Source organism: Trematomus bernacchii, unplaced genomic scaffold (genome assembly GCF_902827165.1).
Source record: "Trematomus bernacchii unplaced genomic scaffold, fTreBer1.1, whole genome shotgun sequence".
NCBI classification, from domain to species: domain Eukaryota; kingdom Metazoa; phylum Chordata; class Actinopteri; order Perciformes; family Nototheniidae; genus Trematomus; species Trematomus bernacchii.
Window position 1 is genome coordinate 15,366,715 of NW_022987739.1, and position 288,358 is coordinate 15,655,072.

Genomic DNA, 288,358 nt, shown 5'->3' on the forward strand with positions numbered 1-288,358 from the left:
CCGGAGATTCACCACAATGGGGGTGAAAGTGGGAGGCGTGGAAACACAAGAGTCCTCCCGGCGCCTGGATCTCCGGATCGGGCTTTCATGGCGCCTTCAACTGCTGCTGGGAAAACACACAGTAGTAAAAACAGCTGCCGTGGAATGGCCCTGAAAATAGTGCAAAGACCACAAGAAAAGTTAGCTTCTTTAATCTAACTAGAGAAACAAGGACATTAATATTTTTTTCATCAACCTGTTTGTAAAGTTAGCGACAAACTCGCTAAATCCGAGAAATGCCATATGTTCCTTTAATGCACCGCGACTTCTAACACCACCATGGATGTATAAAGCAAGCCTTTTCAACATCTTTGGAAATAATGTCTCTAAATAAAATGTTTCCACAAAGCAGTTCAAAGGTTGGGAAGCACATAATTCACACATTTTAAATGGTTTACTTGAGTCAGGTAAATGTTTTTTAAGTAGGCTAACACAAAATCACAAAACTGCTTACAAATAAAGAGTCGGCCTGAACACTCCTAGTATGAAAACCTCCAGATGAGATGTTAATGGGGAAACGGAATATCAGGTCAGAAAGATCTGCAACTCACATTTAAACAAACTGGGTATAACAATTATGGAATTTGCCGATAAAATGCATGTAGAAGATTTTCTCTGCAGTTTGCTTAAACCCTTATTTCCCACAAATAAATCCAGAGAACATGATCTAAATGCCATTAATCATATCGGTGACTGGCCATTACTTACCCATTTGTAAGGCCCTAGAATGCAATGATTTTAGCCTTTTTAATGTTAACTCCACATTTACTTGTATTCCCTTGTTTCAAGATACCTACTGGATTAATGATAAACCCACCAACTGCATGCTTTAGTCTTTCTCTTTTGATCTTTATATATACAGTCTATGCTTTTGATACAGGGTCAGTGTTGTAAATGCTTTTTGGAGTAGTTTACCTACCAGCAGAGACTCCACTCCTGTGAGAATCCAGTTCGGGCTTTTGTTTCACTTTGGTTGAGAGGCTTGTTCATTTGAGCAATTCACATTTTCATTTCTCACTGCAAATTAAAATCATCATCTTTTTCTCTCTATACTTCATTTGATTGATATGGCCTCTTGCTATCCATCTCACTGTTTCTTGCACATTTGGGGAGATTTTTCGGTTGTATTCATGCACAAAATATCTTTTACATGGCTGTTTGATCTGTAATAATGGGGTTTATCCTGTTTAACAAACTGAAGTTGTCAAAGAGATTTACTTTTTAAGCTTAGTAACTGATGTTGGCTCTGTCAGAAAATGCCCTGCATGCCCACCATGATGGTTCCACTATGAAGCCAAAATATCTTCAATGCCTTGTACCTGAGATGTCATCTGTAAAATGAAGGAGTATTTTTGATCTGTGATGTCTAACAACATCCTATTGTTACATTGGATGCAGTAAAGCTCCATACTTTAGTGGAAGTAGTTCTTTCTTTGCCAAAACTGTTTATTTGCTTTAATTGTCTTCTCAAGATTGAATTCATATGGATGTTATTTCTTATGAAATACAAGTGTGATTGATGCAGTGGACCTTTGCAAGCCAGGGATCTGCAGCAGGAAAAGAGTCCCTGACTCCAGACTTTACTCTGCTCCTGAATGAGTGAGTCGTCTGTCTGTGTCTTTGGCTGCAGACGCCATCAGATGTTTGCATGGCCGTCAGACTCTTTTAGACACTTACAAACACAAGGATGTTTGTCAAGTGGCCAAACGCAGTGTGTGTGTGCACCACATGCATTATCAGTTCCCCAGAGAATCCCTGTTTTGTAGGCGTTGTGTTGTTTCACCTTCATATTTCAGTGCAACAGATACAAGTGTAGTTTGTTTGCAACACACTCTTTTTTTCTGCACACAAATAGTGACTGTTTTTTAAGGGAACTCATTTCCTGAATTGGTTGCAATATTTGCACAGTAGAACATTGTATATATAGATCCTTGTGCAAACACTATAAATAGTTTATGAATTTACATAATGAGAAGCAGACTAAAATATCTCAAAGTAACTATGTCATCTAAATGCCGCAAAATGATATGGTCAATTTCTCCTCTCCTCTCCTCTCCTCTCCTCTCTGCCACAGACCTCATCAAAGCTCTGCTGTCAGTGTTTATGAGTTTGGAGCATTTAAAAAAACCTGCTGAACCTGTTTTTGTGTGTGTGTGTGTGTGTGTGTGTGTGTGTGTGTGTGTGTGTGTGTGTGTGTGCAATTTTGCATCCTGAATTTACATTAAGACGAGGGCCTATTGGTTTAAGGACTTCATAAAGTACTAAACTTAGAGAAGTTATTTAAAATGTTGTTATAATTGTAAATTCTGAAATGAAGAATAAGTTTAGGCTGAATTGGACTATTGCAGTAGCTTTCATTTTATGTCTACACCTCGCCAAGGTTACCAATAAGATGGACTTACTAAAAAAGGTATGATAAATTCATCTCCAAATCCATCCGTTACTACACAAATAATTGGCTTATAAATCAGTAAGATACATGGCACTAATTTGACTTGCTCTTGTTGTTTTTTCACTTAATCTCTAGGATCATTTTCAGTCTGCTGCTCAGCAAAAGCAATGCATCTGTCTGTGAAATAACTCCTCCTAACTGGCTGTCTGACTGGCATGTCTCTGTGGGGAGGGCTCTGCTGGTTTATTCAGGGCAAAATATTTCAGTACACAAGAAAACGGGTAGGGTGTTTTTATTAATGGAGGAAGAATTATTTGTCTTACAGGATTACCCCATTTGCATTATTTTTAATTACAGCCAAGACCCACAAAGCCACCTGGTTTGGGAAGATAAAGGAGAGAAATTAAGGCTGATTAGTCTAGGATTCAGGGTTTTGAATATATTAAATAGATACACAGATTTTGGGGAAAGATGCGGGGAGGTCCTGCTTAAAGCAAGACAGGAAGACTCCGGGGTTTCACATCTGGCTTCAAAGGCAGCTCTGACTGAGAGAGAATTGTATCACACGTGACCAGGAAATATTTGGCTAAGGATCTTATGTTACCGGTTACCTGGGGAAGTCGAGATTAGATTTTAAGCCAGATTCAGTAAGGTTACACAGTCTCTGATATAAGAGTACTGTTCTACTGTAGTAGGTAAGTAGGCAATGCAAAAACCAGGTTATATAAAGCCAAAGGCAATGCAAATGACTTAGCATGAAAGTTCCCAGTCACAATAATCAGTAAACACAGGGGTTGATAGTGACACATACAGTAAAGGCTTGTTAAGCGTTTACAGCTAAACTGTTGTTGGCAAATCAAGGCACTTATAACATAGTTGGTTGTGTACACAGGTAGAAATTACCACCAATACAGAAAAGGCACACACATATCCACTAGATTATGTACATCTTTTAGTAAAAAGTGAGATGATTGTTTTAGTTTTACTCCTACTCTTGTTTGACTTTTGTTGTATCTCCTCTTTATATCTTAATGCTATAATCCTGTTTCTTAATATGTGTAGACTACAGGCCCACAAATACTTACTAAGTATATTTGATAGAAAATAAACTTGTTTCCTTTAATTTTAAAACAAATTAACAAAAGATGCACACCTCATTCAAGAAAAAAATATTCCTATTTTTTTTAATATATAAGATAACATTGTAATGCTTGCTTCACATTTGTATTGGTTAGCTGAATGACTTGGTAGCATGACAGTTGATATTGGTTATGATGAATTACATGAATGTCCTCACCGCTGCTCTTTGCCACCTCTTCTCAGCTGGTCTTGGGTCAGCCTCAAACCATTCAAAGGAAATGTTTTGGTGACAGCTGCTCATAAGACTCCTCAGTTTAGACATCATCATGATGAAGAAAATAATCATCTAATCAGAAAGAAAAAGAGGAAGAACAGCACAAGCCAGAAGGTTACAATAAGGCCATTAATGTACTATCCACATGTATGCCTCGCACTTTCAAAGCTCTAAACAAGGATGATCACCGGGGCTCAAAATGGCAACTCAGTAATCATCTAAAGTAGAAACAGAAATAATTTTAGACGTAAACAGAGCTGACTTACTCACTGGCCGCATCAGAGCTTAAGCTTTAGAGTCTCTGGGCATCCATCCATCTCCAGACAGGAAACGCTCCAGGGACAAACTAGCTAGACCCAGTTCGTTTTAATGCATGTCAGACCCCTGTGATCATACAGCTATGAAAGAAGAGCGAGAAAGAAGAACAGAAAGAAACAGAGTAAAAAGGCAAAGAAGCTCACATTGCTCAGGTGTCACAGACGGGCATGAAAACACAGCTTTAGGCTAAATAATATCTGTTGACCTATATGAACATTGCAGCATTATTTGAAATGGCCCTTACAATAATAATATTAAAATAAAAAAATGTATGACCTTTACACAGGATTGAAGCATCAAAATGCGGCCCTGTGCAAATGGCTTAGTAGGCCCATTTACTTAGTTACATTACTTTCTCACACATGTATGAATATAAATTCTGAACAACCACTATGCATCCTTAGATATAAAGAAGTTGACTCTTGTTTTTAGTTGCTCTCAATGTACGCTCAACAGAACAAGTAAATAAGTTGATATGATGCTAAACGTAGGACTATAATGTACAGATGTCTACAAGAAAAACATATAGAGACTTGTATTTATAGATATGTATGCAATCTATACCAAAAACACCAATAACCAAAACACATGCACCGCCCGGGAATCGAACACGGGTCGCAAGAATGGGAATCTTGCATGATACCACTACACTAGCGGCGCAGATACGCTTAATGCTCTTTATAAAATGAAAGACCTAAAGGAATCTCATTAGTATATAAAATCACATTTAAACTCTCTCTCAAATACAAAGATAGGCTTCCATATGCCAAAAATCGTAAAACGTGATATGTTACGAATTGTATGCAATAATAGACTACGGCTGAAAACTATCGACGGCGTCTCCTCGCTCAAACGCGTTTTCGCTGCGCACACAGTACAAAGTCGGGACACGCAGCTCATATATTGTCCTGCTAATGCTACCCTTTTAGTAACAAATCCACGTTGAAATCGGCTAGCTTCTAGCAGCCGGTTTCGGAGCTGCTATTGACTTGTATTAAGGTGCATTCAAGCTCTATTCAGAACATGTCTATTGGTAGTGTTCAAGTTGCCATGAAATGTTCAAATGTATTATTGTAAACCTAAACAAGTGTACAGTTGTTTCATAAAGAATAAATATAAGAGAGGAAATGATAACCTACGTTAAAACATCATGGGATTTATTATTATTTTACAATGGTTTCAAGTTGGAATCAATACTGGAATGTCACTGTATTGGCATATACGCTCTACTACATTTCTGGTATCATCGTGACCCTACTCAAAACATAATGTACAACTCATTTGAGGTCTGCTTGATTAAAAAATATATTTCTTATTTGTGAATTCACTCTCAAAGCCTGAGACCTGAGGTTGATATAAATGTGTGCCACATTTCATTGGCAATCTAATAGATTTCAGTGTGGCCAAAAGTGGTGGGCTGTCAATGTCACAGATTGACATACTTTACTTTGCCATCCATAAAGCCACGCTGCAAGAAATGTGAAAATGATTGTATCAAAGCAGATCTAATAAATGAATGGAAATTCTGTCTCTTGGTACTTTAGCTCATATGTAATTAATGTTGAGCTTGTACTTAGAAAATCCATGTCACAGTCAATTAAAGAGCAGCAACACTGGCAAAACTGAGTCTGCACAAACAAGAAAAAGGAAAAAACAGACTGGGAGATGGATCTGATTACAACTGGTATTTAGACCCACTAGCTATAAAGAGATAGCATGTCGTAATTACAGGGAACAAGCTTCAAAACATGAATACAGAGAAAACATGAAGAAGCTGCCAGATAATACTTAGGGAATCATATGAAGCATTATCTGCTAGCCCTATTGGATTATAATTAGCTACATTAGCTGGAGAACAACAAAGGAAGAAGAAAGTGATATTGGATTTTTTTTTACAAGTAACAGGTAAGGTCGACTGCACACACACATACAGACACACACACAGACAGACAGACACACACACACAAACACACACTGACTCACACACTCTTCTCCTCTGCTGCCACCAATTTCTCTGAATACATTTGCTACATGTGTGTCTGAGCACGGGGCATACAGTTACCATGGCAACTTGAGTCTTTGAAGTTTTTTGCCCCCCTTTTTTACAGCTGGATATGAGAACCAGATCTGCTCTGTTCTCTGCTCAGTTTTTCTCCCCCTCCTCCTTCTCTCAGTCTTTCACTCCCTTTGCTACATCAAAAAATTATCTTTGAAGACTTAAGCCGATTCCAAGTCAAACCCAATGCTATTTCTGGCTCTATTCAAAACTGTGGCTGTGGCTCTGTGCAGTGCTGTGTTTGACATCTGTGTGTGTGTGTGTGTGTGTGTGTGTGTGTGTGTGTCGCCCAACACACATAAACAACATGGTGATTACAAAGCTGCCTGCTGGTCGGGACCGATAATAATAAATGTTGTTTCATGTATTTGAATATGTGTACATTTGTGTGTATGACTGTGTGTTTAATACAAGTACAAACACAAACCTAAACAAATATATATCAAAAGAGGAGGGGAGAGAGGAGATGAAAGGAGCAGAGAGGGGATAACAGGAAGAGGGAGATGGGAGGAAATGAAGAAGAGAGGAGAGGAGCTCGGGAAATATGCTGTGTTGTGTGTGACTGTCATCCTGTTTTCACACAGGTATATATAAAATATTAATCAGAACATTCACAGAAAGCTTACACTACACTTGTACACAGATCTCTGATTTTCAAATCCTGGGTATCAATGTATATACGTATATTGGCTTATTATTGGCTTATCATTAAGACTGGGAGCGGTGGAAATCAGCTAAAAACAAAACATGGCAAGCTGTTTCTATTTCAAGGGTTCAAAATAGAAAAAGCTAACTATCTTCTGACTGTAACCTCTCATATGTACTGAGGCCAGCGACATGAGACTTGTTGTTATCCTCTCATCTGACTCTTGGCAAGGAATTGAACAAGTATTTCCCAAAAATGTCAGACTAGTGCATGACATTACCGCTGCAGTTGCTTTAAATACTGCAAAGGCATCCATTCACACCGTTAACACCAGGAAATAGGGGACCAATCATAATCACATATCTGATCTCCACAATGATTATGCACAGTGGAGTTGAAAGAGACCTTGAGCCTAATGTGCACAACACACTTGCAGCCTTCAATCCACATCAGGACATTTTCACAAAGGCAGTTCTGTGGAGACTGCAGTATTTCATCAGTCACAGTGTAAGAGGCAAATAAAAGACGGAGCATTTCTCAGAGCACAGCACTGTTTGGATGACTTACTGCCTGCTATAAAAAGCAAACCTCCCTCAAGCCATTTCTTCCATTTATTTGTTCAAATGAATGACATGGTGACCCAGCACAATTCCACCCTACACAAGAATCCCCATGCAATATTTCTCTTTAATAATTATAAAAAAGGCTGATGTTGGAGTCCAGCTATAGTTTCATCAGCATTCCAGCCTCAAGTCATGCTTTTTCTTGTCTCCAGCTAACAGATACGTTTCAGGCTCAAAATCTCTGATGAAAGTGTTTCAAGATCAGAGGAACAACATGAGGCTGCATTTAGTTTTTGGGTGGATTTACCCTTTGATGGCACTGGTGCATTCCTCCACCATGACAAGATGTATTATAGTGTAACATCTCCTGCAGAGTTTGGGCTGCCCACTATACAATTAGTCTTTCTTTCATCACTGTCATAGTCCACATGCCACGCGTTGTCTCACTGGGTGGTCTGATCACACTTGCATCATTTATTGCAGAAGACGAGAATTTGAAAACAAAAACACAAGAAGAAGAAAAATGTTCTGATTCAACCCACCCAAACAAAAATAAATCCTATACACTGCATTTTTTAAAAATGTTCAATGCATATTACGTTTTTAAAGTTTTATTGTTATTGTAAATACATTAATAATTATAATGCGTAGATAAGAGCAGCAAACAAAGATCATTTAAATCTGTATTACTATGTTTTTATTCTCTTTGCGCAATCACTTTGACCAATTTATAAAATGTAGGAAAAATACTGACATTTTTATTAATTTTTAATAAATAATAGGTTATTTATAGAGATATAAATGTTATAGGGTAATGACAAAAAATAAACAGTATATGTATGATATAAACAAATGTTTTATAAAATATATATAAATATTAAAAATATATTCTTAAAGATATAGAAAAGGCCATGCTGTAAACGTGGGTTTTAAGATTACATTTAATATTGTGCAGTAACAAATCAAATGTTTTTTATTTACTTTCTATCGATTGTTTCAGCACATCTGTTGTCATGGATGCAGTCATTTTTAAGTAAGTACATCTGTTGTGATGGATGCAGTCATTTTTAAGTAAGTGTCTCAAATTTCAATTTCAAATGTAATATTTTTCAGCATTTTGGAACTTAAAAAACCATGTCATTCAAAACATGTCAAGAACATACTGTAATGTCACTTCACATAATGCCAGAGAGCAACTTGTAGCTTGCAGTGTTTTTTGGATTGAACTTTATACACAACAATCTGTGTTATGTCAATGTTAACATTTGTTTGAGCAACTATACAGTGGCTCATGTCAATCCTCCACAGTAATCTCATATTTTTTGAAATCGTAGTACTTTCTGAAGGAACCTGAGAACCATCCACATACTTTAAATTGGAAAGATTTCCACACATTTGCTGATGTGAGGTGACAAATGTAAGTTATGTGTTTTAAAATCACTTCTAATCTGCAGTTGATTTTTTAAAGTATTTTTGTTTTGATGCAGAATATTCTGTGTTTTGTAACATAAACTTTATGTATGATTAATTGACTCGCTCTTTAATTTCAAAGTGACCTAGAATCTCTAGGCTCCAGGGGCCAAACTGACCTCCCCCTGCGGCCTCAGGCCAGGAGGGGCCCCACCGTGGAGAGATCTTATGGCGCATTTCCACTACACGGTCGGCCTCGGCCACACTCGGTACGGCTCGGTACGGCTTGGCCGCGTTGGGCCTTAACAGGGCCGACTCACTTCATGCTGCGCTTCCATTACAGTTTAGGAACTGGGGTAGTTACTATAGTAACGCAGTGTAGGCGGAGCCGTGACGTCATCTTCAATGAGAAATCCAGAAACACAACACAGCCGTTAGCTGTGAGCACTCGGAGCTCACAGCTCCTTATATATGTTCAGAAACTCGACAAAAGTTAAACAAGTACACACCACAGACTGCCTGTGTCATGGTGAATACAGTCGCTGCTTTATTTATGTCTGTATAGGCCGTTGTTGTGAGTGTGGACGGTCGGGGCATATACTGCGTTAGGTTAGCCAATCTCCATCTAGAAAAACATGAATTTTAAAAGGTTTTTCGCCTGCCGTCTGTCTGCAGACTTGACAAAGCATTAATTCATGGTTTTTACTAACCGGTATCAGTATGTTGTTACTTCGGCATCATTTTGAAACGTGTATTACAATTAAATCACGGTCAAATATGTCCATCTTGTTGTAGTTCTAGCCCTCTTGCCAGCGCTCCTCTCTCTAGTTTAGCATACTCAGCCCGACTCAGCCCTGTTTGTTGGCCCCGATAGAACCACAATTTTCTAGGGCCAGAAAAGAGGGGAAAAAGTGGCGCCGCGCCGTGCCGCGCCGGAACGAGGCCTAGTGGAAGCACAACCAAAAAAGGGGACGGCACGACACGGCACGCTTAAAGCGAGCTACGCGCTGCAATGGAAATGCGCCATTAAAGGCTGAGTGGAACCAGACTTGGGGGTTTTGTTGAAAAGTAGTTGAAGTGGAGAAGGGGGGGGGGGGATGAATAAAGAGTGGCAGGGCTTGCCCTTAGAGCCCCACCAGTGACGCAAACAGATGGAAAGCATTAAAGCTTCATTCCACCACAAAGATGGATGGATTATTAGATAGAGAGTCTGTGTGGAGTGGAGGAGAGGGGAGGAGAAAAGTGAAGGAGAGCGATTGGGAGAGGAAAGGAGAAGGTGAGTGGGGGTAGAGGGGGGGAGGAATAATAGAAAAAGGGGGAAAGAGTGTATTCAATTTAAACGGTTACATATTGTACAATGCAAAGTAAAATCCGAGAGATAATTCAATTATTGGTTTTAAGAGGAAGCCAGGACAATACAGACTGTATACATGATATGGAGGAGCTGACCTTTTTACATTAATTGATTTAGTATGATTTAGTGATTACAAGTTAAGCAAATAGCAAATAGTTTTGCTCCTGTCTAGTAGAAGTCTGGCTGTTTTTGTCCTAGTTGCGCAGTGATTCTATTTTATCAGTGAATCCCAATGGAGGTGAAATTGTAGCTGTGATGTTTGTTCTTTGTGGAGTTGGGGCAGCTGCCTGTCAGTGTGCATGTAGGCCTGGCTGATGAGTGTCCCAGGCTAAACCAAGAGTGGCCTATCAGTACATCAGGTCTTCAGGACTACTTGGGTGGAATCCCTCTGCCTTGAAAATATGCCTGCATCCCAAAACAGATTGAAGTCATGAATAAAGTGGATCACTTTTAGACCGCAGGTTTTGCCGAGCCATTCACTGATAAGAGACTGTTGAATATGTTGATCCCACTGTTGGCAGTATGACTTTGGGCTGTGTTTATGTGCTCCAATCTGAAAAACGTACTCATCAACAAGTAGACAATCACAACTCAGAGTATAGCAAAAAGTGGACCATTTAAAACAACTTAAGAGTATTATACCGTGGTTGGTTGCAACCAAAACAGAGCGAAAAGTGAGTGAATACTGGACAAACATTCATCAGCGGACCAGAAACAAAACTCCACATGAATGTTCTTCCGCTGCCCGCAACTAGTGGCAACAAAATCAGTTATTGTAGGTTTTAATGGCCCAAAACATATCAATCAGCATAGCAATATCATCTTAAATGTAGGAAGCCTAAAGCAAGTCTCTATTTACACAAAATATAAATGTGCACATTGTTGAGAACATGCAGTAATGTGTGTTCTTTTACTTTTAGCATGTTGTGGAAAAATATATGTACACATCCTTCTTTGTCCACATGCACCATTTATAGGTATGGTACTCGCTGTGGGCTATTTATGTCCTTAATCCCAGAACTATACTATACATTTTGATAAGACCACCACATCATCATCAAAACTATTCATTTTATTCCCAACAGTTGAATAATAAAAAAAAACAATACTACTCTCACGCCCATTGTGGAAAGAAGTACTCATATCCTTTACTTTAGTAAAAGTGCCAATTAATGTAAAATAAACAAGTCCTGTAGTTCAAAATGAGATTACGGACAGATATACCAGCGCCATAGAGTAGCCTACATTAAAATGTAAGTGGTAAGGAATAATTCTTTACAATTATCATACCGATCACATAAATGTACTTAATTGAAAGAATAGGAGATGTATAAAATGGAAATACTCAATCAAAGTATGTTTACCTGGTGTACTTATTTTATTTCACTACTGATCATGCGTGCTGATGTAACAAGGGCTAGCAGGACGTTTAGCAGAAGGACTGGAAACAGTAAACTGGTACCAGTGCCTCTAAAGCGCTACACTATATCTTTTAATTTAATCTGTAATCTGTGTTTAAAACTGAAATGTGACACAACCAGACAAACTGCTTCACCCTGTTTTCAGTCTTTATGCTAAGCTAAGCTAACAACCTGCTGGGTCTAGCTTTATTCCTAACACACAAACATTGTTAGACAAACATTAAATCGTGTTGTGAAATGATTCCCTTAAACTTGGTCAGTAAAATAGCAGTGGAAAAATGCACATTCGCGTGGCTTAAGAGAATGTGCAATAATCATGAGGAGGCGAATACGTTTCTTCAACTGAACCGAAACGGTTTGCATTCACCAACATTTTGTTGTAATGAGATCACAATAACAATCTCATCTTTGCTTCCAACGCCAACACTCTTATGACAACATTTTTTTTTAATGTTAAGCTGATGTGACAAATGTTATCACAGAACACTGGCCATTATTAGGGAGGGGTCATGTGATCTCAGACCTGCGAGCTGAGGCATGAATGGAGAGAAGGAATGTGGATCCATCTTTCACTCTATTGTTCTCCTCTCGTCTTTCTGACTGCGGCCATTCGAGCATCAGTCTGATAATAAAGAGGACTGTTAATGTTTAAAACATCTGAATGCATTCGACCTGAACAATGAGTTTAAGCTGACACAGACACAGCTAGCACAAGGCCGTACTTTAGCACTTTAGCAGATGATGTCTGCAGTCTGCAGTTGTATGTTTTAGAAACACAAGCAGCAATGTCAGTGTCTCTCTCAGACAGAAATATCTCAACAAGTATTAGACGGATGGCCATTACATTTTGTTCAGACATTCATGGTTCTGAGAGGATGAATACCCTGACTTTTCCTTTAGCGTCATCATCAAACCAATACTTGGGCTTATTACAAAATACCAAAGCTTCAGTGGTAGGCTCTTTTTGTTTAATGCTAATTAAAGCAAATGATAGCATGCTAACACTCTTCATTAAGAAGGTGAATATGGCATACATTTAGCTGATACAAACCAGGATGTTGGCCAAACAGAGTTGGGGGCATGGCTCCAGACTCTTAGTCTGGTTAAAAAAACATTCAAATGTATGATCTCAAAAATTCCAAATTTGTGTCAGCCTTTGAGAATTGAAGATCTTGGTGAAAACTATTTCTATATTATAACTTGTATTCTTTAAAGCAGTGTTTGAGAACACAAACGTTTTCAAAGTAAGATTTAAAAAGTTGACCACCAAATGACAATTTATATTTTTTAGATAACATTCTACAAGCTAATTTATACAAAACAATAATTTACATTCACCAGGAAAATAAACTTTAACTTTGTTTTCTGAAGAAAACAATTAGCATGAACCATGAGGATGACTATAAACTCCTGATGACCTGTCTCAGCTGTGTCTAGCCCCCCGGGTGAAATTAAACAAGGCACTGTAGTTCACTTGACATCGTTCAAAGGCTTCTCTCGACTTCCTCTCTCCAAGGTCAGTGTGTGGCAGCACGGACAGCAGAGGTCAAGCGCCTGTCAGTCCTTCAACAAAAACAGCTCATGTTCCCCAACAATCAGGCGTTTGTTGGAGGTTTCCAGTGCTGCCATGGCAGAGCGAGAGGACGGTGAAACTGAATCCTTCTCCCTGTCTCTCCCTTCCTCAACATATATCTGTATCGCTTCCTCTCAGTCTTCATATGCCTTCAGCTTTCACAACCAGGAGTGCTACATCATCCAGTTTTCCACATAAGTACACTTTTAAGATATTTTAAAGGGGCTTTATATGTCCCTCTGCTGTATGCTGTACCTTTAAGTCACTAGTGCCTTTTGGTCTTTCAATGCACTTAAGCTGTATACTTCTCCTTCCTCCATTTATGCATCCATCCCTTTTTCTTAAAGCCAAATGCACACTCATTATCTTCTTCGGTCGCTGTTTTGCTTTCAAAGCCTATCACACCCTGAACTCAAGAAGCTTAAGCAGAGAGCGCCCTTAGGGCTCTGCTGTCATGGGAGTGGTCGTCCTCAGTTACACACTCTGGTCACAGGAAGTAATCCCCCTATTTTAGCATCAGGACAGGACACACCCGTCCCCATTACACCTATCATACAGTGTGAGAGTAGTCTGTTTACCTGAATTCAGAAGTGGTGAAAAATGACAATTAGGACCTTTACTCCACTTGTAAACACACTTTACAATTAAGATGGTGAGAGAGAATGAAAGGCTCACCTTCATATTATCTTGGATATATTACGCACATTACAAACAAAACATAAGTATGTCACGCCCCTCATGTGAATTTAAATAAACTTGTTTGATTTTATGTGCCCATAAATGTATTTTCTGAAGAAAATTGATATTAAGAAAATCACTAGAAGCTAAGTAGTATCTTTTTCCAGAAACTATTTTAATCTCCGATTAATCTTCTATGTAATTTAGGTATAGCACCGAAAAAATCCCTTTAACAATGCATATAATAAAAGGATGTTTAACATGGTGTGTTGGTGATTAAGAACACTTGTCTGCTTTTATATGTTCACACACATCTTAAACCAGAGGGCCGTGTGCACAAATAATGATCTCTATATATGTACGAAATAAAACTTTTTTTTTACATGCATATAGAGTGTATATAGAGTACAGTTCATACTCACAGCCACACTCACTTACTCACTAAGCTTTTTTGTGCAAAATGAAAGTTTGAGCAGGAATCTAGAGGAAAAAACACACACTCAAGTAAGCATACACTAGAGTCATTTTTTGCCAAATTCTAGCTGGATTTATATTATTTCCAGCTTTTTTTACGCTCAAACCTACACAAATCAAACAGATAAAGGGCACCACCACCTGGTCAACAATGGTCACTACAATTAAAGGCTGAACATCCACAGAAATGGTAATTTGGTGAGACCTAGTGGATTCATACTGCAATTACAACCCTGATCACCAAGCCAAAGCTCATTTGAAAAATCACAAAACCCAACAAATTAGTTATAAAGACCTATTGATTATTCAAACAAATGTACTCAAAGTTTAACCAAACAACATCATTTAATAAATGATTTTGCAATACAAAACATCTGTGCAAAAATGTTCAGACAAAATACAAAGTAAAGGCCTCATGGTCAAAAGGATAAGCATGTAAACCTTCTGAAACGGGTACATTGTCATTGAAATATAAATGTAATTGTATTTTTCTCTTATGGATATATAGTATTAAAAAAGGCACAATAACGATTTTGGCCAAATACAAAAATAACCAGACTTGATTTAGATTCACAGTCTTGTGTACAAGTGGTTTTTGCACTGCTATATTCATACACGTAAGTCCGTTACATGCTAGATGTCATGTGTACAAACTCAGATGCCCAAGGTAGTTTGATCTGCTTCAAAGGAACAAAAAGAAAAATAGACATAAGACAGCAATGAAATAATGGGAACATTAACTTAATATGAGTCAAACTAACTTGGACTAAATTTGACAGGATAATAAAACAAACACAATCTTCTCCCTTCATTTAGCTTTTAACAGACAAGCTGCTTTTTTTGACCATGGTTGAATAAATGATCTAGGGGGAAAACAAAAGCTCAGTCTAATCTAAATCTGATTCATAGTCATTTTAGTCTGCAGTGAATTAGGGCAGCTACTTTTCTTGTAAGGATATCTGGTATGATTAGAAGGGTTAAAGTTTATAAGGGTACATACAGTAAAAACTGAACAGATAAAGTGTTGTCTATCTACATTCCACAAATGACAATTTAAAAAAGTGCACTACAGGCAGCATGCTGTTTTCACATCGCTTCATGCTCTGCAGATACACAGTGAAATGCTATCAGCATACCCTTGTGCCCGACTAAAGTGTGTATGGTTAGTGAATACAGCGGATTCTAAGAGTGATAAGAAGTGCAACACGTACAGTCTGGGACACTTTTACAACTTTCAAAACCAATGATTGTCTACTAACCAGAAGGCACTGGGTAACTAAGATACCAAACTTTGCAAACTTCAGCTGTTTCTCTTATCTATATGTTGTTATTTGAATAACAAAAGCTTCATATTAAGCTGTGCTTCTACCATAATTAAACATTAATAGACAGCTTCGGCATTATATGTGTGATTACAGGACTGAAAATGATTCATCATTGACCAAAACGTTTTAGTATTTGGCCAATTGTGTCCAAAACCGTATAAAATGACCTGCTACTGGACATGTTGAAATAAAAATAAAATAACAGCTGTGATTTCACAGACTCCGAACAAAACATTAAGGTCATATTAATTGAGATATTTTACCATTAGAAGCTTCACTTGTCGGGATTGCTTACATGTCAGCACAATTGCTGCCAGACATTTAGAAATAACAATATTAGCATACTGACCATTTTCTCTTAAGGAACCAAATATAAGAAAAACTGTACATAAATCTCTCTGCACCCAGTGATACAGTCGGTCCCCAGCTCAGGAAAATGATTCTTATTTCAATCTAACATCCTACTGCAAAGGCACAGAGTGGGTGTTGAGCATATCAAACATACTGTTCATTGGAGTTCTTGTTCACGTAGATGAGGCAGATTTGTTTAATGGTAAAATTGTCTACGAGGAGCCTTATGTGCTTAACTGTTTCTGCTTCGAGTACATTCCGTCCTCCATGTCTTGAAAAATTATTTTTCAACCAAACAAGTGCAGGTAATACAGGAAAGAAAAAGTAAAAGACGTGAAGATAAGCCCTGTGAATACAATCTTTAAGAAAAATCTCAAATACTGGGAAAACTCTCCCATAAAAAATAAATGTGTAACTCAAATTACACTTATTATACATATTCTTTTGTCAGGGGGACATTTCAGTTTGACATCACTGACTGTAAATTGTTCCATGAGACCAATACATTTTTACTGTGGAGGATATGAGCATTCTGTTGTTTCATTTGTAGATCAGATTCTGAAGTTAGATGCCATGCCTGCTCTTCTGGGAGGGTGGATGATGGTACAAGAGGGAAAAGGAGGAGGGGGACATGATGAAGGAATGGAAGGAGAAACAAAAGACTGATGAGGAGGCCTGTGTCCATGTTGCAAAGTGTCATGTTGTTGCACAAATAACATTCAGGGGTCATTTCCAAAGGGATTTTGTGAGAAAATGCGAGATCTCAAAGCCTGCACCAATTTTTTAGCCAACGTATCACCTTTATCTTTTTAGTTTAAATTTCAGCGGCTTCAATGGGGAGCTGTCACATAGCCATTAGCTGTCTGACTTCAATACGCACACCAATACATATTCAAACAGGTCTTTGCTGGTCTTCTTAGTAAAAGCTGCTGACCTTCTTGTTTGTTCAATCTGCTGTTGCATTTTCTCTCTCGATTATCGCTTGCTAAATGCAGTTTATTTTACTATACAAGCAAATGTAAAGCACATTTTTGTATTAAAATAAGTCCAGAAACAAGCAAGTTGCACCCCTGCTGAAAGGCACCTTATGGTCACGGTAAAAATGTCAGTGTTTCCTTCACATCCTGCATTAAAACGATCCGTTAACTCAAATGTCGACATGTGATTCAAACCATTTCCTCTGCTGCAGGATCGACTTGCTTCCATTTTAATGTTAACGTTTGTTTTGAATATATATCTTTGTATTTCACTCATTCACTCAGGACTTTTGTACCATATTTACACAGAGGTTAAAATAATAACACAACATTCCCAAACCATGGTAGTAAGTACAAATGCTTTAAACAATAAGGCATTACAAAGTCAGACAGCTGTGTATATATTTGTGTAGCTGCGGTAGTGTTTCTTGCACTGTCAAATGTGCTTACAGGCCGGTTTCTGTTGGACCTCCAAGTGACAAGGGTAGAACTGGGTCCCATGCGTGAGAGGCTAAACTTCTCAAATGTGGGTCCCGAGCAGAAAGAGTGTGTACCTCTCTTTTTATCTACAGGTCTGCGACGATGACCGAGTCGTTGTACATCAGTGTGTCAGAATCAACGAGCAGCGCCATTTGTGATGGGTGGTCTAGTTGTCCCATTCCTTTCTGGCAAATTTGTCCGTACAGCTGAATCTGCCCTCCACCGTTACCTGGCATGATGCAGTGGGAGAGGAGCGGTGTGTTGGCATCATGGTTGGAGCCTGTGGTGGAGGGGACGCCGCTCACGTGCCCCGTGCTGGTGGAGCCGCTGGCACTGCTGGGTGAGCGGCTTTTAGGAGGGGGCAGGTGGTGCTGGATGACCCGGGTTGGTGGGACAGGTGGAGCGAAGTGGGCTGGAAAAGCGGCGTATCCTGGTGGGATGGGGTATCCATTGACAGGGATAAAGCGCTGGTGGGTTTGCGTCACAGCCATTGGCGCCCAGGCTTGCATCGGGGCCATCTGACCCTGCGAGGGGATAGCCTGGGCCTGGTAGAGGTACCCAGCAGCCGCGGCAGCAGCGTAGCGGGGGTTGCTGAGGTTGCTGACGGGGCTGGCACTGAGCGAGGTGGTCTGGGTGGTGGCGTTGCCTCCGCCCCCAGAGGGCGTGCTGGAGCTGGCATGGGAAGAATGCCCCTCCCAGGCCCGCAGGCGAGCATGGATTTCTTTGAAGCGCGTCCGACGTGCTGGTCCCTCCTGCCAGCATTCAGCCATCATGCCATAAAACCTGAGAGACAACAAAGTTAGTTAACAAACAATTAAAACTAATCATTTAAAGCAAGCTTAAGTTCATAAAGTTATTTAAAAAATAATAATCTTCGAATGCATACTTTGTTATGTTATTAATATAACTGTACAAAACTTGTAAATGCTAATGGTAAAGTTATTAAGTAGTTGTGAATCATTGTTTTACTTTGTATTCTGTCAGTGGTGACCCTCGTACAGCTAAATGTAAAGTTTTGGTTCCACCCACCATAAGTTTGTCAATTAAAAGTTAAATTATACATTTTTCAGGACTGATTTGCTTGAGTAAGTTGAATATGGTTGATTTTTGCGAATCAATGTTGTTTAAATTAAGAATTCAAAGAACCCATTCCTTTGGCCTAGAAACACAACAAAGGGCTATTAAAAGGAAACACACAATGAAAATGTGTTGCCCCAACATCCCCCATTGTTTGTCTAACTTCAGAACAAGGAGAAGATGCAGTATAGACTGTATTAACCTGAACATACCTTGGCGGACAGTCCTCGGGACAGGGCAGCAGCTGCCTCTTCCTCACCATCTCCATCACTTCCTGGTTGGAGAAGCCGTAATAGGGCTGCAGCCCATAGCTGAAGATCTCCCACAAAACCACTCCGAATGACCAGATGTCCGAGTCTGTGCTGAATTTGCCGTAGGTAATGGCCTCGGGGGGCATCCAGCGGATGGGGAGGAGAGTTTTGGGCTGCAAACAGAAGTAGTCCGAGGAGTAGATCCCTCGGGAGAGACCCAGGTCGGAGATCTTGATGTGGAGCTGCTCACCCACTAGAATGTTACGAGCTGCAAGGTCTTTGTGGGTGTAAAAGTGGCTGGCCAAGTACTCCATACCAGCAGCCACCTAGGTTTGAATAATAATAATAAGGAAAACAATGATTTGACAAGTGTGCGTATAAAAGAGCATAAGATAAGGATAGGCAAGAGACCTTTTATTGTCTATGTTGGCATAATACAACATTAGTTTGGTAACTTTTAAGGATCAGCAGCAAAAGAACAAGATACAAATAAACAGGATAAAAACAAGATCATCAAATATAGTTATAAAAAGGTAATGCAAAACAAGTAAGATGTGTATAATGGAGTGCTGACAAAATACTGTATGTCTCGCACATAGTAAGGTGGAAAGAGAGAACAGGATATCAAAGAGAGAAGACAAACTGAAGAGCTAAATCAATAAATCAGCAATCTGTCAATCTCTTACTTGTATATGAAATAGGATTGTAGCTGAAATAATTAAGAGCACTGTCAATACACACCTGTATGGACATATGCAGGAAGTCTCCATGATCCAGGCTGGACTTCACAGTGCCGTCCTCATCGCTGCTGCATCCAACATCAGAGTGTGGGGAACGCATGATGAGGAACTCGTGGAGGTCGCCTTGGGGCAAAAACTCAAACAGCATACAGACAGGCTGCTCCTGGATCACCACGCCCAGCAGGCACACCACGTTCGGGTGCTGCAGCTCCGTCAGCACTGCGACCTCCTGATGTGGAAACATAACAAGTATTAGTGAAGTATAAAACAAATGAAATAAAAGAATTGATATGCTCATGGGAGCATGAACACTTAAATTAACACTCAAGCTTTTTTTTTTTTTAAGGCCTTAAAGATGTCCTTAAGAGGTTGGATGGAGTCTATCAAACTCAAAAGACAGATTTTTTTATGTCGTACTTTAATGTTAACAGTTCAGGTTTTACTCACTTTCTGAGGATGGAAAGGGAGAATTATGTTTTAACAAGTCATCTGTGTAAATTCAATCCAAGAAGCTAAATCCATCCAGACATCCCAACAGTTTATTTTTGCAACTATTTCAAGCGTTAAAAGTCTTTTTTAGCAGCACAGTCTGGCCATCGCCCACCATGTTTACCTTCTGTGGAAATATAACAAGTCATGCTTCAAATCTTGTGGGATGAGAGATATCTCTACAGGAAAAGTAGTCCCACATATTTTTAAAACAGTAGATTATTTTTGTACCACATCAACACACAATTGCCAGTTAGAAGCAAGTCTTTTAAAATGACTAACTGTTGAGCCTAAGATGTCTTATACAAGTCACACATGGTTGATAATTGCATCCGCAATAATATGCATGTGTAAATGTTTGAGCTATTTTTAAAGCTCAAACATTTACACACATTTTAAAGCTTGGGGTGGGATCTACTCCGTACCTGCTGGAAGTCAGCCCACAGCTGGACATTGGAGACATCCTTCAGGGTTTTTATGGCCACGAGGTGGGCCTGGTCCATGCCCGGCAGATACAAGTGTCCCTTGTAGATCTTCCCTAGAGAGCACTCTCCGAGCTCCTCCATGAAACGCACAGCCGACAAGGGAAGCTCTTTGGCCTTACTCTGCAGAGAGAAGAACAGGGGTCGGAAACAAGTTAGAACAGTGGGAAAAGAGATGTGACAGTAGAAATATGATAAATATTTTCTTTGTACTCTTTCCCACCATTATCCTTTGAAAAGGAAATGATGAAATGATGACATGATATTTACATTTGTGCTCCTAACTCGATGCAGGCAACCTGCCTAATATAACATTAAATATGTCTTTGAGATGTAAAAAAATAAAGTATAGCCCAGAGAGTTCATATTTGTCATTTCAGACTCAATCCATTACGTCAGCTACTAATGACTCCCCTTGAGTCTTTGGAAAGCATTGTGGGAAGATTGTGAAATCTGGCAACACATTTCAGGTTAAAAATGTAATTTAACTGACAGTTCAGCAGCTTTAAGAAAGGCTAAGCAATTAAGTATCTTGCCAGTACAACTGTGAGTCAGCTGCAGAAAAATAAATCTGTAACTTTCTTTCAGAGCGGGACATTTTAGTCTTTTGTTCAGGTGTCCAGTTGATCTTAGAAATAGGGGGGATTTTTTTATGTTTGTGTGTGTGTGTATGTGTGTGAGGCAAAGTTGGCAGAGATTTTCAAAATCCAGGAACTCTACGATGAATAATGAAATTCCTCTGTGAGCAGGACAGACGCACAGGCCTGTATGAGCTCTGAGGGGGGGTGGCGTGTGTGAGTGTGTGGGTAAGAGTGAGAGGGGCCTGCTGATGTTATGAGAGACACAGATGTTTTTAGTTATGGGTTTGTTTCACCCCGTCTTTCCTCCCCACACCCAAACCCTCAGATCTTCCTCACACCACCGCAAGTTTGTGTGTGTGTGTGTGTTTACTGTGTGTCTAAATGGATTGTCACAGGGGAATGGCCCCTGGGTGACCCTGCTGCAAAGTTGGCTGGGTAGCAGCCTAACCCAAGACAAGGTTGTTGATAAAAGGGGGAAGTGAGACAGTCAACTTGGCAATAAATGACTTTATAATTAGAGATTTTCCCATTCCTTATAAAAAGGAAGAAATTACATTCAATCTATATACAATTGACTTTAAGGTTATGGCATTAGACACCTAGACATAAATAAATAGGCTTGAAAAAAGGGTGAGGACTGCACTAAAATATTTTCTTCTGCCTTTGAAATCCTTATATGGATGGTAATGCGATCTAATATGTGTGAACCATATTTCAGGCCCTAGTTGTCCATGAAGAACATTTGAAATGTACTGTATAATTCCATTACTGCATGGTTGTCATCCTGAAAAACGTTCTCTCATCTCTCGTAGCCTTGACTCTTTTAAGGCTGTGGAAGATTTGTTCCATTGCAAAAAAAACAAATAAACCACAGATATTAATGGCTTCTGACACATCTGTGATATCTTGCAGTTCTTTCTACAGCTGTTGATGGTAATATTATACGCATTACCTTGAGCATCAACTCTGTATTGCACAAACGGACATGCTGTCTAGATAACCACTCTCTCCTACCACCACATAATTATGTTGAAAAAGATAAATAAGTGATATGACTGAGTGTGCAACCTTGAAAGAAATATGATACAGTTCTTAATGTGAGCTACGTGTTGGCTGGCAGAGTGGGGATAGAGGATCTGCATTACAAAGAGGTTTTGTGACTGAGGGAGCGGATGAAAGAGGGGGTGACGGATGAAAGAGAGGTCCTAAGGTAAAGCGATGGAGGGAGAGACAGAAATAGAGCAACAAAGAGAGATGGATGAAGTGAGGAGTGGAAAAAGAGACAGCGGGAGAGAAATAAACAGAGAGGAAAAGAGCTGCAGCTGAACATTCCTGGACCTGCTGAGCTCTGATGATAAAGATCTGAAGCTTTGCCTGAGACAGGTCCATCTCACACACACACCTCACACACACACACCCACAACACACACACACACACCACACACACACACACACACACACACACACACACACACACACACACACACACACACACACACACACACACACACACACAACACCACACACACACACACACACACACACACACACACACACACACACACACACACACACACACACACACACACACACACACACACACACACACACACACACACACACACACACACACACACACACACACACACACACACACACGTCATGAGAGCAGACTAAGGAAGGAGTCAAAACACTGGCAAAGCCCCTGTGTGTGTCAACTGGGACACGTCCCAACATGCTGGGGTTACTGGCGAGAGGTGTGTGTGTGTGTGTGTGTGTGTGTGTGAGACAGAGTCAGCTAAAGAGAACTGAGTCTAACAATGCTGTGTGAGTAAATAAAAGTGTATTTTTAGCAGTACTTTACTTCTTTACCTGGTTAAATAAAGGATATATATATGTACTTGTGCTTTTCAATAAGTAGGGCATGCTTGAGTGAGATGAGGCCGGTAAGATTCAAGTTTAAACCTCTGATATATTCAGGAAAAGTGACAGAAAGGCAACAGAGAGATGGAGGACTTAGATGTCACTGGTATTATGTGCAGAGCAAAACATATAATATAAGCATTTGTTAATTGAAGTTTTTTTTCCCTAGTGTTATGAAAACATTGCAGGAGAGGTGAAAGCATATAAAGAAAATGGGGACGGAAAACTCTGCAGCACCAACAGTTTCATGCGTCGTGAAGGCTCTACCTTTGGTTTGTATGCCGTTGTGAGCATGGACATCTCTACGTTTTGTCCCCGGACAGGTTTGGGTTGGCGAGGGGCCGGAGGCGTGGGGGACTTCTGGTTGTTGCGGCACACACATATAAAGAAGAATAGCAAGGCGATGGCTAAGGGGATCGCCACACTGGGAACCAGGATGTACAAGATCTCCATGTTGCCGCCACTAGACTTGTCTTTATGGTCTATACGGATGAAAAGAAAGAGACAAAGAGTGAGGATTAATATCATATGTATGGCCTATTGTATGATTGGGCAATTTAATGTGATAAAAGGTCTCTGACATCACTTTTCATATTTAGAATCTCAATAGTACATATTTAAACATATTCTAGTCTCTTACCACAGACGGCTATGTCACACATCTCCAAGCGGACCCCTTCGTCCAGCGTGAAGCACCAGGGGGCCTCCAGTTTGTTGCCGGGGTTACGGCAGTACGAGTGTCCTCCGTTGAGCTCGGTGTAGCGGATGGCCAGGTAGGTGTGGCTGTGAGGATACTGGGAGTTCCACGGCTGACACTGACGCCCGGACCTGGTCTTACTGACGGTCCCTCTGTAGTTCGCCCCGCTGTTGTTGTAACACTTGTGATCTGAGGGAGAGAAAGGCGTGGTTTGATGATTTTTTTGCGGATGATATCGTGATGTATTGTGCAGGTCCCTCCATTAAGGAGGCTGGCGTTAAATTACAGGCTGTTTTTAACATTATTCAGACTCAGCTCTCTGAACTTAAGCTTCTTTTAAATGTTGATAAAACCAAGGTAATGCTTTTTTCAAAAGCTAAAAAGACACCAGAGCCTGTTTTAGATATTGTTACTATGCAAGGACAAGTACTAGAAGTGGTTGCCTGTTATAAATACCTAGGTATCTGGCTTGATGATTGTCTCTCTTTTAAACTTCATGTCAATAACCTGCTTAAAAAGCTGAGGGTTAGGCTAGGTTTCTTTTTCAGAAACATGTCCTGTTTCTCACTTGAGGCCAGGAAAAGGCTAGTCACTGTGACCTTTTTACCTGTGCTGGACTATGGTGATGTGTTGTATATGAATGCACCTGCCCATTGCCTGAACAAGTTAGATGCCGCCTATCACAGCGCACTGAGATTTGTCACAAATTGTAAAGCACTTACACATCACTGTACCCTGTATGCCAAGGCAGGTTTGCCATCACTTACTGTACGGAGGCTCAGTCATTGGTACACGTTTATTTATAAAGCTTTGTTGGGTAAACTCCCGTATTATATCTGCTCTCTGATAACACAGAGAGTTGCAAGCAGCTATTGTCTGAGATCGCATGATGTAGTATTGTTAGATGTGCCAAGAGCAAGGACTGTCTTAGGTAAGACAGCTTTTATGTGCGCAGCTCCACTTGCTTGGAACAATCTTCAGCAAAAACTGAAACTGAGCAATCTCATTCCTCTGCATGTTTTTAAAGCTAGGCTAAATGAAATGCTCGTTGATACTATGGGCACTTGTAAATGTCGATAACTATGTAAATGTATCCTGTAAATATAATGTATGATGTCCTTTATTGTTTTATGTTTCATGTGGAACCTATATGCTGCAGGTCTCCCTTGAAAAAGAGATCTATGATCTCAATGGGACCAATCTGGTTAAATAAAGGTTTGAAATGAAATGAAATGAAATTAATGGGTCTCACTGATTAAACTCTATTTGGGCTGGCTGCTCATGAGCCAAGCCTCAATCAACCCCTGCCCTTACATTTCTTTCCTTTGGTCATCAATATCTTCTTTCAAAGATACAAACACAAAATGTAATATGTAAAAATGTTAACCTGGAAACCAATAAAAAGCTGATCGCTAGTCATTTCCTGAACATGAACACAGTTGTGTGTTGGAGTGTATTGTTTTTTTTTTATGTTAGAATTGTTTTTGCCATCTGTACAATTTAAACAATTTTTTTTTAGGGAATCTTTTGTCTAAACCATTAGTTGCTGAATAGATTTGTCAAGACAACAGAAATTGATTGGCAAACATTTTATAAACAATTAAAAGTTTGAGTAATTTTTTTAATGAGCAAAAATGCTAGAAATGTGGAGATTCAAGATTATTAAATTAAATATATATTTTTTAAAATACAAATCTATTTTAAATAGTTACATAATATATTAAACATCTATCAGTGTTGGAATAATTGTAAATTGCAGTCCTTACTTACTTTTTAAAACATCTCCTATAAGCAGTTACAATAGAGTCCAGCCTCTACTTATATAATTAAAAGTTGAACATGTCTTACTCTTGTTTATGGGCTCGGCCATTGGGATGCCGATCCTCAGACAGTTTCCGGCCTCTGGGCTGTCGAAGGCCGCCAGGTCCTCACAGTTAGGGAGCTTCAGTCTCTTCAGGATGATGGGGTTAGAGCGGGCCATAATGTACTCTGTCTTACACAAGTCGTTCTCCAGGATCTCACACTCGTCTTTACAAAGGTCCCGAGGTTTGTCCGTTCCAGTACTGCGGTCGCACGTCGGGAAGGCAAAGTGGCAAAGAGACGGGATAGCAAACTCAGAGCAACGATCAGACAAATGGTTGGACGTCCCGATCATGGTGAAGGCCGCTGTAAAGAGGGGAGGAGGGTTGGTTACAGAATAGAACTAAAGCACTCGCATACTTCTTTTAAACACACGATTATAAGTCCATAACTCACAATTCAAAACATACATATCATTCATTTTACAAATACTTTCATTGATTCTTTCCTACATCAATCAAAAGACACAAAAAAGAGTCTCTTGAGCACCTAAACACATGAATGATCAAAGAGGAAGACTGACAATAAAAGCTGCAGCAGTAAATGTATGATTCATAATCATACTGTATGGTTATTGCAAACATCTGCTTCCCTGTGGTTGTGATTATCAGTAAAGAAGCACCGTGGGGTTGAAGGAGAAGACATGCGATTAAAAAGAATACAACTAAAGTCGGATGTTATCCACACTACAATACATGCTGCTAGAAAAAAAATGAAGATCATTATATATTATAGTATATTTAAGATGGTAAATAGCTACAGAATTTGGACGTTATGGGTTTGATTAACAATGTTACTCTACTCTTATTAGGACCCTGTGGTGTCATACATTTTAATTATCACTGGCCCTTGATGTTTCAGATTAGAGTCCCTGAGATGCAGCTGTACGGATGTAATTAATAACGCACAAATAAAACTGACCTCTGAGGACATGTGCACACGAACACACAAAACAAAAATACAGACAGGAATTTTTAGTTTGTGGAACATTTGGGCTCCAGACAGAGCCCGACCTGGCTGAACTTCCTTTGAACTCCAAAGTGACGTCCTGTTTTCTCCTACAGCATACAGGATTAATGCAGGTTACCTTCTAAACAGTCTTAAATCGCAGATGGTTTTCATTGATTTAGTGTCTGACAAGGTAAACATACTGTTTGTGAGCAGGATTTGACTACTAGTCAAGACACAACTGCTAAATGACGGTTGACCCAGTGAACCTGGCCCAATGAAAGCTGGCTGTCACTTTTTCCTGTCAGACACAAAATGCCTGAGAAGGAACAACTAGTTTGTCCTTTAAAAATGCTTTGCTAATCTTGCAGCATATATGTAAGAGATTGTCTTTAAATATACAATCTATAATGAATGTTTGAGTCTTATGTTAATGTGACCAAGTTGTGTTTGAAACCACTGTGATTATTTGAGTGAAACTTCAGAAAAAGCACATTTAGTCTGAAGTTGCACTAAGACAAAAAGTGTTGAGGAAGAAAATGTAAGGAAAATAGATGTTATTTGCTGTTAAGTTAGTTAAACCGACTTTACGAGGCGGCTGTTTCTCACCTGTGATCTGTGTCTCGATCTCTCCCTGCATCTGCAACGAGTCGACGAAGATACTGCGGTTACCTATAAAGCGGGCACAGGCTATCCCTCTGTACGGCTGGCAGAATCCCTCTTCATCAAAATCATCCCTGAGACATTCAGAAAAGAGAAATTAGACAATGTAAATATTGTTAAAGGAGACATGTCATGCTTTTCGGGTTATTACCCATCCCCTTGTGTGTTATGAAGGTTTTTATGCATGTAAACGGTGTGCAGAGTCAAAACCCTCAAAGTACACCCTGTAGCGAGTAAAACTCTAACACAGTTAGAGATACGTCATTGTCCATTTGATTCTTCCGGGTACGGGATGATGTAATCCCGTACCCGGAACGAAATGGACCAATCCGTGAAGCCGTTACGTTACGTCCGCGGAGCCGTTACGTTAAGCCCCTGCTGATTGGTCCAAATTGACCAATCCACGGACTTCCTCACACACACACACACTCAGTGCAGGCAGCTCTGCTGATTTCTCCTCCCTGGCTGCAGGCTGATAACAGACAGTTGGGATTGTGGCGAAATTCTCTCTGCAGACCCATTCTCACAGCGTTTATCAACCTTTTTCTTACTCAATATCAAGCCACACTTATTGTTTTTACTTCGGCTGTGAGTTTGTGTGTGCTCAGGATGAGTTTGGCTGTGTTTGGCTGTGTATCCTAAACAAGGAAACAACACCTCCACGGAGCTCAGCGCGATTCACAACGTTCCGACCAATCAGAGCACACTGTGCTCACAGGGAGGGTGGGGGCTGGAGCTATTGGAGCTACAACTAGCCGTTAAAGGCAGAGAGAGAAATTCAGTGAATACACGTAGTTTACAGAGATGCTGTATGAGAAACCAATGTGAGTTTGGAAAAATGCACAATATAAATCTATTCTAGTAGACCTCAACAATGGAATTATGATCAGTGGAAATGGCCATGACATGTCTCCTTTAAGAGATATCACAACAGTTAAAATACATACAGTTTGTGAAGCAAGTGGATTTGTGAAGCAGAAAGACTCACAGATTTCTAAATGTGCTGCAATACATAGACATCCCAAAAGAGGGCACTATATGTTTGAATAATGCATGAAAAACACTAGTTGCACTTCAGTGAAAGGAAAAGGCTGATTCTCATTGCTGGTCCTAAACCAAGAAGGAGATCTCCCTTTGCTAAAGACAATTCACATTCTTGTCAAAGGCAGGAATTTAAACCAACAAACACACACCCGATTCACAGCACAGATGTAACTCGCATTAGGAATGATTATTTGGCTTGTTGACTTTATTCTTGTTTATGGCAGAGGGATGTCATTGAGCCCTAATCTGAAACACATGCAGAGAGTGAAAGAAAGAGAGAGATGGTGTGGGAGTTGATGATCATGTTTTCACGACTTTTACTTTATCATTTTTTCCCGTCCATTTCTACATGTCAATCTTAGATCTTGCCTTTGATCTCTCACCTCTTTTATTCCATAAATACCCTGTTCCTTTTCACACACACGCACACACACACACGCACAGAAACCACATGCTGACTAGCAGGCGATTCGCTCAGTCTGAGATCACTGTGTCATGTGATTTAAATTGTGCCATATGGAGAATGTAAATCCAGGCATAACCACAATATACAAGGGAGTGCATGATGCCACTGCACACACTCACACACACACAAAAACCAGGCACAACAGAACCATATTGTAGCTATTGGCTGATTAAAAGTACATCCTCATGTTTAACACACTAGCCTACTGCTGCAGTAATGGCAAACAGAAGCACTCCATTTGTTACTGATCAGACCGTGACATTTTGGGAGAAACGTAATACATTTAAATATAAAGTGGATGTTAGCTGTCTTCAGAGTAATGCTACCAAAAATATTCACCATATACTTGGACTCTTTGGGTATTATCTTTCAATATTACTACAATGATTTACAACTTTGTTTAGCTACCTAAAATTAAGTGAACCATATTCGCCTCACTTCATTTAGACAATCATTTTCTAAATGATCCCATTTTGCGAAAACACATCTCTTCTTTTTACTTTGTGTTTAGCTGTAAAGTAGAGCATCATAGGCTTGATTCTGCATTATCATCCCACCATGTAAGACTTTGTTTGTTGACAAGAGTCAGGTAAGTTTACAAGGGATGTAACAGCGTGCAAATTACACTAATTACGCCACAAACTAAAAACAGCACTTAAAGAGTTTTATAGATGCAAAGCTTTAAAGATGCAACTGAAACAAGGTGACATACATGGATGCACACACACGCAAACATGAACACACATCCTTTTGTGCACACACTCATAAAACATAACCTTGGTAATGCCAAGAGTGTGTTCAGTTTGGTGCGAGTCTGGGGTCACTAGTTCCCTCTCTCTGAGGAGTGTTAAGTGACTGAAAGGCCAAGGTCAGCTCTCTCCCTCTGCCCCCCGTCTGTACAGATCTAAATGGGGTTTTACACACACACACACACACACACACACACACACACACACACACACACACACACACACACACACACACACACACACACACACACACACACACACACACACACACACACACACACACACACACACACACACACACACACACACACACACACACACACACACACACACACACACACACACACACACACACACCACACACACACACACACACACACACACACACACACACACACACACACACACACACACACACACACACACACACACACACACACACACACACACACACACACACACACACACACACACACACACACACACACACACACACACACACACACACACACCTTTGGTCTGCATACTGCCGATTCCAGGTTGATATGGTCACATTACATTTAAAACGTAACACAGGTTATAGCCGATTTCATCCATGAAATATGTAATTTCCTACTAAAATGTGGAAATCAGTAATAATGAGTTCATGTTGCGGTGTTCCTGCAGACAGCTTAGCACCCCTTCGTCAAGCCACGAACTCACAAATGGCTATATCTTCAGATATTTTCCTTTGGCAAAGAGTTCCATCTGTTTATGTGAAAATCACGTCTGGCATTAAAGCTGTAAGAGGAGAGCCTGGTAATAAAAAGCTGCCATTGTGGAAATGGGTTGAATCCTTGAGGAATTGATTGATTGGGATTTAACCGTTCTGAATGTTATCAGAATCAGAATACCTTTATTTGTCCCATAGACAGGAAATCTACATTGTTAGAGCGATTAAAAGGGCTAAAAGTAGATTAATACTAATCAAGAAGCATGCAGAAAAATAATAAAGATAAAAGTAGAAATAACATAGTTAACAATGTAAGTGTAGCATGTTTAAAGTTGTAGATAGCAGCCAGATAATAGCCTTAAAGGTGGAAGCATAAACATGTATTTACAGATTTATTGCAGAAGTTCGTCCTTCCTAACTAAAAGGAAAGACCTGTGGTATTTCTCTGTGAGACAGCACGTGTGCAGCAGCCTGTCGCTGAAGGAGCTGCACAGTGCAGACAGGGTGTCCTGGGGGGGGGGATGGGACACATTGTCCAGCAGGGAGGACAGGCTGCCATTCTCCTGTCTCTCACCTCTCCAACAGTGTCCAGAGGACTCCCCAGGACAGAGCTGTCCTTCTTTATCAGAACCAGAATAGGAAAATCCAGCTTAGAGCATGAGAGAAAAAACACTCAAGGATCCAAAGTGAGGCTGGAGTGTGTCCAGGCAGCAGAGAGGTTAGTTTGGTTGTGCGTCACAGAGGATGGTGGACACACACATCCTCACTAACATCAAGCCACACACAGACAAGTAAATGACAAGGGAGAGCAGACAATCCACCACAATGCAGCCGGATCCCCGCAGGCAAATTACAACTCTGGCCAGTCAGAACAGCCTCAACAGTACCAGCTCAGCCCAAATCCAAAATCCCTCTGCACTGCTTACTATATTTTAAATTCTTTCATTCAAGGCGATTTGGATTGAAAGCCGTGTCTAAGAGGCATATAAAAGTGTCTGTATCCTGTCCAGTGCAGCAGGAACTACTTATATCTAAAGAGAGGAATGGGTAAGAAAGACACATTTACAACACCGTAATCGCAGTGGGACATCTGAGGTATTTCCGAAAATCTTTCTTTTGTATTTTGAGCCCTTGTGTATCCATTTGTTTTTCTGTGTTTGTGTGTCAGTGTGTGTGTAAGCTATCCCAAGCAGGGAGAGCCAAGTGCGGTTGCTATTTGTGTAAACAGTGGATGGCTGTTCAGGCCTTTTATTTTACACACCAACGCCACGGGCCCTCTGTGTAATGTTTTATAATAGGTAATTACAAGGAGAGGCTTTTCTCTCCAAGACCCGATATATAACCCAGATCTAAACAGAAAGGCGAGCCTCACCACAGAACCTAAACAAGGTATTGAGGACATTGAGCCATTGTAAAATTAAAAATGTTCCAACCTCATTATTTATTCATGGAAGCGCTTGCTTAGAAGCCATGCTCTTTTTCCAGCACCACACTGATTCACATCCATATGGTTGCATACATTCACACCTGGGCGGTGCCAGAGTGGTGAAAGACCGACTGCAGCTCCCTTTCAATGCCTGCTGGATCGGAAAGATGTGAGCTAGCAAGCCAGCAGAAAAAGTAATTAAACATTGTTTAAAGTGGAATTATGAACTCAAGTCTTCTGGATTTGATTATTTAAATAAAGGAATAATTGGAAGTAAGATAACATGGATAAACTGCTCACATCCACGTACATAAATAAAACATATACATCTATGTTTCCTATGACTGTGGGTGTTACTTGATATTTATGGAAATATATCAGCAGGCACCAACCGAAAAGTATACATGTAACTATTTATAACTATATATATATATATATATATATATATATATATATATATATATATATATATAAAAAACAAAAAATCTTTAGCACATGCTATGTTTATTCCAGAATAAAATGACTGCATTGTTAGGTCTATACTTTGCTTCATGATTATGGAACAAGTCTTTAGGCCTTCTGCATGTAAACTTGGGTATTTCTCATCAAGGAGCTGTGGGCTGGGATGACAGATTTGTGTTGATTTTTGGAGTAGAGGGGATGTGAAACTCAACGCTATGTGTTGGAGGGGGTTTACAAAGGATGAGATGTTGAGGGTAAGGAGGCGAGGGGAGGATCCTGATGACATGTTAGATGTCAGGGTTTCAGTGCTGGAGCTGCTGAGGGTGCTGAGTGAAAAGGGGATGAGCTGCCAGCAGCGTGGGGCCACAGCTGGATCCTGACTGGGGATGCCCCCTCAGCTTGTGCTATATGCATTTTCTTTTTAAAACATACACACCCTTAAATTACTTAAATAAGTATATGCATGTGTGATTTTAAAAGGACTATACCGGTGTCTTTGCGAGTAGTAGCTATTAAACTGAAAATGGTTGGGTAAAATGTATTGCACAATTTTTTGCATGATACTTTTTATGTTGTATTTTTCTAAATGTTACAAGATATGATTTTGTATTATGGTTTTTAAGGAATCCTTATTAAGATCTTGTCAGAGGAAAAACCTGGAAATGTCTGCTTCATTTATCATAACTTCTAAAACAAACCAGCATGACTGAAATATATGGCTAAAATGTGCAAAACCACTGGTATACTTCTTTAGTAGTCTTATTAGATTCATTTTAAGGTTGTTATAAGGCATTTGTTTAATATTTTTAAATAGATATGTTTTTGAGCTCAGTGAGTCAAAGAGATGCTGCACTGAGAGTTTGTGAACATGTGAATGGTGTTAGGATTAGATGTTTGCGTGTATTTAAAAGGAAAGTGTCCAACTACAAATCAAAGACACCTGTGGGCCTGGAAAGGATTAGATGGACATGAGAGTATTGAGGGGGAGAAAACAATGGACGATCGTGCGGTCACTGCTCTCGATGGACTACTTTCCTGCCACAGATCATAGAAAGAAGATGAGAAAACAAAACCTAGCACTATTGTTGGCTGTTTACAACTACGAAAAGAACCACAGAATTATTACTCAGCAAAACATGAATGTTGCAAAAGTATTATAGTTTGATGGATGCAATAGTGGTGAAATATATACTGATGTGCGATTGTGGTTGCGAGGGAGTGCGGTCTTCTTTCAACCATAAGGTTGTTGGTTAGATCCCAGCCGATTCAGTCAACATGTCGATGTATCCTTGGGCAAGATACTTAACCCTGAGATGCTCCTGATGGCATGGCCAACGGTGTATGAATGTGTATACATGTGTATGAATGTTAGCTTCCTAGAGCAAGTGGCACTGCCCTGTATGAATGAGGTGTGAAAGGGTGAATGATCACATATAGTATGTAAAGCGCTTTGAGGGGTCTTAAAGACGGGATAAATTGCTATATAAGTGCAGTCCATTTACCATTTACCATGTTTTGGAACAGCCAACAATGAATGTTGGGAAGTGATTGACGTGTTGGACTCTTTATACTTGTGACAGTGTAACTTAGTTATCATAGGAGAGTTTTAGAATGCATGTGTGACTGCAGAGTTTAATGATCTCTTCACTGACATGGAGCCAAAAAGGCTACCAGCAGCAAAGGTTGACTGGGGTCTGTGGCTGCCAGTGGCCTGTGACCACACTGGGAATGAGCAGCGAGGGAGGGCCACTGGGCGCTTTATTAGGATACAAAGAAGAAAGAACGAGCTCTCCTGGGTCCTCGTGTTACTGCTGCTCACTGACGGCAACAACAGAGGCTTCTGTCAGAGAGGAGGACCAAGTGATTCAGAGCGTATCGAAAGAGGAAGTAAACTAGAAGAGACATAAGAGACGATGTTGAGAGGACACGATGGATGGAATTGGGTTGGTAGGTTTTTCTCTTAAATAACATAATTTTATTTCATTTCCAGTAAAGCCAAATCCTCCTAATTTCCTTTGCATGACATTTTTTTTGTACATATAAATGCACAAGACTTCACCGATATGTGTCTGTTACTTCAGCTACAGATAAGAAGACACGTTTAGGTAGTACGTTTAAGAAGCACGGCAAATTTTAATACCGAGAGACTAGATGTGACAACTATATCAAAGGTTATTACAGTGCATCATTTGTATTTTAGTGAGGAAGCTGGATTGACAAAGTGCTTCTGCTGGTGTGAACGTGGTTTTTAGTAGATGTTCAGAGCAAAAACCTGTATTTAAAAAAATGCATTTGTTGGGTTGTGATGCATAGGTACCAGTGAGATGATCAAATGTGATCCAGAAGGAAGTCCAGTTTAAGACATACATGTAGGAGTTTTAAAACGTTAAGTTTCCAAAAACAATCTACATTGTTTTTAACACTAAGAAAGAGGTTCAGATTTTTTGAAGGACGACCGGTGTTTTTTTGCAGGCGGACCTCCTCAGGATTGGCTTCTTTGAAATTAATGAAGTGCTGAACTTTTATATGCAAAGCCATAACCAGCCTAAACATGGCATACAGTCATGGTGGCTATCGCTGCTCATGCTAAATAAACATGTCTTGTATTTATTTTCAAGAATAAATAGTTTCTACATCACTTGCAGTGAGTCTGAGGAATTTTCCCATAAAGGAGGCAACAGGCGCTGGTTAATTCAAACAGTAACTCCCTATGCTTTTATGAAACTACCTATGGTTGAAATACTCTTGATCTGAGATAGAAAGTAAAAATGTTTTCATGTAAACATTTCTCTGAATGTTATTTAAAGGATGATCTTATCTATCGTCCACAGAATACTTCCCACATAAAGCTGCTGGTGTTGTAAGACCCAGTCTCTCAGGACTATGAATGCTACCAACGAGTTTTAATAACAGGGTTAACGCATACATGGTGACAAGCAGGGAAGGACCCTACATCAATCCCCTCACTCCTCACAATGCTTCTGTACTGGTGACATCACTTCCCCGGAGGACTGCAGGGTATCAGAGGTCCAAGTGGGGGGAGATGTTTGGAAGTCAGGGTGTCAATCAGCCTGTCAATTAGCAGGATAGCAGGGCAATATGTCTCCTAAAACATAAACCCAGTGGTGTTTAGACGGACACATACACACACAAACACGTGGAGCACAGAGGTTACAAAGTGAAACCCATTACTGGGGAGGTGAATTTGAGGAGGAGGAGGAGGGTGAGAAGGTTTTGTTTGAGTATTAGTAGAGATCCCCAAGAACAAATAACACAAACAGAGAGAAGGTAGGGAAACATAACATAAACAAGAAAAGGAAAGTTAAAATGCGCGATAGAGAAGGGCGAGAAAAGGTAAAACAGGGAGAAAACGAAAGAGATTGAGAGATTATTGAGGAAAAGAAGGAAGCTGGAAACAGTAAGGGGCTCTAGACATCAAGTCTGACTGTTGTTTAACAATGAAGTGTGTGTATGTACGACTTTAAAGGTTTTTATCCTAAAAACAACATGAAGACCCAACAACTCAAGTCAATCATTCTTTAACCAGGAAGGTCCAACTTGATATAACAAAGACGTATAATAGTGGTTTGTGATCTGTTTTTAAAAAGAAAAAGACAATTCTTCCCTGCAGCAGTTTCACAAACGTTATGCTTTGGTTCCATATTTTTGGCTGTAAAAATGTCCTGTCTTTAGTTTTTCTTATTAGCATTCCTCAAATTGACTCCAGGCTTCCCTGAATCATCCGTGTGGAAATAATAATAACAGGAAAAGCAAAGAAAGCACAAAAGAAAAGAACATGAAAAAGAGATAGCCGAGAGCAAAGCTACTTCTGTGATTTAGACAGCATGTAACCCCCCACACACACATATACTTTTTCCTGCATGATTTACGACAGCTTATTGCCATGATCACAGATCTCAATCCGAACACACAAAGGCAGACACTTAAAAAAGACAGGAGGACACATGTTTTGGCTGACTGGCTACTGACGGTGCTTGAGGAACAAGAATACACACGTTTGAACACAAGCGGCTTCCTGAGGAAAGTGGAATAATCCTTGATGTGAGCTATTAAGAGTCACTAAAGGCGTGTATTATGGGAAAGGAAAACACGGTCGCACGTTGGAGCCAATAAATAATCTCTCTTTACACACTACTGTCTGTAGGACACAGGAAACAAACATAAAAGGGCTTAAGTCTATTTGAAGGATATCCAACTTTATACATACTAACTAAGCCGTAAAGTTGCTTTGTATGTCTTTGTCCAATTCCCACAAATATCCTTTCTGACAAATGATTTACTTTCTTTGCATTCAAGAATTCATCCGTTGACAGCTGCCTCATTATACCAGAATACAATGCAATAATAAATTACTAATGACTACTTATGACTTATACACCAGTTAGTATTTCTTTTTGTCTGGAAAACCTCTGTGTCTGCTATATGCATCACTACAATTATTGCGTTCTCGGCCTACACATTAAACCCACACTGAACATTCAGAGAGTTAGGCATGTTGTCTGAAGTTCCTTGGGATTGTGGGGAAGAAAAGTAAAAAAAATTGCTTGGTGAAGCCTAAACCGTTGAGGAAAGATATTGTGGGCACAGCAGTAAGGTAAATCACAACACTTCATTAAAGAATGACTTAATAGTGGACCTCGCTAAATAGTCCTGCTTTTTTAAAACAGTCTCGAGACGAAATGGCTCCAGATCTCCTAATAAAAGATAATTTAAAGGCTCCTGCACTCTTAAAACAAAGGGGACTAACTAGCACATTATTCAGTTGGCACTAGGGCCTGACACACACTCTTAAGAGTTGTCGGTCATATTTACAACATGGTCCACAAGTATGTTGTTTATGTAATATCCGCTCTTCTGTTTGTTAAGAACTTCCTGCCTAGAGTCAGCCCTAAATTGATTGAGGCCAGAGAAAAGAAGTACAGAGGAGGGATGACTGCAAAATATAGAAGTATTACGTAATCATTATATCAGACTGGTGAAGTGGTTACATATGGATCTTTAACCTTTTAAAAAACTCCTTGCTACATTTTTTGAGGTTCTGTGTGCTTCAAACTTTTGAAACTTGAAACGCAATTTATGTTGAAGCTTGAAGTACTAGTCTCTACTCTAAATTCCCCAAATGATATTCAAGTATGACATTTACAACACAAACCACCTCCCTTTTCTCGCTTTCCTTCTCCATAATTTGATCCGTTGTCCACCAGGAGAGCCGAACTTAAGGGTTCAGGTTAAACCGACAACTAATATTTTTGTATATGAAAAATGATTTTCCCTTTTAAAAAAATATTGGTGAGCACAACATTGGAGTGAATACGGGCATCTAAAATGTGCTATTTTGTATGAGTTATTTTACTGTCAATGACTACTGGCAGCCTGAGATACTGAACATTTCTCTTTCAGGCTATTCTGGCTCAATTCCACAGAGGCTATAGATATGTCAAAAGGGTTAACAACAAGCAACAGAGCTTATAATCCTGTTGACACTGGAATATACAATATGACGAAGTTCCCTAAGAAGCCTCCACAGATTTGCACTAAAGTGAATTAGGAAAGGAAAAGTTGCCTATGTTTATCTCGCTGGTCAAATCTTCTCTAATCAAAAGAGATGAAAGTGCTTTTTCATCCTAACACCAACAGTGTTCTAGTCATACAATATGCAGGCAATTTGGTAGGCGCCAGGGCAAATGATTATAAAACTGATTAATAAACTAGCTTTAACTGACAGAGCTTCCTTTAAGAAAAACTCACAGTTACATGTAACTGCATTGATCATGTTGAGCTCTACAAATTGTTGAATATCCTCTGGCTCGTGGCTTTCCGAAACTAAAAACAAAAGCCTCTCTTTATACCTCGAAATACACTGTGCCTTCCTCTGTTTCTCTTACACACTCAACACCACTGCAAAGGGCAAATAAAGAACACTTTCTGTGCATACTTGTCTGCATGTATATGTGTTTTCTTTCTTAAAGGAGTGTGTGTGTTATGTGTGTTCATGGGAGGTTTGGGGCAAAGTTCAGGGAAACCCCACAACCTTCTTATAGGCCCCATAACCCTCAGGGAGAAACTGTGATTCACAAAAAAAAAACACACACAACTTTCTTACCAGATCTGACCTTGACCAGACCTGCCAGCAGGATCACCAAGAGACAGACATGGGGGATTCTGGGAACCAGGAAACAGGAAGTAGGGCCTGTCCAGGCTGAGTGTGAAAGCCTTGTTCATAATGAGTTGTGCATGAAACTCGCGTGTGCGGTAAGATGTGTAAAAACAGACTTACACCTAATAATGTAAATTGCTTTAATGGTTTAAGTTGGCTACACATCATGACAGTCCCAACGTGTGTGTGTTCACATGCCCGTATGTGTGTGGAGCCCCCTGACCTAGGCAGCATTTAGTAGAGAGGCATTCAGGCTTGTGGGAGGGGGCTGTGGTGGGAGCTCTGGTTTCAAACAGTACCCTCACCCTGGGACCAGGCCATGTCAAAGGGCCTGTCCCCAATGAGCCATATTAGGGCCCTGATCCCCAATCAATCAGCACTGCCCTAAAAAGAATCCACAACAAGACGGCAATTAAGACCCACCGAGGGCTTAACTAAACACATGTGAGAGATAGGGTTTGTAAAGAGTGACTGTGTGTGCAGTTCTTTGACTCTGTGTTTTATGTAGAACTGCCAGTGTGCATATGTGCCGTCTGAGACAGAAAAAGCCCCTGTCTACTGCTGGCTCGCAAAGGAATAGAGGACAGAGGTGAAGAAAAAATCTCAATAGGCCATTTGTGTCTTTACTTGTGTCTCAATTAATGTAAAACATTGATCTAATATCCCTTTTTACCTCTTGCCAATAAAAGTTCAATCCACTGTCCATGTTTGGAAGGACTACTAAGCAATTTGGGAATATTGCAACAGCTCTTGGTTGAGAAAGTGCAGAGCCTTTTGTTGGCAGGTCAGAACATTGTCTGAAAGAGCTCTAGAGTGAAATACATATTGTTTTTAAACGGATCCGAAAATTGAAATAAGTGAAGCAAAAAATCCTGCGTAGGTCTGATGTGGAGGTGCTGAAGTGGATCAGTATGTGGCAAAGGAGTGCATCCAAAAATTGAGTGGGCCTGTCATCCCCTCAGTCGGAATAGAGGCAATGCTTGGAGCAAATTATCATCAATCCTGGCCAGCTTCTAAGAATCACAGCCGTGTTGACACTGGCACTGAGGTGAGGAGAAGTGAAACCAAAATCCAAAGCTTCTCAATACAGCGCACAGTCTGAGTTAAGCGCCTATTGTGACCAAAAACAACACATACTGTAGGCTAAGGCCAGCAGGGTGGCAGAGGGAAATACTTCTAAAGTGGTGGAGCGGTGTTTAGCTTTTTAGCTAAACTTGTGTGCCTCATTTCAGATTGTACTACTGGTCAGGGGCGTATTATTGTAAATATGAAGCTACAGTTGGCACCCAGTTAGCTTGGCTTAAATTACAAATGACTGGAAAACTGTAAAATAAGTAAACGGGGCTCTGTCCAATAGTAACAACATCTACACACATCTTTACAGAAGCTTCATCTCAAATGTATGTAGGGTTATGCGCCAGACTACCTATTGGCCAGGCGCAGTCACTTCTCAAAGTCGTATTGTTGAGGTTCTCATCCAGCTTCGGACAAAAAACTGGATAGAGCATATTTCCTTTATAATAAAAAATTGAATTACATCTACAGTATAGAGAGGAATCCTGGAACAATTGGAGAAAGTCTAATAATTGAATTCTTGTGAATTGTCTAGGGGATGTGCAATTTTGTGTGGAAACTTCCAAAAGCATGTGGTTTAAAGGTGCAGTTATGTTAAAAGGGCTGTAGGGAGGGGTAAAATCAAAATACCTTGTATGTACAGGAAGACTGCAGAAAAAAAGTGAAGGCACCACGAAAAGACTGCATGGGAGCTGGACTGATTATGAATTAAAACAATAATACATGCACACAATATCAACAATAACTGATGTTATATGTTGACAGAGAAAAAGAGCAGACATGGAGTTGTGCCTGTGTCCTCATTAGGGATGGGTATCGTTAGGATTTTATCGATACCGATACCGATACTGCTTATCGATACCGGTATTTTTCGATACTCTTATCGATACTTTTCAATAATTTGGTGCTCAAAATTATAGACATGATTACAAGATGTGAAGATTAAACAACAGTCATTTTATTGTAATTTATTTGTATTTATTATTTAATGTAACTTTGTCAATGTCATACCAAGCAGGTATGAGTGTGTTTGACAGTGTGTCTCTGGAAGGGGGGCGGTAATTAGGGGCAGTTCATAAATCCATGTAAACATGACGCTGCGTGCGCACCTCTTAAACCGGAAGCTCCGGTCGGCTAACCATTATAATCCGTTTATTGCGGGTACCGGTACTGACTTAGTACCGGTTCTCGATACCCATCCCTAGTCCTCATTAAACTCGAATTTCCATCTAGAAGCTAATGCACTGTCAATCTCATTAATTATAAGACATTTACCTAGCGGCAATTTGCATCCATGCCATTGGTGTTGAGCTTGAGAGATAGATAAAGCTGAGAGCAACATTTCTGCCATAAAGTCTGTAAATAATTATTCTAGTTAAGAGCTTAATTGCAGCATAAGTAGATGCTTCGACATGTTGTGCTTTCCTTAATGAGGATGTTGGGTACTTTGCTGATGTTTGCCTGATAAAACCCCTTGACGGCATCCTTTTATCCTCCTACACTGAACACACCTACAGTAAAAAGCGCGGATGTGTAATTACCTGACGTCTTAATAAATCAGATGCTAATCACACAGACATGATAAGTACAAGCCTTTCACAACAGCTGCTGTAGAGCGGAGAGGAGAAGAGAGAAGATGTTTCAGGGTATCAATAAATCTATTTTGATTACTGTACACACATATTTTAGCGCCTAATACCTTCGAACAAGCATGAGCAAGCTTCAAGACTAAGCTGACATCTTCAAACCATTACACATTTTGGAAACTACTTGCTTAAACTAATTTGTCAATCAACCCATGCACTGCTGTAGGTGAGACACACGCTACAGTCCTGTCGATACACTGTTAAATGACTGCTTAGTTTTTAACTCTTTGATGCTTCTCATGTATAATTGGATTGCCGGTGGGCTGCTGGCAGCGGGGGCACCGTGAGGCCCGTCCTGCCAGCTCTGAGGTCAATTTAATCCAAGTGTGTTGACAGCTGGCCAATTACAGAGGGTTTATTGCCACACACAAGATCAGGAAAAGTCATACTGTATGTGTGTTTACACAGTATCACGGTTAAACAAACCTAATTAGAGTAATCACATCAAGTCTTGTAATTACACCTAACATTTAAGATCTTTACTGACAAATTAATAGAAAACGTACAAAAGTGAAAAGAAAGGTCTTAGTAGTTATGGATGTAGCTACTTAACCATAACAAACCAGCACTTTCATGCATGTGTGAGTGTTGAATGTACTGTCAACAGAGTCTTAAATCGATGTTTGGGAGTCAAATATTGTTCAAATAAGGTATTTTAATATTCAAGGTGGAATAATGAACAGCAGAGCACAGCTTATACCAAATACTGTCAATCACTATTTCTAACAGGTATATATGCAGGCAGCAGAAAAGTCAACCACCAAAAAAGAAGAATCCTAAATCAGTTTTTTGTTAAACCTTTCCTCCTTATTCTCCAATACAGAGAGGCTCGGTGGAGGGAAAAGAATGAAGAAGAAAAAAACAGCAGCTATTTTTGTATTTGCTTTTCTGCCAGTGCTGAGAGAAAAGTGGTGGGGAAAGTTTTGAGTAATTTAAACAGCCTTGACAGTGGTATTAATCTTTTCAAACGGGGAGAAAACCCCTCTATTGTAAACAGGGCCGTCCCTGGCCAACTTGGGGCGACATTGTGAGATGAGGCACGCACCCCCCCCCCCCCCAACCGGCAGGAGTGAAAACTTTTTTTTTGGAAACAAAGTACTTTGCAAATATAATTCCTGTTTATTATTATTATCAACAGTTACTTTTTTATACAGTGAGGTAAATGGTAAATGTGCATGTATGTCGTTCAGTATGCGTTTACAGGTGAATACGTCTGCATTTCCTGCCAAATACTAGCCTAAAAAAGATTAAAGTATAATTAATGCAAATAAACTACTTCTACTAATAATAATAATCATAATCAATTCAATAATATAAATAATATAAATACTATATTATTTAATTATAATAAAGTTGTAATATAGTCAAGACAAAACATGCTTATTACATGCTCAAAAACGGATATTTCTTAAATCTGTATTCAAATGTAGTTCCCTCTGTCAGCAATGTATCAACTACACACACATTTCTATCAGTATTTCTCTGTGTTGTGGTTGACATGATGATGACTGTTAGGAGTTAAGGGGAGAGGCTGAGCATCACCATGAAATGTGCAAATTGACATAAAAATGAATAAAAGGGGAAAAAATGCTCCATGTTTTTTACGCTGTAAACTTGAACTGTTATGTAAGCCAACTAGACTAGCTTCATATACTATATGCTATGCAGAGACTGCCTTCTTCATGTCGTGAATTGCAGCTGATGTTTTAATATGGCAATTGGCAAAAGTTTGACATTTGACTTATACAACATTCGCAAGTTGTACATTTGACTCATACAATAACCCACCTTCGAGTGATGCTCTAGTTTCTTCATGTTTTTTTTTTTCCCTCTTGCTTGCGCCGGAGAACTGCGCTGAGAACTGCGCACAAGCCGAGCTCATAAGCCGAGTCCCCTGCGCAATGTGAGGCCCCATGCAGCCTGCATGATAGGCCTGTAGAGAGGGACGGCCCTGATTGTAAACACAGACAGAGACTGTGTGTTGCATATAGACTGTTTTTCGAAGTATATAAAAAAGCTGTATCTTGGAAATCATACAAGAATTGTTGTGTTTCTGGCCACCAAATTAACACAAGTCCTATATTTACTCACTTTGAGCTCTGCCCACTCCTGAGGGTAGCTGCTAATTGCCTCTATATGTTTACCAGCTAGTTGCTAACTTTATCCATCTGGAGCTGGGCAGTGGTTTTTATTTATCAGAGCTTTTATTCTGGAAACAGCTGTTTGGTGCGGCCAAAAATGGCTTTATAAGAGCAGTAATACTGAACCAGAACAGTGAAGTTGTGAGCCTTAAAACCAAAGCAATGAGCGGACGGACGCTAAAGCTCCTTTGAGGTGAGGGGAAACACAGAGTCACCATGCAATGTATTTGTATCCATTATTATAATAAAAATATTGATTAGAGCTGCAGATGATGCACAATACAACTCAAAAAGTATTTTCACAACCCGCAAGCCATCTGTCATGCTTGACAAACCCCCCAACCTGTCCCCCGAGTGCTACAAGAAAGTTATCATGACTTATATTGATTAAATAAAACAAGTCTCAGCTCAAAAAACCTAAATATATTATTAATGTCTTTGTTTTGCAACTCTGTCAATGCTTTAGTGTAATTAATATCAATTATTAAAATAGCTCTAGCATACAAAAAGAAAAACAATAAACCTGAAAGAACTAATAAAAGTTATTTAAAGTTCAGCTCCTGCCTTCATAACGCATCTGATGAATTAATCCCATTGATTAATTATATTGAAAAATTGCATCATGGACAGTTTTGGCCTGAGGTTTGCATCGTGCGCGCAGGCCTCGGTCAGGACTTATTTCCTGTTTCTAATCTGAGCTAAACCTACTGCTGGATAACTCAGATAATCACACCTGAACGCCTCCAATCCCGCAGAACCAGGGATTCAAAGAACAACATGGAACCCAGGAGAGTTAATGGTACCATCCTCCTCCTACACTGCTAACACTGTTTTTCTTTCACTCCCTTCACTCTCCCGCCATCTCCATCTTTTTTTTCACAAATGAGGGAAGTGTGGCACGCACAGAGAGCGACGCATAAAGTTGGGGGTCTAATTTTGGCAGGCGAGACTTTTTCCCCTCACCCTGTGTTTATTCTGGCTCTATTAAAACATCTCCATGGAGGGGAGGAGAGGAAGGGAAGGGGGAATATGGAGGGAGGAGAATAAGCACAAAATAGAGGCGATACACTGATCTTTTTCTTATTTACCTAGAATTGTGGCATTCTGATGAACTTCGTATAAGAAAATAAACTGGTTTATAAATATGACACTTGGATTTGCGTCATAAAAAGGAGAACTTGAGACTTTGGTGAGAATTTAAAGGAACAGCTTATATAAAAGGAACAGCTAACGCCCCATAAAACCACAAAGTGCCATTTTTACAATTCTTTTTTTGTATGGATTCAACAAATGAGGTATAACGTGTTAAACTGCGATCTTAAGAGGTGTTTGTATAAATATTTAGCTACCTTTAGACTGAGCCAGGAAAGCATTTTTCTTTGTTTTTATCATGAGCTAAGCTAACCGGCTGCTGGTCTCAGCTACGTATATATATATTATTAGTAAATTATTTAAAAGGAAAAATCAACTGTGTCATTTTGACAGTCCAAGATCTGAAATATGCCAATGAAAACTTCTAACTTGGCTTAAGACTTGCTCTGAAATACTAACTTCAGACTTTAAGAACAGCTCTGGAACACACACACACACACACACACACACACACACACTGACATGTTACTTGTTAGATGCTTTTATCCAAAGCGACTTACATACTCAATACTGTGGGCAATCCCCACAGGAGCAATTTGGGGTGAAGTGTCTTGCCCAGGAACACAACGACATGCTAACTGCAGTGGGGTTTGAACCTGTGACCATCTGATCCCCATACCAAGGCTCTATCTACTGCGCCACACGCCTCCACACACACACACACACACACACACACACACACACGCACACACACCACAGAGTGTATACTTAAGCCCAGCGTAGAGGATGGAAATCAGACCGAAGCAAAGAAAACACAGGGGACATGAAGTTCATGTTATGTTCAGCTTCAACAAGGTGGGTGGCAAAAAATCCTCCCTCAAGTTTGTAAGTAATATTTGTGGCTAATTTGCCCCAAGAAAATGGAAGCCACTGAGCTCTCTGTTGAACACAGACAAAATGGGAGAGAGTGCAAGTTACAAAAGTATATTTCACTTGAACTGACAAGCTTTTGGACCAGATGTCTTTCCAAAAACTTCAGACCAGACGAGAAAGACCAGAAGTCGTGACGTTTGAACAGCTGCGGCATGAGGTAAGCGCTTGCAGGTCATCACATGTCATCATTATGTGACCTTGTCTTCTTGACGGCCTGCCACCTTACTTTACAGCTAATAAGTTTGCTGTGGCACTAATGATGAGCAGCAGCAATAATCAGCCCACCACCACCACCACCGCAGCTCGGCAGCTGTCAAAGGAGGCCCCTGTCCGTTTAAATGAAGTCTGTAATGACTGTAATGAGACTCACGGTTGCATGCTAGTCTTCAGCTCAACACTTCCCTTCACAAGGTTGCAGGGAAGAAAACACAAGGTGAACCTAATTTATTCCAACTTGCAAAGTGTAATGTAGCATATCGTGTGGGAAAGCTGTACCTCAATGAGTTGGAATCCTTGAGATGTTTAGATTATAGTAGTCCTAAAAATGTAATTCCCTCAGAAGGAAAATCAGACAAAGTATTTGCCTTGCATCATCATCATGTGGATTTTCATGGAACTAATTCCAATTAAAGAATATAACTGAAAAGTCTTTTTATAGCCTAGAAATTAATTTAACTAACATGCATCATGATCATTTGGCAAGAACAAAACCCTTAGTGGTTTCAAAAGAGTACTTTATAAAAGCATATACAGGCTTCAAAATATCCAGATGGATTTGCTTCTCTTTATCAGATTGCTGCAAAATCATTTTTCTGTTGTAAGAAATTTGATTAAAGAACCCTCATCAGGCCAGCCTCGCATTGTCATCCTCAAAAACTCTTGTAATTTAGCCAAAAACTCATTCTCCCATTTTCTTATCAATATTTGTTTCCATTTTAGTTTATTTCTGGTGTTGTCACAGTGTCCAAAAATCTAAAACATGTAAACATAGGAATGGAAGAAACAGATGTTTAAAACGGAGCATGAGTTTGTGCTCAAATGTGTGTGTAGTCGTCTCACTGTGAGAGTGGATTTAGTAAGTGTCTGATATCCACTATGTGCCAGCAGTTTTGATGGAACATGGCAGCAAGCCTTGCCATAATGTAATTTGGGAAAATCATCCAGCTCAACTCCTTTGATCCTGTGAGAATCAAACGAGCAGGGAAAGTTCGAAGTGTGTTCAACAGACTCAAAATATTTTTTTATTTGGGCAGGAGTTGCACTTTTGCCAAGAACATGATAATATTAAAGTGGAAAGCACTTATGGATAATTATTTAAAACATTTTGTATCGTTTGGTTTCATTTGCTACCCTCCTTAATTTGATGTGCATGTAAAGAGATTAGGACTCTGGTTGGTTTTACTGTACATTCAAACAGCTTGCAGCTAATTAGGCGACTATAAAAAGTTATATAGAAAAGAAACCACAAAGAGAGACAGATGTGCGTCATTTTTCTATACTGCTCATTTCAGGCCGCAATACTTTAGAGGGAGACTCTGACTTAAGTTTATCAACTTAGCTCAGTAGACAAAATACTTTCACTCTTAATTATAATAACTTCATTATTGCCCTGGAGGCAGATGAGTGTCACATGATTGCCCTAAAGAGAAATGAATTAAAAATGTTTACATTTTAAATTATATCATATTTACTGATTAGTCTTCTAAAAATCAAATAACACAGCCTAACCCAAGTGAGCTAGTTTATCGAATACCACAAGCAGTATAGAAACGAAGGAGGGGCAGAAGGCAAAAACACCCAAAGAAATAATACAAATAAATACATACTTGTCTTACATGTGTGTGTTGGCACTAGGTGTTTACTCTATGCTTATGGGATTCATTTACATTTAAAACAGCAAATGTATGCACAAATGACTATTTTTCAAGTCCCCCAAAAATGCCCAGTTTTTTTTCTCAAACAGAGTTGGTAAAGGTTACCTCCAAACTATTTGTTTTCATCTACTACACTGACCTGTGTCAGTGTGTTTCGGATGTCAACATCTGCTTTGTTCTGCTCCCGCCCAACAGTCCTCATGGTCCACATACCGACTGTGGCCCACGGCTAAGTGTGCGCAGTCCACATTCAAATGTGAACCATGTGAGCTGAGATGGTTAGGGGCGGAAACAGCAGCATACAACATCAGGCATTTGGGATTTAAAAGGCGCATATTAAATATTCATTTAGCCACACTGAGATCTACACCAATAAAATTGAAAATTACAGACCAAGCAGTGTTATAATGTCAGTGAGTCCTCAATAAAAAAGTCCTTCTGAGTACTTTTAGGCTGGCTCTATACATCAAAGGAGGCCATGCATTGCCATGAGAAGTACAAGATAGAAACACGATGCAGCATTTTCCTCGTTTCAGACAGTATGTCAGCAAACAGTGGGAATGTTGGTGTACGCTCCTTAATGAATTCACTGAACTGCAACTTTGTCTTTAGTTTATCTATAAAGTCATGACCTTCAAATTCTCTGTAATTAAATTTGTTTCCATTATGGACATTATCGGAAAACAGGCCCACACATGATTATCAGAACAGATAGCAAACCAAATTTAGTTTAGGTCTTCTTCTGCCTTTATGTGGTCCAGGACCACCTATAACAACATTTGCAAACTTCAAGCTCAGATTTTGACACCCATCAAGAATAAAACATAGTTGCAAGCCATGAATAAGTATGCAAATTGTCAAATGTATGCATTTGCAATGTGCATTTATAAGATTATAGTACTCTAAGAACAGCATGAATAGAGTGCCAGAGAGAAGATAGAGAACTAAAAGACGGATAGGAAAAAGATAAACTTACGTTGGCCTTCCTGGCAGGAGAGTAGGGAGTGGATCTGGAAAAGGAGACAAGGGGATTTTTTTACAAGAGGATAAACAATATTGCTCCCAGATTTTTCTCTGCACAAGCTGCCAGCTACAAGCAAGAATAAGTTGAGAGGAGTGTTACTCAAAGGAGCCAGATCTCTAAAAGGAAAAGATGAGTAGGAAAACATTTCTTGTTTGTCACAGTAAGGGTGTACAACCTGATTGTGAGATCTGCCTGCCAACAAGCTTGTAAATGCTTGGCAGAAACTGGTCTCTGCTCTTACCAAATTTAACAAAGAGCACGCCTGTCGTGGACACGGTCCCCTGTGTGTTGGTGGCCATGCACTGGAAGTAGCCCGTGTCAGTAGTGTCCAGGTTGCGAATGCGGAGGCGTGATCCGTACGGCGTGGATCGATACGAGATCCGTCGAGGCTCCTGCACCACCGGGGCATCGTTCTTCAGCCAGCGCACGACGGGCGGTGGGTTGCCGGACACACGGCAGAAAAGCTCGGCTGTGTGGCCCAGAGAGGTGGTGATGTTGTTCATGGGAGCTTCAAGGCGGATGAAGAAGGACCCTGGAAGACAGAGGAGAAAGGTATTGAAAGAGAAAAATAAGAAAAATAATATATAAGAGTCAAAAAAGGATAGGGAGATATTGTACAAGGCACTGTAGAAGGCCAAGACCTAACTAGAGAATGCAATTCTTGATGAAATTGCTAGTGGGAATGCTTTATGCTGATGCTGAACTGCTATGCTGAAATGTAATGTGTAAGAAGAAAGTGAAGAATTTAGATTGAAATGATACATGAACACTGGGGGTTTGAATGTGTGATAAGAGAAGAAAAGAAAGTAAAAAGGCATGGAAAAGCAGCAGAATATTTTAACTGCAAACTTTTGAACTAACTTGATGGCGAGTGATCTGTCGCCATAGCAACGGCATTTGATGACACACCATAATATGCTTAAATGTGTGGATGGCTGCATCTTTACCAAACCTGTGAAGGTTTGGGCCGAAGTTATGAGAAAACCGTGTTTCATGGCGAGCCTTGTGTTACCATGGCAACGGCATTTGAAGAAATCTCAAAACTGTCACGTATACATGTCGTCACGGCTGGACTGTTAGCACACGTGAAGTTTCAGCATTTTTTGACGATTTTCATAGGAGTTATAGCAATATCATGTTTTACGGCGAGGGATGCGTTGCCATGGCAACAGCTTTTGAGGAAAACTCACAAATGGCACATAGACATGTTGAAGGCTGGACCATTATTCATCATCTGAAGTCTGGTGCTGTTTTGACAATTTTCATATGAGTTACGACAACATCGTGTTTTATGGCAAGGGATGTGTTTCCATGGAAACGGCATATGATGACACCCCGTAATTGACAGAGCTGTTGAAGGCCGGACCATTAACCATTATCTGAAGTCTGGTGCTGTTTTAGACCATTTGCATAGGTATCACGACAACATCGTGTTTTATGGCGAGGGATGGCATATGGTGAGATCTCAGATTTGGTGTAGAGCTGTTGAGGCATGGACCGGTGATATTGGGTAAGATTGGGGGACGATTGGACCGTGTCCATTGGAGTTACAGCGACATCGTGTTTTATGGCGAGGGATGCATTGCCATGGCAACAGCTTTTGAGGAAAACTCACTATTTGCACATAGACATGTTGAGGGCAGGACCATTAACCATTATCTGAAGTCTGGTGGTGTTTTGTCCATTTGCATAGGAGTTACGACAACATCGTGTTTTTTGGCGAGGGATGCGTTTCCATGGGAACAGCCTATGTTGAGATCTCAGATTTGGCGTAGAGCTGTTGAGGCATGGACCAGTGATATACAAGCGAATTTTGGGGGACGATCGGACCGTGTCCATTGGAGTTACAGCGACATCGTGTTTTATGGCGAGGGATGCGTTTCCATGGAAACGGCATATGATGACACCCCATAATTGACATAGAGCTGTTGAGGGCCGGACCATTAACCATTGTCTGAAGTCTGGTGCTGTTTTAGACCATTTGCATAGGTATCACGACAACATCGTGTTTTATGGCGAGGGATGTGTTTCCATGGAAACGGCATATGGTGAGATCTCAGATTTGGCGTATAGAGCTGTTGAGGCATGGACCGGTGATATACAAGTGAAGATTGGGGGACGATTGGACCGTGTCCATTGGAGTTACAGCGACATCGTGTTTTATGGCGAGGGATGCGTTGCCATAGTAACACCACATTACGTAACATCAGATTTGATGTAGAGCTGTTCAGGGCTTTAGTGTTAACCATCATGTGATGTTTGGTGGCGTTCTGAGTCTGTCAGTTGGAGTTATGACATCATGTCATATCTCCAACACACAGGTGTTTATGTTTGAGCTAACGACGTTATGAAACACTTGTGCTTGAGCCCAGAGATCAAAGGTTTCCATGGTGATCAGTGAGAGGGGAGCCTTTCCATTGATCTGAATGAGAGATAAACCTCATTTTGTTGAAGAACCGTAACAGATATCGGTGAAATTTCAACGCGTGAAGCATCTCAAGGACCCTGAGCGTCTGAAGTGTGCTTTGTGTACGTTCGGGTCAATGTGGCCTTTTTGGCAGATTAACTTAAGGTTAACGCTGAATTTACAATGGGCCTTAATGGAGACATGTTGAAAGTTTTTGTCACTTCATGCCCTCAAGAGGCATTTTGTTTAATTTTTTTGCTTAATTTATTTTTAATTTTTCAAGCTAAGAGATGTTTTCCTACGTTTTCCATGAAAAATGATGTCCAAGGAGTGTAGGGTTTGGGAATTATGGCAGGTTTTAAAAAAAAATATGAAGGCGAATTTCAAGCTCTCCTCCACTCTAGCTGTGACATCACGCACTCTAAGCCTTAACGAGCTGCGCAATACACACTAATGTTAAAATCTGAAGAAGGCCTCTTTACCAAGGTCTGAACAATGTTTAATATTTCTAAAAGTATGAATCTGATTTAAAAGTTGTGTAATAAGAATAATGTCAGAAAGATGTGTAACATTTTAAAGTTGGAATGAGGTTTCTGAGTGAAAGTATGAAGGAACAGTTAGCAGTTGAAGTCGCATGAAGATTTTTCAAGTCTGAAGAGTTTCTCCATTGACTTCTTCATTTTGACTTCCATGTTAAAAATGTGATGAATTATGGGATATATCTCTGGAATTATGAAAGTTAAGAATGTGAAAAGTAATAGCCATCGATTCCCGATCGAGCTGAACGTTTTGATGTTTCTGCGATGTGGAATGTGGGAGCAGAAGAGGGACAAAATAACCCGGCGGCATAATAATAATAAAGAATTTGTCCGTAGAGTAGTAGTTGGAATGCTGTATCAGCATTCCCACTAAATTACATCAACCAAACAACACTTACTGCAATCAAATAGTCAGATATTTAAAATTACAACATACTGGCAAAACAACTCAGCACCTATTTAAAGCCTGATTTTGCATGTTATGATGCAGTTGGACACCTGATTTCACTTTTCATTATGGCTTATCCTGCAAAAGTGTTCTTCCCGACTTTTGAGAAGATAAGTACAAATAACCTTGAGGAGTGAACATGAGGCTGTCAGAACTCAGTGTTTTGAGTAAAGATGGTGTTGGACAAGACAAATCAAAACAGCCTTGTATGTTTATCTACAAAATCAGATTTTTCCTGAAGGTGGTCAGGAAAAAACAATCTTGGAGGGCCACCTAAGAGTTTAATGTGCTGGAAAAACATTGGTGTTAATGTCTTAAAAAAACTTCTGGAAAGTTCCCTCAACCCCAAAACCCATCTTAGGTATGCATAAATGCTCTTGGTTACACACTCAGCCAAAACAAACAAAGGAGGAAAACACATTCTGGGGAATCTCAAATACTAGTCTGAAAAATTCAATCTGTGTGAATGGAGAGGCTGAGAAGAGGCACACACTTGTATAGGCAAGGATACCCATGCATATCAATGTTTAATAACCCGTGAAAATTCATTAGTCAGGGCATTTATGTAATAGCCAACACCACTTGTTTTCCACAAATGAAAATATATAACATCCGGATTTATTTATTTTTTCAAGAAATCTGTTTTGTCTCGAAGTTGGAGGTCGAGATTAGTTGGAAGATTAACAATTTAGTCTACCAAAAACATTTCAGAAGCCAGGTCGCCAACAAGAGTTTTCACTACAAGGGTAACACAGTCTTTTGTGTATTTGCTCCATGTCTTGCTCTCGATTTTAAAGGCCACATGTCTTGGCCATTTCTACTGATCATAATTCCATTGTTGAGGTCTACTAGAATAGATTTACATTGTTCAATGTTCCAAAATCACATTGGTTTCTCATACAGCATCTCTGTATAGTATGTGTATTCACTCTCTGTCACGCCTTGTTGGAGCTCCTGCCCCCCCCCCCCCCTATGAGCCCACTGTGCTCTGATTGGTCAGCTCACCCACTCGGTTCTGATTAGTCAACCACCGTTGCATCAGTAACATCAGTGTTTATGTGTTTATCTGTTATGCGTTTGTTAGCAACCAGAAAATGACACCAGTAATGACAAACAGATGAGAATGCTGCGTAGGGTCTGGGTGCCGTGTTGGCGGGACGTTGCGGCGCTCGCTGCTCCGCCCTTTGAGGCTCGAGGAGCGGACAGTGTGAGCTGGATTACTGGTGTCGTTTCCTGGTTGCTGTGTGGGGTCTGAGTGAGTGTGTGTGTGTGCGGAGCTTCGCGGATTGGTCCATTTTGAACAATTGGTCCATTTGGATGTAGTGACGTCAATATGCCCCGGAAGAAAAAAATGGAAAAAGAAAAATATACAACGAGGCGTTCTGGGGCAGCATAGACACGTCTTTTCTGTGTCAGAGTTTTACTCGCTACAGGGTGTACTTTGAGGGTTTGTGACTTGGCAGACCGTTTACATGCAGAAAAAGCTACATAACACACAAGGGGACGGGTAATAACCAGAAAAGCATATGATGGGACCTTTAATATACCGGTTTATTTTTTGTTAATTATTAAGGTGTACATGATGTAAACCTATACAAACTGTAAATGGAGAAGCAGTCATAGTGTTGCACTCTTTTGAAGAAATAGAGTCTGCATAGTGTCTGATTGTCAGTTTAGGAGAACTACAAAAAAAAACTTGAAACAGCCCCCTAATATCAAGTGGAATAGAAATTGGGTGGAGAGCATTACAGACCGAGTTCACCATCTAACAATCTGGTACTCTTTGTCACCATAGCAACCCTTGTGGTTATTATTTACATCTGACGCCTGCGGCTATCAAATTGTCATGAGGTGTGAAAAACAAGTGCCTACAATGTGTATGTGAAAAAGAGAAGTGGGCAGATTTGTCTTGGCAAACTGTGTGTGTGTGTGTGTGTGTGTGTGTGTGTGTGTGTGTGTGTGTGTGTGTGTGTGTGTGTGTGTGTGTGTGTGTGTGTGTGTGTGTGTGTGTGTGTGTGTGTGTGTGTGTGTGTGTGTGTGTGTGTGTGTGTGTGTGTGTGTGTGTGTGTCTGTACAAGAGTGCACAACACACACACTCACGTTTTCTTCCCTAAAGCCCCAGGCTTAACAGAGCAATGTGGTACTAACAAGTGTGTGACAATATGAGGAAACTCCCACCATGGACTGTATTACCAGTACTCTCCTCTCTTCTCACCCACTTTTTATCTGTCCTCCTTTCTTACACAACGGTCTCCCTTATTTATACAGCCCTTTCTTTCCACAATACAGCACAGCAGTCAGAAAAGATTCTTCAGCATAGTGCTGATAATGTATCGTTGTTTTATCCAATTGAGCACATTGCGAAAGATGAGATATTTAATTATAGAGGTTTTTTTAGTATCAAAAGAAAACTGCACTTTAAAATGTGTTTTATTTAAAAAGAAAATCATATTTAAAGTCAAGTTATTTTACAAAAATTGTTTTACTTTACAGAAAGCAACAGAAAGGCAGAACTGAGTACCCTTTTAAAATGTATTTGTATTATTATAAATAATATCATATTTCAAGAATAAATATTATTGCATGTGGAGTCCCCCTCCAAAAATTAAATGTGAGGTTATTAGTTTTATTATTACTTTTTTTAATAACACTTTGACCTCATAGAGACATATCGATAAGTAACTCTGCAAAGTGCGAATATCTGACAGCCATACACACACACACCTAAAAAAGACGTAATACACTCACACAGGCTCCTGTGTACTCTGTTCGTTAACAAGCCTTTAAATCGATTATCATGGCAACATCTGATAATAAACTGCAGTGGATAGTGTAATAGGTTGTAACTAATTGATAGGTCAAACTCTGACATGATTATACATTAAGAAGCATGTTCTAACAGAAGGGGGGTGCAAAAACAGGAATAAAATGTTCAATATGTATGAGTTTCAATCTAATCTGTTGTCTAATCGCATTACCATTTGTAATCACTTTAAATGTCATGAGGCAAATGGACTGTTTGAGTACTGTAGTGGAAAACATGACTGTTCTGTCAACGTCCTTCTGTATCAAGATGCATTAGGTCAGTTTCATTAAGTAACAATATTTTCTCATTAAACTCTATTCTGCTGTGTTGTTTACACTGCAATTTGTCACATTAGCCAACTCCTCACAAAAGTAAACTGTGACATTTCCAAAAGCTGTAAATGTGCCATGACTTTACTTGTGAAACAGTTTCTCATTAGTGTTTATTGACTAGTCCAGAATGTAAACATTTCCAGGAATCCAGGTGTCCAGGCTTGATAATGCATTTTGAGTCCTCTGATTAGTGTTATTGGTAGGGCAAATGACCTTCAACTGTAATGAAGCATTCATAGTAACAGCAAAGATTTGCTAGCTAGGAGGTGATTATCATAGTTATATATAATATTTTTTCCTGATGTGCGAGTGGATTCAGCTTTCTGTCATGCCAATAAATCAATTTATTTTCCTGCTATGATTTTAAATTCTCTCTGCATTATTTAACAAGTAATTTATATTTGTGTATATATATACATATACTGTATATCCCAACACTTAGAGGTACATGATTTTGAATCAAATGTTGCAACCCTCCCAATAGTGTCCGGTCTTAACCCCTGTTAATAACACACTTACCCACTCACAATATGACACCTATTCATATTTTGTAAATACACACACTGGTGGAACCAGAGGTCATTGCTTTTGGCGATACATTTGTCTTAATGAGGGTACATGACAGTGTGTGTGTGTGTGTGTGTGTGTATGCCTACTTCTTTGTATGGGTGTGTTTTCTTTTTAATTCGACTTCCCAACTATCAACAGTCATGTGGGGTCTGCAGGAAATCTGTGCTCACACTGTTCTAGTGGACCAAGTTTAGTGGACCGTATCACCTTCATTGATTTTCTGTTCCTCAATGACTTAATGTGCCTGTTGAGTGCAGCTATATTATTTAAAAATAAAAAAATACTTCATATATTAAATGAGAACAGACCCACTGAGTCACAACTGAGTCACTTTATCACTGTCATTAGTTGAGTTGATGGAAAAGAAAATGGTCTTTGGGGCTGTTTGCCTGCACACTTCATTAGCTGTTATAATAACTGACCATTAAGCAGCGGGGAACAGAATCAATGAAAGCGGAGAGGAGACGACAAGAGGAGATGATGGGAAGAGAGGTGAAAAAGAGAAAGATGTCCTGCCAGTGTCTGTACAACAAAGCCGCTCTGTATGTAATTGTCTCGTGGTGAGTGTTGTGGTATTTGGCACCAGGAGTACTGTGAAACTCAAACCGTTGCTGCGGACTGTCCCTTTAATGTGGCAGGCGACTAAATGGTGCCCTGTCATCAACCTGCATTTACTTGCAGTGGTTTTGTACAATCAAACACTGACACGCAGGCACACAAACGTAAACACACACCCCCACAACCGCAACGGACACAAACTATACATGTTCCAAACTAGGAAAGTTACACAATACCTTTTCATCTCATCACAGACGTTGGATTTCTATATGTGGATGTAGTGTAGAAGGCAGAGCCGTGCGAGGCATTCTGTTCTCAGCAAGACAAGGAAACCTGAGTGGCTGCACAGCTAACTAAACACACTGTAGATACACTGAGGAGCTGGGACTGTAACATTGCCAGCTAAGGTTAAAGGTACATTTCATTAAAATGTAGGACACTCTTCAACAGAGAAGAAGAGGATGAGGAAAGGAAGAAAAACAGACTAAATAAAACAAAGAAGGGAAGAATGAACGAAAGCCTGAGGGAAAATGAGTTTACTAAACTATCATCACCCCTGATTTCAGCCGAATAATGAGCCTCTTTCAGCATGATAACTTCCTGCTACTGATGCATGCCGATAGAGCCACGCTACCTGAATGCTGTCTACTCGGTCAATCAAAACCATTCCCTGCCTGCAGACAAAACAAGTGGCGCAATCACAATCCATCCATCAGATAAGAAACAGATGTTAGACACAGGGCTGATCTCACACACACAGATGCACTACTATGCGCGAACACACACGTGTAGCCTTTGTAGGTTTTTATATTTCCTATTGTATTGGAAAAATAAAGCTGTCTATGATTTGTTTGGAACTACTCCTCATTGTATTTATGACTTTTTTAAACATCCTTGATTGGTCTCCATAATCATTTTTTCATGACTAAACGGCTCAATCATGTGCAGAAACTACCGTCTTTTTTTTGCCTGTGTTTAACAATGTCTGTTATTGTGTACACATAATCTGCTGTGGGGACGGATGTTGTGGGAGATTTGCCTTTGCAAGAGTTGAGCTAAACAAACCAGACAAAATGAGAGAGCTAAAATAAAGGTCAAGTTCAATAGAGTCTCAGGTTGAGATACTTCCAAGTCAGGATAACTTCGTGGGAGATTAGGCGGATGTTGGCGCTTCAAGCCCCGGGGAAACTGAGGAGAGAGGGCGAGATTTGACTGATAACTCGGTGCAAGAAGAAGTTTAGTTAAGAATTTATCCAGAAAAACTTTAGGATCTGAATCCTGCATTGCTGACAGGAGAACAGCAGCTTTTAAAGCTTCCTCTGTCAGGATGTGCTGATCTAAACCTGGGCAGCTCCAAGAGTCGTATCCATCCAAAATAAATAATTTGACCAAACTGGAGCAGAGTGTAAAAGGATTTAGTGAGCACCAGCACATATTAAGCTCCACTTTTAGATGTTGCTTAAAGTAGGTCAGTGGAAATTAGGGAAAGGCAGTGCACCTGTGGCTGTATGTACATGTTGAGTGGATCAATGTGAAATTCCTTCCATCAATTATCCTCAACAGTGGCTCACGCTGGAACAAGGGTCGTTCTCTGGGTTGCAAAAGGTGACCATTCTGAAAGGATGTGTATTTTTTCAGACAGCACATGTGGGATAACAGTTTGACGCACGTGTTAATTGCCATGTGAGCAGACTGTATCATCATGTTTAGCGGATGTTTTAGTATTCCAGTTTTTCTCTAAAGATGTTTGTGAAGAACGTGTTGAAATGGAGACCTGCTTTGTGTGTTTGCGTTTGTTTATGTGTGACTTTACCATCCGAGATGTTCCATGAAGAGGTAGCTATCACACTGGGGTCCTGGGGAAACTCAGACCCTGTAAAAAGTAAAAGAAAAAGACTATTAGTATGTTTCTGGTTGTTTGGCTCTATCAATTCCTGTTCATGAACCATGCATTAAGAACACATGTCAAATAAAAAGATAAACATCTATGGGGTGGCTACTGCTGCTGTAGGTGTGTTATTGATTAAATAAACAATCCCAACATTGCTGGCCCTTTTTTAATATAAAAGACTGTAAACAGACAGTTCTTAAAAAGTTTTTCCCATCTAAAATATGGTGATTGCATTGTACATTGCTGGTGCAGATGAAAGGTTTGAATGTATAACAGGCAGCCCAACAGAGAGCCACGTGGACTTAATGCTGCATTATTAGCAGCTGACGACAGAGCAGCCCTCTGCTTTTCATTAACGGAGAGAGGAGACTGAAAATGGGCTCCAGTGTGCACTGCCACAGGTCACAAGGTGAGTCCTCACAAATGAAAAAGCCTGCGAGACTTAAACATGCGGGACTGACATGGATGGGACCAGAAACAGTTTTATCTTTCCAGATTCTTTGGACTCCAGACGGATACGTTTGTATACAGTATGTGTAACTTGGTGCCAGTTTAACATCCAAAAACGCCAGAATTTGCAATGATAAAAGTGTGTACAAATGTATCAGTGAACCTTCCATGAACATACCTTACTCACATGAAGTTCAGCAACACATCATAAATATTTGTATAAGACCATTTATCCACAAATGTATGAGCTGAAAACACTATTGTAACATGTGTGGTATGCAGGGTGACAGTTGGGGAGAGAGTGTGTAGTGAATCGGGACCAGGCGTCTGACATGGGGTTAATTGGGTGATAATGTGTTGTTTCACACATGCTGTTTCAGAATGGTAATGACTGTGTGGTGGTGCTTGTGAAACGAGCTATCTTAATAAGCAGCTCTTTGGGCCTCTGCACCTGTTAGCGAGGGAGTCTGGAGGATCGGCAACCGGCTCACAACAACAGGGGGGCAACTTTATGAGGGTCAAGATTCAAGGCTTTTATTGTCATTTGTACATAGCTACAGTGTAGTTATGACAATTACATTTTTAGGTCACAGGCTCCTCCAACATTGCAACACAATAAAATAGATAATAGTGCAGATATGCAGATATCTACAATAAAAAGTGCTCCTTATGTTATCTCGTCATTAAACTGAAAATCAATACCTAACAATCTCTTATTCTTATGAAAAAAATGTAGTTTACAAAGTTGTTTCTCAAGGAATGAAAATCATTCTCTGGTTTGTTCCTGGAGGCGCCTAAGATGACAGTGTGTGTATTATATCGAGACTTGGCCCCAAGGTGAGTCTAAATTCTCTCCGTGTTCTGGGTTGCTGGCTTAAGGAAACACAGAGCTCTGTGGTTTACAAAGGACAGAGGAGAGGGGACGTTGCAGCTCACAAGCTTCACTAACAAAAAGCTAGCCAAGTGAAGCCAGGTGAGAGTTCAATAGAGGGGCTGGACATGGGAATAAGGGAGGGGGAATAAGGGGGGGGAGAAGAAAAACTATGTCGTTTCTAATAACAGAATTTTGTCACTGATTTGTTTTAGTACATCATTTTTTACAGGAAAATGTTTGTCGCATATGATTTTTAACTTTGGCAAGGCATTTATTTTCATGGGTGGCTTGTTTTTTTGTCTGTTTGTCAGCATGTTTCAGACAAACTACCTGCCCAATTGTGATGAAACTTGTTGGAAGGATGTAGTAGGGCTGTGCAATTAATCGTATTTTAATCGCAATTACGATTTTGGCCTGCCACAATTACGAAAACAACATAATCGAAAAAAACAATTATTTTGCTTTGCTAGGTTGTGACAGTGCACTGCAACATATTTGATCTAATTAATTTTGGTCTCATTTATTTGTATTTATCATATTTATATATGTTTAGTAGCTTGGGGAAGTGCGCTCCAAAATATTTGTTGATCTTGTTTATTGGTATTTATTATTTTGATATTATTTATTTAAATGTATCATTTATTTTAGTATTGGTTTTTCAGTTGAATTATACGTTCAGGGTAATCAACAGTTAAAAAGATACTGTTCAAATTATTATTTGTATTTGTTTTAAAGTTCAATAAATGGATTTTTTCAAAGTCAATGAATAATCGTGATATCAATTATTGACCCAAATAATCGTGATTATGATTTTTGCCATAATCGCACAGCCCTAGGATGTAGTATGGGCTGAGGAAGAACCTGTTAAATGTTTGGAGCTGATCTGTATTTTTGCTCATTGAAACACCTTGGCAGCAGTCTACACTCTTCAAGTGCCCTTATGTTTATTTATATAAAACCTTTCCAGATAAGTTAGTTCTCTAACTGGACAAGAGGTAATGAACTCATTTATTCCTTTTCTCTCTTTTCCACCATTTAGGTCACATCTGTTAGTTCTCTTTTATTGAAGCATTCATTTGTAATATCTGGGATGAACTGCAGAGTCATTTTAAGATTAGCTTTCTAATGTTTCTCAGTAACAGAGGGGAGCAATTGTGTAAGCCAATTTGTAATGAGGGCCTAAAAATAGGCACCTTCACAGTGCCTGTGTCAGTTCAAATCAATGCTTCTTGCAGTTGTGGCTCTGGCCCCCTGATTGGATCATGATTCTTAATCTTATTATCTACCAAATGTCAAATGGAGCTGTGCTTTATATAAAGTATACTGTTCTGTCAATATGAATCAATGAAAGGGATCAAAGGTTTGGATCACAGTACAACGAAGGAAGAACTTACTTTGAATGTTATTAGGTCTGAGCTGTAATACTCTCTGATACTTTCACAAAGTGTCAGACAAAGAGTCCTTAACTTGGCCAAAACCGTAACAGTAATATTGTTTTTTTTAATAAACAGCCAAACCCAGCTATTTTGTAGGAGGGTATGAAAACCCCGTATATATATTTGATCAAAACATGCATTGGTTGAAGTCTGGTTCGTGCCTTCTCTCCAGCCAAGAGCTAAGCTAACTTTTAGCAGCTTGTCTACCATTTCAAATCACTTGCATTTTTACAGCCACAAGTTATCTTCCTAGAACATTAGTGCACTGATACCATCTCTGCCTATAGATTTTTATTAAAATGGGGATTATCTCTACCGTTAAAAACCGAAATGTAACCGTACTTTCCAAAGAATAGCAATATAACTTGGATCAAAGAGCCTTCCACATGTTTTCATAGCATGCCAGTAGCTATATGTTACATGGATACTATGGATGTTTGACATCCTGTAATATAGTATCCCTTTCCCCTCTTGGCTGGTATTCCTTTTTAAACACAACTGAACGTTGTATTACATTCTCTTTTATTTGTAGCTGTGTGCCACTAAATTATCATGCTAGTGGCAACATATAAAGTAAATGGTTAACATGAAGGTGCCTTTAAGATCTCCAGACTATCAATCTCTACACAAAAAGTTCCATGAGATCAGCCTCTGATCGTCATCCAGCTGTATTTGGCTTTGGATAAAAATCACACAGAGACATGAGACCCACCCCCATTAAGCTCTGAGAATTTGGTGAGACTTTAGTGTGACAGCAGCATATTGGAATTAGTGCTGAACTTCAAACTCATGGGAATGGGAATGAGTGAGAGTGCTGAAGTTAAATTAAGGAGAAAAAGGGAGCCTCAGAGGGTAAAGCTGAACCAAATCAGAAATGTTCAATTTGAGGAGTTATGCATTGCAAATATGCTGTTATATGGTCTGGGGGCTGTGTTTGGAGCCATGGTGGTTGGTGTGGTGAGTGAGACTGATGTATGAGCTCTCCCGCTCTGTTATTAGAGCCTTTCCCAAGGACCTCTCCATCCCTATTAGCTGGAAAACTGACCGAACTCAGGGGTTATTTGGAAGACCAGCAAACCCACCACTTTGAGAATATAGCTACGCCATGCTCCTGTTTTAAAGAGGTGAAATAAAAAGATATGCGTAGATGAGGAAAATCTAGGAATCATAATCGTTCCGCCTCATTTCCATTGAGAAAGTTTCTTCTTCTTTTATTGTGTTCTAACTTTCTTTGTCTTTTCATTTTTTAGATTTAGGTGCTACTACTGAAAAAATATCTCCTGCTTTAACAAAAGGAAGTTGTTGAAGAATATATGTGTAAACAGCTCTTCCTCATCACACCCAACTATGGAATTACATGCAATGAAAAGAGTGATGTCCTGCTGGTCATCCAGAACTAGACTCAACACCATAAAGGGCTTAACCTGCCTTAATGAATTATTGGCCCAATTAGGTTCAAGATAGAAAAAACAAGTGGAAAGCTTCAGACTTGGCAAAAGAACAGGGATTTAAGAAAATATTTGATGTTAAAAAAAGTGATGGAGGAAGCAAGTGTGGGAGGACTTTGAGATAAATGGAGTGAAGAAGACTTGGAAAATGTGAGAGTGCAGAAAAAAAAACAGCAAGAGAGGAAAAAAGTGACTTCATAATAAACGCAGAGTGAAGGAGCTCATAAAATCTGCTTTTTAAGAAGTAGGTTTCCGTCCCAGCAGCCAGAGTGCAGGCTTGAGTTGGCTCGAGAGTTTATTTATTGTGTCAGATTTAAAAAACTTTAACAGTGATCAAACACAAGCATCATAGTCAAGGGACTGATGGCCAGCCACAGGGAAGGAGGAGACAGACACATAAAAGTAGGTAATTCTAGTGTCCGAATTCCAGTTTATTACTATTTGGGTTGGATTTTGTGTAGTTTGAGCCATATCTTAAAGCTCTGGCAATATTGTACTTGGCAATTTAAATGCTGAGATCTGGGAACCAGGCACAGGCGTTACAACTAAATCTGCTGGTTCAAGAAATGCAACTTATAGGATTTGACATGCTCTTCACAATGTGTGAATGCAAAATACAATTGCCTGATTCATAATTTGTTTTATTGTACAGGAGAAATGTGTTCGTACACAACTGCGCCTGGTAAAGTGAAAGAAACAGGACCAGGAAGTCAGTCTGTAATAAAGGTGGATGAACCACATACAGTTGGTAATACAATGTTGTATTTTTCAACTCTTTTAAATGTGTCTGACTTCATATTACATGCCAAGTTAGGAATATCAACTTGTGTGCAAATTGATTAATACAACATTTTAATCTATTACATATAATGCTAAACTACCAAATTGTTTTTTATAAACCTATATTAGAATATCCTTTAAGAGAGAGAGAGCAAACAAGTATATTGACATTTTGGTGATTAAATAGAGTGCGCTGTTTGTGTGTGTGTCTGTGTGTGTGCAGGCAGGTGTGTGAAGCAGGTGCTCCCAGGCTCAACTGGAGCGTATAGAGGAAGGAAAGCAGGCCCAATTCAGACACACACACACACACACACACACACACACACACACACACACACACACACACACACACACACACACACACACACACCACACACACACACACACACACACACACACACACACACACACACACACACACACACACACACACACACACACACACACACACACACACACACACACACACACACACACACACACACACACACACACACACACACACACACACACACACACACACACACACACACACACACACACACACACACACACAACCACAACCAACACACACACACCCCCTTCTGCTCTGTAACCTTATAAGACCACAGAAAGAGAGACGGGAGGGCTGAGCGGGGGAGAGAGCTGTGAGCAGGATAGATGACAGGAGGCTGCGTGACAAGGCCCTTTTTGGATAAAAACAATGGACAACAAGAAAAGGAAAGGGCCTAAGTTTCAAAATACCTTTTCTGTTATTATAAAAAGAACAGTTAAAAAAAGTAAAACATTGCTTCCCCTCCACAAACGACAATGTGTTAATGTATAATTCATGTTTTGGAAAGCTGCATAGCCTTCGGAATTAAAGTTTGGCATTCTTAGTTGATGTTGGAGGGAACTTTGGCTCTTTGTGTCAAACGGCCTTGTTTTAAAAATCTATATTTGTTAGATATAATGGACCTTTATAAAGCTGACTTAGAATGTCAGTGTCTCTGCACAGTATCTCTGAGGAAACAAGAACGCATTGGTAACAATAATGTCATCCTGGCTTCAGACATCAGAATGTAAATGGATTCTATGAGTACTCTCGAGACTACCCTTTACAGGCATGCTGTTATACAATTACCATACAGTACAAATGGTAATTGCTCTTATTCTAAACGTATTTGCATGCTCAGTTCCCTGAACAACCTTCAAATTGCATGTGTGGATTTGATGGGAAACTGAAACTGTGGGATTCGATTAGCCCAATTGTATTAATGTATGCTGATGCTGGTTCCCATAGCAGCCATTTCATTGTAGTGAGATCATCTTTGGAGTCTTGACCTTACTGTATAAAAAGAGGTGTTTAGAGCTCTAGGATAATCACAGCCTCATGAAACTTTACAACCACAAACTATAGACCGAGGTCATTTAGAGGACGTAAGGCTCTCCAAGGTTTATGGACAGTCAGTGGGTTTCTGAGCAGTTTCCTGAACAGAGGTGCTGGTATTCCAATTGCGGGAAAAATAATTAGAAGACATAATTCAACATTGGAACAGCCATTATAAACGTATTCAGTTTTACCAGTTTTCAGAGAACCACTTCCATAAGACATTTACTGATACCCTGCTATCTCCCCCTAAATATACATGTTAGGGGTGGATATGATAGGTTAGAATTGTTGTACACACTACACACATAAACCTATCAAACATTACATATGAACTCCCAACCACTTCAGAGGGTTTTTAAACTGCTGCAGAGCTACTTCAGAGGAAACTTGAGTACACAGGAATAAAGCTGACCATCATGTGAAGTTCCTTCAAACAGCAGCTTGGCACTTGAGTAAAAATTATCTCACAGCGTCAGGCTTCCATGGACAACTGTCACTACCCAGCATTCCTCTGTCCACGGTGGTAGAGCATGGCTGAGTGGGAGAAGGGTGACTTCCTTTAGAAAGACAGTGAATCCTTACAACTTCCTGGGATGCTGACAAGGCTCTGACTTCTCATGCAAAATGAAAATGTCCATAAAAAGGCATCTATGGGGATGTTCTTGCTGTAGTTCTAATTCTAAATCTAAACCAGTAGTTTAACTTCATCTCCCAGTCTACACCACTGCTCTGTCTAACCACAGAACACAAATTGAGGGGGGAGGGGGTTCAACCATGTGCACTGAAACCCTATAGTAGCTTCTATACCTCACAAGGCCGAATTGGGTAGAGTAGGTCACACTAAAATGTGACCTTTATACCGTAGGATCTCTATTAACAGACACTAAGGCTCAGCAAAAGTCAATATTATCCTCAATTAACTTCTCATGGATTTACAGTAAAACCAAACCACCATAAATTATGTAAAGTTAGTTTGATAGAGAGGACAACAGTGAGACAAAATTAATTTAATTAAACATCAGTTTGCTTATTTTATCTGGTGAATGTGAATAAATATATCATATCTTAAACAAAATTGAAATCAGAAAAATAAACCTGATAATATTGTGATATTCATTTCAGCCAAACTGTATATACTAGGATTAGCTTATATGGATTACTGCTTGCGTTCTATGGGGGTCAGTTCCAATCAAACATGTGTACCAATGGTCAAATTAAGAGTCCAGTTCACCAAACTAGAACACGTGCATATCTTTGAACTATGGGAGGAAACCTGAGATCGCTAAGGAAACCCACGCAAACCTGGCACAAGGGTAAGGGGTTAACTCAAGCCTATTAGGGTTTGTTTGGATTTATGTCCAGTGAGGACAAATGCACACATCTCCATTGCAGAGATATGCTGGTTAATGTTATTTGAATCCCAGTTAAACTAGGGTCCATCTTCCATATTTAACTTTTTCATCATGAACTCTGCTCTGCGGAATTACTTCATGCTGTGCTGATGGCTCTGCAGAGGCTCTGCAGAAGCCCTGCCATGCCCTGTTTGGCCCTATAGATCAACATTTGGATGCATAAGCCCCCGCTGACCCTATGAGGCTCTGCAGTGGAAACCACACTGAGGTAAGGTCTGGTTAGCCCATTCAGGGTGAGGCTCTCCTTTGGCTCCTGTTACCAGCGATGTAAGCAGACTATTGGGGAATGTGCACAAGCATGTTACCACCTACTGTGCAGCTCATCTGTTTTCACCTGACAGGTCCAGTACAAGTGTGGGTATGTGAGCTAGCACTCGGCTTTCTGGAAAACCTGATCGCTTCCACACAGATAGGCTGAGCCCGGAGACCTTGACGTAATCTGCAGAGGTAGCCATCTGTCTGTTCATCTGTCTCTGGAATGTGGATACCGTCATCACACCTGCATGTTACTGTGTCACTTTACTGCAGAGCATGTGTTACCTCAGTGTATTTTACAGAAATTAGACATGCTGTTTAACGACGTGTATATGGCGAACATGAACGTTACATCCGTGTTGAGGTCTCCGTATGTCACAGGGTCCGGTCGTGGGATTTAAGAATTAAGCCAAAGTCAGTCAGGCTGTGTGTGTGTGGGGACAAGAATATAGTCATCTCGCTTGGCTTTTTGTACGTGAATTTTTTGTCAACAGTATCATGTGTGCCAACAATGTGAAAAAGACATCATGCCATGTTGCATGCCTGCCTGTGTGTGTTGGTGTGTGTGTGTGCACTCAGGTTAGGGCTGCTCAATTAATCATATTTCAATCGCAATTACGATTATGGCTTGCAACGATTACGAAAACAACGTAATCGAAATAAAACGAATATTTTTTTATTATTATTATTATTACTTTTTTTTTTTTTTCAAATACATTTATTTTTTTATTGGTTTTTCAGTTGAATTATACTTAAAGTTCAGGGTAATCAACTGTTAAAAACATACTGTTCACATTTCTTTCTCTCCAATAAATTGATGTTTTCAAAGTAAATGAATAATCGTTTTTAATAATCGTGATATCAATTATTGACCCAAATAATCGAGATTATGATTTTTGCCATAATCGAGCAGCCCTATCTCAGGTACACGTATATACTCCATAAGCTCACTGTCGGCATTCCTAGATTCCTTGAGGAGGACAAATTCAAAAGGAGAGGCCCCAGCAGATGGAATCTGGGAATGCCAGGATAATGCTGCTGGATTTCAAACGTGACTCAGATTTAGACATAATGTGACTACAGTTGAGCTTGGCGCTGTTCCAAAACCACTCTTTACGTCTGTTGTTATTTCCTCAATCACCAGGCTGAATCTCGCCTTGTCTGCACGAAGTATAATGACTGAAAAGTGTTGGCAGGCCAACTGAATTAAATGAGAATATTTAAGCAAACCACTACTAATGAAACCCAGAGCAGGAACATCTCAAGCTAAGGATGTTTGATTTAAATGATGCATCAAGCACAGTGATAGTGTCATTATTAGCTAGAATGCTGCTGGTCTGTATTCAATCAGGGCATAGTCAAGCCTGCTTAAACTGTAAAGCATGAATGAATTCACAGACTAACAATCATGCCATATGCTTCCATCGGTACACTTCTGCATATTCTTCAGCTGGTCTTTCCTAACACAATTAAGATAAGCTTGTTATAAATCATATACATCAAACCGATTGTGAAAGTACTTTTTGCTGTTCAAGCTCTGTTTCCACCAAGAACCCCATTCATGTAAACCATTGTGGTTTTCACATTTCCTCTTTACTACCACTGTGCTTCTTGAACTGATTGACCTGATGTATAACAGGGGCCGCTGATTGCTGGCTTCAGAATGCACAGATAAACTGCTCCATCATTTTGGGATGCTTCTGGGAAACTGGGTGTGAGACATCGTGTCTCCATCAAGTTATGACTCTGTTTGTGGCTCAGTCTATCCTTCAGCGTTAGTAACAGTCTAACTTTAGGACTGAAAAAAAGGCAGCCTGGGAGAGAAGGAGAAATAAAGAGCAAGTAGTGGCTGAAATAAGAGAGTGGGAGATATACTGTAGAGACTAGAAAGGCGAGAGATGAAAGCTAAAAAGAAACGTAATGCAAGCAAGAAAAATTCATTCCAGGCAAAATTGGCTTTGTTGTTCTTTTCTTTGGTTTTCCAGCCCTTTATTGGAGCAACCCTAGGCTGCCAACAGCGAGATTCTGAGGCAAACAGTGAACCTCTGAGGCTTTCCAGCACGCTTCCCTGTCAATCACATCGATGCTCTACTGGAACCTCTCTCGTTCCAGGTTAAGAAAATAAGCACCAGCATTCCTCCACTTGTTTAGAGGGAAAATGTAGCCGGCTAATGAGGATGACATGAGGGAGAGAGGAGCGATGGGAGAAGTCTGAACAAGACAGAACCACAATGTCTGCATCCAAAACTCTTTCCGCTACTGCAGAAAAACGGGAAATGGACTGGAGCATTTCCACATACTGTACCACAAGGAAGCATATTTCACATACATTCCAAAATGTGCCGAGAGATACAGCATGATTCAAAAACACTGGTCGATAAATGTATTCAACAAGTTGAGGGTATTCATCAAAATATGACAAGTTAACACAATTGTTGTCAATAGCCTGTTCTTTGCAGTGATGGATCTGAATCTGAATATGAGCCCTACAATTCTGGGATCTAGAAGAAATAATGCCATTGTGCAAAAATAATACAGTCCAGTAAACAAACATAAGGCAGTTTTTCCTCATTAAAATTTTTTTATATGGAAGAACAATTGTAGATCTCTGACTCTTTTTGGGAACTGGGTGGATTTATGTGATTAAAGGACACAAAAGGTTTCCTTAATGAGAGGGATTCGTCAAAAAGTATTTTGATAGTGAAATTCACCCTTCTGCCCAAATAAGTGAAGAACGCGATGGTCCAAAGCTGTTTGTGTGTGTATTCACTGTGTGTTGGTGTGTTGGAGAGACAGACTTCCTGGTTTCTGATTCCCCTTAGACCAGGGGTGTCACATTCGCATAAAGGTTGCACTCAAAGGGCCGGTTGTAACTATATAAATATATAATATATATAATAATGTATTATTATTATTGCCTCTGAATTGGATTATTATCGGATAGGATAATAACTTAGTAATTAACTACGTCTGAAAGCAGAAGTCCAGGGCAAATAATTGCAAGTCTCTTCAGTGCGCATGTCACAAAACGAGATGCATTGTGGGACATGTAGTTTATGGGCAACCTGCTTCTGTAAAGTGGCATGTAACCGTATAATAAACGTATTATATTCTTTGCAAGCTCTTGCGGGGCCACATAAAATGAAGTCGCGGGCCGGATTTGGCCCCCGGGCCTTGAGTTTGAGACCCCTGCACCCATCTCTAATGTCAGGAAGAGGGAGGGGGACAGAGGAGGAATGGGGGACACCTGCTCTGGATCTGCCTCAGTTTGGGGGAAAAAAGAGGGCAATAATATGTCAAAGAAGAACAAAAGATAAAAGCAGAGGGAAAATGTCAGGCAGATGTAAGTTATGAAAACTGAGGAGATGATAAAAGGTAACTTTGACATTGTGGGAAATTCGTTGAAAAGAAACAGACTAGAAGCTTTTTAAACTCATAGCCTATGTTTGGAGAAGCAACATAAGATGTGAGTAAAAGGGTGAAGTTATGGGATGAGGAGATGGAGGGGCAGGGGTGAATGGTGGACAACCCAGCTTAGGAAAAGACAATGGATGAGCAGAGTTTAAAAAAAAAAAACAGCTATAAAGTAGGAAAAATGTCCTTAAATCATGGGAAGTGCTTGGTTTAACTTGCCCGAGAAAGGTAGAAAAGTGAATAAATGATGTTTAAAGTGTTAATTATTTTTTTGTAAATCATGCATGAAGCCATTTTTCAAGTTTCTATTAAAACCCACAGTGCAAATAATCTTGTAATCGTAAAGTTAAACTTCCTATTTTCAAAGTCTCATTGTTTATTATGATGTTCATTTATGATGCATGAGGCCTAACAGACACAGTTCGAAAGGAATAACTTTGCTGGGTGGAAAGTCATGCCTGATCTCACTTTCATTTGACGTAGTTTTCCATTGGCTGCAACTGTGTGCTGATTATGAAAACACTTCCACCCAAAGTCTTCTTTGTGGATTAAACATTGAGAACTTCCAAAAAGTAAAGGGGGTGGAGATGACTGGGGGATTTAGAAAGCCTGGATCCTATTAAAGTGGGCAAAGAGCTAGAATCAGAGTGCCAGAGAGAGACACAAACTCTGCCACGAGGCACAAAGACGATCACAGTTCCTCTAACATTTCCAAAGCTTGTTGTCATTTCCACATCATTTCACCAGACGACTGGAGCGGGGGCTGACTAAGCACACCTTGTAAAGCATCCCAGCTTGCTTCTCCAAACAGAGTCTCACCTCACCTCCCATAAACCCCGTTCTCTCAAACACACACTTCATAACTGATCCATCTCCAGCCCAGACGATGGAAAGCAGGATAGGCAGATGGTGGTGCACAGAAGAAAGGGGTGTTAAAGGACTACTTCAGGCACAAAGATCTCTATTGTATTACCTAATTTCCTGTACAGAATCTCCAAGGTTGCAGAGATGAAATCTGGTAGATCCCTCTGTGCAGGATCCCACAGCCTGGTGTACACCTTCATTTGTTATTCCTGCTCTCGACTTCTCATCAATGTGCCAGTCCTTTGAACCCTAGACTGTTTTAGCCTGTTACTCCTACTTTAACACATTCATGGGGAAGTCACTTTAGGTTTTTTTGGAATGTCGTACATTATTTTCCAAGGCTTCCTAGAAATGGCATTATTGAAACTGTTCATGGTAAAGAACAGTTTATGACGAATGTTGATGACACATTATATAGTTCAAAAATATTATTCTATGGATATCATCACTTTGTTTTTCTTTCCCTTATTTACGTTCAGGATGAATACAATTTGAGCTTAAACACTACAAGTGAAATGTTGCCATGGAGTCAATAAGTTAGATGTGGGCTTCACCTGGGCCCACTATTTCTTTTGCACGAATTAGTTTACACTTACAACAGGGTAAGTTACGCTGCATTAGGCACTATCCATTCCTGTTTGTACTGTTACCATGGATGTGCAGACAAGAGTAAACCGAGACTAATAATTGTGAGGTAATATGTTTTATGTAGGATCACTAGCGACAAGTGGATTAAGACATTTTCTCAAACTATTATTTATTATCGACTTTTATGAGACTGCTGTGGAGTTAAGGAGAAAGGGTGGGATGACAGAATGTGTGCAATATAAGCTTTCAAATGTGGTGAGCTGTGTGAAGGCTCTTGCATGAGAAAGCCTGTGTGTGTCAGAGTCATTCATGTGCAGTGTCTATGTACGTGTTAGAATTGGCAGCAGGTTAGGGTACTCTGGCCTTGATTAGACATCTCTTTCCCGTCCACCAGCCCCTGACTGAAGCAGTGAATTACGCTGCCATCTCAGCAGTGTAATTGGGGACACATGCAGCCCTAAACCCTTCCTCCATAAGCCCCTCCCTCCCTACCTCTTTAGGTCAAACCAGCAGTAAGATCAAATGCTCCCCTCAGTGATTTCAATAAAACAACTAGGGAGCAAGAAAAGGGAGAAGAGAAACAAAGAGCGAGAAAAGGGAGAAGAAAGGAAATCAAAAGAGATAGGCTGAGACAGGCAGAGAGTAGAGTAGAAGGAGACAGAGGTAGAGACAGTGAGAGCATATGGAACATGTTTCCAGTAATATTGCAGGGCCCTGATGTTATCGTGGTGCTTGACTTGGTGGATCAGGACTTCTCATCCCTGTCACTTACCCTCTCTTTTCTGTGCAACAGCACCCCACCCATGAATACTTTCAATTCATTACCATTGCAGGAATTCCCTTTTCCTCCAAGTCTGTATATAAACTGTATACTGTGTCTCGCTTCTGTACACATAACACAGTGTCCTGGTTCCTTTTCAAAGCAATAAAGCCTTGATGGGCTCAGGTCTGGTTCATGCTTACATAAACAATCCTCCCTCCTTTTCAAAGAGAGGAACAGAGGCTGAGAAATGGTCTGCTAGGCTACTGAAAGTCAACTCCCTTGTTGAGATCCATGTAGACAAATGTGGACACAAAAAAAGTTTGGTTCAAAGCAGCTGCGTGGTTTGTGATGGAACGAAACAATTGATCATGAGTGCTGGACAAAGATGAGGGAACTTCGACCCAAGTCTTTGATGACACTGTTGGGTCTTATGTTCTGAAATGTCAGACTGATTTCACAGGTTTCTTAGCTGTTTTATTACATTCTTGAAACTGTGTCTAAGGTGGAGGAAACAATTAAGGGGATAAACTGATATTATAGGTTAATAACTTGTCAGATGGTCAGCGGGGGCAAGTGTGCCAGAGAAAACGGCTGTAAAGTCAGAGCAATGAGATAGTACTATTATTTCAGTTTCATGACTGTGTGCGTGTATGTTGCCTGCTTGTCAGTGTGCGTATTATAGCTGCAGGCTAGAGACAGACACTGGAGTATGTCAGACTCCACATCTGGTGGACGAGATCTGTTAGCTCCGTCTGTCTGACTATTATTATATAGTATGAAGCCTTTGAACTGAGCAGCCACTGCTGACAATCACCAGACTCAAACACACTGCGTCATTCCCTGATTTTAAAAAGGGAGAGTGTACGCAATCCTTTCTGACTAAGTATTTTTGGGCTGTAGAGACTAAGTACAGTATGTCCGTTTACCTGCAATGCCAGCAAATGTGACAGCTAGGTGGAGGGGCAGAAAGGGAAGGGAGCATTTAGTAACTTTAGGAAAAATATCTTAGCTTAGAGGTTAGGAAAAGGCAATGTGTTGCTTCAAAAAACCTGCAGACCAGCTGGATTGAACGACATTTCTTGATGTGCACCTGTCATCCATTTGGATGGAGTTGCCTTTTATATATTGATGAAGTGCCTGATATACACAAGGCCTCCATGAGTTGCTCACAATGGGAAACTAAATGTGGTGTTACTGGGTGGTTCTCTTTTAAAATATGGAGGTATTCAGCCCTTCCTGCTGCTTCTACACTGAATCAGTCCCCAGTGACAGTTGAGATGACATATGGGAATTAAATACCAGAACATTTTAAAGAACATGTGGGTGCTGAGTACCATAGATAGTAACAAAGTAAAAACTACAGAACAGCGAAAAAGCACTGCCCAGCCAACCTTTGGGTTGTGTGAAATAGCAAAGGTGTATGATACATTTCCGTAGCCATGTATGAGGGTGAGGTGTTATATTATGCAGTCATCAATTAAAGTTGACAGTAAACTCACACAGAGCCAAAAGCAGAGAGCAGATCACCTTCACACCTTTTCGTTATGTTACTACTGTTAAGAAGATGCAATTCACGATAAGACATTTGTTATCTGCTATAAAATGATTACTTTACTTTAATTCAGGGCTATAGTAGCTTGTATTTTCAGCACCTCATGATACCTCTTTAAAGACCATGTTAGAATGACAGCACCTGGTTAAGCTCGGTAGCACTTTTACATTTTGCTATTAGAAAGTCCATCAAGACCCGAGCAGTCAAATAAACAGTTGACACAATCTTAAGCTCCCTTACCATCCTGACTAAAGCACTCGATTACAGATACACAAACTATGTACACACGTACAAAAAACCCACACCACACTGAATTGTAAGCCCCCCCCCCCCCCCCTGTTTAAATCACTTGCAGGCTCAGATTTTCCTGCTCTCAGAACGCCTTATTACTCCTCTGTTGTTTGACTGGAGCGTGATTTGAGCTTGGGCCATTTTTACATTCTTTCATTACTGTCCAGTCAACACACAGGCGTGCCAGAGGGACTCCATGATCCACACTTGACTTTCTTTGATTGTTTTTGGTAGAAATTGCTAATCTGGCTCGCAATCTGCTATTGGTGTATCACGTCGGGGGTCTGGTAAGTGGGACAGTCTGTGCATGTGGTGGTCTGGTACAAAGCGTACTGTATCATTTCTGCATGATTAAACCCTCCTCAGATTTTTCTGATGGTTGTGTTATAAACTAAATTGAAGGATTTCATGCTCCTCTAAAAGTAATACATTCCACAACCCCCTATAAACATGAAAGACTGTTTTTCTTTCAAGGCTGTTCCTGAAAAGCTGATATTTCGGATATGTGACACTTAGCCACGCTAAGCGGCATGGCTCTAGTTTTGAAAATGTCTTTGAGTTGTTTGGTCCGGGGAATATGGACGGAAAAATCTTAACACATATTGGATCAATTGCCATACCATTTTGCACAATTATTCCTAGTCATAAAAGGATGAATCCCACTGACTTGAGTAATCCCATGACTTTTCCTCTGGCACCAAAGGAGGCGTCTAATGTCTTCAGGATGAAATGTTTTTGGCTGACTTGCACTTCTCAACTAATTACAATAGTATCGGGCTGCAGTAAGAACATGATGCAGAAATGGTGCGATTGAAGGAGAACGCTGAATGCCAAACTTGACAAGGCCAATGGCAGACTTTTGCAGCAGTAAAGTTCCAGTGAAATAAACTGTGTTAAAAAAAAGATTTGTAATGGCAATGTTAGCTTGCTTACACGCTAAACCAAAATGTTGAACATGGTACACATTAGAACTTCTAAAAATGATCATGTTTACATTGAATTTGTCAGCATGTTAGCATTCTGAAGTTAGCATTTATTAAAGCCTTAAAGAGCTGCTAGGCTAGTGCCTTCAAATTCTGCATTGATTTGAAAATATTTTATAGGTTTGCTGTTTTTTTTTGTATACGACGCATCAGTATGCCAAGTATCTGCTAATTGCATTAATCAGATTTTGCCAAAGAATAGAGAGAAAAGAACATTGGGTCCATTAGTGTCATTGCAGTCAAACTATACGTGTCAAATAAGAGCATTCAACTCTTCTTGATTCAGTTGTTTGGCCTCATGAGGCCCTGCAAACTATCTACAGACCAGTTAGCTACTGAAAATCGAATATTTGTCAAGGTCACTGCAAGGACAAATCATTACATATCAAGAGCCTCAGTGTACTGGCTTTGCTTTCAGATCATAACAAAACAGACATGACTGTTGCCTGCAAAGGTACAATGGTAGCAACTGTACCCTTCGTGACCATCTGACCTTTCATTAGAACCAGAGTGACAGTGAGGCAAGACAGCTGGGCAGAGAGGAGAAAATTAGCAGTCACTCAAACTATGAATAGACCTTTGTATCTTCTCCTCTGTCTAAAAGGAGAGGAGAGCTATTAGGTAGATGATGATCTCAATGAGAGTCGAGGAGATTGAAAGAGTAAGGAGGAAAAAAATGTAGACAAGAAGGAAAGGAGAACAAAGTCAAAGAAGTGACCTGGATGGCGTTAGCAGATAGCAGGAAGGTTCTCCAGAGTCCTATTTAACCAGAACAGATCTGAGGGATGCTTGCTGCTGTAAATCCACAGGAATTCCGAGCGTGTCCGCTGCGCTGAAAACAAAGCTTGTGTTTTCCTTCAGCCCTGTCGTTTAATCACTTGCACATGAGGGGAGGAACAACAAAGCTTCAACAGGGGAGACCAAAAGACGGAGAAGAAGGGGAGCACAGGGAGGCCACTGGGGGGCAAAGCCTTTGATGCCCTCGATGTCTTTGAAGCCTTTCAACAGTCGTGAGGACGGAGAAGACAACCTGAGCAGCAGCACAGCAAGAGTAAAACTAAAAGCATCTTTGATGAGAAACAGGTAAGATACTGTATCCATGTGAGTAACTGGTGAGAACACAAAACCATCACATGAATGTTGCATCATGCACGCCTTCACCTTATTGTCCGATGTCCTTAGAATACAGCCTCTTTTAATTTATTCAACAGGTGAAAATGTTGCACGACCCTGAAATCCAACTCTTCATCATAAATCATAATAAACTTGAGTGCATTAATAACAATCCCTGTGCACGGTCAGACCATAAATCCAGTTCACCCCAGGAGATTTCATCTCTCTCTGTTCTTTCACGACATGTAACTCCTGCTTTATATCCTTCCCTGGCTCGCTGCACTATCTATCCCAAGGATAACACAGCAAAAACGAAAAAGCACCTTGTTGTGCTTATCAGTTTAATTTCTCAAACTTTACAATAATTACGTAATTTTAAAACTCTGATTTCCTAGTTTCAATGTGGACTGTTTAGTTGAATGGTAATGCAACATCTTTCAACATATGTACTTGCCAAGTTTCCTCTATTTTAAATGTTCTCCTTCAACATGATAAAGTGATGATGTAAGTAATGTCATGTGAAGTCAATCATTTGACTTTAAATATCCTAAAAGAAAGGTACTGAACAGATTCAAACCCTGACAGCTTAGTTGAAAGAGTCAACTCCCAAGGCATACTATATGGCACAGATTGTCTGTGAATTTGCAAACACAAATCAACTGCTCCTCGCTACGGATGGTGGTGAAAATACTGTAGGACAAGTCATGGTATGTAAAAAAATAAGAAGAACAAAACAAGTTAACAAAACGATGTTACTATGTAATCCTGCACTGTAAAATGAGTTTGAAAAACAGCAGTTGAAGGCCAAATCACAACCTTTACCCTGTTATCTACAGGATTTCCCCTACACCACATTTCATATTGTATTTGTCTGTCTCCGTGCTTCCTCCCACATGAGAGCAATAATCCACTCAGGAGAAATGTCTTCACTGTTTTATTATTATTCCTTGATTATATTGGCCATTTTACTCTGCACTTTTGCAAATCGTCACCCTACTTGAAAGTGTTATTTATGACAGCGGTCCAACATAAAGACTGGGGTTCTGAATGCTGGGCAATGTGAAAGACTAAACACAATAGCTGAGGCCTAGAAATAAATGGTATCTTCCCCAAACATATAAGAAATCTCAAACATTCAGCCTGAGATTTCCATTGCACACACACTTTATTACTTTTCTTTATCTTTGATGGCTATCTGAGCTGCCAAATCCAGCTCAGTGTAGTTCTTCTGGCTGTGTAGCACAACTCTAAGCCGATGCATTGAAAGAAAATCCTCTTGCGATTGAGTTTATACTTCAGCTTTAATTTAATTTTAAAACAAATGTGTATGCTGAAAAGTAAAAGCCAGAATTATACTAACAAACTGCATCTTACTTCTTTTTTTTTTTTAACACTACCAGGTAACAGTTAAGCCATGCTAATAATTATCCTACATTGTTGAAAGATAAAAGGGAAATTAAGTAAAATGCCTCATAAAAAAAGTATCATAACATAAGGACAGATATTGCACATCATCTTCGAAGTATTTCTGAATGGATAAAATGACTTTGTTCTGCATTAACTGCCAGTAGAAACAAGATCAGAAGATTCCCTGGCAATAAAAGTGCAAAGCAGTCAAAACCATAAAGGAAAATCTGGCATTTCATGCGATAAGGGATTTTCATGAAGACTTATGAATGGGCAAAGCATTCCTTGTTTGCCTTGATGTTCCTAAGCCTTATGTTTGTATGAGTCTTTAGATTTGAATCCCCATGGAGAAAGCACTATGCTTGTTGCAATTTTAGCCACTTCAAAAAGAATCCCACCATCCACAGGCAGAGGCCAAACTAAGCAAAAGACCAATGCTGAAGAAACCAGCTGTAACACTAACAGTGTTGGACTCACACCAGTAACCCTCCTCAAGTTCAAAACAATGGTGTGGCCAATAAAGCAAACTTGGCTTTGATGAGTTTATCCAGCATTATAAGAGAATAGACCGTCCTTCTGACCTGCGTGTATCTAAATTTGTTGTGATTGACTGCAAAGCTTTATTGTTCCTATTACAGGAATGGACATTTTTAACAATAAGCATCTATGTTTCATCCTAAAATCCTCCGTTAGTACTCATGTTAATGTAATATGTTTCTCAGTGACTAATTGTATTGCAGCAATGTAGAATTTCCTGAAAATATCCATCCCTCTATTATCTTCACCGGCTCATCCTTTACAGACAATCACTATTACATGTTGTGCTGACAATGTGTGGACAGGCAACATAGCAAGACAAGTCCAAAAACTCTGAGAAAGACAGACAGTAATCAATGAATCCAGCACTGTTGTCTCTGTCTGGACGTACAGTATTGCAAGCAGTAGAAACTACACATAATGAGTGCTGCTGTAATCTACACCCAATCCTTCACCCGCTCATAACTCTTCATCCAGTAACACAAGAAGACCTGGACCATTTAAAAGCTAAGAACTGATCTCACTATTTATGTATCTTTGCCACTGCCAGATGTTACAAGGTCTTAAGAAAATGCTTGGGCTTCCTATAAGACGTTGGGTAATATGGATTTGTGGTGGGCAAACACAAGTCGTTAGGCTGTTAAAATAGTCCAAACACTTGAGTATGGGTCTGTAGAGCATATTCTGGGCTGTTAATGTTGCTCAAAGGACCTTTCTACCCTTTTGCAACCTCGCCTGGTGCACTGGATATTTTCTTGTGTTGCTGGCAGCTGTTTTCCAATTAATTGACATTTGTCTGGTTGTGTAAAGTGTATTTATTTTTGTTTTGTCAGACAATATACTGTATTCATTGCTATATGCGAGTATAAACACCATCATTTTCCATTTTGCCTCATGTTAGGAGGTGTGACAGCAACAAACTCTGGCAGTTACGTCCAACAACGACAGTGCCGGTTCTCAGTCCAGTCCCATAAAGAGAGGTCTACTAAACTTTAACAGGCTGACAAAAGCCTGGCTTTTACTGGGAGCCAATACAGTCACAGTCAGTTTCATATTTTTTTCATGCGAAAGTTCTGGAGGTAAGTTGGTAGGCCATAGGACCAAATTAAGATGTGAAACACCCACCGATCAAGGAGCAGCACTCTTATCAACACCACTACAGAAATAAATCAAACCAGGATTCTGCAGCACCTACTGGACTAAAACTGTAATGCACGGTAAAAAAGCTCAAATGCCAGTAGACTAGAGGCAACTTTACACTTGATCTCCTGTCGAATGTTAGTAATGATTGAAAATGTGGCGCTCCAGTAGAGCTGCTATAAAAAGACTAGTAGCCAATCTGAGTCAAACAGCTCGTAGAAAAGACAGCGTTTCATGACGCTATCTTACAGATTTGGCATCGCCCTCCATCTGTCTGCTCAGACATACCGCCTGGCAAAGCTAGGGAGCATGGAGCCAGATCCGATTGCAGGGTTTTAGCATGTTACTTACATTGTCATAATCCTCAGAGGCCTTTTGCAAATGCCGTGCCCTGGAATAACTGCAAATAATAAGCAGGAATAACTGAGAACGGCTGGTCATTCCTACTGTGATTTATGAATGGTGGTTGACAGTGTGTGCCATCTGAGGGTGATTGTATATCCATATTCATGACTGTATTTCCTTGGCATGATCCAACATGTTGGCAGTCTATATCAATCTCAATCTCTGGGGTGAAATCAAACTTTGTGCAGCTCTTTGATGAGAGCTTTTCACATCATTTAGAGCAACTTGTCAAAAGGTCCGTTTTCCCCCAGGTTGCGTAGTGTATTGTGAATCATCTCGGTTTAATGGCCCGTTGAAATGGGATCAGAGAATTGAGACAGAGAGGTCTCTTAACTGCTAACTATATCTGGAGAGAGTAGAGTGGTGGTGAAAGGATGTGAGAGAGAAAGTAAAACAGAGAAAACATGACAGGAATTGTACCAAACCAAACAAAGAAGAGGAAAGGCAGAAGTGACTATGAAAAAAAAATAGACCCAACAGAAAGGTTATAAAAGCAGCATGGCTCTCTTTATTTTTCACACTCGGAGTGACTTTTACAAGCTGCTGTGGCAGAGCGGGGAAGGGGGTGAATGAACGGGTCAGGAGCGAGGCCCCAGGCGCCCACAATGCACTGCAGCACACGACCCTGCTCAGGGTATAATGTGATCACAGGTGGGGCAGCTCCATTCATAAGCAGAAATGATCCAAAAGCAGCACTGTGCAAAAGCAAGTGTCGTTTTTAACACTTTGGCAAAGGGGGTGTTGGGGGCCATGACGTCTTCACACAAGCTAGTGTTAAGAACAACAAATGAAAAAACAGAAAGGGGGCGTACCTGAAGATTTACTCTCTCACTAAATCTGGCTATAATCTACAAACGGGACAAGCTTTTACAATAGGCAGGCATCCCTCAGACGAGTGTGCTGATGCTTGTATCTGCGTGTGTGAGTGTGTTTTGGGGGGGGGCGTGTCAAGGTAAGTATATTTTGTGTGAGAGGGATGGCGAGTTGTGTGGTATTTAAGGGAGGGGTTGTGGTATTGGCACGGTGATTTGACATGTTTACAAGTGTGTGTGAGAGAAAAAGAGAAGGCCAAATGTATTCAGATGGATGCTTAGAAAAATAGTTGTTTAGTGTGTTGATGACAGTTCTAGAAAGATGCCGACTCACGATGAGACTAACCTGTAATTTCATGCTTCTAAGGAGAAACATTATAGATGTATGTGGAGTGTGTGTTTAAAGCAGATAAAGAGAAAGAACAAAAGGTTCACGCAGTGTGTATGACTACCTTTGTGTGTGTATGAGATAAGAACTACTTTGGGGAAAAAGCCCAGAGGCAATTCGGGGCCAATAAACCCGTGTGTGTGTCTGTTGGTAGTGTGTGTCATTCTCAGGGCTCTTTGGTGGGTGGAGGACAAGACACTGATGTCAAACATGATACGGTAACAGCTGGAAAGTTCACTCAACCTCCGCCCTCCGCATGCTCTCTCCCTCTCTCCCTTCTCCCCCTCGGGGCAGTGGTTCTGGTTGGCATGTGGCTAATTTGGCAAAGTTCTGCTGTCCGTCTGCTATCCGGATGTGCGAGGTTAAAGTGTGTGTATGAGTTTCTGTGATTATTACAGTTTTTGTATCCCATTTTTCCAGTGTCAACATACTTTTCTCCTAATAAACAGAATTCAATTAAGTTAGACATTAGTTTTTATGGCGTTGGCACAGCATTATATATGCTTTGGTAGAAAATCCATGCAACTACACCCTTTTTCTTTTGTGTGTGTGTTTGTGCTGGCAGGTTGGACTTGATTAACACGATCTGAGTCATCTCTGGACATCCATGTGCTTATTGTGCTTTTTACCCCCTGTGAGCACTACAGGGAAATCCAACCACTGCAATGACACAATCCCCCAAAAATGCTGGTCATAAAAATGTAATTGTTTTATTTGACTTGTGCATGATGGAACCGAATAAATGCACATAATTAAAATCTCCAAAATCTGCCAATCTATCATTAATGCCTCTCATTTCACAATGTCTAGACTTCTCAAGCCACCTCTTGGTAACCAAGGAGCCTGACAGACGAAAACCCATCAGACAGTTATATACTGCCTTGTTGGGCTATCCTAAACACTCCCTGCTGCTACTGTTGATAATTGAAGCAGATGAGATATCACTGGATTCCTCTTTTATCTTCCCTATCCTGTTAATCTCACTGTCTCTACAAACTAAAAGTCAATCATGTCTCCAAGCTGTGCTATTACAGTCCTTTCTTTGTTCTCACTATATCCCAAGATTCAAACCTGTGCCCACAGGGTAACTGATGATCTCTGTTGTGGATTCACAAGTTATGACTAATCCCCATATTTAAAAAAAAATTATTGTGAGCCATTGTTTTATCCCTCCACTGATCATAATGTGTTCCCTCAATGTTTTCCTTGAGGGTATCCCTTGTAGCTGTCATTCCACCTCCCACCCTGATGAAAACCTCACAGGACCGAGCAGCAACATTCCTGCTTGTTTTACAACCCTCTTTGTACTAATGGCTTGGTCTCCAGCTGCCTTCAAATAAAGACTCTGTCATTTTCACCCTGCTTGCCGCATGCATATAAACACACACATAGCTACAAATGCAAAAAGAGGAATTACTCAGCCTTTTATTATCTGTCTGTTTGTACTTCTTCCATCTTTTTCTTGGCAAAGCAACTTATTATTAATTGTCAATCAGGGTTTTCAGTTTTTTTTCCAGAGAGAAAAAAATGTGCAAAAACAAGATGGTGTTTCACATCTGGGAGGTAGATGGGAATTAATAATGGAACATAACAATAGTCCTTCTTAACCAGCACATACACACATACTGGTGTCAGCAGAAGACAGATGTTGAACATAACCCAAAGATTACAAACCAACTTTGTGTGATGTCAAGTCCGATGTAATTAAGTTAAGCTGATATAATGATTCATCAGATTCCAAACATCCACACAGATAGACTGACCGAGTGTCTCAGAACAGTCAATTCTTGAGTGTCTATATTATTGTCCTAAATGTGTCACCAAGCATTCAGAGACTTTACATAACCTAAAGTCAAAAATATGAGTAAAGCTGTAACCAAATACTACTTTTGTTGTTAAACTAATGTGCTGGTTTTTTCCTCATTCTATCTTTGAATGGTATAGTTTATTAAACATTAGAACATTGTGACAAAAAGCCCAAGGTCCCTTCATCAACCCCCTAATATTGTATTTATTATGCGAGACCAAAGAAAGTAGCACAATTTTACATCCGAGTGCATACAACCATCTTAAGAATAACTTGTTTAAAAATGTTTTGATTATCAAAATAGCTAGATAGAGATTTTCAATAATGAAATCTGGAAAATAGTTGCAGCTCTAGAATCTGCAACAAACTCGGAGTCTCTGCAGACGTAACCCCTGCACTTCCTTTATGCTTTAGTTTACCTAACGTATTGATTTCTTGTCAAAACTCATTCAGACAAGGTAAAAGGGCACACTTCTTTAACAAGCATAAATCAGCTTTATATCACACATCATTAGGACAGCTAGAAGAAGAGAGTGTCTATCTCCGGGGTCACATAAATACTCCAGTATTGATGACAATGTTTCATTCTATCACACATGAACATGTACACACACAAGACAAAGGGCCTATTGAATGCAGTGAGGTAACAGCTCTTCATAATAAAGGCAAGCTGGAGCTGAATGAAAGAAGGAGCACACAACCAGGTCCAAAGTCTTCATGAAACTGGACATTCGATAGCTGCTTGCGGGCCTGTTTGTGTGAGATTGTGACACTGATACCTTCTAATAAAACAGGCCAATGCATCCATGCATCGAGCCCGTCGAAAGGTCACTCCTAATAGGTCAACCTTGGACAGATGGGCATGGCCAGAAAGCGGAATATGAGTGTGTTTAGTGTGTGTGTGTGTGTGTGTGTGTGTGTGTTTTTGGGAGTTTATTCTCAGAGAACTATGACGCTCCACAGCACCAGACTGCCCACTCTTTTACTCCATTAATGCACACGTTATATATTAAAGGTAAAATGAGAGAAGCAGTACATATATACGCACACACCTCATTAAAGAGACCACAGTCACCTTTAATTGTTCCAGAAAAAAAAACATGGTAATGACTCGATAATGATGATAATATAGTACCAGCAGGGTGTGTGTGTGTGTGTGTGTGTGTGTGTGTGTGTGTGTGTGTGTGTGTGTGTGTGTGTGTGTGTGTGTGTGTGTGTGTGTGGTGTGTGTGTGTGTGTGTGTGTGTGTGTGTGTGTGTGTGTGTGTGTGTGTGTGTGTGTGTGTGTGTGTGTGTGTGTGGGGGGGGGGGGGGGGGGGGTAGGTGTAACTCTGAGCCACGCTGCGTTAACCATCTTTTCTGGACTGCTCATGTTCTTACAAGTTTGTTAAATTGCTCCCAGATTTGAGATCACACACACACACACAAACAAACACTATGCACGGTAAAGCCTGCCTGAAGAGGGTGTATTATGCTAATCCTTGTTTTCTTGCCAAGTTCTGACAGGAGATACATATTTATTAAGTCCTTCCATGGAATACGCCTGGACTTTCTTTGCAAAATAAGAATAGACATGGCTTTGAGACGCACATTTTGCTGGAGAAGAAGTCCAGAACATTTAATCTCCCTCAACCGTAAGACATGCTTAACATGTAGTGCAGGGCATGTCATTACTTTAAATACAGTATATAGATATAAAGAAATGATACAACACCATAGCTTTACAAACACTCTCCCAGAAAAATCTGCTATGAGGCAGCGAAACATTCACTTTTGTGCTTTAAAGCACTTATGAATCTTAACTTTCTTTATGAGGACCAAACATATTTGCTTTGGCTTCCTCCACCTCAGAGTGCCCTCCACCTCATCGTTTTGTCCCATTTACCCTCTTGTCCTGCATGAATGAATGATGCTCTGATAGAATCATGAGAGGATATAGCAGGAGTGAATGAAGCTAATATAGTACAGTTACACATCCAGAGTAACTGGGCAGATGTAAGATGAATATAGAGAAGGGAGAGAAGAAAAATAAAGAGTGGAACGAAAGAGCTCTCCACAGGGAACTGTTGCTCATGTTGAAAGGGAAGCTACTTTTTTGAGATAAAAAAACAACAACATCTACTTATATCTTAAATTGAGTTGTTGTGGGTCTTGACAGTATGGATACATTTATCTATCTTGGTGTATTTTTGATTTTATATGAAGATATGGATGAATGGAATTAAAATGTATATTTATTTATTTTTAAATCAAAACATCTTTATGTGGATTGTACTTCTCCAAAAGCCAAACCTCACAAAGAACACATGGTTAGAAAATACAATTAACGCCCTTCTATGGAGTCACAGTAACAGTAAAAAGGATAAGACCCCACTAACAAACGCTGATAGATGCCAAATACCACGTCAACACAATTACATTAGCAGTATTAAACGAGCTACAGGAGAACAGCATGCATGCACACATATTGTAAAGATCTATTAAAGCCTGCCTCAAGTTCAAGCCTGGGCCACTTACAGAATCATTTGGCCAAAGTTTAAACTAGCAGATGGAGCAATGAAGCATTTTCTCTCCACTGCAAGCATCTGGTACGCAGAAAAACAAGCCCTCAGAGCATTTAAAGGCAGCAATGACGTTCAATTAATTAAAGGTTAATCGTTGCCGGATCTCTCTTCAGCCAACCTTTGAGGGTTTAGGAGGAACAGGAGGATGTGGGTTGGCTTCAAGGGGAAAGTAAAAGTGGTGAAAGGAGGAGGCAGCCGTCAGGAGAAGGATAAAGAGAAAGTAACACAACAGGCTGATGAATGACATGAACATGAAAAAGATTGAGTGGGGAGTTCTTCAGATTTTAACTGGACAGTTGTAATATGCCTTTTAAAGTAAACGGTATAAGTCAAGGGCCACTAACTGTTGCAAAGCCTGACTCGTGTCAGGCTGTTTCACGGGTTTGAGGTAGAGGTCAATTGTTTCCTTTAAGGACTTCATGTTAAGAAAAATCATGTTGTTAGTTGTTGTGAGGCTAACACAACTGCACATCTGACTTATAGCGAGCGGAGAAAAAACACAAATGAGCGCAACCATCAAAATGCTTATCATAACTGTTTCTTAACAAATGATGAAAAGACATAATAATGGAAGAAAAGAGGAAAGCAGGAACAAAGACATATAGGCTAAGAACAAGCAGAAGAGGTAAATATGTTTCTAAGCTTTCATCTCAGAGTGCTGTTATCTGCTCTTCATGTCACAGCCCAGAGCAGCAGGACATCTTCAATCGCACAGCGCTCTTCTTCTCTGGCTTGCATGGGCACAGCATACCTGGGATTCCTCTCTGTGTGTGAGATTTTGTGTGTGTGTGTGTCAGATGAGATGAGAGAAAGCTGAAGATAAAGAAACTGGAAGAAACCAGAAAGAGGGGAAAGGATACTGATGGATCCTTCAGAGAACTTGGGCTGCACCTCTATTTTTTAAAGAAATTATTATTTTCAATTAATTAATTAGAGTGTGACAACTTCAACTTTAAAAGACATATTGTCACCATTCAGACATTTTAGAAGCTGCACCTTTCTGACATATTCAATAAGCACTTAAATATGTGTTCCAATGACAAAATAGTTTTTGATTAACTCGGCCCGATACAAACAATCCACCCTCACCACTAATATAACTCATAGGCATCGGGCTCTGTTTTGAGCCAAGGTTATCAAAATAAGGAGAAAAAAGCATTTGGGTATCCCTATTTATTTTTTATTTTTGTTTTATAATTTCAACCTAAAATAGAAAGAAAATAAGCAAACACAATGATTTTATTTACCAAGAAAATCCATGTGGCTAGTATGTGTATGTGTTCAAGGTTCTTTATTTAGTCATACGAACATAGCTACTGTAGTGTAGTTATGCCGATGAAAATCTTGTGTCACAGGCTTCTCCAACAGTGCAACACAAAACACAGATAAACTGAAAAAATATATATTTATAATAGTAAATAGTAATACAAAAAGAAAAATAGTTTTAAAAAAGTGAAATAGTGAAATTGTGCAATAAGAGTCTATATGCAAGTTATTGAAATAGGACATATAGGTAAATAGATAAATAATTTTAAAATAATTTTCAAGTCATTTTAAAGTAGCAGCTAGATGAATATTAGGGATGTTGTTTCAACTGTTCAGGTGTTTAACATATTTTGCTTCAACAGTGCAGGTGTTTAACAGTCTTATTGCCTGTGGGATGAAACTGTCCCTGAGTCTGGTGGTTTTAGTCCGGATGCTGCGGTAACGCCTGCCAGACGGCAGCAGACAGAACAGTTTGTGGCTGGGGTGATGGGGGTCTTTTATAATCCGGCGGGATTTCTTCCTGAGCCGCTGGGAGTAAAGGTCCTCCATGGATGGCAGCTCCGTCCTGGTGATGTTCTGTGCAGTTTTCATCACCCTCTGTAAAGCCATACGATTAAGGGCGGTGCAGCTGCCGTACCAGGCCGTGATGCAGCCAGTCAGGATACTCTCTATGGTGCACCTGTAGAAGGTCAGGATCCTCTCTATGGTGCACCTGTAGAAGTTGCAGTGTATCCTGGAGTCCATGTTGAACCTCCTCAGCCTGCGGAGGAAGAAGAGCCGCTGTTGAGCTTTTTTGGTGATGGTGGTGGTGTGAAGAGTCCATGTCAGGTCCTCAGTGATGTGGACACCGAGGAACCTGAAGCTGCTGACTCTCTCCACCGTAGTCCCATTGATGTCGATGGGGGCGTGTGCCTCTCTCTGCTGCTTCCTGTAATCCACAATCAGCTCCTTGGTTTTGCTGACGTTGAGATGGAGTACAGAGAGGAGGTCGAAAACCTGACATCTTGGTGCCAGGATAACAACTATCCTGGCACCAAGATGTCAGGTTTTCGACCTCCTCTCTGTACGCCGTCTCGTCGCCGTCGGTGACCTGGCCGATGACGGTCGTGTCGTCAGCAAGCTTCACGATGGTGTTGGAGCTGTGTGTGGCCACGCAGTCGTGTGTGAACAGGGAGTAGAGGAGAGGGCCGAGCACGCAGCCTTGAGGGGCTCCGGTGTTGAGGATCAGGGTGGAGGATGTGATGTTTCCCACCCGCACTGCCTGGGGTCTGCCCGTCAGGAAGTTCAGGATCCAGTTGCAGAGGGCGCTGTTAAGCCCAAGGTCTCTGAGCTTGATGACCAGCTTGGAGGGCACATTGATGTTGAATGCTGAACTGTAATCAATGAACAGCATTCTCACATATGTGTTCCTCTGGTCCAGGTGTGAGAGGGCAGTGTGGAGCGGGGGCGGGGCTATGGCGTCATCTGTGGACCTGTTTGCTCTGTAGGCAAACTGCAGGGGGTCCAGAGAGTCAGAGAGGGAGGAGCTGTTGAAGGTTTTGACTAACCGCTCAAAGCACTTCATTATGATGGAGGTGAGTGCTACTGGGTGGTAGTCGTTGAGGCTGGTGATTTTTGTCTTTTTGGGGACAGGAACGATGGTGGAGTGTTTAAAACATGTGGGGACTACAGACTGCAGCAGGGACCTGTTGAAGATGTCTGTGAACACCTCTGCCAGCTGAACTGCACACACCCTGAGAACACGGCCAGGGAGGCCATCAGGTCCAGGAGCCTTGTGTGGGTTAACCCTTTTAAAGGATTTACACACATCTGCCCTGTTTAAAACAAAAGGGCAGTGTAGCTCCTGATCCTTCTGTGCCTCCACAGCCTGGCTGCTCTCAAATCGTGCAAAAAAACTGTTCAGCTCATCTGGGAGAGATGCGCACGCAGACACTCCCGCAGCACCCCCCGCTGCTCCTTTGTAGTCTGTCATTGTTCGTAGTCCCGCCCACATGTTCCGGGTGTTACAGCCTTTGAAGTCAGATTCCACCTTGTCTTTGTATTGTCTCTTTGCACTGCTGATAGCTCTCCGGAGTTCATACCTAGAATTCCTGTAATCGTCCAAATCTCCAGCTCTGTGCGCGATAGTGCGCGCTTTCAGTTTGCCACGCACCTCGCTGTTTATCCAGGGCTTTTGATTAGGGAATGTTCGTACAGAAACCTTCGGTACCACGTCATCGATGCTTTTCCCAATGTAGCAGATGACCGTGTCCGTGTGTGTGTTGATGTTGTCCTCAAACACACTCCAATCCGTAGATGCAAAGCAATCCTGCAGTGCTGAATCTGACTCCTCACTCCATCGCTGTACTGTCCTTGTTATGGGTCTGTTCTGTTTAAGTTTCTGCCTGTTAGCAGGCAGCAGCAGCAGTGAGATGTGGTCTGATTTGCCGAAGGGAGGGCGAGGGAGAGCCTTTTATATCCATGTCGAAAAGGGGAATAAACATGGTCCAGAATGTTTCCCCCGCGCATCGGGCAGCTGATGTGTTGAAAGTATCTCGGCAGAACTTTCTTCATGTTGGCGGTATTAAAGTCCCCGGCCACAACGAACGCCGCCTCTGGCCGTGAAGTCTCCGTACTGTCGATAATCCCAAACAGCTGATCGATTGCCGTGTTGTTGTCGGCGAGCGGCGGAATATACACTGCTGTGATCACAACAGATGTAAATTCTCTCGGCAGGTGAAAAGCCCGACATGTGATCATGAGGTGCTCTAAATGAGCGGAACAGTCCGAAGAAATAATCCTCACATCTGTACACCAGTTCTTATTTATCAACAGACACACAACGCCTCCCTTAGTTAACTGTCCGGTCCTGTCGAAAAATAGTGAATCCGTCAGGAACAATGGTGGAGTCCGGGATAGCGGGGTTGAGCCAAGTCCCGGGGAGAATGAACACGTTACAGTTCTTAATGTTCCGTTGAAAAGCAATCCGACTTCTGAGTTCATCTAGCTTATTTTCAATCGATTGAACATTAGCCAGAAGAATACTCGGAAGAGGGGGTCGGAAGAGGGGGTCGGTTTTCTCGTTTTCTCAGTCTGACCAGCAGCCCGGCGCGGGTCCCCCGCTTGGTCTTCCTCCTGCGTCTCTCAGGTAGGACAACAGGTAGTGTGGAGTCTATTTTTATATAACATTAGAAAGACTGAGTCTTATTATTACATTATTTGCTTATTGTGCTCATTGTATGTGCTGTGACTTAGGAATAAATGGACCCAATCACCACCCCCAAGTTTTGATGGGGTGGACAGGAACGGAGGGAAAAGTTACATGAGAAAGTGTTTAGCTTGCAATATTGAAAGTAGCAAGGTCGAGTGCAGAGACTGAGAGATTACAAAGAGGTAGTCAGAACAGCACATCGCACTGGCCTTGACTTTGTATGGGAGCCGCGCTCCCCCGCAAAGCTAGGAAGCAACATTATGGTTTCCCGCTATATCTGAAGAAACGTTAGAGAAAACAAATTAGTATGATGGTGCCAGAGTAGGGAGGGACTTCGCCAGCCGGCCGAATGCTGATTGGAGGATAGTGTTGCCAAGAGACTCTATCTGAGTCTGTGCACCAACCAAAGAGAACCAAGTCTAAACCATGGTATCTCTTCAGCTAGTCTTGACCAATCAAAAATGTACGGGCAATCTCCATTGTCTGTCGGTGGGCTATTGTCCACAAAGTTTCTGATGTGAAGAAGTTCTTCTCTGCTATATTGTATCGCAGAGTTGGTGCGGTCGGCTTGCATGTTGCGAACCATGTTAAAAGCAGACAAAAAAAAATACGAAAGAGGGCAAAGTTGGAGAGGAGCCAAAAGACAATGCGGCCATCTTTCATGGCTCAGAGTTAGTGTGTGTGTGTGTGTGTGTGTGTGTGTGTGTGTGTGTGTGTGTGTTTGTGTGTGTTTATGTTTATGTTTCCATGAAAGCCAGACAGGGGTTATGTGCAAAGACTTGCCTGTTTCTCATCTCATATGGCACCTGAGGGTCAGATATGATTTCTCACTAACACACACACACACATCTTTGATTTACTACCCTGAGACAGATTTCACAGATTACGCGGGCAATATACAAATCTTCGCCTCCAGGATTTAAATAGGCAGCATTCAGTGAGAGGGAGGTGAAGACCATGTCACGGCCCTCATAACCAAACATAAGGAAACTGGAAGCTTTTCAGACGCCTTGGGCAAGGAACACATGCCAGTTATTCTGCACGGTGTTTGGAGAATTTAGATGTTGCAGATGTTTAATGTGTAGGAAGGAAACATTTCCTCTAGGCTTTGAAAGAACAGCTCTGCTGTCTGTGGTCACACATCCTACTATTCAAATTACATTTTGTAATAACAGTACTCTTTTGTACTTTAACTAACTACTTATTATCTAAACTCTAACCTGTTATGTTATTTGTAAATTATTGCAATTCGAGCAAGCGATACAGTAAAGTTACTACACGTTTTCCACTTTAGTTAACAGTAAACAACATTCTTTTGAGAAAATAGCAAATTAGAAAATGAAAAGAGAATAAAGGAAAACCATAAGTAGACTATATTTAAACGCACTGTTGAGTATGCAGCAGTCGGTCCAAATGGGCCAACAAATATATTTAAATAAACAACTGAACAGATGAAAAGGAAAACGTTTTGACTGATTAATATTACTGTTTATTTTCACATTATCACAATATGGATGTTGTTATCAACAAGTTAGCAACCTTAACTATTATTTTAATATTCAAAATAAACACTGAACATTTCTGTATCTTTTTAATCTTAACAATGAGTGCCAACAATGCTCCTTTTCACTGTTACTCCCTCCATTATGTCTAAACCAGTGCTGACAGTGGCATAATTAGCACAGTAAAAAATACATTAATCTAAACTTCAAAATTCCCACATGCCCATGTAACCGAATAGTTAAGCACAAAACAAAAGGATAGGATTTTCCACTGCGGTGCTCCATCTGCGGTACTCCGAGAAAACCAGAGACGGGAAAAAGTGTGTAGAAACAAAAAGAAGGTGGAAAAGAAAGGGTGAGTGAGCGACGAGGGAACGGAGAGCAGAGGGAGATGAATGGTTGTGTTTTCGCTTAGAGTAGAGCTTTTCCAGGCTACATTTTTTTGCAACAGCGGTATAAGGTATCCCGCTGTATAATCCTCTGGTGGTGACAGACACAAAAAGATGGAGGGAGTGAAGGACGGAGGTGGATGCGATCTGTTCAAGTGTGGTTGTACGTGTGAGTGAGAGTCTACATTGTAAAATGCTCATTTGTCATTTCATTTGTGTGCCTACTGTATGTCGATATAGTGTGTGCATGTGTGTGTGTGCATTCATTTTTTTGACAAGCCATCTCTCCCCCTCTGAGAGCAAATTAGTTTTGTTCACCTCTCCATTACACTGTAAAACCCATTTACACTCAGTCTGCACTGTAAAACCTTCTGCGTCAACATCAAGTTGTGCAGCTGCACAAATACTCAATTTAAATCACTTGTGACTGTAAGCTGATTAAGTGGTTTTTGGACTCTAGTATACCTGGGGATATCATGGCCTGACTGACATTGCTTCACATTGAGATGTGTCTTAAGGACAGTTGATCTCTTTGTTCTGAGACACAAGCAGCTCATGGCATGATGAGAGGTCGAGTCAACAACATTAGACAACATTGTTGCTTTATCCTTATTAACTACAGTATGTTGATTGCAAAATGTTATGAGTGTACACTTATTACCCAATAAGCATTTAATTGGTTCCCTATAAGCCTCGCATTCACAGGTGAGTCTCCAGGTTGGTTCTCCTTTTCACAATAAAAGCCCTAGACATACACAATGCATCACTGCCTAAAAGAGAGCATTTTGCTTGCAGGACACTTAACAACATAGTTTACAAAATAGCTCACAGTAGCTATCCCCAGGTGTGTTACAACCAGAGCTATGTTAACTGTAGAAAGTCTACCTGGTAAAAGAGCTCTGTTGATGGAGGAGGCATACAAGGTGCATATAGCTCCAAAGAACAGGAAATAAGAGCAGTCAGGGGTCTGAGCTGTGAAGAACAGAAAAACTAATGCACACATTCATCCTCAGTGGATTCTGTGACATGAGAAACATTTTCAACACACAAATATATATGATATATTAGGTCCAAACCCCATCCAAATGTGTCCTAAAGGATATGATCTCAATGATTCCTTAATGTGCCACAGAAATTCCTTTGTGTGTGACCTGTATCCTTTTCCTTGACTCTGCCTTCCACACTTCACTCAAAGGTGAGTCTATTAGCCTCAGGACTGGAAGCGTTACTGAGTCTCTCTGTTCACAAACTTAGCAAGCTGTAGGGAAAGATCAGAGCCCTCTGGCCCTGTGAAGTCTGCCACTGCAGGTTAGACGGGTCAGAAGAACACATTGTCAAAGACTTGCTGCTCTCAGGTGTCTGCCGTAGTGGCCAAAAGGCCTCTTGTCCCTCACCGAGAGCCGAGGACCTTTGCACGGCCAAAGGAAACAACAAAGTACAGAGCTTTACCTCGAACACTTTGGCACGTGCAGGATGGGAAAATAGGCAACAGCTGCCAATATAAATCACAGATAATTTTGTGTATTGTTTTACAAAATCATAAAGGGAGTAAATGGTTTCTCAATAACACTAATAGGGGAACTTTTAGGCACCTTTTTTAATAAGCCGGTCGTGAACAAAACGTAAAAGCTTTTTTCCCAGCAGATCATTTCTGGTCTTTGGAGACAGAACTTACAGGGAATCTCTATTTACCCATCTCAAGTTTAGAAGTAACAGGATTATAGGACACACTGACATTCCATCTGCGTGTCTGTGTTTATGTGTGTGTGCACGTCTACAGATTGGCTATCTGGTCTGTGTGTCTCTATGTCTGAAGCCTAGCCAACAGGTGGTCTGGTATTCTTTAACTTCAACCATGGACTGAGAAGAAGAAAGCTCTACAAGGCTAGAACAGGCTAAGGACTGGGACTTGTAAAGTGTGTATTTGCACATGTGAGTACTCTTATTGTTATGATTTCCTTTAAAAGGCCCTGAAAGCCTATTTTCTCAATAGCCTTGGGGTTCTTACTATGAAATAGGGGATCATAAATGAAAACCCCTATTTTCTGTTACTGTAGAAAATATATGCCCATTTGACATTAAATGGTTTCCTCATTTCCTTCCACTTCCTTTCTTTAAATGTCTCATGCCGTCAGAGACATTGTTAGAGGGTTTTTAAATGACTGCCATATATTCTGATTTTATAAATGTCAATCTCCTTTTATCTCCAAGCAGTGATGGAGCAAACTTAGATTATTATTCCTATCTCCATTAAGACTTTATTTTTCTGAATGGGATGAGGAGTTGTACTGGAGGGGGACATTCATCACTGACATGGCATGGAGGTCAGCAGCAGTTCACTGGGTAGAAGAGATAGGCAGAAAGGAATCAAGAGATTAGGAACTAGAGTGGAAAAGAGGTTGAGGCAGGACAGGGAGCGTGAGTTTATTTTAGACTTCTAAGGAGTCCAATTGCACAAATCTAATGTAATAAGTAGACCTAAATCTTAAGCACCAGCATCCCTTTGAAGTGTAATCCCTTGCTCTCCTGTTTACTTGTGTATTTACTTCCACTGCACTATTTATCACTTTAAATGTCTGCATCAAAGTGTAACATCCCTGCAAAATTTTAAATGTAAGTGTGATCTGCATTGATGAATATGTTTTTGTATACAAATACCCCTGACTTGTAGCAAAAGGTTGCATGCACACGCACACACACAACTTCTCTGAGTCATTACCATGTTTTTTACATTTCAATCATAGGTGACTGTGGTGTCCTTAAATGAGGTGTGTGCATGTTTATACTGTTTCTCCTCTCATTTGACCTTTATATCAGAGTGCATTAATGGCATGAGAGGGGGGGGGGGGGCAGTCTAGTGCTTGTCAAGCGTAACAGTTCTCTGAGAATAAACCCCAAAACACACACTACACTGTGTGTCTGAGAGGGCCCCTGTGTGTCTCCCTCTCTTACTGTGAGTTATCTCCCTGCTGAGGTGTTTTTATTTGTTGGTTCGCTCCCAGAGTTCCTGTTTGCCGAGGGGCTCGTCCTGCAGCTCACCGTGCAGGACTGAGGATCTACTCACACAGCCGGCTGTGATTTAAGGCAGGATAAGAAGACGGCGTCCCCTTGTTAGCGTAATTTACTACATGCGGTCTCCCTACTTTCCAGAAACTAATTTTAGAGAGAAAAAGTTTTTCCTATCCACCACTTTTCACCTTGTTAAAACTGAGAGCAGAGCAGCCTGGCTTCGCGTGTTACTGCACAACAAAGGTCACTGGGGATAAGTTATAGACTTGCGAGGGGAAATTATATACAGTATGAGCAGAGGAGGTTACTTTTTACTGTACTGAGAGAAAGCGCTACTATATCTGGACCATGTTTTAAACATTGTACGAGATTAAATGAGTATGTTTTAGGCAACTGTGCTTTGGTAATCCTCCCCTGGGAGTGCAACTGTTCCTGGATCAGTGACCGTAGCAGACTCTGTGAGGCCAAAATGAGTGCAGCTATAAGTTAGAGGGGAGCAGTGGGAATTCTCCGTACAGTCTGAAAAATGGCAGATAAATATGAGTGGAGCCTTTTGTAAGTCTGATCCATACACACGCACACGCACGCACGCACGCACACACAGGGCAGGCCCGTCCATTGGTCTGTGCTGGATCAAATTAGGCTTTTGTGCACCTAGATTTATCAATATATGAGCCTTAAGACATTTGAAAGAAAACTCAGAGGTTTGTTCATCCACTGTTCCAGATCCAGGTCCGCTCAGTATAACTGCGAGTGGAGGACTTTTTATTATAGGAAAAAGCTCATAAATTAGTGAGTGACTGCAGAGTAAAGACTGGGGGAACTATAGTATACTCAACCTTAGAGGTTGCGCTAGACTTATTCACTGGACAGGATCGTAACATTTCCGTCAAAATCCATTATTACCCGTTGGCCTGTACACAACTCTGCCGGGAGAGAGAGCACGCTCGTGAACTGTCAACTGGGGGGGGGGACTGTTTTCAGATTTTTCCGTCATTGTTAAAAAAAATCCGTCTTAGACGGAAAATATTCGGTTAACGCGACCTCTGCTCAACCTGGCTTATGGTAGGGAAAAGAGAATATTTCCCATAGATACTGACTCTGTTACTGACACATTTCCCCAAAATGCAGCAAAATCATGCAAAAGTAAATCCAAATACTTATAGTAACTGTAATTGTAGATAAAATTGTTCAGAAAAAAACGGAACATTAAAGTATTGCATTACAATTTTTACTGTAGTAAAAGTATAATCACCCCATATACATTTATCTTATTTATTTAAGTTATCCACATGTAGATCTTTGTGAGTGTTATACTTTAATACAGCTGGATATAGGATGTGATGCCTTTCACTTTCCGCATTTTATGCAACTTAAGGGTAGTTTTTTCTGAGTAATTGCTATTCTAACACGTTTCAAAAACTGTAATATTGCACAGTTTTATGCAGATTATCATTTGTTTTGAATCTGCAAAGATTTTATATTGCTCCCAAATAATTGAAGAGGTAAAAAAGTACAATATTTACCTCACATTACAGTTCTTGGATAAATAGACATAGTTGCTTTTCACACACGTTTACTGGATGAAAGCCTTAATGAGTGTGTGGCAAAGTGTTTGTCAAAGAGATGCTTGTTTAATAAAACAATGGAGAAACAGGCTCATATTTGATCTGGTGTGAATTAGAGGGGAATCAGGAGGGGGGGGGGGGGGGTATGTTGGGGACAACAGTAAGGCCAGCCGACCCTGCCTGAGGCTTTGGGGCTGCGGGTGATGAGGGGAGCAGAGCCCTGGAGAAGGGAATCTGGACAGCTACAGTATGCAAAGGCTGTAAAAGAGCCATAAAACAGGGTCAAACAGAGGGGACATCTAGAGGTCTGGGAAAACACAACCTGACACACTCCCTAACTTCCTTCTCCGCTCGCTGGTTCACTCATCCACATCCCTTTGTCGTTTTCAGTGTGTCTGTCTCTCTTTTCCCAAACCACTGGATCTATCATCGTCTTGTCAGTCTGCATCCATTCACCCCGTCTCCCACTGTACTTGTCTGCACTTATTCCTATTGTTTGCAATGCCATAACCATTAGTGCTTCTTTTATTTCCCTCATGATTGAACGCTTCCAGGTGGGGTGAAGATGTCTCAAGACAGAACTAAAAGGTTAATATAAAGAATGATCCTCATGCCCTTACTGCTTAGGAAATCTAGAAAGAATGTTCCATTATCAAAATATGAAAATCAAATTGATAGTGGCTTTCAACTGCATGCAGATGATAGAATATCCTAAAATGGCGAGTATTCACTTGTTCTTCTCAAATGAAAAAACAATGCAGCTTATCTTTCACTGTATCACATTAATGCTGGATTTTGGCAAGCAATTTTAATAAAACAAGCCCATCTTTTGATGAAAACAGGAGAGGCAGAACAACTAAAATGTGAACACAAAGTTTTCTTTGGCTTTTGATGCTGAGAAAAACCTAACTTGGATGAACCCTGACCCGTGTGTTGCCTTGCTCACTCACCCATTAGGTGACCTCCCTCTCTCCCTAAACCCATCGCTCCGTCCTTTCCTCCCTCCCTCTCTGCCACTCCTTCGCATATGTAGATCCAGAGGCTGATAAATTCTGCTACTCCATTATCCCTGACAGCCCTTTCTCCCTCTCTTTCCCCTTTCATGCCTCCCTCCTGCATTCCTTTCCCGCTCATCCTCAACTCTCTGTCTTGAGGCCCACTCTGATTACCCATAATCCACCCCATTCCCCTCCGCCCTGCAGATGATGTGTGGGCTGCGTTCAGCCTAGCTCGTCTTTACTTCATGTTGATGAATGGTGATTTGACATCACATCAAGATAAGCAGGTAAAAAGATGCCAAAGGAGGCGTGGAGTACCTGACTCAGACCTGCCTGCCTGTCATGGATAGTTCTTGGATGACAGTGCATGTCTGGTGTACTATAATGTGCATATGTGTGTGTCTGTGTGTGAATGAGTGCGTGTGTGTGTCTCCTGGGCTTCTATTTTTTGCGCAATTACTGTCTATTTTTCCAGACATCTCTCTTTGAATTTGGCTTAATGTTAAACCTTGGCTTCTCTCCGTTGTGATTTTTGGTTCAACTAAGCAATGACGCCTTTCAGTATTACATTGCAATTCATCTCCCTGCCAATATTACACGATTCCACAGCTTTAATGAACATTTATGATTCACCATGTCCACCCAAAGTATAGGTTTCAAAGATAAAGACTTGGAAAAAGTGTTGGGCTGCACCTCAATTAAAGAACATTTTTAACAGGAAGAATTGAATTTCCAGCAATGTAATAAGTACAAAGTATTGAAAAAGGAGACGCTATCAGATAACACAGCAATCTAGATTTATCTGCCAGACACATTACTGATAAGTCTTTATACGCTAGGGGTAGTCCAACTCCGACCAGTGGTTGAATCAAAATGTGTTGTTTTCCACCATTTTGACTGAGAAGCTTGTAAAATGTCGGACATTGTCTATTATAACCAGGGGTGCACATCACCTTTTGAGTGAGTTACTCAGATGAGTACCAGGAGACAGCGTTTGGTACTCACCCCACACGAAGCGTGGTCCTCCTCAGTGTCTCCTTCACTGTCCTCTATTTACACTTCTTGCATGCTAGATGATGAAGATGATGAAGATGCACCTCCCCGTCTCTTTTTAAGCCTCCGATTTGCTTTCTCCAAAACTTGTTGCCAAAACTATGAAGTCCTTGCATTTCCTGAGGCCAAGTTGAAGGATCAAATACTAAGAAATTATCACATGACTTGAAGTCATATCTGATTTCAGATGTGGGAAGTTACTAAGTACACTTATTCAAGTACTGTACTTAAAGGGCCCATGTCATGGCCATTTCCACTGATCATAATTACATTGTTGAGGTATACTAAAATAGATTTATACTGTGCAATTTTCCAAACTCACATTGGTTTCGCATACAGCATCTCTGTCAAGCATGTGTATTCAGCAGTATTCACTTTCTCCACTAAACGACTCGTTGGAGCTCTTGCCCCCCCCTCCCTGTGAGCCTAGTGTGCTCCGATTGGTCAGCTCGGCCACTCGTTCTGATTAGTCAACCACCAGAGAGGCTGCGCCCATGTCAGTGCTTTTCCCGGCTGCTCTCAGCGTAACATCAGTCTTATCATGGCGTCGGTACAGCGGTATATTTTATATACATATATATTTTTAACTGTTGTTATAGAAGAGTGTGACGGCCTCAGGGCCTTTGTCTTACGGTGGGGTGGAGCTGAAGAGGGTAATCAGCGCGATCACGGACACCTCCGTAGCCGGTGCTAGTGGTTCATATTAGGCTAGCAATAACGTGTTTATAATTGCAATCGTATACGGGTATTCTGCTACGTTCGGTCATACAATGTAACTTGCATGAATACATTGTTTTGCGCTAGCATACAGCTAGCCTCGTTAGCTACATGCAGTATATGTACGGTCACAATGTACGGTAAATCACAGTACAGTATACTGTATGAGTATTCCGTGTGTGTGACTGCAGACATTCTCCTGCCATGACAAACATGTAAGGCCATCTGCTGACATTGTAGTTGATATATTTAAACGCTAGCAACGTAGCATCACAAAAATGTTTTTCTGACCGAAACTAGCTCTAGCTCCGTGTGTTAGATCGCTACGCCAGCTATAATGTAATTACGTTTCGCGACTGACCGGCAAATCACCCGGAGTATACTGTCAATAGGTATTTTGTGTGTGAATGCAGACATTCTCCTGCTATGAGATACATGTATGCAAGGCCATCTGCTGATATTAGAGTTGATATATGGAAACTCTAGCAACTTAGTTAGCACTGTGTCAATGGCTTAGCAGTCCAACACAGTTTACACATTTAAACAGTCTTGTTTGATAAATACACAAATAACAATGCAAACTTACAGGTTGTATACCCAGATCTTCCCCTGCTCCAAACGGTCCAAACAAGCTGTGCATATCCGGCCTCAAACTGGGCAATGTTTTGGAAGCTTTCGTCTGTGAAATGCCAGTTCTTCGAACCTCTGGAGGAGGAACACGACGCTGCTGGTGTGGCCATAGCTCTTCGGGATTGGTCCATTTCGTTCCGGGTACCGCATGACATCAGGCGGTACCCGGAACTAAATGGAAGACTCAAATGGGCAGTGACGTATCTCCAACGAGGCGTTTTGGGGAGGTATTTTCTGTGTTAGAGTTTTACTCGCTACAGGGTGTACTTTGAGGGTTTTGACTCTGCACACCGTTTACATGCATAAAAACCTTCATAACACACAAGGGGACGGGTAATAACCGGAAAAGCATGACATGGGAGCTTTAAGTACAATTTTGAGATATGTGTACTTTACTTGACTTTGATGCTACTTTGTACTTCTACTCCACTACAGTTCAGAGGTAAATGGTGTACTTTTACTCCACTACATGTATTTAATACCTTTAGTTACTTTACAGATGTGGATGAATGATGTGAAATATAATCAAGTGTTAAATCAGACTTTAGTTCCACCTGGAGTAAATCCACAAGCTACCCTGCAGTATACAAAGTCATTCAAACTAGCTGTACCTTTACCAGCTTTGAGAACACTTTAATGATCAATCATTATAAAACATATCATATATATTATTCTGAAATGGACCAACGACTACTTTTACTTTTGCTACTTAAACTATATTTTGATAATACTTTTCTAATTTTACTTGAGTAACATTTTTGAATGCAGGACTTTTACTGTAACAGAGTATTCCTACACTCTGGTACTTCTACTTTACTCAAGTACAAGATCTGAGTACTTCTTCCACCTCTGTCTGATTTCAAACTCTTCCATTAACACCCTGAGTAAGTTTGCAACTGTGTGTTTTACTCCACTTTGTTGTAAATAAAACTGCAGCAGCTTGACCACAGAGCGTGAACATTGTGATCAGCTGATTCTGCGCAGTTCTCCAGTGTGTGCGCGGGGCACAGAATGTGCACAGGGGAGTCTCCCACTGCAGCCAGTTGTGGAGTTTTGGAACAATTCTGTTGTTCATACCGACGTTAACCCTGTCTGTGCACACGGCGACCAACTCTGTCGTCCAGTGATCTAAGCCTCTGCCTCCTGTAAAGCTTCACAGGTCTGTCGGTTATGTCCTGCGCGGCTCGCCCAGCACCCAGTTCAATCAGTCATATAAAGTCAGAAGATTTTTTTGCAGGGAGCGAAACGGCAACGTAGCTGCTTAATGTCTTTGTTTTTTTTTACATGTCTAGTAGTTTACTCCATTGAGTGTTGACAAGAAACACGTGTAGATGAAATATGTGTTTTGTTTTGATGTTCTTTTTGAATAAATCACTTTTCAGATGTGATTGTTGTCACGATTGCTGCAACTCGTCGTCCTTTCTGCCATTAGTGGTCATACCTGCAGTTATTTCTACCTGCAGTGGTGCCACGTGCAAAGCCTCTTCTAACCAGCAGTTCAACTAAGCAATCAAACAGCAGCTTATATCTTTCAAGTTGTATTACTATAATTAAAAACGGCAAACGCAACACAAGTGAGCCAACTTGAGGAAGAAAATGCATTAAAGGCTTACAGGTGGCTGCTTTACAAGGATCACTTTGGTTAGATGAGCCTTTCCGACAAACCACAAGTTTGGTTTGGGATTATACTAAAGGTTACTGTGAAAATACCCCAGCAACCTCACACAGGATACAAACGTAGTGTGTGCCTATTTTAGCCTGGTATATAACACACAGTGGGGTCTCAAACTGCTACTTAGAATGTCCATGGGGGCAGATTTAAAAGGAGCTGACATTGACACAAAGCTTGAAACTCTGTAGCCGTTGAGCAAGACACTGTGGCCGCTTTAAACTGATCCTCAACACACCCACCCAGTTAACCCCTTACTCGCCCCAGCTGGCCTTGGCCGAGACGCAGCACGTCGCACAGTCCTCCTCCTGCCACCTGCCTGTGGAATGCTTCATGTGTGCAGCTGTGTATGTATGAGGCTCTCTAATTGGCAGGCATCAGCTCAGGCTGGCTTGTTGAGAACTCTAATTGAGTGCTGTGGTGGCTGACTGAACGCTCATGAGCCTCTGAGCATTACTGCCCATGTCGTGCAGGGCCAAGCAGCTTAAGAGGTACTGATGATATGAAATACATAAATAAGGGAAAGACTGACAAACTGCATGCATTATTTATACTTCGGAAGTATGTGCTGGATGTTATTGTATTTCTTTGTGTTCTTTGTCCCGTTTCATGTGAGGTCTTGTGTTGTGAAACTTTGTATCCAAGCAGCATCTCTTTCATTGTAATTTTATTTATTTTACTTTTCAAATATTAAGTTATTATTATTGTGAAAGCCAAACTTATATATATAATGAAAATTAAGAGATTTGAATCTGTACAGCTTCGATTATCAGATTCAACACTTTTAAATCCCCAATCTGGTCAACATTGATATTGTAGTATAAACCCCACTTTTGAAAGTCTTCCACTTTCAATATCAAGGAATAGGATGTTAACTCATCTGAGTAAAAATTGAACAATTAACTTTAAAATAAACACTCTACATGAAATTCAAGGCAATTTTTCCTCCTTTATTTCTTCTCCTCTCATCATTCAACACCCAGAGGCCACGCTAACTCGCTGACGTCATGCTGAACAAGCAGGCTTCTATTCCCATATTTCTTTCCTCGGGGCTCACCTGCCTCATTACCGCTGACAAAATGCAGACATACCTCTCCTTGTACCATTCAAGCAGAGAAATAGTCAATGTAACGGGATAATGACCACAGCTTCTGACTTCATATATTGAGACTTCATAATATCCCGGAGTGTGTCTGGTTTCCCATGGGTGGGCCCACAGCACATGCCACGCAACTATGAAAGCAGATGCCAAATACATTACAACCCACCGGTATCTTAATATACTCGTATAGTTCTTCAGATCCTAGTGCGACCCGTGTTCATGATAAATATCCTGGAGCAATGCATGCGTGCTAACCCTAACTCTGCTTAATGGCAATGTGTCTGTATGAGCCAACCAGTGAGGAATGTGGGTCACACTGATGCAAGTCAGCATGCAAGCCTGAGCACAAACACACACACACACATTTCACACCCTCTTTTCACCGACCCACAAACAAACTCAACCCTCGAGTGCTGTCGACCACTCGATATGCATGTGTGTGTGTTCAGCCTATTTGTATTTGTATGAAGTGGATTGAGTTTCATATAGGGCCCTATTTGTAAGCCATCCTGTTTTCAGCACTTTGAATTTGACATGCTAACTAGATACTCTTACTTTTACGCTGCCGGCTAACAGCCAGTTGCTGAGAAGGCCCCGCTGCCAGATTTAGACTCATTAATGACAGCTGTCACATGCACCATAACAGCAGGAAGAAGAGAGATGAGAGACGGGAGTCAAAGAAGGACACAAAATTAGTGAATAAAAGAGAAGGAAACTTGTTTAGGGGAAGGACAAATTGATGCATAGATTGAGATCATGAGACAGGGGGCTGGCTAAGCAGTTAACCTGCCCCTGAGCCTGTTTTTCAGGTCTCAGGCTCGAAAATGACATTCCCAGAACAAATGACTATATCTTCACTTCTAAAAGGGGTAAATTAATAATCTTTTTTCTCAAAGCAACGATAAACCTGTGAGTTGGATGTAGATGAGTCAGAATCAATATAGATTTTTTTTATTTTAAAGTATATTCAGATTGAACATAGTAAAAAAAAAAATATTATAGTGTCCGTCCAAAAAAAAAAAACATTACTAAAAGTGAAAACCACCCTTGAATGATGGGATCGGAGACTAAAAGCTTTAGGAATCCAAACTATAACATATAATAAGTACCCTTTATCAAGATTGATGCAAAACAAGTGACATTTGACCTTTTTAGAGAGATTTAGAAAAAAAAAAACACTTCTGGGGTCATTTGGGTGCATTTTCCATACCTATGGCTCCCCTCGTTCGATTTTGATGATTGACACCTCTTTTGAACCGTTAGAGCCAATAGAATCGAGAGGGAAGTTCCTCGAATCCATCTAAACATTACCCATTGGTGAATGAGTGATGCGTAGCCAGAATGCCCAAAACCGGAAGCTGTCATCACTCTCGTAGCAGCTAATATGAAATCTCCGTTATTGACATAAATATGACGATGGATTATCAGTAATCATTTCAGAGTGACACAGACACATTGGATTAACCTTCAGCAGTGTTTCTATTGTTTTAATGCCATTGAACACAACTTTTGATCAGAAACAGCAAAAGGTAAGACATATTTCCCGATTTTGCTCCGTAAAGCTACGTTGTGTGATGTCTGGGTTTCCCGCGAGATTTGAACGCTCAGTGATGATACTTACACCCCTAGAATCTGTGGCATCTCAGCTTGCTAGCTAATATCTTGTTTGTGCAGATCCGATAAGTATAAGTATTTCTACCGTGAGTTCTGTGCTAAGTGCGTTAGCATTTTTTCGCTCAGGGCTCATTTAGACGCTTCTTGTGAGACTTGTGTTTTGTTTTTTGTAAAAATGGTTCGTATCGTCAGTTAGCGGGGTGGGGGCTGCCGGGCTTAACAGGTTAAACAAAAAAAAAACAGGGCATAAAGAACTAAATCTGTCAACTCGGATGCTTATCGTGACATTGGCAATTAAAAGTAGTCTTTTAGATTTTAAAACAATCCAATTCAATAACATGTCTCGAGTGATTTAAGTCAGGGAACTGTCATTCCCATAGAAAAACAAGCGGACATGTTAAAAAGGTAATTGCCTTTGGGCATGGCGGTTTTCGCAGACGGGGCTTAAAGGAAGGTAGCGGTGTAGGGAAGTAACAGTGCAGCGCAGAGAGGGACAGCCAGCATGAATGAACACTTTGTGAAGTGTACGGTCAGTAATGACATGCAAATACAAGGTTCAGGCCACAAAATGAGAAGACAAATATCCTCCATTAGCCTAGCCCCTACTTTAGCTGTCTGTCAATGCAGGTTTGTCCTGTTCCTTTAATCTATCACAGGGGGTGTCAGCAGGCAGGTAAAACGCCACTCTTGATCTATGCAATGGCTGAGGTTTGTGTTTTACTTCTACGACCTTTACACAATATTTGCTTCAATAATGGGCTCTAATATTGACACAGCTCATCATGAACTACTTAAAAAACAAACCAAAGCACATGTTTCAGCTTTCTCTTTTTGCACTGCTCCACACTATATCTTTTCATGAATTATTCCAGGAATGATCGATCAATACACACAACCATTTCTGCAATATGTTGAATCCTGTTTTTTCCAACGTGCGTGTTAGTGTGTAACCTACAACATAGATTGGCTTTTAATACACATTTGTACTGTCAGGAAGTGGCTACGGAGATTCTGTTGGACAAGAAAAATGTTAGTGACCAACAACCAGGGGGTGGGAGGACACATGACACCCTGTCAGCGCAGCCATCACAAATGCCATAAAAACACACGACTATCCCGTGCTCCCACAGGCTTTTTCTGTTATACGTTCAACAGAACATCTCCCATAAAAATTACCGATAGGACCTATAAAGACCCTTTTTTTTTCATTGCACGGAGAAGAACACAAAAACTGATCACGGCTCTACATTTTATGTTCATGTAATGAGAGGAAGTTGTTCGAGAATCTTATTTTTTTAATAAGGGGAGGGGCTTTATGTTTACATGAAAGCTGAGGGTTGAGATATATAGTAATGGTACAAGAGGTAAAAAATAATTTGTATGTATCCAGTGAAGAGAAGCAGAAGATCTCCACGACTGGAACAGAAAGTTAGGATTTGTATTGTGGTGTGGTGGTGAGATGATGGACAAACTGTGACTCATAAGACTGCAATTCTTCAGAAACTGAAATCAGACTCAAAACATAATCGTATTATTAGGTTGTATCTCTAAAAACCACAACAAAGGTGAAAACAAGTCCTTAGAAAGTTCTATCAAACTGCGGTTAGTACTGTTGAGTCGATGCCAGATTCTCAACATGCAAAAACACAGTTTTTATCCTTTAATATATGGGCTGCTACATTTTCTTCAGCCTGAGACCAAGAGGAAACACTCTCTTGCTTTCCATCCAGAACCATGAAAGCCTATTTTTGTACTTAAGCAGGTAGGACTGTGCTCAAGTTTGGCTCTCTATCCCATAGTTTTTAAAAAACAACATTTATTACAATCCCCTGTCTTCATGCTTTTAAAAAGAACGATTATAAAAGACAGAGGAAGTCTGTTGAGGCACTTACTCTTTAATATTACCAAATGTGGGCCAGTATTTCAAGATTCAAGGTCAGATATTTCTAGAGTTTTCTGGCTAGGATTCTTCTATCTCTTAGCATACACTGTTAACTTGCAGATGTACAAGTTAAGTATCGGTTACAAAAAAAGCAGCTTTTATCCTTGGCTCACAGAAGAGAGAAGGCAAAAACAAGGAGAGATGGAGAGGATAACATGCAACAAAGGTCCCTCTAGTAGACAATGGATACAATTTAAATATATAATATAAATAATAGGGATATTGTGTAAATATATCAATGCATGCCTTATTGAACAAGATGTACAGTATCTATGAATCTCTTCACTTTGGATTATTACTGTATATGTTTAATAATGGATTACTATACACGGTAAATAATTGGATACTGCCTAACAGTGTGCTTTGGGTGACAAAAAAAAGCCCTGGACATTTTGTACATTTAGTCCATACAGATTATGCTGTGTAAAGTGTGTTCCACGGTAGTTCCCATAAGCAGGAAAGGCCTCCTGAAGCTCTGGTCTCACATGAGCATGGTATTAGAGGTTCATTCCCCAGCGATAGTCCTGCTCTCCTCTCATTAACATCCCATTTATCAAACGGCCGGCTGTCGTCCTGCGCTAACACCCTGTCATTTAGAAGTAGAGCTACAACACTCATTACTCCCTTTACCCAGGCCTGGTGAGTAAAAGTGCATATTGGGACGATGGGTTGTGTTTTTTTAATCACAGTTTTGTAATGTATTTAAGTGGAATTTGTGTCCACGCGGTTTGCAAAGCATACTCGCTTAACTTAGCATTGATAATCTCAAAGCTGTCTTAACCAAAAAGAAAAACTGCTTGTTAAAAGCGCAACGTCTAATTCACGGAGAATGTGAACCATTTTGAAGTGGCTTGTAAATGTGGTCATGTACGGTTTATGCGAGTGAGGCTGCTTTCCCCTGTAAAGGTTGAGGCTTTGTTAACGTTGAGCAGAGTCAAATGCTCCATATTTGTTCATGCTATGAGGATTTAAAATCTATCCTATGACCTGTATCACATTCCTCTCTCCCATCAGTTATTTTCCATCTTACTCAATCTGATGAATCTGAATAAAAACACACTCCTTTTCACTGACTAATTTCCTGCAGGACAGGAAGCAAATGTGTGTTCGACTTCAGCTGAGAGGGACATAAAACAGAATAGTCTGATGGTTAATTAACGCTGGTGTTTTTCTCTACAACTCTGGCAAATGAGCGAGTGAAATAATGATCGGTCTGTATTGGAAATCACACACACAAGGTCAGGCCTATCTCTCCCTCTCCCACACAAACATACAGGGACACAATGCACCTGGTCTCTCTCTCCCTGCGGTCACAGTGACACACTGCAGGTCTCAGACTCCACGGTCCAACAAAAACAGACGTGTGAAAGTGTGCGTGTGTGTGCGTGTGTGTGTGCAGGGGCAGACTGTGCTGTTTAAGACATGCACAGCAATGTCAATAAACTGTGAGACGATGCAAAACCAAACAGAGCAAGCTTACATAGAATCTGCAGTTTGTGTGTCTACCACCCTCTGAGAAATGTGTCAACACTGAGCTTCTTCACAGCGTCCAGACTCATTTTTCTTTTTTTAGGTCCACAGCAATGCTGTAGTGAGGCATACATCGCACATTGATGCCAAAACAGTAGGAATAAAAAGCTAAAACATATATTGTATGTATGTTTTGGCATGTCTCTTTCCATTTCATCCAACAATGAGAAGTGTTTCCCATCCAAGCCATCTCTAAATGGCTGTCTAACCCGAGAGACATTTGCTCCTGTTTGAAAGCTTTATTAGCCACTGGCTTGAATACATTTGACCATCATTTATTTTCTCTCTTTTTTTTTTTAATGGCCATTTATTGCCAGTATCACCATTTATAAAAAAAAAAGGAAAAACTGGCAAAACATAGAGGGTAAATCTAACCAAGGAAAATATGTATTGTACACTTCAGATGAGTTTAAATGACACTGGTGCAACATGTCCAATGCTGCTGTAAGTGGTATTTCTTCCAAAGCTTTTGAACTAATTACAAGAGTGCATGTAATATGTCTGTTTTGATTCTATGAAACATTTAACGGTTTGTGAAAGCATGCAATAAACAATATATTTTTCAGTGTACAAACGTTTCTCACTGTGATACTTTGTGATGTTTCTCCTTGCGCGACTCAACGTATGTTCAGCATAATGGAAAAATAACTTCATTCTAAAGCACAAATGATGCCTCTACAATTGAAAACAGTGACAGATTTGGAATACACTTGACCCGCTTGTGTTGAAAATTGTTTTATGCCTTTTAATGTTGGAGCCAAGACCCTCGTCTTTTTCTCGCCCCCCTCCCCTCCCTTTATGGTTTCAGTTAGCCAGAGATGCCTGCATTTGATTAGGGCGTCAATGTCAATAACGGCTGTTTTGAAAAACACACTCAAAGGGCCCTGGAACAAAGATGAAGAAGAGGGCAAGTGGGTGAGACGTGAGAAGGAGGGAGATTTGAAGGCAAGAAGAAACATAATAAGGTATCATGAATTGACATTCATGTGCAGTCCACATGTTGCTGAATTGTGTTTGTTTGCACCTCAGCGGGATATGACGGCAACTCTTGAACCGCTAAAAACACAGACCTATAGTCCTAGAAACGGGGAGACAGAGAAACTAAAGCAGAACAATAAATCATGGAGTAAGGAGCAGTCTCAATGTCAGACTAATGGGAGTATACAGTTTATGAACCATTTCAGTTTACAAATGAAGTGCTGTATGTAGAGAAGTTAATCAGGCACATTTCTGACAATGGGGTTAAATACATTTTGTCTGTGTGTGTGAGGAAGTTCTTCTATATACAGTAGTTTTTACAGGGTAAATAGTGAACAGCTACAAGCCTATGTCTCATTAAAGTGACTTTCTGTCAAAAAAGTGTTTTTTCTTAAAGACAGCTTTGGACATTTTGTGAGTACTCATTTAAGTTTAAGTACTTTTTGGATTCTCATCAGCCGAGCCAACTACATGCTAGGATTTCCAATCCGACACATCATACATGTAAGTAAAGTACAACCAATCTATAACTGCACTGATTAGTGGGTTTATACTTGAATAACTAATGTTTTTCTCCACCATGTTTATGATAAACTAAGTGTTTTTGAATAAGTTTTGAACCAAATTATTCATTGAAAGAAGTCGACGGCTCAGATTAATAAAAATTGAAAATGTTCATTATATTTTGAAGGTTTACAGGGGATCAAATGAGAAGATAATTGCCAAATTCATCTAACAGTCATTAGTTAAATCCTTTTTCAAGATCACGAGACATAAGAACTCTTACACACACGCTAAGCATGCAGGTTTGCTTATATGAAACTATATGAGGTTTTTTGTTCTGTGTTGCAATGACGCTACTGGCCAATCATGACCCATCTTTGACACAGCTTGTTGTTTTAAAATGTTAGTGATGGTTGAATGCTCTGCAGTTAAAAAACACTGCAACCCAAATGTGCATGTGTGTGCATGTAGGGTCATGCTGCGACAGTGTGCACAGTCTGCCAACGGTAGGTGAACCAAGCCGTAGCTATGAGTCAGCTGATTGACAAATATTGAACAAAGTGTTTACATGGGATTGTATGTTTGAGTATATGAAGGTGTGTTTGGATCTCACATATCGTGTACGTGTGAACAGATATTACGCATGCCTCTCTTATCAGAATGTGTATGCTAGTCTTAATCAAGGCACAGTGGAAATATGTGTGTATGTACATCTGTGCCAAAAGAAAAAATCCTTTGCATGGTCCCATATGAGTAGCTGAATGTTTGTTTATTAAAAGACTATGGGTGGTCTTTTTCGGTTCATTTACTCTCAGAAAAACAGCTACTCACTTAACCTTGTGTCCCTCGAGAAACATCTTATAATATTACATCCATCACACTGTCACTAGAGGTTTATGTATCTTTTCTATAAAAAAAAGGATTATTTAATCAACAGTGCCATGGTATTTTGGAGGTATACGTGTTATATGTATATTTAAAGAAGTTAGCATGTACTATTTCCACAGAGTTGGGAAGACAACATACAGTAAATGCACTTAAAAAAAGATTGAAACTACTCTTTGAGTTCAGCACACATCATGACAGGCGTTCACCCACGAACTAAACATCTGCAAACATACAGCACTCCTAACCAAACCCGCAACCTCCAAATACACTCGTGGCTGGCTTTGATAAAAAAATGGTATTCCTTTACAGAATAAAAAGCTGGGTAAGCAGCCAAAGAGCGGCCATGGCTACATCTCAGCAGCGTGATTAATCAGAATTAATGTCAATGCAACCAATAGGGCATCGGATTTATCGCCAAAGGCATATTGCATTGTGGGTACACCAGATGGTAATCCATCATCCTGGTAACAAGGCGTAGCGTGGTGTTTCATGCACTGCTTTGAATAAAAAAGAAAAATGTACGCTTAACAATTGGCTTTTGATTCTGCCTTTAAGAGAAGTGATTGTGTGTGAACGAGAGTGTCTGAGCCGTCCTCGGGAAGGTTCAATACAGCAGCTAAAGAACGACAGACAGCTTCAAAGACTGGAACTGACAATAAAAAGAGCAACGAGACTATACCAGATGGCCTCAGAGGTCTAGGTAACTTCTCAGCAGGTGTCAAGTTCCTTCAGAGCTCAATAGACAAGCATTTGTTCTGTTATTTAAAGGCCACAGTGTTATCAAATCCAGTTACTTACTTTGGGGTTATTCATACACTGATTATTAACAACTTATAAACTATGATCCAATACATTTCGAGACAACTGAAGACAACAGAAGAGGGAAATATAAACATGTTGGTGACTGTAAGAAAGTAGGCTAAATAAATGTATACAACAAATTATCCTAACTTGAAAACTGATGGAGAGAAACCAAAAGGCTCCATTTTACAAAATTGAGAATGAACTATTGCAGGAAGAACTCAAGGCCTACACATACACATCAGCACATACACACATACGCACACATCAGCACATACACACATACGCACACATACACACATACACACACATTCAGAGGCAGGAGGGGTAGGGGTGTAACACCCTGTGTCTCCCCCAATAACATACCATATCCATCAAGGTGCCCCAGCATCCAGTACTGAAGGCTGCCACCGCTGGAAGCACAGAGGCTCTAATAAACAGCAGAGCAAATGAAGGCTTTGTGGATTAAGGCACATATAGTGTGGTGGTCATATCATGTGTTTGACCCATGATTATCATATACCGTAAAATCCCATTGATGTCCCATACTCTGTACTGCTTCACACTCAAGCCTTTCCAATAAATAACAAAGATAACTGTGTACTGGTGGAAAAGTTTTATGAGCTAGGATCTTATCTTATGTTGGAATAAACATTTATGGATTTTTCACAAAATACCCTGGAAGGCTTTCGTTCGTGTGATCATTTCTATTTTTAAATACACTCATTGTGACTGTTATGTTACACTACTCCATTGTTTAACATTCAAAATAAGTCAAATAAAGGGGCAGTGGCGATGGAAAGAAAATCATCATCCAACAATGAAGACTGTCCAGTTACATAATCCCTATTTTCCTTTCGCAAAAACCAAATAAACTTTAAATAAATGCAAGAACACAAACAAACACTCAGTTTGTTTTTGGAAGCGCATGCCACACCACACAGCTGCTGGCAAAGAGTGCACTGCAAAATGAGCTGCTCACAGACAGGAACAAATGTTCTCACTGTTTGCATAACCCACATATCAATTAAAAGAATATGGCTCCCGGATAATTAAAAACAACTGAGATTACTGAAAGTCAGTTCACTTCCTGGAATGTGGCCACTGGACTTAAAACCACGGAGCAGTAGGACACGAAAGATGAGGAAAAGGGAAGGACAGATTTACATAGTAAGAATTTGGTTTATGGCATTCACGTCCTGCCATAAGTCCCGTACAGTACATATGCCTTTGCCTGAAAAAAAAAAATGAAGAAGGGCCGAACACAAGAAAGTAGAAAATACAGGAAAGGTAATGCTGCAAGAGATGGTGGGTAGATGTGTGTGTTGGCAGGGAGGAAAATAGAGAGAAAGAGAAGACTGTGAAAGAGGAATGTTCCCCGTCGGTTTTAATAACTAACCTCAAGACTGAAGCCTTTATATGACGAGCCAAGCTCCTCGAAACACCCGCTGCATGTCAGCGAGATGAGAGACGTGATAAGGATAATGTACACTCCCTCAATGGTTCTTCAGTTGATAAGGTTTGCATGGGGACCTACATTTCACCCCAGCTTTATCAAAATGTGACCCAATGTCGAATTAACTGTGAAATCTATAGGCTTAACATGATCCATGGCCTCAAACAACTGAAATTGTTCTACTCATACACAATGCTGAGGGAAAATATTCAACTTGTATTAATTAGACTATGACATTTTGGTAAGGTTTCTTTTCTCTTGAATTATGCAATACCCTACAGTGCTTTGCTTTAAGCAATACACCTGTTTAGTTAAAGGTGGGGTAGGTAATTTTGGAGAAACCAGCTCGAGTGCGCTAGAATTTGAAAATACACCTTACAAATTCCTTACAGAGCCCCTCCTCCAACACACACGAACGCGCACATGACCAATGAGGGCACGAGATAAGTTTGTGCACAGATGGAAGGCTGACAGGCAGGTAGGCCATCCAGTTATTTTAGCCGGGCCGGCTAAAATGATTGGTCGTGCTTTTTACAGTACTACGGCTTCCACAGATGACATTTTTTTATGGATTTTTTGTCAAAGCACTTATATATATATATATTCATTGCTATCGGGATGTTAAGAGCATTCCATGGAATATAACAAAAAGTGTATCTCAAGCCGGTTTCTCAAACTTGCCTACCCCACCTTTAAGTTTAACAAAAGTGTCAAATGTTACACATTATCATAACGCAAGTAGTGATTGAAATAAAATAAGCAAATAAAAAAAGTTTGAAATAAAAATGTGCAGCGAGAAGGACTGCATCCTCAATTTTATTTAGAAGGCTAGGCCCCCCCAAAGACTCCCATATTGGGTCCACCTGTGCTGCAAAAACTAAAATTAAACTTAATATAATCATGCTGTGATGTTACAGTTGCTCTTCTGTTTTCTCTGTAAAAGAAAAAAATGTTATATGCAACTGTGTACAGAGCTAAATCCTACAATAAACATGTCAGCAGATGTGGGAATTTAACTTATTACAGAGCAGTCTGGTGGATCAGTGGGATTATTCAGGCTGCTAGTGGAATAAACAAAAGGTCAGCTCTAAAAATGTCTAGTATCACCCTTATCACATGTGTACACACACACACACACACACACACAGACACACACACACACACAGTCACACACACAGTCACACACACAGGATGTCTGTCTCCTGAGAGCTGATCAGTCTTCTATCCATCAACAGTCTTCTATTCACATTGACCCAACTGCTGTGAGCAAACACGTAAAAACATGTGAGATGGATTCCTCAGCCCAAGCACACACACACACACACACGCTACACACACACTCCGAGGCGTCTGACCTGTCCGCCTGTCAGCACACCAAAAGGTTTCTTTGTCCCTTGATAACCCTTGTCCAGCCTCCTCTACAGGAGGCTGTCTCCCTGACAAGTCCTGCCCATGGCAGTCGCTCTGAGCTGGGGCAGAGAACAGAACAATGCCCTCTCTGCTGGAGGAGGACCTTTCACACAGGGGCCTTTAATGAAATCTGTGTTTCCCCAACCTTAACATTATGTTCCCCTTATTTCCTGAGTTATCATTTCCTTTTATACTTCTGCAGGGAACTTATAGCTTTCTAAAAAACAAAACATCCAGAGCCTTGGAACTCAAACAATTAACCAATTGATATTGCAGAAGAACTGCACTCTATATTCAAATCCGGGAAATAATGATAAATCACTCTCCTTTTACCGTCTGTAATTAAGAGTGAGAATTAAACTTTAGCCAAAAGCAATGAGAGGGCTTTAAATCATCTGGCATTCTGGATTGAAGTGAGATTTTAAGAGCCAAACGCTGAGAGGAAGTGGTTATAAAAGGCAGAAATCAAACAAGACAGGCAGAAAAGAGAAGAAAGAAAAGCAGAGACAAGGAAAGGCTGACCTCTGTTTTGTACGATAAGTTGTGAGGAGTGAAAAGTGGCATGATCATAAAAACCCTGTCTTCAGTTTCCATCCGCCGGTTCTATTGCCTGGAAATGCGTCTGGAGCAGTCACCACATCAAACATGAATCACATTTCTATACTTTCTCCATGCAATGCTTCCTTTGAAACTTCTCAACTCTCAGTCCATAGTGTGCAATAAATCAGCGGATAGTTATTGTCTTGTTTTCCTCTTCAGATGACCCCAACATTTTCATGTCAAAAAGCTGCTGACAGTTCATACTAACAAATAGTTGATGTCATTCTTGATTGATTATGATGTTAAACTGCTGACAAACCCTGGCCAAAGAACATTTCCTGTGTAAAAATAAAAAATGTTGACTGTTGTTCTCTTCAAAAGATGGCTAAAAGCCTTTATTCTTGTTAATAAATAAAAAAAGCAGCTACATGTTCGGTGTCAGTTCCCCCTGAATTCAATTTCTGCATCTTCTCCTCTTTAAAGAATCGTCGTTTCAGATCATTTCAAACTCTCCTTCATCCCAAAACCTCTGGACAGAGACAGAGGCCTTCGTGTTTAATGTCTCTGTCAACACTTTAAAGGAGTTGGCGGTGTTGTGAAAAATGAGCCCGAGCGTATAGCGGAGGGAGGTGATTTCCCCCGAGCCGCTTGTAATTGCTTCAAGCTTGGACCAGACAGGACGAAACCAGGAGGCCTGGCGCAGGAAGTTGGACAGGAAATTGTTCAGATTCGGCCAGTGAGGCAACATGCTGATCTTTCCAAGAAACTAGATGTATTATGACATTGCCATCCTTCATGGTATCTGTCAAATGGTGCTAATCAATTAATATATTCATTTTTGTGCATACATGAATAGAAAAGGATCTATTGTATATAAACCCTAATGGCACACGCTTCCCATTTACCAAATCACCTTTTTGACATGTTGAATTACTTTTAAAAGTGTTTTCTAGTGAGTTTAAATCCGACTTAGTCCACGTTCCCTTAGCTCCAAGTGGTCTGGTTCCTATCTCGGGGTCAATCTGATGCCTCAGCGCTCACCAGCATTCATACAGAGGCTTTGAAGATCTGTTTTAAATCCAAAAGGGTCAGACTCACTCTCTGTCTCTTCTCATGCTCGGATTGAAAACATAACTGCTCATGCATACCGACAAACACAGCAGCCGAGATGTCCACACACAGTTTCTTAAAATCTTTCATGCCCATGTGAAAAAAACAAATAACGATGTCTCTGATGCATGGGGCATTATTTCAGATTCTCAGCACATTCAATTTGCGCAGGGAATTATTACCGATGTAATCTACTGAAAAGGTCTGATCTCATCTGAAACCCTCCATCCAGTCATAAACAAAACAGTCTGAGGTAGGCGTTTGTTTCGATATCAATAATGGCTCTTGAGGGCGAACATGGCATTCCTCCCTCCCTTCAGGACGAAAGAGAGAAGTGAGCACTGAGCCATAAAGACGAATAAAAGCTGATCTAAAGGACTTCACCTCTCAAAAACGACAGCTGTCTCGATAACTGAACAGACCAGTTGGACCACCAGCGGAAAAGAGAACACCCTAAAGCCATAGAGAGAAAGCAGGTGAAGGCTAGATAGAAACTAGTGAATGGGAAGAGGACTTTTTCTCAAGCAGCTCTTTCCATTTCTCCCCAAACCTTGGGACCTTCTTTTGCCACGGTATCGTCTCCTCCCGCTCTCCCTCGCGTTCCACCCTTTCTCCTTTCTTCCTGCTAGGATTAGCTCAGCAGGACACCAGCATTCCTTCTCCACTGGCAGTCTTTGTCTTGACATTCCCACTCCTCCCTGTGTCCTCTGCAGCCCTGCGTCCAACCAAGAATCCAACTGTTCCAGAAACTGGCAACAGGTTTTTTTTCCTTGTCTTCTTTTTCATAATGTGAATGATTTCATTTACGATTGAACTACAAGAATGAAAGATGGATTGGTTTTAAAAACAGATGAGTTGTTGGTAAAAGCAGTCAGTAGATCTAAACTCCCATAAGTCCACCAACGACAGTTAGAAAGGGTCATGTTTACAGAACTGCGGGCCGGGTCGGTTCACTCTCGCGGTCGGGGGTGCCCTTGCAGTGACTTTGATCTGGAGTCAGTTTTGCACAAGGGCAAGACAACTGATACACAGTCTGAAATGGAGGGAGCTGTTCTCTCCACTGGTGTGCCCCCCCCCCCCCCCCCCCCCCCCCCCCCCCCCCCCCCCCCCCCCCCCAGGGAAGGCCTGCATACTGTTGCTACCATGTGCTAATCCTATTACTCACATTTTAGTGTTTGGGTTGAACTTGTAGTCAAAGTTGGAATACATTTTCTTTCAGTTTTAACTCACTCTCGAAATATTGTGTAATTAAATCAGGTTTTTTTTTTCCTAATGGAACCTAAGTATTTTATGCATGTTTTATAAAAGCCATTCCAATATTTTAAATTGTACACAAATGAAATACGTTTTATGATCCAAAACGAATTTCCCTCTCTGACCTGTTCACCTTTAAAACATCCAATGAATGCCAGAAGGTATCAGTGTGGAATAGAAGATTTCATTGCTGCATATTTCCATCCCACAGCCAGACCTCTCTGTATTTTGGCTGCGAGTCTAATTGTCGAATGTTTTCCTTTTTCTCTGGAAAAAGCCTAGACTGATTTAGTCAAACTGTGTAATGTCTAAGGTCTTTGTAAGTCAGAGGCAGATTTGTGAACAAGAAAAATGTTTATCAGGGGGCATCTGGTTTTTAACAAGCATAATATGGTGATATTTCCCAGAAGTTTTGTTGCATGGTAGAGCTACTGTAACCATCAGTTACCCTCCCTTGGCTTCAAGACTGCAGTATGCTGCTACAATATTGCAACAAAGATTGCTGGAAAACCTGAATGAGTCCAGTGTTATTGAAAGTAAAGTCCTGTCGATTAAGGGAAATTAAAAATCGTTAGGTCATTGTAGCTTATATATATTTTGACGTTTTGGAGGGATTGTTTCATGTTATAAGTAGATACTGCTGGCGAGGTTGAGACTAGCAAGGATTTACTGCAGCAAAGGGAATAATGAGACCACAGGTTTAAGAAACAGCTGCTCTTAAGGAAGAGGCTGCATTATAACAATATGACAGCTGTCAGCGATGATATACCAATCATAGGATACAGCTAGGCTCACCTGGAAAAGTAAAACACAACGTGAAAAGCACATGTTTTACTGAAAAGCACAGAGCTGCTGTGTCTAGTATTGTCATTGGGAGAATCTTTGTATTCATGCTACTGGACCTCTGGCATAAAAGAGACATAAATAGGACAATGGGGAAAATGAGAAAGATTGAAAGCACAGGGACTGGGGGAAACAATCAGAAAGGCAGATATACTATAGCAAAATGGGAAAGTTAGAGAATGGTGAAGACAAAAGGCAACTTGAGAACAAGAAGCGATGACATGGAGACAGATGAGTGATGGGGTATCTCAAAACAAATAAGTGTACTGGCCTTGGGCCTCAACCTACCACAGACTAATCCATTCACCTGTCTACACACACACACACACTATATAAAAACACGGACAAACTGGTGCACTGGTGTTCAAGATATAGGGCCACCAGCTCTTTGTTTGTATTACTAGAGTGGATAATAGTTGTATTAGTACCATAGTGCCATCACTTCTTAATCCCAATGGTAAATTGGCCCTGTCATAGGATGAACACAAATTGCTCTCAGTGTGTGAGTGTTAGTGTTAATTACACAGGCAAAATTGTTCATACACCATCCAGGTCCTAAAGGTCCTGTGTATGTACGCTACACCCTCAACCCGCCAGCTTAGTTTACACAAGAAGGTCATTTTAATCAGGTGAATACCAGGCCGTCTAATCTGCGGGTCTTTGCCTGAGCATAAACAGAGGATATCCCCGGGCTCAGCCAGGATCACATACCTGGAGTCATGGAAAAGTCATTTCTCGAGCTGTTCGGAGCAATCCAATAACCTCATGCCCTTTTTCTCTCCCTTAATTCCGTATCACAATCACCTCAAGTGCAAGCTCTCGCTTTCGTGTCTCCCTTTTTACACTCTCTCTGTACCCTTTCTGTTTTAAACTTAATTGTATGGCTTAGTGAGTGACCCACAAGACCAAAGTAGTACATTTGCACATGTGCAGAAATAAAACTCACTGATTGTATGCAAGTATACAATCTATGACTTTGGGAAAGAATGACATGCATGGTTGCATACACATAAAGATACACCACACATGGTTATCTTTGCTGATTTCTGTCGGCTCTCTACTTTTAAACAAATGTCAGTCCAAAAGCGAACTCGTTTTTCATCAGAACCTCTTATCAAGTTCACAACAGCAAACATTTCCTAATGCATGATGGTAAGTGAAGGGTCACGGTTGGCCTCTGTGTCCATCTGCCACTCTTCATCTCTCTTCTCCCCTTTTATTTGTCTTTTTCTCCACATACCTCCACGAGTGGGGGCCCCTGGATAGAGCGGGAAACTGGAGCTGTACGATACTGACACAATTAAATATCAAAATATTTATACCCATTTCTCAAAGGTCACCCTATATCAGCCTTTTTTTTTTAATAACTATTGCTACTTTTAGTTAGAAGATTTTATTTGCATTTGATTCAAACACTAGTAACCCAAAGACATTTATTGTTCACTCCACTAAGCTTGCAGATTACTTCAGAAAATTACATTTGATGATAGGGCGAAATCAGAACACTGCCATAACCAAAATCTCAGTCGACATATAGTCCAGTTTTATGAAACTCTATCATATACACTGTTTTGATATAGTGCCCAGTTTTGGTTGAACTGTCCAAGACACTCATCTGGCATCTGGTCAAACATGGGGGTCTTATGCCTTCAGGGGGTTCGGGTGGATTTAGTTCTTTGTCTTAGGCCTGGACATTAGTAGACTGCCTGGCTCTTAATTAGGTTAGACAGCTTTAATCAAGAGCTCAAAAACAACCTAAAATTGGTGTAGGGATAAAAGTGGAAAGAGTGGAAAGTGAATATAGTTTTGCAACAACCTTCAAAACCTCAGAGGCCATACACAGTCAAACCAAGGACAATAATTAAACTTGGTTTATAATTTCATAATGCATGAAAACTAAGTTTCCCTAACTCCTTCACCTTTCTGTAACTCCTGCTATCTGGCACGCTGCCTCTTTTCCTGTGGGAGATAAGATATCAATATGGACTGACTCCTTATCACACAGGCACACCAGTTAAGGTAGTGAGGCTGCCATGGAGTGGCGACCCTGTTATCACTGTCTGATTTGAGTTTAAGTAGAGTTTTTGCCTTGTGTGTGTGTGTGTGTCAAAGAGAGAAATAAAAAAGACACTACATCTCAAATGTTTACCCCTCTTATCAGGGGCGGACTGGGACTAACAATCAGCCCGGGAATCTCGACCGGCCCACTTCAGTACCGCTAGTAACTTGTCAACGGGGGGGGGGGGGGGGGGGGTGCTACTGCCTCTGATGCAAAACAGAAAGTTTTACCGCAGAAGATGTATTGTCTGGTAAAGATTAGGAAGAGGAAGAGTTATCGATCTTTAGATCAGCTGTTTCTAAAAACATTTAACCAGATGCTGATTCTTATTCAACACTTATTGGAATGGGCAGGTGGTGCTGCTTGCTGACTAGAGGGAAATGTTGGCATTCTTTGTAAGTCTATAATCAGAACCACTGTAGTGAATTGTTGTGGTTGTTGCTATTCTGGGCCTGCCTCTTATCCATGTGAGCCTATCAGTGCCGCTCTCTTCTGGAGGAGACTGGAGCCTCTGACAACACCAGCTGATCATTGACTGGACAAGTGTGTGTGTGTGTGTGTGTGTGTGTGTGTGTGTGTGTGTGTGTGTGTGTGTGTGTGTGTGTGTGTGTGTGTGTGTGTGTGTGTGTGTGTGTGTGTGTGTGTTGAACCTTTTGAAATGCATGTGGAAAAAGAAACCAGTTGGTATTGAAATGCCTGTCTATTGTCTGATGGCAAGGAAAGAGATAGTAGGAGACAGTGAGAGACAAACAGACATGCTGTCATTGGGACAGAAGGACTCTCAAATTAATTAATCTAAGAAAAAGAAAATAGTCAGTGAAAGCATACCAGAAGTGAGTGTTGTGGGTATGGGTTGGTGTTGGTGCCTGATGATCAAAGTGTGAGTGTGTGGGCATGAATGTGCACGTGTCATGATAAGTGGTGATTCAGAAATTCAGACCAAAGAAACAGCCGCAGTTCTTTGTTCCAGATGTTCCACTGACTGATGTCTGAAGCTGCTCAAGGATACAAGAACCAGTCACTGTGGGATGATCTTAACCAGTTTTCCAGAGATTCATCCTCTCTGCCCTGACACACACGTTATGTTTTGGGCAGACAAGAAGATATACACTTGTCAGTCATCATGACAACTTCAAAGAAATTCCAGTTATCCTAAATGCGCACACACATCATTCACAGAGGCTCTGTGAGTCATTTATAAAGGATAGGGGTCAAATGAAAGTTATAGTGTCTGCTATAAAGGAACCATTTGACACATCTGTCCAGAGACACTTTTCTATAACAATACCACAGTTCCTACAATGAGCCATGAATCAGTAATGTCAGATACTGGAGCAAACTCAAAAGATTGTAATGTAAAAAAAAATCCTGCCCAGAAAATGTAACTTTGATTAGCACAATATATCGCATGCATGAGAATGTTGTCACAATTGACTAATATAAAAAGGCTATGAATAATATCACTGAATTCTGTGTGAATTTCATGCACATTTTTTAGAGCAACAATTGAACAAAAAGTGAGCGTAAACTTGCATTGGTTATTATGCTGCAATATAAGGAGAATAAACAAGACTTTTTAGTTCCCATTAAAAGCCAACCAATTTGAATTTTGAAAAGGAGCATTGGCACAAACCTCTCCTCCATAATTTCATCAAAATCCAATCAGTGAAGTTGAACAGCAGCCACTTTAGAAGCAGAAAAGGGCATCCTAATCATTCCAAGTTTCTATGAAATGTGATAGTGACATGCCAAAAATAAAAGCCACTGGAAAAGATACTAACTGAATTACATTTAAAAAGGGCAAAATGAATAATCAAAGACTGATTTAATTTTGTTTTGCAAAATTACAAAATAAAATCAATCATACTCTGCCTGTTTTTCCAGCAATCAAAAGTGGATTTGTGTACTATTCTGCTCCATTATTGAGCTTGAGCTTAACAACCGCTGGAACACGATGAGAGACCATGTTTTTCACTTCAATCCAATCTAAATTAATTTGCCAGCTGGGTTCAGACAGAGTGGAGCAGTGGGAAAGCTGTCCATCTGTTTAAAGCAAGAGGAGTTTTATACGATTTCAGAGCACAAAGCCAGGTGGTCCTGCAGCACACAGAGGAGACGGTGGAAAGAAACCTGGGATTAAAGGAAAAGGGCGCAATTTGGAGGGATAGATTAGATCAGAGGGATAAGGTGGTTGGATAAAAGCTAACAAAAGAAGGTAACAGAGAACGAGGGAAATTACTAACAAGTGTCTGTTGTTGGGCTGGTTAGCTGTACTCTCAGTGGACCAGTGTGGATGTAGGGAACTAGAGTAAAGGAGAGGTGGGGGGTTGTAAGGTTTGTCATGGAACACCTGCCTCCACTTAACCCCTCTCCCTCTCTTTCTGCTTGAGCTGCCTCTTTCAGCCATCTCCTCTCGTCCTGCCCTGCCAAACCCCCACTGCCCCGTCATTCATGCACGGTGTATCCTTCGAGCTCACGGGCCTAAGGCCTCTTCTTTTCCCAAACATGGGAGGGCCCCTTAGTCTGAGCTGGGGGCCTCACTGGCCAGCCACCCAGTCAGCCGGTGAGACTTTCTTAAAGCTCCAGTGAGCATTATTATTGATACTAACACGGATTGAAATGAGGTCTTGTAATGTGTTAGAACTGCTATTACTACCAATTCCGACTGAGATCAGCGTCCTATTCTGATGCTGTTTGCTGCCACAAGAAGCTTTGATCTGATCATTTTAGTTTTATAGGTCTTCAGGCTTGTCTTGTTGTCTTGTCATACCAACAGCTTTCACAGTCGGCAGAAGCTCAAACTGTGAAAATAGTAAAGCTGTGAAATGCAAAATGCCCCAGGCTGACTAAAGTTGAACAATTTACATTAAAGACCCTCAATGTTTGGTGGACAAGGCCACGGCTAAAACCAGAGCACACATGAGCATTGTGCCAATATCGTTCTTTGTCTGTGCAACATGTAAGATGGTACTGTTTTCGCTATGATACTGTTTTGAAGTATTTGTGTTCCCCAAGAGGTTAGAAATGCGACCCAGTACTGACACCAACACTAATGTGCCCGGTATTTACACACATGATTCACAAAACTCCTCCAACACTTATTCTCAAACGTCTTTAAATTAAACAGGGATGTCAGATTGTGTGTATTTTCTCACTTTCACACAAAACATCCAAAGTAGCACTCCATCCAGCTTGTGGTCATACCAATTAAAGAGCTGTGTAAGGTCAGGAGTTATTCATTTGACATTAAAGAGGACATGGGGTCCCCCTATTCAGACCCACCGCAGGCATCAACTCCACCTCTCTCCTCTCTTCACCCCGTTTTCCATGCCTCATAAAAGATCTGCCCTTCGCCTCACCACTTACCCTCCCCTCTCTCTTTCATTCTCTTGTTTGCTCATTCTCCCTCCTTCACTCACTCATTCTTTCACTCTCACTCATTCTCCTCACCTCTTAAACTTACTACCTCTTGTGGACCCTCTTGCCGCATCGACTTGAGTTACGCGTGTTAGTCACCAGATTAGATGTTTGTGTAAATTATTTAAAGTGGACCTATCATGCTATATTTGAATAATATATTGTAGGGCCATACCTATATAAAACATGTCTGTGAAGTTTTTTTTTGAAAATACCAAACAGATCATGCATTTTAGCCATGCTTCATATCGCTCTATTTGCTCTTTTCCAGCCCTGTTTTTGCAAGGGCTGATTCTGTGAGAAGTCTTCTTCGCTGCTTTTGTGGCAGACTACAGCACCACTTACAGGCCTGGCATATGGACTACAGCGTCTCCAGCGCTTTCGAGCAGCAATGGCCGTGGCCGTGGCCCAACCCCCCATTCCCCTGATAGGTGGAGAGTTGCCCATATAGGCGGAGCTCCCCGTTTCTGACGTCAGAACAATTTCAAATCTGTATCAGCTCCGTTGCAGCCCCGTTTTTAGAGATTTGGGTATGGAGGAAAAGAGAGAGGGTTGTGTTTTCTGACACTTGGTGAGTTCCCTGACACACCGGGGACACATATTCATGTATAAAAGACGTACAAAAGTGCATTTTGCATGATAGGTCCCCTTTAAAGTATTACCAAAAACCATCTCTCCTTATTCCCTTTTCATGTCTGGTTGCTGCCCCCTTTTCACCCTCTACTGGCCTCTCTGCTTTTATTTCCATTCATGGATGGTAACTAAAGATAGAGCTGGAAACTCCTCCATTAGCCGTATATCTGTAGAGCTGGTCTGCAGGTCTTATCCCAGTGTTTCTGTTCCTATTGCAGCTAGAGGATGTGCTGTACATGAGGCTAGCAAAACACACCCCTATATATACACACAAACACACATGGTGAGCTGGAGGGGTCACTGGTCCTCAACAGTGCGTTTTACAGTAGCTCTCCCAAAGGTCTTTCACCTAAAACACTGTTTGAATGAGATGCAGTCAGTCTCTTCTTCAGTCAATCATTTTCTATGTAAACACATTATTGCCTGACCAGCTGCAGCAGCTTAAAATGATCTGTGAATCCCTGGTTTCTTCTCTACAAAACAGTCAAAAGAACAGACAAAATAGAAGCTATGCAGGCAAAATGAGTGGGACCTGGGGACATCATACTATAATATAACTACAATATATAACGTAATACTAAGAAGCCAAGCCAAGTCAAGTCATAGTCGCTTTCAGTTGCAAACACAGTGAATCTGTGAGTCCAACATCAGCAGCTAAAGGATCAGTAAAAGCAGATAGACCAATCAGGATAACACTGACAGACATTTCACACAACAATTTTAGGTTGGTACTTTTAAATGACACAATGGTTGCCTCTGTTTCTTGCACTTTTGACTCCTGACGCCTCCTGAAATAGCTGTAGCTCACCTTCCTGCCAAGATTCCTTATTGTAAGCCAAACTGAGCTAACAAGTTAAATGAATTCCCCAGTGCTTAGCAAAACAGGTGAAACTTAGGTCAAAGTTTAAACTGGAATACATTTAGGGAATATATCAAAAATAATGTATGAACTACGTTATCTCAATCACGATATTCATGCATGCAAAGAAGATATGAACTAAATATGTTGGGTGGAAGATGGATAGAGGTAAGAATAACATAAGGCTTTAAGTAGTTTGTTAAGAATTACTTATGTTTGTCCTGTGACTGCATTTAACACTTACTAAGGAATTAACTGGGGAACTATTCTCAGTACTTCTGCTCCAAAGTCACTGTTTCTACACAGCTCTTGTTTATGGAGTCTAATCAAGGAAAAGAGTCTGGCTGAAATCTCGGTGGTCCAGTGGCACTGATGGGACTAGGCCAAGTCGGATTTTGAGGAAGTGTAGCGATTTGCATGGGTTACTTTATAGATCCCAGTAGGGACATTTTCTTTTCATTTTCCCCGCTCTACTGGGATGTCAGAGCGCAGGGTCAGTTAATGAAGGGCTCTCCGAGGGCTGGTAGGCGTTCACCGTCTTGTTTAGGGACACTTGAAGGGCGTGGGTGTTCACCAACTCGGGCTCTTGAACTCAGGCCTTGTGGTTAAACAGGGGCTTTCCTTGCTTGCTACAGTACACCACCCGGATCACTTATAATCCAAGCTACTTGTGGATGATTCAATTTAAACTCCTAACAAGCGGTGGAAATGCAAAACACATAATTTGGGGCAGAGGACCACAGCCGATTTGTGGCTTTTGTGTAAAGGGTACAATGACATCACGAAAAAGTAGGGAGGTGGTCAAATGTTGGGAACATACAGAACAACCTTTAACAATCCAATTTATTTTACCAGAGTGATAAAAACTGATATTTTGCTAACAGTAGAGTGCAATAAGATATAAATAAACCCATGGTCTGATAATGAGATTACATGTTTTTTTCATTCTCCTTGAAACTTTAGCTACAGCGTTTCAGCTCAAACTCCATTTCCTTGTTTATCCGTTGCCCAACTAGTGTGAAACCTGGAGATCCTGAAATGATGGGTTAAGAACGTGAGGTGGTAAGCCTACTGAATCTTAGTTATTAGCCTTGCTTTGATAGACATGGTGCCTGAAATTACTCCCCGTCAATGGTAGCTTTCTTCCTGTCTGGGCAAGAAAGAGTAGGAAGACGATTCAGGAAAATGACACTAAAAAAAGGAATGTAACAATATAATATTTCAGCAGGAAAAAAAGGTGTAGATTGAACAAAGGGAACAGAGAAGAAAGGATTGAGTAGACTACATGGCTACAAATGAGAGCTGCTTTTAGTAACACGCAGAGAGAGTGAAGGGTGCAGATAGCCGCTGATGGGGGCTCCCAGTTCTGGATGTCAGTGCTAAATGGTACGGTGCGGGCTGAAGACAGCAAACTGATAACATATCTTGGCTTTTTTTTTTATAATGTTGGCAGAGACACTTTTGTATCTTACTTCCAGTATACCACCAGGATATAAAGTGTGCAACCATGCTTAGTTTGGAAATAACAGATATTAAAATGTTAAATTCAACATGACATACTGTAGGATATGTTGAAACATGTTTTAACCCCTCTCTCTTATTTTGCCTATCCCTCTTTAATATATTGTAAATCCAGCCCAACTCATTACGACGCATGAGCACACAGATTGACATGACTGTTAGCGTTTGATCTTTAGCTGGCAACCATTCTGCTTTATTTACTTTGCATTTGCGTCTTTTCTTCCCCTCATCGTTCTCTCTCTCTTTGCTGTGTTTCTAGTTGTGCAGTATAGTTTATGATATGGTGATAGAGCAGACAGGCACAGGTCTCGAAGGGTTGCGCGAGACAAAAGCTGCTTTTCAGCTCTCGGGGCTGATACCGCCCATCTCTGCTTCCTTCAGATAGCTGAAATATGCCGGCTGGAGGTTTGAGGTGAGGAGTGGGAGGGGGTGGGATGTTGCTCCTGGCCTCCTCTTCCCACAGCGGCCGAGGTGAAAATGACTTTACCATGTGAAGAGGTTGTGGTTGCTCCCGCAAAGTATGTAGCCCTGCCAAACTGTCCGTCATGTCTCGTCTTAATCTGAATTCTGAGGTTATGCTAGGACGCAAGTACAGAATATCTTATTTAAGAGCATGGTCATGTTTCAGGCCCGGTCACGTGTGCATGTTTTAATGCATTTGAAACCATAGCTGGGGCAAAAAAGGCACTCAATTTCTGATAGGGGTTGTAAGAGAGATGGGGACTAAAATGCTTAAACAGTAAGATGTTTCAGAGTGTTTCTCTGCATGTTTTGTGGAAAACAATCTGAAAGAGGGTGAGTTTGGAGCGACAGAAAGTGTGTGTGAGAGAGGAAACAAGGAACTTGGAAGGCTCTACACCAGGTGAGTTTTCCTGAGGGCAGCTGGAAGTATTTTCCCCCTCATTTAGCAGTTCATGAAAAACCCACAAGCTGCCAGCTGTGACAGAGGGCACGCACCCTGCTCACACACTGTAAACACACACACACACACACACAGAGAGGGAACTCAACCCAACCTGATGCGCGTGTGCGTGTGCGTGTGTGTGTGTGTGGCAGTATTTTACTGTATTCCAGTGTAAGCCAAAGTCAGATCTCTATCAGGGGGAATGTCCGTCTCATTAAAATGAATGTCAGATGAAGTAAACGGAGGGTGAAGACATCAAAGAGGTCTATGGGGAGCTGAATAAATCTGGGTTTAAACTCACTACAAACCCATTTACGTCAGGAATTTGAATATGAACCCGACCAAGAATCTAAAAATAATTTTCCTTGAAGTTGAAAAACACACTTTGATACAATCCAATTTAGTATACATAATCGAATTCATCTACTGATGGATTGTATTGTCGATGGTTATAGGCCAATAACACATAAAAGTATTGTAGCTGAAAGAGCTTTGCATACATGTATGTTTCTTAAGTATCTTAAACATGTACATTACAAAGTCTTAATAGTTTAAATAATTAAACGTCGGGAAAAAATATGGGATGGACACACTTTGTACCTATGGCTCACCGCTGACCTACATTCCCTTTTGTTATTCCTCACATATCAGCACTGTGTTAAACCGCTGGTTGCTAATTGCTTTCACATTACGGAGCAGCCGAGTGATCTTGGTGGCTTTCCAAGACCACCAACACTGGGACATGGGGCGTGCACATTTGCAAATGCATACCACCAATCAGTGGCTGCATTACTGTGTAAGCAAACGGGGGCAAACGTGAAGGCTGCTATCTGCCACCAACCCAGCTGTAAAACACTTCTCTGCTATTGTCTGGGCACATCTTAACTACTGCTTTTCTTTACGTTTTACTACCTTTGGGCCAGGGAAGCCCATGTAGCTTGCGTTAAATGCATTGTTTTCACATTTAAAGTAAAGGAGCTTCGGGGGGCACCTTGTAGTGATCTAACTCATTCAGCAGTGCTTTTTTTGACATCCTCAACACATTTAACAAACGGGTTTTTGTGCAAAATAAACAAGGACTGAGTAGGTACGAAAATTCTTCTTCCCTTTTTACGTACATCTAAAATTGAGGTTTCTTAAAATGTGTCATAGGTACATTTTCCCTCCCATTTATGTTGAGGTTCACATAGTGCTGCAAATAAAAATATTCAATGTAATCTGCTTTTAAACATAAGTAAAGAATAGAAACCAAAGACAAAAAGGCAATAAGATACTGGTTTTCTGTACTGAAGAGGGTCTATGTTCCATGCTTTTTTCCCCAAAGTATCTTTCTTTCCCCCACAGTGCCAATGCAAACATCCTGAACTATAAAATCTACCAAATACTTCATGGAAATAAAACCTAAAATCACATTTGGAGAATTTCCATGTTTTTTTACTTGTTGTCTAATAAAGAAAACCTAGCCTGGAACATGCAAAATAAATATATAGGATGTTTCATTGCTGCCATCTTGGTCACTCATTTGACCACAAAGCACATGACCCTTGTTACCGTGTCCTGAACAGAAAGCGTGTGAATTGTTGGTACTATGTATGTTTAGTGATTCTAAAAAGAACGTCCTTGCTGCGAAATTGTTCATTTCATGTTGAAGCGCATCTTTGTCCACCTTGAGTAGACGTTGGACTAGCCAGCTGGCTGGAATTAAATTACATTTTAAATTAAAGAGTAAATAGACTATCTAAGCCTGGGGTGCAGAGCGAGGGCAGTCAGGGACAACGGGTCACTGCTGTCTGGTCGTGGATACAGACAAATAAGAAGCTGCAATAACAGAGAGCAGAAACACAACAAATCCGAAGATGAGAAGAAAGAGGAGGAGATGGACAGTAGATAAAAAAGGGTTGGAGAAAAAGTAGAAGTAAGAAGGAAAACTCAGACAAACTGCCAACCTTTACCACAAGACATTGCCGTATTTGGAGAACGGTACCAGCAGGGGAAACGTATTGTTTGAACTCCCACTCAAACACTCATGAATCAAAAAACGATCCGTTTCGCTCCGAATGATCAGAACCAGCCCATTTTGAATCAGAGCTTCAACAGAGCATGTCAGGAATAATAAGCCACAATACCCTCAACAGGATTTTTTTTTCTTCTTTTACAGTTTCACTGCAGCAGGACCCTTCAGGCTGCATACATCTACAGGGACGAGCCCAGCCTTCTTGCAAAACATCATTACCCAATGCATGCAACAGTATAAACAGTTGTTCATCTCAATGAAAAGCTCAATAAATATTCCAGTTAAGTGCACTGGAACTGTGGCTAAATGTCTGGAAAAGATGCTGACGCTGTGCCATCTCTGCTTTACCCCAATCATGGCTGTAACGGCATGACAGGTTTTACATTCCATTAAAGATTACTCTGGGGTAGTTTAATGCGGGAATCTCTTTTCTTCTGTTTGAAAATAACATAGCGTGCATGCATTGCTTAGCATTTCCAAATGCAAACATGAACATGTTTACATTTTGTAGGACATGTTGAGCGTTGACATGATTACTTTCACTTATTTTGTAAGCATATTTTTCACAGTTCACATCATATTTTAGTATGAAGGGTTGAACAGTGTATATGATCAAAGGCCCTTAAACCCATGTTCCACTCGCTAAAACTGCTGGATAAAAAAAATAGTGTGAGAGACGGAGGGCTGAGAGGTAATGAGCTCTTGTGGGCAAAGCTTAGCATGGCTGAGGCAGCCACGCAGAGGTTAAGCAAACAGGCAGTGGGGTCACGCGGGCCTAAGCCTCTTATACCGGCCCCTCTGAGGAGAAGATCATTGACTTCTGATAGGGAGATGAAGGTCAGGAGTTGTCAAAGATAAAGGGGCCACCATTCCTATATGCTTATTTCTACATGTCTATCAATGGCTGCTTATTTCTGTCAAGCTTTTCTATTGTGTTTTCACAATGTTTCAGCTCTTTCATTGATATGATTTGCTGAGAGTTCATTTAAGCCCGCTGTCAGTCAAACGTCTATGAAAACATTTTCTCGTCTCAATATCATTCTTATTCCTCTAGGCTTTCTCTTAACCGAGCCAGGCCCATCCCAGTCCTCACTCACTATCCATCTTTTCATCCCTTTCTCAAAAACGAGTACTTTTGTTCAATGAACCTCTTCCTCTCTTCCTCCCCCGGGTCTCCCTCTCCTCGCAGGGCAATGCAGTTTCATTTCCTGCCCTGCTGAAATCAATGCTTTCTGAAGGAAGGAGGGGGAGTGGGGAGAGCCGGGAGAGACAGATATATAGAGGGACAGCAAAACAAGAGTGAGGTGTGAGAGGACTGTTGGCATGCAGGACACAACCGCACTAGTAAGTAAACTTGACTTGGGTCCAAGTCAGTGTCAGCTTTCATAAACCTTTACAGGGAAATTAAATAACGTCTCGAAGTGGAAATATGAAAAACAGGAGGCTGCTTTAACGGGCAAACTCAATTTTCCCCTCAACACTCCTTATTGTTGTTGGTTTTTTTTTGCCTTAGAGAGGGAGAGATTCTGCGGAGGGCATTAGCGGCATCCCGCAGGATAAATGTATGAATTCCTGGGCGGGAGCGTCCCAGTTGACAAGATTCCTTTCCGCCCGCCCCGGGATAAATTCAGAGTTCTGAATGAGCTAAAGTCTCTGGGTGAATGAGACAGAGATGAAGAAGATAGCATGAATGTGTCAGTTACAGAAAGAAAGATGCCTGCTCTATGACTATACCATACCATTACATTACCATTCCCGCACACCTCCCCACAAAAACCCACAGCCGCTGGGACATCAAACACAGGACTCCCTCAGTGTTTCTACGAGCCTCTGGTTAACCCATCTGGACAGTCAGCAGCGTAAAACGTATGACTGTGTCCTTCCATCCTGCTATTCTTTTCACTCGCTTGTTTCCGTTTAAAACAGACCCACAATCTGGATAGTTGGACTACACAGAAGTCAATAACTTTGCCTTTGAAAGAAGACGCCGTATGGTGAGGCCATCAAGCCAAAATGGATTTAAGAGGCTACCAGTGACTCTGTGGGTATGGCAACAGCTTTTCCCCAAGACCGTGAAGAGGGCTTTGATGGTTTGCCAAAAAGTTGGGTGTTGGGACTTTTATACTGACAGCTTTAGTTTCTGAAACAAAAGAAATAGGATTTTTTCATCTTAGGCTAGAATCTTGAGAAATGGAACTGGAAGAAGCTAGTTATACCAACTTTCGTCAAGAAACTGACCTGATCACTGACGTTTTTTGCCTAAAAGTCTGATTACTGAGGCGGTGTATAATGTCACACAGGTGCAATGAGTTCCTGGATGCTGCAGAACAAGCCAGATGGCTAGCCAGCAGTGGTTTGGTAGATTGGCATTAAACTCATGGTACTTCAGACTTAGAACCAGTGAGACCTTTAACTCCGGAATCCTCGGTCAGTGTGGTCGACAGGATTACAATGGATAAAAGGGGAATTTCCATACAAGTCAAATTTCTCATGGTCTTGTGCTTTTTTTTGTTGTTGTGCTAAGTCACTATTTGCTTATATTGTCCCTGTAAGTTATTGTCACTAATTACAGCCCTGCTGGACATTCAATTTGATGTTGTTTTCAGCAGTCATACTGGCAAATTAAAGCATAGCTGCTCCAAAGCTGAGCAGTCCCGTCAATAAGCAGTACCTGTCTCCCTAATGTGAAAGTTTGAGATCCTTTGGACAACAGAACTGAGACACCCATTCCAGACAGCCCCTCTTAAGTCTTCTGTGTGTGGATGAAGTGGCTGGGTAAACACTAGCTGCTGGTTAATAGGGAGCTTGCTTAGAGAACAAAGCCTTCGGTTAACCAAACACGTTAAGGCCATGTCTACACGCTCTTACAGATAAATTTAAAACACTGTTTAAGACAAAGTCAACACTAACCCGACCAAGTCCAAAAATGTATAATTTTCCTTTTTCAGCCTTATTGGACATAAGGCTGAAAAAGGAAAATTATACATAATGGTCATCACGACCAAAAAGGGAGTATTTTTAAAAAGACAGCTTTACCTTGCTTGTGTTTACTTTGAATTCATGCATAGCCGATCACACAGTAGTTGTTGTCGTAGATTTAGATTTAACCTAGACGACATAGCAAGCAACATGTAGACATTTGATCAATGGCTGCAGTGTAGCAGCGCAGGAAACACTGTTCAATGTAAAGCTAATTGAAGATGAAGTCCCAATTTAATAAAATTATGGTTAATTATTTTCAGTAGAATACCAACAAACACAACCATCCGAAGCAGAGATTTTAGTTGAAGGTTTTGATCATTTTAGGCTCTTTATTGCCTGGAGGCTACTCCAAAAACATGCAATAATAAAATGGGTGGAGCTGGAGATAGAAGCTGACAGAAGAGAAAGGCAAGGGCAGAATTAATCTATCTATATATCCAATATATTAGTCGAACTACATCTCATTGTTGAAACACAATCACAACACAAGCCTGCCAAACATTTTCAGTAGAGCAGAAATAAAAAATGTGTTGCACAGAAACAACTACTCATGTGGGAAGAAGACAGAAAAAAGTATGAGAACTTCATTTTTGTCCTGCGAAGGCAACACTAATTCAAAACCTGAACACAAATGCAGGTATTTGCGCTGAAGGCAGACTTCTATACACAGTACAATAAAATGTTTTTTTGATAAAGTAAAAACTTACATTAGGCACACACTTTAAACAAAAGAGATCAGTGTGCAGGTTCAATGAGCTCATGAAACATCTTAACTTTCAATCCCCCACTGAAAACAATTAAATGGAAAAGGCTTATACATTCACCTTGTTGTTATTACTTCAGCAGATTCGCTAATGTATTTGGTGGCCAAAAAAAGACTTGGTAAACCGGCAGCTTTGAGCTAAAACCCATTTGCAGGAACTAATCTTCAAAAGGCAGAATTCCTCTACTTCAGGATTAAAGTTTCTATCGCTACTGATGCAATTACAAAGCAATATAAGACCAGAAACAGCCAAACACACGTTCTCTCTATATGTTAAACAAACAGAAAAACTTCCTGAATGACTAAATCAGAGGGTGTACCACAAATCAGTTCTGAGCCCCCAGAAGCAAATCCAACACTATATCTAGTATACAAACACATTCACAGGGGGTCAGTTAACTTGAACTGAACACAAATCATTAGATTCCCCATAAAATTCAATTTCCTGCAGTCTAAACGTCTCTGCTTTAATAATTCCACATGCAGACAGAAGTTTGTATTTAGTTAGCATTTTCCACATTACGTACTACAGAAAATGTGCTATTTACATTATTTCAGTGTGTAGGTTGGAGACGTGAAAATAAAAAATGGGACAAAAACAAAGAAAAATAAAGATTTGCATGAGGGAGCTGCCAAGAATCATTTGGGAAGGACAAAACTGTGAAGAAAATACATGTGATGATCTGTTGTATTAATAACTGCAGAGTGATAACTTTATACAAAAGTCTCAGTGGAACTGATGGTCCAATGGTTTCGCAGCGAAACCACAGCACCACGTGGGTGAAAGAGCCAGCGTGGAGCCACAAAGACATATCTAGTCTGATATTGAGGAAGCCAAGTTATGACTAAACATCCGTCGCACAATCAGCACATTACTGTAATGAATTAACTAAAGCTTTTGTGCACCAGCTGGCATCACAAGATATGTTTTTACGCTCAAGTCAAAGATGTTAAATGCTGACAAAGCATTACCAAAGTCGTTATGATTGCGTCTCTTAAGAGAGCAGGAGCTGGTGTGGAGCCACCCCGCTCTCAGTTATTGTTGAGTAAACACACACAGCGAAGCCAAGAGCAGCATGTCAGTCAGCCAGGCAAGAAGGGCCAAGTGGAGGAGACACTCAACGGCCAAAATTAACTGTACAGACAGAGAGGGAATGGGACAGTGTGTGTGAAAGAAAGCAAAAAAGGGAAGAAAATAAAACCTGGGAGAGAGTGCCAACATTTCCCCCATGACAGTAAGATAAGAGGAGGGCCAAGGAGTTTTGATGTCATGCTGATGTGGGTGGGGTGACGGAGGGGTTGATTATTCTCTCCTCTAGCAGGGAGAAGGTACGCTTGTGTGTACAACCAGCAACATACTTTCAGGCAAGAATATCTGAAGAACCTTTCTAAAGAACACATATCATTTGTATCCATAATGCATGGTTTTCATAACAGTGTCTGTATGAGTGACAATTCACTTCACCAGACACTTAAAGGTGGGGTAGGTAAGTTTGAGAAACCGGCTCGAGATACACTTTTTGTTATATTCCATGGAATGCTCTTAACATCCCGATAGCAATGAATATTTTAAGCGCTTTGACAAAAAATCCATAAAAGAAATGTCATCTGTGGAAGCCGTAGTACTGTAAAAAGCACGACCAATCATTTTAGCCGGCCCGGCTAAAATAACTGGATGGCCTACCTGCCTGTCAGCCTTCCATCTGTGCACACACTTATCTCGTGCCCTCATTGGTCATGTGCGCATTCGTGTGTGTTGGAGGAGGGGCTCTGTAAGGAAGTGGCAGATTTTTTCCGGCTGTGTAATTTCAAATTCTAGCGCACTCGAGCTGGTTTCTCCAAAATTACCTACCCCACCTTTAAAGAACTAACTTATAATGTGCATACATAAATGTGCAGCTGCAAACATTTTTTTAAAAGAAGCTTGTTCCATATGCACTGAAATGTGGCAAAAACACATCTTTGGGGAGCAAAGCTGATAAAGTGGAACATTTCTCTATTGACTGATAACATACACATATTTTTGGGGAAAATAAATAATGATATTTTTGGCAGAGAAGCCCATATGGTTGCGGTATTTAATACCTTGGTAGGAGTGTGGTGTTGTACAAAGACCTAATTGTGGCTGGACGGGGATCTGCCCTTCTGCTTGCAGTGGGGGTTTCTGAAGTCCTTAATGCTATGCAAACAGGGCTTAGAAAGATTTACTCTGACACATATAGGGGAATTTAAAAAGCCATGTTTCATCCTAACCCCTATTAAATACAATGTAGCATGAGCTCCACATATTAATCCCGGGCAAAGCTAGCTGGGAGGACGCTAGCAGAGCAGTAATTTGATAAAACTGCAATGAAGAGTGGTCTCAATGAAATTTAGAGCTCTTTAAGCCAGAGGTATTCCCCACAGTCCTCCACATTAAAACTATGCCAAGTCCATATGGGAAATTGATATGCAGTATGTGTGGCTTATTCCATTAGACTCATTAAAGTGTCACTTTGTCTTCAGCATGCTCTCACGCTTACTGCTTGCTTAACAACTGCAGCAAAGAACTCTTTGTATTGTGTGTGTTTAAAGTACAGCAGAGAACATTTTTTATGTGGCTGCCGTAATTTGTCATCCAGACAGCATGCAGTAGAAAATCATCAACATGGTATTGAATAGAATGTAGAGAAGGCTACTTAATTTGTAGTCTGACATACAGAGCAGGCACAAATATAATCTGTGTCTATTAATTTACCGTACTAGTTTGACAAAAATGAATGCTACAGTTTATTTGCCAACGCAGGCCTGACTGTTAAAATCATTGAAGTGCCACAATGTCATTTACACACGGCTTCTCAGCTGCAACCCTAAAACCTGAAGCAATGTTTTCTGTTCCTTTTGTTAATCCACCACTGCATTTCCCTGAACCCTGCAGAGAGTTTTCTCTCTCCAACAGACTGACCTCCTGTGCAGACAGTAAATTGCAGGAAAAGGGTTTTCACGCTTGGCTACAGTTTGCAGTGGCAGAAACTTTATCAAACGCCTCCAACGAAGGATCTGAGTGAACACTTTTCAGCCTCTGATTAAACGCTGCCTCTCGGAGGAAGTCTGACCACTGAAAAACAAGCATGCTCCACAGAGTGTGTTTTGTGGAAAGAAGAGCATTTTTCCTGTCAATATTATGCAGATCCAGAGACATTTTCACTTCTTACCATTCGGAAAAAGGGTTTTGCCTGACTTGGCAGAGTGCAGATCCACAAAAAAGGAAAAACCTAAGATCAGCCTCTCCTTCCTAAATTCCTCTGTCAACCGAGCATTGACGACATTTTATCAGGACATTCCAGCCGGCAAACTAATGGAAAACAACCGTACCATTTACAGGCATCACACATCATAAGGAAACTTCATATCTCATGAATTCTCATCAATGAGGTAGTCCTGCTTGGGAAACGACAACGAGAAAGTCCGGGGAAAAAAGCATTTAAAGTTATTTGATGCTTTATATATAATGTTAAAGCAAATTGCCTGCTGGCTGAACATCAGTTAAACAATTAACACACAATATTCTGCAAACAGTTTGCCCCTATGGCAACACTGAGGCACACCAAGCCTTGACAAACACATGTGCTTAATAACAAGTGGGAAGTAGGTAATTGCCAGTGCACAACGTGGTTTACACACCGATGTTTTAAATCAGTGACATTAAACAGAGTCCGAGCATTTGATGTATGGCTATGTCCTGATTATATTAATGTCCTCGACTTTCTTCACATTTCACACGCTCAAAATGGAGTCAAACTGTCTAAAAAAATAGGTCCCCCTCCCACCAGAAAAAAGACCATACATCTGTTTCACACATACAGTCCCTGCCACATTCTTCTATGTCTGCCAAAAGCTTTTAGGGATGCACACCACTTGATGCCTGAGTTAGTGTGCACTGTGCAGAGTGGGAGTTAACACACCAGAGCTATCCATCTGAAAGAGATGGAAGACCACTCAGACCAAGATGGAGCCCGACGATTCCCAGAACATCTGGATAAAATATAGATAAACTGAATATTGTGACGTATAAAAGGAGACAATATTGCGATGATAAAAAGCACAGAGCAGACTTAAAATCTCAAAAGGGAGAGGCCGATATGCAGTTATTTGAGTGCATAAAGAAAGAGCTACCATAACCTCTAACATCTTTTTCACCTCCTTGCAAACGACTCCCTTAATAAGAGACTAAGAAAATACCAGAGGAAATATAACAGTACAGACCGACATCTCAGGAGCAGGCAGAGCAGGACAAGCTCTTACACACCGAGTCTGTAGCACCGAGGATTTTTTTCCAGGGGTGAAGTGCCTTTAGTGTCAACAGTGTGTTCTGTTGAAAACGGCAGCGAGGCAGTTCCACCCAACATGATTTATAGCCTCCCTGAGTGTTATTAAAAGGCTAAATGCAATTCTAAACAGTTTTCACATAGTCTCTGCCCTGCACAGGACCTTTTATGTTTAGAGGTGAATGTCCCGTGTTCAGAAACATTTACACAGTTTATATAGCTTGAAAACATTGCAGTCAATTTATTTTTATGAACATGTCACTGATTATTACTTTGAAGCTAAAGGGCAGGGGCTGAGAGATATAATGACTATTTAAGAAGATATGCCACATCCTAACTTGTGTTTCAGAGTTGGCACAGATACACTTTTTGTTAAATGTAATATTTGATTTGGACGGATTTTTGTGAGTTATTGTAGAAGATGCAGTTCTTCAGAATAAAAACCATGCATGCATATATATATATATATATATATATTGTTGGTTTATAATCCTTAGTCATGTCTGTCATGTAATGAAATTCCCTTGCTGTGGAGAGGGGAAGCCCCGATTGTTCCTGGAGATGTTGGTATTTTAACCACGCACAGAGACAGACCACTGACCTGTTGACTGGACACTCACAGAATGATCAATAAATGTGAGACCTGCAAATAAACGGCCGCGCCTTTTGGTTTCTTTTTTGTCACTCAAACTCAGTTGCTTTGACAAGAGATGGTACACGATCCCCTGGCCACTGATCACACGGTACTGCAATCTTCTCTTCACTTTGGAACCAGTTGAACCAGAGAATTATTCCTCTCTGACCCTTCCCTTCACAGCAAGTCCGAGGAGAAACAAGACTCCCAGTGTTATCATCTGCTTACATATCCCCGAGCTGCTTCTACTGCGGTAAATAGCAGGTCAAAATTGTGAGTGAGTGCAATGGAAGAATAAAGAGTTATAATGGGTGTCATTTTCTTGTCTATGATCGTTAAAGCTACAGTGAAGCTATGATTATCTGTAGAAAAAGTCTAAATCCTTATAGCGTGCAGCAACATAATCTCTAAGAGCTTTTCAATCGTTTTATGGTGTCCAGCATTAGGAGGACATTTCTTTTTCTACATGAAAAACAGTATTATCTGTATGAAATGTAGATGTAGATGTTGCCTTTCAGCTACGTGAGTTATTTCAACTATTCAGTCCATTTTCAGATATAAAGTAGGGGCCTTGAATCTCTTCTATTCCATATTCGATCATGAAACTCCATCTGAAGAAGGTATAGCTAAATCATCCAGTTAAGTAATGTGGATTAACATTCCTTCCTGCCTCAAGAAAAAAGAGGGGCAGGAAAAAATGAAGAAGGGATGGCCAGAGAAGGGTAGCAGTAAGCTTTACGCTCAGTGCTGCATATTCTGAACGCCACTTTTTTTTTTTTAAATAACAACCACAAGCATTTAGGGAGGACAGAGATAATCCAAACAAACCCCAATAAACATTGAGAGAGGGAATACATCATGATTCATTTCCCATCAGGGAGGGGGAGATTGTTTTATACACTATAAAAAGGCCAGAAAAAAATAATCGCACTCCACAAGCGGTTTCATAGACAATATAAATTGAATTCAAACTGAACCAAAAGCTGGTTACAGATAACATCAGATACGTTCTTTAACATGTTAATACCACACACTCAGTCGTCTGTTAAAGGCAGTGTAAATGTGGTTATTTACATATTTGAATTGGCCAAAAATGGTATAGCTTTATTGTTAACCAAAGAGGAAAAACCTGAATAATGACCAGGATTGTTTGGGTGAGAGGCAATTTGGACTGTTTCCACAGGCCTAGGTTTTCACAAGTTGTCTATGTATTCTCATTTTACTGCCTGAAACAGCCACTACTTAATCAATCCTCTATGTTTAAATCATGTTTGCCTTTAAATAAAATGTTATTCATCCCTTATCTATATATTCAGCTAAATCACTGAGGGGGTGGTTGGGCTCACAATAGCTATCCAGCTGACTCGTTAAGAGCCCCCCTATTGTCTGCCAATGGAGTCAGGTCTCTCCCCGTGCTGAGGCTTCAGAATGACAATAGGACGATCATCTAAAAACCAAAGATCATTTACATGAGAGTGGAGGCTCAATGATGGAAAACAGCTCTGCTTAATACAACAGGCAGAGGACATTAGTGGCATGATTTCAGGAGCGAATAACAAACAAAGCGGTGTTAGAAAATAAACCATGCTGCCCTTTATAAACACAATGACTTAAACTGACTTTAAAGTGCGTAAAAGCAACAATACAGCTATGGTAAAAGAGGAGCAATCTTCGTCAAGGTGGACATATGACATGGTTGAATGAATTGGCGCATGTTGGGATGAACCGCAGATTAAGTAAAGTCAGCAGAGAGAAAAGGGGAAATAAAGTAGAGACTCACCAGAGGCGCTCAGCTCCAGGACGCTCTGGAGCAGCAGGGCGACCCACAGCGCGCGGGCTGGACATCCCCGAGGACGCTGGCTCGCCGCTGCCCGAGTTGGATACATTCCTCCGGCTCTGTGTCAAACCTTTGCCCGCTTATCACATCCACTTCACTCTAATTGTTATTTTCGAGCCCCTCCAAAAAAATGTACGGTGCCTTGATAACTTATGCACTGTCTGCAGCAGATCTCTCAAAGCGCACCTCTCGGTAAAAAAATAAGAGCGTGTGGAAGAAAGTTGTCTCTCCTGGTTTCTGTCTCTCTCCTCCTCGCTGGAGCCCAGCACACTTTCCCCCTCTCTGACTCTCTCTTCAACTGAGCGCACTCCTTCCTGCAAACTGCTCTGGAGAGGCTGTGGCCGCACCATGGGTCGCACCAGCCACATGGCTCTGATTAGCCATGTGTCGCCACCCTGTGTTTACTATAGGAACTGCAAGAGGACAGGAAGAGGCATTTAAATGCAATTGTCTGACAATAAAGCGTCCTTTTAGGGAAACAAAAAGTGATGTTAAGATATAGTAATAGAACTAGTACTAAATGAATGCTTTATTTAATTGCTGTGAAACACTACAACATATTTCCAAAGTCAATAATGACATTTATCTCACCTACAGAGCAAGCCTGGAGAAGTCCTGAGAAAAATGGAAATGTGAACATTTACAATTCCCATTTGCACTTAAAGTCAGAACTAAACATGGTAAAGCAGCATTCAGTTATTATGCTCCAAATATCTGGAACAAACTCCCAGAAACCTGCAGGTCCGCTGCAACTCTTACTACTTTTAAATCCAGGCTGAAGACTTTTCTTTTTGCCGCTGCTTTTAATTGAACTATTCACATCTTAAACTGCACTGTAACTTTTAACTTTTATCCATGTATTTTTTCTTTTAATGTTTATTTTATTATCTTTTCTTTTTAATGACTGATTTTAAATGCCATTTTTAAAATGTCTTCCATTTTTGTAAAGCACTTTGAATTACCTTGTGTTGAAAGGTGCTATATAAATAAACTTGCCTTGCCTTGCCTTGCCTTAAAGGTTGTGTGATAGAATTGAAAGTGTCAGAATATACACTCAATAACATTATGGTGCAATTGTTTTGCCAAATATTGTTTCTGGATAATGGTCAATAATTCACTTTTAATTTGTTTCCAATGGGGACTTAGCAATGTGCAACTGTTCACAGCAATATTTAACCACAAACACTTGAAATGGTTTAAAGACAAAAAGTAATGCAGACTAAATAAAAATGACAGCACATTTTATAAAAGATAGATGAGCACAAAGCACAAAAAAGGATGGAAACAAACTTAAGACTTAGTTATGAAGTTAATATTGAATCTTGAGGTATGTTATTGACACGATGACAAACTCAGGTAGTGTATCTTTGGATGAATGAATAGTACTATGTAAACCACAGAATGCTTCTCAGTCCCCTGCAGGCTGAGGGGCTCTAACGTCTAAACGACCACTTTTGTTCAGGCTGTCTCTGGCACACATGATTTACAAGGACCAGTATTTACAAGGAGGAAAATATTCTCCAATAAGAAAATCTGTAAAATATACTAATAATGAATCAAGAGAATGTGAAAGGTGAATTCAGCCTTATATGCTTCTTTATGCTCATTTACTTCAGATAATATTCCACAGGCAGTAAATAATTGTACGGGTCAGAAAATGATCAGATTTTTCCACATAGTATCTAATTTGTTTAGTAAAAGCATCTCATGTCATTGGGTTGAACATATATGCTGCTATATGTGACAACAGCTCACCTGAGCATATGAAAATAGGCCTGTCTTCAACTACACACATTCTCATTTGACTAAAATACAGACAGATAGACAGATTAATAAAGAAAAGCCAGCGTGTGTAAAGAAGTCTCTTGTGCCTTCTTCAGAAATGTTAACTTCAACACATCACATTCACCAACCTTCATACAATTATTAATTCCAGAGCCTTACATTATTATAAACCCACTTCACCTTCTCCTCTAACTCCACACCTTGTTTCATTTTACTCTGCTCCCTTCTGGATTTTGACACATACTTTGTCTCTGCATGTGTGTCTGCACACACAGAGCGCTTTGACAGATTAATACCGGGGCAGGAAAAGAATGGTAGCAATTTAGCATCTCCGGTTCTGCTATACTGTGACCTACCCCTGCTCATTAGAGGGAAATATCATCCTCTCTGGAGTGTGTTTCGATTTAACTGTTACAGAGAACATGTATGAATAATGCTTTAAGACTGGATTATTTTCGATTGAAGATCTGAGAGGGTGTAGCGGGCTGCTCACAAGCGTCAGGGCTTCACCTCTAAAATCCCTTGTCAGGCCCAGGGGTCCAGGACAGGGTCTCCCTCCTTAGGACTCATAATCAAAACCGTCCTTCCCCTCCTCTCCTCAGTCATCTCTGGAGATACAGGCTGCTAACCAGAGTTTAGAGATAATACTGCACAAGCTTCCTGTAAACCCTGAGATAGGATAAGGGTGTGTTTTAGTGTGTGTTGCAGGGAGTATAAACCTATTTGTTTTAATTAATAGGCTTCTGTGTATGGTCAATACTTCCTGTATTCCTGTATACTGTAAGACAACACTTATTCACAGCATGCCTGGTCCACCATAGGTGGATGAGGAAATTAAGAATATAGCAATTATGAGAGTTCATAAGCAGTAGTTTGCCACATCTGCCAAAACTCTGATCCAAACCAGGGCTGTGTTCAATTCAAGCACTTCCACATTTGAGTAGAAACTGCAGCTCATTTGCTAATGATGATTAAGGGTTCAGACTCCCTTTAGTGGGTTGGACATAACAATTATTTCATGCCAAAGGGCGGGATTTGGGATAAGTGTATAATTGTTCCTGATTTAATTGAATTGTGAGTGAAAATGGACCTAACAGTGAATATGCACTCTGTAGCTCTTACTTCTTAAAACTTCAGTCTGCAACTTGAAGGACTTTGAGTGGAATGAGAGCATACTGCTAGTGATCCAAGATTCTTTTGGACCGCAGAAAAAAATAGGCATACCTAAAGTGTGTGCGTGTGAGATTGCATGTGCGGGCGTGACATGGCAATCATTTCACATACAATTTCAATTAACACAACAAAGAGCTATTGTGCTTCAGTGATATCACGCGCAGAGATAATATAAACAAAGCAACTCTGTAACTGTCAAACCAATTGAAATTGGGCTTCACTGATTGCAGTTTGGAGAAACGTGTAAGGTGATGTTCCTCACATGTCAGTTGTGATTCTTACAGAGGAACCCTTTTTAACCTGTTTAAGCAGCCACATGAATTTAACCTACGCTGTGTTTAGGTTGTGATAGATACCTCCGAGAAGTGGGGGTTTTCAGAGGGGGAAAGACCTCACCACTGGGCCGATCAAGTAGAGAAATTATTTCTGACACTGGCCTATTTTCCCTCCTTGATGTCTATCAACTTCATTTTGCCAAAGTAGGATATGATTATTAAAATTGCAACCATGCATGGTGAAAGTAATCTAACCTTCATGGTGGAGCGGATTAGGGTTCTGAAGGTCTGTTTGAAGAGCAGATCCCTAAGGGTTTCTTCAGTGGCCCCAGCACATGGACAGGGAGGCCCTTTGTTACATAGTTGGCACTGATGTCAATACAATTAAATCAAAGGATGAGGGTGGTGGTGGCTTCCCTGCCATCATTTCCATGTTTCTCCAAAACCTTCCCTGTATCGGTTTTCCTTCACATCCTCAGATGACTCTAATAATTTGTGCTTAAATCAGATTTTCCTTACCATGGTCTGATAATGTGCTAGCATTTTGCGCATTCTTCAATCAGCGGATAACTCAAGACAGTTTCCGTCCTTGGTTAGACATCATTTAATGGCTGACAGACAATATTGGCCTCTCTTCATCCTTTGAATCCCCCTTTTAAACCCCCATTGCAGTCAAATCAGAGATTATCTGTACATATTGCATTTTTATGGGCTTACCTTTCGAATGTCTGTTGCACTATTCCCAATGGGGCCTTTTGGAACATACTGCAGTCAGTGCTGATATACAATAAATGAAGAATGGAGGGACCATTTCCAGCCCAATACTTTAGTTTCCCTGGGAAAGGGAAATCTTACACTCATTACAGATACAGTTTAACAGGACAATAAACACTTCAAAAGCATCACATTTCCAATCCTTTCATTTAAACTTTTCAAGAAAATAGGTAATTGTATACACTGAGGCAACTTTACTGTATATTCTCCAATTATTTCTGGCGCCTCCAGATATATCTGAAGTATTGTGCAGCAGAACAATAATTGCTTGAAGTCAAACACGTGTGTACTAGATTTTACTTCCTTTGTTTGTATTTTTAGTGCAGCACATATGGAAAGAAGATGAATAGGCGTCGAGAGAGTAGATTTTTGTTTTTTAAAATGAAATCAGGTTTCAAGAGAAAAAACGAATTGCACTGTTGCCTAAGTATTCAATGAATAGATTATACCACGTAGAGTTTTAATGGTTCAAAATCCGGTTTCTTCTTGATCTCAAATCCTAGATCAAAAAGGTTTCTATGGAGTGGTGTGTGGACACAAGCCAGCCACTACTCCCCACTGCTCGGTCCAACTGTGTGGTCAGAAATGTTCACAGTCATCTCATCCTGTTGCTGAAGACTTTTTATGGCCTCACACTTCATCCTGGACACTTCTTCAGCTCCAGAAACTGAACATTGAGTGATAAGATGGTGGTGACTCATGTGGAGCCTCTGTATCTATTGATGCCAGGTTTATTTTAATAAGGGCTGTTGTCTGAGACTTCAACTTCACACACCCTGTCATAGCTTCTTTACATCATTTTGATAACGCCAGTTTGAGTTCTCATTTTTTCTAGCTCCGATATATCATTTATAAATATTTTCTTTGCACATGGAGAGTGCAAAAACATTTGCAGTTATGTCGTTTCAAATGAGTGACATACGGGCCTAATTTCTGATTCTTTTTGGGATGACTCACAAAATGTGTAGCTTCAGTTTCAGGGACATACATCATATCTTCTTAAAAATATTATTTTAGTCTTGCTCACATAGTGTACAATCCCCATTGGCATCATTCTTATGGCCATTTAAGTTATTCCACAATGATATTAAATGGGCATTGAATTATAAGTTATGGAAGAGACTGACAAGGAATTATTAAACCTGACATTAAATGGGGGCATAAGCGAATTGAATGCAGGACAAGATGACTACAAGAACCAAAGAAGTAAACTCTGATTGCAGTGCAGAGACACCATAGCCTATGACCATCTTGGTCCACTGCGTTGCCCCTCTTCCTGCAGGGGAGCAATGAACAGGCCGCTCTAAAAACACAAGGCGGCTCCATGCCAGCTCCAGAGAAAGCCATTTGGACATCTAATAGCTGTGGTCCAGGCCAGTTTAATGTAAGCCTTTTGTGATTACCTGATGTAATGACAGCCAATCCAAATACAGCCTGCAAGCCATTACGAGCCAAGCAAGGGGAACACATTATGTACTGCAGGATTGCACTGTGTCAGCCTGACAGGGTCTGAACAGTGCAACATGAAAAAGTTTCCACCCGGTTAATGGGACTCCTAAGGGACTGGAGAGGAACTGTTTAGGGCATTTATACATCCCAAATGCCACAGATATCGCTTTGAAGGCTGGCTATAAGCCCTCAAAGCCTAATCCTTGATCTTAATGTAAACACAGATCAAACATGGGAAATGTTCATTCAGATTTAGCTCATAAAAGCAGAGAATGCTATTTAAAATATGTATCTAGTAACAATTTCTGTCATTGAAATCACAGGAAATGTAACTTCGTCATACTTTAGAGATTTGTTAGAAGATACAACATGAATGGTCGATTAGTTCCAGCTCAGGGTTTTACCATATGTTTGGGGGGTATTAGTGCAAACAGGTAGAACTGATTGTTGGTCAGTGTGAATGACACCAACATGCATGGCCGAAATTGGCGGAAAATGTGCCATCTGTGATTGAGGCCAATTTTCCCTTTCGTGGGAAAGAAACGTCAGTCGGCCCGTGCTGTGCGTGGGTGCACCTGATTTCCCACCCTCACTACTATTAACTAAATTGTAGCCAATTTACGTCAAGATAAGGGAGTTTTGTGAGGAAAAAGTTGACACCAATACAGTAACTGTTGGGACTTATACATGACTCACTTATATCCCTTGTGATAAACTACATTTGACAAAAATTCATAAAAAATCAAATTCTGTGAACTCTATGTCTAGATATATCCTGTGGGACCTCCTTAATTCAGCATTACAGTCTCATTACACAAGAAGACTTGAGAGGGAGGGAGACAATTCATCAGGTGATGCTACTCTGCTTCCCTCAGGAATGTGTTTGGAGAGGCGTTCACTTTTAGGAAGCACTTTATTCTCCTGGAGGCTTGTCCTATACGACGTGGCTCACTACCGCAGGATCTTTGCGTTTATCTAGAATAATTTCCCAGCTGGAAATAAAGTATCATTAATATCACCCCACAGACACTGAATGCTCAGCTACATAAACCCAGGTCTGCTAAAGCAATTACAGCTGGCCCCAAAACGTAGTCAAGCAACAGCTGGTTTCTTGAAGGGAAGGTACAGTAGAAAATCTATAAATAATTGTGTGTGCCCATGACAGACAGACACATACGTATTAACTTGGTTTAACAAAATATTGAGCAACCAGAAATGAAAAAAGACAAACAAAAGAAACTGATTCAAAACCACAGTGTGTCTTTTATGTATTTTATTAATGGTGGATGTGTTAGTTTTCAAGGCTTTAGGATACGGTCATGGTTCAGGTTGAGAGGATGTTTTGATGGTTTTGGAGAACACAGGGACAGGAAGGTACAAGGTCAATAAGGGGACTGGGGGTGAGGTTGCTCACAATTGCTGATAATCTTTTTGCCAGTTTGGCAGTGTTTCCATTTAATGATATGGTTCAGGAACAGATCTGGACAATAAAATGATCAAACACGGTTCCAGAAATGACATGAGGCACACTCCATTCACATATTTCAGTCTACTTTTGAATCTTTAAATGTTGTTTTCCTTAAAATCACATTATTAAAGTATTAATGTGTGACAAACCAATGTCTGTCTGGCAGCACATATGACGTGTCAAGACAAATGATCTGACACTTCTCACTTATTTTAGGAAAACAGCACATACAGTTTAGTGCAAGTAAATCAAGAGCTCCTCGTGTGTTTTCCCTTTTTTGTTAAACTTTGTCATCCAGCTCTGTTTCTAAGAGGACCAGGAAGCCAAGACAGCATTCAAGGGCAGCTTCACCCCCGAGAGAGCAGAGGTATCCTGTTGCTGTGGCAGAGGAATCATGTGATCACAGTGGGGGCAGCGCGTCCAGTCTTCTCTTGGAGCTGAGAGACCTTCAGGGCGATGTCAACCAGGGGAGCCAGCATCACCTGCACAAAGAGCGAGCGAGCGAGCGAACACACACACACACACACACACACACACACACACACACACACACACACACACACACACACACACACACACACACACACACACACACACACACACACACACACACACACACACACACACACACACACACACACACACACACACACACACACACACACACACACACACACACACACACACACACACACACACACACACACACACACACACACACACACACACACACACACACACACACACACACACACACACACACACACACACACACACACACACACACACACACACACACACACACACACACACACACACACACACACACACACACACACACACACACACACACACACACACACACACACACACACACACACACACACACACACACACACACACACACACACACACACACACACACACACACACACACACACACACACACACACACACTTTATATTGTTGCAATTTAAAGTACCGTTCAAATTTGTATGGAATACACTAATTCACAAATGATAAAGCTCTCATGTTTGTATGCTAAATATGAAGCAAGTGCCAGCAACTAGTTAGCTTAGCATAAAGACTAGACTGGGGAAAATAGCTACTCTAGGCCTTCAGAGATAACAAAATCTCACCTATCAACACATTTTGAATTGACATAATCTTGTGAGTGTGATCCGTACAAGAAGCGTAAAATAATCTATTTTTCGGGCACACTAAGTTCCAGATGGACGGAGACACTGCAACGTTGCTTTACTTGTAGAAGAAATAGTCAAGCAGTTAACCCCCCAGTACACCCCAATATGACTTTATAACACTTTAACATAGCATTTGTACAGATTGCCCAACAAAACAGTAGCTTTTGAGGTGATGGGTGGCGAACTTTGATGCCTTTTACACAGAGCCAGGCTAACTTTTTCCTCTAGTCCTAATGCATAACTAAGTAAATTGCTAGTGGCTGTAGTTTCAAATGCACCATGAGAGTTGAAGATTGCCAAAGTACTTCTCATTAAACTGCTTTATATAAATGATGCAACCAAGAGCTCGTCATGCATTTCCTTTGAGCTGGCTGCTTAAATGAATATTACACTTTGAGCACAAATGTCATCTATCAACGCCCAATATGATTTCCGGCAGAATAAAATAATTTTCTGATAGCTATTTTCTACTTTGAGAGAGTTTTCACAAGTAGTAACAAGCAGAATACTTTGGATCCAGAAAAAAACTGCTTTTAGGAGACATGTGATAAGTTGTAGTAATATGCTTCCTCTTTCCTTCCAAACCGGCTTGTATCTCAAGTCATCCGTCTTGGTGTGTAAATCAAACCCATTCAGCCAACTGAACCGTGATTCCGCTGGCCTTTAATCTGTCAAGTTTCTGAAGCAATATGTTTCTGTTTCATCTGTTTGCTTGTGGTGTTTACACACTGGAGAGGATAAAGGGCTCTTTCATTTTGACTTTTTCTTGATTTCTTGTTCTCCATCCCCTCCCTGTCCTCACTAGTCAAAACGACTTTATGAAGTGTCTAGTTGGAGCTCATACACTTTATGTTTCCCTTGTGCTATGTTATCCTCTCATCCTTGGGGCCCTGATAAGCTGCCACAACTCAAGACTTTGCCAAACATCTCCACCATCATCTCATATGTTGCATAAAGGATCTGGAAATCATTTCTGGGGGGGCTCCACCCAAAATAAGCTGGCTGCTCTGCAGTTTGCAGATCATTCTGACTGGCCTGAAGGGTGCTGGAGCCCTTGTGAGTTAACATGTGACCGCTGTAACCTAGCTGGGGTGCCAAACTATATGAATATCCTTTCTTCTCTCTTTTTTTCCCCCTGTGATTTTTCATTTGTTCAAATATTTAATGTTTATTTTTCATCCGATTACTTTATTATCTAATCTCTTTCTCTCTCTGGTTCTAGCTGTCTGGAAAGACTCCTTATTGTCCTGACCTGGGGGTCCTGGTAAATCTTCTGGAGGTCTTTCTCATAGCTGTCTATGTAGAGCCTGATGGTTGCTCCCGCGCTGCCTGTACCGCTGAGACGGAAAATAATCCTAGAACCGTCAGAGAAGATGATCCTCAGGCCCTGATGGAGTGAGAGGGAGGCAGATAAAGACAGGGAAGAGGTTATGATTCATGAACATGCACAGCAGCTGAAAAACATGTCGAGTTAGAAAGGATGGGGTGCGATAAAACAGCTTCCTGTCTGTCAAATAATTTATTTCAAAATACTAATGTTGGTTCATAAAGCACTGAATGGTTCAGTGCCAAAATAACATTTATTTACTTCTGCTACATTATTAAACATCCAGATATCTCAGGTGAGAGGTTTGCTTTCTATCCTGAGTAAGATCTAAACATGGAGAAGCAGTGTTCAGTTGTTATGCTGCATATATTTACAACAAACTAAAACTAAAAACTATTTTGAATGAAGGCTGAAGACTTTTCGGTTTGCCACTGCCTTTTAATAAATCTAATAATTATTAAGTTACCACAGTGCAATGTCTCTTGTATAGTATTTATCACCTGTTGGCTTTAAATTGTATTACTTACTTTACTTTAAATTGCCTTTACTTTAAATCGCCTTGCTGCATGTTGGTAGACATTCCTTGGCCATAATATGTTCTATACGACTTCATTACACATTCAGTCAATTTTAAAATGAGATTGATACAGTTAAAATACTTATATATAAAGTAAACTATGAATAATTGCTTGATAACTTTTTGATTGGTTATAGATGTGTGTTCCCCGTCTTGCAGCCTCTCACCTGGTTTTTGGACACACTTCCGTCCACAGGGTCTGTGTAGGCAAAGTTGTCAGAGAGAGCCACATCGTAAGTCTTATCACCCGATGAGAACTTCTTTCCTACGAAGGATGGGTCGAACATTGCTGTCTCCAGACCCGTGATCATCTTGTTGGCAGCATCAGAGTCGACCTCCTCATAGTCGTACCTGGACATGAAGTCATAATCTGGTGTTTAACTCGTATCTGAAAACGACTTTGCCTTGGTTTTGCAGTAAATAAAATGATGGGTTTAAGAGTATCCGCAAGTTTTTATTTTATATTATTTTCTTTAATAATAAAATTGTTAAAAAGAGACAAGAAAAAACTGAAAAAGAGAATCTTAAGACCACTTTATTATGAATTGGCTGTTTCTGGGCTTTTGAGTGCTGCAGTTCTCTAATTCACCAACAGAAGGTGCCAGATAATCATTTAAGAAACCTACATCAGTTGTTTCCACAGTATGAGTTCTTACAACTGCTCAACAATAATTCAAATCAAAAACAATACTGAAAAACCCAAGCTCACAATTTTGTAATCTATTCAAAACGGAATCATTACTGACCTGGTGAAGAAGTTCCTGCCAAACTTCTGCCAGTGATCTTTCATGATATCTTCCACGCTCTGTTTCCTGGTGGCTAAGATTGACAACCATGCGAGCACGGCCCATAAGCCGTCCTTCTCACGGATGTGATCTGAGCCTGGTCGGTTAGCAGAGGGAGAGAAGAGGGGGTGAGCGATTGAGTGAACGAGGGGTGCTCCTTTCATTTCCTGGAGTTCTGGGTACATAAATCTGATAACATTCACTCACCTGTGCCGAAGCTCTCCTCTCCACATAGTGAAAGTTTTCCGGCATCCATCAGATTACCGAAGAACTTCCAGCCAGTTGGAGTCTCGTACAGCTGCATCTGGAGAGCCTTAGCCACACTGGAACACACAATAAACCACACTAGAAAAAAATGATCTGGAACTGATCTGGAACAGCAGCACTTTACCATAGAAGGAAAACTTAAGATTGGCTGTTGCGTTGTGTTTTTTTTTACTTGTCAAGGGCTCCACTAGTGGGCATGCTGCGGGCCAGTCCTTTGACACCAGTCTTCTGGAAGTAAGGGATGCTGGTAGTATTGGCAGCGATGACAGCCACGGAGTCTGAAGGGTTCACGAAAAAGCCATGTTTTCCCAGAACCATGTTACGGTCCTGGAAATAGAGACACAAGTTAAAACAAAAAGGGATCAACAGTCATACAAATCTGACAGGATTTCTGACATTTAGCAGTTAGTTGCATGGACAGTTGGATCCTGGAAGTTGGACGACAACCCATCTGAAGCTTTCTTGGGATTATATTTAATCCCTATTGATAATGTTTTACACCTGATTCCATGTAGAGGTTATTTGTGACACTCAAAAAGGTATCTCAATAACCGAAATAAAAATGTCATACGAACATTTTTCTTACATCTCATTATGAGTTTCAAAGGCAGGAGAAGGATGAATAGTTGACCGTGTATGGCATAATGATTTCAGCATTTTTTGTCAGATGGAGAGCTGATAAAAAACTGCTAAAAAAACTAACATTTACTGTCCTAATAAAGTGTTGTGCCAAAGTTAAAATGAGTTTGATTCAATCCCTCATTCCAGGGCCCATTATTTTGGACTTTCTATTAAAAACTTAAAAGACCAGAATGTATTTAACTTTATGAGTACTGACATCATAGATTCCAATCCACTTCAATAATCTCAGAATTCTGCTCTCACCTCTCCCCAATAAAATGTTATTAAACTGATGCAAAATAAAAAAATTGTCATACACCATCACCATCAAAGGCTGCGCCCAAATCATATTCTCCTCCTTTCATGGCGTTGACCAGTTCGGAAGCGTATGTCAGGTTGGGGTCAGGGTGGTGGCCTCCAAAGTCCTCCTTGGGCACACAGTTAACTGCTGAGCTAGCAGGAGAACCCAGCTCGTCACAGACTATCTTCTTCACATAAGGACCAACCACTAGAAAGAGAGACAGAGTTATTTAACTAGACCCATACTCTTGGCTAAAAATACACACACTCCTCTACAAAATTGGTTGTGCCTAAACAATAGACAACAACTGTAACTGTGTTTGTTTTAATGGATTTGTGCTATTTCTTAATAAGTACCTCCTGAGAATATGTAATTTATTTTAATGTATAAACCCAGAATCCATCGTTTGAATTTTGGCCCAAAACCAGTCTTTGCAATCTCTTTTTGGCCTCTGACAAAAGTTTGAATGTGTGCTGTGCGGTTTCCTACCTCCGTGCATAGCATCCAGGCGGAGATGAATGTGATTGGCTCCAGACAGAAGCTCCTTTAGTGCAGCAAAGTCAAAGATGTCCCTTAGCATCTCAGCATAGGCTTCCACCGAGTCCACTATCTCCACTGAAACAAATAAAGAGGAAACAGAGCACAAATTAGGGTTAAGATAGCAGCAGATGTCAAGATAAAGACTTTGGCAGGCTAGGTAACTTTCCTCATAACCATGACGGATGTTTTGTTAGATTTCACAACAGACCAACTTCATTCAATCATTATGAAGATTACCATATTATGTTTAAGAGTTGTGAAGATGCTGTCTGAAAACGAAACAAAACAACATTTGCCACATCGAAGGTCGCTATTAATGTTCAACGTTGACAGCAAGAACATGAATTAAAGGACACCTATCATGCTATATTTAAATGATATATTGTAGGGCCATACCTATATAAGGTATATTTATACGTTTCTGTTTTCAAAATACCAAACAGATCATGCATTTTAGCCATGCCTCATTTCGCTCTATGTGCTGTTTGCTGTCTACGGGGCTGATTCTGTGAGTTGCAGCTGACCACGCCCCCCTGCAGGAGAGGGGAGCCGTGCTCTGATCAAGTCAAGAGGGGGAGAAAAAAAGATCTCCGTCCTCCGTGTTTTATTATATTATTATAGGCCTATAGAGTCGTTATTCATTTGTTTTAAAGCTCAATAAATAACAAAGAAGACCTTTGACCGGCACTTTTCTAATTTTGTCCGGAAGATTTCAACTTTAACGGACATCTTGACCGGCGAAAGAAACTGAAACTCTGCCGCACGGTCCCCTCGTTCCTTGGAAGAGGCGGAGAGGTGGGTGTTTGTCATCTGCTGGTGGACTAACCGGAGAGAATTACAGTGCTTGCCTCGACGGGGAGGGATTGCATTAAATTAAAGCAGCGGGAGCAAACGCTTGCCTCGGGGAGGGAGAAAAAAAGCCACAGCGGAGAATAAACAGAAGGGTAACCATGGTAACTATGGGCGGGAAGTCTTCTTCGCTGCTTTTGTGGCAGACTACAGCGCCACTTACAGGCCTGGCATATGTACTACAGCGTCTCCAGCGCTTTCGAGCGGCAATGGCCGGCCGTGGCCCAACCCCACATTCCCCTGATAGGTGGAGAGTTGGCCCAATAGCCGTAGCGCCACCGTCCTGACGTCAGGACAGTGTTCAAATCTGGATCAGTTTTTATCAGATCCGTTGCAGCCCCTTTTTTAGAGATTTGGGTATGGAGGAAAATAGAGAGGGTTGTGTTTTCTGACACTTGGTGAGTTCCCTGGAACACCGGGGACACATATTCATGTATAAAAGACGTACAAAAGTGCATTTTGCATGATAGGTCCCCTTTAACTATTAAATAAATAGATAAATAATTGTTCATGTGAGATAAGGACTGTGCCCTTGATGTCATTTTACCTGTGAAGGGCTTGAAAGTGTCCACTTCAAAAGACTGTTTGCCGATCTTGGAAATATCCACTTTCAGCTCTGGGCAGATGTGATACTCCTGCAGGGTTTTGCTGATCTCATATATTTTGTTTGTGATGCCCTCTGGAGCAGGTCCTGGGGTCAAAGTAAAAAGCTGGTTAGAAATGATGAACCGACTAATATACTGTGGTGAAAAAAAACTAAAAGACTCCATGCATTTCTCCTCAATGCTTGTAATGCAACATAGTAGGCAGAGGATCCTTAGGTGTGTAAATACATGTGATAACTAAATGTTATACGCTGCACAATGCAGTCTCCACTCACCTCCACTGGAGATGTTGTACTTGATGCCAAAGTCTCCATTTGGGCCTCCTGGGTTGTGACTGGCTGTGAGGATAATACCCCCCACTGCCTTCACCTTGCGGATCACACAGGAGACTGCTGGAGTGGACATGATGCCATCCTGACCGATAACCAGATGGCCAATCTGCAGAAAGTAATACAAAATACAGGGACACACAGATTATACACACATGTATACACAAACAGGTGAGAACCAGGAAAGCAATGGCTAAATTGTAGGGTTATTGATCTGAGCGTCTCCCTTTTTGTTTCAGTTTTGGGTATGCAAGGGTCTTATTCCTTGTATATCATGCAAGCTATAATAGACATACTTACACAATAAGCTGTTAAGCTTTAATAATGATGTCATTGCAATCACTGTCAAAATCCTTTTAAATGATACCATTATGCCACATTGATTAATTAATCAATCCTCACTCAAATGATCTATGTAGCTACTACTTAACTCTAGGGCAAATAGTAGAAAGGCCAAACTACGGTTACATAATAAGAGAATAAGTATATCTTGTATATGATTATTTAAAAAAAATTGTAAATATCTCAGTCAAGGAATCCCTATTTAAACATACAAAGGCTTGCTTTGTGTAAACATTTGAAACAGAAGTGCTCCTGTCTGTGCACCTTTGGCAATCAGTTTCTCCACTGCCTCATTTTCTAACATCAACCACTTGTGGAGAAATATCAGACCACTTCATGCAACTTCAACCTACTGGCCTCAGTGACAAACATTGCATTTACTAATCCTCTCTTTGCATTAGCTGCACAAGAGAGGGGCCATCTCAAGAGAGAGGGTCACAGATTCAGCCTGAAAAGCAAACACGTCTTGTAAAAATATAACAAGGCATCCTTATGCTTGCAATAATATGTACTACACTTTGGATAAAGGAATAGGACGGTAACAATGCAAACATCTTAAATAAAACCCAAACGTACTCGATGTACTTTATTCCCATCTGTGCTATATAGGTTTGCAGGGCAACGTGACTGTCTGCACGTTTCAAATGACGCCCCCTCTTGGCTAAAATCGTTCCAGTAACATAATCAGAGTGAAGGCAGACAGTGGCATCTCTGCACAGCTCCTTATGAAACAACACAACGTAAGGCCATGCTTCATTTTGAAACAACAATCAAACATGCTGTTGCTCATTCATTTTGCAAGTCATGTTGCAATGCTTTATGCAAAAGCAAAGAGGTGGCCGTCAAGAGTCAGTAACCTTATATAGCATCAAATGTCAAAGGTAATAATAGTTTGATATTTAAGTGGCTTCCTTCATGCACTTTCTACAAAAGGTCAACACGGTCAGACTGGCATCGGAGCCAGTGCAGGAAAACACAGATGGGAGTTGATGACACCTGTTTTTCAAACTAGTGTCCATAGACTGGACCTCATGAGATGAGTATTTTGTCACATTATGGCAAAAAAGAAAAGAAAAAAACATGCAAATCTATGGTAGGTATGCCATCTATGCTGTGTTTATTTTTCAGGCCAAGGAGCTGGGTGATTTGCAAGATAATTCAACATTAGTTAGTTAGTTATTTATTTAGTTCACTGGAGGCCAGCTTATAACCCAACACTTGATCCCATAGCTACATCTTGAATTGTTGTAACGTTCCCTACCTCTGTGACCACATAACTGGAGTAACGTTATCTTACACCGACAATAACGATACATTGTATTATTGTATTGTATTGGTAATGTAGCTAACGCAAGCTAAAATAGCCAACAGCATACCACAGTTCAAGAATTTAGTTGAGTAAATAAAATAGGAGCTGTACTGAAGACTGGTACGGTTGCAACCTGTCAAGTTACTTTGACGTCCACTTGCTAGCTGCCCATAGCTTACATGCTAACTTATTCATTCGGGCTCTGTATGGCAGTAGGTGTTTTAGCTAACTTGGCATGCTAGCGTTGCACACACAGTAGGGGCAGCCAAGGTGAACAAAACTCATTCTCCTACTGACCCCGTTGGCAGCAGAAATCTGAACGATCAACTGAATCGCTTCTTTCATGAAAAACCTCCCATCTCCTCCCACCACCACAGTGGCAGCCTGGCGCTCGGCAGGCTCGATGACAGCGATAATGCTCTGGATGAAGTTTTCCGCATAGTGCTGGTTCTGCTGAAACACCGTCACCCTCTTCCTGAGGCCGCTCGTCCCGGGCTTCTGGTCCGTATACGGCTTGGTCTTCACTGTCGTTACTTTCACCATTGTTGACCCCCAGTTAGCACCTGTGGTCGCCCCGTGTGATCCGCAATATGTCCCGATGAGGAGGTGACTGCAGTGGCGGAGCAGCCACACGTACACACCGGGCAACTCCCCCCTCACAGACCCGCCTTCTCCGTTTAAAGGGCAAGCAGAGGCCATGCAGGATTTTCCAAACAACATGATGGCTGCACTGATAATTGTAGTTTACAGTAGTTTACAGTAGTTTTTAGCATACTTTGGTAATGTTATTAAAATATATAACATTCCTGAAGTATGGTTACCGGGCCTGGGATTATAGAGATATCAAGGTCATGTACCCTCTGTGACACCCCACCACATTATACAGACAATATTAGTTTCTGACATTTTGATATGCATTTTATTTCATCCATTCAGTTAGCTGTTTAACTTTGGTTTCAACAACATTACGTTTCTCAACATTAAGGTTGACATAGTGTTTAAAAAAATAGGGTTAAACATTCTGAAGAGAAATATTGAAACTTTTGCTTATGACATTAGGGACATTATGATTGGCCTAAAAGTGGAAAAAATGCAAACACATTGACCCTAAAAGTCATAGAATCAGTCTGTAAACTCCTTATGTGTAAGTGATGAACTGTAGAATTCCAGTTCTTCAAGGTTTCAAAATTCTAAATGCACACATACTAAAAAGACAGGACAATGTCCTCAATGGTAGCTGTGGCCTTCCTTTCCCAAAAAGATGCCCAAACTTCAAGACTTGTGTAAGCATACAGCATCTCTGCTGATGTGCCCCTGACAATCTACTTCGCTTTGTGATATTGCAATCTTAACCTTAATAAAGAAATGCCAGAGAAAAAAACAGCATTTTCCTGATGAAGGATGAATGCTTGAGTGGACTTTTGTACCTTAGAGTTCCCATGTACAGAAAGGTTGATGACTGAGGCATGTTTTGTAGAACTTTACACTAGCTAAGAAATCTGCAAAAAAGTCAAATGAATAATGAGTCAATACATTTGAAATGATTTAAAGGTACCCATACAATTTTGCAGGGAGAAATATATTATTATACAACACTCTATTTAAGTAAAAGGGTGAATTTCTCAGGACCTATATTGTGAAATAGTTTACTTCAGGTCACTGTTGTTTGCCTGTTGCCTCACTGTGTTTGATCATAAGCAGAACAAAGTTTATCGTCAGACCTGTCATCATGAACGGAGGGTGTGTGGAGGTTTTTCTTCAACCAGGATATGTAGCTGTTAAACAGTATATTAATCTCTGAATACCATTAAGAGAACAATATATAAGTACATACCTGGCGCAGAAAACTAAAGATCAGTTCTATTAATCTATAGCAATAGTAAATCAACATATTATTGCCATGTGATGGAACGCCTTTCCAAGTTTTTTTTCCACCATTTATTTATTCACAAAAGCTCTAATACAAAAACACTTCATAAGAAAGTTAAATCATACATAAAACATTTCTTTAAACAGACATGACATATTGGTTAAAACCCCCTAACCCCAACTGCCCTGAGCAGTCGAGTGTTACTAAACCTCTGTGTTGGGAAAGGCAGAGCACACAGGGCTTCAAACATTAAATACTTCTCCTATGTCATGTGACATTTAGTTAGCCGGCTCTACTGTTTCAGAAGAGAAAGTCAAAGGGCAAATAATGGACTTCGAGATATAAATAGGTCAAGACTGCACTCAACTGGAAAGAGCAAATAAAGTTTAGACCTGAGCGCAATGCAAAGGAATGCATTTCATTGCCAGCCCCAAATCCTCAGAGACCCATACTGTATTAACAGTTTGGAGAGTAGTAATAACCAAACGCTACACAGTAATATGCAGGTTGAAACAGACTGTTAAGTAAAGGAAAAAAAGCACGATTGATCATTTCAAAATAAAATAAAAATGATGTATGCATTGATCTCCTAAATAAAAGGTCAAAAGATGTCTTTGACCATTTAACTGCTTTTTCAACAGCCGTTAAATAGTTAGAGTTTAATGTGCAATAAAATCTTAGGGCAAAGTTTAGTCTCTCTCGTCAGACATAAAATACCATTGAAACAAATATATTATGTTATTATGTGTCGCTGCCCCCACCCTCTGGAACTCCCTCCCTGCTGAAATCCGTAACGCCCCTTCTCTGAACATCTTCATATCAACCCTGAAAACTCATCTGTTCAACAAAGCCTTCCAAAATTAACTCACTCTCCCCCCCCCCCCTGCAATGTAACACTTCCATTTCTGCCACCTGTGTTATGTCTTGTCCTTATATGTTTCTTTGTTAAGCGACCTTGGGTTGATGAAAGGCGCTATATAAATGTAAGTTATTCATATTCATATTATTATTATTATTATGTCATCAAATGTCTAAAAATTGGATTCTCGGCCATCCTTGTAGAATAGCATATCAAGTAGATGTTCAATCCACCATTGTTTCTTTTTATCCAAAAAATCTTGCATTGTTTTGAGGAGAGCTGAGAGAGATCTAAGTCTCCTGTCTGATCACAGGGATCTAAGTATCAGGGAAACATAATCCAGGGTTGCATTAAAAGTAAAACAAACAGATATCAGTAAAGGAAAATCCATGATAGGAATATTTTAATGACAGTAATTATATATACATGAGGAAAATAATAAATGTACAAAGTCAATCTTTTAAAACACAAGAAAATAAAATCGTAGAAAGTTTGTTTTTGTCTCTACGATTACATGACTTTAACATTCAAAAACTGTTAAAATCATCTCCAATTTAATTGTGGTTGAATTCACTATGACAATCACCGTTATTTAAAGGATACATTATGAATAAAAGAGTTGTGTTATAATGGTAAATGACATTTCTCTCTTCATTAACAGAAACATGTTCACATTCAAAGGCACAACAATAGCTGCAAAACCCTTACCATACTTTATGAAATACAGAGACTACCTCTTGCTGCCATTAGGACCATGAATTTATCAAGTCACTGAGCTTCTAAAACAACTCTTTTGCCACAAGCCAGATGTTCTTAGCTTGTGGTGTCTAACAATTAAGGCTTTACAAAACACAAAGCTATTAGAGTAGAGTAGATGATTGTTGATGATACAGCTTTACGTGCCGGGGAGCATGCTCTCTACACAGTTGTAGGTCCATTCCTGTCTCTCATTAATGGGCAGGATATGTTGGCACACCTAAAAGACAGGAAATATCTTTGTATTAGTATCCAAAACACCATTATGTTCATTCCTTTACATTGGATTATATAAAAAATAATAAATTATTTGTATATCTAGAATAAACTATCTAGAAAAAACAAGACACATATGCCTCTAATTTTCTCCAGTGTTCCTTTTATGGAACAATTGTAAAGTAATGAATTATTTGTTATATTAACCACAACAAAAATATCAGGAAGAGTTTGTACCAGCTTAGTCCTGGCTGGCACCTCGACAGCAAACACACTCATGCCTCTGCTGCTGCAGCAGTTCCTGCTCTGCTCATTGTTTACATGGACAGTCACTTTTTGGTTGGCCTGCAACACAAGGAGAAACAAAGAGGACAGGTCACTTCACTGATCAGCTTGAAATCACAGAATATGCCGAATTGGGCAGATAGACACAATTCAAATAGTGTTGAAAAACATAATTAAGAATCAATAGTAAAAATGTGGTTTTGCATAAAAGGGGATCTATGTGCATGATCATGAGTGACACACATTTTAATGAAAAAATAATTGTATTCCAATCATGAAAATCCATGTATGAAACTTTTCTTGTGTTTACACAACTGCAGATAATGGGGGTAATGGATATGTTTGGATACAGTAATGCTCCCCACTCATAAACCCTAAAAAGCTACTAGTCTCACAGTTGATGATTTGTAAGGGAATGGGTAAACATAAAACAAAACAATGGACAAATCGACACATACATGAAGGGGAAAAACTGCATATAAATGTAACCATTTCCCCCAGTTTAGTGGTTCCTCTGTATCACCAGGTCATTCTTTCTGAGTAGCTCCTGTTGCTATGAGAATCAATACGATGGCTGCATATCAATTACAAACAGCCTGAATGGTCTTCGCAGCCATTCACTGTAGACAAAATGTATGCAAACCCCTTCTTTTGATGGAAAGCACATACATACAATACATATTCACACACATTTTGTGGTCTACCTTGTTGGCTATTTGGGAGGAGATCCTGTGTTCTCCTCTGTAAGTGTAGATGAAGACGTTGTCTTGTCCCCTCAGTGCTTTGGCCCCTGTTTTTGCTGTGATGGACTTCTGGAGGGCCTGGATTAGAAGCTTGGGGCCCGAGTCCAAACTGAGGGGCTGGATCGCCGGCTGAGTGCCTTCACAGTGAACATCCAACTGGAATGGGCATGCCTGATAGAGTGGGAGGTAGAAGAGTGGATTCAATATGTGAGTAGATATAAGTGAGATATTAAAAGCCTGGCCGTGTTTCTCCATATAGTAAAGCTGCCACTTAAAACAATGTATTTAGTGAAAACTAGCTTTACTGATCAGTCAGTTAAACTAAACGATTCATTTTCCTACAGAAAAATAAAGTTTACTAATTTAATTCAAGTTCATTTTCTTTCGACAAACTGTAAGTCATTGTATAATGCAGCACAAAACAAAATGTAAACAAAGGACTACAATCAAAATTGATAAATGTAATGATTAAACTAGCAACTCCAACCTTATAAAAAGAGGGCTTGATTTTAAAGTCAGTAGTGCAAATGTCTTTTAAAGCCTTGGAATGAAATAATAATAATAATAATAATAATAATACATTACATTTATATAGCGCTTTTCCTGGTGCTCAAAGCGCTTAAAAAGGTATATTATCTGTATATTAAACAAATTGCAACATGTTTATAATGTAAAGGACAATAATAATCTAAAAATACAACTTAAAGTGGACCTATCATGCTATATTTGAATAATATAGTGTAGGACCATACCTATATAAGGCATATTTATACTTTTTTTTTTTCAAAATACCAAACAGATCATGCATTTTAGCCATGCCTCATTTTGCTCAATTTGACAATTTCTAGCTGATTCTGTGAGAACAGCACCATCTACTGGCCTGGCATATGTACTACATCGTCTCCAGCGCTTTCGAACGGCAATGGCCGTGGCTGTCTCCTCCTGATTGGTGGAGTTGGCCCAATAGCCGTAGCGCCACCGTCCTGACGTCAGGACAGTGTTCAAATCTGGATCAGTTTTTATCAGATCCGTTGCAGCCCCTTTTTTAGAGATTTGGGTATGGAGGAAAATAGAGAGGGTTGTGTTTTCTGACACTTGGTGAGTTCCCTGGAACACCGGGGACACATATTCATGTATAAAAGACGTACAAAAGTGCATTTTGCATGATAGGTCCCCTTTAAATATTAAAATAAAAAATCTTGAATGCATATTACAACCACTGCCTTTGCTAGTATCAAGCGTCTGAAGCTTTGGTCATGGAAATCAGTTCAGCAGCTAGTTGTGTAGAATGGCTCATTGATATTGACATTTATTTTCTCAACAACTTTCAAATGTAAGACCTGAATTAGAGCATATTAGAACATTATCAAGTCATTTCATATTAAAACCGATTGAAACCTGTGATTGTTTTTAGCGAGAGCAGCTATTTAAACTTACCTCTACTAGCTCCAGCATTCGGTTGTAGCCCATGGCCTCCAGAGTGACCCACAGGTCTGCGGGGTCTCCATCTTTCTCTGTGGCCTCCATCAGGTTCAGCTCCATAAAACCCTGCCGTGTCAGCTGGTTCTTCCTCATATCGAAGTTCTCTGCAAGCCCCAACAGAGATAATGAGAGCCCAAGTGCAAAATAATCGTTTTAACGTTAATTTTACGTTACCCTGGCCATACTGTGTATCAGTGCCATGCTGAGAATAATTACCTTTACAGACAGCCCAGGAATCCTTGTCACATTTCTCTCCACTGGTCCTCAACTCAAAGAAATTGTACTCCTCCAAACTAAGCAAACCATTTCCATCCAGGTCTATCACCTCAAAGATGTCCGACAGCACCTCCCTGTGGCACAAAGGGAGAAACACAGAAAAATGTCTTACATCACCCAGACAGACGACATTATTCACCTGTCCATTTTCTCAAATAATGTATCTATCCATTGATTCATCCATTTATTTATCCTTTGCACCACTCTGAACCGTTTCTACAGGCCTGGATACACATGGGTGCTTTAAGTCACAGACTAAACTTCGTCTTTCTATGCTGAAGATCATTTTCAGGTATCTACATTTTTGGTGATTTTGGAATCAAACTTTGCAGTGTTTTTATATTGATATTTTAGATTGCGCAAACACTCACCTGAGCTCCCTGGTGAGGTCTAGTTCTCCAGTGTCAGTCCTGTAGACGAGCTCTATAGGTTTAATAGAAAGGCTTTTCTTACTTCTTTTCTTTAGTCTGCAGCCACTAGTGAAGGGAAGCAGGTAGTATGTCCCAGCATCCAATTCTCCTTTCCAAACATACTTCTGTGGGAACAAAGGAGTAGCAAAGTTAGACACACTAAGGATATTGTGTACAGTAGAACAATCAAGTTTCAACACACAAACTCAGAATGAAGCGTCATTATGAATATAAGTAAATGTTTAGTCCATGTACACACACACAAACATACCTCTTTCTCTTTCGTCTCGGTGAAACACACTAAAGTTGAGTCCTCTTTGGTTTCACCAGCTGACGTGACGAAAAGAGCTGTGTCCACTGTCATCCATGAAGAAGGCAAGTCTGAAAAATAACACAAGATGTAAAGGCTTTGACTAGATTATAAAAAAAAACAACGTTTTGCCTACTAAGTGGACTGAAGAAAACATAACTCAATAAATCAATAAACAACTATATACAAACCTTTTTATATAATCTATAGGACTAACAAAGAGGCCACTTGTATGCAGGCTTAAGTATTCCTTTCTGATTGAAACATTTAAGATATCTTTAATAACAATACAGTATTAACTTTTTAACTATTTAATGATTTGTTCTTGTTTAAGTGTGATAGAAAACAGTGGCAGTACCGAGTCCATGGCTGAGGCTGAGTGGTTGGATGGTTAGGTAGACGGTGGTTGTCTGGGGAAGGTGGAGCTGGTACTGCAGAGAGCTGATACTCCCATCATCCTCAAGGAAGAAACAGCCCTTCATGTAACTGTGATGCCAGTCCTGGAAACATTTATCACATTTCTGCTTAACAACAGCCCAAGTGAATCCAAACAAACAAATATATTCTAGCAAGTAAAGTAGGAAAATAATGATTTCCCAGACCCAGTTTTTTTAAGCCCTTTGAAGTATTACAGACACAGTATATCATGTTATGCGTAGCCTAATATATTCTTGTTTAGTGTGGTCTCTGATTAGATCTTGACACAACCCCAACAAACTGTTTTGCTGCTTGACAACCAAATGCATCTATTCATTGAACGGAAACCAAAACTAATTTGCAGTTCCTATTAAAAGAGGGATTGATCTTGTGACAGGGGAAGTATATTTTGGCATGAAAAAGCAAATTAAGCAGTCAATCATTACAGTGAGGCTGCTCAATGATTAACAGAAACTGCCATTGTAATAATTACCACTCCAACCTTCAGGGGGCATATTCATTATAACACAGTTCACGTCACAACACTTGTTATACTCCTGCTGATCCAGAGGAGGGCAGGAGTGTCACACTGTGCTTCTGCTGGAGAATGAAGTAAATCTCCCTGTCGGACCTGATATGGCAAATTAGAGTCCATTTAACTTTTATAAATACAGCCTTTTCAATCTTTGGCCCACGGTCATTCCAAACCATCAAGAGGCTACTTTGGCAATATTTATGAACCCTAACATTCCTCTCATTTTGAAATCTTGTTGTTCCTTTCTCTGGCAGCACAACTGAAATGAGGTAATAAATTGAAATTGAACAGGAACATCAAAACAAGGAAGTTTTCCTTCCACTCATTGGAGACACATTAAATGAAAACACAGTTGGTGTGGACACACAGTAAGAGGGCACTGAGGGCCGAATGGGTCTGGAACAGGCTGTATTTCCTTTTAGTGGACACATAAATCACCAAGTTAAACAAAGAAAGTACAATAAAGACGGAGCATGTCACTCCCTTAAAGAAAAGCCATTTCCTCAAAGTATTTATCTTGGGCTGAGGCATAAAAGATCAAACCATAACACTTCAGTGGTTTGTCCAGACAATATTAAATGAGGGAAATTGCCATGGGCACCCATCAACTGCTTAAAGACATCAGAATTAATGCCCCCATAGAGAGAGGGTCAGCCTGCAGACTAATACAGCCGCTGTCACCAGCTCCAGCCACAGCTTTGATTTACTGCGACGCAGAGGGTCACCAAACCAGACACAAAAACACTCTCACACACACACACACACACACACTCTCACATTTAAACCATGACTTTCACCTTTTGTATATATCTAACCTATTTGTGAAAACAAATCCTTGGAATTAAGAATATTCCTCTCTGGTTATTTGTGTAATCATGATGACAGATTTGCATCCCACAAGTCACACATACACAACCACAAAAAAAAAAATCACAAAAATCACTGCCTACCCTCCACTAACCACCCCCCCCCCCCCAATTATCAGCCTGTGGCAATATAGCAGCCAATAAAGCAGAAGTTCCCTCAGAGGTAATCTCTGGACACACGTTCTTTTTCCTCCGTGATGTCTGGCCCTTTCCAATCTCAACACAGTGCCTGGACCTGAGAGATGGAGCAGGAGGCTGTTATTTTTATTTAATTATTTTTCTTGCTGTAAAGCAAACCAGCCGAGGTTAAGCCAAAAAGAGTGAAAACAAAGAGCGTGGGATCAATACAGTGTATATCTTTCCACCCTGGGCTAAATGTGCCCATCACAAACACTTGGTAACATGGTCCCTGCTATCATAGAGCCTCTCACTGGACTCAACATACTAACATGTTCATGTTTATATAGTGATGCCACAATCTAGTTAATCTTACACAACATGTCACATGTCATCCAACACCATTGATAAAAACCGAGTAATATTTGGTCTTTCGTGGCTGGAAAAATACGAGTTTCGAAATATAGAAAGGCTGGAGGGCTTAACCAAAACTCAAAACCGCTATCTTCTGCTACATTTAAAAAAAATGTATAGTCAATTAATCTTACATTTAATTGACGGATGGATTTAAAATGAAGATATAATTTGGTTGTAGATTGGACTGTAGCATGAATACAAGACATACTTATAACTATGAAGGGGGGGGGGGGTTACCTGTAAGCCTGAAGGCTCTGGTATTTTGCTGGCCTTATTTGTGCTGGATGTCATAGTGATGGAGTTTGACAAGGACGACCGTCTGCTGCGAGCGGAAGAAGCACGGGAGGATGATCGGCTGTCTGAGACACACACAAACATAAACACTGACATGCTGACACAAAAACAGATGCAAAAAAAAGACCCTAAATAATGCTAAATAAATCAAAATGATGCAACAGAACAGACTGACTGGCAGATAAATACAGCCCTCCTCTCTGCAAACAGTAAACACATGTTTAAAAGAGAGATGAGGTGCGTAAGATAATGGACACTGTAATCTGTCTTCTCATAAAGTCTGTCCCAAGTTCAAGTAAAGATGGCTACTTTGCATTTAGTTTGTGAAAAAGTGTGATCTCAAGTGCAAATCCCTTTTAATTAATTATGGAGACCTTTTAAATCACAAATGGCATAACAGCAACGCCTCATATCCATTATCTCGCACAACTTTTCCCCTTAAACTCTAATTGAAGCCAGAAAATATCAATTCTCTAATGAGGGGTCTGATTGTTTCCAAGCCGAAGTAATGTGATTGGTTTAGAAGCAAATTATCGCAGCAGAGAAATAAATAGACCCACTGTCATGGTATTTGTGATGGATCTATTTTGTATTGATGGCAGTATTTTAATCTAGAGGAGCGAAGTGTAGCTGTTGTGTGAATGTGGACAAAGATGCAAAGAAACATGGGCCAACAAAAGCTTCAATGTGAGTTTATACTGAATGTGAGTATATTGTTTTAGCCCTAGTGGTTACTGGCACTGAAAAACTGCAAATATTGAACTTGATATTGAAAGCAGACCAATTATCGGAGGACCACCACGGCAATTCATCAATTGTTCTGTCTGTTTTCCAAAACCTGTTTGATACCTTACACCTGATGTGGTTATACCTGCTAATTAATCTGTATCTAATCAATTATTTGCATAACAAATAGCCAACAAAAACCCATCTTCCATATATTTATAACACAATTCTCAATGTTTTATGGGTTTATACTGACAAATGTTGGTGCAAATGAACAGTCAAAACTGTTTTTGAGCTCCAAGAATAACCCATTCAACATGTGCGATCACGTCGCAGCTGGTGTTAGGGCCTTGTTAAAATGTAGCGGGTATAGATCAATACATGGGAGAGGCACAATAATGTGATAATCCCGACAACTATGTGGGAGCTCATTTGTTTTTGCAGCGGTGGTAGACTGGGCCCTCCTCTCGACCACCGTCTAATCCCTCATCATCTCCCCAGTGAGAAGTGGTGGAATCCTCCGAATCAATAACATGAACATGGACTGACCACTTAAATCAACCCCATCTATCTTCCCACTGTGGGCCTGTCCCTGGCTCGCTCATCCAGAATCTCTGTTCCTCCCTTTGCCCTGGAAAACTGGCAATAAGGCCAGATTTCTACATACACCTTCAACTGGCTGATTGGGCTGTCTTTAAAAAAAACTCTGTTGGTTTATCATCAACAGTTGTGGAATAGAGAAGCTGAATTGATGCAAGTCCTTGTTAGTTTAAGCAATTTTGTTTTTGGGACAATAGTTCTAACTCCAAAACCATAGTTGAAAGGCAGCATTATTCATCAGCATATGGAGCTTTTGTCAATCTCCTAATGGCAGAAGTGATTACCCAAATAACAACGCTTTACAGTCTCCTCCTTCCAAACAAGCGGCCCTAATTGTGTGGCTATTATGATGTATGGACTGTCTTAATGAGGTGATTTGTCACAGGGGAGTGAAAAATGGATCAATAACAGAGAGCTATTATTTATTCATCAAATCTAATCGGTGAGGCGTATTGGGGCAAGCAGTGTGTATGGGTGCGCAACTATGAATTGGGATCTGAAGTATACATGATGTGCTTTAGCCATTGGCTGCTACATTGGACCTGTAGATTGTGTCGCACAAATCGCCATTATGTTATGGAGTCATACACCATTAAGATATTCCATGAGTCTGCTGGATATACTTTGATCAATACCTGGACACTGAGAAGAGTAGTGTCTGGTGATGAAAACAGATTTTGTGAAAACAGAACTATTATTATTAATATTAATCTTTGCTTTATATGTGTTGTTCTTTTTGTAGCCATGTCCCTTTACTTTTTTGTCATTTAATTCAGTTGGGAAATCCAGATTAGGGATGTTGATATTTAAATCAGGAAGGGAATTCTATGAGATACAGTCAGAAGTTAAATATAAAGATATTAGATTTCAATATGTCAAGAACTTAGATATACATTTAAAGTGTTTTGGGCGGGAAGAAGAGCACTTTTAAAGTAAAAAGGAATTGCTTCATGTATTTAACGTAAAAAAAAACACCATACCAAACTATTCAAACATGTCTGTCACAATTCAGTGGTGGTTAATTTTACGTTACATTATTCTGGGAAGCACCAGTACCTTTCTTAAGTGTGGTGTCTGATTCTGCCCGGGGTGTTTCTGGAGGCTGAGGGAGAGTTGCTGCTGCTGATGACACTGAGCTCTTTGGAGGGCTGTATGACTGACTGCCAAAGTTTTGTCTCTTCAGCTTGGCATTAGCCTCGAGCCTCTCCAAAGCAGCCATCTGACACTGCTCTACAGTAGACACAAGCAATCTGCAGAACTGACAGAAAGAGGAAACCAGAAGTGAGGGGATGATACATGAGGACATTCTAAAGTAAGATGCAGGGTCAGAGATACTGTATATCTTAGATGGAGGTAAAAATATGACACTAAATAGAGACAATATTGGATCAAATCCTATACTGCTTCAGTGTTGACCCTAGGATGGAGTCATAGCAGCGGTGCTAAGGCACAGCAAAATGTGAGTGCAGAGCTGCACCGCCGCTATTTGTATATAGGGGAAACACTGTGCTTTTTTTCCTTATACTACTGAATTGGACAATTGTGTTACACAGCAGTGGTAACAGCATTATAATCAACGTTATAGTTCAGACTTACTTCTGCATAGTCCAGTTTGCCGTCTTTGTTTATGTCAGCCATTGAGAAAATAGCATTCACCTCTTCAGTGGTCATTTTCTCACCTCTCTGGAAGATTCAACACATTTTCTTTAGTAGTAACAACATTTTCTTTTTCATTTTAGCGTGAGTCAATTATAGATTTTAAGCCGTTTATGGTAAGGCAGTCTTCATAAAAAATAAAACATTATTGGGTCAATTGTTGCTGAGCTAGCTCAGTTGGCTGATTATATATTATTCAATTCAATCAGTAGTTCAAATATTTTAGTGTACTCACAGTGGTAAGGGCTTTCTCCAGTTCACTGTGTGAGATGTAGCCATCACTGTTAACATCCATCTTTTTAAAGGCTCTCATTAGCTCCGTTTCTTCAGTTTTCTTCTCACTTTTAAGAATCTCAAAGAATTCATCAAAGTTCAGTTTGGAGGTTCTCGGGGTCCAGTATTTATTGAGAGTTGCGTGTGTTGGGTTTCTACCAGCCTGCTGAAGAGCTGAAAAGGATAAATTGGAAATAATATTGAAACAACAACTTAAGTATCAAAGGCTGAGGACAACCAACAATAGTACAAAGACTGTTTATGTTTTTACAGCTTTCTGACATTCCTTTTAAATGATATGTATGCAATTCAAAACATATAAAATCCCTCACAATTAGTTTCTTTAGTGCACAATGTAACAACCGTGCCAACTTTGGATAAAAGCGTCTAAAAAGTAACATGTAATGTAATGTTACTACAAAATTACACTTTTACTGTTTGTGTCTCCTGAATGATACACCAACAGGTCACTTGGGTTTAAGAGTTACAAGAGTAATCAACCCTAAAACTACTATCTCTTTCAGCTGGAAATTGGAGCAACAATACTTGATTTCATCTACTGATACCTTTTTCAGAGGTGTTTTTCTAGCTAACGTTATGCTAAGTAAGTAGTATAGTTAATATTATAAAGTTAGCTTACCACGACATAACTGCTGTTTTGAAGAGATATTTGTCAAACTTGATCTAAATACAGCTAGATATGCGGCTCTGCAATGCACGTAGAAAGCCTCCTCTTCATCAGAAGGAACAGGCGTCTCCTGGAAAGACATCTTTGGGAGAAGAGATGTCACTTTTAGCTAGCTAATTTAGCACTCTGCAGCTTGAAAACCGTAAGATAGCGAGAGATTGCAGCTAACTGCAATGCTATTAGCTTTACATTTTCATCACACCGTAAAACTCAACTGATTCCATGCAAGATATTGCGTTGAGCATTGACATTTGCCAAACACCGTTGCTATGCTATCCTGCTGTATGTTGCTAGGTAAACAGTAACTCATCGGAGTTCACCTGAAACGACTCGGAAGAAACACAAATTATTTTTCACGTTCCTGCTAAAAACGAATTTCATTCTATATTAGACCATTTAATATGATACAGATACACATAATGTTTGAAATATAAAATACGGATTTATATTACATTTAGAGTGTTTATTGGGTTGTTTGAATCGTTTTTGCAATAAAGAGACGCGCGGAACTATATATAGGACAGTCTATGGTTTACCCGAGCTGTTTGAGTGTAACAATAGAACCAGACGCATACATTTGAAACTACAGTTTAAATACCGTGAGTATCTTTTACTGTATTCTTTTTTATATGTTGCATGATAATTAACTTTCTACATGACACAAACAACAGAGTTCTCCCTGACAAACACTTACAGCACAGACTGTTGACATAAGCTTCATAGTTAGTTTGTGTCTGACTTCTGTAGTACTCTACTCCTCGACTGAGGACTGGGGGCCTTTAATTCCAAGGGTTTGCTGTGACCCCATACATATGTTTTACATGTTTTTCTTGGCTTCAATTTCCCCCCCAAAATAACAATTTATTTCTGGTATTGAAGTGGGAATTTCACTGAAAGTTTACCTGTTTCTTATTCATTATCATGATAATATGTAAATGACACAAAATAGGCCTAGTGAAAGGACATTTTGCTGCATGATATTGATTATGTTTTACTGCTGAAGTTTAACACAACTTTCCTGTATTGTACCTTTATGTTATATTATAGGCATGACCTACAGATGAAACATAACTGTTGTATCCATGCTTGGTCATAGTGCTCAGTCTATTTACATTAGTTGGCTTATTGGTTGGATTAAGAATGTCCTATATGAAAAGGGCAACTTTAAGGTTAAATGCCTCTTTCACAGAAGACATTTTGAGTTGTCACAGTAGAAACAGCACAGGTGAAAATGAAATAGTGGCCAAATTCTATTTAGCTTCTTTGGTTTCAGGCTCCAGGTATTGTACATGCTGGCTGGCTGGAACAGTTGAATAGAACAGAGCTCTCGTTAGTGTTATTAGTGACACCTGTGCTTTTCCTTAAGTCAAGAATTCTGCTGTGAGAAAAGCCTTACTGCAGGTAGAATCATACTTAATTGTTTGTTCAGTAGGCAGTATGCAGTACATACTGATTGAGTATTGTCAGGGAATAATTTCGCCCTACATGTTTACCTTTTGCCCTCTGATGCAGCTGACCAACCATGATCAGCCGTTATCTCCCATAAGGAGGGGCTGCCCTAGCATTTTGTTGTTGTTACCAGTTTATGACCGGGCAACTCTCGGTGAGAGATAGTTATTGTTGTGGGACACCTGGAACACATCCTTCTCGGGGTGTAGATGACCCAGAGCCATAAGCGACAAAAATGGGATTCAGTGTCCTCAGCTGTTTAGTCTATCTATTGAAGAATGTTGATTATTACACTCTGAACTAATTAAAACCTCGAGCTACAGGAGGGTTCTTCAGAATTGATTGTGGCATCTCTACCGTGTGGCCAAACCGTGGCCCGTGACATGTCGTGTGAATTCTCCGGCCGAAGCTCCAAATAAACCGTCAGTGTTTGCCATCAAAGCTCCAGCTCTCCTCGTGTCTCTCTGAGTCCTGTTTCCCTCTGAGTCCTGTTTCCAATTGCTTCAGAAGTTTCCACCACAAGTATGTAGTAATTTACTTTAACTTATACCGCGCTTATTGTAATCCGTTTTTTTGTACTGTTCCCTGGCCAGTCAGTAACATGCAAATCTGCCAATGTACTCTAGATTGTGTAACTAAGGATGTGGTGCTTCCTACAGAGATTGAAAAGTGAATTCCCATACTTTAGATATTTATTTCATCAATTGCTTATACTGTAGGCTGCACATTATTATTCATTTTCTATTGCCAACAGTCAATATCCAGAGACCCAAAGTAGAGCACAGAGTTAAAGGGTTACAGAGAACTCCCTTTTACGAGTTGCTATATTTCAATTGCCACACTTTCCTGATGGTCATAGTGACATATCAGAATTTAATGACAGGAGACGCGGGATGACGGAGATCCATCACTGGCCAAATTATCAGTGATTTACATAGCACTAAAAATAGTTGTATAAGAGTCACTTAACACAAGAACCATTTCCTTAGTCAAGGCAGACATTTGGTGTCTGGCACATCCATCAAGACAAGCATTAGTTTTTAATTTTATAGTGCTGTCACTAATGCGTTACATGAGCTCGATTTACAGTACATTCATAATACTCACTTGGTTATGTCATATTAGGGTCATTTGAGGCATAGCAGCGTTTTAATTTATTGTTCATTTCAGAAACAAGTTTAATTGTGCTTGGAGAGGAAAAGTGAATTTAAAAAAAATCGCCAGAACAAAAACAGATAATCGTCCAACCCATGAAACACAAAAGTATGTCAAAAAACACAAAAAATTGAAATAAACTATACAATACAATAGTTAAAGAAATAACGTTGACACCAGGGTATTTTAGATAAGCAATGATAGTTATAGACAATTGTTTGGTCCATAACAACAATTCGGGATGAATACGTTTTTCAATGTTTGGGTCTTGGATTGTATCTGTGTCTTCGGCCTCATTCAGGCACCACCACCACAACTGCTTTTAATCCACTAGTAACTGATCAATTAACTGTATGATAGCCAACATATAGAACAAGTCAATATGAGTAGTTATGTGTAGACCTTTAAACAGTCATCTATGTTTAAGGTTTCAATATTAAAAGCAGTTATGTATTTATAAAATCACACTGTGAGAATTGAATACTTCTGAACATGTCATTGTGCCTTCCTCATTCCCAATCTCTTTTGCTTTGACCAGATTGGACTCCTTGCGATCTAAACTGGAACCATGGGTGGATGGATTCATCAAATCCAGGAAAGAGCTGGAGGAAATTCTTGTGAGAAAGACATTTTCTTTGGTCTTAAATCTCTGCAATAGGCGGAAATGTCTCTGACTCTATCATATCTAGAGACTGAGAGCTGATGGGTTTTTTATTACTTACTGAATATTCACTTCTGACATGGCTTTTCCTTTCACAATACATCTGCTTTTTTTTTTTAAATCTTTTGCTCATTCATTTACAGCTTTCGTTTGCCTTATTCCACCATTTCTGTTTTTCTTTTCTGGTCTTTCCATTTTATCGCATTGATCCTTTATTTTTGATTGTCAGCAGAGGGCAGTAGTGAACAAGGACGTTTCTTAGATCTACAACAGACCTGAAGACTGAGCTAGAGCGACACGGAGAGCAGAGTGAGTACAATGTTGAATATGAAAGTCAGTCAGAAAAGTTCATTTTACTGACCCGCCTGGATCTGAAATACATGAACAAGTTGTGAAATATATTCTGTGGTTATTTATGCCATCAAATAGAAGGCACTCGTTTTGGGTTATGCTTTCTATATTACTCAACATTTTTTAAATGGCATTTGTATCTGGTAATAAACCTACAACAATGTTTGAGTATCCAACAATCCTTTATTGTTTAACATTCATGTGGTATTATGCTCTATGTCATCAAGATAAACACACCTACTCCACATAACTGGAATTGTATTACATTGATCAGTGAAAGGCTTTATGGCTGCATGCAAGCAGAGCTGAGGGTTGATCAATATCACAAGATTTACTGAAGATTAAAGCTCTCATGCATGTTTGAAGATGCATGTAAATATTCCACACTTACAGTATTTAATTTAAGGCCACATTGTGGGTCTGTTGGACATTTTGAACATAATGGAAATGTTATAGGGGATATGCAAGTATAAATATGTGCAGCTTACGTTTTTGCTTATATAAAGACTGTTTTTGTTCACAATACGTTTTAATGACATCCTTAAGAATGGCACCATGTAGTCAATTGACCTTATCTCTAGGTCTTTTTAGTGTTATGAAACATTTAAGTGCCAATTGTTTGGTTGATTTTCAAGATGAGCATAATAACAAGTGTAGTCACGAGGCCGTTTCATTTCCCAAGGACAATCCCCTCTGCTACTATTTCACCATTCGATTAGCTTCTCCCTGCATCTTCTTTGCTACTTAACATTAACAGCATCAATGGATGCATTTGTCCAGACTATCGTGTGCTTTGCGACCCTTGCAGAAAAACAACATTTTGTTATGGATACACAAACAAGTCAATGAGTAGATTTCCTAGGGATAGAATTAATTTGATTATTTTAGGCACATATTATGCCGGCAGCAGAGCAATTCTTGTGATCCAATCATACAATGGTGACTTGTGGAATATGAATGGAGGGTATTGTTAGGAGGCGAGCTTGTTTTCCGATAAGGTTGTCAGAAATTATTTTAATTAGTTCCAGTAAGGGAGCTGAACATACATGATGCATTGTGGATCCACACCCCAGGAATGTCACATTTTTGTCACATGGTGGATCCGTGAAATGTATCAGTTTTGCATAAGCCTCCTTACAACAACAGACTTCACAATGTCAGGGCAGATAGATGTGGGATTGAATCGGCCCTCTATGTGCATTGAGACACACATTTTAAGTAAACAAACTGTTATTCAAAGCTGCCGAAGAGTTCTGGCCTATATCAGCTGGGAGCGTGAAATCCAGACAGATGACGTTGATGGTATCTTTAAGCATGATCTTGCACTAGTGTAAAATGTTTGTTTAGAGTTGCAGCTATGGCCTTAAGGCTTTGGGTATATGTGAAACCCTTTGAACAAGGCTGTGTGCTTTATGAAGTCGTGGGAATGTACTATGTGCTGGTGGTTCTCTTATCTTCAATTCCAAGGAAATCATATTGCACTATTGTGTATCAAAGCTATTAATATGAAGACAAGTACAAAAAAAAAAGATTTATCATACACGATATACTACAGTGAATCACGAGAATATACAGTAGTTTTTCATAATTTCCCCACCATATCAGAGGTTTCTTAGAGGTGCTAAGTAGTGATTGATTTATAGATCATTTGTAATGAACTGTTTCCACTCATAGACTCAATACCCAAAGAGATGCATATTTTACACTCCCTCTACATACTTTATGGAAAAACCCAACTTAACGTGAGCACTCAGAAGTTAATTTACTTAACGTGTAAGCATGTGGAGCGACTGAGGCCCTTTTGTGTGTAAGCACAATTCTATCTATTATCCTTAAGTCTTGACAGAGCTCCATTAAGTCATCTTATGATGTTTTAGGGGCAGTAACGTGATTTCAAGTCCACATTACCTAAGGCATGCTGAAAGGGCAATTGGTTTGGAGGAAGGAATAGATAAGATAAGTGAGACTCGAACCAATGGCTCTTTGATGTCCATCTTTTACCTGTTCTTCTATCCAGCACCTAGTTTTTATTTTTGGGCAAATATTTAAAGAAATACACAGATTGCACTCATTTGCAGTACTTGTTTTTTCCCCTACACATGAGGAAACAATCTGTTGTTTGTTTTAAAAAATATGTTTATCCCCTAACAAACATACAACCCATTCATAATAGGATAATGGACGATGGTAACAAATGAGAAGATTCACAATGTCAGCATCTCACCCAGAATGTCTGATTAAACAGCAACATCTGCTTGTTAGCCTCGCAGATGGGGGTGCTGCAGCCCCCTCAGCACCCCCCCCCCCCTTCCCGCGTCCATTCGCGATGTCTCGCTGTCTCGCAGATCCCACGCAGCAAGCAGGAAATGAACCCAGCTCACACTGTCCGCTCCTCGCAGCCGCGAGCCGCGCAACGTCCCGCCAACACGGCACCCAGACCCCACGCAGCATTCTCATCTGTTTGTCCTTACTGGTGTCATTTTCTGGTTGCTAACGCCATTGTAACACATAAACACTGATGTTCAGCTGTAACGGTGGTAGACTCATCAGAACATAGTGGGCGAGCTGACCAATCAGAGCACAGTGGGCTCACAGGGAGGGGGGGGGGGGCAGGAGCTCCAACAAGTCGTTTAGGACAGAGAGTGAATACACATACTATACAGAGATGCTGTATGAGAAACCAATGTGAGTTTGGAAAATTGCACAATTTAAATCTATTCTAGTAGACCTCAACAATGGAATTATGATCAGTAGAAATGGCCATGCCATGGGACCTTTAATACTTTACATGATTTCATCTTTCATGAATCTCACTTTAAACACAGTAAATGTTGGATCCTTGAGTTTTGTCTGCACTTACAAGTATGGTTAAATACATCTTTCATGGCAGCCACCAGGAAGAGCCCTTTGCATGTTCAGCCTCCGGACCCCTGACTCTCCTCTCTGAGGTGCCAAGCCGAGCCCCCCCATGACCTCCACCCCACCCAGGCAGCTGAGTAAATCCACAAGGACATTTAAACCTTGAAGGTCAATCCTCCAATCCTGCTTCTCCTCCTATGTCTTCTTCTTCTTATCTCCCCCATTTACTTGCCTTGTCATCCCCTTTTTTCCACCTTATGCTGTGATAGTTAAAACTACGTTTTCCCTCAGAGTGAGAGTGCAGTTTTAAGAAGCGCTTACGACCGTCCTTTAAGGTTAACAGAAGTTTCAGTAAGCATTCTAAAGAAGTCACTCTTTGTGAGCAATCAGGCTTGGGGCGAGCATAAATCCTCTGGGTATAGTGGCGGCATTACAAATACCCAGAGCGCCTGTATGTGCTGATGACTACAAAATTGAAAAAGAAAGGCCCTAATAATTCTGAGGCAAGTTTCCCTCAGCAGTGGGTATTGATTATTTGTGTGTGGTGAGAGATTTGGAAAATTCAATTAAAGGAGTTGTGCAAAGGATTCATAAATTCAGCCCCTCCAACCCGTATCGAGACATGGTTATGTTCTAAATCAATGCTGCACTTCACAATATATTTTCTTAGGAACATAAAAATAAATAACATTTAAACAGTTCTGCTTACCGCAGAAACACATTTTATTTTCTCTAAAGCTTTTTAGTAACAGCAAAGTACTGACTTGTGCACATCTTCAGGGTGGTAACATATTTTTATTGCAGTTTTATCATAAGAAAATCCTATATTATATGAATTTTGAGATGACAAAATGAGGAGAAAGGGGACGGCTCAGCAGTGTAAAAATTGATCAGACCATAGATGGGGGCCACGATGGGGAAGATTTGTATGTCAGCAGTAATGGGCTGTATTAAAAAGATAATTCCTTAAGATGTCATAAAAGTGATGGGGCCGTGTCGCAGGTGGCGGGCCCCCGGCCCAGGCGGCTCCCAGACTCTGGCACATCAATCCTAGCTGGCCTCACGGACAGATGCCACCTACCCACCGGGAGTTTTATGCTTTCTGATTGAACACACGGTTGCAATTAAAGGGGGGAGTTGTATATTAGACTGTTTTGGTCCAAGAGAAGCCGCTGGTCTTCGATCGACACCGTGGGCTGCAGAGTTTGCAATCTTTTCAGGCGTGATTTCTGATTTAGTGATTGCATTTTATTTTGGTGTGCAACAAATCTACTTCCATGTTTCTTTGAAATATTAACATAGCAAGCAAATATATATTTCTTTATAATAAAATGTAGTTGAAGGTTGAATGAAAAACGTATTAGAATTATTAAAGGATGAGATTTAAAGATTGAAGTTAAGTTTCCATTAAATTACTTCTTGCTCAAATTTGTTCAAATCTTTTGGCTTTGCATTTTTTTTTGCACTTACTTGACACTTCTGTTGCCTTAATTATCACTTAAATAATTTACATTAATATTTTTAACTACACACTTTTTATATTATATATATTTTTTGTGTTTTCTGAATATATGTGGTTTCTATATATTTCTGAAGTCCATGATGGGCTATTGTTCATTTTGAATTATTGAATTATTGAATGTATTATCAACACTGGCAGAAATTCATTTCCATGCATCTTGGTTTATGGAAAACATGCCTCGTGTTAACTCTCTTCTTTATGAACATTCAGTCCTGACAGTGATGGCGCTGTGTGTAATATCACTGGGTGCCAGTGGGGTTACAATCATGTTTTCCTCTCCCATATTCCCCAGGTTTTTGTTAGCGAGGCATCTCAGCTGTTGACAGCTAATAGAATTGCTCCTCACCTCTTGTGCGTATGATCCCGCGGAGATAAGGCAGGAAATAAATGTGGAATCTGTGCTGTCAGTTGTGAGGCTGAGATGTCTTGGAATCCGTCATTCATGTGCGGGAGAAGTGTCTGAAATGCTGCGAGCGAATCCTCTGACATGTTAGACCCGGTCTACTACTGCCTGGCAGCTGACAAATGTTGACTCTACATTAACCACAATGCTGCAACGCTGTGCAAATAATGTTCTTTCAGATGGCAAGCCTTATCCCCTTTATGGCTGAAACTATGCGATCCTCCCCACCTGTGCAGTTTAACACCTTTGAAAAGTAAATGTGGGGGGGCAAACAGTCTTGCACAACACAGTAGCCTCTTTATTTGGCAGTGCCTGGGAAGGCCGAGGCCTCTCACTGCCCGAGTCGACCTAAGCAACAGCTGGTGTTCACAGCAACATTTCCTATTTCTGCCTAAGGTGGATCGTGTAACTCTCACTTTATCACCCTTAGAGGCCACGTGAAGGACAAAGCCAGCACGCTCATAAACAAAACTAATGTTTGGATACTGGCCCCTTTGGAGATTGATAGAAGGATCTGTGGTGCTTTTAATGGCCCCCTTACCACCAGATACATCAAAACAATCTCTTAACTATGCCAGCAGTTTTCGCAATAGATTGGGATCCAAAACTGTTACCTCTTCTTATTCCTTCTAGTAAAAATATTAATTATCTGGGGTCTCTTTGGGCTCTATTTTCTTCGTCCTCCATGTAGCCAATAGGGTACAGTATCTACTTCCTGTGCCTGCCTCAAGTCTGAGGGATAAGAGCCAAAGAAACTGGGGAGATGCATCCTGTATAACTAGTCAGAGAGAGGGGGTGACACAAGCCTTATTTTCACTGTGGGAATTTTCTTCCAACATAGGAAACACATTAACTTGATATTTTGATCAGAATATGTTATATATCTGAGTGTCCAATTGCAAACCTAAACCGTCAAATCACCAAATCAGTGTTAGTGCAACCGGACAAAGTGACTTGCTTTATTGCGTGTAATATTGTGAAGGTTTATTATTATTCTTTTATGTGACTAGGAGTTTGTCACATACTACAGTGTATTTCCCTTTGTTGGTCTGGTTATTATATAGGTTTTCCTTAATTGATGTATAATATATTATAATACTATACATGCTTATTCCATTTGCCAATTATATTTTCACAATTGTACAAAGTCTATACCAAATGTCATAAAGTTTCAAATTGCCTAAAGGTTTTTAACTAAAGTGTCATTTTTATCCAATCAATTGATACCCATATATATTACATTAAAATAATTTCAAATCTTCATAATCGTAAAGCCTTAACCAAATCATTTAGAGTTTAGTTTACTCAAATCAGATTTCCAATTCCCCAGAATCATATAAATGAACTGTTATTTTCATTGATTATTAAAATATGTAATCTTTCCATATTTTGCATTTCAGAATGTGGGAAGATGAATTCCCAGTTTTCCTTGCAGCTTCCAAATGTATTGGCATACCTTTACACAAACATGTGTAATAAATGGCAGACCGGCGCCTTTCCCCCTCCTCTAATTGCCCCCCTGTGTCCCTGTCCCGTTGTAGTAACAGTTAACTCAGATCTTGGGCTCCTATTTGTCCCAGCGGCTCATATTGGCAGCCAGCCTAGAGCCTCAGATGCACGGGCAACCCTCACTGACCTGATAACATTTATAGTTGTAATGGATTTTTTTATGCCCGTCATTAACTAGCTCAGAGATTGGAGAAAGAAATTGCTTGTACCTTTCTTTCTGTGGTATTTCAACTTTATGGCATTATGTTCAGATATGTCACCTTCCATCATCTCTTTTTAAGGCCTCTCCCGTCACTGGCTTTGTTTTAAATGAACAGGTCTTTGGTGCAGGACCCTTGAAGTATCTTGGACTTGTAATGAATATTTAATGATGTTGAGTAAAAGCTTTGAAAGATATAATTTCTGTCCAATTATTGGCTCTGTCTCTGCCAGACTGTTAGGGGTGATTTAGCGGACTACTTGGTAAATGTAGACAGTTTATGTGAAGCTGCTCAAAAATTAAATCATTTTAACAATGGGGCAATAAAACGGATGTTCACTTTAGGTCATTGAGAAATTGTATTTATTTTCACAAAAACGAAGTTTGTACAAAAGTACTTCAATGATAGATGAAAATATACAATAGAAAAACCGTAAAGAAAAAGTTCACATGAATAATGTTTAACAGTTCCGGCTAGACCGGAGTCCAGTCGCGCCAGGAATGTGTTTAAATCACAATACCCAGAGGAGAAACTGAGGGTAGACAAAATAAGAGAAACACCTTACAATATCATTAAGGCTAGCAACACCATGGCTTAAAGAGTTACTGGAAAATTAAACACCTTTCCCCATGTTGGTCTTTACACTTACTGAACATTACAACAGGTGTTCCTGTTATTGTGGCCATCCCCGTAGCTTAAGCATCCAGGCACAGAGCTCGCTGGAGTCAAATGGGCTGCACACGGCATGTGGTACTTGATTGATTAGCTAGCAATAGTGTTTAGTCCAATACAAAAAAATATGCAAGAGGTCCGCACAAGGGGGAATCATTTCTTGAATTAATTTGGTCCAAACTGGAAAAATATCACTACCGTCTACTTTGTACTGATATCACAGGTCCTCTGATTTTGTAGCATAGTGATTTTGAAGTCTGCAAAATCCTATTCAGTACCCTTTGTTTCTGGCTACAACAAATGATTATCTCCTTAACAATGTGTTTGCAGATTATCTACTCAATACAATATTTGGTCTATAAAAGTTCAGAAAGCTGTGAAAGTGCCTGTCACAATTTCTTAGAGCTAAAGGTGATGCCATCAAATCTCATTTGTGTCTGAGCAATAGCATCAAACCCCCATAGATATTCAATTTACTATAATACAAGAGGAACTGAAAAACCTCTCATATTTGTCTGGCTGGAAATATAAAATGTTTTGCATTTTTGCTCAAAAATGACTTAATTGATCATCAACATAGGTATCAATAATGTTTCTTATAGACCGATAATTGCAGCTCTACATTAATGCTTCTTCCACAGGGGACATTATGGCACGTTTAAATGCCTCTTAATGTAACACTGGCTTCCCTGAAGCATTTAGCAGCAGTTTGCTAAACGATATGTTGCCATGTACATCACTGCCTTAGGCATCATTCAGTTGTTCTTCTTCTGGCTCTTTCTGCTGGGCGGCTCGCTGAACTGGACAATGTTGAAATATATAAATGTTCCCAAGAAGTGACTAAAAGAAGCGAGAGACACCAGCACAGGAAACAAGTCGGGTAGATGTGGTGGAGGAGCCAGAGCTACAGCAGCAATGCTCAGACCGGCTAACACGGAGACGCTGACGTAGAACTGTAACACAGACAGAGAAACAGCGTGGTTATCAAGCGATTCACATGAAAACAGGGACACAGGATCATAAAGTATGATGACTGCAAAATGAAAGGACTAAAGAACTTCACAAAGTTAGGCTGAAATAACTGGTCAAGAGCTTTTTTAGGAACATTATTTTGACAAAAAGATCTCAAATTCAGGTCTACTCATTGGCTTTTCTTAAATCTTTCAACCACATATAACTGTCATTGCTCAGATATCTTGGAGATGGTTTAGCTTCCACCATGTAACCTTAATATGGCACCTCTGTCACAAGATAAGAGGAAGTGTATATGCACTGGAGACCCCGATGCCCCTTTTTGTGTATTAACTAAATTGATATTCCAAATCCAAAACTGTCGTAAAAATAAAAAAGCCTAGACACCTCAGGGTAAGAGAATACGGTTAGCTTTTCCCTTGATATTAACTGTCACTTTATTTTTTACACCAACCTCTGATTTACTATCACTCTGCAGAATAGCCAATTTAAATTAAGGCCTACTTTTTCCTTGTAACAGAGTTGCAAACAGAACTGAGCCTGAGATTGTTCATGTGTCTATTTGAGCTTTATGAGCCAGAGATAAGTCAGTGACTAAGATGGAGGAAACACCCCATGCCCACACCTCTCCCCGCCACCCTAAACCTATGAAACCTTATCGCCCATCATCTGGGCTCGCTATTTATGCTGCTTGTGTAAATAAATATATCTAGGCAAACCTGTGTTAATGACATGCGCTATAAAAAGACACCTTCTCTTAATCTCTGACACCCTACCGGAGCCCCTGTCGCTAAGGGGCTGGCGGTGCAGCCACTTCAGACGCTGTGGAAACTTAAATAAGTGATAAATAATTCCTGGGGCTGGCAGTGGCTTTCATCCCTGGACAGCTTACACAACTTACAGCGGCACATGATCTTTATTTATACAGTTGGGTATATCTTCTCACACAGCTGCAATTTAGATCTAGTGCTGCTTTCAAAGTACGGGCAACCTGGGATCCTGAAATCAGCCCCTTCTAATTACAAATGCATCAGCTGTGAATCCGCTCCCCCGTGCACAAGCGCAAATATGAACTATAAACTTAATCAAGCAGCAATATCTTCACTTTTTTATTGTTTATTGAGAATGATCTTGGTCAGAATAAAAACCTTTTAAACTTAAAGCCCCTGTATGTAGGATCAGAACATCTGTGATTCTGGTGACTCCTAGTGGTACATTCAACATAGACACTAGTAGAGAGAAACTCATGCCAACTGATCTGTGGTCATACCAACTTTTAACTGGGATTGTCTAATGTTTCAACAAACTCATTGCATAAGATCAGTTTGATGTGATTAACACAATAGATGAAGTCCTACAATACTGCCTTCCCTACCTGTGTTAATGGGTATTAAGTCATTTGCATGTCATTGATTGTATTGGCAGTTAATTAGAACTGCCACAACCACCATGACAGTTGTTACCTCCTCCTGTACAAATCTCTGGGACACTAGATTGCCACCTCTGTAGCTTGACCTACAACATTTACCTGTTACAAACCGGGAAAATACATTTACACGTATTTAATGTAGTCTTTGTCCCCTGAAAGTACAATATTTTGTTGACTTAAGCATGACTGGGGACACACCATTGGGGAAAATTGTGTAATAACTTATTTTTCCCTACTAAATATATCTTCTACATTTGTAAACGAAGCAATGCTACTCAGATTGTTCAAGATATATAATTGTTCCACATGAACAGAATCAGTGATGATGCAGTGTTTGTCATTACACCGGGGGGGGCTTGCACCATACTGACCTTCCATCTTACAATCCATGCTAGGTCCAGTTTGGGTAGGCAGAACAGCAGCTTGTGGTAGGCTCCCAGTCTCAGCTCTTCCTCTGAGCAGCGCTCCAGTGCAGACAGCAGATATATGCTGAAGTACAGGAAGCCCAGCGAGGTCACAACAAAGGGCACCAGCAGACCGTCCTTCAGGAACAGAGGCAGCATGCTGCACAGAGGGACAATGGTGCATTTCAAGTTTAGAACGTCTGGAGTTATGTACAATGACTCTGAAAAGTAGGCAAGCAAAGTGAAGCTTTGATATACACTTCTACAATGGTATATTCAAGTAATTTGTTTACTTCCAGCAGTACATCACTATGTTCAGTATCATGTTTGCTTCGAAAAGGGCAAGAGTAAACCACATAGCTTTTTTCCAGCAGGCCTGCAAAAACAGTCCGTCTCCTGGGATGAGATGGCTCTGACATTCGTGCAAAGCTTATCTTAGTTTAGCAGAAGGGCACGGACAAGAACAACAGTTGTCTTATAGTACATCGCACATCACCCTGGCTTGTAAAAACCCATTCACTGAAAACAAACTGCTCATTCTGGTTTTTACTACGACAAAAGAAATGGCACCATTCATCAGATAAATGTTTAACAATTTGGAAATACATACTTGGTCAATTTATTGAGACAAGCTGCATTATTTCCTCTTAAAATTGCTATAGCTGAACATCCATTAAGCCAATTACGCCAACAAAAGCTGTATTTCTTTAAATGGAGTCTGTAGAGGATGTGGATAATGTGAAAGTCCCAGTCAGACAGAATGACCTCCTGTCCCTACACAACGCACACTTAGAAGGCAGGCATGCAGACTATGCCGTGTAATCCCCAGATATCCTTATACTAAACCACACACACAACAATTAGTGCTGCCGGAAGAATTTAACAACAGCTGGTGAAAGTTAGACAGAGCATTTGCAGCACTACTTGGCTTTTCCATTCACGGTCCTCAGCTCAACCCACACAGTAGATCAATATCGCTTTTCAAGCTTATTTCTACGGTGTTCTTCATTTGATATTTGACACTAGTGAGAAATAAAGAGAGATGTAAGACTCCATCCGTAAACATTACAGTTATGTGGAACCAGACTACTTCGCTGCCAGGACATCCCAAAGTCCAACCACATAACTTTTGCTGAACAATGAACACTGGGGCTTCAAGTCACAGGGACAGTATTGAATAAGGGTCAATTAGAAAAAAATGTAATGTAACATTGGCACATTTAAAGATTTATAGAATTACTGACCTTACTCAGTGGTGTCAATTATAAAGCAATATGTAGCTTAAAGGTGGGGTAGGTAAGTTTGAGAAACCGGCTCGAGATACACTTTTTGTTATATTCCATGGAATGCTCTTAACATCCCGATAGCAATGAATATCTTAAGTGCTTTGACAAAAAATCCATAAACAAATGTCATCTGTGGAAGCCGTAATACTGTAAAAAGCACGACCAATTATTTTAGCCGGCCCTGCTAAAATAACTGGATGGCCTACCTGCCTGTCAGCCTTCCATCTGTGCACAAACTTATCTCGTGCCCTCATTGGTCATGTGCGCGTTCGTGTGTGTTGGAGGAGGGGCTCTATAAGGAAGTGGCAGATTTTCTCCGGTTGTGTATTTTCAAATTCTAGCGATCTCGAGCCGGTTTCTCAAACTTACCTACCCTACCTTTAATTGAGCAAACATTAGCTAAAAAAGTTGTGCAAGCTCCAATAAAACAAATTCTGCCTTTTGACAGTACTTTTCTTCTTAAATATTTGTATCTTCACATAAACAACAACAAACAAACCTGGTATTTAGCTAACTCTAAAAGGTGATAGACATTTGTTGTTACCTTTGGACAGATTCAGGAAAACCGTTTCCCTTTGCTAACCTGGTGATGCTAATCTAACCAGCAATGGCTTCTTTATGGATTATAAAAATAACAACAACATATACATCATATAAAACATCTTTATTAATGGCTTGAAATAAAGGTAAACACTAATTAGGTTTGTAAAGGTCCAATGCAAAAGCACAACATATTAAATGTTCATTCTTTTAGCTTATGCAAGGTTTAAAAGCTCCGTAAATGACCTCTGATTTAAAGAATAGACAATAATTAGAGCCAGCTTGAATCCATCTACTACCTATCGTGTGTAGACCATGTGTCGTGCTTTGACAGGAGGCTTTCCTCCACACAGTCTTACCTGAATGTAGAGGCATGCAGGAACCAAATAGCCATCAAGGGGAGGTCATTCAGCAGGAGGCAGGCAGGCCTAGAACAGATAACGGTTGCATAAACTCCCTGTTGAACACACTCTGCAGTAAGCACCATTTCATATCATTTTACAGTTAGACAGGAAGTTAGGCCATGTTAGGTCGCAGCTGGATGTGAACCGATGTCATGCGTGTATAATATTAAAAATCCACATTAATCCATTATTCACAGTCACAAGGCAGTCAAGTGTTGGTTGTAGCACAATTATGTTTATCTGTAAATGCTTTTTTACTGAATCTGCACTGGCATGTATGTTTATACAAAAATACAACTTAATTACTTATAACATTTCAACATGAAATACCTCAAATGAGTTGCAAAGAAATTGAAGTTATCTCTTCTGGGCACATATATATGTGTCTGTGTAGCAAAGGCCTGTTGTGTGTTGAACCTGGTTGCCTGCGTCATTGTGAGCCAGTGCTAGCTGAACACTGTGCTCCGAGGGGGGCACTTTCCTCCGGCCCCTGAGCCCATAATTACAGCCAGTGCTCTTTGGCGATCCTGTTACAGCCCAATAATTGATCCTGCGCAAACAACGCCCTGAGCTGCTGCCTGCCATTCTTTCCTAATCCCTGGACATGCATTACTGATTGATTCAGGGGGACAGGTGGGAGATATAACTCAATAGTTAATAAAGAAACAATCTACCCTAATCTAGATTAATAGATGAGATCAGATCATGGAACCAAATCCCTTTCTCAAGTCAAATCTATGCCACTTCACTCTGTACCTACACAGCTTTAAACATATGTGGGTACATTTTAATGAATCGCACACATGCACATCTTTATGCTCATGTATGAAAGCAGTGCTTTTACTCACATTAACGACAATGGAAGCTGAGAGGCTGCTTTTGTGTCTGTGTGGTGCAGAGTATGATGACAGAGGTGAGTAAGCCCTCAGTAGCAAGTCTGTACTTAAATAGATTTTTCCTCTGCAACTGTGTGAGAACAGAAGGAGGGCGATGTCATTTTTACAAAGTGCGCACGTCTTCAACTCATTAACAATCTGCAGGACATAAACTGAGATCTGAAGCGGGGTAACAGGCGAATGGCTCCTTGTGAGCAGAAATTAAATCTATACTCATGAATATTTGAGGTATCGCTACAAGATAGAAAAAGTACAATTACTGTTTGTTACCACAGCTGCTGTGCTGTTGCATGTGGTAACATATAACCTCTGTACTTACAAAGCAGCTAAGAGGATAGACTTCTCGTGGACTTGATAGGAGAAGAGGAAGAACGCCAGAGAGGAATTAGCCTAAAAGAGAAAATCCGAGGGTGTTGGTACAAAAACGACTGTTAATGAACAATAATACAGCAAAGCTTACTTTTTAATAAAGGCAGTGAAGGTAAGAAAACAAATTATGGATAAAAGGAGGTATCAATTAACTTTATGTAGTAATTATTATAAAGGAGATGAAGTGCAGAAAGTCCTAAACTTGTAATAATTAAATTACTAATATTGTAGCCTCTATTTGACCATTAAATAAACAGTTTGAGGACATGCGTTTTGACGTCAGTTAGATGTCACTCACCAATGCCAGTTTAAACTGCCAGAAGGTGGGCTTCGTCAGAAGTCTTACGCAGGAAGGCAAGACCGCCAGAAGAGTGCAGGCAAAACTGAAAAACATTACAAACAATGGTTCAGATTAAATCACATCAGCACTGTTAAAACATGCATAACGTTTAAACACATCTGAAGACCCACAGAGGGAGATTAAGTCTCTTCAGCAAGAAAAACTAATTGTTCAACAGAAGACATGTAGAGTATTTCATCGAATTGCTGTCAATATGAATTGCATTTTCACATAATTCCAGGCTTACACAAATTATACATCTTTCTTTTGTTTAGTTTTTTTGACGTTGCTGATAATGTTCAGAGAACTGAAAAATAAACCTCTATTTTGCCAGAATGATAAAACACACAATTTGTTTTCACTCAGTGGCACTAGATCAGGGGTGGGGAACCTCCGGCTTCCAGGCCGTATACGGTCCGCGAGACCATTTGATACGGCCCTCGAGGTAATTTACAAACACACGCAAAAACTAAAGAAATTAAAGAAATCTAGACCGCAAAATAATTAAACAGTGCCAGTTTTTGGTATATGTCTTGTCAGGGGTGTAGTGCTGACGGAGAGCACCGAAACGCCGCTCCTGTACTTCAAATTGTAGTAGGGGCCTACAGAGGTTCTTATTATACAGTTGAGGCCTAAATTATTAGCCCCCCAGGAGTTATGGAACATTTTCCTAAAATTCTTCCCAATGTTTCCAGCATTGATATAATCAAACATTCACCAGTGCTATTTAGTAGCTTTTGGTACATTTTGGAAAATAAAATGTAGTTTTTAGGCTTGCTTTATATCAAATATAGTGAAAAATGGGTTGGTCAAAAATATTAGCCCCCATGTGAATTTTTGCTTTCAAAACACACCTAATCAATCAATCAGCTTTCAAACCACACCTAATCAACCAATCAGCTTTCAAGCCACACCTGAGCATTCAATCAGCATAAAAGGACTCCAAGAAACAGGCACTTGAATACCTTATTGGGAGGGACTATACTCAGGGTTCTTACACCTTTTCCAAAGTCAAATTCAAGCACTTTTCAAGCATTTTCAAGGTGCATTTTCAAGCTTTTCAAGCATCTTACAGCTGTTGTAAATTACATATTTATATACACATACTTAAACTCAAATGATTATTTCCCTACCTCACATTAAATCAGATGTTCTTTATGCTATAAACAACCAAATGTGTGTTTCATAATAGCATTCTACATGAGGATGAAAAATTAAACATTTTAGAAAAGAAAACTAAGTTTAATATTAACACGCCAGACTAGTGAAGCCATTTTGGCGAGCTTGTTTTGCCGCGCACAGAGAAAAGTGTCATGTATTTTACATGCAACGATAGCCTAATCTAAAATGCTCTATACGGCGTACCTTTCGTGTGGTGTGTGGCTCGTCAGCGCAGACTCTCGCATCGTTATTGTTGCACACTTTGCAGGAGGCTACTCTTGGGCTTCGCTTGACCCTCGTCTTAGCCATGGCTTGTATTTGTCTTCTGCTAGCCAACGCTCGTTGAAACGGCAACCTCCTGGCATACTGTCATCTATCACTCTCATCAGAATGCCCAGGTCACACACGTAACACAAACACTTGCCGGTCACGCGCATTGCGCGGGAAGGCCGGAGCGGAGCTGTTTTATGTAAAAGCGAAGCAATTAAGCGCGCTCCGACTTCTTTATTTTCTTTTAATCAAAAAAGCGAAGTAAAGCATTTACAATTTCAAGCACTTTATCCCAAATTCAAGCACCATTCCCAAAATTCAAGCACTTTTCAAACCTTGAAAACACCTCGTACAATTTCAAGCATTTTCAAGGATTTCCAGCACCCGTACGCACCCTGTATACTACTCACCATGCCAAAGACAAAGGAAATCAGTCTTGAGCTCAGAAAGAAGATAGTGGAGGCTCATGATAAGGGGGAAGGCTATACTGCTATTTCCAAGCGCTTCACAATGTCTAGAACTGCTGTACGTTGCATCATTGCGAAGTACAAGGAGACAAATTCTGTAAGAAACAACCTAGGCGTAGTCGAAAGCGCAAGATTTCAAGAACTCTGGAGAGGAAAATAGTCAGAGATGTCAGCAAGAATCCCCGGACATCTGCCAAGATGATTGTTGCTGACCTGGCCTCTTCTGGAGTTGATGTTTCAAGGAACACAGTTGTGAGGGCTCTTCATCGTGGTGGGCTTCAGGGCCATCGTCCCAGAAGAACCCCTTTACTCAAAGAGTGGCACATCAGAGCCAGACTGAGGTTTGCCCGTGAACATTTGAAAGGTAAAGATGAGTTTTGTAAGTCTGTGCTTTGGTCTGATGAGACTAAACTGGAACTGTTTGGGCACATGGATGTTGCTTATGTTTGGCGAAGAAAGGGAGAGGCCTTCAACCCTAAGAACACATCATGCTGTGGGGCTGTTTTGCAGCCTCAGGCACAGGGAGCCTTGTTCGGGTACAAGGCATCATGAAAAATTAAAATTATGTTGACATTTTGAGGGATAATATGAAAAGATCTGCTCTTAGTCTTCGCTTAGGTCGTCGCTGGGTCTTCCAACAAGACAATGACCCAAAGCACACATCAAAATTGGTCCAACAGTTCCTAAAGGACACCAAAACCAAGGTGCTGGAGTGGCTCGCACATAGCCCAGGGGCCTCATTTATAACGCCTTGCGTAGGATTGACGTGAGAAGGTTGCTTACGTAGTACAAAGCAAAAAAATAGGTACAGAAATGTTCCGACATTTTCCGATTCACAAAACATTGCGTACCGGCGAGGGAAGTGGGTACCGGCACTTCCTACGCCTGTTTCCCTTTATAAATCACAATCGACTCGAAATGCGGCGCAGCTTTTGCAGGCTTCACGTATATGACCTATAAATAGTCAAAGAAACGCCCATTCATTCATTCATTTTTGACTGACTGCATGAAGAAGATCGCAGGAAATTACGACCGAACAGCTAAAAAAGACATCTCACACCGTGTCAGATTTTGGGGAGGTCGAGATAAATCATATTGTTTGGTGGATGCAGTTTGAACCAGAGTAGCAGCATGGAGGTCGGATCGTCACCAAAATAAATAAATAAGTGGTCAGAAAAAAGTTAATGACAAAAAAAATACACAAAACCTTCCTCAGGCAGTGTGTTTGTCCCGGGGACAGGAGACACCCCCTTGATGAGAAACTGTAAGAAATGATCGGGGAATCCCTCCGGAGTGGAGTCATGACGACTGGATCTGAATTATTTTGTTGTATTTGGTGGTTTGTGTTCCAGCTGTCTATCAGCAACTATATATCCATAATCCACCAGTTAAAGGAAATACAACTAATGTGTTGTGTTATATTAGCTGTACAATTTACCACATATGGTGTTCTTAGTTTCCATACCTCCTGTGTTTTACGAGCGACTTGTCAAGTCTTCGCAAACGGCATAAAACACGATTAAACGTGATAGTATATAAAACCATGCTCGTATCTACAACCTATAGAAATGCAAAACGGCGTCAGTTTAGACGTTATTCATGTCCTCCTGCTTACCGCATCATTTATGAGAAAACATTTCATAACATTAACACAACATATTCGAGGTGGTTTTAAATAACATATCCGTATTTATTTATTTCTCCAAGTTATGTTTTTGTGTGCACTCAGGAGTCTCAAACAGGCGTTTGTTTAATCATTTTAAGATTGGCTTTAATCAATGTTTGAAAATTAATTCTTCATATGATAAATGAGAGGTAACATTTTATTTATTTCCACATATTTCTCTCCATTCTTCCTTCTGCCAACGGTGTCACAGTTTCTCGTCTCTCCCGTTGTTGTGCTTAGTGCGTACGCATGGGTTAGAGTTTGCGTGGAGGACCGCACATTTTCCCGTCAAGTTAGTATTTTATAAATCGCAAACATTGCTTAGAAACTGGCGTACGCCATTTTTTGAGCGTATATCCCTTTATAAATGAGGCCCCAGATCTTAATCCTATTGAGAATCTGTGGCGGGTGCTCAAAGTGAATGTCCATGCTCGGAAACCACGCAATTTGGACCAGCTGGAACAATTTGCAATGGAAGAATGGGCCATAATCCCTCAAGAGACCTGTGCCAACCTAGTAAAGAACTACTCTAATGGCGCATTTCCACCACACGGTCGGCCTCGGCCACGCTCGGTACTGCTTGGCCGCGTTGGGCCTTAACAGGGCCGGCTCACTTCATGCTGCGCTTCCATTACAGTTTAGGAACTGGGGTAGTTACTATAGTAACGCAGTGTAGGCGGAGCCGTGACGTCATCTTCACTGAGAACCCCAGAAAAACAACACAGCCGTTAGCTGTTAGCACTCAGAGCTCACAGCTCCTTATATATGTTCAGAAACTCGACAAAAGTTAAACAAGTACACACCACAGACTGCTTGTGTCATGGTGAATACAGTCGCTGCTTTATTTATGTCTGTATAGGCCGTTGTTGTGAGTGTGGACGGTCGGAGCATATACTGCGTTAGCTTAGCCAATCTCCATCTAGAAAACACGCATTTTAAAAGGTTTTTCGCCTGCCGTCTGTCTGCAGACTTGACAAAGCATTAATTCATGGTTTTTACTAACCGGTATCAGTATGTTGTTACTTCGGCATCATTTTGAAACGTGTATTACAATTAAATCACGGTCAAATATGTCCATCTTGTTGTAGTTGTAGCCCCCTTGCCAGCAATCCTCTCTATAGTTTAGCATACTCAGCCCGACTCAGCCCTGTTTGTTGGCCCCGATAGAACCACAATTTTGTCGGGCCAGAAAAGAGGTGAAAAAGTGGCCCCGGGCCGGGCCGGGCCGTAACTAGGCCTAGTGGAAGTGCAACCAAAAACGGGCACGGCACGACACGGCACGCTTAAACCGCGCTCCAAGCCATGGTGGAAATGCGCCATAAGAGGTTGTTGTCAGTTGTGGCTCAGAAAGGGTACACTATTGACTATTTCACTATATTTGATATAAAGCAAGCCTAAAAACGTATTTTATTTTCCAAAATATACCAAAAGCTACTAAATAGCACTGGTGAATGTTTAATTATATCAAGTTTTATCAATGCTGGAAACATTGGGAAGAATTTTAGGAAAATGTTCCATAACTCCTGGGGGGCTAATAATTTAGGCCTCAACTGTACATCCATGATAAGGAGCCGTACACATGCTGCAGTTTTTGCGTGGCTGTGTCTTTAGTTGAAAGCCCAGTGGCGATCTGTTCATCTGTCATACTGATCATACAGTCAATAACGCCATCGAAAAGAATATGATACATTACAGTACAAGTACTTCTGGGTCTTTGTGAGAGAGAGAGAGCGGTACCGGGGAAATTAGCATCTGGTTAGCTAGCTATGCTAACGAATATAAGGAGCTTTTTCTACAACCAGGTGAGTCATGCACTAGAGCTCTCTAGTCCTGACAGACTGATAACCTCAGCTCAGTGAGGTAAAGGCACACCTTTATGATCATTATAGTTATAAAAAAATAAGAGAATAAATGAAAAACAGGTATAAAATACTATATTGCAGTAAAAAAAAGTTGTTATTAATAAACAAGAATACAGTTTAAAAGGGGAGTGATTTGTAAAATATCCATAAAGAAAAAGAAAATCTGCTTACAGTTCTGTTTCATATGGGTGTTGAGAGATATATCCATAGATCTCTTAATTTTGCTCTCTAAGTGCACCAGACTGATGCATTTAACTTCAACATTTAAAAAAAATTCTTCCCGGGGGAGCATGCCCCGGACCCCCCTAGAGGAAGTTAGGTCCACCCCCCACTTAAATCATGCGGTCCATATCTCATTAAAATATCTAATGTTAGTAACTATTAAAGAAAAAATGGGGACAATCCTGTTTTAATGTAGTTTGACCATTGTAACTTCTGTGCAGACATACTGATAAAATAGGGCTTCTAACTAATTACCTTAAATAAAATCACTAATTAATGAAACCAGTTCAATACGCATTATTCTTATTCTTATCATTCTTTATGAGCGCAGTAATGGTAAGGTATCTAATTACTTATTTATTTAGTATTCCATAACTTAATAACAGAGATGGTCAAACTAAAGTAGAGACATGGCAGAAATCCTACAATGAAGCGGGACAGTGAACTGTTCTCCTGTATGTGAGAGGGCGATGAAGAAAAGAGAGCGAGCGGCCCCGTCGAGGGAGTTTACGGAGCAGAGTAAAAGACACAGAAAGACAGAAGCACAATAAAAAGTATATTTAGGTGTTTTTTTTGTAAATAACCGACGTTGTCAAGAGGAAGTAAAGTCCCCTGGTTTGTCCCTTATACTCTAACGCCAGGCAGGCATTTGGTGTGATCACCATAGCCATCTGAGGCCGAAGGGCTTTCCTTTGCTTCCAGCTGTCAGATTGTAAACAAAGTCACGTGACTGGGGGCAGATGACAGCGCTGACAAGGTGTGTTTCCCGCAGCGAGACGCTACAATACTAATTGTGGGCTTATCATGTTGATTCGGCCACAATAGAAAACAAAAAAAAACTCTCGCTCTGTCCAGAGGGGCAGGTCAGACAAAAATGGCAAACGGGCTGTTGCCCGGGCAACATTAGCCCGTACCTGTGCACGTCCCTGTTCACATGGATGGGACGCAAAATATATTGACACACATCTTGTGTCCATATCTTTCTGTTTTGGCGGTCATGCCACAACCGTGCACATGCATGCGCGAGTCATGGTAAAATATCTGGATTAAGAGGTTGCTTTTTCTTTGCACAGCATGAAAGAAAGGTGAAATGAATGGGCTGTGATTTTAGTTTTTTTTAAGCAGAGGTTGAGTTCAATAATTTGTACGGCCCTCGGAGGATGTTGTAAAAATTGAAATGGCACTTGAGAGGAAAAAGGTTCCCCACCCCTGCACTAGATGATCTGGTTTTGAGGTCAAAAGCAAACAACCAACAGGACGAACCAGAATCCAACTGAAGATCCATCTCGCTGGTTTTTTTTAGATACCGCCTGCTCTACCAACTAAGACTTCCGCTATGTAGGAAATGACCAAATACTGGCCCCTTCTCAGGGTTAGCAGGCATTAGTTTAACCCTTCAATTGTCACCTGCTGGGGGTGGAGGCACCGGAAGAGAGTGACTATGTGTGTGAATGTGCTGAGAGGTCGGGCAGCGAGTCAGTTCAAGGCGTGAGGGCAACAATGTGTTTTACTAGGAAATAGATAGATGGACAGAGATAATGATAGTGGTAGATGGAGAGTAGTGAAGGAGCAGTAAGTGGCTATTTAGTGCGTGTGGCAGCGGGTGTGTTATGTGCTGGGCAGGGTTCTGCGGTCCGGAAGGACATGGATCACTTTTCACAGCTGATTCATTCTATGTACACAGCACGCCCACGCCAGAGCGTTAAGCAATTTGCCCCCGTGCCAAAAAGACAAGAGTGTTTTTCATTTGTTTGAAATGCACTTCACTCAAGAAGTCCAACTTGATCCCCGGACTTAGCAGTCTGGCAGAAACGTGTCCACGATGCGAACACAAGACTTCTAAATTTAGCATGCTGTGTTATTTAAGCAGGCTCCACCATGACACAACTGTTTTCCCATTGTGATCCAACAGGTTCTCAGCTTTTAGTCAAAATAGATAATCCTAATACTTCCCTTGGATGCTCTGTGGGGTAGTGTGGAGAGAAACTCAAGTTAAATGTAATGAGCACTCAGTGTTCAAACCGCTGTCTCCCCTGATATCATGATAATCATCTAATAAAACACATAATCTGTAACATTTTTGAAAAGAAAGATTTCCATAGCCCCCCGGGCAGTTCAACATCTCGTCAAAACATTTCAAAGACAGCCGTGACATTAGACTTTCCTCTCAAGATCTTTCCTTAAGGGATGTTCTTACTTCCACCCCGCTGTATCACACTTTTCATTCCCTTGGGCAAGCCTTGCTTTCCCAATAAATGAAAGAAGCAAAAACTAGGTACAGAAGAAGAAGAGACACAACGATTCAGCAAAAGATAGGGGAGTAGAAGTGGAATCTTGTTTGACAGACAGAGGGATTACCTGAGGTGCATCTGGGAGTCACTGGACAGAATGGATCTGATCTTTATCAGGACGTTCAAGCTGCACCATGTGTTGGCCACCTTATCCTGTACACACACAAACAAACAAACATTTTTAAATCAAACACATTCCTTGATGCCTGTGTAAATAACTCATTTAGAGTTCCATTTTGAAGAGCAAATAGGTGACATGGCTTTAAGTAATCATTTCCCAACTGAAAGTGCAATAAAAATACCCCAGGGCATTCCAGAGGGGCATAAGTACGTAACCCTCCTCCATAAATTGACTCCCCTGTCAGAAAAAGCATGGGACTTATTTGTAAACTTGGGCACACAGGTCAAATGTCAAACCAAAGTAGTTTTTGCATAACCAGCAGATACATACCAACCACAGACAACTAATGAAACATACAAGCAATCTGTTTTTAAATTTAAACACATTTATTTTTTTGTAAATGTTTACGACAAATTCACAGATCTAGCACCTCAATTTTTAACCTACATATTTATTTTAAATGATATGAAACAAAAAGTAGAACAAAATCACATGTGGAGAGGGTGGTATTTTTGTAAGACTAAAATGATAAATACATTTTCTAAATACTTGCTGATAAATGTTATGTCTATGAACAAATTCATTAATTAACTAACCATTGAAGCTCCAAAGAAAAATGTCATTGCTTTTTCTCTCATGTCATACTGTATCAATCAATGTTGTGTTGTTTGTGTAGATAACTTGTAAAATGATATCTAAATAATATGGAAGCTATGTTACAGCCCAGGCTAAAAGTATTTGTGGTTTATACGACATGAGCAGGGCGTTGCTGTGAGATTCAGTCGATTTAAGTGCTTAAGCAGTTGTGCGGGGATCAGATGATATTGAAGCCCGAGCCGCCACTGTGCACTATGATATCACACGTCACAGAGACAGCGTGCCGAGATCATCTTTATGATTCCTTAGTGAGTGGTTTCAGTGTGGCCCAGTCTAGAGAAACTATTTCTGGCCTCCTCTCTCTGCTCTGTGCTACAGCTGCTCGCAGCACAGCTGTGTGGATCTTAATGGCAGCATAGTCAGCAGCATGGGCCGTCCAGCGTTTGTGTTGTCTAAGCCCCTTTCTCCCTTCCTCTTTTCCTCCCCGCTCCAAATAACCACTATGGGAATTTTCCTGGAAGCAGCCGAAAGGCAACATATGAACAGCAGGGGGTTCCATCGGCAAATGAAAGGGGAGCAAGAGCAGCGCGGCACCTTCACCTATAAGCCAGCATGGAATTTCACAGGGAGAAGCATTTGGTGCCATTTTTGTGAGCAGGCAGCAACGTGAGACGCCAGAATGCAGCTCAGTGGGTAAACTTACAACTGCTCCCGCCCAGAAGCTGCCACGACCACCAGTCACCAGCACCCCCTTCCCCACCACCCTCCTTCTCACCCCTGTCCCCTTGTCCAAAGCTTCTGCTTACGTGCACAATTTCACAATTAGTTCAGGACGACGCGACCCCCACAGCCTCTCATGCTGTCGTCACAGGAGAGGATAGTGTCTCTCACACCCTGTGTATTATGTTTGCATCATTTCGTTGAACAAATACTGCCACAGCGCACACTGCCATCTGCTCCCCTGTTAAAAATGTTCAATTACTTCTCACATCCGCGAGACCTTGTGGTGGGTGCCACCTCAGGGACCGGGACAAGATGAAGGATACGGGGGTTTTAGAAATGAGAGCTGCAAAAACCTTGGCCTCTGAGCTGTCAGTCACACAGCAAGCACAGAAACACAGTTACTTTAGCTCTGCTCCTTCAGTGACAGCTTTCAACGCTGCCAGCTGAAGTCTTTGGAGTACTCTCTGTAAACTATCGCACTATTATTTTAACTTAATATCATAGTGCTGTGCCTCTTTGTCTCTCAGAGGCAATTACTGACTTACCACAGCATACAAATGTGTGTGTGTGAGTATGTGCATGCTATGAAACAGTCCATCATACTTATATGCTTTCCCAAGATAAAGTCGGTAGCAGGCAACAGTTGTCGGATGTGCTCCGATACGGCTTTAAATGTAGCATTTGCCCCACTCATCAGTTCATACGGCTAGAACATGGCTCTGCTATGAAGTGCTGAAAACACCCAGGCCATAAATTAGTAAGATTTATCTATATCCTCCTACTGTAGGTCCCGGACCCCAACACCTCCCAGAGATAGAGTGACACTGATCTCCTGACCTTTCCCCGTTTTATTCCTCTGTTTTCTTTGATCCTACAGGATATCCATTTCCCGCCGGCTAAGCACTGCGGGGTGGAAGGGTGTTCACCATGCTGGGTGTATGGAGCCGTGTGTAGGGCATGACCGGTGTTTGACTTTCATGCACTGGTCACAGCCTTGTGCTTCCATTTATCCCTTAAGGACTATATGAAAATATTAAGAGAGTGAGGAGTTGGGTGAATATCCAATATTATTTATTATGTCCAAGAAGACATTTTCTATAGCCTAAAAATACCAAAATAATATATTTGTACAACAACCACAGAAGATTCTTGAAATACGCCCCTTTATAAAAGAGCTAATGAAACAGTTATAATGAGTTTACGTAGAGGTAAGAAAAAGACCCCTTATTTGCTCTCCCAGAAACATCAGACTTCTCTCTTCTAAAAAAAGAAATCACCCTCCACATGACTGACCATTCATTTGATGTTTGGGTACCACTTTACAATAAGACTACCCTTATAAAGGATTCATTAAGGGTTTATAATTAGGTTATTAATTAGGTTGTAAACACTTTATTAATCATTAAGAACCATTTATAAACCAGTTCTAACATAGTTTTCATACATCAACACAGGCTCACTATTTGGCAAGATGACTAAGCCTTATATTGGCTACCTAGCTTACTTCGTCTTCTTCATCAGCCAGCATCCTTGGTATCTGTTGTTCACTGAGTTGATTCCCCCCCCTTCCATCTTGATGTTTCTTGGCATCTCTTTATCACCATTTATGTATGAGTTACTAACATTTATAACTGCCAAAAGGGAACGTTATTGTAAAGTGTAAAACACATTCCCATTTATTAATGAGTTACTACCATTTCTAATAAGGCTTAGCAGTACAGATAAATGTGAGCTCACTATTTGGCAAGCAACCGGTCACAGTTGCCCTGTTTATCTCATGTCTTATAAAAGCGTATTAATGATTTATAAAGTGTTCACAACTTAATTAATTAATTAATTACAAACTATTCGTAAACCGTTTATAAGGGTAGTCTTATTGTAAAGTGGTACCGATGTTTGAGTAAAACTACTGTCTTCTGTTCATTACACTTAGTTAGAATATGTCCATAATTCTCTGATAGAGCCTGTTTGCTGATTGCTGACTTTTTTTATGCTATTGGATTTTTGGAGGAATTTCAGGACACATCACATTTACTCAGAAATTGCTGAACTTCCTTGGGATACACGTTCTCATGCATACATTGGAACAGGGTAGTGACGAGGTTAAACATCTGCACCAGCTCAAGGACAACTTCAAAGAGAACTGCCACAGGAAATGTTCATGTGACCTGTGTGGATTATCTTATCTTAAGATAAAAGAAGGGATATTATCCTCCTCCACTTGTGTTTTTAAAATATATTTTGGGGTTGTCGGTGGCTATTCTTAGATAGCTTGCATGACAAGAGTACAAATGCTTTTTTTGATAAAACTAAGAGTCTCAAAGGCATGATCGAGCTTCTCAGATGTGGTTTTCCAGGCTGACTTTTCACTGAAAAAACACTACTGTACCTCAAACAGACCGCGGGCCACGGGAAAGATCCTCCTGACCACCTGCATGGCCTGACCGGGGTCAGACAGGAAGGGCAGCCAGCACAGGGCAAAAGTCACCAACACTGTCAAAGCAATTCTCACCAACAGGAAAAGCCTAGGGGAGGGGGGGGGGGGTCAGAAGGTACAGAGATAAAATGAAAACATAGGCACAACATTTTGACATTGTTTGTTAGAGTAATTTACTCAAAAATACAAATGTTGACATTGGCGAGTAGCTTAAGTTTGTCATCATTTATTGCCATTCCTCAAACAATTAGAACATGCAAGTCCTAAATTTGGGATTTGACCCTTGTGATGAGGAATGCAGTGAAAGCAATGCATCAGCTGAGAGTCTCCTGTGTAGGTCAGACTATCTCGTCAGCTGTAACTGTGAAGCTGCTGGTTAAGTTGCACACGCGGCATAGCTGAGGAGTTTGGGCATGGCGAGAGAGACATCTGGACATATCTCCTCCCCAGCACCCCCGGCTCTTCTAATCCAGCTCTCCATTTGCTACTAAATGCCCTTGGTACATTGTTACTAGATAAACAGACACTGGACACACTAGTAACAGCATCCAATCTGATTACCTCAGTCATTCTGCGGCTCTCCTGAGGACACTGCTCACTTATAGACTCACACTACATATCTGCTTCTAACACTCAGCTGACAAATCTATGCATTACAGAAAAAACCTATATAAAGAAATGATGTCTTCACGGACACAAACATAATCTTTATAATAAACCTCTATACCAGTTTTTGCTTTACTGAGACATACAGTAAGTTGTGTTCTTTACAAACTATAAATAGTATACTTGGATGTTGGACTGTCCCTTCATTTTTTTCTTTTAAGAAGGCAGACATGGAATGACGAATCACTTTTGTAGCTCTTTTTTCCCCCATCCCTTTCCATACATCTCTCACATGAGAAATGATTTGGTCACACTGTACTGTCGGTGCACTGTAGCTTGAACTTTGACCATTTTCTGGAGTTACAAGAGTGCATGAAAAGATGAGGGAATAGCTAAAACAAATATTTAAATATAGCACTCAAATAATGACTTATATCTGCATATCTGTTTTTAGGAGGACAATAAAACATGAACATATAGTTGACAACAATAACAGTTGTTTGACAACCAAAAAATGTAATGGATGAATGGTTTAAACATACATTTTTGTAAGAGTAAAACACTTTGTGCAGGTAACACACTTCTAGAACATGTAGTGCAGACTCCTTCAGTACACTCTTTGAAAAATAATTGGATAAATTAAGGCCATGAAAGGATATTTTGTATAATTATAAAGCTGACAGGTAATTATTATTGTACATGTTTTTATATTTGTGTAATATGCTGTTACTTGGTAGTAGTTGGGGAGGAATGGTGTGCAGGATCTATATAATGTACCAGAACATTATTGATAAATGTCAACAAATGACATATAAATGACATCCAAGCCATCCAATGTATCTAAGGGATATGATTAAGGGTTCTTGAGCCCATCTGAATGTGCTGTGTGTGTGTGTGTGAACATTGGACATAATGCAATGGAAATAAATGCTGTAGATAACAAAACAAACTGTTAAAATATAAAGAAAACAATGTTAAGTGCAGAAGATAGACAATACAAAAGACAAAGATACAGACTCACCCTCGCCCCATCAGGCCCAGTTTGACACTCTTCCCCAGCAGGTAGCAGAAGAAGGGCAGAGCGTGGTACAGCTCCATCTGTTTGTAGTTGAGAGCCAGGCAAAAAGCCACGGAGCCCAAAGCATCCCAGCCCAGACCCAGAGCCAGAACCCCCCACAGGGCAAAGCCCAGACTCACTCCATTGTACCTGATTCGGTTAACGATTATATTCTGCTAAAAATGTCTTCAATTCTATTTTTCACGTAGTTAACAATATTTAAACCCTCACTATTGTATGTGCTTTAAAGGATATAAGACAATATAACTTATATAATATACATTTGTTAATGTAATCTATTAGGATTAGGACCAAAGTCAGTGAAATACTGGCCTTCAGAGATGGTAACAGGCAAATTACAATAATGATATCAGAGTAAATAAATGGTAGAAATGCACTTGTACATAAAGGATACTGGAAATGGCCATAGTCAACAAGAATGAGGCCAGGGTATAAAAGGAAGCAGAGCAGAGTGGAAACCTGGAGAAAAGGAGCATTTATTAGTTGTAACTAAAAATGAACTACAGTCGACTGGTCATTATTATACAATACAATTCAATGTCATTTGAATCACATTACATTCATTTGCAAACTTTGTTGTGTGAAAGAGACATCTAAACAATCGTTTTTTCTTCTCAGTATTTGCTTATTCATTCTTAGAATCCTAAGGTAATAATAGCCTGTCCCATGTTGCGCTGTACAAATTGCAATGTATGCTGGGAATTGTTCTAGTGTTGATCCTGTAATGTTTGCTTAATTAAGACATAGTCAATATATTACAAAACATCCACTTTAATGGACTGTACTGGAAATGCATTTATACATTCATAACTTCCTGGAAAATATAATGGCATAATTTCTATTGCAATAATGAGCTCCTCATGCCACCATTTTTCACTGTAGCCAAAAAGGTGGCTTATTTTCGTCTTTAGTTGAAAATGATTAGATTTCATCTCATACCGGGCAAGTGTGTTACCTTTTTCTTAGAGGATCCCTCAGTCAGATACAAACAGTATAAAACCACAGCAGGGATGTATATCAACAAATCTGCCACCAGGACTGAAACAGAACATAGAACCGTGTTATTTTATAAATCTTCTTTGTAATTAAATAAACTGTTATTTTAAGGTTAAGGTTAATATGGATCAATGAAGCATTTTACTTTATTTTCTGGTAGTTACTGTACCTGTAGCTCTCATGAACAACTTGTGCGCTGGACTTTCATAACCTCTGGATTTGTGAAGCTCCACCCACTCAGGGTTTATCGTCTTAGCTCTGCAGGAAAATATATTTATAGTATAGAAATGAAGGTATTTGTAATGCTTAAATGACAGGCTGGCTTTAGAGTTACCCATGGGTACATATAATGGACAAGTAAGTAGAACATTTGTGGCATTTTATAACTGACAAAACATGGAATATCCAAATATGTTCATGAATAAACATTATAAAAATGTAAGCAGAGATGTCATGTAAACTCTCAAATAAAAACATACTTACACAAAAGCACAGATCAGGCTGTGGTAGGCAGTCAGAGGAGGGTAGTCAAGACCCCAGTAGTTCAAGTCATTCTTAGTGGTGTTGAAGTACCTGGATAAGTAAAAATGTCAGATATATTTATTCTGACAATGTGGAAGTGTCTGATGTTGCAGACAGTCTAATAGCATAATAACAAACCCCTAGTGGCTTATTTGTATTGATATGTCTCTCTATTTTGTGTATGTGTTTTGGTAATCATTCACTTATAGTAATAATTCTGAATCTAAATCTGTTTTTGGTGTTATATCCAATGTTAAATAGTATTCAAAATGAATTTATCCACAAGTATAAGGTAGACATCTGAATTGCATATAGATATGATATCCTAAGTTGCATTCACTTGTACAGCCATATAACTGTTATATACGTGCATTTTCAGCTTTAATGGGTTCACTTTTCTGGTTATCCTCTGGATTTGTATTCATCCCATACTACGGTATTGTAGGTGACTCACAGAATCTGCTCCCATCATTTAATAAACATTAGTGTTTTAAGTGCGATCACTACAATATGTCCAGTCCCTGTCAAAACCCAAAAGAGTCCCTTCTCTTGTCAGCTGCCTGAACATTGTTGGCGTTCTCAAACTTGCTCCACTGAATAAACAAACTTCAGACTGACCATTCCTGCACAGGGAGGTTGTATGTCACTTCTTGCCAGTGCCTTTGAGCCTCGTAGTCGCCAAACATGGGAGTTTTCCCCGCCCCTGGAGGAGAAAAAGCTTTTAGTCTGATGAATGGGAACCCGACTTACATCACGAACAGACAGCATTTAACCACACACAGCCAAAAGCACCACCCTGATATGTATAAAGAAAACGCAACATCCACTAAAATAATCAGCTGTGTAGCATTGAGCGCTCAGTGGTGCAGCATGTAAACGGTAAACTTCACATTTCCTACCTGAATATGAGTTTAACGAAACGCCCCATCTTACAGCAAGACCGAGCAACACACAAAGTGATACGAGACTCCACGTTTGCATAACCTCGTCCGGTTAAATTATCTTAAATAGGAGAAATAAAAGCTAAAATATCTGTCTGCTTTTGGAATATGTCTACATTTCCTGTATACGTCATCAATCAAGACTTCGTTGCGAGTTCTCATTGGGCACTGCCGGGTGACGTTGCTCTGAAAGACGTGAGGCGTTCAGGAACCCCCAGAAAAAGACGATATTATCCTTATTCGAAACATCGCTACATAACTTAAGCTAGAGTAACTTTATTAAACGAGTTTTAATTGTAGCTATGGCAGATAGATGGGTAGTTTTACTTTCCCTTCAAAATATGGTTACATCACTAGTGACTGAATTGGTATTGCTACCAATTTGATTTGAAGAGGCCAAATTCCTAGTAATGTAAATGCCACATCGGTTTAGATGAGATTTATGATGGATTGATTGATATTGTGCATTATTAAAGGTCTATTTGTCCACTCTTAACTCAATAATAACTTATACCCTGTGTTAAACTTAGAGGTCGGAATTTGAATAAGTGTCTTTTATCGAGCAGTACATAAGCATTTCCAATAATGTAATTACCAAGTAAGCAAATAACATAAAACAGGCTGTGGAACAAAATGTATAAATTATTTAATGACAATCGATTTCCCCTTTTTTCCAATCACTGATAGTACATCTCAAAATAATTATATCAGGGTCATTAAGCCAGACCATTTCTGCATGTGATTATGTATCTCACTGCTATGACTACTATGCAGACAGCAAGCCTTTGATGTTATAAAAAGTATAACCATAATTTGAGACATCTTAGAAATATAACTACATGTATGTAATCTATTTTAAACTCCATTGCAACGTACCCTGGCATGGGATCATCCTCCTCATGTGGAGCAATAGAGGATCAGTTGTCTCTTTTATAACTAGTTTGTTGTGCCCTTCTGTGTGCAGATATGTGTATAGTTATAAAATGCAAGCCTCCCTTCACAATGTAAATCTCCGCCCAGGGGTGTATTCTCCTCTGTGACCTTTCCTTCTGTTGACACCATCGTCTTTGTTCCCAAGGTGTTGGGATTTGTTGGGTGAGACATGTTCCTTGTGGTTCCTGCATCAATTATGCATAAATAATAATAACCTCGGACAACTGCTGATTTGCAATGACACTTTCATTACAAAGGCAGCAGCCTATAACTCAGGGGTACCTATTAGTTATTAATGCCTAGCCACGCCAGCTTTACTTTGTCATTTATTGCTTCATCTCTATGCCTTTTTAAATATTCAGTAACTGCTGTACCTACATTTACTGTCTGTGATCTCCGCCTTGGAGAAGGCTATAGCTTGTGGTGGAAGATGACCTAGTTATTATGGAGGCCTAGGCCTTGCTTGCCAATGCCATTGTACTCTATCATATGATAAGTCACATTTTGCTAAAGCAAGTCACACGTCTTTTCTGATGTTTTGTCACATAAGAACAATGCAACCCATAATACAAAACTCACTATTTTGTTGAAAAGAAATACACATTCACATTACAGTGACTCCAAAGGTCCGGGGGTAAGTGTGTCTGTGAAGTGTTAAGACATGGAAGTCCTGGCAGTCCTTCTTCACTACAAATATGCTCTAATTTGCATCATCAATTAATTGTTTCGAAAATTCACCAGTACACATGGTGTGCATTTACAGGAATGTAATGTCTGTCTGGGCCTTTTATAGCCTCCCTAAACTCCCTATCACAGTGTTTTGTGTCCGTCTTTTTCACTGACACTCAACATGTCCTCTCTGATGTAAAGGTCAAAGATAACACATTAATGTGGGTTATCACCAGGATGTTTACAATCCAACATTGAACATGTCAAATGGGACTGCTCGGCTTCATAATAGCTGGTCCCTCCATCTTCACACGATGTCCTCTTAAAGTTTATAGTTTTGGCATTTGACAATGCAACATCGAGTAATTTATTCTCTTCAAAACACTCACATGGTACAGTACACTTAGACAAGTGGAACTACACAGAAAAAAACTAAATTAGTTTGAAGGTTGTAGCTCTAAATGCATATCTATTTATATGCTAAGTTTAATTTGGTCCAAGGTCTTGTATAGGATTGATTTTACAAAAGCTTGGTGGATTTCTTCTGAAACAAGTGATACCTTTGATCGATGATTTGTCATGTTATTCTCTTGGATGTTGTTTTATTTCACAGTTTTAACACAGAAAATAGGGGGAAATTATCTTTTAAAAGAGTATTTTTGACATTAGAAACAAAGTAACTAGTAAAGTAAATTGATAATATCTTCTCATCCATGTTGGCTTAAAAGTTAAGACTGAAATGAATATAGTAAAATATATCTTTCTATTACAAACTCCAATTCTCTATTGGAAAATGGCTCAGTGAGACGTACAGTATCAGTAGATTAGCTGCACTTGAGTCACTCCGACATGCCACACTGCATGTGGAATAAGCATTACATACAGTAAAGTTGTAACCTTATGATTACATGGAGAAATACTTCCTCTGTGCGCGTGTTTGACTCACATCTGAACTCTTTATACCACTCCAGTGTCAAAGCCAGTGTTCAGGCAGTTCCTAAAAACGTGTGTCTGTGTGTAATTTTTTTATTGCATTACATTCCCGAAAGAAATGCTATACTTTTTTCAGGTATATTTGTATTTCCTTACAAATTATAACCTTTGTAGAGGTCATTTTTGATCATCCCCTTACTATATAAGTTAACTGAAAACAAGTGTATTCTATATATATATTTTTTGGCTCTATGTATTTTCATATCCAAAACTTTCCCAAATGTCCTTTTAACTAGTAATAAACAAAAGCTCCAAAACATTTGAACATATTTTTTCTGTAGGGTTTGAGAGAAACCCAATACCCAAGATATAGTTTTCACTGAAGTGTCCTTGGAACATTTGAACTGTAGCATGTAGTGAGTTTCTATGGATCTGTAGTTTCTAAGGTTTAGATTACGTTTCTCCCACTTGAAAATCTGATTTATATGGTGTGTAAACCACCTAAAGACACACATCATAACCATAATCCTTACTTATCTTGCACTCAAACCAATGTAACATTATCTTAACTATCTAAATGAACGTGTATTAACTGTTGATTCAACTGTGGCTCATTTACTAAAGCTCGCTCTGTATTGTTGGTTTAAAAAGTGGACAACCAAACCCACAAAGTGGACTTTATTTATGAAAGACTGTTGCTTGAGACTAATATAGCCTGTCTGCTGGAGCTGTGGGAACATAGGCCAGACTCCATACACCTGTGCACAAGGAAGTGCAGCTGCATGGGTCATTATCGAGAGGGTCAGTCTAATGTTTGTTCTGCAAAAGAGCACATTCATCAAATCGGCATTTTGTTTTGTTTGCGAAATGAATAGTGAAACACCAAAAACTGCTTTTGTTTCGATTACATTTAATAACGGGTTAATTAATAAGAGCAGACTGGTTCAATTGATTTAAACAAACACAAACTAAAGTAATGGGTAAATATTAACATAAATGCAAATATTATTTTAATATGTAGTTTTCCCCTGTATTACATTTAATATTGTAACACTGTTTCGGTTTAAGAATAATGTTGTCCAATTGAAGTCACGTGTAATCTGGTATATTTGAACGTTGTATTTTAACATCATCTGTAACTGAAACCTTATGTATCAACCTTATTAACATTAACATCTTCAGTGGCCCTACTCAAAGATAAATTACATCTGAAATCGGTCTTCACCAGGATAAAGCATTAGAGGTACTGTGATTACTGAGACGGGCAAATACAAATATTTACCAAATGTATTTCGATCATCATCATATTAAAATAATAACTAAAAGAAACAACTGAACTAGCCTATTTCAGTGTCCCTTCAATTCTGCAAATTCTTATTTAAATATGTAAGGTTTACACCATCGTAATTATTAGACAAAATAAAAATAAAAGATTTAATGGAATGTATGGGAAGGTCTATCCTTCATCTTTTCAGGTTGATGTGTCTTCCTAAATATTTCTCAGATTTTTGATACCCCTAATGAAAAGCCCTGCGTGTCAGTGAACGCCCCCTGGCGGCTGTCCTCTCCTCGCGGGGCTGGAGGTGTCAGCCTACGGCCTCGCGGTGCTCCCGGTGCAGCATCATGCAAACACACAGAGACATCACACTGCAGTTTACCGCGGGCTCTCTAACGCATGAGAGCAGGAGAGCTTGTCTTAGGAAGCTTAGTGGAGGCTGTTACTTCACACAGGAAGCAAATTAAGCAGAGACAGTATTTAAATGACAATTATAAACGTGATAATCAAGTTTTATTTTTTATTTACTTTGGTAAATTGTTGGGGGGATTTATTTTTCAAATACTTCCCAAAAAAGACCAAATTCCACATTGCTTTCTATACACCTTTTAATCTGAATTATATTCTGCACACTGAGACCCCTGTGCCTGGACGTCATGTTCATGTCTCCTTAAACTGTATGAGTGTTGATATTTAATACCTCCTTGATTTAAAATTTGGGAAAACATGGTAATGGCTAAGATGATTTTTATATCTGTATTTCGTTTTATTTATGTGTCAAACGAGTTTGGTTTTGCATTAAAACGAATTATGTCATACAATAAATACTTCAGGCTACTATATGCTTCTGTTGATAATAGAATGAGGGCAATAATAATAGCCCAGTAATAATGAGAATGAATGAAAGAAATGCCATGGTGACATTGGAGCAGCCTTTTGCATCATCAGCACCTTCTTCGGTGTCTGAAAGTGAATTGAAGCAGAGAGGCTCCTTTCTCTTTCTCATGGGGATCAGATAAATATAGCGCCTGTGACCCCCCTCCCCTCAAACACACACGTACACACACGCACCAACCCGATCACCATTTGCTGTTTGTGTAAAAGTGATTAGCCAGACACAACTGCGAAGCTGTTACCTTTATAGAAGCCAAGCCGCAGAATATCCTGTAAAACGACACTAGCAGTGATGTAATGGTGGATTAAAGCCTGACCTCCAGTCAGAGATCATTACTAAGAAAACAACCGTAAATATATATATTTAAAACAATTAGGTTGTCTTATTATTCGGGCCTATAAGTGTATATATTTTATTTAAAAATATGATGTTATATTAAATACGTAACCACTCTGCAAAAAGCCTGTCTTCAGAGACACACACTTAGGTTTATTTGCACTAAATCTCAGGATGTATAACGACTTCCCATTTATACGATGATCCCCTCTTTTAACATCAATTTCAAATGTTGAATCCATAGACAGACTATACATCTGAGTCCTTTTTGTTCCTTACATTTTTTCTTTGTTTGTTTGTCTAAAAATATTTTGTAGATCTTATAAGCTGCAATTCCAAGCTTAGAAAACATCGAATACTGAAAAGGTTCAAACGTAATTCAATGTCTCGTGTTACTCCAGACAATGATTTAGAATAGTTTAATTACTACAAATATTCAAATGTAACTTTACAAAAACAGACTTTAAACATCGTTCAAATTGGATGATATTAATAGGCTGATTATTAAGCCTGAAATTGATTTGTATTAGTACATGTAATCACACAATATGCACTGGATAAGAATATTTAACAATAACTATCCTTCATGTCAAATTTAAATTGACTTTCATATTATTTTACTGTGCCTTTATAGCGTGAGAGGGTTTTAAAACAATATTGTTTTTCTGGAAATAAGTCTGCCATCAAACGATTCATGAATGTTAATAATGAAAAAATGGTTTTAATTCTTTCTTAGATTTATTTACAAATAAATTCAGTTTACAACACAATATAGCTACATAGAATTACATATATTTGTTTTTTAATTATAAACAGACTGTTTTTCAGAGCTTGTTTGTGTCTTGTATGAAAACGAAACAAAATTGTATCCAGTTGAGCTCTGATACGCTACAAAAAAGAAAAATGTAAAATAATTATCACAGATCTCAAACAGCAACCAAAAAAAAAGAGGTACAATCATTCTTCTTTTTACAAATATTTACAAATATTACCTGTACAGAAAAATCTTCTTTTTCTTTTAGTCTCTGTTTCAACAGTCTTTGCTACCGAGTCCAGTGTTATTGATTTGTGCTGATCACACTCCCCCCGTAATAATGTCTCTATATAAAAATAATAAGAGTCTATTTATCTGGCTTTAAAGTCATTGTGAAGGCCACTTGGACACCGCCGCTGCTGAGGGTAAAACATGTCCAGAGAGGAGATTTGACGGCACGCTGAGGATGGGAGAGAGCCCGGCGGAGGTCCGGGACAGAGAGAGGGACTGCGCGCTCAGCAGGGCTGACTGCACGGTGACTGGAGGCCGCAGGAAGGCCGGGGACACCGAGGAGGCGCTGGACACCCCGATGATGTTCTCTATACTGAAAGACGGTCTGTTCGAAGGCTCAGATTTGATCATGGACGCCGTGCTCAGGCTGTTGAGCTGGAGCTGCAGACTCGGGCTGAGCTGGGAGTTGAACGCTTTTCTGTTCAGCTCCGCGGAGGACATCAGAGGGACACCCGGGGGCAGCATGTGACCCATAGGCGGCATGTACTGGTACTGCATAGCTGGGTGGGCATAAGCCGGGTGGATGCCATAGTGCCTCCCGTAGGGGCCCCCGAGGCTGTACGCACCGAAACTCTGCATCATGAGCGCGGTCTGGTCCCTGAGCATGTCCGGCTGAACTCTCTTGAACCTTTTCCTCCTCCTGAGGAAGCTGCCGTTGTCAAACATGTCCTCAGAAGCCGGGTCCAGGGTCCAGTAGTTGCCCTTGCCGGGGTTGCCGGGCTCCCGGGGGATTTTCACGAAGCAGTCGTTGAGTGACAAGTTGTGGCGAATGGAGTTTTGCCACGCCGGGAACTTCTCCCGGTAATAGGGGAAGCGGCTGCTGATGAACTCGCAGATGCCGCTGAGGGTGAGCTTCTTCTGGGGGCTTTGCAGGATGGACATGGTGATGAGGGCGATGTAGGAATAGGGCGGCTTTACCAGGCTGTTTTTGGGCTTCTGGATCCCTCCTCCCGTGGAGCTCTGGTCCTGACCCTCTCCCTTAGTGCCTGTCTCTCCCTCCCCGGAGCTCTCGCAGCACGGACTCCCTCCACCAGACCCCGTCTCCTCCTTCTCCACCTCAATTTCATCTTCCATGTCCTCGTCGCCCGCTTCTCCTCGGAGGTCGTGCAGGATGCCTCCCACCGGGCTCTCGCAGTCGCTGTCCCTCCTCTCCATGCAGTCCTCGTCTCCCTCGCCCACCACGTCGATATCCACGTCCTCCGCTGTGAGCACAGTTTGGCCGGACATGTCGCTGGCTCTTTCGCTGCCTCCAGACAGGGTCATCTCACGGCTTCCTCACACACTAAAGTCGAGCGGAGCCAAAACAGCCGAGCAGCCGGGTGTGAAGTTGTAGGTGAGAGCAGCGCGGGCAGTGCGCACACACGGCGGGTCTGCTGGACTTCTGTTCGCCCCTGTCAAGAGATCCGGTGTCTCCAAAATAATCTAAACGGCGGTTGAACCGGCAGCAAGCCAGTCAAGCCAACGAAACTTCAACTTCTTCAAATATTTCTCCACTCGGTAAGTGAGCAGGCCTGTGTAAAGCTGCGCGTCTTGCCTCGAAGTTGTTTGGAGATGTCTCGCGCTCCGACGTCCCTTCTCGGTGCGTATATTTCCTACAGGAGTGATATTTGGAGAACCAAGTCGAGATGACACATGCTGCTTTTAAAGGCCCGAGCTTTTAAAAGGACTGTCTGATAGATTACTTTTCCCAGTATAAGATATACTATCAGTGGAGGACACGTGGTTTGGTGACGACAGACGCCCCCTCTCCTCTCCTCTCGTCCCTCCCTCCACCCTCCTCTCCTCTCTGTTAAACCATGCAAACTGGAGTTGTTTCATGGATTTGTCAACAATGGGACATCAGCAATGCTGCTTTCCGTTGATTTTTGTGTTCGTCCGTCATAGACCATTTAACGGTGGCAGAGGGAGGAGGAGGAGGGGGAGAGGAAATTGGCCTGCATGATTGAAAGATCTGATGCGCATTAACGTGGCTGCGTAAAAACAATCCAAACCTTTAACTTTGCTAATACAAACTCTGTTGAAAGCTGCAGAAAGGAGACGACGACAGCTAAGTTCTCTGAGCCCTTCTTTAGCTTATGTTTTGTGTTTGCTTTTTAAACTGTGACATTGTGCATTTATGAGTGTGTTTGTACTAATTCTAAACCATTTCCCGTGCATGTCAGTGTTTTTGGAGACGTTGTCAATGCGTAAGCGTTTACCATTTTTATTTCCTTTTTTTGGTGCATGCATGCATTGATATTTCGAGCTCCACTGCTCGCCGTTCAGATCCAAGCTGCAAATGCAAAGCATGAATTCAAGTCTATTTATTCCCGCAGGATTAGCAGAAGGTGGGAAGAATATTGAGCAGCAGCGGCGGCAGCAGCATGCGGCAGCACAATGAAAGGAGAGAATAAAGAATTTCCTTGTTTGGAAGAGGTGCTAACGACCCCAATCATTGTCCGATTTTACATTTGAAAAAAGTAGGAAATGCGGTCAGCGGGTGAATGCAAAGAGAGCATTTATTCAAAGCATGAAGGTGAGCGGGGCTCGGGGAGAGGATGTCGAATCCAACACAGAGGCTCTCTCCGCTGCGTGAGAACCTTTGGGAGGGCTAAGAGAAGAGTCCGTATTTCAGCTAACGTTCAAAGCGACTGAAGACATGTGCCCTAAATTAACAATATATACATTAAATGCAGAGATATTCCGATGTGACACAAGCAATTTAAACGTTCAATTGATTTTATCGGAAGTCTTTTAGCAGGTTAATGAATATCTATAATCAGCACCAAGCAGTTATTTGTGAAATAGCTTTATTTGAATACATTAAAATATAACTATTGCAAATTAGGTTGTATTAACGATTATTTTTCATATGGTCATTTATGTTCAATTAAGACACCATAAGGCAGATAAGATTATAATGTAGGCAGTGTCCTAGTATTAATATTATTATTTATATTACTACTATTTTACATTTAAATAATTCACACGTCAACTCTTTATGACATAATTAAAAGTAATTACTTTTCTCACATGAAGAAAATCGTATGTGTATTTATTTAAAGCACATTTTCATAAATGTATTTATATATTTTTGCTTTAAAATCCCTTCAATGTTATTCTTGTTTCTTGCAGTTTGGGGAGTGCATGTGATCCTTTAATTGCCTTTAGCAGTGCACAGAGGTGCTGCTTCACGCGCAACCTCCGCCACCTCTGCCACCTCTGCTCTCCGGTTGAAAGTGGGTTTAATCAAACGCTATCATTAATAATGCGCGTATGGGTCAAAGGAGGAAAACGTGTCCTGCGATTAGACTCTCCTTGTGTTAATCTCTCGGTGACCTGTGTGATCCGCAGATCCGTCAATACGGACTACTTAGCAGATGAAACCAGAGTCTACATCAACTTTTATCCTGCTTATCCGCAGGGCGCGCGTGTGTTTAGGCAGGTTTATCTTTCTTGCTTTTTCAGGCTCATTAATCGGAGAGAAATCCCCCTTTTCAAGGTTGTTTGTTTGAGAGGATTTTGCTCCAAACGAAAAGTTGTTTTCCTTTTCTGATTGGACACATATCATGCATTCCTGTTGGGCAATAGAAGTCTATTTCTACCTTATGTAGCGAAACCCTCATTGTGGGTGCATATAAAAAACGCAGCCAGAATTGTTTAATAGCTGCAAAATAAAAGAGCTTTATGACCCATGCATGTCTCCTAATTTGAAGGATTTTTTAAGGAATGCGAAGGTCATATAGCCACTGTTTTAACACACCTCTCTCCCTTTGTGTGTGTGTGTGTGTGTGTGTGTGTGTGTGTGTGTGTGGTGTGTGTGTGAGTGTGTTGTGTGGTGTGTGTGTGTGTGTGTGTGTGTGTGTGTGTGTGTGTGTGTGTGTGTGTGTGTGTGTGTGTGTGTGTGTGTGTGTGAGTGTGTGTGTGTGTGTGTGTGTGTGTGTGTGTGTGTGTGTGTGTGTGTGTGTGTGTGTGTGTGTGTGTGTGTGTGTGTGTGTGTGTGTGTGTGTGTGTGTGTGTGTGTGTGTGTGTGGTGTGTGTGTGTGTGTGTGGTGTGTGTGTGTGTGTGTGTGTGTGTGTGTGTGTGTGTGTGCGTGCAGACACAGGTGCAGCCAGCCTCCTTTAAAAAGAAATCCCTGAGTCGCAGTGTTGTGTGAAAGGCGGCGTAACTGCTGATATAACCTGCCTGCAACAGTACCGAGAGGGGGTTTCAAACCCGTCCTTCCTGTGATCTTTTGAAGCCTCATAAATCCGCTTTTATACCTCCGCAGTTTGTTAATGAAATGTACGTTTTAAGCACACATGCACGGCTTAGCGCGACAAAACCTTTTAGTATAATAAGCCAACTCGCTCCTGCATGAAACCATTAGAGGGACCGAGAGAAGAGAGGAGGCAGCAGCAGCTCAGGTGATGGAGAGGAAACAGTCTCCACATGTGATCCCTGCAAACTACCTGCAAGGTCACCGAACAAATAATTGTGATCATAATAATGTGATGCTCTGCTGATTCCTGAGAGCGAGGCTTTTTCTATCTCTGTCCCCCCTGTGTACTCATCATGTCTCACAGGGGTCAGAGGGTCACCTGCATAAGAGGGCGAGGGTTTGCTCAAAGACACTTCAGCAGGGTGAGGGTTTCAGACAAGAATGAAAGTGGCAGTTTAAATTATCTAAATATTGATATATCTTTGAGGAAATTTGGAAATAGTGGTGAGATTATTTTTACGTTTTTACACTTTAAATCCAAGTAGAATATATATAATTATTAGTCATTAAAATACATTTTATTCAAATACTCTGTGTTATCAAAGCGTCCATTAATTCAGATAACACAAACATGATATTTTACATAATATCTTCATAAGTGATGCCAGAAATAATTACAATTCGAAAACACTGTCTCTTGCATCGAAATCAGCTGTTTGTAAAAGCAGATTTCTGAAAGGCAACTCGTTTAATTAATTAGGTGAGAGGGCAGTTGGGGGCAGCAGCTAGTAAAACGATATGATAAATTAATGGCATTGTTAGCGCGCCTGTAATCACGACCATTATGTTAATTATTTTTACAACAGTAACCAAATCTTCACCTTGTCAGATTTAATAAAGACAAGATGTTCTCAAAAAATGAAAACAATTCACAAATCTGTGAACCACACTTCAGTCAGCTGGGAAACAATCAAATGATTTAAATATTTTCCTAGAATTTAATGTTTCATGGTTGATCATGTGGATCGTGAAAAACCCTAGAAGGAAGACTGATTCCTTTTTTGGAAATCACCATTTTCAGCTCTTCTCAAGGAATCCACTCTATCAACCTGCGAGCGTCTGTCAAACAAAATGATGGAGCCCATTTTTAACCTGCAGGATCAGCCGGAGCACATCTCTCCTACACAACAGAGCACAAAGAGCCCCAAAACACGACACTGATCCACGAGTCTGATTTCCTGTTGTTTGAAGTCACATCTATTTGACGCGTCTGTAAAGACACCATGCAGCAGATTGCAGCAGGTGATAAGGACTCACGTTTTAACACACTTTTTAGATTTTGTTCGTTTTGTTCATATTTTTGGGAAGAGATAGATTATATTATGATGAGCTTTGAAAAAAAAATATATAGATATAGCAAGTTTAAATTGAAGTAAGTTGATTAACCTTCTTGTCTGCAGGTGTTTCTGCTGTAGCAGCTGCAGAAAAAATATATAACTTCTTTCAGAAACGGACAGAGTTAACAGAATCCGAGAACAACTGGACACTTGGGTCAGTGGTTGTCTATATTGAATATTCATATTGAATATTTTGCTGGGCAGTAGGGCCTAAAATACATTTACAGGCTCGTCTGCGGCCTTGTATGTTGTTCTATATTTCCCTAATTGTTTTAGATTATAATGAATGATTATGATGGCTGTCTATAAAAAAACGTCTGGATTTATAATGTGGAGATTTATGATAAGTACACATATTAATAACAACAAAATATTACACAAATGGTCACATATCAAATCCCATCTATCATTAGGGTAAATATAATGGAGAATCTAATAAGGTAAATTATTTTGTAAAGGTAGATTATTTAAATATAATTAGTTTGTAACAATAATTGTCTATATACAATCTTATCAAACGTAAAAACAAGCTCAGAATAAGGTAACAAATAATTAAATCACAGGTGAATATTTTGCAAGACGGTACAAACACATATTTTACTCAGAATTAATAAAAAATTATAATTGTTTGCCCAAATCTGCAAATCCCTGAAATCACTGCACCGTCCCCTCGCACCCCTCCGCCCGGCCGTCTCGCCTCTCCTCCGGCTGTCGGTCAGCTGGAGTCCCCCGGGGAGGCTGCGGCTGCTCGCGGGTGCTGGTGGGAAAGTGACACCTCCCGCTAAATGCAGCCGGATTACCATGCCAATGTGTACTTGTTAAGTACTTGCAATGTCACCCAGTTTGTAAGCTTTTTGTCATTCAGATTGAGGCTGAAAAGTTGCACATCAGTATATCACCGTGTTGTGAGAGGGTAGCGATTCAGGTTGTAAACAGTGCAAATTGGCCCAATAGCAGGCATTTAGCACGGTGTCAAAACACAGGCAGCCTGGTTTTGCACCACGTCTTTGTCTGCATAAAACGATAGTAAACAATGCTAATACTGCAAAGGGTGTCATATGGTAGTGGTGGTGTTTAATAAATGGAGAAAAATCCAACAAAAGTCGATTGAAATGATCTAAAAATCGCTTTCAGGGAATCTTGTATACCTATCACTCTATCCAACAGGATACCTTATAACTTGTGTACAAAAAGCATATCCACAATAAAATCCTGCATGGTTTTCATAAAAGGTGTCCAATTTGATTCATGTTGTGACTCCCCCTGCACTAATCTAAGCAGCTTTTCACATAATTGACATCAAAAGGAAAGTCTCAGCCAGTGTGACCCCTGAACTCAATATCCCCTTGCCTATTGATGCATACATATATGTAACATCACACTAAATTACCTCCTACATCCCTGCCTGCCCTGCCCATAATAATATTCCTTCACATAATCTGTCAAGTTCCTCACAAAGACACTTTACCTCTTCTCGAACCCAACTACAGGAATTGTGGACGAAGAGGATGAGTAGGAGGATTACAAAATAAAGCTGAAGATTTAAGAAAATATGTTCTGATTTTATGATTAGCTTAACGTTTATGTTTAAAAAGGTCATATTTTACAATATATCCTAAAGATTTCAAATTAACATCACTCTTAGTCTATAATGTGCTTTATTCTCATGAAGGCCTAATGTTATCGCACATCATCTAATTCATCTTAAAACCATGTTTCTCCTCTAATGTGTAGCTACTCCATCCCCTTATTTGCTTAATAAAAAGTGCCCTTGTCTGTTAATCCAGAGGGGAAGTGCATATCCCACAATCTAATCAAAGTCGTTGTGCTGTCTCTTGAAATTAAGGATTGCACCTTTAAATTGTCAATTACGCTGAGGTTAAGTGGACTGAATAGACCCAATGATTCAAATCAGGTGTTGCAATTTAGTGCACATAGCTCTCTGACTTCATTTCATTTCGTCCTGAATCTCTAATGCAGACAATGACGTGATTTATTACACAAAGGGAAATATAAAGGTGTATATTTGGTCTCACCTAATCCATTGTTGTATACTAAATAAGATATTTTATTTTTAAACTCAATAGACTTTTATTCTTCAAGATTCAAATAATGTTCTTACACTCTCAACATCATCCTGTCCAAAAACTGGGTCACAAATCTGGTCAATAAATCACAGACACAATATGAGGTTAGCTTTACAAAAGTGTTATTTTTCCCTGGGTTGGTGTTATCTTTTAACATTGGGTTTTTATAGCAAGACACCCCAGGCAAATCCTAGTTATTTATGCACTGGTCAATTCTGGACTATTTTGCTTCTGTGATACATCTTCTTTCATAGAAGCGGAGAAAAAAACATCTGAAATACACATTTAGGTGTTTATTTGTACTTGTTTTGTCTATTTGTGTCTGTACGTTTATCCTAAATGAACCAAACATAGCACTGAATAGTGGCTGATTTGCATATTTAAACATACAATCTAAGAAAATGTGTGATACCAAAAAATGACTGCCAGTCATAGTGAAGTTTTTATATTGGTATCTATCAGTAACACATTTTACTCTATTTACCCAGGAGTTATTTTCATATTCAAAATATACTATACAGTGTGCAACTAGTTGCAAATGTTATAATTTACACCTTTAATTTCAATTTAAATGTCCCTCTCTGTTACTGACAGATATATTTCATAAGCATGTTCTTGTTTTTTTTCTGAAAACATTCATGACTAATTTCAGATAAACTTTGAGCATGTTTTGTCTCAGTCAGATTAACAGTGTGAAGGAACAGTCAAATAAGTCAAATTCTCAAAAAGATTCAGTTCAGTGGAATTTAATAGAAGAAAAAACAGCAAATACTAACTTAAGAGGCTGAAAACATAAAATATTTGGAAATCTAATATATGTACATCAAATGTATACTTAAGCACAGTAGGCTACTTGAGTAAATGTAGTCAGGTGCTATATAAACTCAAACTTTGATTTAGGTGATTTTTCTCATATTTCAGGGTTTAGTCATACTTTGAAATAGGAAACGAAACATGATTTAATAATAAACTTAACAACCAAACAGTGTTAACAAAGTTACATCCTTCACACCCATGCCGAGTCCAAAGTCAGCCATACAAGCATCAATATTTTACATTCCCTCAAGAATCCTCTTTAAAGATGCAATCAATGCCTCCTATTCATTATCTATGTGTATGTCTTCTAGGTATGGCCTTTGTCATTAAGCAATAATTCTCTCCTCCACAGTCCCACATTACTCTGCTGCTCCATACTTTTACAAATGCCTCGGGGCTATAAATACTAATGAAATCTCTTTGCTTAATTTGATTTTGCTGGTACACTTGCAGTTATGGCTGAACTTTCCCACGAGAGAGGCTGATTGAACACTTTCAAGTCCTTATGGAAGCAGGAAAACATTCCAAAGAGCTGGGGAGATCATTTCCATAATTACCCCGATTGGCAGCCTAATGACCTTCTGTGACAATAAAAAGATCTCTTGTTAATTCCATTTCTGTCGCTGACATTCAAGAGATTCCTATCTTACATGTTTGAGGGTTCACAAGATAACAAGTGTACTTTTTTTCCCTCCCGTTTTCAGCGAGCCAAAGAGCAGCCCCATTCAGTGGTGCTCCCCCCCCCCCCCCCCCCCGCCCCCCCGCACACTGCAGGGACGAGGCTCTGCTCGGCTCTGAAAGGGATCTGCTTGTGCCTGCACGGCTCGTCCGCCCTGCCCCAAAGTCGGATAATTTATGGGCCTGGGGGAGATTATAAAGATGGATATTTGAGGCAATCAATTCTCATGTTGCGTTTTGAATGGTGGGATAGAAATGAAGTGCAGAATAATTAAAAAGATCACAAGTCCCCCCTCGCATGTAATAATGAGGGGCTCCAGAGGCAGTGGGCTCTGCCACGGTTGCCAGAGGAAGCGCCTTTGATGGAGGTGGGGGGGCTTTCACTACCGCCACACATTGAGGCTGCGTTGTAAATCACGCTCTGTGACTGTGTGAGGACTGTGTGCTTGTCCATAAGGCAGATCATAAGCAGATATTGTTGTCAGAGGAAACGGAGGAGGGATGGGGTTTTTTTTTGGGGGGGGGGGGTCCTTGTTGCTTGGATGTGTAAGTCAGGATGACTCAGAGTTGGCATGAAAAGTGACGGAGGCGGTTGTTTGGAATATGTTTCACAGTGACCACAATGCTCAGAGTGTTGTGGGATTTTAAAATAAAAAACCCAGACAGTCTTTGAATATGAATCAGTGCCAAAAATGAACCCTCTGCATGCACGACTGTGACCTGTTGTGCATTGACAATTTAAAATGGTAATCTAAGGCCTTTTTATACCTCTGAATGCATTACAGTAAATGTGAAATGTGCATCTGTAAGTAGCCTTTTGCATTCTTCCTAGGACACAAGAACAAGTGTTTTTGGAATACACGTCTCATATTTTTGCATCAGTCAGACTGTTTTGCACAAGTACTTTGCCACACACATAAGATTTTATTCAGAAGATGGCAACAAGATTTTGGTACACACACACAAACCAAAAGTCCCTTAATTATGATGACAAAATAGAATAGAAAGGACACTGCGGTGAGCTGCTGAGGGCATTCTGGGAACAGATGGTGGGTTGTGGGACTGCTTTTCTCTGCTGGACGGAGAAGTGTAATGGCACCTGGCAGCGGGCTCACACTGAATATCTTTCTGCTGGTCACTTGGTCAACTCAACATTGGCATACTGTGCACACATCCAGGGACGTGCAGCGCTGCAGGCGGTAGTTAATTCAGTGAGGATTTCCCTTTTAAAGGGGCTAACATCTCGTAACTGATAGAACCGTAGATTGATTTTATTTTTACAGTGAGAGTTCAAGGGTGTGTGTGTGTGTGTGTGTGTGTGTGTGTGTGTGTGTGTGTGTGTGTGTGTGTGTGTGTGTGTGTGTGTGTGTGTGTGTGTGTGTGTGTGTGTGTGTGTGTGTGTGTGTGTGTGTGTGTGTGTGTGTGTGTGTGTGTGTGTGTGTGTGTGTGTGTGTGTGTGTGTGTGTGTGTGTGTGTGTGTGTTTCATTATAAACAATGTGTCAATCACCAAGTTGTGTATTAACCACACTTAGATTTGTCTTATCCACCTGGGTTTAAATCTTAATAATCAAAAAGATCAAAGAAACTGCTGGATAAACTTTAAATTTGTACTATTTGTACTTCTGATTGCAAACAAAACATCTGACTTTGATTCAGCCTGTGGCATCTGGTTCACTGAAGGAGCTTGTGGGGAATTAAGCTAATGATATAATTTAAACATGTTTCAAAATCATCAAAGTGCTGCGGTTTATAGTCACTTGGCTAGCCTCGTGTCGGCATGTAATGTCTCAACGCAAGAACTAAAGGGGAAGCTAAACGGCTAATGGGAACATGTGACTGGACTTGAGAAAGCAACTTAGAACAGCAAATTTAATTATCATGTTAGAATTCAGCATGAAAACAATCTATACTAGAAATTAGAGGTATTCCTGTCAGATGACTTGTGTTAGTGGACCTAATGTCATTTGGAGCAGCCTTACACCTTCTTTGAATGTTATCAAATGTTTACAAAAGAGCTTAATGTGCTAAAATGCAATCAGAGAATCTACTGGTTACTGTGTGCAGGCACTGAGCAGTGTTTCCATGGGGTAGTTTATGCAGTATTGGTGACGAATATTAAATCAAAGGTTGCCTAAACAGGCCAAACAACATAATGTCATCCTATTCTTAACTTCCATGTGGCTCTACACATTATCAAAAGCAACCTATTTTTTTGGCGATGGAGTTCCCTCAATGACAATTATTTTTGCAAACCTTTTAAATCTCCATAACACATTTTTTTGCAAAGTGAATTACAAGTTTTATGTGCTGTAAAATAAATGACTTGTGACTTGTCTTAAGACTGTGAAACATTTCTGTTTTCAATTTGTTGAAGTAGATTCATGTGCAACAGTGTCTGTGACTTTATTCTAAATCTTCTTTCAAATTGCAGCCATTTGCCAAAGCCATGTCCTTCTTTCATGTTATATGACTTTCTATCAATTTGTGCAAATGTTAGTGAAATGATAGGGCAGTATGAGTTTCGCAAACGTACTCTTTAATATGTTTTTCTATTGCACTTCTGCAATGCTCCCCGCCTTATCTCCCCTGCAGAGGGAAACACGTCCTCCTGGGTTTTTAGGTTTTTCTGCATCCTGCAAAGGGGCCATCAAACTTTCAGAGGCTCACAACGGCCCCATTCTTCTCTGTGTTGCTCTTCTTCATCACCCAGCTCCAGGGCATAGCAGATCTGCTCAAACCCCGGTATTGTCTGGGCAAAACCACATATTAAATTTGCCCTGCATAAGCCATTTCATTGAGCTGCAGAAGGAATTCCTCTGCTAGGTCATTCATCTGTGTACATGGTTTGGACACACATTTGAAACAAAGCAAGCCAGTCAAGGATAATATTGAGGAAGTTACATACATTTCGAACTTTGTAACATATGTCATTTCTGTTCCGTGCTCTTTTGGCCCTGTAGTTGTTGGTGCAGATTCATGCAGCGGGAACATTGAAAGACTATAGCTGCAAGCGATCCAAAATGTCTGCATGCATATGTAATGTTTTGCTCTTCATTACGAATTCTGGATTTTCCCCATCAGGAATGTCAACTGAATAGAAAGAGAGGGAAACTAAGAGAGCTCTCTATCCACAGCAAACAATTAACAATGAATAATAACGAGAAAAATCGGATTCAAGCCAACCGGTTGTCCTGTGGATAATTCATCAGTTCTGTATTGGAATAGTACATGAACATATCTTGTTGGTTCATTTAAGTAATGAATATGTTTTCTATTCCTTATCTGTAACTTAGTCTTAGACTTAGCACACAGTGTGTTTTCTATTGGTCATGCAAAAAGGATTTTTATAAAACATAGAAATCTAATGAGAACTGTCTGCAAATAGTCTCAGGGTTCCATTAAAATATAGGATGTTGATTGATAAGTAATGATGTTTTATGTTGTTGCTGGGTTACAGAAGTATATTTAGTTTAAAAAAAAAAAAATGAATCCCTGGAAAGTCTCTTGCTTGCTGCAATAGACAGTTAACATACAGGGAAACTGTCCGGCATTTTACGGAAATGTTTTGAAAATGTCTGTTTATTGATTTTCAAACTAAAACATTTACATTTTCTCAGTATTTTCTTGTGTTTTATCATTTTTAATTTTTCAACTTCAATTTTTTAACTGTGTTGGGAAGGTTTTCTTCCTTTTGATTGTATTTTGTCCGCTTGCATTTGTTTATTTAACTTGCAGTGGGTTGAGCTCTCAGGGCCTCTGTAATTCGCACTTTCTTGAAAATGTGTGTGCAGTAAAATGTTTACTCAGTTAATCAATAACATACAAATCTCACAGGCCAAAGACAGATTAAACATACTGTACAGGACACAGCAGTTCACTTCACAACATGTCAGTCCTGCAAGTTCATGAAGCTCAAAGTGAGAGTCGAATGCTACTCATTTATCTTGCTGAGATCACTTCTGTAACTTAGTGTTGACCTACATCAAACAACTGTGGGCTACGTAGTTTACAGTGAGCGTAAACTTCCATGACCCTTGGTTATTGTCCCAATATTCCTCTCAATTTAGCCCATTAATCGCTCTGTAAACATTTGATTTATTTCAAGGACGGTTCCACTTAACTTAAATTGTATTTGCCTGAAACCAAAGTCATCTGACAGGAATTCCTCTATAGGCTGCTGCTGTATTCCAAACACAACTCTAATACGATCAAAAGCATCTGAGAGGTGAGCTGCTGCGGCTGACCATTATCATCTCACATGATTGAAAGCCTGTTGTGTTTGCAGTGGCCTTTTGCAATAATACATTACATTGAAGACCCAACTTATTTATCATGGCTAAGCAGTAAAGTAAATGTCATTACACTCACTGAGGCCAAATTTGAAATAACAGCTGTGTAAGGCAGCAGAAACACTTCAGGTTTCAGGATCATTTTTCTTTTTGCAAGTTTCAGTTAATCTAAAAAGCATACAGATTAAGTAGCTGAACTTCAGTTGAAGTTGAAATTCAATTGAAAAGGAAGAGACATGTGAAGTGGAAGGACGTTAACGTGCAACAATATTCTATATGTTATGTATAGGCACAGTGATGCTTTGAGCTAACTGCTAATGTTACCTTGCCAATCGGTTTAAAAGGACAATACTACTAGTATGTGTGTATTTAATAATGATTTGATTTAGGAAATATTTCAACCTTGATTTAAAAGAATTGAGGGTTTCAGCCGACCTGCAGTATCCGGGACGTTTTTTTTCTAGATGTATAAAGAGCAAATCCTTCTGAGACATAAGTCCTTTAATGCTTTATTTTCCCAAGTTGATAGTAGGCTAACTTTTATAATTGTATTATTGTAGCTGCTTAAGTTCAGGTGTGGGTCCATGGCTACACTCAGATGTCTGGCTTGTCCTGTGAGTTTTAACACTGCCAATTAGAGCTGAACGCGGATTTAAAATCATTCCTCTTCTGGCTTCCATGAAGCCACTTACTTGGTGCTTGAATAGGACCATAGTCCCAGAGTGATAAGGATATATTCATTCGTGTGTTTGGCAACATATTTTGAGTTTTTTTCTAAATCTGAGCCAGTGAAAGCGTTTAAGAGAAGAGGCCCCAGGATGGAGCCTTGAGGAACTCTGCAAGTCATATTAGCTCAAATGTGTGATTACTCATAGCCACAAATTAGTCCCTGTCCTTTAAGTAGGATTCAAACCAGTTTATTACTGTGCCAGAAAGGCCCACCCAGTTTTCCAGTTAGTTAAGCAATATGTTGTTGTCCACCGTGTCGAACGCATCACTAAGATCTAATAATACCAAGACTGAAATTCTGCCAATGAATGTGTTTAAGTTGATGTCATTAAATAACTAAACGAAAGCATTCTTAATTCTGATGTTTGAAAACCAGACTAGAAAACATCTAACTATTTGTTTACTGGCAATAATTAGTTTACTTTTTTAATAACGTTGCTTAAAAGATGGCAGGTTTGATATAGTTGTTCATTATTGACATGTCTAGGTTGTTCTCTTTTTTGTAAAGTGGGTTGATAAGATGAGACAAGGGGGATAAGATAGTACTTTATTGATCCCAATTTGGGAAATGTTTGCGTTGCAGCAGCAGCATAAAAAGACATGGCATTGTACAATAAAAATCACTGCATTTTCAAGGGTCTGTGGTACAATATTAAACCAGCAAAAGGGGGATTACAGATGTGTGTATAATGTCCTCCAGATTTGTAAATTGATCTGATAAAAGTGTTGGTAATGAGAAGAAGGACCTCTTGCTTTTCTTGGTTCCAAAATATGCAAAGTCTTTCTTTATAGAGAGAATAAAGGAAATACCAATCACAAACTGTATGAATTGTCTTTAGTATCAAACTTGTTGCCATCGGTTTGAGTACCACAGAGTGTATTCAAAGCTGAGGATCACCAGGACAGTAGCTTTTTGCCACCTTGCATCAAGGCAAATGTCTGGTTCACTTAAAGAAGAAGTGCACTGGGGACTTGTATGTCCTTACACTGGTCGCACTGACATGGTCCATTCAGCTGGCATCTGTCCCATGATCCCTCAGAGTCACAAAGTTCACCCTGTGCTAGTGTCCGTCTGGCGTTTGTCAGGCTCCATGCCACTGTAATCCCAGGAGAAATATCGGTCACCATGTGTTTGTTTGTATACAGAGCAAAGTTACTATTCTTCTGCACCTTGTGTAAAAGTGTCACACTGTGCAAGCGTCTGTGTTATGATTTTTACTTTTTTCCGCATGTGTGTGTACATGCATATGTCTGTGTGTCTGTGTGGTATCATCTCCCCAGTGTATTCTAGGACTCTTACTCAACTCTCACATGAGGATGACACGAGGCTTCTGGTTTCACTGTAAAATTAGGTTGACATCGATAGAGTCACAAGTGTCACCATGTGGCCACCCAGCACTTCACGACAATACACAGAACTCACTGTAAAGGAACAGAGACGTGTCTGAGCCCACTCTCTTTTCATCTTAGTGTGTGTTTAATTAGTATGTGTCATCAGACAAACATTCATGCATCTTTTTTATGTTTTCATCGTTAACTTCAATTATCTTTGTGTAGTGTGACTGTTTTATTTGATGCTGTGACCACCTGTTTTGTTAAAAGTATCAAATTAATGTATGACTGTCACCAACACTAATTATCACCAATAGACTTCCTAATTCAAATTAAAAAAAAATTGTTACCACCAAAAAGCTAAATTATACCTGTATATACAATCTACTTTCAATCTTGAATGCAACTATTCATATACAATACATCTTCATTTTTATTTAGTCATGGTTACTTTTATGTAAGGATGTATCTTTTGTTGGAATACACAATATCCCAGAAAACATGTTTTTGATCATTGGATAAATTATCTTGAAAACAACAACGTCCCAAAAAACCACTCCAGTAATACAAAGTAAATCCCAGCAGCTGAGTCGTGTTGCAGCGCCCGCCGGCCGTGAGTTGTTGCCCCTCCCTGGCCAGATCATTTGTTTCCAATGGCTGAAGGTCTCTGTTGCCCAGTCTGTGGCAGGACCAAATTAAGAGGTGCACTCAGGATGGATGAGCACAGAGAGAATGAAAGATTGGCGGGCAGGCCAAGATTTTTCCTGTTTTCTCCCCCTTTTCTCCTTTCCTTTTGCTGCCTTCTGTCAGATAGATGATGTGCGAGGGAAATATTATTTGTTCCGTTTTCACAGTTGATTTTGTCTTGTCCTCCTCTGAGTTGCTATCTCAATTTTGATGACAGAAACGAGAGATGAAGCCAAAAAAGAAGACTCGCTTAAATGTTTGCTGTACTGCTGCAGCTCTTGGATGAATACATTTCAGTTACAACTTAGAATGAGGGGGTCATAGATTGTGATTTTCATTGTAGGCTATTTTAGAACAGCCAGCTGTGCAACATTTTAGTGTGCTAAACGTCCTGGATTATCTTTAGATTTTGCAACTGAAACCAATCCACATCAGTAAAGTGAATCAAATCCAATAGTTAAGCATTAGTAAAATTCCATTTACGTTACATATCCATTGCTACAAATCTAATAGACTTCTATCTACAAAAATGATACATCCAAATTGTATGTTGGGACACAAGTACATTGCAATGATAAAATCTGCTTTAAAATGTCTGCAAGTTTGATCCTGACGTTTGATGTGTGCAATGTGTTTGTGCTACTGCAAAAGACGAGGGCGGAATAAGACATAGGCGTCATTCGGCACTAACTTTGAGACTAGTGTGCAACAACTTCCACTGTGCCTGGTGGAGAGAGGAGGGCTTCGCTGCACTCAGGGTCATAGGTTACGGCTCTGTCCAGATGAAATACTTCATAGCTGTTAGATGTCCTGCTTGGACAGAGAGAGGGGTTAGGTCACCAAATATATATTGATCCAACTCTCACACACAATGTCCCTTTGAGCACTGAGTGTGGGGAACTGTTTTCAAAAAATGCAATAAAAGACAAGAGGCAGAACCTGCAATCCGTCCTGGTTTATTGTCAACAGCAGTGATGCTACGGCCTTCATTGTTTTCAATGTACATGCTTGTTTTTAAGTGTAGCTCTCGGGATCACAAGCTCTTTGAACGTTTTTCATTGTGATGTTGTTCAATTACTTACTATTATAATAATAGTGTTGTCACAAACATAATATTATCACAGGTTTTTGCAATAATACAAAACTGCAAAAATACTTTTTAAACCACGTTCATTGGTTTAATACAAAATCAACATATAATATTATAGAATGTTGAATTGACTAAAACATCTGACCACATTCATTATTTATCTTTGACATGGAGCTTTTTTGTGGCTTTCAATCATATCACATGAACTTCTTGTTGCTGTCGTTAATCTATTCGAATTGTAGATGTTCAAATTCAAGTTTCCAGGGCCAGATCGAGATTTCAATCGCCACTTGTAAACTATTGACGAAACTCAAGTATTCAGATGAATTACAATTCTAACGTTTACACTTCAGTTGAAAATATGAAGACTTCATCTGCCGAGGAACATCATTTAAGATATAATATTGTTTTGTCAATCTTTAAAGATGATTTATTATTCTTTTGATGGTGGTAAACCTAGTAATTAAATATAGTGTTTAATGATAAGGTAACAATTTATATTTTTGAATAGAGTCATACATTTAAGATAAAGGCTAAATCTCTAAAACTCTTAATAAAAAATAAAATCATAATAGATTTCCGGTAAGTTGCGAGCTACATGGTTGTCATGTATGGAAAGTACTTTTTCTTCCCAGAAATAGTGACAGAGGCAGTCATGTGACTGTTGTTGAGAGTGGAATGAGTCAGTCATCACCCCAATTACAAAGGAGTGGGCTATGTGTCGTATTCACCACTGCAGCGCGTGAATATGTGTGTTTCCTCAAAGTCTACGCCTCCATCTTACACCCATCTACCACCACTGTCATCATCACCTCTACCACTAACCTTAACTGTCAGATGCCTATCTCTTAATGGCCAATTAAATGCCTTGATTTTAGCCAAAACGGCAAGGCGAGGAATTACTTACCAGAGCTGGCTGGGTTACTTATCTGTAAATGGTGGTTCCTTAGCATTTGGTGGCATTTGAGGGCCCCGATCACAGGATAACTGCAGGTCATTTGTATGTTAATGACTCAATGACATGTAGTTAAGTTAGGTGTGTAGCTGAACGCCTCGCTGGAGCAAAAAGTGGGGCAGTGCAGAGAGAGGCATAGAATAAAATAGAAAAGAACAAAGGTGAGTAAAAGGCGAAGGAGGATAATATATAACACCAAGCACACAAAATATAAATTGGTTGACAAAGCAATCTTACCTCAAGGTAATTTTAGTAGCCGTTCTTTTCTGATCAAATCAACCGATCACCGCCAACAGATGGATTTTTTATAGATAGTTGAAATGCTTAATTCGCAACAACAAATAGAAATGTGAACATCTGTATTTCCGTGAACACATGGGCATCCTCCATCTGCCAAAAGTTACAAAGCGGATGCTTAATGGACCTTGAGGTGAAATTGTTTGGTCAACTGCAATTCACAAGGTGATGAAATAGTGTTAAGATGAAGAAAAGTCGGGTGATCTTTTGAGATATTTAAAAATGTAATCAACACTACTTAAGAGTTTATAGTGTTCTGTTTATACCACCTTCTGAATTGGAGCCCTTTTTTGTCTTGTAGTTGTTGCCTTTCTCAACAAATTTGAAGTATGTGGTGGTCTGCACAAAGCCTATTTATGCACCCTATGAGGACAACAAATGGCTCACACGGATCTAGCAGATCTTGCATACTTGTAGATTTGGACAAATGTAATAGGCTTTAGTGGGAGGCTGACCCTGAGAAAAACCAAGTAGCAAAACATTTCAAGTAAATGCCAGTAGCAAGAGCCAACATAAGATCAGTTGTTTAATTTACCGAAGAACACTATTGTGACATGCTAGGTGTATATTAAAGGTCATAAGAGTATCCAACCACGTCTAAATGCAGAAGTGTTTATACCCTTTTGCAAATGGCAACACACGGAGCGAAGGGTGGCTGACATAGAGATAATAAACTGTACATTTAATACATTGTGTTGCTACGGTTGGGGTATGACATCAATCTTCTGCACTTAAGTTAATTTGAGAAAACATCACCACGTATCTTTGTCAAGAGTGCTTATAACCACTTCTATTACTGTAAGATGTACCACAATGTTTTGCAGTTAAGAAATGAATTGCCACCTAATTCTTTAATCACTCCGACTTTGTTTGCTGTTACCTAACAATATAAAGTAAACAGTTTGTAAGGAAGCACTGTGGCATTGTTTTTAATTCTAAACAATTCCCATATGTAATTTAACACAGTGCAAGCCTCTTTCAATAAGCACCGGAGCTATTGATCTCTCCTCCTTCTGCTACACTCCTAAAGAGAAAGCAGAAAGTTGTGTGAATGTTCTATGCAAATGTTTAGTGTATTAGCATACACAGTTGTAATTAAAGCATAATTAGAGAGACAAATGGTGCTGTGAAGCTCTGCGCCTTGGCTCCGGAGTCTGTTTATCAGCAGCCCCTTGTTTAGTCGGCTGAAAACAGGTTTATATCAAACAAGCGCCGCCGACTGCTGCATTAATTGTTATCATTGCCTTGGAAAGCAAATAGGTGCCATAGCGCTGCGGACTGTGTGAGCAGAGAGCCGGAGAGGGACCGGGACAAATTAGTGTGGAAAATGAGAGTGTCGAAATTGGAGAGGGATTAGCACAGACGATAATGAAGCAATTAAAGAGTAAGCGCTCAGCACTCAGGTGCCTTTACTGAGCTGGTTCACTCCAGCTGCTTTCAGACGCTCCAATGCAAATATATCCCCAACGGTGAGGGGAGGTAACCCTCTGTCCTAATACATCACTGATAAAGACTGAGAGGAGAGAGCACAACACGACATGCTGCAGCATAATGCAACGTGACACGGTACAACACAATCTGACACACGACCAGATAGCACAACACGCCATGACAGAATACAAGCTAGCACAAGAAAACAACACAACATGATGGTGCAGCAGAACATTAGGCATCTAAAAGATAACACAACACAACACGATGCAACAATTTGAAGGATGATGCAGACAATTATGATGCAACATTAAACATGAGGAAGTTACACAATACAATTAAAGCTAGTCATCATATCAACATATTTATTTTGCTACCAACTCAAATCTTGTCCACAGCAAGTGTTGAAAACTGTTGGAAGCTGGCATCAATGTCCAGTGCCCGACCATTTCTGTAACCTGCCGAAATGACCATCCGACATTCACACCCACCTCACACATGATTGGCCAGCTAAGCACAGTTGTGAAAAGTAGCCCGGGTTTGAGTATATTTTCAAGTTTTTAACAACCAAGAGCAATACCACAAAGATCTTCAAGAAGAGACTGTTGTTCAAATCAGTTGTTCAATAGTATGACCCTGCCATTCGTCTATCCCTCAACTTTTTTTGAGCCTGCCTTTTCTCTGGTTTGTGTCTCATCTCTTAGCCAAGCTGTTTTGGTAAATCATACATTGCTGAGTAGCGAACTTGGAATTCTTTGGTTCATTCATCATTTTTGGACCGCAATGGAAGTCAAGGGCACCAACAAATAAGCGAGAACAGGCATTGACTACGTAGACAATAATAGCTAGAAGGATCAACGTGTTGTTTTTGGCCATTCGTATACGTACTTCTTAAGATAAATCTAAATACCACCAGAATTATCCTGAGAATCAAGGGTATGGGAACATGAAAGAAAAAAACACAGGTCTTGTATCGACATTACATCATCAAGCCCTACATGGCACAATACCACATGATAAAACAAAAGTACAAATTCCTGCACAGTTGAATTGCAGTTAGTGCTCTGGAGGACAAACACATCTCTTGTTCGGACATATATGGGGTCAATAGTGTATGTGGTGTATATAAATATTCAATATTTGACGGCAACAACCACAGAAAACCATCCACAACCCCAATCATTCTGGCTCAGAGTTAGTATTTTACTCTAGCATTTCAATATTCTGTCTCGTACTTAGACAGTCCACCCAATGGTGCCCAAAGATGAGAGAAGAGGTAGTGGGAGCCAGAGGTAGAAGGAAGAGAAAAAACTGAGGGGAGAGAGGAAGGGTCGGGGGCTGTCTATAGCGATACCAGACATCCATGGTTGGGGGTAATAAAGCCCCTCTCAAAGTCAACAGTTCAGAAACTCCTTTGTCCTCCTAAAAGAGCTTTTAATTTTTAACACAAACTTGCACTTAGGTATGCATGAACTTTGGTAAAATCCTGAGACATGTGTATAAAAGGGTTTAATAGATGACGGTCATGTGCTCTGCTGCCGGGTAATGATGTCAGCCCCTCGATCTCATTCCCTCCCTGCCTCTCTTTTGGCTTCTTTGATAGAGGAGGGTCTAATGTAAATTTAATTTGGAGTGATGTATGGCAGGGATGGGTGAGTGAACGAGAGTGGAGTTCTGGGTTTTGGGCGGTGTGCGGTGGGTAAGTGATGGGAAATTGGGACTAAGGTGGAGAAGGCTGAGTTGATGGGGATGGAGGGGTGAGGGGGTGACGGGTGGAAAGACATGAGGGGGTGTGTTTGAGGGGGGGGGGGGGGTCAGATAGGGTGTCTGAATGTCTCTGTGGGGGGAGCAGCTGGATCGGGGCGCTGCCACTTTGCCAACACTGTCTTCTTTAAGCAGGATTAATGACGAAGTACGCCCCATACCCATCCTTGAGCTTGCAGGCCTCCCTCACACACGAGCGTGTCCGTACACACATGCACACACTCCCACCGCCTCACACGCTCTCCCCCTGTCTGATTTACACAGACATGATCAACCCCCGCCATGGCACATTTACCCTCAACAATGCGGAGGGGAGGGACGGTTGCTTTTGCTTTCCAACAAGAGGGCGACATCTGAATGGGAGGCTAAACACTCCCCGATTTTGCCTCTTCAAAGCCCCCCCCCCCCCCTTCCCTGTCGCCCCCTTGTCTCACTTCAAATGAAGTGGACAAATGCTAAATCAATGTTTTTAGTGTTGCTCATCACCGTCTTTATCCCCCCCTCTCTCATTGTTTCTTGGCAGATTGAGAAGGTATTGATGGCCATGACTGTCACAATTGCGGCTCTCAAGGTTTCCCCCTTCTTCTCTTAATGTCCTCTGGGAGTTTGTCCACACTCACGCCAACCAGGAGACACATTTAAATAGGAACAGTCTGTGATGGTGGAGCTATTGTAGAACTCTCTCCATCCTCCATCTATTTTGCATTAATGCTGGAGGATTTTCCTAAACAATTTTTTTTTCATGTGAAGCCATCATGGAGAAGAAGATGTAATCCAGATCCTATCTGTGGTCTTAATGAGTTTCTGCAAACGATTGCACTGTAAATTGCCATGGGGTTATTAAACAAAACATGGACATTGCAAAATAGAATGCAGGTATTGTTTCAGCAATAAAACCCTTGTTCGTTACGTTAAAAATGTGTTTGGTGATGCCCAGAGTGCAAAGAAGCCAGACACCAGCCTTTTGTTATTGATTCTTCAGTAATGTAATTTTAACTTGATTCTGGTTCTGTATATTGCCTTTGAAAACTAAGGTTGTTGAAACCCCCTCCCCTCTTTTCCAATAAAATAAATAAATAAATACAACAACTTGTTCAGGAACTTGTTTCATTTAAATACACTTTTTGTTTACCTTAACCTGGAATAAGCACTGAGATTACTTTAAATTCCCTTTATTGACAGCATCATCATCGCCATCATCCTCTTCAGCTCCACAGCCTGCTGAAATGGATGCTGGGTAAAGGAGGATGAGCAGGGGCCGAATGAATAGTGAGTGGTATTCATCAGACCAGGGGAAGCGGCAGCCAAGATCCAATTATATATATTCATTAAGTGATAATGATATCATGGTCTTTTAACTGAGAAGAAAAGGGAGCGTAATTGAATAATAACAGTTGTACAATCCCAGAGGATTGGACCCCCCCCCCCCCTCCCCACATTCCCACCACCACCACCACCACACAGACACACACCCCGACATGGTGACCCCCTGAGGGGTGGGGAGCAGGAGGGAGGGCAGGGAGACTGAGGAGCGAGGATTGATGGAATTCTATTACTCCCTGATAGATTTATTATGAAGGCCTGAGTGGACTCTCTGCTCCACTTTGTCACTCACACTAATCAGCGAAGGGGAGGGCAACTCATGGACCCCTTTGTGTGTCCCCACCCTAAAGCCCCCCCCCCCCCCCCCCCCCCCCCCTCTCCTGCCCTCCTGCCCGTCACCAAAGACAAGGTTAGCAGCCGTCTGACAGGAAGACGCGGCGGGTGGCCATTTTGGATCCCCGTGAGCCGAGAGATGGTCCGTGGCAAATGGGCCAGCTGAGCTCCCTGACCTCCAGGCTGAGCCCTTCATTTGTTTATTAATGGAGGGCCATGTGCAACACCATAAGGGCGGCGTGTCATGCAGAGATCAACAGCCTTCGTAGGGCAGCCCATCCCAAATGCAACCCCCACACGAACAGGGCCAAAACAATTTGTAAACACTTAGCATGGTGATGAGGCACTATATCACGCCCCCCTCCAGCGTGGACTTATATGTGAGACGGCAGGAGGAAGGTGAAGGGGTGATGCTGCACGGTCATTGGTGCTCAGTGTGTTTACATGCTCTGAGGCAACCAAGTTAGTGTAAGCTTTCTTTAGAAACCTGAATTAAAATAAATAATGCAATGTTTCTCAGCCCGGGTACAAGAAGGCTTCTTCCTATATTTACTTTGGATTGGACTCAGAGATAAGCATTTTCAAACGATCCAAGTCTCCACATAGTAGGTAGCCAGTAATCAAGACCAAAATGGCAAAATCACCCTGTCAAGATCTTTACAGAGGAGCAACAGAAAGCATCCTGACTTGATTCCTTTGTATCTTTTGTTTTAACGTACATGTTGCAGCCACTTTCCTGTGAAAATCAAGTGATCAACTTAAAGGATACGTTCTAGTCAGTTCTTCAGGAAAGCCCAGTGTGGGAGACATAACAGTTTATTGCCTATTTGCCTGTTTCTGCTGGCATAAGAGCGTGCACATGTTTGCTATTGGTGCTAGCAAGAGACACAGGAGGCTATTATGCTGTGTGTGTTTGATCCTCGGATTAGTGGAAAATCATTGTCACTGCACTCCTTCTCTGTTTACTCTCCTCTTGTCTTACAAGACTCACTTCAACGCTGAAAGGCAAACCTGCCTGGACCAGCATGTTTGTATTCCCAGGGGCGTCATGTCTGACATACTAAAGAAGTCCTTGTGAGTGACAGAGAGCGAATGGGTGGGTGTGTGCGTGTGAATGTGTGTTGGTGTGTGTGTATACTGCATTCATTTGCATCGTATACATCAGGGCAAAATGTAGTGCCAGGAAATAGTACCTTGTTTTGTTTATTTCATTAGTTACCAGGATACTAATGACAAACTGGCTACGGTAATGGATACATTCATTCATCCTAAAAACTGCCTTTTTGAGAATATTGCAAACACTTTGATTTGTGTGTATTCCATAAATGGATATTTACAACACGTTTAAACTGTTTACATAGTTGATCCAAATAGCATTTAATCTATGTTCTTGGTGTTCCTGTGGCCACATGTGTCTGGGACCACCCCTGGTCAGAACTTATTTGTGATTTGAATTTATGTTTTGTGTTATCTAACTATTGCTCCATCAGTTTAAATATGAACATGCGACCAGGATCTCTATTTACCTTTGCCTCTGTGTGATGTCAGTGCCAGAGAGTGCAAACAGGTCTGTAAGCCATTGGCTAATGTATTCTCTGTTTGATGTGCATTTTACAATCAATGACAGGCTTTTCCCAAACCTTTCTCTCCAAACTTCACCACCTTCCTCGGGTGGTCGTACATTGTCTTCCCCACTCCGCTGTTTACACCCGTGCTCCTTTGATACAAACGTCTATTTGTTTTCTGAGGCCTCGGCTACATATACCATGAGGCAAGATAAATATTTTGGAGCTTCACAGCCATAAATAATTGATTTATGTCACACAGCAAAGCACGACAATCCCACTTCACACAGCCTCAGTGGTGCTTTGTTTTGGGCCGGAATATGTCTGAGGACAATAATGTTTACCCTGGTGGTATTGCAATTAACAGAAGAAAACGGCTGCATAAATGCACTCGAGGCTGGGTCGAATTAAAGAGCGATTGCGAACAAGTACAACTCTGGCTTTTGTTTACGTGTGGCAAGGGAAAGCAGTAAACAGAACCGGGTGAAGTGGGTGAGTGATCCAGTCCCTCTGATGGGAAGCTGCAAATTGATTTGCTCACATGCCAATACAGATAGATCAGTCGCTCTGCTACTCTCTCTGCTTTTATGTATGAGCGTATTTTTTGGGGTGATTTTAAATGTATCTTTGAAGCTTCTCATTTTCTGTCCTGTCTTTCCCTCGCTGTCTGCCTCTCTCTTTCTGCTCTCTCTTTCACTATCTCCCAGATCTCACACACATACTCACACACACTTGCACAGAATTTCTCATTACCTCATTAGCAGAGGCAGCTCTCATTTAGCTCTTTAATGACGGTTCTAGATGAATGGGCCTGGTGCTGATCCCAGTGCTGTGACTGGATTAGTGATAATGACTGATCTATGGGAAGTGTGACAGCCTCATATCAACTCTCCCCAGGTCTCATCCTCTAGCCCAGGGCCAACCAAAGTGATGTCTACAGGCCAAGTCTGGCCCTTCACACAGTCTAGGACTTCATTAGATGACCCCTGTTGGTTCTGTTTAAGAGCATGAAGAGATAAGTCTGGGCTCAGCCATTTTCTATCTGCTTTTGTCTCTTAAAGGTGTGATTTTTAGAAGAGATGTTGGTTTTCTCCAACCATATTTTGCATGGTCTCATTGTGGAATACATTTTAGTTTTAGTCTATTAAGATGCCCCCATCTATTTAGTTTAGTATCTAAGATGCCATACCATATTTGTATTTGTATCATTGTTTGTGTTGTGCTGTTTTGTAAAGGCCCATGAATGGCATTGGTTCCTGCTACTTGTCCCTAAAATGAAATAATATAAATAAATGTATGATATACACATACATATACCCAACCACAATGCTTTGTCGCAATCTAGTCACGCAAAATACCCAAACATCTTTGAAAATTTTAATGTATAATTGATGTTTTTGACACAGGAACACGGCTGGGATAATATAACTATAACATTCTTCAGGATTCATGACATTGTTCACAGAAGTCCACATGAGCTTAAAGTTTCTAAGATAGTTGCAAACCATGCAATATTTAGGTAATATAATTGGCTGACAGAACACTGCAGGCAAGGTGGTTAGAAAGCATAAACATGTGGCATGCTTTGTTAGAATGTAAAGAGTAAATAATGGCGTCAGCATTGTGCAACAGAGAATCTGCTGATCGTCAAGAGACCACGATGTTATTTTACACTTTTTTAACAGTGTAGCAATTATTCTTTTAAGAATAACATTTCAGTCTTCTAAAAAAAGAAATGCACAAAAAGTGTTTGCTTAAGAAAAAAAAATACATTTGAAAATCTACATTTCCATCACAACTGGGCATTTGTGGCTGAGTAAGATCAGCATTATAACAGCAACAGAGCAGATGTTGTGTTGAGATTTTCTCATCTGCTGTTTCCCAAGTAGAAACATAACTATTAATTTGCCTTTTATTTACCTTTTATTGTTGTTTATTATGACCCATACCTTAAAGGTGCATGTGCACATCCTCCCCCTTTCTTTATATATTTTGTTAATGCAATCATGTAATCAGTTGGAGTCAAAAGAGAATGACTCGGAGATATTTTTAAACATTCGAGAAAGTAATATGGTACAACATCCATTTGGGGAGGTGACTCATTTGAACCAGGATGCTCCCATGTCGTCAGCGATCACATTCTGACACACTCCTGTTCATGTTGTCTGCAGTATATGTTGTGTATTGCCACATGCAGATATGTGTGCAGGCCTCTGTCTCCATCTCACCTGAGTCTTTCTGCAGGGTTTACCATCCATCACGCCACATATTTAACCCTCAGGCCTAGCTCGATCATCTACAATCGGCCCTCAGCTGATCCATCAGAGCCGCCGGTTGGCCCCCAGCATAGACATACCCGGGGTCCCCAGCCTTAGACCACGGGGGACTGGGATCTCTGTCTGTAGCACCCAGCAAGACCACTGAGACCCACTGAGGGCCAGGCAGGCTGAATTAGTTAGGGTTATTATGTTGCCTAACTAACCTTATTGAGTCTCAGTGGTTAGGTAGCACTGAGCTGGGCAGACTGCTGATAATGCCCTTACTGTTTGTAGTTGGGAACATTTGAAGTAGCACATGCAGGAATACATATGTTAAGATAATGCAACATTAAAACAATAATAACATGCACAAATGCAAAGTAAAGCAGTAGTAGTAAGCTTTTATTATAATTGTTGGGGCTTTTTAGAGATCTATTACAAATTGTCTTCTCATAATATAGAAAAAAGAAGGGAGTACTGAATAGAGATTGTTGTTTTTATTTAACTCAAAGACAAGACTCGTGATTCTTCTCTCTTTGAGGATGAATGTGAGGTTCTTGTAGAGCCTTAAGGTGGAGCGGCACGACTTTAGATGTGGTAGCCTGCTGCTCGTTGACCTTCTCCAACGCACAGTCAGTGTTGATTTATTTTCAACATGATGACGAAGGTGTCCTAACTTTCCTTGACCGTAACCAAATTGTAACCATAATGATGTCAGATCACAAATGATCATATGAACCATTTTTGTCATGGTGATTTGAAACAGTTTTGACAGAAGATGCTTATATGAGAAACAAAACGTCATGATAATCATCCCACCATGCTTTTATATATAAAACTGAAGATTTGTAACTTTTCAAGTCAGACAAATGCTTTTTTGTTCAATCAGCACCAAAGTAGTGTACAAGTGAAGTACAGCCCAACTGTACCAGAGTGTAGGATGAAGTCTTGGTGGGCTAGATAATGTAATTCCCCCCCCCCCCCCTCCTCTCCTGCACGTTACCCCACGGTGTGTGTGCCCAAGGCAGTGGGCGCCCTGGCTCCTGTGACTAGTGGGTTTGCTCCCTTCAGCAGCACCACTCATCTCCCTCTTTAATGTCATTTAGCTGCGGGGTGGCCGGCGCCTCACTTGCCCATTAATCCCATTCCAAATGCCATAACATTTCCCAAAAAGCCCCTGCTTCTTAAAGCCGATAATTAGAATGTCTATTTAAAGTTCACCGCTCTCCCTTGCCGTTATCAATTAAAAGCCGTTTAAAGAAGATCGCCTGCAATAGTCAACAAATTAAATCTTTTTCTCACTCTTTGACGTTAAGTCTAGAATGTATAATAGGGGTCACAAAAGGCCCTCTGAAAAGAGAGCAACATTTGAAATTTCCAAACAGATCTGCTCAAGAGAAGAGAGGCTATAAGTCACTATTGCTGACAGTAGAGGCAGTAGCAGGGAGATTTTTTAAAGAAGGGCTGAATTGCCATTTGATTTAATTTGATAAAAGTTTATATTCGATGTGAAAAAGAGGCCAAGTGAGGTTCTGGTTAAAGGTTAATAAGGTCAACTGACTAACAATGCAGCAAACAGACAGGAAACATAGGTCTAAACAAGATAAGAGCTAATCAAAATCATAATCAGAAGTCACATTCCTCTCCCTGCTCATTACATTTGCGGTGCATATAAATGTTTCGGCAAATGGCACATGGTATACAAACATGCTGTTTGCTGAAGGTCTTCCTGGAAACAAAAACATACGTTTATTATTTCCCTTTGAAGAATGAGTGTGCTGCTTTAACAAGTCCCCTGTAGTATTTAAAAAATAAATGCATTTATCTGCAAGGCGAAAAACTTGCTTTTCATTTGAGGCCAAGATAAAGAAATACTGGAGGGCATAAAGCAGATCTATTTTTCGGAGAGTTTCCTTTTTTGGCATCATCTCATTACTGGCTGACGATGATATAGTGTCGCTCACAGGAAGAGGATCATTTTCCAATAGAAGCCCAAACCTTATTGTTGGGAATGTACCATCTGGATCTCAAAGGGCTCGGCTCCCACATCTATCTTCTCTGGGATAACACAGGAGCCGGCACGGGAAGGCAAGACTGATTGGTGATGAATTATGTATACTTTTAGCAAATTGTGATATTTGTCTGGCAACGTGATGCTACACATGACATACCCAAATCATTGCCATGAGCATGTGGCGAATGACTGTTTTTTTGTGTGGCATGTTCACATTAGACACAGACAGAAAAAAATATGAAATGTTTTATATTAACCAAATAATTTTGAAATGCATACATTTTTGCATCTTGATCCCATTAAGGCTGCAAGATATAAATGGTAACAAGTTCATATTTGTAAGGTAGAACTGCAGTCCTGGAGCAAAGCTATATACAAAAAAAGTCAACATATTATACAATTTGATGAATAACTTTTTGTTGACTGTGTGCATGCATGCACAGCCCATTATGTTTGATGTCGCTCTCAGGGGCACACAGTGTCCCCTTGTTCCTCCCACCTCTGACAGTGACAGGGTGAGCCTGAGGAGGTGTGCCCTCTAATAAAACATTTATATCCGGAGAAACAGCGTGTCCAGCTCCAGCCACAACACAGGCTTTGACACCAGGGGCTCTTTTGAAGTTAGCCACCAAGATTTAGAGGCTTTTCTAAGGGGGGCCCATTGTTCAGGGCTCTCCTCCCTTCACATTCCCTCCCCCTGCATCAAGACGCTTGGTGCTAAAGTCTCACAGTGGTCTGCAGCCACTTCAAAAGATGCGCCACATGAAAGGTCTCGGTTTGACCCCTGCCCAATAAGCAGCAGCTAAATTGGAAGATTGAGAAGTAGGGTAATTTGTATCAACTCGGTAAGTTATTATGCAGCTAAACAGGAAGGTCATGACTTCATGCCATGGCCTAAGCCCCAGCCGCATAGCAACAAGACATCAATGTAACATCAGTTACCCAAAACACCGGCTTGCCCACACTCAAAACCATGTCTGTAAACAAGGCCCGATTGTGGCGAGAAAATCTGCCTGCCATTGTGGTGCTAAAGGGAGAAAAGTGAGGACAGAAAGTGTTGCGATTTCTTTCCAACGCTGGCACGGGATAACTGTCCTGCTCAGCCTGGGAGATGATAAGACTAATGATGCTTGGACTGATTGAGTTAGGCCAGGGGTCCAGTGGGTCAGAGCCCTGGAGCCTCGGAGTGACTCACCTTCCCCCCCGCAGCTCCACACACACCCTCCTGGGAAAGGCAAAGATCTGTGTTTCTCTCCCCCCCCCCCATGTCCCAGCTTTTACAGCTCAACCAAAATTCTCAGGGCGCTAAAATCAATGTTGCCATTGTTGGGGCCAAACGGCACGTCCTGACCATGGCCAATGCAAAGAATTCCAAGTGGCAGGGCCTGTTGGCCTGTTGGGAGCTACAGATTTGATTATGAGGAGGGCCAACGTTGTTTTTCAAGCCCGTCACATAAAGGGGGTCTTGTTCAACATCAGGACAATGGGACCTCTAAGTGGCATGTGAAACTGACCCGACTATGTGCAATAATTCAAGCCTTTGATTTGACAAATGTTTTTGTGCCTTCCTCCACATCTGCAAATACCTCCACTTTTCTGCAACCACTCTTTCTTCCCTTGCCAGATATGTTCCAGCAAGAACTGGCCTACATGTCGATTTACCTCACCCAGTGATAATGCGAGGGGAGAGAATAAAAAGGACTTTGGAGGAGAGAAATAACTGGTTGATGGAAAATGTTTGGCACGCAGATAAGTTTGGCTGTTTGGCTTTTGTTGTTTGAATTAAAATAAAGGTTTCCTTCTCCGCTGTCACATTGCATTAGCGGCAGCTGCGATGGCTGCTATCAGCCCTGCTCCTGGCTGCGGCTCTGTGTGGAGCGAAGCTGACGGTGTGTGGAAACTAACACAGGCACTGTGCTGTGACCGCGTCACCTGCAATCAGGCCCAGCAGCCAGCCAGATTAATCATGACAGTAGGCAATATTTCCAACATTATTAGAAGAGAAACCTAATATTTTGGGACATCAGGGATCCCGGTGCCGGTGTCCATCAAAGTGAGAGCCTTCATTTAATGCTCCGTGGATGGGTAACCCTGGCACTTAACCCCTTTTAGATATTCCATCTCTTTCCTTTCCTCCTCTCTCTCACACCCACACACACTCACAGGCATGCAACACACACACACACAGGCGCACACACTAACACGTATACAGGCTGATGGCTTATGATGAGGCGTCCCTCCCAAACAGAGGTGATGCATTTATTCCCAACACAATTTCTCACTGCCATTCCGCCATGTTTTCACAAAGCCAAACAAGAAATTGTACACCTATATCTGCCTTGTAACATCAGTCCTATTTGCCGGGGATTGTGCAAAGGGCTGTGGGGGTCTTTGAAAACAAAATGGACCTGCCACACCTGTGTACATGTGTGTGTGGGAGCGAGGGCTTTCATGTATTGTGTGTGTATATGTTTCAGTTACCACTTAGTATTTGTACAGGTGTGGGATGTGAGACTTATATCTGTTTGTGGTGTGTCTGCAGGGTAATATTGTGCCTCTGTGCACCCCTAACATAGCCTAGACTTTCTATTTTGTTTATCTGTTGTGTGTGCGTGCTTTGAGTTTGATTTGATGTGATTGTGTCTGGCATGTAGTGTGTGCAGGTGCTGTGAATCGTAGAGATCCTAATCGTGACTCATCCCCGCTCCTCTCCTCTGTTCCCTGGACGTTTCACCCCTCAGAAGGTCTGTCGATAGGACAATGTGTTTGCATATGGATTAACAAAGTCTCAGACACACACACACACACACACACACAAACACACTCACAATCATGTGAGAAACAAACAAAGTTCCACGTTGTATATCTAGACTCAAAATGCTCTATTTATCCATAAGTCCTGACTTTAGCGAGCACATTTTTCAAAGGCAAGTTTTTGACAATATAATCAAGGTCCACAAGGTATAATAAGAAGATGGATTTTTGCTAAGTGTCATGGTATTGTGGATGTTAAAAATATCAAATCACATGTTCTTGAATATACGTAGCATTACATATTATTTCAAAACATTTAAGAATCAGAAGCATTAAGGTATGCAGAATCTTATTTTTATCAAGCTTTGTGAACCCACTATGCAAACTCTTTACCAACACTACACATATTTGATCCAAAACGACTTTTCTGGGGTTTCTACCTGTTTGACAAAGTCATATTGGCCTCTAAGGCTAATTGACTGCCACCGAAATCCATGAACTGATTACATTTTTTCAAGGAATGTATCTGTTTAGAAAACAATTCGCAAATAAATATTGTTGGACTAATGAGTCCTATTTAGTAATCTTGATCCATAATTAAATAATGCTGCTGCTCTAAATTTCTTAAAAGAATAAAGCTACAAACACAAAGTGAGTTTCACAGAATGATGCCAATATAAGACAGACAGCTGAACACCTCTCCAGCCTGCTATACTCACTCATTGACATCCGTCCTTTGACCCACTGTGCTTTCACAATCTGTGTACATACACTACAGCGCGACGCTACATCACAGACCAAATGACATATCAATCATATTGATCCCCAGAATCGGTGCTGTTATTTACTTGTCAAAGGCCTCAATTGGCAATCAATGCACGGTTAGTTTAATTTTGCTCATTGACTGACTGTAGTGTGTATATGTGTGTGTGTATTAGTGTGTTTTTGGCATTGTCCTCTTCATTCTCAGAGCCTTGTTCAGGGGCGGAGAGGAGAGCGAGACAACGTTGTCCTGCTGGCGTGTGCCTCGGCTGTGTTCAGGGGGTTTGGGGTGCCTAATACACCATGGCGGTCCCCCATTTGTTTAATTTGTAAGGCTCTGACATCAATTGTTGAGCTTCATTTGCCCCATCGAAACGTCACATGTCACCGCTAATGGGCCAAGCTGTGCGTTTGCGACATGCTCATGGGAATTGTGTGTCTGTGTGGATGCAGTAGGGCAGTGACTGTATGTGTGGGACGGGGTGAGTTGATCTGAAAATATATTCATTTTCAATTAAGGGCTGCAGGTTCTCCTATGAATTTAATGTAATCATACTTTAAGAAAGACTATATTAACAGAGATGAGAATGATCAAGTGGATATGGTTATTTTGTATGTCTATACAGATAAAGTACACACTGTATAGGCCTAAAGACTTAACTGAAGGTGGTGATAAGCAGATTGAAGAACAATGACAACAATTCTTCGAACAAATACAACATAAATAATTCAGATTAAAAAGGTGAGTTGTATAAAATGTTGAAATTGGATGTTATTCTCAAAACCTACGTGGTTATAATGTACTCAGAAAAACAGTAATTGTTGGTTTGATCAACACACCGTTTCTCCTGCTAGAAATAACAAATGTTTTGTCAACATGGGTGTTGTTCTTGTTTTGATTATAATTTGTTTTTGCATAATTACATTTTTCTTTTTAAGGACTTTTTGGGCCAGAGGCAGCCTTTATTAGAGATTCGAATCGAGGCTCGGGATTCTACTCTAACCAATGAGCCATCCGGCGGCCCTCATGATTCCATTTAATCCCTGACTCCACATTTTAAAACTACATTGATACAGGCCTTTCACATTAATTGTATGCAGTTTGCTTCAGTGCTGCATTGATTTCAACGGGATTGCTTTTTCTGATTTCTTTCTGTCAGACACAAAGGGTTTGAAGTTATTTGTTGTTGCATTGAATCTTTTTGGATTGCATTGCTTTCCCCAATGAAAAGTAATCTTTGTATTTCCCAAATCTCTACTACAGAGGTGGACTCAAACATCATGTAAATGCTCAGGTTCAAAATGTGCCCTTTAAACCGTGCAAATCAACAACAATTTTGCACTGCAGATTCATTTAATACGACTGTAATTCCAAGGGATTCTGGGCTGTTTTGGACAAAAAGAACAGATCATTAGGCCCTGCTGGCTGTTCTGAATGAATGAATTGTGTTTAGGACTCAATGGACCTTCATGAGAACTCACATTTGCACAGATGCTGCATGTGCGTGATAATGACCAGTGGTCTGCTTGCTGTTGGAAACGATGACTTCAGAGAGGTCTGCCACTGTGTGAGTCTTCGTCTGTCTGCTGCAGTGACACACACACACACACACACACACACACACACACACACACACACACACACACACACACACACACACACACACACACACACACACACACACACACACACACACACACACACACACACACACACAGAGAGATGCATACTGCCACACATGAGCGTATGCATATCATTATTAACTCCCACACATACATACACACGCTCACGCACAGGCACACACACATATATATTCATTAGTCACACAATAAAAAGCAAAGTGCAGAGATGGACAAACAAAACGACTGAGGGCCCACGCACCACAGCAATAACCCTGCTGCATGACTCAATTCAGATAATATGCCCTGTCACATCAAAACATGCTCTTTGTCACCAGGTCCCGAAAAACATGTTTGTCATGTTGCCCTCTGAGGTTTATGTGTTCCCCAACTCGCAGGTCCAAGTATAATTATTCAGCATCTCAATGGTCACCATTCATCTTCTCTTATGGCAAATCATCGCCCGGAAGTGATCTAAACATGACCGCGGGAACCTATCACAGAATATTTGAAAGCATAGCGGGGGAGTCAGGGGCATAATTCTGTTGTGAAGGACTAATGCATTCACACCCACACAGATTGACTCACCCTGACAAAAGAGGCTGTGTTGTCTATTCTAGGCAGCTGGGCAGGATGGAGAAACTTGGAATCCTTTGTAGGCCGGAAGAGAAGTCAGTCTTTGTCAGATTTTACAGAGTATATTTTACAATACGCCTTTGCACGGCCAGTCAGGCATTCAGCGTTGCAACAAGGCTAAAGAAAGTTTGCATAGATTACCAGTGTTATTGCAAATGTTGAGCCCACTTATGTGTTAATCAAGCCTTTTGAAATGCAGGCCTTGTCTTTTGGGGTTGTTTCTGTTTTGAAACAGTCTTCTGACACTGAGGCTGTTTATCTTTGTAAACTGCACACAAGATGTGAATGAATGAGGCCTGTTTGCAATAGTGACGATAAATCAAAGGGTTGCCAGTTTGCCTCAAGGTAGTTAAAAGAACATTACAGTTTTGTGTCTCATGTGTTTAAAGTTCAAAGTCACAGCAAATGAAGTATCATTTATATGTTTTCCCTAGTGATTTATTATTGTCCTGTATAAGATAAGATCAGATTTTGTGAAGAGAGTCAGTTACTGCTACTCTCCGCAAAACCCATGTCTGCAGTGTTGCTTGCACACCGTTTTATCTACACTTTTCGGTCTCCTGAACATTACATCCAAGTGTGATTGTTGATCTCATCTTCTTCAGGCTTTTCCACCAGAATTTGGAACAGGGCTGCAGGGATTTGCTCCAATTCAGCCACAAGAGCATTAGTGAGGTCCAACACTGAGGTTGTGAGATAAGGCCTGGCTCACAATCGGAGTTACAGCTCATCCTATAGGTGTTGGATGGGATTGAGGTCAGGAATCCGTGCAGACCTGTCTATTTCTTCCACACCAAACCATTTCTTTGTCATGTTGAAACATCGGAGGGCATTCCCTGAAGTGTGTCGCAAAGTTTGAAGCAGTTTATAATTACTATTGTAGGCTGTAGCATGCACATTTTACTAAACTAAGGGGCCTAAAGAAATCATCAGCCTCAAAACAAAAGTAAAAGATAACTTGACTGGGTGTCCACATACTGTTACACAGGCAGCAGATATGATAATACTTTCATGGGCTCTCATCTCACAAGGTTTCTTCATCTCTGTGGGACGTGAGAAGTATCCGACCTGAGAAGAGGTCAAGGTCATGGGAGCCAAAAGTGCAACTCAGCGCAAATTTCCAGCTTCCTGTACCGCTGCTCTTTACAACACTGTCCTCTCTGTGTTGATACTTTCTGCTTGTAGGTCAGAAACTTCCCATTTCCCAGGTTGTCTTGAATTTACTAATAGATAGGGAGTACCCTTGCTGCCAATCAAAATGAGCCTCTTGCCCTCGGCTGGGTGGAGATTGTTGCAGTAGCACTGAAGCATCCTGTTTAGTTATTCAATTACCATACCTAAGACCTGTTACCTCAAAACAAGTTTATTGAGTTATAAAAAAAAATCTATTTTGCAGAATGCAGACATATGTAAAACTTGAAACCCTGCCAAGTCGGCGACCTTGGTGAATATTTTGACCGTCAGACTGCAGTGAGTCTATTTAATCTGGTACAGAGGAAAGCAATTTAAATTGTTTATGGGCTTGTTTGAGAATACAGGGAAGAGAAGAAATACCAAGCAACAACGTGGACAAATGGAAACGCTAATATGTCCCCATAATAAATATGTTTTCCCATTATGTCCTGCAACAATCTTTCCTCAAATTCAATTAGATTAATCTGATATTACTCTGAACAGACACCTAACATGTTTCATTGTCTTCACTGTAATTTCTCTACAGATGAAGAGAGAGAGCTGATGCAGAGTGGGTGACTCGAGACTATCCTCACAAGTGTGAGTGTGTGTGTCTGCTTGGGTGAAACGTAAGTAAGTACATTAAATCAATTGCTGCGCCGAAGTACAAATCCAAGGTGTTTTCCATAAGCATTGGCATGTTAAGTTACTTTATATTTCTTCTCTTTTATAATTGTCTGACATCTGTCTGAATACTGAAAACTATTTGTTGGTTGGGGATTTTTTTGTTTACATTTGACTAAAAACTAAAGGATTAAATGTTACTCAATGAGATTAGAAAATGATGATCATATTTATTAAATTAAAGTCAATATTTAAAAACCCTCCAAGAGATGATAACTGGTTGCTTTGTATACTCAACCTTAGAGAAACTATGTGTCAGGCGCTATTGGAAAATTAGGAAAAGGACCATCTGTCTGCATAATCGCCTTTCTTACCGATAACACTAATGTAATGTTTTGAAAGCAGGCTTTTAACTTGAGGTGGAGTAGTTTCACAGTGTGGAATTGTAACTTCTCTTGTCTCTGAGTACTCCACTTTGTCTACCACAGGTGTATATGCACACGTGTCACTGTATGTGTGTGTCTCTGTTTTCCTCTGTGTAGGAAACAAAACACACCACTGGCTGTCACAATGCATTTAGCTCTCTCTACCACCGTGAAATGTTTAGTTACTCTATCAAACCTCTCTGGCACAGGGCCCAAGTTGCAAATTAATGTATAGTTCATATGCACCTCGGTCACAAAGGCTCAGCTGTTTTTAGCAGATCCAACGACTGTCAAGAGTCTGGAAGTGCATCTACTCATGCACGGCTGAGTTGCATCAGCACCACACACACACACACACACACACACACACACACACACACACACACACACACACACACACACACACACACACACACACACACACACACACACACACACACACACACACACACACACACACACACACACACACACACACACACTGGCGGTGTGGGAACTTGATGATTCTGAAGACATAATGTGAGTATGAATTTGAAATAAAAAACACTGAGTGTGGTCTAGATGCTTTTCAATTATGATGTAATCTTTAAAGGAGGGTGAGTTTATATCAGCAGTGATAAAAGAAGTACTCAGATTGTATACTTACAGTAGTAAAAGTAATAATAACGCAGTGTAAAAACACTCTGTGACAAGGTGAAATCCTGCATTCAAAATGTTACTTAAGTAAAAGTTGCTGCTAAAATGTATAAAGTAGCATGACATTAAAATACTCTACTACTAGTAAAGTACATGTAACTCAAAAGTGTAATTCAGTAACATACTTGAGTAAATTAACTACATTACTTTCCACCACTGTATATCAGCTATAACACACAGAGTATATACACTGACTTAATAATTATTTCTCTGAATGCTTACAAAGGAGAAGCACGTGGCTGTATTCGGATGTCCTCAGATACTTCCTCCATTTCAGGTGATTTTTTATTAAGTTAAACTATATGAATTACTGTGCTTTGGCACAATGTTTTGGCTGAATAGCATTGTATTACTGCTTCTGTATGTATATTTATCTTGACAGAATACACCCCTGTTGATTTGAAAAAACGATTTTTCATGAATGAAGTCAGTAATGACTGACAATGTGAAACAATAAAGTCAATATTGAATGTGTTGCAATTGTAAAGCATCATTTTTGACTTAATGTAAAACCCAGTTTGAATGTATTACAATATTTGAACTACTAAAGTTACAGCAGATCAGGTATTTAATTTGGTTGATTGTATTCAGGTATCAGGATCCATCCATGTGAAACCAGCATTTGTATTGAGTATTTGTTTTTAAAGTTTGGCATTTGAAAACCAAAGAAGCAAATAGAGCCTGGTCATTCTAGTCCACACAGATAACCACACAATACATCTCTTGTTTTCTCCCGTTAGTTGTTCCACAATGCACACTGCAAGCTGATGCCCCAGCAGCATTGTTTGTTTACCCCTCAGGTCCTTCAGTAAATAAAAATCCTCCATTGCTTGCGTTGTATCTAGAGAAGAATTGTGCATTCAAAATGTAATTAAAAAGGATGTTACAGATTGTGTTATAACAACAGTTGCTTTTAGTGATAATTATCAATGCAACCTTTTTACACAATGTAGTGCTCCTAATAAATTAACTTATTTTCAAATCGGCATGCTTCACATTAAACATCACATTGCATGCATTCCTGTTTTGTTCTTCCTCAGGTTAGCAACAGAAGCAGCCTGTAAGCTGCACAATGGCTTCATTTGGGCTGATATTGGCCCACATAAGGCTGCAAGCCTCTCCATCTTGTGATTGCGGCTTGTTGAAGAGGTGGCACTTAAAGATTTGATTTCCCTTTGAACAGACTTATTTCTTGAGAAAATACCGTGTATATTGAATTTCGAACTCGTGTTAAATTCAACCACATGGGCTGATCAGTTTCCTTTTAATAATCAATTGGATTAGGGTTGGCCTAGTCTCTGGTGCTGACAGAAACATGGGCCTGATTTAAAGCAAGGCTGATATCCCTCAAGGCCTGTCACATGTTCCACAAAGTGTATAAATCAACTTATATAATTTACTAAGTTTAAGATTAAATTAGTGCGTAGAAATCAGAGAAAGAAAAGCTTTCAATTGTGTCACTAAATCTGCTGAGTGCTGATAGAGCCACAAAGACACATTTTAATGCCTGGAGCCTTTTATGTTCTAAGAAGCTAAAAGCTGCAGAATGCAACCGTCTGTTGTTGTTAGTTTGCAGCAAAATGCCACTGATCACTTGATCTGCAATATAATATTTACTCAAAGTGATGAAGCGCTGCATTGTCAATGGAAAAAGCTGGAAAAATCCAATCAAAGGCCCCATTTATACATGCGATCTGTATCTGTACAGTGTAACATCTGGATGATGGCACCTGATCCGATCCAGATGTGGTCTGACTGATCCAATCACACTTGGATCATTCACTCTAACATTAGGGCTGTTGTGAATAGTAAGTCCCCCAAAATGATCATTGTGATTACTCATCCTGTGTTACCTTTAGGTTGTGAAGAGAACTGTGTTTTTTTTAATCTTGATATAAGGAAGTAAGTAGGAGGCGAACAGGACAGGTATATCAAAAGTCTTATTCATCCAGTTGTATGCCCACCACTTCCTAAACTCATTAATTCCCTAAAACCTTATCATGTAAAACACTCCGCATAAACAGAAAATGCATGCCGTGAGACTTGTGTTATACTGAAGGAGTTGTGAGAGAGTTTGTGAACGGATGTTTTGAAGTTTTCTTGTTGTTAAACCTGGATTGTTGTACACCACTGACACCATTAACATGGGATAAGTAATAAATATAAAGATGATCATTATACGTGTCATGTATTCCTTTATACAATGTGATTAAACGAGGGGTTGCGTGCATGGTTACGAAAATGCGTGCCAGCTTGACAGACCAGCTGAAGTGTGCATTTGTTAGAAAAACAAGGTAAAGTTTGATAAAACACATGAAAAGTCACATCTATCTCTTGACAGTCTTGTGTCTTGACCCTCTGTGTCAGATCTAACCCATCCAGCTGTGTGGCCAAAGTTCAGGGGAAAAAGGCCCTAAGGTGTTTTCTGATTGATCCAGCCACCCCACAATGAAGGCTGTGTGTCTTGTGCAGCATTGCCATCCTGGAGTGGGTCAAAGAGCTAGCCATCTTTGATGCCTCTCCTGCAAACAGTTGACACATCATGATGAGTGAAAGGTGCGCCGAGAGCGAGGGAGCAGGAGCGGCATGGTGGGAGTAATGATACGTGACAGAGAAGTGGAGAGAGAGCTTTGTTTGGGTCTGAGTATGTTGCAGCGCTGCCTAATTGAAGGATGTTTTAATGCTGTCGGAGGATGGCAGGTTGGAATAATCATAGCTATTTGTTTACGCAGCAGACACCCCGATTGACTTTTAATGGCTGCAGCCTGTGTAGAGCTTCCAAGCACCCGGGTGAATTTGACTTTCATTACCGTGTGGAAAACATTTGCTCATCTCTTCTGCTTTCCTCTCTTGGATGCAGACGTTGGTTTCTGTATAACTGATGAGGTAGCTTGTTGGTTGATGAGTTTCTCTGTGACTGCAGAGTTGCACAGTCGATCCATGGGTCTGACTTCTCAATGTCTTCTTTGTAAGATACTTACACGCCACGTCTGACCTTTCTAATGAGAATTATGTTCCATTTTATACATACAATTCTGTAGGAATTCAGTACATTGCCAGCAAGATGGGATCCTGCTGCAAACAATCAACAGAATAACATACAAACATCTGTCAGATCCCCCTTCAGAAATACATCTGCAATTTACTGTGATATCTTTAACAACAATCTCAACTCTAAGGTCAAGTTATAGCTTTTTCCTTAGCTTCCAAGTGTGAATTGCCCATCACATGATAGCAAGCGTGCTTTTCCCAAATCTTTTGGAAATTAGCTAAGTCCTCTTGTGTGTTTTACTTATAGCAGATTTTGAACCCAGAATGAAATATCAACTATATAAAAAATATGGTTTCAGTAAAACATTTACTACTTTTCCTTGCACTTTTTCGGTGAAATTAAAGCATAATTAAATGATTTACCAACATTGGTTTTTGAATTTGCTTTAAAACCTTCAAATCAAGCAATTTAGATAATGTAAATCTTGTTTACAACCTGGCTACTGGTCTGAAAGCGTATTTCTTTAATTGTTGGACTTTTTGTGGGGATGTCATTGTTTTTTCCGCCATCCATTTAGAGTACAGTCTTATCATAGAAAAAATGAAATAAGACAAAATAAGACCCCAGTTGAAAAAAGCTGACTTATCCTTTAACATCTAGATCCAATACACATGTCTTAAAGCCACCACTGCTGCTTCCTGTTCATTAAAAACCAACACATGTACCACTTTGTTTGAAAATGCCAGGGCATTGGACTGCAGGCAATCATTAACATGCTGACTTTAAAAGGGACACCAGTTTATTCGTTGAGAGATAAGTTTTCTCTGACCTTCTCTAAGGCTGGGTCAGGGGTCACATCACCAAAGGGGATTTAAAGATGGCTGCTCCTGCTGCTTGTGCCCATCTTCACGACAGCTTCCAGGGCAGAAACTTCCTGTTCGCCAAATAACAACAAAAGCAGCCTTGTTATCATGCATTATTACAACCTAGCACCTAGTGAGTCATGAAGTTGGGGTGACAGGGGGGAGAGGGGCAGGTCCTTTAATCCACAGCTGCAGTGGGGGGTCAATTTATCTCTCTTTTTTGTAATTCTCCATTCCCCCCTCAGTTCCTTAATGGGGCATTGATCAGTTGATGGTGGGGGGCGTGGGGTATGGGGGTGAAAGGTGGAGAATAGTGCTATTATCCCCCTTAAGATGTAATACAGGGGTCACATTTTGAGGCTTTGGAATTGGGCAATATTGCCTGGAGTGTGAATAGGAACTGGGACTGTGTAAATCAGGGCAGTTCTAACAGTGTCCTTTAAAAAGCATTGAATAAATTAAGAATTTTGAAAACAAGAAAACCAAACATAATTTCTATTAAATTGTAAATCAATTGTCCCCATCACTGCACTGGAACCCCATAACTCCCGTACACAGTACACAGCACACACACACACACACACACACACACACACACACACACACACACACACACACACGCATGCTCACACGCACGCACACACGCACACACACACACACACACACACACACACACACACACACACACACACACACACACACACACACACACACACACACACACACACACACACACACACAACCACACACACACTCACTCACACGTACACACACACGCTTGCTGTGCTGATGTTTAATTACATTAATATGCAATATCAGTCGTTGGTAGCTCTTTAATTATGAATGAAGATGTAATGACACTACCATCAATATTTAATTAAAGGGCAATAAAGTGTTATTTGGCAGCATTACAAAACTAGACACTAATAAAGGAATGTCTTTAGCCAGTAATCATTAGAGACAGAAGAGCCCAGTCCCTCTTAAAATGTGACTGTCTGAATCGGTAAATACAGAGGACAAACGGAGGTCAAAAGTGTGTATACATTTGTGTGTTCACACTGACTTCACTGTTGTGATCAGAACCCATAGAAAAGCTAACGGCACTAAAGTGGAATGACCTTATCAAGCTGCAGTGAATGTGTTATCCGTTCTGCTCAATACAAAACACAACGTGACATCAAGCTAAAGGATACAAATTAGAGGGAATAAAGGAAGTGAATGGGGCACTATAGAGATGATAAAAACCCCTGAATATCTTTCCATGTGGTTGCCTCCAGCCAGGTAAACAACTCTCTGTGGGCTGACAGTCAGCTGCTCTGGGCGCTTCAAGTTCAATACACTTTGCTGTGTTTTATTTCTGCTGAGTATCCTATGGTAAATATCATATAAATGTTTACATCACATATTTTGTACTAACTAACTAACTTTGACTATCTGCCTTGTTTGATATCCAAAGTTTGCCCAGGCAGGAATGCATGATGCCACCAGGCACAAAGCATTGCTTAGCACCAGACACCCATGCAGTGACATTGAGATGCTAAAGCTGCAGCTTGTTTACACAAGTTTCCCTCTTTTCTCCTCTCTGAACCACCATTTAGGCAAACAAAAGGCACAATGTGGCCCTCATCTGTGAGTGGGCCGGGCCGACAGAGCAAGCAGTCAGCTGGGGCCCTCTGGTTTGCTCTGGAGTGGATGTTTACAGGAGTGGGAGAAAGCATTGTTTTAACCAAGAGTGCCATGGCACACACACACACACACACACACACACACACACACACACACACACACACACACACACACACACACACACACACACACACACACACACACACACACACACACACACACACACACACACACACACACACACACACACACACACACACACACACACACACACACACACACACACACACACACAGATGCATGTGAAAAGAAAACCATCGTATACCGTAGATTAGAAAACACTTTTTCCGCCATTTGATATTATTTTATAAATAATAATATCTGCATGTTCTTGTTTTTCTGAGCTTGTATCTTTATGGTTTAATGCACTTATTATTAGTCACTATGTCAGCTAAATAAAATGTAATGTAATGTCATTTATGAGGACACTGAATAATTAGAATGCAACCTGGTTTTATTTGGACAATTATTTAAGATAAAACAAGCAAAAAAAGGACACAGACAAAGACAAAACTAATTTTTTTTGTGCGTACTATAATTGTATAATTCTCTGCCACGTCTATGCACCAGAAATAGCTCTTAAACATGTACCTCTGCAAGAAAACTTCCCACCGAGTGCAGGACTGACACGCAAGCCTCAGAGCTCCCTGGGCGTAAATTAAGTCCAGCTAATGAGCTGGTCAATCTGACGAGAGGCGGCTGTGATCGATGTCCCCTCTGAATTGATGTGCTCTGCAACGAAGGACACTGACCCACCGAGAAATGTTGATGAAGTAGCCGCCTGGAAACTTGCACTTCCCTACAGAGTGAGGAGTCTGCGAAGACCACCATAAGGATGTCTGCACGTTCTCAGCATAGATTTATATTAAGGATCAACACTGTGGATAAGTCTACAAGTAGTTAATCAACCTGGATCTCCTGTGATACTGTGATTCTTTATAGAACATCCAGTATGCCAGTAAACTAATACCGTTTTGATTAGATTTAAAGATTGCCTGTATTGATGATTTCATTGTTTAATTGTTGAGCATGATTTAGAGCAAAATTAAGACCTGTACGTTTCCGATTTGGATGTACTAAAGTTTGTACCGATATACTGAGCAGATATATAGTTAGCATTTGAAAGAAATGATGGCTAGTAGTAAAACTGAAACTATGTTTTTTTAATGATGTAAAACTTGATATGCGATTCAACTTTCTTAATCTTTGTCTAATCATGAACAATGTATGGATATCTCTGTTTCTGCTAATTTCAGGCGCAGTGGAAGAGACTGGGCTGAATCTGCATATAGTAATCATCAGAAAAGTCCCCAGCAGAATATATTTGCATAAGATTATTACTCATTGGCAGTGACCCTGAATAAGGATGAGCCACATTACTAATAGGGTTCTCTTAATGCTAATATATAAATCCTGGGATATATATCCACTTTGACATTAATGACTAAATGTTACTTCTCAGCCTTGTCGCAACGATGATCAAAAGTACTTCACTCCGTTTTTTTCCCCTTTCTCTTTAAAATTTCAGTTCTGTCTTCCTTTTCCGACTAATATTGTGGATAAAAGATTCCTGTATGTCAGGCTTAAAGAGGCAAGATAATTCAGTGACTCTAGCAAAGAAAGTTTCGGAGGCACTGCATTAGGGACGGCTCTGGGGGGACTTTGAACTTAATGTAATTGTAATGTATCAAACAGTTTGTAATTTGTCAAATAGTTTGGAAAGTAAAGAGCTTTCTCCTCTTTAAACATAATGTACTCAAGAAGAAAGAAAGTAACTATAATGTTGCAGCTGTTTAGTATATGTTGGAAACATTGGGGATTGAGAAAAAGTAAATACGCTGGGAAAGTCTGTCTGCATTTTTCTGTTTCTCTTCCCTCTTCCATCTGGTCTTTCTCTGTCTCGACTGCACATTAACCAATAAAGATGAAATGTCTTCAGGAAAAAAAAAACAGTGTCCCACCCAACTTGTCTACCATCCTCGGGTCCTGTTCAGTATGCAGCGCGGGCAACAACTCAATTAACCAGAAGCCCCTAGCCATCACAGCAGCAGGCTGCCTCATAATATTTCCCATAATGTTTCATCCAATTTGGAGAGTTTGACGTTTACCCCCTGCAGGACTGCAGCGGTAGACAATGACTGAAGGCAAGGGGGGCACTGAGGTGGTGGTGGTGGTGGTGTGTGTGTGTGTGTTGTGTGTGTGTGTGTGTGTGTGTGTGTGTGTGTGTGTGTGTGTGTGTGTGTGTGTGTGTGTGTGTGTGTGTGTGTGTGTGTGTGTGTGTGTGTGTGTGTGTGTGTGTGTGTGTGTGTGTGTGTGTGTGGTGATGAAGACTGGAAATCATTGCTAAGGCCTGAAGGTGGAGCATGCATCATCACCTTTTTTTCATCTCTTCCAAAACTTTGCAAGCACATATATATATTTAACTCTTGTACATTAACTTAACAGCCCACACAAAGAAGAAATGGTGTGTATATATATAGTATATAATGTGTGTAGGAGAGAATATGTAAAAAATATTTTGTGAAATATCGCACACACTGCAGAGGTAATAGACTGCTGGTGCAGATGTTTATAGCCCCGCACTTTTGTATAAAGATAATGTTTTTGGAAAGTTTCATAGGGCTGGCAGCCATAAGATCTTCCACTCCAAAGCAAGACTTTGAAAAGCCACTTTAAGGCTCCTTGTCATTGGCATGACCCTATTTTTACCTTTCTAAACCTCCCACCAACCCCCTCTCTTTCCCTCCATCTCGCCCATTCTCTCGGACAGAGGAGGACTCTGGAGCTCCTAAGTGAAGGCAAGGAGTCACCCCGGTGGAACTGATGCCCCCGATCAGCGATGGGCTGGAAAAGAATAAAGACAGAACAGGAATGGGTGGAGGGAGGTGGTGGAGAAAGAGGAAGTGCTGAGACAGCACTTTCCTCAACCCACAGAGGGAGAGAGAGGGAGGTAGACAGCGAGAGGTAAAGAGGGGGTGAAAGAAGAGGGAGGGTTCTCATTTATGATTAAAAGATAGGCCAGATAACCCTGCGAGCCTGGTCCATCACTCTCCTTTAAAATGAGGTTCTAATGGCATCTGGGGAGGAAGGGGAGGCTTGGGCGTCATTAACCAGATTCTCTGAATCCTTAACCCGAGGTAGGGTACCTCTGGCCTGGGGAGAGAGACCACCTAAGCTGCCTTGGAGATGACTAAAATACGGAGTGAAAAATCTGCGGTCACTGAATGCATATAATGTTAAGTTTTCTAACTGCTTAGGAACAGGACATCTTCAAAATGCCTTGGAGCCATAGAGATTAGCGGATGTTATGCGTGTGTATGTCACTGTATGGTTGTGAATGTGTGTGTCAAAGTTGTATGTGTGTGCGCCACTGCGTGTCCACAGTCGTTGAGTCTCTCCTCAACATGTCGCTCCTAATGAGTAGGTGATTAACGATAATGTATCTCATTAGTTAAAACAGGTTTCATAATGACACGGAGTGCTACTAGATCCACCACTCCACAGCCCTCTTTAAATATGGCTTCTCACAGCTGGTTCCACTCTAGCTGAAGATCAGTTTGCACTTTTAATCAAAGAGTTGCAGGTAGATTTGATGCCATCATTTGCCTGTTTCTTTGCTTTATTATTTTCTACTTTTAAATACAATATATTTTTAACACATGTTACTGAAGAATATACATTCTTTAGAAATAACCACATTGTTTAAACATTATTCACCTGGGTTTCATCTGCTCAATTTATGTTTCCTGCTAACGAGCCCATGCTGCTCACTTTAGTTTACAGTAAACAAGGTCTTCTTGTGCTGTTGACAGCTCAGAAAATGCCTCAAGTCATAGAAAGTGAAGCAAATGGGGCAGAAACACTAAGGGCCTACTGATCATGGCCTGGAGTAAGATAAGGCAAGTAAGTACCCCGTGGCTGGAAAAAACAATAAACATCAACCAACAAACAAACACATGGTATTATTTTGGATCTAATTGTGTCTTTATTGACTTCCTAATCAGATTTTCAATCTAAAAAAGAAATACAAAAAATGTAAGGTAAAAGATCAAACAAATTGATAACTACATTTGAAATATGTTGTATTTCACTGAACATCAGTCTTCACACCTATGATTCACACATGGCACAATCATCATAGAAAACAAACCTAAGGAAACTTTTATTTGTTCTTTAAAATGTTCTATTTTCTCCTATTCTTTAACCATCTTCTATCGCCACCATCAATGTCTTCACACTTCTCCACCCTGGTTTCCTTTACATTGGTTCTTCTACTCCTGTGTGTAAAGGGCAAAGCACTGCAGTCAATTCCCAGCCCGTCTCACAGCTCGATCCCGAGGAATGCTAATAGTTTGCAACCTGACCTAGTGTCTCTACAGTGCTACCCAAACAGGGCAGTCCAACCATCCTGAAACCAACACCATGAATGTTCCATCTCTCCTATTGAGATATCAGTATCTTTATAGTTAGAAATCATCCATATTTTACCAGCCCTTCTCCAGCTGCCCCCATAACTCTTGCTTTGCCGGGTCTCAAGCAACATATCCATCTTATTTTGGGGGCCCGCAACTACAAAGGGTTTCAGCCTGAAAGAAGATACACAGAGAGGGCTGACATGATGCCACTGGAGGAGGCACTCTGGGTAGAACATCAATCATGATGCACAACACTTTCAATTTTTGACAACATTTCAACAGCTTGGAAATTATTGCTATGCTGCAAATCATTTAGATTTGTATGATTACGCTGTTGTTATATAATTTTAAAGTAATTTATTTCTCGTGTTATCTGTCTGGGCTAAAACATTGTGGTTTGACTCATTAAATGCAGTAATTCTCTAAATAAATAAACCTCTCTGTAGTTTGTCATAATTAAACATATAGAACACTAGTCTACAATATGTTCTATCTTGTTTTTGCAAAGACACTTTCTTGCCTTTCAATGTATCACATATTTAAAAATCCCCCAAATTTGGGAAATACAAGCATTACCAACATTGGTGAATGTTGCAATACACCCAGAAAAAAAGTGTTACGTTTTTGCGTGAACAACTGACCCTTTACTTTCCAAGTAGCGTTAGCATTAGCTGCAGGTGGGACATGCAACTCTAATTAGTCACAGCTGCGTTTTTTTTTGTATGCCAGACAGTGCATCTGAAAGTCTGCGGACCAGTAAGTAATGTTACCTTTTTTAAACTTTGTAGCTAAACACAACATATGTTCAGACCATCATTGCGTTCATACCGTTCATACATATGTAATAAAACAGCATTCAGTCAAGTTCACTACTTTAACTTGGATGTGTTGCTAATTCATAACTCAAGCTAGTTAGCTAGCGTTAGCTAACAACACCCAAGTTAATTACGGGTAAAATCCGAATTATATCAACTGCATTGTAAAGAGTGTGTTATCATTGAACTATTTAACAATATACAATGACAAAGGATAGGCTTTGTTTGGTTACAGTGTATATTTTCGTATATGTGGGTTGTTTATTATTTGACTATGGCAATATCTGACTGCGTATATTGCTGTTACCAATCAACACTGACTGAAATCTTATGACCAGCTGTGGTTTTATCATTTTGTGTTTAGTGAAGTAGGCTTATGTGTTAAGGGAATCTTTCCTTTTTTATTTCGTCTATGTCTTATTAGGCCCATTTGAACTTACAAGCAATATTTTAGTGTGTTTCACATCAAGTTGTTAGTAAGAGCCTGTTGAGAAGTTTATGTTGTCTGACCCATTACATTGCCAGCAAAATGTTGTGAGCTGTGGCTGGGTGTTTTCATTAATCTAAACTTAAACACCTGCTGTATTGGCTATCAGATATGTTGCCTCAGAATATTATGTATCAGATAGCTTACCTTCATTCATCACTGCATCATCATCATCATGACAATACCTGTATTTTATGATCTGCTAGTCTGTATGAAATATATACATTTATCCATTCAGGAGCATTTTAAAGTGACATGAGATATATCTATGAGTAATCCAATTTTGTGTGTGTGTGTGTGTGTGTGTGTGTGTGTGTGTGTGTGTGTGTGTGTGTGTGTGTGTGTGTGTGTGTGTGTGTGTGTGTGTGTGTGTGTGTGTGTGTGTGTGTGTGTGTGTGTGTGTGTGTGTGTGTGTGTGTGTGTGTGTGTGTGTGTGTGTGTGTGTGTGTGTGTGTGTGTGTGTGTGTGTGTGTGTGTGTGTGTGTGTGTGTGTGTGTGTGTGTGTGTGGTTGACAGTGGGGAAAACCCTTTTAGCACGTTCATAAAAGCAGCATTTAGCATTGTCACAACAACTGCTAAGGAAAAGCCAAGCCTCCATTAAACAAGGGCAATGATGCACTAAAAAGTCACAACCCCTCAGCAGCACAGCGACCCGCCATCCAGCCACCGGCCCCCTCTGCATAACTTACTGCCTGTGTTGTGTACAGTTCCTGGTACAAAGCAGCATGAGAGAGTTTTTCTGAGTGATTTCCAGTTTGAAGTTATGGTGTTGATTAGCGCAGTGACAGGTGCCATGATTAAAATGGCCGATAGTAATAGTGTAGCATTCATGCATTGACAACTTTGCTCTGCATGGCTTTGTGAGTGGTGATGTATGACACCATTAGGGTAACCTCAGGGCCCTGGAGGACACTTATCTCCCTCGTCACGTCCTTCACACTTCCCATTCTCCCTCCAACAAAAGGACGCCTGCTCCCCAGTCTGCATGCTTATGAATTGTGTGTATGTGTGTGTTCATTGTCCATCTCTGGTAGTGAACATGAATACTGGTTTTATGGGTATGATGTTTCATCATGTTAAAGTACATGCTTCAGTTTGAACATCTGTGTCAGGTTTAGGCTTTTTGTAATGCAATGGAGCAGATAATACTGTACTGCGACATCATACAAATACTTGACTTGCTCTAACAAAGAACACAATAATTAAGTTTACTAAGCATTTAATTGTAATTAGTCTTAAAACTTCCATTCTCTTCTGCATCCGCCATTCCAAAAACAATCTTTTCATTTAGAAGTAGTTTTCAGAAAAGATTGTGCACTGAAGGTAATGTGCTTCATGTATTTAGCATGATAGATAATATATAGGACGTATACTGCATACACATGGCTCTTTTCAGTGGTAAAAAAACAAACTTTTATCTGCATTTTCCATTTAGCAGCAGGTATTTTAGCAAGCCTCATATTTATAGGCCTTTGGTGAGTGTAGTGAATGTGAAAAAACACAGCCCCTGTAACTATGACAACTTCTTAGTGTCTCATAGTGTTATAAAGAACTCTGCAGTGTTTCTGCGATTACGTTCCATCATCCCCTTAGTACCTGAAACAACATATCTGTGTGTATTTTCATTCTAAACGGCTTGTAAGGGACATCTGGCATGTTTCTGGTTTAGACAGCCTATGTTGAATTCCACAATGAACCAAAATTAGCACTGTATTAGTGGAGTCATTGTCATAATTAATTTACTGCTTCAGAATGCATTATGTGCCTTTGTGTTGACGTACAAAGGGTACAGAGATAACTGTAAACACCTCTTCAGGCCCAGAGGGCCTGTCCGTCGTGCTTCGTTGGGCAAATGTTTGTGAGAACACCTCTGTAAACATGCACATCCTTGGGGGGGTCAGCCAAGCTGTGGCTGACACCTAACAAACCCCCGCACCACCACTGATACTGCAGTCATGTCAACGGAAGTGTAAGGCAATACCCAGTTTTCCTAACAAGTTGAACCCAGCCGGAGGCATCCTGGCATCCCGAGACTCCAAACACATGTCCCCTCCCTACTTCAAAAATACACACACTCTTATTTTTGGCGGCTAGCAACCCCTTAATTATTTCAGTGTGCTGAATTTGAGACGATTGGGTTCTTAAGGTTTTGCGGAGGGCATAGAGTCAAGATACTGAGGAACAGCAAGAAAGAAACACCGAAGGCGACAGGATATTTAAGGGAGAGTGGGGGGTCATGTTTTAGAGGATAGACACGTACACTCACACAAGAACACACATATGTACAAACTGCTGTCCCTGTCTCTCTCTCTCTCTCTCTCTCTCTCTCTCTCGAGCCCTTCTCGCCTGTCCTCGAAGCCACTACCCTTCTGATGAGAAAAACAGACACAAGTGCTAAGCTCTCTCTTTCCCTGGGATTGATAACATTTGTAATGGAGGTGCTTACTATGGAGTGCCAGCTTCCTCAGTCCTGGACATGGTTTCCAGGTTGTCTCAGCGCAGAGAAGGGAGGCGAGGGGGCAATGGGGGGGAATTTGAATGTGTTAAGAGTGTGCGTTCTCCACACGGCCATTAGCAAACAAACTCAGGTAGGGAAAGCTAAGATCAAATTCAGGGCCTTGCAACGGGCAGTTCAGTGATTTATGCCAGCTCTATTTATTTGTGAAAATCTAAACTTAGCCGAAAGAAAAAAAACATTACATTACAACATATTAACAATAACAACAGGACTAACATACAAATCATGACACCATTAGTTACATCTTATTACAATATTAATTTTGTCAAAACATGTAAGGGCTATTTGATGTTTTGACACAAGACATCTGAGAGCAAAATAAACCGTTTTTTAACATAAAACTAAATCTTCAAGATTTCAAATATCTAAAGAACTATAATCTAAGATTGGCAGAAGGACCTGCATTTAATTTGCTGTTAATGTCACACTTATTATTTGATTTGAACACCTGTTGTGGGCATATAAATATGCTTGTGTGGTGAGTGATGTAATGGAACAGCATGAATATAATTAGAGTAATGATGCATTGACATGTAGTTTGGTGCCAAACTGTGGGCAATGAATGTGCAGCATGTTCAGGGCCTGTATTACACATTTCTATTACGAAATTCTGTCCACATTTAGCCACAGTTAGGTTTTCATGTTTGCATGTTCATATCATTATGTATACTGTGTCATTTTGTTGAAGTTATCTACACACTGATTTTTCTTTAATAAACATTTTAAAATCCTTATTTTTTATAGCTACATGCTGACATGCAAAACAAATCCTATCAGTACAGATTGAAGTACATAGAACCATCGAGACACATTATTGGGTTTTCGTTTATTAAATGTTCATGTTTATTAATGAAAAAAGGTAGTAAACTTAAAGAACTTAAATAGGTACTAATAGATACTAAGTCTAATAAATATTGTGCAGAACTTATCAGTGCTAGAGCTGCAAATCAATAAGACTGAATGAGAGTAATAGCTTTCACCTTAAAACACACACTTTCCAATTAAGCCCAGTTTTTCACAGACACTTGACATTTGAGATCAACTGTTTGGTGCATCCGCAGTTAAATATAAACATCCAAACTAAATCACTGATTATTTGAGACAATTTCTAGAGTGGAGACATACATGAGAGATTCAGATAGTGAAAAAGAAGAGAGAAGAGATAAATGATATCCAGTTGGTTTCATCTGTGGAAAGGCCACGTTTCCTTCTCTCTACATTTCTGCTTTGTGCAGTATTAAAGTTTAAGAGTTAGTTGTACAAATGACCTACAGAGATCGTGGCTCCCAAATGGCAAGTCTAAAAGGAACAACTCCGATAAATCATCGAGCGAAACATGAGTCCGGGGCTGTTGTAGGAGATTTATCGGCAGCTGTATTTTTCTAGTGTCAACTGATGTTCCATAAGACTTAGCCATCGTCTTACATTGCTCCTACCCATGCTCCCTCCCCACCAACACATACCCAAACACAACGCACACACACTGCTCAGCTCCCATCACACACACAGGCAGACACACACACTTACACCTCTCCACTCCATCAACAGCAGCCCAACATTTACATTTGAGAGCTATTCCTGTGAGACTGTTAAACACGACAGATTGAGATGAGTGGCAAACCTCTAGTGCTAGCATTAGCCCACTTATCTTATTAGTGGGGCAGCTCTAACACATTTGATACCCCCTCGGCTACTGCTGCTGCTGGCCTCAGGGAACCGCCAGGGCTTCAAAGACCAGATCTGGCGTCCTGGTGGCTCAGCATGCTGAGACGCATACCACAACGATGTCGGTTTGAATTCAGTCCGTGGCAGATGCTCCACATATGACTGTCATTCTATCTGACAAATGAAGAGTCAATGTAAACTATTTGATGAACAACAAGTTCCCAAATAGTTTAAATCCATTAGAGAACATGAAAATTACTACGTTTTTGCTCTGATTCCCATCATCATCATGTGCTCTAATCTGACCTATAATTGGGTGCTTGCTTCTTGATTTGAATTATATATAAATATGAAAACCATAACTTAACTGGATACTTTGCTTTTTTGAATGCAGCTATACAAATGCCACTTTTTGTATGTACTGTAACCAAAATAGCAGACCAAAAGTCAAGCTGTCTCTCAGGCTAACTTGATTATTTCTAATCTTGGAAAATAATAATTACAACTTGAAACATTTTGCTTTATTCTGTTGTATTGGCTTGCACAATGCCCAAAATAATGCTCAAATAAAGACATATCAGTATTGCTTCAGTGGATAATTATATTATAATAATGATACTTCGAAAAGAGAATGATTTATGGATGAGCAATAAAATGAAGGACTCGCTGCAAAGTATTCATGTTTCAGTCATTCTTAATACGATTATCGAACAGATGAATACAATACACTGATAATGACCTTGACGTCACATTATTGAGAACCGACAGGACTGCAGAGGCTTCAACCTTTACATGAATGAGAGCTACAAAGGTCTTTAACTCACTGACAGTCAGCATTTCTTAAACTATGGCCTGTGACCCCAGAATAGGTCGCAGCCTATTTCTGTTGAGAACACACATCAAATCACTGCAAGTTGTTCAAGAGTGTGGGTTGCAGGGTTAGTGCTCATTTCTTCAAGTTGGGTGGTAAAATATTTACAACTGTCTTTACCCAGAGAAAAGGTGCTTAAATGACTTTGAAGGCCTTTAGTAGAGGACAAACCCGACCAAAATAACAGCGCTATATACACGTATAACAAGTATCAGTTGTAAAACAGTGATAATCGTAAACATAATTCAAGTTACCAAAGCAAATTGTTCAAAATGATGACAAACCAACATCCAAAACCGAAAGATACTTTTAATGCCCGTCTTAAAAAACAAGTCCATACATTTGAGAAGATAGAAATGGCAAATTGTAATCAACCCTTATTTATCCAATGTCGACACATTTATCAAACATCAAAAGAGTTGTCAATCATTTTCTCTTCTAATTGTTGATAGAAAGAGAGAAATTGATTTAAAAAAAACAGCCTTAAAAAGAATGTGGTTAAATCAAGGCAGTGAATACGTAATAATAAAAATACACTACCAAACTTAAAAAATACCCATGCATAAAACATAAATGGTTACGTGGTAACTTCATATACTTTCCTTGGCACTTCTTTAAACGGAGTGCGTCTCTTCTTTAATGACTCACTTCACAGGGTCGGCGTGATTGACAGGTGAGTTCTGTAGTGGAAATGATACGGTGTAAATGAGTCTCTGTGTGTTACTGTAAGTAGCAACACATAAGTCTAACCTTTAGCTGCTTACTGAAAACTGAGCTGTGGAGAGCTGCTTTGATGATTTGAACCCCCGTGCTTATGCATCAGGAATACACACAAACACACAGCTGCGTCCCAGGCCGAGCCACACACAAAGCCGGGCAAAAACATATTTTGCAACCTGGTGTAAAGTTTACCGCACCTTGACTGCTGTCGTCCCTGCTAAGCCTCATGGGTAACAGGAAACAGCCTGTGATCTTCCTCAGATCCCTTCCTGTTGGTGCCCTAGGTGACAGCAGGTGAAGGATAGTCAACAGTCGTCTTTTGCTCTTTTTTCTATTGAGTTCCTCCAACTCACACACATTCACGCACACATACACACATAGTTACACAATCCTCCCTATCGGCACCCCTAGTGTAGAAATGGCTTACCAAGACTCTTTGCTATTCTTGAAGGAGGCGTGTGAACTTGTTGGGTGGGCAGAGAGGCATTTCCCTGCTCACCTGCCTTTCTTTAGCACACTCTTCACTCTTTCTTTCTCACATTTTCTTCTCCCCCACGACACACACACACACACACACACACACACACACACACACACACACACACACACTCACACTCACACTCACACTCACGCAGACACTTGTCACCATAAAACAGGTTGTGTTGTCAAGTCTCCTGTCACCATGCTTGTTCCTCTATGCCGTATATATGAGCTCTCTCAGCTGTTCCTCACAGTTGAACCACAATTAACCCCACACACATACGCACAGCCGACTACACATAGTTTGCACTTTCTGTCTCGCTCTTTTTCACTGCTGCCCTTTCACTATCCGCTCACCGACTGCAACCCAATCCCTGCAGCAGGAGAGACATTCACTCAGTCTGTCAGTGTGTAAGTGTCACTAAGTGAGTTTACAGCATTTCTTTGGTGTGTGTTGCAATGCATGCATATAACTACGCAACCTCTGTGTTTATCTCATAATATTTCAACGTTTTACTCTTGTAGTGAATGGGGTTTTACAATATGAATGTTTTTATTAGTTTCTATATCAGATATCAGTGCAATCCCTAGTTTAAATGCCAAAGTCATAAACCAAGAATAAACTAAAGGAGAGGTTTGTCATCATAAATCAAAATATAGGGTGAAGATTGTGGTATGCAAGAAATGTGACATCTAAATGAGAGAAATAGTACAAGGTCTCACCTATAGGTAAACCAAACTTTAATTTTGTAGGACATTCTTTATTTGTATCCCCATAAGCTGCCATTAAGGTAACAACTTTTCTTCCTCGCACAACAAAACATGTTCAAGCAAATAAAACATACATAGACATTACCTTTTATATTTGTAATCTATCATATTCCCCCTATCATAGTCAGACATGACTCATTACAAAAACCTAAATCATTGTAATAAGTAAAGACATTTATTTTCTTTTAAAATATATGAGTTAGACTAGGGCTGCTCGATTATGGCAAAAATCATAATCTCGATTATTTGGGTCAATAATTGATATCACGATTATTAAAACCGATTATCCATTTACTTTGAAAACATCAATTTATTGAAAAAAAAATGTGAACAGTATGTTTTTAACAGTTGATTACCCTGAACTTTACGTATAATTCAACTGAAAAAACTATAAAAAAAAATAAAAAAAATAATCGTTTTATTTCGATTATGTTGTTTTCATAATCGTTGCAAGCCAAAATCGTAATTGCGATTAAAATACGATTAATTGAGCAGCCCTAAGTTAGACATACAGTATATAAATGGGCCTCTTTCTGGAGATAGGAGAATTATACTTTAAATAATGATTACTGAAAATGTATACATGTTTTTTTTCTTTTAAATTAAGACTCATCATATGCACTATAACTATTCCTTCACTTTATAACATCCGACCAAACATTTTTGATCGGGCTTTATACAGTCTAAATGGCCTATTTACAGTAAGTAACTTGCAACATATGCATGTGTTTTAAAAATAACATATCATCAGGATGTGAATGCTATTGCCAATCCATGACATTGTGAGTTGAATATATTGGTGCAGTGTATTCACTTAAAGTAAAGGATGTTGGTGCACAAGTTGTCTGTGTCAGTAAAAGCTCTCTGCAGTTAAATGGGCAGTGATGAGCGTATTTGTCAACACATGCAGTCTCCTACCGCTGTGAACAGCAACACTTCATGGCACAGCCAGAGTTCCGTCTAACTAAGCACAATACAGTCGTGGAAAGCATTACAATCCTCCCAACTCGCTCCATCACCATTTCCAAAGTGATCTGATGGAGATATTACCTAAATGGCTGGCAAGCTGTGGGCTGCTAACTAAATGCTAATGTGTGTCAGAGCCTGGGTGAGGATTTATGGCTCACCATCTGCTCACCACCATACAGTACAATGTTAGCTTACAATGTTAGCTTTGATCAAGACCTCCCTGTTCATTCCTCCCAATCACTCATCTGAGTCGGAATTAGCACCAAGTTCCTTTTCCTTTCACCTAATCATGTTCTCTGCTGCACCGTGCTCATTTGAATAATAATTCATTTGCATTCTGGGCCTTGAATATTAGTTTTTTAAAGCTTACGCAATTAAAAACATGTTGTTGTTTGATTCATAACATGATTAGGGGGGCTGCAAATTAATACTCATTAAAACACTGAGGCTCTGCTTTCAGTCAATGAATAGAAACACTTCCTGTGTTGCCCTCCCCCCCACACATTTAGCTACTTTTTTTTAGTACTTTCAATAAACACTGACATAAACGTATTCAAAACTTATCTGACGGCACACTTTGTCTTTGAAAACATTGTGGGAAATGTCATTTAGGGTGAGCTTCTCTCTGTACTTATTGCTCAAACACCGTGTGACATTTAATAGAAGCCACATAATGAACTAACCATTTGCCAGAGATCTATATGGATCTGGGAGGAAAATAGTGAACTTTGTGACGAATTTCTTCCAATCCATCTGTCCAAACAAGTTTATTCTAGCATTTGTCTTCCTAGAGAAACCTCCAGGCCCAGAGCGTGCCTAATGCCATTTGATGAAACAGTAAAGATTCTCCATATCCTTTCCACAGTAAAAGGCTAATTGCTGTGCTGTAGTCAGATTTACATCCTCCCCATTCTCCTTTACGCGGCAGGCATCTGTAAGCCCTAACGCTGCCAGTCTCTGAAGGGGTGTATGTTATGATCCCATGTCAGCGAAATCAATCCTTATCAATTTTAAAGTTCAGATTTTTATTTCATGGCTTTCAGGGGAGCGCCTCTCAAGTGAAAATGACTATTCCAGCTCTTTTTTTCCCTGCACCCCCACCTCCCTTCCCATCTGCGTCCATATTGATTGTCTGTGTGTGCGGCTCCCCTGCAGTTCTTGCCCTGTGGCAGCCCCTGGACTGTTGTAAGCAAGTGCCTGAAGACATAGCTGAGTTAAATAATGCTAACTAGAGCCAGTAATCCGTCTCAATGCAGCTTCCCAGCATTAACAAGCTCTGGCAATTGTCAGGTCATCACAGTGACAGGGAAGAGACCAACAAAGGTCACATTAGATACTACAGACATCTCATCTTTGCTTTATAAAGGATACATGCAGTACAAGGGCTAAATGACTACACACTATCTCCTAAGTGTTTGAATGTGTAAACAAAACTGCTCACTGGATGTCAGAATAAAATGGTGTGCTGGTGATGTTAACATAACACATTTTAATCAGCTATAGCAAAAGCATATAAAAGAACATCACAAAGCTTCAAATTCACTTAAAATCGACTCGCCAGGAAGCCAAACCTCTAATGTAGCATCAGCCTAAATTGAAATCGTATCTTGAATCCAAGTATAATACACATCTCATTTTCTCTCTTATTTTCACTGAAATTGATTACAAAATCTATTGGAGAAAATGTAAAACAAAGATACATTTACTGTGCCCATATTGTCTGGACCTGCTTTCAGTACAACAACAGAGAAATAGTTTCAGATAGTGCCAAGACTAAGCATTTACTGGCAGCCAACAAAGTTTACCCCCTCGGTTTCGTTGACTCTTTTCCTTTTACAACTTGTGTCAGGTAAACATTGAAGTGTTGAAGATTAGGCGGAGGGGCTATTGTCCACGTTGTGTGTTAGTATTGGTGTGTACATGTGTATGTCTGTGTGTGTAATGTGTAAGGGATAGCTAGGAGGCCTCCAAACAGTAAACTAATGGTTCAGCGCTAAATGCCCACTAAGTGGGTGGGACAAGGATGGCCTGACCCTGCTGGCCTTCCCACCAGTCCCCTCTAACAGCTTGGCCTCGGGGTCAGCTCAATTTCCCCACTGCTGAGTGGTCATTACGGAGCACGGCTTTGATAAATGCTCACGGCTGCTGCTGCTGCTGCTCCTGCTGGCTAGAAGCACATCTCCCAGGCGCTGAAAAGTCTTGTGTGCAGCGGCACAGACAGAAAGGAAGAAAAAGAGATGGGGTAACAGAAAGGACAAAGGAAGAGAAACGAAAAGGACCAGAAAGATGAGAGAAAAAAAGAAAGGGACCAACAGAAAAGAGATACTAAGAAACCCCACTAAAACAGTAGCCAAAACTATATGTTACGTGCCTGCACACGGCCAGCGTTGCCTAGCAACCTGCTGATCTGAGTCTGCTCACATTTTCACTCACACAGAAAAGGTACAATGAGAAAGATAGAAGAGGCAGTGAGGGTAGAGGAGGGAAAACAAATCAGATGAAGATTGTTACAGACCCCAGCGACCGCCCCAATCTCTCTCTGTGGCTCTCTCTGTCTTACTTCCACTGAGACAATGTTGATGAAAACCTCTGAATGCAATCATCTCACATTCTCCAAATACACTGAATGCTCCAAGGTGCTAGTTTGACACTGCAGGGCGCTCAGGCAGATTCGCTCTGCTGATCTTCATGGCCTTTGTCCCACATTCTCTGTATGGCTTCATCTCCAAACTTTTGCTGCACATCAGTTCATTCAGGGCCGTATACAATGCTATAAAGTGTTGTAAATTGTCCCTACAATAGTAAAGCATCTGAAAGACTATATTTGAAGCTGCCAGACTGAGGTATCCAGTTTTGAAATTATTCTACAAAATCATGAGCAGTAAATTAAGCGTAAAGCATGAACACTAACAGAAATGCTTATCTCAGAACAGCAGTTTCAGAGGAACTTGGCAACATCATACCAAGCCTCCATGTGCCCTCTCATTAGACATCAGGACGAGCCATAAAGCTGCATGGTGACAGCATTGACTCTTCCATTGCTGTGCAAACAGAACATTATTCCTATTTCATTAATATTCCAACTATATTCTTAGAAATGTGGGCTATTGACTATTAAACATATTCAGGGTAAAGCCAGGTTTTTCACAATACATTGTACATGTCTTTCGTAGATTCTTCTGAAAAACACTTTTTTTCCCTGACAGAGGGGACCCCATGCTCTGGCCTGACTCAAACTCCACAAGGTCATTTGGGCCGCCATTGTGAAAGACAGTGCCCACAGTAACAACAAGGAAGGGTGAGTGTTAACAATATTCTCTCTGTCTTTGCTAATAACACAGTAAGGTAGAGCTGATTACGCACAGAAACACCAACACAATCAAGAGAGTCCCTTGAAGGCCCCATAATGCACCATAATGAAAGTGAGGCAACCTAAAAAGACGGAATATTGGACATAAACAAAGAAAGGTAGAAAAAAGGGTGAAAAGATGGTAAAATTCAATTGTTTCATACAAAGATGTTACGGCTTTTTGTTTTCTGTAGTCATAACTTTCTTCCAATTTTCTTTACTTTCATGTCCTGCCCCTGCTGTTTCATAGCTGGCAATTGGATGGCTCTTACCAAAATGCTGGCACACAGACATTGTCTATATGTCTATAGGATTTCATTACAATTGTTAGAAAGCATCATGCAGGGGGTTCAAAATCCAGCTCCCAAAAAGGGACATTTAATTAGGCATCCATACTTTACCTATTGTAGTACCACAATGTAGTATTTATACAATAGTTGATAGCTAGCTACAGACACATAATACTATGACAACTGTTATCAGTACCATGGCACTCTGTGTACCACTCTACTATTTATATCACAGCCATTTTAGTGGTAAAACCATTATCCTTTACAATATAATAACACGGTAACATTTATAGAACATGGCAGGTGTACGTATGAGTGCAAGTACGACACATGCATGTGTGGGTGTATGAACGTGTGAACATCTTAGAGCCTTTAAGAGATTGATGTGGTGCAGCGAGCTAAAGTAGTCTCACTCCTCCCCAGCTGCTCTGTCTGAGGCCTGCTGGTTACCTCACTTTCTGAAGCTGAGCACGGATATGGTTTTGTTTTTACAAATATGAAAAACTATAGGCCTCCCTCCTTAAAGGCTGTTTGTTTCTACAACTATTGGCTCCTAGATTTTCTAGGTAATATTATGCCATTCTTAAAAATGCTGGAAATAATACAGCTATTGGCTTGATGAGCCTGGAACCATGCCACTGCTGCACTGCGCCCTCCTCGAGCATTTACACCTCTTATTAGCCCAACTACTTCAAATGGGAGCTTCCAATGTGTTGTAGATATGAAGATTGCTGAAATCTTTTCACTTTTATTGTCAGATTACAATATCATTACAATTCACAATTTAGCAATAACTATTTAGCTAAAGACCATTGTTTTAACATGTTTTTAAATAAATGAATCCCCTTACCTAACAAAATAACAATACTGTAAAAATAAATCCAAAGCAGTATTCCCACATATCTGAAATTATAATAAAATTACATTTTTATGAAGGCTTTCTCAGAGCTTTCTCCGAGCATTCAACAGAAATGAGCTTGAGGAGATGATTGAAAAGCTCTGAAAGCATTTAGTATATAAACTATTTGTAAATCTTTATCCCTGTTTGCAACATCCATGACTAATGGTAAATACAGCCCAGATGTTGGATGTTAGCACACACTTCTTTGTACAGTATTTGCAATTGTGTGTACATTTACAGACTCACTCAAACACAAATTAACAACTACACAGACTCTGAAAACAAACACTCTCAGACATGAAAACTAAACGAAAAGTACCTAAGCACTAGATCATCATATTTGAACTCTGAGAGTTCAAAGACTTTGTGGCCAAGGAGTGGTATGTTTAGTACACATGTGACATCTGTTTGTTTTGTCAGAAAAGAGCGGGATGCCTTGGAACATGCAGCCGTTTTTTGACACGTTTCTTTTCAAGTTTACCAGCCCCTCAAATGTGGGTTTCTCTCCTATCTGATTTCACTCATCACATTATAAGTCTACTCTCTGTTACTACTAAACATTCTGAGAACTAATCTGGCTAATGTAGCAATGGAGCTCGCTAAATAACCCAGCTAGATTGTGTCTTAAACTACAGTGTCTATTCTGTAAAATAATAGATAGCATGCATAGCGTTGTCCCACTTAGGACTTCCCATGCTGGTTTTTAAAACCTACACATAGGGGTTTTAAATGTATTATATGGCCAAAGTATGTAGACAGCTGAACATGTTAGCCTTATGTGATTGCCGAATATTTCATTCCAAAACCTTGGGCATTTCTTACACCAGACTTCACTCTTCTGGGAAGGCTTTCCACAAGATTTAGGATCGTGGCTGCAGGGATTTGTTTCATTCAGGCACAGAGCATTAGTGAGGTCATGCACTGATGTTGGGTGATAAGACCGGGCTTGCAGTCGGCATTCTCAATCCCAAAGGTGTTGGATGGGGTTGAGGACATGTGTGCAGTTCAGCCATCATATTCCACATCAAACAGCCTCACACCAAAAATAAAATGGCTGAACATGGGTGTTTATTTATATGTGTAATGGAGAGAGGCTTCGCTGATGGCAGATGACTGATGACTCGGCACCTTCAGGCTTCCGGGTGTGTTTCTACAATCTTTGCAGAAGGCTAGGTGAAAATGGCTAAGAAAATCGTACCCATAATAAATAATGAAACAATGAATTAGTTATTTCTTAGTTAGAACTGTTTCCATACATTTACAGTGCTATCACAGTCTCTGAAAAAATACAGAATGGCTAACTTATTGGTTACCTATGTTTTAGTCGTGGCAAATGTTGACATTGAGTAAATAGGCTATCCTGGATTGTTGTCACCCATCTTTTTTTGTGTTTGCCTTTGTGTATTTAGTTGTTACATAATGATAAATACAAATGATGTCACATTGGATACATTCCAAAACTGTGTTTACCTCTACTAAGAGAAAAACATATTTGACGACAGCTGAATGAGCACAAAAAAAAAAAAATTGTTATCATACTACACAATGTACACACTGTCAGGTGTGTCTGTACATGTTTCAGTGTCTGTTGGTGTGTTTGTTAGCAGGGACAAGTGTGTTTGCATGTTGTTACTGTTTCTGAAATGAGAGAAGCAGAGAGCCGGAGGGACGGGGTGGAGGCGGGGCGGCAAAGGTAACAGATTGGCTGTGAAATATTGTGGAGTCTGCCAGTTCACCATGATGTATTGGGAATCACTCGCTCGCTAATTACCTTAAATTAACAGTAGAGTTGGGTGTGACAGTTCATGTAACTGTTTTTTTCTGCTGCCACAGATGAATGGGCTGGGGGAGTTGATGCCAGGCTGCTGTTGACAATCGAATTCTCCTTCAAACTCCTTCCAATCAATTTCTCTCCCTCTCTATCTAGACGGGCCAATGAACATGTGACAAGGTTCAGAGATTTCTGTGTCACTGATTCAGCTTTTAAATTAGTAGTTTGATGATATCTTTGTTTATAAATTACCATCGTTATTGCTTTCATAACATGCGAATAGAAGATGGATCTTTAATCATGTGATCCCAGTAACATTTTGGCATCTCCATTTAGATCAGTGTGTATGAGAATGAGCCAGGTCTTAGGATATATTTTTGAAAAACACACACACAACACACACTCACCGAGTACATTATCTCCAGCCCCCGCCTAAAGAGAGCTCAGGGAGGATTTGTGGGTCTGTGGAAAGGACCAAGAAAAATGTTTTCTGATAAATTATTCACAATCCCTTTTGGGCAGAGTGTTGCATCGCACTGCGTGACGCATTACACCTTCACTGTCTCTGTCTCTCTCCCTCCCTGTGTCGTCCTCTTTTTTCCTTTCCTCCATCACTCACTCACTCTCTCAATGTGCCCTTATCCTCTATGTGCCTCCGTTTTGTTCCTCTCTTCCTCACTTTTTTGTATTCTGCAACGCCGGGCCTCACGCCCCCAGAGAAAGGCCCAGTTCTTGGGCAAGCTGTCGCTGATAATGGTGGCAATTAATAACATGTCATAATCCTGCAGAGAGAGAAAGTGTGTGTGTGTTTGACTGTGTGTGTGAGTGTGTGTGTGAGGTAGGAAGATGTATGTCTTTGTTTATGTGATACATATAATGTATGGAGATGTCTAAGTATGGGTTTTTATATTTATAGTATAAACCACATGAATGTGTTTGCATCATGCTATGAGTGTGGCTGTGTGAGAGAGGAAGAGAGAGAGAAATGGGTTAAGCAGCTGCATGTCTTCAGTACATCTATTGCTTAGTGGACACAGGTGTTGTACACATCTGAGGTCAGAGCTACACACACACACACACACACACACACACACACACACACACACACACACACACACACACACACACACACACACACACATAAAGACAGGGCTTCAGAGTGTCGGTCTACTGCCAAGCCACAGGCCAAGTCACACTATACTGGTACATAACTGAACATAGAGTTCGACTTGACAGAAGGAGTATTTCTTTAACTCAACAATCTCTTCACAGCCTGCAGTGGCTTCCGAATGTACTGATAATGTATCACATACAACCAGATGTTTTAAAATCACAAGAGGAGCTATTTATGCGTCATCGATGCCACGAGAATAACAAAAGATGCATGTTATCCTGCAATATTTGTTGGGTTTCATTCATTATAGTAACCCTGTGTCTCTATTGCCTATGTAATATCACTCAGGTATATTGAATTGTATATAATTCTATAAAGATTTCACAGCGTGCAGCAACATTTTTTTATCTTATTTTTGTTTTTAAAAGACAACCTATTTTTAATTTCGAAATGTGGGCAGTACCTGCAGTGAAACTACAAAAGAACCATGCCTTTATGAGAAGTAAAAATATTTACTTTACCATCAACATTTACAGAAATGAGCAGCAGTCCAACACAGAGGGCTTTCTCTCTATGTGTTGTTGCTCTATGTGTGTGCAGCCGTCAGGTCCCTCTCTCCAGGTGCACAGGCTTGTATAGACACTGCATGCCTGTTGTGCCTCCCCTCGCCTCAGTGCAAACTGCAGCAGACAGGTGTGACTCTGAATACCTTTCTTTAGGCCATACACACTCAATTATACAGATGGACACTTCTGTAGTTCTACACATCTCAAATACACTATTGTAAACGCAAGCACTGACGCACATGCTTGTAATGTACACATACTTCTTGCAATTTTTTTTGCATAGACTGCCTTTATTTTTTAGGTTACTTGTAATATGACTGCCTTTATTTTTAAACCTTTGTTTCCTTTTTGTATTCACTCAAACATAATCACACATGCTCACTCGTATACTATAAATATACAAACACATAAAAGAGTTTTCTGACGTTGAGGTAGGGCTGCTCAATTAATCGTATTGTAATCGCAATTACGATTATGGCTTGCAACGATTACGAAAATAACGTAATCGAAATAAAACTATTATTTTTTTATTATTATTATTACTTTTTTTTTTTTTTTTAATTACTTTTTTTAAAATTGGTTTTTCAGTTGAATTATACTTAAAGTTCAGGGTAATCAACTGTTAAAAACATACTGTTCAAAAAAAAATTCTCCAATAAATTGATGTTTTCAAAGTAAATGGATAATCGTTTCTAATAATCGTGATATCAATTATTGACCCAAATAATCGAGATTATGATTTTTGCCATAATCGAGCAGCCCTACGTTGAGGTGCCTTTGTTAACAAGGTGCCTTTACAATACGGGCATGTCTGTGTTCTCTGGTGTTGTCGTGTGATGAAACAACAGGCTGAGGGGGGACAAACAGAGAGGTGTAGCAGGATCACAGAACAGGCTGTCACATTCCTTCCTCAGCCTCTACTTGTCTGTTTTACAACAGCTCAGCCCGCACAGATACATATTTTCATTTCCCGATATTAACGATTGTTCATTTTTTGATGACTGCCACAAAGATTATATTTGTGTCCTGACCTGTTTTCTGAGATTAAATTAAATACTGGCTCACCAGTTGAATGTGAAAGACATTTGCTTCGTACTCCAGCGCTCATTATTTAGTGGAACATTTGACAGAACAAAACAATAACAACGAGGTGCTTATTCAATTTCCTGCAGCCTCCTGAGAAGACACAGAAGTAAATGGGTATTGATTTACATATTGATAGTACTTGGGATTCATTTATTTATCATGACATCAATGACTTCATTACCTTTGTGAATTAACAGTACAATATCTATATGATATACTATTATTATTTTGCATTAGCTATTACATGTTGAAGGAAACATATTGCATTTCTTATTCTACTGTTCTACTCATTGTATTGATTGATCAAAAATCTGTGCATGCAAAGTAGGGTTAGGGATGGTTTGAGTGTTTTTCAACTATGGTCAAGGTCAGAGAAAGATCAAGGTCATGCAACTAAAGGATGTTTAATGTTGGGGAAACGTTGTTATTTTATTGAAATTGTCAGTTTTTGTGTTACAATTCTGGCTACTCTTGATGATGAAGTCTTCTTCAGGTATCTCAAAAAAAGCCTTAACCTTTCGGTCTTCACCCACCTTCCAACTTCTCTCATCTCTGTCTCAACCCCTCTCACCTGTCGTGTGGCTCAAGCCGGTGCTTATGGAAGAAACTCCCCTCCTCTCTGTTTGAATCAAGTCCAGCTCGCTGACCCTGTTGATTTAGTTACCTACCTATACCACGACTGCAAAGCCTCCTGCATGCCCTGACTGCCCCTTTCCTAAACAGGCAAAGTTTACAAACCTTTGGCAATTTGTACACTCCTGTTAGTGGCCATGGGAGGTGCATTAGTAACTGTCAATGGGCCCTGCCCGATGCACTGCTCTCATTTGACCCAATTCATTCCAGTGGGTGTGTCCCAGTGGCATTGATATATACCCCCTGTGATTTTACTGATGTATAATCACTCAGCGCTCTCACATCCCACAGTTATCTTTACCTCAATAGGCTGAGGAAACAATGAGACTGCCATACATAAGCTTTCCAAGAGGTTGGGGCAAGAGGGGGGTCGTTGGGGGGGGGGTGGGCGTGTACGGCAGGGGATACTGTACTGTAGATAGGAACAACTTGGGCGCCTGTTCTTATAGCAGTCAAGTTGGTTGAGACGGAACACGATGGAGCTTTCTTTGACTGGTGGGACATCAGCTTTCCACTGGCTATTCTTGCTGACGATGATGCCACTGTGGATGACTTTGAAACTGTGGAAATCATATTGGTACAACAGGATTATCACCACTGCGACCCTCAGAGGAGAAGATCAATTCCTTGGTCAGATGCGGGATGCGAGGTGTTTCCTACAAAGTCTATGGTCTTTATGAATCAACATCTAAACACAATCTATAACCCTTTTCTCGATTCATGTCAGTCACCTTTGTACAGTTATCAGAACTTGTTGCAACATCACATCAATTAGAGAAGTAGAAATCCTCAGCACATAGACAAACACAATCAAAGGGTTTGTTCAACTCCAAAATTAGATATTCATTTACATTTATTTCAGCATAAAAATGTTGATCTGCAAAATAAAGCACAACATTTGTTGATATGTGAAATATTATCAAGGCAAGACTGTCCAGTTCCTTCCTTCCCCTTGAAAGTCTTCATGGAAATAAGCGTGCCAGTAAGCACAGGTGGGAGAAGTACTCAGATATTGTACTTAAGTAAAAGTAGTGTGTGTACCAAAGTGTAGGAATACTCTTACAAGTAAAAGTCCTGCATTCAAAAAAGTAAAAATACAAAAGTATTCGCATCAAAATATACTATAGTCAATACTATTATGCAAATTGGTCCATTTCAGAATAATATATATGATATGTTTTGATTATAATTTTTGATGCATTAAAGTCTTATCAAAGCTGGTAAAGGTGCAGCTAGTTGTAATGACTTTGTATACTGCAGGGTAGCTTGTGAATTAGACTACAGGTGGAACTAACGTCTGATTTATGTGATGATTATATTTCACATCATTTATCCAAATCTGAAAAGTAACTAAAGGTATTAATGTAATAGAGTAAAAGTACACTATTTACCTCTGAAATGTAGTGGAGTAGAAGTACAACATGGCAACAAATAGAAATACTTAAGTAAAATACCAGTATCTCATAATTGTACTTAAGTACAGTACTTGAGTAAATTTACTTAGTTACTTCAGAAGGGCCATAGCTCAACCTTGCATCATCACTTCCCAGAAAACCAAAATATATGTTTTTTGTGCCATTGAACCATTTCAGAAATTCATGTACTGTGTTTTCAATCTTGACAGATTTTATTTTGCCTTATTCTGTTGGACATTATGTTGAGGAGCCAAATCAGCAGGTATCGTCCATTTCCTAGTATCTCGTTGATGATATAATAATTGTTACATAGTTTTAAGACTAGAATAGCAAAACGTGAATGACTCTAATTGAACTCAATTGGCGCACATCGCTGGTAACCAAAGGACGGTGTTTTCTCAGTGGCTGTGGAGCTGGTTTAGGTTGGCTGGATGGGAATGAGATGGAAGAGGCTGTCTGAACCAGAGCTGTCCCGGTGATTGTCCCTGGATGGAATTACTCTTCACCATAGATGTGGGAGCAATGGGATAAATGTTCACCACCGTGCATCTCCGATTGGCTCCACGTTGTTGTCGTGAAAGTACATTCTGTTTTCCCCTGTGTGCCTGAAACGCTCCCCTCATTCCTTTTGCTGAGTGTTTGTTATTCTTATGGCATGGTGGACAGCATCCAGCGTGAGGAATGCATGAGATTCATCCTCGCGCCCTCCCGACCCCAATGCAAAACCGCAACCTCCGCCCCGCCGAGCTGTTTCATCCCAGACCCTTCATCTATGCTGTCTCTCTATTGCTCTGCATAGCATAGCATAAATCAAACCATGCAGGACTCGCTCCCTCCCTCTCTCCCCCCCAGAGTTGTACCCCTTCTGCCTGTGTTACATTGTATTCGCAGATTTAGTGGCATTGTAAATAGGTAAACACAAGCAACATCTATCAATGCAACTCGAGAAGCAGGTCTGTAATCAGAGTGCCGGGCCCGCGTCCGGCGAGGGCTATCTCCATTTACCATGGGATAAATCCATCGGTGTGACCACCATAGGCGCGCTGGAGGGGTCTGACAAATCACCCCAGTCAGGCCGCAATGCTGGGCCTTATTGGCCTGGCCTCTAAGTGGTCTTCCCCTTCAGAGGAAAGGATGGGCCCTGTCAAGCATGGCCAGATTAAAAAGCATACTTTGAAAGAAATGATTTGTTATTAGAGAATGCTCCATTGTGAATCTGTAGGAGGGGAAACAAGTATGTATGACGGCGTTTGAGGGTAGGCTGCATCCACCTGCTTGTGTTTGTCTGTCCCTCCTCTTGCTTTCTTACCACCTCCTCTCTGTAACTGTGTAGCTCCCTCTCTCTCTGCGTGCACAGGATTTGTGTGAATGCTTTTGTGATAAAGGGAGTTTGAGTGAAATGGTACAGGCTATTTAGGTTATGGGGGTGGGTGGCGAGGGGGTTGGATTGGGTTGAGAAATTCTATTACACTGGTGAATAGGGTTGGGGGGGTTAAGCACAAGCAGACATAATCATTTAGAGCGCGGGAGAATAGTTTTGATATGTGTCCTCAGACAGCGGGAGGTGTTGTCATCAATGTGCCTCAAACACCAAGGTACAATACAAACCTGCATGCTAACATACAATCACACAGACCCGGCAGAGCGTAGGAAGCTATCTAGTAAAGTGCAATTTGGTTTGAGTTTATTTGAAAAAAACGTTTATTGAGGACAAACAAGGTCAATATGCATATTAATTTCTTATTAGATTAGAATACAGATATACAGTATTTGCCGAGTTGTTGCACTCAGAATTGATTTTAAATCCTGATTAAAACACTGATGATTTGAGCAGATTTGTTCCACATAGAAAACTAAGATTTGTATGTTTTCGGGGACAGCTGATGGTGAGTCCAGTTGTGGCAGTCCACATGAGGCTAGCAGTGACAGAGGGGAAGATGTAACAAAGCAGTTGTAAACAAAATTACATATTCATTCTTAAGCATCTGGCAACTGAGATATATGGAAGGACGTTGGAGAGTACTAGCCACTTTCCTACACTTGTGCACTTATTAGTCAGACAGTTTATTAAGTTATGACTTTGTAATACATCTCTGGCATAAGGAAAAAGTTCTGTGTCATTGTCTCAAGACTTATACGCAATAAAGAATCGGCTGTAGTGTTTTCAGTCACTTTTCAAAGGCTACTTGAACAGATCATGGGGGAATTTGTGAGATATACGAGCTCTTTGTGTGCTGACAGCATGGTTAAGAACAGGGCCAGGGCTGAGAGAAAATAAACATTATTTCTCTGTGGTTTACCTGACGTTTGACTTTGAGGGCTGAGATTTAGTGACACTTTTGCGCCAAACACTCTGTAGAGACACGGCAGTAAATTATTTGAAGGTTGGGGGTATGCACAATCTTGCTGACAGAAAATATGAGGTGCGTGTTTTTCCTTGTGTGTGTATGAGAGTGTGAGCGAGAGACAAAAAGACACAAGAGAGAGAGGGAGACCATGTGAGTGTTATATTGCCTGTTGTAGCCATTTCACACCTCAACGGTGCCCTATTGAAACTCCTCCAATGGACAGGATGCCCATTAAATACATTTCATTTGTGTTTGCATCGTTTCATTGAGTTAATCCTAAATATTTATTAGATGTGAGCACTAAAAAATCTGTTCATTGGAAAGCTAGCCAGGAAGTTTGACACCGGGGACGGAGAAGGAGAAAGCCAGTTTGTCCATGGAGAGTTACACCATCTGTGCTCTATACTTGCATGAGAGTCAACACAGAGAATACACTAAATCCCCTTGTAAAGACACGACTCTAAAACAAATGGAACTGCTCCAATTTTATTTTGACACTAAAATATCCTGAGAGGAAATAGTTTTCAATGAAAATTACTTTTATGAGAATGAGAGCAAAAGAGATTGTCACAGAATGAATTAAAAACAAAGTAGAAACAACTGTGCAAACATCTACTTAAAAAATATTCAGCCTGGACACCCTTTCGAAGCTGAGCAAACATTTGCCCATCAAATCGAGCTGTTTGCAGATTAAATTCTCAGTTAGGGTCGAAGGCAGTGATGAGAGGAAGAGAGAGGGAAACTATTTGTCATAGCTGGGTTACTCTAAGGTCTAGAGTGCAAGGCCTTTTAACACACACACACACACACACACACACACACACACACACACACACACACACACACACACACACACACACACACACACACACACACATACCTGTACTGTCTGCTCATTCCTGACACTCTCATCCTGACACATACGTTCCTACACACACTGAGACAACACAGCTGGAGGAAAGGCCAAAGGTTACAGAATTCTACAAAAATACAAGTAAACTCAAAGTCTCTGACGCATGAGCTTCAACATCTGATAAATATGAAGGGCCCCCTTTACGGACATGATATGGCTGAGTCCTAGGATTATAGTTTGTTATCCACATAGAGGAATCAACATTAAAACGTTTATTCAAAGGTTATTCAAGAATCATTTCACACATCTTTCTTCTGACATTTCTTTAAGCAAGACACAGAGAGCTCCATGGTGTTGTTCACCTTGAACCCGGACCTGAACGTCATTTAGGTTAAAGAGAAGTCCAAAAGTGATTTATAATAATGTGCAAAGCCTTTTAAAGCAAATCATTCTGGTAAGACATCTGGTAATTGTGAAAGAGATACTGTAGTGAACGAAGTCAAATATGATTCATTTGCTTGAAACTGCCTTTATCAATTTTGAGTAAAAAACTCAGCCCCTTCTCTCACTATTCCCATAATCTCAAGATCGACAAGTGTACCTCTACCCTCCATATCAATGTAAAAAAGCCCAAGGAGTGGGATTGAAATTTGCTTTATTGCCTTATATTCCATTTCCTTTTTACGGCCATTCCAGTTTATTTATTGTTTGTCTGAGCTGAGGTACACCTGCTTCAAGCTGCGGGGGAGATTACCTCTGCAAAAGTAGTAGAAGGCAAAAGAAAGGAGGGATGAGAGCTCCGCACAATCTTCAGGCACCGTTACCCTAATACTCTTCCTCCTCGCTGAAGCTCTGTTTTTGTTCTTTCTCTTTCTTTGTCCTTTTTTGGACCTTCACGGTTAAGTCCATAAAGTTCATCTGCTTTACCATTAGTACTGTTAGTGTAATCCACGGACCATCCTCAGACCTCAAAAGCAATGAATGACAGTTTTATCTATTTTTGTAATGATGTTAACCAAAAACCAAAAATAACTTCAACCTCTTTGTCTAGGCTATGATTGTCTTTTCCCCTAGGATTATGCATTCTTTACCAGCCGATGTGTGGGTTATTTTGCCGTCCACAGCTGTTAGTAGGCTTTGGGATGGCCCAGAGCCGTATAATAGAAGAGTTACGACATCTCCGTTCACTCCAATGGACCAGTTTTTTTACAGCAATGGCGGATCGTGGAGCCGTCAATAGTTCCCCGGAAGTTAGCTTGCCGCTGACTTCCGGGGAACTATTGCGGCCAGCAACACAGTAGAGTTGCAGCATAATAGACCGTTCGTGATGGACTTTTAAAGGTAAGAAGACGTTTAAAGATTTATATTGCAGATATTATCAGCACATCTGAGTCAAATGAACATGTGTATTAAAGGATGTTAGTGGATTATCCCTAAATCAGTAGATTTAGGGAACGTTTACAGATAACAGATTAGGCTAGGATACCGGATAAAGTTAGCAACACACCATGAACAGCTATTAATCCTTTCTCCTAATGTTATTTCATCCAACGTTGGGGAATTAGAGAAAAAGGGCTTCTAAACGTGATTTTTTTGTGGGGTGGAGGAATATAATATTAGTTAAATATAACATTGGGGCACGTGTGATTGTAATGAGTGGAAGTGGAGAAATTACGATCTCCATTTTGGAGTAGACCTACAAGCTAGTATAATAAAGTTAACGTTACACAATAATAAGGAAGAGAGCTATTTGATATTAATTTAGAGTGCATATTTGAGACTTCCAAACAGTAAACAAAAACGTAATTTATGGGTGAGTGTTTTTAGTGTATTCTGTTGATTATTACCTGTCTGTATTATGTTGCAGCTCAGCTGATTTTGAAATGATGGCAAAGTGAGAGTGAAAACACAAGGTACATTTAATACTACTGTTGTATATAAGTAAGCATACTAAACATGTATTCTATCACTGTATTATATAAGTAATCTTGTTAGTGTATATTAGTAACCTACTGTATGGCAGGTGGAGGGGCAGTGATGTTACAGGTGGAGGACTTACTGGACATGTATACACTCATTACATACTGTACGTAAAATACGACCAAGAATGTGAGACAACTTTATACAAATTCATATCACATCCATTACTGATGCCATTTGTCATACTTTGTTAAACTCACAAATAATAAAGTTCCATAACTTCAGTTGGAAACAAAGACCACACCTAATCTCCCCAAGGCAATTTCCCATCCAATAGGTGTGCTATATAGGTGTGTATAACCCTTTCTCCTGTCTGTTTCTCCCTCTTTCAGCACAAGAACCAGAGGGGGATTCAATAGAGCTTGAATACCTGCACTGAGACCCTCACCCTGCACCCTGAGTCTCAACTCTCAGAGTTTTCAAGCCTTTCCCTGTTATTTGTATTAAACCAAACATTAAGCTTCCCAATGGTGTGGTCTTCGTTTTGTGAAAAAGTGCAAATGCAGTGTTTGAATATGATTACCTCACATATTTTGTTGCGGCTGTCTGTTTTGATTGTTAAATTGCTCCTGCTGACTTGAGCTAGCCATTTTTTCCTCCTCTCTGTGTCAGTGGGGAAGCCGTACATTCTGATTCTTACTCCTTTCTCTGAGCGATTGGAGCATCCCCAGGCAGCACAGCAAACCATGGTGGAGACGATATGCCAGGACAACACGGAGGAAAAGGCACAGACAAACTGCATGACATGCTATTCAATGTTTATTGAATTCCATGTATTTACAATGGATGTTCCTAAAACAACACTTTTAACGTCATAATCATGTTGCTGCTAGTCCATTGATAGTCACCTGTTGGTCTCCTGTCCTTTCTGAAAGTCATAAAGAGTACATTAGTCATTTAGATTACTTATGTCCTCAAGTACCATGGGATTACTGAAACCACCATGAATTAAAAAAAGGTAGAAATTGATCTAATCTAAATTTTGAAGCATTCCTTGCCATCCCCTCCCTCTAAATATATCAATAAACATTAGGAAGTGATGCTCCTGACTACCATACCTGTTTAAGAAGATAATATTTGTTTTAAATAATTCAAAGCAATACACAACAGCAACAGGCTCTTTAACCAAGGCAACAGCCTAACATGTATATGTTAACAAGTAAACTAGCTGTTCACACTATTCCTAATATTATCCATAAATATTAGCAGATTCTATTTTATTTTTAAAACATATTGATGTAAATACATACACATATCGGTATGTTGTATAAATATTGCAAATCAAGACATTTATTCACTACTTATTACCAAAAATCGTAGTTCTATCTCCGGTAATCATGCATTCATATGTCCCGCCACGAACTTCCGGGGAACTATTGACTCTCCCTGAACCACGTGACGATCAAGCATTTTGGACTTCCGCTGTCGTAACTCTCTCTCTATATGGCGCTGGGATGGCCCATCTAAAGTTTGCTTAAAACTGCTTCAGTAATTCAGAGGTGCACATATACTTAATTGATGCTTAATTACTGTTCACTTAGCTTTGTCAGGACGGTCTGTCCCACCAGTCTGTACTCAGAAACACAGGGTAAACAGACTGCAACAGTGCGTTGATTTTTTCTTTGTTACAAATCTGGCAAAGAAAATCTCCTATAGTAATGTGTCATGTTATTAATTGGAATAAGATAATATGGCTCTGAGTAAACACTACTTTTTTGGGGGTGAGATATGTAAACAGAATAATGTAGTAATGACAGTTTCTGCCTTTAAGACCAGGGTTTTGTCTAAACCCGGTAACAGGGGTGCTGCGCCCTCTTACTTCTGCTGTGCGCCCTCAAACCACAATTATGATTTTTTTTCCTGTAAAATGTTAACGTGATGCCAGAAAACAATATTTCTGTTCGTCAAAAACAGTATAATTACAAAACAAATTGACTCAAATAAACCATCAGATGACATAGACAGCTTTGTTTTTACGGAGCTCCGACGTTGCGTTGTTGTTTACGTCCGCGGCGCCATCTTGTATAGGCGTCGTGTTCTTGAGATAATTGATATATCTTATAAACAAGATCAGCGCCATAGTATTACCCTAATGCTATATTTTTCTAGAAAAACCCCTGAAGACTATGCTTTTCTCACAACTAACTCCAATAATTGAATACAACCTTGTGTAATGATGTATTCAAAACCAATCCAAAAACATGCATTTGACTCAAAATAAAACTGTGACATATTACAGGAGCCTATGAAAAGTAGATTATTCAGATCTACACAATCTAATTTGAAAAGTTTACAAAGCTGGAATAGAATCTAGTGGGAAATCCAAGTAATATAAAGTCTACAAAGATAAGGACAAACAAAAGCATTGAAGCTTTCAGTGCATTAGCAAACAACACGGTGTAAGAAAGAAACTCTGACATTCCCTCGTCCTGCCACACTTACCTTGAGCTTATTAGCCTATAAAATCATCATATTTGGTCCCTCTGTATTTGTTTGATTACATTTCCCTCCATGCCACTGAGAATATGTGAGATGTTATGTTACACCCTATTGATTACCTGTGTTAATTAACATTTTAATTAAAGTTTTTTATGGTCTGCGTTTCACTTGTGATAATAGTACAGGGAGAGGAGACCCTCGCCTTCATAAATCTCATCTTTATTTGCGGCGGCCGGCCATCAACAAATACAACTGTGTACATAAAATTTTACTAACATTGATTTTGAAAATATTAATATTACTTTAAACAGTGGAGATGCATTATTCAATTTAGAACCACAAAGCATAAAATCCCGGTGCTATAACTCAGTTAATGAACAGGAAAAGTCCATTACAAACCTATCAGGAGACGCATCATCTGAGCCCCATAAGTGCCTGTGATAGAAGCCGAATCATTTACTCTGCACAGAAAACTCCTTTAATAACAGCAGGCGATGTATTGTGAAACCAATATGAGCTCAGATGAATGGTTGATTTTCCCTGTGTCTTGCAAATACAGAGGACATTATAAAAACAATTCAAATTTCATTTCTGCCTTGTGTATCTATCACGTAGATCACCGTGTATCTTTTTACGGGCATCATTGAACATGAGAAACTGCCAGAGTCGGTTGATGTAAGCCTTTGTGAAGTGCAGCAGAAGAATCAATGTGTCTTTCATCCTTTAAGTACTTTCCTTCTGTACTCTAATGGAGCTAATTCTGCCGCAGTGTAATTGGTTTATATAATAAATGAATAAGCATTTACCACATACAATTTGTTGGACAAACTGTTTCCTCAGATTCTGATGCCGCCATGTTTCCTTCTACTCTTTAATCGCTATCACAAGACCCAAAATGTGAGTCTGGAGTCTAATTGCATTTATTGAATGTACATGGAAAATAGCATGGGAATATCAGAATCAGTTTTATTACCAAGTAGGTTTACACATACGAGGAATTTGCTTTTATGTGGTGCATAGGTTTGCTTTATATTGTTAGTAGCACTGTTAAGAAGGAAATTAGCACAAAGAAGGAAATGAAATGACAAGTAAGATGAAGAGAAGAAATGTGATGACAGAGACACATCATTGGATGAGTAGTTAAGGCAAGGGACAGACAGACAAGGCTCTGTACTGGCTCATCTGTACCCAGCAGTGTGTGTTAATTAGAGGAATGTGAGTTTTAAATGAAGTGCTGAGTAGCGTGGAGCGGTAATGAACAGAGATTGGCCTGGCACTGGGAAATATGCTGGAGGCCTTATGGTATTTATGACCCAGGGGTCCTCTGCTTTATTCCTGTCCTCCTGAATTTCACCCAACTCCCAAACATTTCCCTTTTTCGTTACATCCATTTCATTCTCACAAGCTCACACTTTCTTTATCCTCTTCTGTCATACATGTCTAAATAAAACAACACCAAAAATGTACCTTAATCATGCAACTATCCGGCTCATATGTTCTTCTCCTCTTGCAGAGTTAAGTCAATTCCACCAACTGAAGGTATAAAAGCTTTGTAACACTTGCAATACTACGCAAAGTATGCGGGGTCATTTCGGAATGTGTTGGGGGAAATCTGCTGCATGGTGATCTTGTTGAGTTGTTAATCATAAAACAACCAAAAAAAGCAAAAGGACAGCATTTGGTTCTTCTTCTCGTGCAAATCCACTGCTTTAGAGATTATTCTCTATAATATTTTTATTTTATTGTATTTCCTTTTTATCACCACTGTAAAGTGTCTTTGATCACCTGGAAAAGCGCTTATAGAAATTAAATGTATTATTATTATTATTATTATTATTATTATTATTATTATTATTATTATTATTATTCTCACATCATTTAAAAGACCCCAAATACTTTGCTTCTCTGACAGATTATTTTACAGTTGAAGTGAACAAACCCACCAGGTAGAATCCACTGATTGCTTATGTCAAACATTTTTAGCTCCTTGGATTCAATTTAAAGGGGACCTATCATGCAAAATGCACTTTTTGATGTCTTTTATACATAAATATGTGTCCCCGGTGTGTCGGGGAACTCACGCAGCGGCAGCAAATAAAACCCTCTCTCTTTTCCTCCGTACCCAAATCTCTAAAAACGGGGCTACAACGGAGCTGATCCAGATTTGCGTCCGATATGACGTACTGTAGTATCGGAAATGTAGGCTGGCTTTACACCCACGGCCCTATCAGAAACGTTGCTATCAGAAACAATGCCCGTCTGTTTTGGACGTAATATGGTCGGTGCATGTTTACATTAGCATCGCTAACACTCAGAGCTAACCTGTACTGCACAGAGCATGTGTGTGAAGAAGCAGGAAATAAAAAGAAACCCACCTTGTGGTATAACCGGCAAGAGAGAAAGCCTTTGAGCTCCATACTGTTTCAGAAATAATCCTTGATAATCCATGATATGGCGTTTCATCACCGCAGTATCTGCCGGTAGAATCTCCCGCATGAGCTTAGCCCCCTCCTTTTTTTTTTTTAAAGCTTTATACCCCAAATCAGCACTTTTGAAACAGGAAGTGAAATAGAGGGGTATGAGGCACGGTTAGAATGGGTGATCTGTTTGGTATTTTGAGCAAAACACTTCATAGACATGTTTTTAATATATTTGTATATATCTGAGACCTATGCTATTGCCTAAAAATAGCATGATAGGTGCACTTTAACAGTTTGTGATCAAATATATCATTTTATATATATATATATATATATAAATATATGTATATAGGTGAGATACTCACTTACTGCCAGATACATTTCTTTGTTTTAGGACAAGAAGAGCCTGGCAGCCGATCCAGGTTTAAAGGAGTTATTGAGACGGATGATTTTGCCGTTTATCCCCCTCAGTTTTACCCCCCACAAACCTCACCATGCTGTTCTCTTCCAGGTCAGGCTGTGAAAAGAGCCGTCCCATTGGGAACGTCTTCCCTATGGGACGGCACCACGGGGACATCAATGTCCCCCTGCCAGCCCCACTCCCACACAGGCCTGACTGATGTGTCCCGCCATTGTTTTCCATGAGGATCATTGGGATCATTGAGTGGCATGTTGTTTTAAGGGCTAAGCTCTAACCGAATGGCTTCATTGTGCGAGCCTTTCTGCCCCTGGGCTGCTAACAGCCCAGGGGCAGTGCTAAACAAGATGGACTCATTTACTGGCTCTATGGTGAGCTCAGTGGTGTTGGGCTAAAACAAGTCTTTGAATGGTTTGTTACTCAATTACAGAACATCTTTAGTTCAAAATTCCCCTCTTTAGTCTCATGATAGAGCCCAAGGCCCATATTTTTAAATTATAGCTTTTCCCTCCATTGAAGTGATAATATTCACAAAAGGATTTTATTGTTTATTTATTTTAGTGAAAGCTTGTACTAATGTACTACACTTTCCACTAATCTTGTAATAATAGTGTTGCCTGTATTTGAGATCGCTTGACCTTACACAACCCAAACAAACAAGCCTTTGTTCTCAAGTAAGGTACATAAAACCCAAGCAGCGTTTACTTATATCTTATAACTAAGTAGAACTAAATACTCAATTGAAGTCCTGACCCTCAATGTTATTATTTTAATTTGATTACAATTTAAACAATGACATTGCAGTGAAAGTAAGCTTTAATTTGAGAATGTTGACATCCACATGACGTGATTAATGTATAACTTGCAATATTTTGGATACGTACTAACCCTAAAATGTATTTATACATTTAAAAAAAAAAAAAAGCTTAATTAGGTAATTAAGGGTCTCTTTACATTTTTGTGATTCTTTACAGGGCAATGCTTTTGTGATGTTCAGCCAGGCATGTAGTGCAGCTAATTTCCCCAAATATATTTCCCGCCCTTCTGCCTTGTTCTAAAATTGGGGTACTTTTTATAAATCTGGCCAGACTTAAACACAAAGACTGAGACCCTCAAACCCACCTTAAGCTAAATGTCATCACTTATAAATGTTATATATTTAGACGTCCGTAGGGAATGTTCATATTTACAAACTCATATTTGTCAAGACTAAATTAGAAAACATTTAAAATGGTGTAATGTCATAGAACTATGTCAATTCAAATACACTTTGCTCCACCTCAAATGATGTAGTAAGGATAAATAAAACACACCACATATTGGCGACAAACTGGGACTCATAATTTTTTTTCTCGCACACACTAAAATGCACACGCAGTCTCATATAAAAGGACACATATCATAAATTCTCACTCACACACGTACACTTTACATGAACTGTGTCTGATCAGCAATATTTCTAGAGGTGAGTATTGACAGGTTTTGTTATTCATAGCATATTCAAGCTATTATATTTTCTCCTCTGCTGCCATAATGTTGCCAGTGTTGCGGAACACATTGGTAGCTATCATTTGCCAGTTCTTTTTAAAAAACGTCTTGAGGCGTGACATTATTACCCATGAGCCATAAGGAGCCTATTCAATGACCAAACAGGGCCGGTTGTTCCTTTTATGGCTGCCACGCTCTCGGTGAGCGCCAGGGTTCAAAAGGGCATGGCCTCTTTGCCCTCGAAGCACACAGACACCATCTTTTTATACCTCCTTTTAATCGAAACACCGTGTGCTACATCACAGTTATGCTTTGGGCAAATTAAGGTCACTATATTGATTTCATATTTGTCATTATACGCCTGGCACTCGTATGCTCACAAATCGTCCTGTTTGCATCGTCCCTGTAGACAAGTATCCCCCGTCCGGTAGTATATCATCCTTCATAGAGCCATATTTGTGCAGCGAGTGCAGTGTATCTTCCTTTGTTTTGGTGTAGCAGTGCTTTTGTTTTTGGGCGGGAGTTACTTTCAGGGGCTTCTTCCTTCCCAGGAGTCACTTAGTGCCATAAAGGAATCCAGTCGGGCAAGTGCTTTAAACATAGATTTGTTGTCTAGCATTTGTCAAGGGTCAACAGCAAACAAGCTCTTCAGTGGCCGTTAAATTCTTCTACTGAACTTGTTCTTTTTCTTGCAGCAATTTGTGACTAAGAATGATCTCTTAGCGCTTTCTGCCACGCAGCTCAGCTCAAACACAGGTGATTCATAACAGGGCTCAAAGGTCATGTCAAGTGGCATGTTAGTATTTCACTTTCACTTTGATTAAAGATTTTTGGA

General features: G+C 40.3%; 5 protein-coding genes and 1 non-coding gene across 6 annotated transcripts; all 6 read right to left on the bottom strand.

The window, feature by feature from the left end:
* Window positions 1-4,692: 4,692 nt before the first annotated feature.
* trnag-ccc lies at window positions 4,693-4,763 on the bottom strand. Its single transcript has one exon. It is a non-coding gene; the product is annotated as a tRNA-Gly (tRNA).
* A 12,513-nt stretch (window positions 4,764-17,276) lies between these two features.
* ror1 (receptor tyrosine kinase-like orphan receptor 1) lies at window positions 17,277-138,321 on the bottom strand. The gene is made up of 12 exons (XM_034147768.1): window positions 137,985-138,321; window positions 57,417-57,476; window positions 48,185-48,475; window positions 47,896-47,929; window positions 27,069-27,196; window positions 25,500-25,817; window positions 23,595-23,840; window positions 23,222-23,436; window positions 20,394-20,573; window positions 19,481-19,708; window positions 18,701-19,065; window positions 17,277-18,194 (listed from the first exon to the last, which is right to left on the bottom strand). Exons 1-12 carry the CDS (start codon window positions 138,088-138,090, stop codon window positions 17,498-17,500), a joined length of 2,868 nt encoding a protein of 955 aa, XP_034003659.1. The 5' UTR covers window positions 138,091-138,321; the 3' UTR covers window positions 17,277-17,497.
* Window positions 138,322-144,755: 6,434 nt separating this feature from the next.
* Window positions 144,756-154,668, bottom strand: pgm1 (phosphoglucomutase 1). The gene is made up of 11 exons (XM_034147562.1): window positions 154,317-154,668; window positions 152,315-152,477; window positions 151,982-152,125; window positions 150,535-150,660; window positions 150,062-150,252; window positions 149,296-149,450; window positions 149,064-149,179; window positions 148,818-148,953; window positions 148,239-148,422; window positions 147,420-147,554; window positions 144,756-145,447 (listed from the first exon to the last, which is right to left on the bottom strand). Exons 1-11 carry the CDS (start codon window positions 154,560-154,562, stop codon window positions 145,358-145,360), a joined length of 1,686 nt encoding a protein of 561 aa, XP_034003453.1. The 5' UTR covers window positions 154,563-154,668; the 3' UTR covers window positions 144,756-145,357.
* Window positions 154,669-157,124: 2,456 nt separating this feature from the next.
* Window positions 157,125-168,114, bottom strand: efcab7 (EF-hand calcium binding domain 7). Its single transcript, XM_034146279.1, has 14 exons — window positions 168,018-168,114; window positions 167,768-167,897; window positions 167,090-167,301; window positions 166,795-166,881; window positions 166,255-166,456; window positions 163,816-163,937; window positions 161,585-161,726; window positions 161,188-161,297; window positions 160,878-161,041; window positions 160,447-160,580; window positions 160,186-160,334; window positions 158,710-158,919; window positions 157,958-158,065; window positions 157,125-157,724 (listed from the first exon to the last, which is right to left on the bottom strand). The coding sequence occupies exons 2-14, from the start codon at window positions 167,895-167,897 to the stop codon at window positions 157,644-157,646; spliced, it is 1,851 nt and encodes a 616-aa protein (XP_034002170.1). The 5' UTR covers window positions 168,018-168,114; the 3' UTR covers window positions 157,125-157,643.
* A 10,154-nt stretch (window positions 168,115-178,268) lies between these two features.
* alg6 (ALG6 alpha-1,3-glucosyltransferase) lies at window positions 178,269-201,314 on the bottom strand. The gene is made up of 14 exons (XM_034147632.1): window positions 201,155-201,314; window positions 200,874-200,958; window positions 200,217-200,306; window positions 199,903-199,991; window positions 199,693-199,775; window positions 199,132-199,196; window positions 198,681-198,866; window positions 197,006-197,141; window positions 193,243-193,328; window positions 185,195-185,279; window positions 184,847-184,917; window positions 183,587-183,655; window positions 181,369-181,561; window positions 178,269-179,549 (listed from the first exon to the last, which is right to left on the bottom strand). Exons 1-14 carry the CDS (start codon window positions 201,234-201,236, stop codon window positions 179,352-179,354), a joined length of 1,518 nt encoding a protein of 505 aa, XP_034003523.1. The 5' UTR covers window positions 201,237-201,314; the 3' UTR covers window positions 178,269-179,351.
* A 5,667-nt stretch (window positions 201,315-206,981) lies between these two features.
* Window positions 206,982-208,902, bottom strand: foxd3 (forkhead box D3). The gene has a single exon (XM_034147633.1). The coding sequence runs from the start codon at window positions 208,544-208,546 to the stop codon at window positions 207,380-207,382; it is 1,167 nt and encodes a 388-aa protein (XP_034003524.1). The 5' UTR covers window positions 208,547-208,902; the 3' UTR covers window positions 206,982-207,379.
* Window positions 208,903-288,358: the final 79,456 nt, after the last annotated feature.

What these genes read in the sequence shown, in the direction of transcription:
- foxd3 (XM_034147633.1), bottom strand. Translation starts at nt 208,546, where the DNA reads ATGACCCTGTCTGGAGGCAGCGAAAGAGCCAGCGACATGTCCGGCCAA.
- efcab7 (XM_034146279.1), bottom strand. Translation starts at nt 167,897, where the DNA reads ATGTCTTTCCAGGAGACGCCTGTTCCTTCTGATGAAGAGGAGGCTTTC. An exon ending in AAAACAGCAGTTATGTCGTG is followed by an intron (nt 167,302 to 167,767) that starts GTAAGCTAACTT and finishes TATCCTTTTCAG; the next exon opens with CTCTTCAGCAGGCTGGTAGA. An exon ending in GACCTCACCAGGGAGCTCAG is followed by an intron (nt 160,581 to 160,877) that starts GTGAGTGTTTGC and finishes TTTGTGCCACAG; the next exon opens with GGAGGTGCTGTCGGACATCT.
- ror1 (XM_034147768.1), bottom strand. Translation starts at nt 138,090, where the DNA reads ATGTATCCAACTCGGGCAGCGGCGAGCCAGCGTCCTCGGGGATGTCCA. An exon ending in CGTGCTCTTTGTTAAATTTG is followed by an intron (nt 47,930 to 48,184) that starts GTAAGAGCAGAG and finishes CTCCTTTTCCAG; the next exon opens with ATCCACTCCCTACTCTCCTG. An exon ending in CTCCTGCCAGGAAGGCCAAC is followed by an intron (nt 27,197 to 47,895) that starts GTAAGTTTATCT and finishes TGAATGTCTCAG; the next exon opens with GGATGATTTTGATGAAGAGG.
- pgm1 (XM_034147562.1), bottom strand. Translation starts at nt 154,562, where the DNA reads ATGGTGAAAGTAACGACAGTGAAGACCAAGCCGTATACGGACCAGAAG. An exon ending in CAGCCTTTGATGGTGATGGT is followed by an intron (nt 149,451 to 150,061) that starts GTATGACAATTT and finishes CTCTATTTCCAG; the next exon opens with GACCGTAACATGGTTCTGGG. An exon ending in AGATTTACCAGGACCCCCAG is followed by an intron (nt 145,448 to 147,419) that starts GTCAGGACAATA and finishes CTCTTTGTGCAG; the next exon opens with GTGATGCTGGCTCCCCTGGT.
- alg6 (XM_034147632.1), bottom strand. Translation starts at nt 201,236, where the DNA reads ATGCAAACGTGGAGTCTCGTATCACTTTGTGTGTTGCTCGGTCTTGCT. An exon ending in GTTGACTATGGCCATTTCCA is followed by an intron (nt 198,867 to 199,131) that starts GTATCCTTTATG and finishes TAACCGAATCAG; the next exon opens with GTACAATGGAGTGAGTCTGG. An exon ending in GGCAGTTTAAACTGGCATTG is followed by an intron (nt 184,918 to 185,194) that starts GTGAGTGACATC and finishes TTTCTCTTTTAG; the next exon opens with GCTAATTCCTCTCTGGCGTT.